We start from the raw sequence: 244,571 nt of genomic DNA on the forward strand, positions 1-244,571 counted from the left end.
TGTTATTTCAGAAAATGCTATAAAAAACTTATATCCCAAGAAGATAAGTGAATTGCACATAGACCTGAGAAATCTAGGCTAGTCTGAAAAAATCCATTCACCCCCTTCAGGGTTAATGGAAGGCTTCTGCCACGTGGGGGAGCTCAAATCTCACTTCCCTCAGCTATTACTCCACCCACAAAGTAGTTGATTACTAATATTGGATTGGTCAAGTCCAGGAACACGGTTTAGGTCACTATGCTTGGGCCTGGAACTTTCTCTTTGCTAAAGGAAAGGTTAAATATGGTTCCTGGTGCCAACATTTCTTTTATAGCTCATTTTGTAGTTTTTTTTCCCCCTTGATTGGCTTTTTAGGAAAACTGGTTTCCTATTCAACTGGGTGATGAAAGAGTTTGAGGGCTTTACTGAGACCTTTGTGCCCTGCTACCCCCTGGAAGGTCTTGGGGGGCAATGGATGGTTTCTAAGAAGAAGAAAAACTTTTCCTTATTTCCTTGCTTTAATTGCGATTTGATTGGAATTGCCTTTTCTTTCCATTATAGACAAACAATAAGGATGACTGTGGGCCAGGTAACATCCTCTGGGTAATGAGACAGAACTGATTGTAGTAGGTTAGGAATTAATTTCAAGGGCAAAGGAAGCCTTGTCTCAAAACAGACAAAACTTCACTGTAGACAATTTTAGACTGGTGGTGCTGGCATTGATGGACAGGAGGAACAACTCCAGGGATTTGTTTTCCTTCTTATCTCCTTTTGTTCCACCTGGGCTGAGATGAATCCTGATAATGGCAGGGATTTTTGAGCACTAAAATTATTCAATAAATCAGAGTTATGAAATTAATCACTAGACAAATGAAGATCCATAAAAGCCATTTTCTTTCTTTCTTCTCTTTCTTCCTTTCTTTTTGTTCATTCATGCCTCTTTTCCTTTTGGAGGTGGTTGCATTTAAGATTTATCAATAATTGCTTTTCCTATTTAAAATTGATTTTTAACTATATAAATGATTTCCAAATACCTTCTCCTTCCAAAAAACTGGAAGCCTACAGCTAAAGCTGCCATTAAGTCATCTTTGAGCACTATCCAACGACCCTGATGCCATATCCCAGGCATTACGATAGAGTAGTAAGGAAGGGCTGGAGCCAGATTGCTTAGGCTCAAATTAAACTAATTGACTGGCTGTGCAACTTTAGGCAAGTTACTTAACCTGACTATGCCTGAGTTTTCTTATCTGGAGGATGGATAGTAATGCCTACCTCATAGGGTAATTTTAAGGATTAAATGTAATAATATTTGTAAAGCACTTAAACACCATATGGCATGTAGAAGCACTTAATAATGTTAGCTATTGTTCTTCTACTTACTACTTGTGATATGTATTTCTTCCCATAGATCATGCAATGAACTATGATCACACCACTGCAGTCCAGCCTGGGCAACAGAATGAGCTGCTGTCTCAAAAAAAAAAAAAAAAACAGAGAGAGAGAGTGATATGGTTTGGCTGTGTCTCCACCCAAATCTCATCTTGAATTCTCACGTATTGTGGGAGGGACTGGGTGGGATGTAAGTGAATCATGGGGGCAGGTCTTTCTCATGCTGTTCTCATGATAGTGAATAAGTCTCATGAGATCTGATGGTTTTATAAGGGACAGTTTCCCTGCCCAAGCTCTCTCTCCCTTTGCCTGCTGCCATCTATGTAAGATGAAACTTGCTCTTCCTTTCCTTCTGTCATGATTGTAAGGCCTCCCTAGCCATGTGGAAATGTAAGTTCATTAAACCTCCCTTTTCTGTATAAATTACCCAGTCTTGTATATGTCTTTATCAGCAACATGAGAAGAGACTAATACAGTAAATTGGTACCAGGAGTGGGGCTGTACTCTGCAAAGCCACAGGGGCGGAGCTGCCTAAGACCATGAGAACCCACCTCTTGCATCAGTCTGACCTGGATGTGAGACATGGAGTCAAAGGAGATCACCTTGCAGGTTTAAGATTTGAGGCCAAGCATGGTGGGTCACGCCTGTAATCCCAGCACTTTGGGAGGTCTAGGTTGGTGGATAACTGGAGGTCAGGAGTTCGAAACCAGCCTGGCCAACATGGTGAAACCCCATCTAAACTAAAAATACAGAATTAGCCAGGTGTGGTGGCACACACCTGTAATCCCAGCTTCTTGGAAGGCTGAGACAGGAGAATTGCTTGACCCAGGAGGCAGAGGCTGCAGTGAGCTGAGACCACGCCACTACACTCCAGCCTGGGCAAGACAGAGTGACACTCTGTCTCAAAACAAAACAAAACAAAAAAAAGATTTGACTGCCCTGCTGGATTTTGGACTTGCATGGGGCCTGTAGCCCCTTTGTTTTGGCCAATTTCTCCCATTTGGAATGGCTTCATTTACCAAATGCCTGTACCCCATTGTATCTAGGAAGTAACTAACTTGCTTTTGATTTTACAGGCTCATAGGTGGAAGATACTTGCTTTGTCTCAGATAAGACTTTGGACTATGGACTTCTGAGTTAATGCTGAAATGAGTTAAGAGTTTGGAAGGCATGATTGGTTTTGAAATGGTTTTATAAGGGAGAGTTTCCCTGCACAAGCTCTCTCTCTCTTTGCCTGCTGCCATCCATGTAAGATGTGACTCTCTCCTCCTCAACTTCCATCGTGATTGTGAGGCCTCCCCAGCCATGTGGAACTGTGAGTCCATTAAGCCTCTTTTTCTGTATAAATTACCCAGTCTCGGGTATGTTTTTATCAGCAGTGTGAGAGCAGACTAATACAGAGAGAGTGAGAGAGATAGGGAATCCTTAGGGGGAAATGGATATGGAACAACAGGAGTAAAGTGTTAGATTGTGTTGCTGTAGAAAAAGAGGTCGAGAGGTAACCAGTATTATGAGTTTTCAGAATATCATTTTAGCATCATCTGTGTGTGTGTGTTTGACAAAATGGTGTCATATGCATTTTATTCTACAGCTTGCCTTTTTCAATTAGCAGTGATGTTTGAGATTTATCCATGTTGATACAAATAGAACTAGTATATTCCTTTTAACTGTTATTGCTACTAATACTTGTCTGTTACAAACAGGGCTGCCTGGAACCTTTGAATAAGTGTCTGCAAAGTGAATATGTGCCAGAGTTTCTCTCAAATAGAAATCTATATGTAGAACTGCTGGGTTGTAGGCTATGTGCAAATTACTTGAACCAATTTATATTCCCACAGCAGTATCTGAGAGTACCCAGTTCCTGAAAACCTTGTAAAAATTCATAAATAAAATGAAACCTTTGTGCCAATCTAAGGGAGAGAAACAGTATGTCATTGTTTTACTTTGCATTTCCCTGGTTTCTAGTGAGATTGAGCATCTTTTCATGTTTATTGGCCATTTGCATTTTCTCTTTTGTGAATCATCTGTTTATAATCTCTATTCAGATTTCTATTACACTGTCTGATTTTTTCTTATTAATCTATGAGATGATCTTTTGTTAAGTATGCTGCATATACTTTCTCCTAATCAGCTTTGCTTAGCTTTCAGCTCTTTTCATGGAGTCTTTGGTCATACAGGCCTAAATGTTAGTGCAATCAAGTTGATCGGCCTAGTTTCTCATTTTGGGGGGCTTGTTTTTCATTTTGCTTTTTGATTCTTGTTTAAGAAATCCTCTTTACCACATATTTGTAAGAATATTCATTTATATCGATATAAATATATCTCTTTCGATACACACACACACACACATACATATTTTAAGTAGACCCTTTCTATACACGAATTTGTCATCTTGGAAAATATAAAGGCTTCTGGTGCCAGAACACTCTGGCTATAGATATTATGTTTGCTCAGAGGCAGAAGAAAAACTATAGATGAAGAAGAAAGATTCAAAATTTTATAGAGGATCAGAAAATTATTGCTTGGGCTTTGGAATTGGTGAGTCTGAAACATGAAGGGAAACAGGACTAGCTTTAAGAATAGACTTTTTTTCTTGAGGTTAAGTGGAAAGAGAATATACTGGGACGGATGACATCGATTAGACAAATGGTATAAGCTTACATGTTGTAGAGAAGGAATGAGATTACATTAGGAATAGATGAAGTTTGGGAAAATATGTGAATCTACCCGAAAGAGATAGGGAATCTTAAATCAACTGGGAGTGGTGGTGTGTACCTGTAGTCCTAGCTACTCAGGTGGCTGAGCAGGGAGGATTGCTTGACCCCAGGAGTTAGAGGCTGCAATGAGCCGTGACTGCTCCAGTCTGGGCGACAGAGTGAGAACGTGTGAGAGAGAAAGAGAGATAGGGCATCCTTGGGGGAGGAGAGGAATAGATATGGAACAACAGGAGTAAAGAGGTTGTGTTGCTGCAGAAAAAGAGGTCAAGCTACCTAATGCTAAATGACGAGTTAATGGGTGCAGCACACCAACATGGCACATGTATACATATGTAACAAACCTGCACGTTGTGCACATGTACCCTAAAACTTAAAGTATAATAATAATAAAATAAAAAATAAATAAATAAATAAATAAAAGAGGTCAAGAAAGCAGTATTTGTGTTGGTCTAAACAGAAGCTAGAAAACACATAGAAGAAGACATGTTGTTTTTTCCTGCACCACTAAAGACTTGAGAAACATCACCAACAATTACTCCACTTCAGAAATATGTTGATGGGAGGATGCTCCAGCTGGCATAAGCGTGGAGGCAGAGGGAAAATCTAACCTGGGGAGGAGGACTGTTAGGATGAAACATTTCCAAAGTATAAAACAGTAGCATCTTCAGCATAAACGACATCATCAGACTTAAAACAAATCAACAAACCATCCACCCAGCCAACCATGGTATCTGATGGGAATTAGAGAAATAGAGAGAAGCAGGAAATTGGGTCTAGGGGAAATATAAGGCCAAGAACACAGGGTGTTTGGAGATGCCTCTTGTAAACAGGCAGAGTACTGTTGCAAGAAGGCAGAGCCTGCTCTCTTGGGGCTCCAGCTCAGTTTATATGTTGTGCTGCATTTGGGCACCAAGAATATGAAGATAAATATAAAAGCAAATGAAGAAGTTTTTTAAATGCAGAATGAACACAAATAGGAAGAAAGGAACCTAAGAAATTCCTGGGGATTGGTGAGAGCCTCAATGCAAATTTCTGAATTGTGCAAGAAGAGGCACCAGTGTGTATAGGAGTGATGGACTTTTCAATGAAATTTGGAATTTAGTATCACAATTAATCTCCTGATCACGTTCCTTCTAACTGGGTTTAAGGTCATGAGAGTTGACAAGCAGGGACCCTGGACAACTGCATGGATTGATTGACATCCTGGCAATCCCGTTTTGTCTCCTTCCTCCTCTTCTTTGAATGTCTGTGTATTAGAATCTTACAGTGAATATGCGTTTGGGCATCATTCATTCCTCAGCTGACATACCTGCTACCTTTGATTAGATTATTTTTGTGTCTTTGAAAGCAGGGCCATCCTTAAGCAAAACCGTGGTCTTCTTCAATTTCTGACTCCGATCTACAGATTTGTCTATAGCTACACCCTTGTTTATCTCCTTTCCATACTTCCCCATCAAGTGGTGTTGTGTGTATATCTTTAAAATTTTCTTCTCTGCTCCAAACTTAAAAGACATAGCTATGGAAAAAACACCGAAGCTCAACATTTTCATGGGCCAGAAATGGAAACACTCAGTGGTAAGCTGGACTGCAGTATAGGCCTGCTGGGCTGTAGGTCCAGAAATAGGCAGAGTGAGGAGGTGACTCCTGCAGGGCAATGAAAACCAAAGTGGCCCACATGTGGTGGGGCACCAGAGCCAGCATCACTGTGTAAAACCAAAGGCTAGGTGGGCCTGCCTGACCATGAAAGGAGGTTGAAACCACTCTGATCACTGCTTGAAGCTGTGGCTTTATAAAGCTGAATCTCTGTAGGGAACGGGAGAAAATAGAGCAAGCCAAGCAGCAGGATCTATTTGGCTCAGTAACTAGATCTACAATAGTCCCATCACTCTGGGCTAGGAGCACCATACTTCAAACAAGACCTGGTTCTGGATTTGCGTGCTAAAGTTCTCCCTGGGGGCTAAGTGGAGGCAACTGCAAAACTTATACACAGGGAGAGGTGACCAGAGAGCAAGTAAACAACCCAAACAAAACTACAACACAAACAGCTCCAACCAAGATGAGTCTACCAACCCAAATATAAATAGTTTCCATTAGGAAAACTACCACTAAAAAAGACAGTAACAAAATCGTCAATCAGGAGAAGAATCCACTCCTAATGAAATACAAAATAATATAAAACTATCAAGTGATTTAAAAATTATGTTTTCAGGTCTTTAAGGGGATAAAGAAGAACAAGAAGTGATTATTTGGACCTAGCAACAAAAGTTATATGTCAATGAATAATACTAGAAAAATTTACTGGGGAAATGGAAAAAAGTTAAATCTCTCAAGCCCTTTTTGTATACTTAGATTTGACCGGCTAATTCTCATTCATTCAATCAATCAATTCTACTTGAGATGTGTAATGTGCCAAGTGCTGTTCTAGGTGTTTGGCATACATCAGTGAAAAACACAAAGAATCTCATGGCTCTTGAGCTTATATTCTAGCAAGGGCACACAGTGAATGAAAATAAATAATTAAATCATCTAGTGTTTCTAAAAGTGATGGTGCTGTGGGGAAAAAAAGAAAAGAAACAAGGTAAGAGAAGTGGGAAGCTCTGGAGTGTGGGGGTTGCAAATAAAAGTCTTATTTTATTCATTTAAACAGGTCATTTAAATGAATAAAAAGTCTTATTTTACTCATTTAAACACACACTGGAGCCTGTCGGGAGGGTGGGGAGGGAGAGTATCAGGAAAAAGAGCTAATTCATGCTGGGCTTAATATCTAGGTGATAGGTTGATAGGTGCAACAAATCACCATGACACACGTTTACCCATGTAACAAATCTGCACATCCTACACATGTATCCCTGAACTTAAAATAAAATTAGAAAAAAAAAGGTTCTAAAAAACCTATATCTGATAAAATGTTAAGCCTGATTTAAGTTACTATATATATAAAAGCAAAACATTTCATTTAAAAATGAATTCCGTATTTTCATTCATCATGTAGGCTGTATTTAGCCTGAATTAGTGTCGTTTTCATGTTTTTCTGCTTTTCAGTTGAGAGGAAGTTCATTGAAATCGTTTTTGCTTTCAGAAGAATATGTGTGTGGCTCACTAATGTACACTTGTGTTTTCCTTAGCTCGGTAGATTCATAGCAAGGCGGGACTTGTCAGGCAAGCCATAGTGCTTGGAGCTGAAGGGAACCAATCACCACAAGACAGTGTCCTGAGAAATGGCCATCAAAGCTGGAAGTCCACCCGAGCCAGCAATCTGAGGAGACAGGGTAGGGAGCGAAGGTCCACATGGAAGCCTCAGGATGGGCAAAAAACATCAAGAAATTTGGAAATAGAGAAGGGAAATGTCAACGAAGAGTTCAACTCTTCGTTGTGACCAGTGGTCTGTGACACAGCCCCCAGGAGATCCTGAGAACACATGCCCAAGGTGGTCAGGCTACAGCTTGGTTTTATACATTTTAGGGAGATATAAGACATTGATCAACATATGTAAGACGTACATTGGTTCAGTCCCAAAAGGCAGGATAACTCAAAGAAGGGGCTTCCAGGTCATAGGTAGATTCAAAGATTTTCTGACTGGCAATTGGTTGGAAGAGTTAAATTATTGTCTGAAGACCTAGAATCAATGGAAGGCAATGTCTGGGTTAAGATAAAGGGTTGTGGAGACCAGGGTTCCCATTATGCAGATAGCATCAATAGAAGGGAATAGATTGTAAATATTTCTTATCAGACTTAAAGAGTCTGTTCTGTCAGTCTTAAGGTCTCTGTGTTGATGTTAATGCTGGTCAGCTATGCCTGAATTCCAAAAGAGAGGAGAGTATAATGAGGCATATCTGACCCCCACTTCCCATTATGGCCTGAACTGGTTTTTTAGGTTAACTTTGGAATGACCTTAGCTGAGAGGAGAGGTCCATTTAGATGGTTTGGGGGCTTAGAATTTTATTTTAGATTTACAGAAACCAGAAAGTGGGAGAGAGAAACAGAGAGAGCCATCTGTGGCTGCTATTTACAGGGTCCTGTGGCCTGGGGTTTTGGTAGGGAAAAAAAGAGCTTTGCCCTGGCCTGGACATGTATATTTCCTTCTTGTTTAAAAAATAATACATAATAGTCTTTCTGATGCAACTTGAAAGCAAGAATTTTAAAAAAATCTACAAAATGATTGTTCTAAGCGTGGTCAGAAAAAGATGAATTCTACAAGGAAGGTGGATGCTTCAATTCTCTTGAGGCTGCTGCTTCTCCTGCTAGATCTTAATCAATAATGCTACCTGATGGGCAAAGGTGGGGCCAGTGGAATATACACATACTTCTAGATATGATTTGAGGAGCAGGCACTTGAATGGCATCTCTGTCCCCAAATTGCATCTCTGTCACTTTCCATCTTGCCTGAAATTCCAATTCATGTAGATTAAGATGTTTTCTTTAGAATATCCACATTAAAATGCAATTGTGTCACATAAGAATTCATCTACAAATTAATTTGGCAAACAAAGAACAGAATCTAGAGATAAAGACATTGAACAAGAAAAAAATGGGGAAAGAGAGTGGAAAAAAGAGACAAAAGTAAAACCAGAGAGAGCAGCCCAGAAGATGTCCCCTCCTGGGGAATTGTGATGAAGCCTTTCAGAACCCCAGGAGGATGTAGAAAATTATCCAAAGGGTACATATAGGGAAATTTTACTAATACTTTATTTATTTTTGGACCAAGCATTTATAGATAACTTTTTTTAAAATTTGGCATCAATTTACAAACATTATTTTATTTTGTTATTTCTAGGGATTAAAAATATCTACTATGGAAATAAAGATAGAGTAGACCTTAGAGATCAAGGAAGGACTATTGCATACAACTTTACAACCTGCAAGAGAAGGTGCCAAGATCTTTGTTAGCATAACTTTAATTCCAACTGGTCATAGAATGTTCCATGGCTTGGAAGTATTTCTGGGACAGATTCGGCATTCAAATACAAGGAAATTTACAGATCAGATAATCACTAGGGGTTATGGATGTTGGGAGATTGGGAGTGATCAGGGAATGGGGATGATCAGTTTTTTTCTGAGATTTTAGACTGAAGTGCCCGGTAGCCAGTTTGGAAGACCTCAGCCTCAGGTAGAACCATGAGTCAGCAAAACATATAAATGGTAGACCAGTTAGGAATCAAATGATGGCCACTTCCTGAGGAATGATAGATGCCTTAGTGTACTTTCAGATAACGCATTCTTTGGAGTTCACAAAGTGGTGAAATGTCAACTTAAGAAATTGTTTAAGTAAATATCCATTAAGTACTTGAAAATCATTAATTTTTTTTTTTTTTTTTTTTTTTTTAGACAAGGTCTCCCTCTATCGCCCAGGCTAGAGTGCAGTGGTGCAAACATGGCTCACTGCAACCTCTGCTTCCTGGGCTCAAGAGATCCTCCTGCCTCAGCCTCCTGAGTAGCTGGGACTACAGGCATGTGCCACCACACCTGGCTAATTTTTGCATTTTTTTGTAGCGATGGAGTCTCACTATGTTGCTCAGGCTGATCTGGAACTCTTGGTCTCAAGCAATCCACCCACCTTGGCCTCCCAAAGTGCTGGGATTACAGATGCGAGCCATCATGCCTGGCCAGATTTTTTTAATGTAAAAATTACTACTCTTTTTTTTTTTTTAATGGCATGTTTCCTTGACTTGGTCTGCTTATTGTCCATTACCCTGATTAAAGGCAGCTATGCAGGTGGAATTGGGAACTGGGTACCCAGAGTTGGCAGCTCATGAATACCTCAGCATTTATCCTCTTCCTTTTGTTTTTGTCGGGAGGAAAAGACTTTTCCTCTACCCTCTTGTGTTTAATAACGGGGAGCCTGCAAATTAAACTGACAAAAGACAGACAAATAAGAGGAAAAGGCTTGTTATTCATAGGCATATAGAACTAACAAAAGAAGTAGCTAGCTTGATAAATAATTGAAGTTTATATACCTACCCCTGTAGGAAAAAGGGAGGTGGTAGAAAAGACTTCCATGGGAAGAACAAATAGATTTCTTTAGGAAAGAAAAATGAGTTTTAGGAGAACAAGTAGGAGATAAGAAAGTTTATGATCACATTTGTTTATGCAGGAACTCTCAGTCTTTTTGTCTACTTCATGGCCTGAAACTCCTCCAGAGAGGAGATTTATGGTAGATGTACCCTCAGTTTTCTTCTTGGGAGTAGACTTGCTCTAAAGAAGGAGTATATGGAAGCCTCTTTTCCCACAAGTTGCTGCTTTTAGTCATGTAAGGGAAGCTCCTAGAAGTCTTCTTTCCATGTCTGTTAAATCTCAAATATCTTCAGCTTAAAATAATTTTCATACCAACTGTGGGATTCCAAGTGGGTCCCCATATCCCTTTTATATTTTAGACTAATCCATAGCGACATTGACATTCCTCCGTGTCTTAAAATTTTTTAAATGTCTTTATGTCAGAAAACTTTCAGTTTTAATCATAGAAAACCCAACTCAAATATATTTTAAGTATGAGGGAGAATTTCTTGATTCACCTACCTGGAAAGTTGAAGAGTAGATGTTACCAAGCTCTCTTTCTTCAGCTATCAGCTTTGCTTTCTTCTATATTGGCTTTTTTTCTCAGGCAAACTCCCTCTTATGGTGGGAAGATGGGAAGGAAGCCCCTCTCTCAGTTGCTCTAGCAAATGTGTAGAATTAGCTTCAGTGAGCTTAAGTGAATAATAGACCCATCAATGGACCAATTACCGTGGCCAGTGTGGTTCCAACTAGCTAAGCCCAGGTTATATGCCCACCCCTGGACCATGCTGTGGGCTCAACTTTTCTGAAGCTCACATATTGAAAGTAGGTGAAAGACGAGTTCTGAAAAAAGTTCACTTACCAGAAGAAGGTAAAATGGATTTTAGTGGCCAACACCAAGATATGCTCTTTATAGTTTTTTTAAAAAAATATTTGGTGTATAGTTAAATAGTGTCCTTAGGATTCATGTAAAGTTAGTATTTATTGGATGTTGGAGATGCAATATGATTCAGGCTGTGCGAGGATATAGACCTGTCTGGGAGTTTCTCCACAGCTAATGGGTAGGTACAAGAGCCTCCCAAAAGAAAACAATGGATAAGACTCCACAAGATGAACAAAACTAAACTGAAGGAAAATAAGTTCCATACGTCTAATACACAGCATGGTGACTAGGTGACTACAGTTAAAAATACCGTTATTTTATACTTGAAGTTTGTTTAGGAGTAGATCTTAATTAAATGTTCTCACTACAAACAAAAAATATATGAGAAGTGATGAGCATGTTAATTAGCTTGATTGTGGTAGTCATTTCACAATTAGACACATATCAAAACATCGCATGTACTGTAAATATATGTATATATATAATTTTTATTTGTCAGTTATACCTCAGTATAACTGGAAAAAAAAGGTGTGTTCCCTGAACACCTACCCCCCGTGCAAAAAAAAAAACCCAAACTGAATTGAAGGAAATTATATTTGCAGTCTCTCCTGACAATAGTCTTTCTAATTATTACTGGGTGTGGTTTGAATGATGACAGTGTTACTGGAAAGGGGTCTGGATGCAGACCCCAATAGAGGGTTCTTGGATTTCACGCAAGAAAGAATTCAGGGCAAGTTGATAGAGTAAAGTGAAAGCAAGTTTATTGGGAAAGCAAAGAAAGCAAAGGAATAAAAGAATAGCTATTCCATAGACAGAGCAGCCCCGAGGGCTGCTAGTTGCCCCCCCCCCTTTTTTTTTTTTTTTTTTGAGACGGAGTCTCACTCTGTTGTCCAAGCTGGAGTGCAGTGGCTCGATCTCAATCTCGGCTCACTGGAAACTCTGCCTCTCGGGTTCACCCCATTCTCCTGCCTCAGCCTCCCAAGTAGCTGGGACTACAGGCATGTGCCACCACGCCTGGCTAATTTTTTTTTTTTTTTTTTTTTTTTTTTTAGTAGAGACGGGGTTTTACCGTGTTAGCCAGGATGGTCTCAATCTCCTGACCTTGTGATCCACCCACCTCGGCCTCCCAAAGTGCTGGGATTATAGGCGTGAGCCGCTGCGCCCGGCCCTGGTTGCCCATTTTTATGGTTATTTCTTGATGATATGCTAAACATGGTCCTAAACTGGGCCTCTAACCCAATCCCATCATTTACCCGGGTACCCCACCACTTACCCCAAATCTGCCAATCAGTGCTGCAGTCTATTTCCTTTGGTGGGGGTGGGGGTGGGGGTTGGGGGTTTCCTTCAGTATCATCCCTAACATGGTTCGCCGTAAACACGTTACCAGACCCCACTCCACTTATCCAAAGTTAGCCTTTGGGTCGGGGATTTCCGCACTCTAGTCCCTTCAGTGGTTCACCAGAAAGAGGTTACTGGACCCCACCACTCACCCAAGTTAGCCTTTGGGTCGGGAGTTTCCTTAGTATTGTTGCTTCATGTCCATACCAACCCATGGGGTCTGGCAACATCTTTCTGGTGACCAGGAAGCGACAATACTAAGGAAACCCCCGACCCAAAGGCTAACTTGGGTAAGTGGTGGGGTCTGGTAACAATAGGAGGGAGAAACTGAACTGGGCAGGAATTGTGAAAAGTACTGTGCCACGGGCAGGGACATACTAGGTTGCTACAAAAGTAATTGCGTTGTTTTTTTTTTCCGTTAAAAGTAATGGCAAAAACTGCAACTACTTTTGCACCAATCTAATACTTCATATAACCTTTATCAAAGTTGAGTCCTGGAGCTTGGTATCATGAAATCAATAAAGTTTCCTGAGTATCCATTAGTCAGACTAGGCTCCGACTTCCTCATATTATCCTAGTAACCTCAGGGTGTTTATTAAGGAAGGTATCAGGAGAAGTAACATAATTAACAGGACCTTTCTATACCGTGTAAACTGGTTCTCAGTAACTGTCTTGATCTGTCACTTTCTTAAGATGGTATTATTCCCCTTAGCTTTCTGCACATGGAAGGTGATTGATGAGACAAATGGATTCCTATAATAGTAAAAAGACTCATTATCACACCTCTCTCCCATCGCCGATTGACTGTATTTCTGGACATCCCCCACTTTGGTTGAGTTATAGCCAATGTCAATTGGGATGACTCATATTTTACTCTTAGTATTTACTAGTGACTTTTCCACCTGACATACGGCAATCGTAGTTTGACTTAAACACAAAGGGCCATTCCAAATAATAACAGATGAATCCATAATGCATATTTGACTCCAGTTCAGTTCAGGTCGTTATAACTTTTTCATTTCTTTCTTTCTTTTTTTTATTATTATACTTTAAGTTCTAGGGTACATGTGCACAACGTGCAGGTTTGTTACATATGTATACATGTGCCATGTTGGTGTGCTGCACCCATTAACTCATCATTCACGTTGGGTATTTCTCCTAATGCTATCCCTCCCCCAGCCTCCCACCCCAGGACAGGCCCCAGTGTGTGACATTCCCCTCCTTGTGCCCTAGTGTTCTCATTGTTCAATTCCCACCTGTGAGTGAGAACATGCAGTGTTTGGTTTTCTGTCCTTGTGATAGTTTGCTCAGAATGATGGTTTCCAGCTTCATCCAAGTCCCTAAAAATGACATGAACTCATCCTTTTTTATGGTTGCATAGTGTTCCATGGTGTATATGTGCCACATTTTCTTTTTTTTTTTAAATTTATTATTATTATACTTTAGGTATATCTCCCAATGCTATCCCTCCTCCCTCCCCCCACCCCACAACAGTCCCCAGAGTGTGATGTTCCCCTTCCTGTGTCCATGTGTTCTCATTGTTCACTTCCCATCTACGAGTGAGAATATGCGGTGTTTGGTTTTTTGTTCTTGCGATAGTTTACTGAGAATGATGATTTCCAATTTCATCCATGTCCCTACAAAGGACATGAACTCATCATTTTTTATGGCTGCATAGTATTCCATGGTGTATATGTGCCACATTTTCTTAATCCAGTCTATCATTTTTGGACATTTGGGTTGGTTCCAAGTCTTTGCTATTGTGAATAATGCCGCAATAAACATACGTGTGCATGTGTCTTTATAGCAGCATGATTTATAATCCTTTGGTTATATACCCAGTAATGGGATGGCTGGGTCAAATGGTATTTCTAGTTCTAGATCCCTGAGGAATCGCCACACTGACTTCCACAAGGGTTGAACTAGTTTACAGTCCCACCAACAGTGTAAAAGTGTTTCTATTTCTCCACATCCTCTCCAGTGCCGGTTGTTTGCTGATTTTTTAATGATTGCCATTCTAACTGGTGTGAGATGGTATCTCATTGTGGTTTTGATTTGCATTTCTCTGATGGCCAGTGATGATGAGCATTTTTTCATGTGTTTTTTGGCTGCATAAATGTCTTCTTTTGAGAAGTGTCGGTTCATGTCCTTCGCCTACTTTTTGATGGGGTTGTTTGTTTTTTTCTTGTAAATTTGTTGGAGTTCATTGTAGATTCTGGATATCAGCCCTTTGTCAGATGAGTAGGTTGCGAAAATTTTCTCCCATTTTGTAGGTTGCCTGTTCACTCTGATGGTAGTTTCTTTTGCTGTGCAGAAGCTCTTGAGTTTAATTAGATCCCATTTGTCAATTTTGGCTTTTGTTGCCATTGCTTTTGGTGTTTTAGACATGAAGTCCTTGCCCATGCCTATGTCCTGAATGGTATTGCCTAGGTTTTCTTCTAGGGTTTTTATGGTTTTAGGTCTAACGTTTAAGTCTTTAATCCATCTTGAATTGATTTTTGTATAAGGTGTAAGGAAGGGATCCAGTTTCAGCTTTCTACATATGGCTAGCCAGTTTTCCCAGCACCATTTATTAAATAGGGAATCCTTTCCCCATTGCTTGTTTTTGTCAGGTTTGTCAAAGATCAGATAGTTGTAGATACGCGGCGTTATTTCTGAGGGCTCTGTTCTGTTCCATTGATCTATATCTCTGTTTTGGTACCAGTACCATGCTGTTTTAGTTACTGTAGCCTTGTAGTATAGTTTGAAGTCAGGTAGTGTGATGCCTCCAGCTTTGTTCTTCTGGCTTAGGATTGACTTGGCGATGCAGGCTCTTTTTTGGTTCCATATGAACTTTAAAGTAGTTTTTTCCAATTCTGTGAAGAAAGTCATTGGTAGCTTGATGGGGATGGCATTGAATCTATAAATTACCTTGGGCAGTATGGCCATTTTCACGATATTGATTCTTCCTACCCATGAGCATGGAATGTTCTTCCATTTGTTTGTATCCTCTTTTATTTCCTTGAGCAGTGGTTTGTAGTTCTCCTTGAAGAGGTCCTTCACGTCCCTTGTAAGTTGGATTCCTAGGTATTTTATTCTCTTTGAAGCAATTGTGAATGGGAGTTCACTCATGATTTGGCTCTCTGTTTGTCTGTTATTGATGTATAAGAATGCTTGTGATTTTTGTACATTGGTTTTGTATCCTGAGACTTTGCTGAAGTTGCTTATTAGCTTAAGGAGATTTTGGGCTGAGACAATGGGGTTTTCTAGATATACCATCATGTCGTCTGCAAACAGGGACAATTTGACTTCCTCTTTTCCTAATTGAATACCCATTATTTCCTTCTCCTGCCTAATTGCCCTGGCCAGAACTTCCAACACTATGTTGAATAGGAGTGGTGAGAGAGGGCATCCCTGTCTTGTGCCAGTTTTCAAAGGGAATGCTTCCAGTTTTTGCCCATTCAGTATGATATTGGCTGCGGGTTTGTCATAGATAGCTCTTATTATTTTGAGATACGTCCCATCAATACCTAATTTTTAGCATGAAGGGTTGTTGAATTTTGTCAAAGGCGTTTTCTGCATCTATTGAGATAATCATGTGGTTTTTGTCTTTGGTTCTGTTTATATGCTGGATTACATTTATTGATTTGCATATATTGAACCAGCCTTGCATCCCAGGGATGAAGCCCACTTGATCATGGTGGATAAGCTTTTTGATGTGCTGCTGGGTTCGGTTTGCCAGTATTTTATTGAGGATTTTTGCGTCAATGTTCATCAAGGATATTGGTCTAAAATTCTCTTTTTTGGTTGTGTCTCTGCCCGGCTTTGGTATTAGGATGATGCTGGCCTCATAAAATGAGTTAGGGAGGATTCCCTCCTTTTCTATTGATTGGAATAGTTTCAGAAGGAATGGTACCAGTTCCTCTTTGTACCTCTGGTAGAATTCGGCTGTGAATCCATCTGGTCCTGGACTCTTTTTGGTTGGTAAGCTATTGATTATTGCCACAATTTTAGCTCCTGTTATTGGTCTATTCAGAGATTCAACTTCTTCCTGGTTTAGTCTTGGGAGAGTGTATGTGTCGAGGAATTTATCCATTTCTTCTAGATTTTCTAGTTTATTTGCATAGAGGTGTTTGTAATATTCTCTGATGGTAGTTTGTATTTCTGTGGGATCGGTGGTGGTATCCCCTTTATCATTTTTTATTGCATCTATTTGATTCTTCTCTCTTTTTTTCTTTATTAGTCTTGCTAGCGGTCTATCAATTTTGTTGATCCTTTCAAAAAACCAGCTCCTGGATTCATTAATTTTTTGAAGGGTTTTTTGTGTCTCTATCTCCTTCAGTTCTGCTCTGCTTTTAGTTATTTGTTGCCTTCTGCTAGCTTTTGAATGTGTTTGCTCTTCCTTTTAATTGTGATGTTAGGGTGTCAATTTTGGATCTTTCCTGCTTTCTCTTGTGGGCATTTAGTGCTATAAATTTCCCTCTACACACTGCTTTGAATGCATCCCAGAGATTCTGGTATATTGTGTCTTGGTTCTCGTTGGTTTCAAAGAACATCTTTATTTCTGCCTTCATTTCGTTATGTACCAAGTAGTCATTCAGGAGCAGGTTGTTCAGTTTCCACGTAGTTGAGCGGTTTTGAGTGAGATTCTTAATCCTGAGTTCTAGCTTGATTGCACTGTGATCTGAGAGATAGTTTGTTATAATTTCTGTTCTTTTACATTTGCTGAGGAGAGCTTGACTTCCAAGTATGTGGTCAATTTTGGAATAGGTGTGGTGTGGTGCTGAAAAGAATGTATATTCTGTTGATTTGGGGTGGAGAGTTCTGTAGATGTCTATTAGGTCCGCTTGGTGCAGAGCTGAGTTCAAGTCCTGGGTATCCTTGTTGACTTTCTGTCTCGTTGATCTGTCTAATGTTGACAGTGGGGTGTTAAAGTCTCCCATTATTAATGTGTGGGAGTCTAAGTCTCTGTGTAGGTCACTCAGGACTTGCTTTATGAATCTGGGTGCTCCTGTATTGGGTGCATATATATTTAGGATAGTTAGCTCTTCTTGTTGAATTGATCCCTTTACCATTATGTAATGGCCTTCTTTGTCTCTTTTGATCTTTGTTGGTTTAAAGTCTATTTTATCAGAGACTAGGATTGCAACCCCTGCCTTTTTTTGCTTTCCATTTGCTTGGTGGATCTTCCTCCATCCTTTTATTTTGAGCCTATGTGTGTCTCTGCACGTGAGATGGGTTTCCTGAATATAGCACACTGATGGGTCTTGACTCTTTATCCAATTTGCCAGTCTGTGTCTTTTAATTGGAGCATTTAGTCCATTTACATTTAAAGTTAATATTGTTATGTGTGAATTTGATCTGTCATTATGATGTTAGCTGGTTATTTTGCTCGTTAGTTGATGCAGTCTCTTCCTAGTTTCGATGGTCTTTACATTTTGGCATGATTTTGCAGTGGCTGGTACCGGTTGTGCCTTTCCATGTTTAGTGCTTCCTTCAGGAGCTCTTTTAGGGCAGGCCTGGTGGTGACAAAATCTGTCAGCATTTGCTTGTCTGTAAAGTATTTTATTTCTCCTTCACTTATGAAGCTTATTTTGGCTGGCTATGAAATTCTGGGTTGAAAATTCTTTTCTTTAAGAATGTTGAATATTGACCCCACTCTCTTCTGGCTTGTAGAGTTTCTGCCGAGAGATCTGCTGTTAGTCTGATGGGCTTCCCTTTGAGGGTAACACGAGCTTTCTCTCTGGCTGCCCTTAACATTTTTTCCTTCATTTCAACTTCGGTGAATCTGACAATTATGTGTCTTGGAGTTGCTCTTCTCCAGGAGTATCTTTGTGGCGTTCTCTGTATTTCCTGAATCTGAATGTTGGCCTGCCTTGCTAGATTGGGGAAGTTCTCCTGGATAATATCCTGCAGAGTGTTTTCCAACTTGTTTCCATTCTCCCCGTCACTTTCAGGTACACCAATCAGACGTAGATTTGATCTTTTCACATAGTCCCATATTTCTTGGAGGCCTTGTTCGTTTCTTTTTATTCTTTTTTCTCTAAACTTCCCTTCTCGCTGCATTTCATTCACTTCATCTTCCATGGCTGATACCCTTTCTTCCATTTGATCGCATCGGCTTCTGAGGCTTCTGCATTCTTCACGTAGTTCTCGAGCCTTGGTTTTCAGCTCCATCAGCTCCTTTAAGCACTTCTCTGTATTGGTTATTCTAGTTATACATTCTTCTAAATTTTTTTCAAAGTTTTCAACTTCTTTGCCTTTGGTTTGAATATCCTCCTGTAGCTCGGAGTAATTTGATCGTCTGAAGCCTTCTTCTCTCAGCTCGGCAAAGTCATTCTCCATCCAGCTTTGTTCCGTTGCTGGTGAGGAACTGCATTCCTTTGGAGGAGGAGAGGCGCTCTGCTTTTTTCCAGTTTTTCTGCTCTGTTTTTTCCCCATCTTTGTGGTTTTATCTACTTTTGCCCTTTGATGATGGTGATGTACAGATGGGTTTTTGGCATGGATGTCCTTTTTGTTTTTTAGTTTTCCTTCTAACAGAGAGGACCCTCAGCTGCAGGTCTGTTGGAGTACCCGGCCGGCTGTGTGAGGTGTCAGTCTGCCCCTGCTGGGGGGTGCCTCCCAGTTAGGCTGCTCGGGGGTCAGGGGTCAGGGACCCACTTGAGGAGGCAGTCTGCCCGTTCTCAGATCTCCAGCTGTGTTCTGGGAGAACCACTGCTCTCTTCAAAGCTGTCACACAGGGACATTTAAGTCTGCAGAGGTTACTGCTGTCTTTTTGTTTGTCTGTGCCCTGCCACCAGAGGTGGAGCCTACAGAGGCAGGCAGGCCTCCTTGGGCTGTGGTGGGCTCCACGCAGTTCGAGCTTCCCAGCTGCTTTGTTTACCTAAGCGAGCCTGGGCAATGGCGGGCGCCCCTCCCCCAGCCTCGCTGCCGCCTTGCAGTTTGATCTCAGACTGCTGTGCTAGCAATCAGCGAGACTCCGTGGGCGTAGGACCCTCTGAGCCAGGTGCGGGATATAATCTCCTGGTGCACCGTTTTTTAAGCCCATCGGAAAAGAGCAGTATTCGGGTGGGAGTGTCCCGATTTTCCAGGTGCCATCTGTCACCCCTTTCTTTGACCAGGAAAGGGAACTCCCTGACCCCTTGCACTTCCCGAGTGAGGCAATGACTCGCCCTTCTTCGGCTCACGCACGGTGCACACGCCCACTGACCTGCGCCCACTGGCTGGCACTCCCTAGTGAGATGAACCTGGTACCTCAGATGGAAATGCAGAAATCACCCGTCTTCTGCGTCGCTCACGCTGGGAGCTGTAGGATGTGCCACATTTTCTTAATCCAGTCTATCACTGATGGACATTTGGGTTGGTTCCAAGTCTTTGCTATTGTGAATAGTGCCACAATAAACATACATGTGCATGTGTTTTTATAGTAGCATGATTTATAATCCTTTCAGTATATACCCAGTAATGGGATGGCTGGGTCAAATGGTATTTCTAGTTCTAGATCCTTGAGGAATTGCCACACTGTCTTCCACAATGGTTGAACTAATTTACACTCCCACCAACAGTGTAAAAGCATTCCTACTTCTCCACATCCTCTCCAGCATCTGTTGTTTCCTGACTTTTTAATGATTGCCATTCTAACTGGCATGAGATGGTATCACATTGTGGTTTTGATTTGCATTTCTCTAATGACCAGTGATGATAAGCTCTTTTTCATATGTCTGTTGGCTGCATAAATGCCTTCTTTTGAGAAGTGTCTCTTCATATCCTTTGCCCACTTTTTGATGGGGTTGTTTGATTTTTTCTTGTAAATTTGTTTAAGTTCTTTGTAGATTCTGGGTATTAGCCCTTTGTCAGATGGGTAGATTGCAAAAATTTTCTCCCAGTCTGTAGGTTGCCTGTTCAATCTGATGGTAGTTTCTTTTGCTGTGCAGTAGCTCTTTAGTTTAGTTAGATCCCATTTGTCTATTTTTTTTTTAAGTTAATAACATACAATTTATTTCACACACTGGGGTTCCACAAAGATTTCTTACTACAAACAGGGTTCTGCTCCTGAACAACCTATATAATTTGATAACCACAGAGGTAGCATAAAGTCATTCATTTTTAAACTCTAAATTCAGTTGCTTATTGGGGTTTTCACCTTGGATCTTGTACAAATTCTAACTAGAGTAAGAGTTCCTGGATGTGTCAAAAATTGTCACCTTCCCAACTCTTACATATGTAGGACAGTGACATGACTCCTGCCCACGCAAGAACACACCTGTCCTGCCCTCTCCCAACAATGGAATGTTACAAAGCAGGACACGCCTGAGTTAAAATGAGTATCCCTGAGTTTGATAATTCCCACCATGCACCTTGAAGACAGTTCTTGAATCTTTCATTCAGCCCGATGAAGAGAAGATTCATTGTAGCCAGTGTCACATTAGGTGAGAAAAATTCAGAAGGCAACAGATTTGCGCTGCTGCACCAGTGACCCAAACCAGCCCGTGAGTGCATAGTTACTGCCAGCACTTGAGAAAAGTGAGCCGTTGGATACTCTGGGAAACCCAGAAAGCACCTTCTACTGCAAGAGTGAAGAGCATGATGCCCACAGAAAACACAATGGAAACAAGAAGTGAGACTCTTGAAGGTAATTTCCAGAATAGTGCAGCATACTGGAGGCTTCAAATGAGAAAAAGTTTCCAAAAACTTCATGTTTGCTCCAAATTTTGAACCAGAACCCCCACCAAAATTGTGAGGAGCCCTTTGATGAACTTATGGAGGTCAAGTAGAAAGATGGTGGGTCTGTGGGAATGTTCACACCATAATTCTTCTTCTCTGTGGATTTGAGGCTGCTGAGCTGGGGTGGGAGGGGGAAGCACAAGTGATGTCAGTATTTAAAAACTGTGCTCATCTTCAAGAATGGCCTAAAGTGGAGTGTAGGTTTTGGCAGAGGGGGTTTTACTCATTGGCTTCACGTTTATCTGAAGTCTCTCCATCTCTCCACAGAGGTAGTAATAAAAGGATTCACAGATGCATGTAAAACCTGGGTTAGTTGAGAAATGCAAGTGAAAAACTAGCCTTTTTAGCCACAAGTCCTGTGTGTGTTTCATCTGTTTGGTTTTGTTTAAGGACAATTACCCCAAAGGAAAATCTCTGGCATCTTCCATCATAGAGTCAGAGGGTCTTGTCTGTCAGAGGGTCTGTCTGTCATCAGTAGAGTCCACTCCAAGGGTGCCTGGGAATGGTGGGGTCTGGAGCAGGCCAGCTTTCTCCAGGAAGAGATGCATTGTACAGGGCTGGATCCCCCAAGGGACTGCTCTGCCATGGCCATTAAGGACGCAGCCCAACAAGTCACTGCATCTGGAAGTGATGCTGAGAAGATTCATCTAGTGTCCCTAAGCCCTCCATTTTCCGTCTTTGGGAAAGGAATAGACACTTTTCCCCTTGCACAGTGGAATCCAGGTGGTCCACAGACACATTAGTGAGGAGGAGGGGATCTTTTTAAAAATTACAGAAAATCCAGAAATCCTAAAGAAAAGATTAACAGATGTGACAACATGAAAGTTTAAAACCAGTGTGGCACAAAAATATTAACATACTGAAAGACAAATGGGAAACTGCAGGCGGGGCAGGGAATATTTATACCATATGACAAAGTTTAAATCCCTACATACAAAGAACACTAAAGAAATTAAGAGCCCCAGCAAATAGATTTTTGAAAAGATAGCCCACACCCCAACTATTCGAACTCCCTTGGCTGTCTTCCTAGCAAAGGAAGCCCACTGCACGAGGTGCGATAAGCAGAGAAGCCAGCCACCATCTTGCCATCGTGTGATCTTGACTGATGATTTCTTGTTGGCACACAGGAGGGACACATAGGGGACACCAATGAAGGCCCATTTCTCGCTGGGCCAGAACTTGATGACAGGGCCTTGCTCAGGAATCTCTGAGGCAGCATCAAAGTAGGCAAAGCATACACAGCCCAGGTAGGCAGCAAGTCAGATGCGGATGTGCCACATGCAGTGCAGGTAGGGGAAGTTGAAGGATGACAGCAGCTCGCAGAAAGCTCGGTCACTGATCCAGCAGAACAGGGCCAGGGTCCACCAGGGGCCTGAGAAGAGGCCCAGCTTAAACACACGCATGTTGTCACACCTCTTTAGCTCTGCGATGAGCAGTGCAGTGCAAGGAACTCCCAGGGTCATCAGAGAGATGTTGTTGATGGCAGGCTTGACAAATGCCAGGCACGTCGTAACCGCAGACAGGACACGGACCACCACCTTGAACCTACCCCAGTCATTCCGAAAGATCTTTGGTAGATACCTTCTGGGGAACCACATGGCCAAAGCACACATCAGAACCCAAAGGACTGCAAGTTCATCAAGCATCTGACCCAGGAAACTAAGGGTTGCATGGAAGTAGACGGATCCAATTCCCACTACAACCAAAAGAGTCCAGATTAAGTAGATGCCGCTGTTGAAGCATGTTGCATACTGACGAAACAAGCACATGCAGATGGGCGGTAAAATGAAAAATAAGACATTGCTGGTCGTGTTGTAGAACTCGGCGATAGCAGGCACAATGGTGTAGTTGTCCTTGCACCAGTCCACCTCCGAGCTGCCAGCCTGCAGCTGGTCCCACCACTGCAGGGCGCCCATGGCCACTCTGGGGCATTGGAGCAGCTGCTCCCGCAGCTGAGAAGAGCCCAGAGCTGCTGCGGAGGCAAAACGCCGTGACAGCCAGTGGCGAGAGCGGCTTTATGAAGTACCCAGTAGCTGCTGGATGTGCGCCTCCCAACCGGCCTCCCGCGCTCTGCCCCGCCTCCCCCGCCATTTGTCTATTTTGGCTCTTGTTGCCATTGCTTTTGGTGTTTTAGTCATGAAGTCCTTGCCCATGCCTATGTCCTGAATGGTATTGCCTAGGTTTTCTTCTGGGGTTTTTATGGTTTTAGGTCTAACATTTAAGTCTTTAATCCATCTTGAATTAATTTTTGTATTAGGTGTAAGGAAGGGATCCAGTTTCAGCTTTCTGCATATGGCTAGCCAGTTTTGCCAGCACCACTTATTAAATAGGGAATTGCTTGTGTGTGTCAGGTTTGTGAAAAATCAGATGGTTGTAGATGTGTGGTGTTATTTCTGAGGCCTCTGTTCTGTTCCATTGGTCTACATCTCTGTTTTGGTACCAGTACCATGCTGTTTTGGTTATTGTAGCCTTGTAGTATAGTTTGAAGTCAGGTAGCATGATACCTCCAGCTTTGTTCTTTTTGCTTAGCATTGTCTTTCCAATGTGGGCTCTTTTTTGGTTCCATATGAACTTTAAAGTAGTTTTTTTCAATTCTGTGAAGAAAGTCATTGGTAGCTTGATGGGGATGGCATTGAATCTATAAATTACCTTGGGCAGTATGGCCATTTTCATGATATTGATTCTTCCTATGCGTGAGCATGGAATGTTCTTCCATTTGTTTGTGTCCTCTTTTATTTCATTGAGCAGTAGTTTGTAGTTCTGCTTGAAGAGGTCCTTCACGTCCCTTGTAAGTTGGATTCCTAGGTATTTTATTCTCTTTGAAGCAATTGTGAATGGGAGTTCACTCATGATTTGGCTCTCTGTCTGTTATTGGTGTATAAGAATGCTTGTGATTTTTGCACATTGATTTTGTATCCTGAGACTTTGCTGAAGTTGCTTATTAGCTTAAGGAGATTTTGGGCTGAGACAATGGGGTTTTCTAGATATACCATCATGTCGTCTGCAAACAAGAACCCTTTGACTTCCTCTTTTCCTAATTCAATACCCTTTATTTATTTCTCTTTCCTGATTGCCCTGGCCAGAACTTCCAACTCTGTGTTGAATAGGAGTGGTGAGAGAGGGCATCCTTGTCTTGTGCCAGTTTTCAAAGGGAATGCTTCCGGTTTTTGCCCATTCAGTATGATATTGGCTGTGGGTTTGTCATAAATAGCTCTTATTATTTTGAGATATGTTCCATCAATACCTAGTTTATTGAGAGTTTTTAGCATGAAGAGCTGTTGAATTTTGTTGAAGGCTTTTTCTGCATCTATTGAGATAATCATGTGGTTTCTGTCATTGGTTCTGTTTATGTGAAGGATTAACATTTATTGATTTGTGTATGTTGAACCAGACTTGCATCCCAGGGATGAAGCCCACTTGATCATGGTGGATAAGCTTTCTGATGTGCTGCTGGATTCGGTTTGCCAGTATTTTATTGAGGATTTTTGCATTGATCTTCCTCAGGGATATTGGTCTAAAATTCTCTTTTTTTGTTGTGTCTCTTCCAGGCTTTGGTATCAGGATGATGCTGGCCTCATAAAATGAGTTAGGGAAGAGTCCCTCTTTTTCTCTTCATTGGAATAGTTTCAGAAGGAATGGTACCAGCTTCTCTTTGTACCTCTGGTAGAATTGGGCTGTGAATCCGTCTGGTCTTGGACTTTTTTTGGTTGGCGGGCTATTAATTATTGGCTCAATTTCAGAGCCTGTTATTGGTCTATTCAGAAATTCCACTTCTTCCTGCTTTAGTCTTGGGAGAGTGTATGTGTCCAGGAATTCATCCATTTCTTCTAGATTTTCTAGTTTATTTGCGTAGACATGTTTATAGTATTCTCTGATGGTAGTTTGTATTTCCGTGGGATCGATGGTAATATCCCCTTTATCATTTTTATCGTGTCTATTTGATTCTTCCCTCTTTTCTTCTTTATTAGTCTTGCTAGTGGTCTAACAATTCTGTTGATCTTTGCAAAAAACCAGCTCCTGGATTCTTTGAGTTTTTGAAGGTTTTTTTGTGTCTCTATCTCCTTCAGTTCTGCTCTGATCTTAGTTATTTCTTGCCTTCTGCTAGCTTTTGAATTTGTTTGCTCTTGTTTCTTTGGTTCTTTTAATTGTGGTGCTAGGGTATTGATTTTAGATCTTTCCTGCTTTCTCTTGTGGGCATTTAGTGCTATAAATTTCCCTCTACACACTGCTTTAAGTGTCCCAGAGATTCTGGTACGTTGTGTCTTTTTTCTCATTGGTTTCAAAGAACATCTTTATTTCTGCCTTCATTTCGTTATTTACCCAGTAGTCATTCAGGAGCAGGTTATTCAGTTTCCATGTAGTTGAGCTGTTTTGAGTGAGTTTCTTAATCCTGAGTTCGAATTTGATTGCACTGTGGTCTGAGAGATGATTTGTTGTGATTTCTATTCTTTTCCATTTTCTGAGGAGTGCTTTACTTCCAACTATGTGGTCAATTTTGGAATAAGTGCGATGTGGTGCTGAGAAGAATGTATATTCTGTTGATTTGGGGTGAAGAGTTCTGTAGATGTCTATTAGGTCCGCTTGGTGCAGAGCTGAGTTCAAGTCCTGGGTATCCTTGTTAACCTTCTGTCTCGTTGATCTGTCCAATATTGACAGTGGGGTGTTAAAGTCTCCCATTATTATTGTGTGGGAGTCTAAGTCTCTTTGTAGGTCTCTAAGGACTTGCTTTATGAATCTGGGTGCTCCTGTATTGGGTGCATATATATTTAGGATAGTTAGTTCTTCTTGTTGAATTGATCCCTTTACCGTTATGTAATGGCCTTCTTTGTCTCTTTTGATCTTTGTTGATTTAAAGTCTGTTTTATCAGAGACTAGGATTGCAACCCCTGCTTTTTTTGTTCTCCATTTGCTTGGTAGATCTTCCTCTATCCCTTTATTTTCAGCCTGTGTGTGTCTTTGCGCATGAGATGTGTCTCCTGAATACAGCATATCCTGATGGGTCTTGACTTTTTATCCAATTTGCCAGTCTGTGTCTTTTAATTGGAGCATTTAGCCCATTTATATTTAAGGTTAATATTGTTATGTGTGAATTTGATCCTGTCATTATGATGTTAGCTGGTTATTTTGCCCATTAATCGATGCGGTTTCTTCCTAGTATGTATGGATGGTCTTTACAATTTGGCATGTTTTTGCAGTGGCTGGTACAGTTGTTCCTTTCCATGTTTAGTGCTTCCTTCAGGAGCTCTTGTAAGACAGGCCTGGTGGTGACAAAAATCTCTCAGCATTTGCTTGTCTGTAAAGGATTTTATTTCTCCTTCACTTATGAAGCTTAGTTTGGCTGGATATGAAATTCTGGGTTAAAAATTCTTTTCTTTAAGAATGTTGAATATTGACCCCACTCTCTTCTGGCTTGTAGAGTTTCTGCCGAGAGATCCGCTGTTAGTCTGATGCACTTCCCTTTGTGAGTAACCTGACCTTTCTCTCTGGCTTCCCTTAACATTTTTTCCTTCATTTCAACCTTGGTGAATCTGACAATTATGTGTCTTGGGGTTGTTCTTCTTGGGGAGTATCTTTGTGGTGTTCTATGTATTTCCTGAATTTGAATGTTGGCCTGCCTTGCTAGGTTGGGGAAGTTCTCCTGGATAATATCCTGAAGAGTGTTTTCCAACTTGGTTTCATTCTCCTCGTCACTTTCAGGTACATCAATCAAACGTAGATTTGGTCTTTTTACATAGTCGTATATTTCTTGGAGGCTTTGTTCATTTCTTTTTACTCTTTTTTCTCTAAACTTCTTGCTTTATTTCATTAATTTCATCTTCAATCACTGATACCCTTTCTTCCACTTGATTGAATCAGCTATTGAAGCTTGGGCATGTGTCATGTAGTTCTTGTGCCATGGTTTTCAGCTCTATCAGGTCATTTAAAGTCTTCTCTGCACTGTTTATTCTAGTTAGCCAATTGTCTAATCTTTTTTCAAGGTTTTTAGCTTCCTTGTGATGGGTTCAAACATCCTCCTTTAGCTTGGAGAAGTTTGTTATTACAGACCTTCTGAAGCCTACTTCTGTCAACTTGTCAAAGTCATTCTCCATCCAGCTTTGTTCCGTTGCTGGTGAGGAGCTGTGATCCTTTGAAGGAGAAGAGGTGCTCTGGTTTTTAGAATTTTCAGCTTTTCTGTTCTGGTTTCTCCTGTCTTTGTGGTTTGATCTACCTTTGGTCTTTGATGTTGGTGACCTACAGATGGGGTTTTGGTGTGGATGTCCTTTTTGTTGATGTTGATGCTATCCCTTTCTGTTTGTTATTTTTCCTTCTAACAGTCAGGTCCCTTGGCTGCAGGTCTGTTGGAGTTTGCTGGAGATTGATTTCAGACCCTGTTTGCCTGGGTATCACCAGTGGAGGCTGTAGAACAGCAAATATTGCAGAACAGCAAATATTGCTGGCTGATCCTTCCTCTGGAAGCTTTGTCACAGAGGGGCACACGGCGGTATGAGGGTCAGTCAGCCCCTACTGGGAGGTGTCTCCCAGTTAGGCTACATGGGGGTCAGGGACCCACTTGAGGAGGCAGTCTGTCTGTTCTCAGAGCTCAAACACCAGCTGGGAGAACCACTGCTCTCTTCAGAGCTGTCAGACAGGGATGTTTAAGTCTGCAGAAGTTTCTCTGCCTTTTGTTCAGCTATGCCCTGCCCCCAGAGGTGGAGCCTATAGAGGCAGCAAGCCTTGCTGCACTGTGGTGGGCTCTGCCCAGTTCGAGCTTCCCAGCCACTTTGTTTACCTACTCAAGCCTCAGCAATGGCAGACGCCCCTCCCCCTGCTGGGCTGCTGCCTCGCAGGCCGATCTCAGATTGCTGTGCTAGCAGTGAGCAAGGCTTTGTGGGTGTAGGACCCACTGAACCAGGGGTGGGATATAATCTCCTGGTGTGCCGTTTTCTAAGATGGTTGGAAAAGTGCAGTATTTGAGCGAGAGTGTCCCATTTTTCCAAGTACAGTTTGTCACGACTTCCCTTGGCTAGGAAAGGGAAATCCCCTGACCCCTCATGCTTCCCACGTGAGGTGACATCCCACCCTGCTTCGGCTCGCCCTCTGTGGGCTGCACCCACTGTCCAACCAGAACCAATGAGATGAACCAGGTACCTCAGTTGGAAATGCAGAAATCACCCGTCTTCTGCACTGATCACGCTGGGAGCTGCAGACTGGAGCTGTTCCTATTCGACCATCTTGAAACGGCTCTCTCGTTTTTTTTGAAACAGAGTCTCACTCTGTTGCCCAGGCTGGAGTGCAGTGGCATCATCTTGGCTCACTGCAATCTCCGCTTCCTGGGTTCAAGCGATTCTCCTGCCTCAGCCTACCAAGTAGCTGGGATTACAGGCCTGCACCACAATGCCTGGCTAATTTTTTTTTTTTTTTTTTTGTATTTTTTAGTAGAGATGGGGTTTTGCCATGTTTGCCAGGCTGGTCTCAAACTCCTGACCTCAAGTGATCTGCCCACCTCGGCCTCCCAAAGTGCTGGGACTACAGGTGTGAGCCACCACACCAGCCACTTTTTTATTTATTTCTGATTGCCATACTATTTCTAAGCCAGTACTGATTGAGACCTACTCTGTACCAGGCATGGTCCTGGGAACTACAGATAGAAAGATGATTAAGAATATGGTATTTGCTCACTGTGATAAGTTCAATAAAGGATTCACATATGTAACCCAAATGTCCCCAACAAGCTTCTGGCTCCTGGATGAGATGACTTCAACTGTTTTTCCCTATATGTGTGTCAATTAATAGCATCGCTCACCTTACCTTCTCACCTTACCTCAATCTTTCTTCTCTCTGTGAATCTACAAAAATGGGAGTTTGTTTCTCATGTAGTTTATGTCAACAGCCTATGTCTGCCAGCCTTCTGTTTTGGCAGCTTCCCTCATTAATTATTAATAACGATTTGTGCACATTGTCCACATTGATGGTGCCTAACCTCTCTATTGGTGTACTTGGAGTGTGTACCCAGGGGAACTAACCTGTTTCCCACCTTTGGTGTTCACTCCTTTCTCTGGCTTGTTGGTTACATTTTTTTTTTTTTTTTTTTTTTTTTTGCCCCACTCTTCGGTAGGGATTGGGACAAGGGATGAGAGTGAGGTGGAAGAGAAAAAAGATATCTTTCTGGCAGAATTGCTTAGGCTCATAAATGATAAGGTTTTTTTTTAATAACTTTTTTTTCTGATAATCTTGCTTTTGCTTTTTAGCCCCATAGTATATAGGGAACCAGGTGGTTGGATGAGGGTGGCTTGAGTTGAGCCTCATTTGAACTCAGAACAAATGTTTCCATCTATTCAACACTTATTCTCAGGCCTGGCTCACTGTGGCAGACTCCTCTCTGGAGTCTGGCTTATGGTGGCCCTCTTCCCAAGCCCACTGGACATGCCTATATATTTCTGAACCTTGGTTGTACATAGGTTCAAACTCATTGCCATGGAGTCCTCAGGAGTCATGCAAATAAGTATGTTTTGATCATCTTTGCTGTTAACAAGTATCTCTAAAACCTAGTGGCTTAAAATAACCATCGTTTTATTATCTCTCATAGTTTCATGGGTTGACTCAGGTGGGCAGTTCTGCTCGTTTCACTTGAAATCTCTCATATGGTTCCCGTCAGTTGGTGACTGTGGTTAGAGTCATCTGGACTTTACTGGGATCAATGTGCCTGTTCATTCTCTAAGTAGACTCAAGACCTCTTCTGTTCTTTTTTTTTTTTTTTAATTATACTTAAAGTTTTAGGGTACATGTGCACAACATGCAGGTTAGTTACATATATATACACGTGCCATGTTGGTGTGCTGCACCCAGTAACTCATCATTTAACATTAGGTATATCTCCAAATGCCTCCCTCCTCCCTCCCCCACCCCACAACAGGCCCCAGTGTGATGTTCCCCTTCCTGTGTCCATGTGTTCTCATTGTTCAATTCCCACCTATGAGTGAGAAATGTGGTGTTTGGTTTTTTGTCTTTGCGATAGTTTGCTGAGAATGATGTTTCCAGCTTCATCCATGTCCCTACAAAGACATGAACTCATCATTTTTTATGGCTGCATAGTATTCCATGGTGTATATGTGCCACATTTTCTTAATCCATTCTATCATTGTTGGACATTTGAGTTGGAAGACCTCTTCTGTTCTTATGGCCTCTCCATGTGGCCTCTGTCATGGGACTTTTTACGCGGCAGCTTAGAGTTTCCCAAAGCCAGCATTCCAAGATGGAGGAAATAAAAATCAGTCCATCCTTTTAAAGGCTAGGCTTAGAAATAGTGTAGCATCACTTTTTCTGAATTCTACTGGTTACATCAAGTCACAGGCCAGCCCAGATTCAATGTGGGAGGGCTTTATGCAAGGATATGAATACTGAGTGTCATGGTACAATGGATGGCCATCCTTAGAGACTAGCCACCACAGTCCACCCTCTGTTTCTCAATGATGTATGTCCTTCCTTCACGCAAAATACATTTTTCTCCCTTCCAAGGCCATTGAAGTCTACTCATACCATGGCATCAGGTTTGGGCTTTAAATCCAGGATCATGTCACCTGAATCATATCTAGGTGAGCTTAAGGTTTCTTGGGTTCAGCTATCGTCAACCTGAAGACTGATGAAGTAAAAAGACAAAGAATCTGCTTCCCACCCAACACACAAATACAATGGCTAGGCAGTGATGAAAAATTGAAATAGAAATCCCATTCATGAAAGGGAAAATAGGAAGCATAGAGCAGTCACTGGTTCATAGCAATTCTGAAATTAAGTTGAGAAAATGTTGCCAATTCTTTGACCAAAATTCATTTCTACTCTCTAGAGTGGTCCTCTGTGGCTCTTGGTTCCACCATTTAGGCTTTTGTTTTCACCCTCTGAGTCATCTTTCCTTTTGCATAAGAAATGGCCTATATTTACAGCTGAGTACATTCCTCAGCTTTCTTTCTATCAATGTAAACTTATGGCCCAGCGACTTCTTTTCATTTTGTTTTAAAGACATTTATTCAGCATCACGATCAGACTATTACATTTAGCAATCAATAGCATAGGTGCAAAAAAAAATCTACATTAAAATCTTTTGTTGGAATGCTTTACACTTTCCACAGAACAGAAACTAAAATAACCTGTTATACAATTAGTCACAAATACAGTCCTCGAGCTTTTTGCCCATACACATGAGTACTTGTCTAAAACATGTCTTCTTTGTAGCAGCTAGGCCATGCCACCACTGTGTTTGGCTGGGTTCATAAATCTGTTGTAACTTGTAGCTTCCCTGTCACTTCTCTGGCTCTCCTATCCTGCTAAGCTTCTGCCACTGCCATAGCTACTGCTGCTACTGGAACAGCCATAGCCACCTTGGTTTCATGGTTTGGCTAAGTATTGGTCTCCACCACCATAGGGGCCAGAGGTTCTGCCTCCAATCCTCCCTTCATAGGTCCAAAATTTGAAGACTGATTGTTGTGATTGCCAAAGTCATTGTAGCTTCCACCACCTCCAAAATTGCTTCCATCATTACCAAATCCATTATAGCCATGTCCACTGCCACCATATCCACCACCAACATGGCTGCCACCAAAGCCACCATGGCCACCACCAAAGCCACCATGACCACTGAAGTTTCCTCCATGACCAAAGTTGTCATTCCCACCAAAACCACCTCCACAACCACCACCAAAGTTTCCAGAACCACTTCGACCTCTTTGGCTGGATGAAGCACTAGCCATCTCTTGCTTGACAGGGCTTTCCTAACTTCACAGTTGTGGCCATTCACAGTGTGGTATTTCTGAATGACAATCTTATCCACAGAGTCATGGTCATCAAAGATTACAAAAGCAAAGCTCCTTTTCTTGCCACTGACTCGGTCAGTCATGATTTCAGTCACTTCAATTTTTCCACACTGTTCAAAATAATCTCTTAGGTGATGTTCTTCAGTGTCTTCTTTAATGCCACCAACAAATATCTTTTTCACAGTTAAGTGGGCACCTGGTGTTTGAGAATCTTCTCTTGAGACAGCTCTCTTTGGTTCCACAACTCTTCATCCACCTTGTGTGGCCTGGCATTCATGGCTGCGTCCCCCTCCTCCACAGTGGCATATATGACAAAACCAAAGCCCCTGGCGTGCTTGGTGTTTGGATCTCTCATTACCACACAGTCTGTGAGCATTCCCCATTGCTCAAAATGGCTCCTCAGGCTCTCGTCGGTTGTTTCAAAGCTCAACCCTCCAATGAAGAGTTTCCTCAGCTGTTCGGGCTCTTTAGGAGACTCTGACTTAGACATGACAGCAGGAAGAAGAGAGACTTTAACGATGCTTCTTTGGTGGCGTCCATGGGCAGAAAGGAGCAAGCTGATGAGCATATCTCAGACTTCTTTTCATTTTAAACTATGTTTGCATCTGTTAGTCCAAGCTGATGGTACCTTATGAATACAGTTCTCTTAAACTGTGTGAGTGTCCTATAAACCTTACAGGGTCACTTGATTAGACAGAAACCACATGCACAATTGTTTTTGAGACAGACCCCCTCTACCTTGGCCTGGGAATCAGGGTGCTGTGGGACAATGTCTTAATACTCTTAGAAGCTCTATTGTCTGGGTGAGAGTGTTTATAAGACATACCATTTAAGGTTCTTAGAAGTCTTTCTGTGTAGATAAAAGGGTCTATGAGGAATACCCTCAACACTTCCTAAGGTCTCAACAAATTGGCTACCTCACTGATGCAAAATTACTCCTGGGATCATGTTTTGCCAGAAGGGTCCTGGATTTGATCTTTGCTCTGAGGTCATCTCTTCCAGGATCTTTTGCTGCCTGGAGGAGCTAGAAAAGAGAAAGTTTTATTTTTGAATCCAGAAAGTCCTAAATTCTGTATATTTTCTCCTAATTTTGGTTAAAAACTGAAGAATTACTTTTTTAGTTCATTTTGCTCCTCCTGTATGTTAACACAGGCAGCCAAAAGAAGCCAGTTGGTGCTTTTGATACAGTCGTATGTGTGGGGAATTGGTTCCAGGAACACTGCAGATACCAGAATGCGAGGATGCTCAAGTCCCTTATATAAAAAGGTAGAGTATTTGCATATAAACTATGCACATCCTTCCGTATACTTTAAAACATCTCTGGATTACTTATAATACCAGATACAATATAAATGCTATGTAAATAGTTGTTGTACTGCATTTTAAAAATGTGTATTATTTTTATTGCTGTACTATTATTATTTATTTGAATATTTTCCATCTGTGGTTGATTGAACCAATGGATGAGGAACCCATGGAGGCAGAACCCATGGATACAGAGAAGCTGACTGCATCCTGACTGAAAATCTCCTAGCCAGAGCTACCTGTTTACAACATATTCTTCCTGTCTTCCATGCTACAGGGGATAGTTTTGCTAATTGGTCTGCACATAATTTAGGTCATGTTTTCTCCAGTTCCAATAGCAATTTCTTCGGTGTCCTTTGAGCCTTCACTATTCACCTCCTTAAGGAGCTTTCCAGCTTCTGCCTGCCACTGAATTCCAAAGCCCATGCCATATGTTTTAGGGTTTTGTGATGGCAACACCCTACTTCTATGAATCAAATTCTGTTTTGGTCGTGTATTGCTTACACTTAAAACTTAGTGAGTACTTAAAACAATAACCAGTTTATTAGCTCTCATTGCTCTGTGGTTGACTGGACACAGCCATGAAGTTCTACTGGTTTAACTGGGATCTTTCCTGTGGCTGCAGTCAGATGTTGGCTGTGGTGGGGGTCAACTGGTGGTTGCAACTGGGATCCCGAGACAGCTAGGCCTCTTTCCTTCTCCATATGGCCTCTCTGTGTGGTCTTTCTGGTCACATAGCTGTACTTCCTTCCTTCTTTTTTGAGACAGAATCTCACTCCGTCACCCAGGCCCAGGTTGGAGTGCAATGGCATGATCTCAGCTCACTGCAGCTTCCACCTTCCAGGTTCAAGTGATTCTTGTGCCTCAGCCTCCTGAGTAGCTGGGATTGCAGGCATGTGCCACCACGGCTGGCTAATTTTTGTATTTTTAGTAGAGACATAGTTTCACCACGTTGGCCAGGCTGGTCTCGAACCCCTGACCTCAAGTGATCCACCCGTGTTAGCCTCCTAGAGTTCTGGGATTGCAGGCATGAGCCACTGTGCCCGCCCTAATTACATGGCTGTACTTCTTACACTGTGGCTCTGGATTCCACAAATGGAATGTTCCAAGAGGGAGGAGGAAGCAGCAGCCAGTCCTTTTAAAGGCTGAAATTGGTGCTGTGCCACTTTGACCACTTTTGATTGGAAATCTTAAGTCGGTGTAGGAGAGAACCACACGAGGGCACGGATACCATGAGGCATGAAATTTGGCATCCATCTTAGGAGACTAGTTACCACGTAGTGTATGTGGCTAGATATTTGCAATTTGAAGTCAGCAGGAATGGAGAAGTATTCCTTAATTATGGACACAATTGTATTAGAGGATCTGCTGTGGTTCAGCTAGGAACATACCTACATACATTCGGGTATGTTTATGAACGTGTGTGTGTGTGTGTGTACACAGATATTAAAAATTTTGAAAATGCATGCAGTCATTGCCTAATAACAGACAATTCACAACACATACCTTGCTATGTGAGTTAATATGGAGGAAAATGGGAAAGACAAGAAACATTAGCCTGGAAGTGAAGGAATTCTTCATCTAAACCAAGGATTGCTACAGTATAGTAGTGTGACCTTGGACAAGTTCCAGCCTCTCTGGCTCTTAGTTTTCTTATCTTAAGAACCCTTTCCTGTTTAAAATTCTTGGATACTAATCACATGTTTTGCTCTTTCTCATATTTCAAGACTGAGCTGAAATGCTACCTCTTCTGTGATGTCTTCCTCCAAATCTAAATCTAATCACATCCTGTGCAGAGTGATGTGATGTTCTCAGATTGATGGCCACCAAGTTAGCAAAAACCTTTTCAATGTTTCACCACATCTAGAGAACAAGGGATTTGTGAAATCAAACAGTAATTTGAATTATTTATCTGTGAGCTGAAAACATAGATTTGTCATTTTTTAAGTTTCTGCTTTTCATCAGGGATATAACATTGGTGAAGTGCTCTATGTGGATGGCTGTTTCAACAGTTGTTTAAATAGATGTAATTGTAGTTGTAGGGTAGACTAACTGCTAAAACAAAGAACCCCAACATTTCAGTGGCTTAACATAATAAAAGTTTAGTTTTTGCTCATGTAATAGTTCAACATGAGCATTTGTGGACAAGCAGTTCCTGGGCAGCTCTCCTCTGTTATTTCCTCACAGTTTTTCTTTCTTTTTCTTTTTAATGTCATTGAGGACTTCTCCATTCAACTGGCAGGTGAAGCAAGAGAGACTGGATTGCACATGGAGGTTGTTCTGGTCCAGGTCCAGAAGTGATGTCTCTCTGCTGCCTGCATCCATTGGCCAGAACACAGCCGCGTGACTGACTGCTCATAGCTTCAGGGCAGGCTGGGAAATGTAGTTTACCTGTGCGCCCAGGAAAGAGAGCAATTAGATATTGGTGAGCAGCTAGCATCCTCTGCTACAATGTCCTTTCTTCCGTTCTTCATATTTTACTCCACAGCCCTTTGACATTTATTTATCTGTATACACATTCTATTTTTCACTTTAATATTAGAGAATTTAGAAAATATAGAAAGGTAAAGAGAAGAAACCAACAATAGCCATAATAACTCAGTGGTTATTTGGTTATTTTTGGAATATTAATATGTATATATATATATTTAGGATGGTTGAAATTATAACTTTACATCACTTTGTATTCTATTTTTAATCACTTAATAGTGCAAGAGAAGTACTTTCCTATGTCAACAAAACTCTCCATAATTGAGCCTAAAAAGCTTTATAAAATTCCATCTCATGATAATTTACTGTATGAGTAGAAAGAATAGAGAGAAATGTTTGGACAGGTTTCAAAAGACCTAGTGTATCAGTGAATCCCTGTGTTAATGGTAAAGCAGCTCAGTGTTATAGCCTCAGGGTGGGATGAGGGGAAGGAGACTTTCTGCTAAATACTTTCTCTGATATATTGCATGCTCCATTAGAAAAAATATCTTAGTTTCAAATTGATAATTCATTATAAGTTAAAATGCTGCTTGAGATTGATTTCTTCTTTTCACTGTCAGCACATTAAAACACAAAGTGATTGGCAGATTATATTCCAAAAAATGGAAGAGATTAACTTCGCCATTTGAATTATTTTGCATTTTGATAGCCCTTCTTGGTCTTTTTCTGTTTCTTTTCACCCCTGAGTAGTCAGAGTTGTCATAAACATGGAGCTGCTTATTTTCTAGCCCACTAGAAGTAGTGTTGGACAGTAACAGGGCTTCCTGATGCTCACACTATCAGATTTATGAAGTGGAAGAAAGATATTCCAGTAACGGCGCAAATTCACTTCCAGAGAGGAAATGCCAAGCAACCTTATTGCTAGTTAACGTCAACATGGATCAGTAGAAAGAAATTCTCCCTGATTATATGCGAAAGGCTGTGTCCTTTTTTGGTAAACTCTCCACATCTGTCATTTCTTGACAAATGAATCTTAGTAAAACATGTTGAAGATGAAAAAGACAATAAGGAGACATTGTATTTTTATTGTCTTTATGTCTGTTAAACAGTCTCTTGTTTCCAGAGATGCTTTAAATGTAAAAATTGACATAGCTGTGAGTTGTTGGAATAGAAAGAAAAGTCAGAGTGCAGAAAATGTCAAAGTTTAACTGTTGTTCTCAAGTCTAACAGTGACTGCAGACTAGATTATGAAAATCGAGTTGAATGGGGTCTTTTTCAAGCTACAGTGAGACTGTTTTAATCTCACTGACGTTTTTGCCAGAGTTCTTTCTCAAATAATAATTAGGTCCTCCTCCAACTTGCTTTCCTTAATCTTCTACTTTGAAAATTCTACCAAAATAAGCCTGAGTTAAATTTTGAACTAAAAATCACGAAATTTTATTGCTGTTATCATCATAAGATCAATATATTTTCATTGTTTAAAATTGAAAAATGCAGAAAAGTAGAAAGGAGAATGAGAATTGCTCAATCTTATTACTCAAAAACAACCACAGTTATTATTTTGGAGTTTTCCTTTCTAAATATATATTTTATAAAGGTTAAATGTTGTAGTCATATTATATATACAATTATGCATCTTAATTTGCTTACTGTTATAAGCATTTACCATCTCATTACAGATCCCATAAATATGATTTTACTAAATATTTTATGATTATAAAACTACGGCAGTATTACTGTAGAAAATTTAGAAAATATAGAAAGGTAGGCCAGGCACAGTGGCTCACACCTGTAATCCCAGCACTTTGGGAGGCTGAGGTGGGTGGATTACCTGAGGTCACGAGTTCGAGGCCAGCCTGGCCAACATGGTGAAACCCCGTCTCTACTAAAAATACAAAAAAATTAGCTGGGTGTGGTGGCAGGTGCCTGTGATCCCAGCTACTTGGGAGGCTGAGGAAGGAGAATCACTTGAACCTCAGAGATGGAGGTTGCAGTGAGCTGAGGTCGTGCCATTGCACTCCAGCCTGGGAGACAAGAGCAAAACTCTGTCTCAAAAAAAAAAAAAAAAAGAAAGTAAGAAAAGAAAAGAAAGGTAAAGAGAAGAAACCAAGAAACCAATAATTGTCAATAACCCTATCACTCAGTGATTACTTGGTTATTTTTGGAATATTGATATGTATATATATATTTTTAAATGGTCGAAATTAAAATTTATTTACCACTTTGTATTCTATTTTCAATCACCAAATAGTACAAGAGAAGTACTTTCCTATGTCACCAAAACTCTTCATAAATGATGCCAGAAAAGCTTTATAAAATTCCATCACATGATAATTTACCTAATGCCCTATTGTTGTGCAAAATAATGCTATACTAAATATCTTTAGGTATACATTTTTATTTTCATTTTTGAATTTTTCCTCTGGAAAAATTCTTAAAAGTCCAAGAGTATGAAAACATTAAGGTTTATGATTCACATTTCCAGAATAGTGGCACCTGTTTGTGTTTCTACCAGCAATGAATGTGTGCCTGTCTGACACTGTCGCCTGCATTTTATTATTTAAAAAAAAATCCATGCAAATGACAGACGAGTATTAACATCAAGTTTCTCTGATCAAGCTGATTCTGAATAGTCAGTACAGTATTCTGAGGACTTCGGCTATTTGAATCTTGCACCTTCCATTCCCTGGGGTTAGAAGGAGCCTGTGTGTTCATGTCTATCTTTGTTTTTTCTTTTGAGACAGAATCTCGCTCTGTCGCCCAGGCTGGAGTGTAGTAATGCGATCTCGGCTCAATCCAACCTCTGCTTCTCGGGTTCAAGCAATCCTCCTGCCTCAGCCTCTCGAGTAGGTGGGATTATAGGCATGCCCCCACCATGCCTGGCTTGTTTTTTGTATTTTTAGTAGAGACGAAGTTTCACCATGTTGGCCAGGCTGGTCTCGAACTCCTTGTCCTCAGGTGATCCACCCACCTCAGCCTCCCAAAGTGCTGGGATTACAGGCATGAGCCACTGTGCCAGCCCATGTCTATCTTTCAATAAAGATTTTTGAGTGCTAGCACCCTCTGCTAGATTCTAGGGAAATAAAGACAAATAAGCTATGGTCACTGGACTCAAGGCAGAGTTTTTGAGCTGATGTGCATAGGCACATGGTTGTGCTAAGATACTGAGCTTCTTGGCCTCTGGAGCACCTAGATGAGGCCTGAGGTGACTAGAACCACTGGGCTGGTCACTTCTGTCAGACAGTGAGTGGACTTTGTTGTTTACTCCAGAGATTCATAGAAATATGAATCTGATGTGACCAAGGTAGGAAACACTGCCTCCCGATCATCTGGATGTTCTTCTAGGTCTTTGTCTTTCTCAGAACCACAGATTCTTGGGAAAGAACAAATATTTTGTGAGTCAACTAATCTTTTTTCATTGCCCTCCAACACACACACACACACACACATCCCATGCTGCTGATGGTGGGGAGGGCACAATCGCATTCTCTATGACCTACAATATAACCTGGTAAAATACAGTATTTCTTACTATGGGATTAATTAAGCTCTTTGAAAGGTTGCAGGACTACCTTGGGCAAGATTAAAGGCACTACTTTATTTATTTATTTATTATTATACTTTAAGTTCTAGGGTACATGTGCACAACGTGCAGGTTTCTCATATATGTATACATGTGCCATGTTGGTGTGCTGCACCCATTAACTCGTCATTTACATTAGATATATCTCCCAATGCTATCCCTCCCCCCTCCCCCCACCCCACAACAGGCCCCGGTGTGTGATGTTCCCCATCCTGTGTCCAGGTGTTCTCATTGTTCAATTCCCACCTATGAGTGAGAACACGTGGTGTTTGGTTTTCTGTCCTTGTGATAGTTTGCTGAGAATGATGGTTTCCAGCTTCATCCATGTCCCTACAAAGGACATGAACTCATCCTTTTTTATGGCTGCATAGTATTTCATGGTGTATATGTGCCACATTCTCTTAATCCAGTCTATCATTGATGGACATTTGGGTTGGTTCCAAGTCTTTCCTATTGTGAATAGTGCTGCAATAAACATACATGTGCACGTGTCTTTATAGCAGCATGATTTATAATCCTTTGGTTATATACCCAGTAATGGCATGGCTGGGTCAAATGGTATTTCTAGTTCTAGATCCTTGAGGAATCACCACACTGTCTTCCATAAGGGTTGAACTAGTTTACAGTCCCACCAACAGTGTAAAAGTGTTCCTGTTTCTCCACATCCTCTCCAGCACCTGTTGTTTCCTGACTTTTTAATGATCACCATTCTAACTGGTGTGAGATGGTAACTCATTGTGGTTTTGATTTGCATTTCTCTGATGGCCAGTGATGATGAGCATTTTTTCATGGGTCTGTTGGCTGCATAAATGTCTTCTTTTGAGAAGTGTCTGTTCATATCCTTCACCCACTTTTTGATGGGGTTGTTCGATCTTTTCTTGTAAATTTGTTTAAGTTCTTTGTAGATTCTGGGTATTAACCCTTTGTCAGATGGGTAGATTGCAAAAAATTTTCTCCCATTCTGTAGGTTGCCTGTTCATTCTGATGGTAGTTTCTTCTGCTGTAAAGGCACTACCTTTTAGTTGTAATGATTTGTGGGATTTCAGACTCTCCCTAGCTGGGAAGAAATATGGTGAATTGCATTATTCAGAGGGCACAATAAATAACTCCTCAGTTCTCTAACTAGGTTCTGTACAAGTTGAAAGAGAAGTGGAAGCCAAAATATCACTCTTACTGATGGAGGATTTCTGTTTTCTGTGGGTATCTCAATCCCAGTAGGAGAAAGGAAATTCCAAGGTAGGAGAAAATAAAGCTTATGTAAGCATGCCCAGTTTATTATTCTCAAATTTACTCATCAGCTAAATCACTTCTGTATACCAGAGATGGAAACAGTACAGGGACAGAGAAAAGCAGGAGTAGACTGCAGTAGACTTCCACCTCCTTGGAAAGAAACATCAGGAATGGAAGAATCATTTCCTGCCAACAATATGTTAGAGCAGAAGGTACAAACTGGGAGATTTAAATAGGTAACCGTGGGCCAGACCACAGACACACTAAAAACGAAAGGCAGTAGAGACTCACTGTAGATACTTGAGAAGGGGCAAGATGAAGACAATTTAAAGAAAAGCATAAAACAGTAATAGATAAACTCAAAAAGATAGTTTAGAGAGCAAAAAGAGACTGGGTGTATTAGCAAAGGTAAGAGTAAAGGTAAAGGCTTAGACAGTGTTTTTGGAGGACATTTCAAGAACAAAAAGGAAATACATACAAAGAATAGGGTTATTCTGTGTTGATCCATAGGTCAGAATTATATAATCTAAAGTGGAAGTTGTGCCAATATGAGCTTTGGTTCAGTGCAGGGAGAGCTTAGGATTAGAGCTGCTGAAATTTGTATCGGGCTATTAGACAGGGTTTTCATAGAGCAGAAGTCACTACAATGAGCCAGGTCTGGTCCACTTTCATGTTTTCTTTGACTTCAGGCAGTGTTTCAAAACAGTAGAATGAGTAAACACTTAAACATTTTAAAGTTACTCAAAATCTAGATTTCAAGTTTCTCTTGAAAAATGGGAAAATCTAGCAGCATTGGGCCCATTTGTCTGAAGATAACAGTTGAATAGAGCTGTGTAAGGGTGGCCTGATGTAGAAAGGCATGTGTTTTCTTGTTTGCCACAGTCTTCACCATTCCTTATTGCCTGGTACCTTTACTTTTTAAATTACCTGCCTAGTCCCTATAGGAATTCGACTTTTCAACCCTTGTTTTACAGGGAGTCCCCTCCGCTGGGAAGGAGGGTGAATTCAGTGACTCTTGACTCAGAGCTTCTGTAACTCTATAAATTTTGGGCCATTTTATCTAACTTTATCTCATCTTAAATATGACCACATTTCTTTAGTGATATGCTGTTTTTATTATATACATTTTTTCTAGTAATATTTCTTCTTGCTTGGGAACAACCATGTGAGGTTTTTTATCAGGCAGTAAATGCAAAAATGGCCAACAGAAGCTGCAGACAGGCCTGATCCCAGGCCAAATGGAACATGGCCAAATTTGTTGGAGGCATTGTTTTTCTCCTACTCAGCACTCCCCTCACTGGGAAGGAAGGGTCCTTTGAGTACTTAGGAGTCTTGTTATTCCAGCTTGTTCTCATTAGTCACTACTTAACATGACCTCACAGCACCCTCCATGGCTCCTGGTTGGCCTATTGAACTGCTTGGCATGGCTTAATTGATGAGAAGTTATCCCAAAGCCATTGCAGATGAGTATATTCCCCATAGTCAGCCAAGGAAATCCAATCCACAAGAGAGAAGGTAAGTCATATGATTCTAGAGAATCTTGGAAGAGATGTAGAGGATGGTGAGGAGACAGGAGCAATGGAGGGGGGCGCGGAGGGCCAAGGGGGATGCTGGTAGGGAAGGGGAGGCACTGGTAGTGGTGGGACAGAACAAAGTGTGAGTGCATTGCAGAGTGGGTGCAGGATGAACTTTGTCAACTAGGGATTCTGATCACTGTTGTCACCTTTATATAAAGTTCGTACTAGACTGGAGGTGGGTTACTTTTGTGTTTGCCTCATCTTGTTGACTGAGCATGGCTTTTATCTCATTTCTTTATAGTGATTGACAGCCAATAAAGCGTAAGAACATTTGCTATTATGTTACAGTGACAAGGGGCCTTAGATGCTCCTTTATGCCATAAAGAATATGTATGTTAATAGTGATAAGACCAGTACAATATAACCTAGATATATGCAGTGCTTTGCTTCATAGGGTGAAAGTTAGGCTTATAAATGTTGCTGCATCTCTGGGAAATGTTCCAGAATAAGATATGCATCCTTGAGTATCACCAAATTTCAGCCTACGATCTGCCCCAAGGCTTGTATTACAATAAAGCATGGTTTTCTTCTATGACATAAACCATCAAAGATTACAGACATATGCCACACCTATTTCCATTTAATAATTTACAGCAACTAGCAAAGAACATTTAACTAAATGTAAATTCTCAAATATAATAATTGATCATTTTGCAGTATGTTGCATTTTACCAAGTGCTTCCACGTAAACCACTTTTTGAACTCCTCATAAGACTGATACTGGACCCTTCAGTCCTGGGTTGCCTGGTCCTGCCACTGCACTTCACTGCCTTTCTGCTGCTCTCAGCAGTTCTCAATTTTTGCTAAAATGCATTTCTTGTAAATTCTGTAATAAAACAAATCATCATAAAATGGATTGTGAATTCCCAAAAGAACAATCTTGTAACTAAGGGTTGCTTTCTTGACTTAGAACATGAAATCTCATAACAAATAACAAAGATTTACTACCAGTATTTCTTTTTAAAAGATAATAAAATTAAGTTCCATAAAAAGGAAAGGAATATATATACATGTTGATTATGCAATGGCTCAAATATGTTGTAAAGTTTATGTAAAACCCAGAAAAACTCTAGCTCTACTATATCATAAATATGATTCATTTAAAGTGAATATGTTCGCTAAAATACGTTCTGTGAAATATGCAAGATAGACCTACGTATCTTAATGTAACAGTGATTTAATTCAACAATGATAAAGTTTCAGGTTTTATATCATAACTAACCTTTAAGAAACTACCACTTGTGTAGCTTTAGTTTATGTTAAAGATGAATATCTACAATTATCTGAAAAGTTTACTTTTTTTATATACTTCAACCAAAATAACAAGTTAAATGCATGAGCAGATATGAAAATCCACCAGTCTTGTAATGATATACTCAAGAAAGCAACTTGCAAAAATATAAAATATAAAAGAATCCACTCTTTTCACCACCCTTTTTCTTTTGGAAAATAGTTATTTTCATGGACATGTATTATTTATATTATTGTATAATGATTATTAAAATTCTAAATCAATACTTAAAAAACTATTAAAATATAACCATCAATAAAATATTTAGTAATCATTTTCTTGTCATTTTAGACTTCAAAAAACCTTTGGGGTATTGTTTTTATGATCTGAATTTTTTAAAAGTTGGGCAAAACAGAAGGTTGATGCCTCTGGTCGGTTTTCTCTGGGAAGCAAACTTTGAGACGGACTTTCACATACAAGATGCTTTCTAGGGAATGGCCTTGGGAAGGAGGGAGGCATGGGGAGAAGCTAACTGATCTAAGAGCTATTTGGCACACCCCACAGGGAGCTCTGGGGTAAGAACGGCCCATCAGAGTTGTGTTGCACTGGGGCAACATTAGGGTCGCCAGAGAAAATGCTGCACATTTGAATTTCAAATTCAAATTTTGAATAAGGTTTACTTATAGTAAAAGTCATTTATAGTTTATGTGAAATTCAAAACTAAATGGGCATCCTGTAATTTTATATGCTAAATCTAGTAAGCCTACTCAATATGGCCAGGTCTTTATATCCTCACCTCAACCGGTTACTGGCTGTGGCTCATCCTAGAAATGGTATGACCCTGGGACATCATTGCTCTCCACTACTGAAATAGCCTCTACAAAGGCTGAGAGCTGAGGGCTGTCTGCTGACAACACTCCCCGCAGCTGTGTTAATGAGCCTTCCTTGAGGGGCACCTGAGCAGCTCAACTTCATGTCCATCACACCATCCCGGTGCTGTTGTTTTTAATAAGTTTCTCTAGCAACCAGATATTAAAAAATCATTTAATTAACCTTATTACTATAATTAAAGTAGAGACTATTCTTTTTCAAAACTAGTCTCTGTAATATTCAAATACTAGATACATAAATAAATACATAAAACAGCCATTGTCCAATCCTCGCATTGTTGTGTCTTTCAGGGACTGTTTATTGGTAAGGACTGGAAGGATCACACATCTGAGTTTGTCTAAGATATTTTTAGTTTATGCATGACCGCAAAAGCATCATGGTTAGGTAAATAATTTATCTGCTCTTCCTAGCCAGAACCTTCTTAGTGCCTCTCACTGCAGTAGATGTTATCCTCAACTTTTGTAGACTGGGAAACAGAGCAGCTGAGCTTTATATCCCGTTTTATCCAGTTAAAAAAACAGTCCCATTGCACTCCAGCCTGGGCAACCAGAGTGAAACCCCGTCTCAAAAAAAACCCCAAAAAACGAAAAATAACAGTCTCCAGTAAGGACTTTGATTGCCCTCACTGAGCCAACCAGTTGTGGCTGGAAGATGAAGTGCCACTGTGAGTGGTCCAGCTTGTATCAGGCTCCTGACCCTAAATGAATGAGCTGTGATAGGTGGGTTGGGGGAGGACCTGGGGAACAAGGTTATGAGGGATAGACATGGCTGTGGGGACTTACTTTCTTATTTTTATTTTTTACTTGGTGAAAATAATGTTTATTATTTACGTTATCTTATATCACCAGACATCTAGACTTTTTTTTAGCTATACTTAGAAAACTGTGCCAAATAGATTAAATTACCACCCATTAGAGCTAAAGATAAGGAAAAAATTAAAGTGGGATGTTCACAAATAATGTCTAAGTCTGTTATGGGATCATATTTAATTAAATGAAACAATACATGTAAAGCTATTTGCAGTAATAGGAAAACAGTAAGTGTTCAATATGTCAGCTAATAATTATTATATTTAAAGAACTTCTGAGCTGATAATTTTGAGAATTCACCTGAGTACATCTATGACTTTTCCATTCAGTATTTAAGGAGAAAAACCTGGGCCTACTTCTGATATCTGAACACGGAGGGTTCCCCAAGAGAGGTCCACTATAAATTAATAAAGTACTATGTGCAGTATTGCTTGTTATTTGCTCACAATATCTCTCTCAAATTTCAGATGTTACCCCTTCATTAAAATAGTTCAGGATTTGGATGGTTATGTTCACCTTATCTACACTGCTCATGATTTTAAAGCCTTAGAAAATGTTCTCTCTCATTCTTTATCTTGCCAGATGGTACAATTCTTATCTTTTTAGATTTTCATCTGGCAGCAGCTTGGTCATTTAAAATGATTTTTCCTGGATTGTATCCAATTCCTTTATATGGCTTGTACATCAGAGTTTGGTGTAATTTTGATATTTTCTATTTTGTTACTAATGTTGTAATGTTGGCATTTTTTAGATGAAGTTGGCATTTTTTAGATGATGTTGTTTTATCCCATTCAAGGAATAGTCAATATTAACTCCGCAGTCTGTTTCCCATATTGGAGATGAGTGTGTGTGTGTGTGTGTGTGTGTGTGTTAGTGCCAGTTGTAATTTGGATAATAATCTATGTGTGCACTGATGTTTCAAGGTGGGAAGAATGGCTATGTAGATATGCAAATAGTTTAGACTACTTTTTCCAAAACTTACTTGTTGTTATTAAAATTCTTTTATCAGCTTTTCCTTATGTCCTAAAGCCTCAGAAACTCTGTTTATAGTTTATCCCAGTTCACTCAAACATTTGAATACCTGGAAGAACTTAATGGTTTTTTTGCATGACTGGGCATTTTAACATGCAATCTTTCAGATAATTTATCAAAATAGCAAATAAAAAGTCTTAGATCTAGAGAATCCTAGAGTTTATCTTTTCCTTCTGGAGAAGTGACGGTTAGTCTCTTTCATTTGATTCCTGCCTTTAAGCCATGTCCATATCCATGTCATGAATAGTCAAATCCCATGACGATCCAACAGAAATAATACAGCTAGTTCAGCACTGGCCTATGCACTGCAACGCGCTAAATGACATTAGGTGTACAAAAGCATGTTGTGTGGTTTAAGGAGCCATACAAATGTTAGCTGTTTTTTTTCTTAGGACAATAGCAGAATAAAATTATTTAATTACTTCTGTTCAGGGCTTAAGCTTTTACAATTATGTCTTTAGAAATCTAAACATCTTAATATGGCAAAAGCTGATGTTATCTGATACGGGGAGGTGGTTAATAAATGTTGCTATTATAATTGATCCTATTAAATTTAATAGGTAGCTATGTTGGTTAACTTAAAATTTAGAAAAAAATAAATTATCTGGTAAGTAGAGATCTTGGCCTTCTCTTATAGAGAGGTATTCCAATGTAAGAAACAAATTAGGTTTTGTTTTGGAATTATACGAAGAATTGTATAGAATGGCTGCATTCAAAAATCTTTAATGTGAAGTTAGGAACATAATTCAGAATAGTTCTGTGTGGGGATGAATGTGTCAATGGTTTTTTGTTTTTTGTTTTTTGTTTTTGACAGAGTCTCACTCTGTTGCCCAGGCTGGAGTGCAGTGGTGCAATCTTGGCTCACTGCAGCCTCCGCCTCCTGCGTTCGTGATTCTCCTGCCTCAGCCTCCTGAGTAGCTGGGATTACAGGCACACACCAACATGCCTGGCTAATTTTTGTATTTTTAGTAGAAAGGAGGTCTCACCATTTTGGCCAAGCTTGTCTCAAATTCCTGACCTCAAATAATCCACTCATCTCAGCCTCCCAAAGTGCTGGGATTACAGGCATGAGCCACCACGCCTGGCTGTGTCAGTAGTTTTAAACAGACAAAAATAAAGTGTAAAGTTGGTTTATAGCCAAGAACCATAATTTCAAATGTTATATTTCCTTTGAAGACACTGTTTCAGGTGGTTTGCTTTGGGGCTGTAGTCAAATAGATTAGACAACATCAGTGTGTGTTTTTTTTTAACTCTAATTTTAAATGAAATTGATCACTAGTGAAATGTGGAATTGGTAGAAGATTGAATTTTGCAGATTTTTAATGTGATTTTTATTATTACACTTGATAGATTGATAGTATTTGTGAGTCATTATGGTATGGTTGGGAGTTTATTCTTTGGAGTCAGGCATACATGGATTTCTGACCCAGCCCTGCTTTTTAGAGTTTAGACAAGTTATTTGCCTTCTCCAAGCCTCAGTTCTCTCACGAGTAAAATTGAGAGCAACAATAGTAGCTCCTTCATAAAGTTGTAAAGGGAGTAAGTGACATCATCCAGCTAAAACATTTAACACAGCATCTGGCACACAGTAGATGCTACATACATGATTCCTTTTCTTTCTCTGCCTTCTTCTTCTTATTATTTTATTTTTATTATTTCCTGCATTCTTTTATGTTTCTCACCAAATTTGGTACTACCTAAAATGGAATTTAAGAAGCTGCAGTTGTTGAGTTTGTAAGACATAATAAGGGTAATATAAGAAACTCATCTGACAAGAAAATTGTTTCTTGGAAATCACCTTGAGATCTTTTGTATTTGAGATACAAAAGAAAGGAGAAGTTGGAGAAAGACAGGTATTTTATTTGGGTGGATTACCTCCAAACATGTGGGACCTTTCCTTGCATACTGGGCTTTCTTCATGCTGCGGAATGAGATTATTTTATCCTTTCAAGCTGTGGAACTGGGCTTACAGGAATCGGTGATGTAGGGACCCAGACCTCACAGCTGTATCCTTCTTCTCTTTACAAAGCAGTGTCACGTGGAAGACTGGACATGGATTACATGGCAGGCTGACTGGGGTTTTTCTAAGCCAAAACACTTTTTTAAACAAACCTTGTACTAAACACTATGGAAAGTACTGGAAGCCAGAAAAAGGCTTGAATGTTAGTCCCAGCTCTGCACAGACTGTTGTGTGACCTTGGGAAATGAGCTGAAACTCTGAGCCATTGTTTCCATAATTGCACAACAATGAGTTTGGACTCCTAGATGATCTCAGAGATAACTTCTGGCTCAAATGTTTTCTAATTCTATATTTTTTTAGGTCCTTCAGTAATTATATTAAACTTGTTTTCTATCTTTCTTTATCCAAGGTTAACTTGTGATAAAAGCAGAAATAGGAAAGAAAACCTTGGGAACAGCACAGGATTCCAATTCAGAGTTTGAATTCTAGTTCTGATGCTGAGCAGCTACGTAACCTCAAGGAAATCTTGTTACCCAGTGTGTCTTAACTGTGGTTGCACATTTTATTAATCTGGGAGGATTTTAAAAAACACTGATGTTGAGCCCTAGTCTTGAAAATCCTAAACACTCAGGAATTGGTAGAGTATCAGAGCTCTCTAGGTGCAAAATAAATTCAAAATGAAATATCACCTCACATCCATTAGGATGGCTACCATCAAAAAGACAAGAGATAAATGTTGGTGAGAGTGTGGAGAAAGGGAACTCTTGTACACCATCGGTGAGAATGTATTAAGTTGGTGCAAAAGTAATTGTGGTTTTTGCCATTACGTTTTCCTTTTTTTTTGAGACAGAGTCTCGCTCTGTCACCCAGGCTGGAGTGCAGTGGTGTGATCTCGGCTCACTGCAAGCTCTGCCTCCCGGTTTCATGCCATTCTCCTGCCTCAGCCTCCCGAGTAGCTGGGACTACAGGCGCCCACCACCACGCCTGGCTAATTTTTTGTATTTTTAGTAGAGACAGGGTTTCACCGGGTTAGCCAGGATGGTCTCTGTCTCCTGACCTCGTGATCTGCCTGCCTCGGTCTTCCAAAGTGCTGGGATTATAGGCGTGAGCCACCACGCCTGGCTGGCACCATTACTTTTAATGGCACTTCTGCACCAGCCAAATAGATTAGTGCAGCCATTGTGGAATACAGCATGGAAGTTCTTAAAGAAATTAAAAAGAGAACAACCAGCCGGGCGCAGTGGCTCATGCCTGTGGACTGAGACTGGCGGATCACCTGAGGTCGGGAGTTCAAGACCAACCTGACCAACATGGAGAAACCCTGTCTCTACTAAAAATACAAAATTAGCCAGGAGTGGTGGCACATGCCGGTAATCCCAGCTACTCGGGAGGCTGAGGCAGGCGAATCACTTGAACCTGGGAGGCAGAGGTTGCAGTGAGCCAAGATCGTGCCATTGCTCTGGGCAACAAGAGCGAAACTCCGTCTCAAAAAAAAAAAAAAAAAGAAAAAAAGAGAACAACCATATGACCCAGCAATACCTCTTCAAATCAGTTATACAACGAAATTTTAATCAGCGTTAAAAAGCAAGGCCATCCTGCCATTTGAGACAACATGGATGAATCTGAAGGTCATTATGCTAAATAAAATAAGTCAGACACAGAAAGAAAAATACTGTGTGATCTCTCTGATATGTGGGATCTAAAAAAAAAAAGTTGACTATATGGAAACAGAGGCTAGAATTGTGGCTACCAAGGGTGGAGGGCAGCAAAGGGCAGGATGGGAGACTTAGGGAAGATGTAGTCAAAGGGTACAGAGTTGCAGTTATGTAGGATGACTAAGTCTAGAGAGCTAATGTACAGCATGAGGACTATAGCTATTCATATTGTATTGTAGCTATGTGAGTGATGAATATGTCAATCTGCTTGACTGTAGTAATCATTTTACTATGTATATCAAAGCATCACATTGTACACCTACAACGTATAAAAGTTTTTTTAAAAAAGCTCTCTAGGTGATTTGAATGTGCAGGGATTGAGGATCCCTGCAAAGAGCTGTGAGTCTCAGCACTCTTACCTCTAAGCTGGAGCTCCTAAAAACAATAACAGTAACTGCCCTCTCTGTGTCCCAATGTTGAGGATCACATAAAATAATATAGACAAAAGCACTTTGCAGTGTGTAAGTGCACAGTAATAATTAAAGCAGGCATTGTTAAAGGACTTAGCCATTGCTATTATGCAAGTGGAAGGGATTACATTAGCATATTAATTCTGTTTGCTGGGGTTCTAACCTTTTCATATGAAATTCAGCTGCTATAGTTTAGCCCCCACTCCCACCCCCAGTAGGACGTGGTAATTTACCTCTGTAGAAACTCCTAGTGCTGCTCTGTGACCCAGTGAGGACTTAATGATTACGTGTTGACTCAGTGATTTTTCCTAATAAACACAATTCTTCCAAGTTTTGCACAGCACATATTATCACCACGAATCACCATGACATGCTCGTGTACCCCTTTGTGCCCAGCTTGTAAACACACAAAACTGTTGGATAAACAAGCCTAATGTTTTAGAGTGGCGGAAAATCAACTGTTTTCAAATTTATCTTATACTATCTGAATTCCTAATTAAACTCCGTTTAACATAATTTCCTTTAAGAACTCAATTTTAGGTTTCTTCTGTGGTTACCTTTCTTCGGATATTTTCATGCTCGACATTGTAACACATTTTTGTCTGTTCCACTACTCCCCTAGAAATGTCCGTTGCCATTGCTCTTTTGGTATTGAATACTTTTTCTTTTCCCAGTCATGTTGAAATTAGTCACACAGTGACTTTTGAAATTGTCCCACTTTGTCCTGGTCTTCAGAATGAGCAGTGGTGTAATTAACACAGACCTGAAGACTTGCAGACTTATTTTCATGAACTTGAAGGTTGCCTGTGACATGGGGTGTGGCTCTGTGTCAGGAGTGTGTATTCCCTGCTGCGTGGCCGCTCTACAGGATTGAGTTTGAGGAACACAGGCAGATCCCAGATGGTGACAGGCTCTGGGAAGGACTAAAGTGCATGTGTTACTCCATTCTCTGACCACTCATGGCTGTAGCATCCATTCAGCATCCCCTACTCACAAGAAAGTATAGCTTGGAAAAACAAAAGAAATGTCTAGAATCTTTTTGACATCTGTATTTTTTTTTTTGGTGAATGATTTCTGACTTTTCTCCCATTATCTACATCTGAGAATTGGCTTCAAAAGGAGAAATACTTCTTTCCTAAGGAATCCCTTCAAATGATGAACATCTTTTGAGAATTTGGTGACTACTTACTAATTAAACAAATATCTAAGTTACAATGGAGAGCAATCTTTTCTAGAATTAGAGCCCTCTATATTGTGGCACATGCTTCCTTCCCTTTTTCTGCTTATATGCATAAGACATAATACAGTTGATGAAAAAAATTTAACCTTACATATATATATTTAAGGTATATATATAGAGTATATATTATAAGGTATATATATTTAAGGTAAATGTATGTATATATACATTTTTATATATATACACTTATACATATATATATATACACTTTTATATATATATATATATATATATATATATATGTAGAGAGAGAGAGAGAGATTTAAAAATGGCTAGCTGACAAACCAGGTCCTGTAGGCTGCATGGTTTTCACATTCTTAGAGGTTTGTAAAGAAAAAAAAAAATGCAGCAGAGACCATATGGCCCACAAAGCCCAAAATGTTTATTATCTGGCCTTGTACAGAAAATGTTTGCTGACTCCTGAACCACGTGGCAAGTACCAATAATGAAGCACACTCGCTTTTTACTTTCATGAAGAAATGCATTGTCTTTTCTCCTTTGAAGTATCCACTTCCGCTGGTAAAATCAGTCTTCACAGCTATTCTAAAAGGAGGCTGAGAAACCTTCTCTAGCTGGCTCTGTAACACAGGCTGTCCCAGCGAGCTCCTGGGTATAAGCTGCTCTTGAGCCAGAGCTGCTGTTTGAGGCTTGTTCATGCTCTTGCTCTCACTCCCCAGATCTCTCTTAGTATCAGCACCGTCCACTAATTTGCTGCACACCTTCTTTGACCTTGATTTTTTGGGCAAATGCTTATTCCATTCCAACTGCTCTTGTAAGTCTGCTTTGCTACCTTCCCCTGCTTTTTTTACTTATTTTACCCTCTGGACCTCTCTTCTGTCATCCCCTTCTTCTACTTTCTCCCCTAGCATCTCAGCCCTCTTGAGGCCAAGGCCTGCCACATCTAATATTTCTATTTCTGTCCTTTGCTTGCTCCTATCCAGACCCAGTCTTCTCACTGGTTGCAAAGTGGGTCCAGTTCTACCACTGGAAACAGATTTTGGCAAATAGAGACCTTCTGATCTCCTCCCTCACCAGACCAATGGACCATTTTTGTGAACAGTATGACGACCCTTCCTGGGTATTGCTCACATGCACCCTTCATGGTGCTTACCTAGGGTCCATATTGCCTGGTGTAATTTCCTTCCCATGGACCTTCTGGCCACCTGCCTTCACCTACGACTGCAGCATTTCTCCATTTCTGCCACTTTGACTAGATCACTCCAATGATCCTCTGATGGCCTTAGGATCCAACACACATTTGTAACCAGGGCCATTATAGCACTCAAGCTTCTGGTATATTTCTTTATTCCAGTCCAGCTTGCTGATTCCCTCCCTTTCCTACCTGTGAGTGCCCCTCTATGAATATTGATTTGATTCCAGGTACTATACTAGGCTCTGGAGTCGGAGACGACCAAGATACAGCCTTGCTCTCAGTATTTTTTGATGGAAGAAAGATGATGTGCACATACACAAATACAGAGCAAAGCAGTAGGTGGTAAGTGATTAAGCAAGTCACTAAATCTTATGAAAGCACAGAGGGTAATATTTACAAGTAAACTCTATAACAATAAAAATTCTGTTTGTTTGTTTTTTGAGACGGAGTCTCGCTCTGTCGCCCAGGCTGGAGTGCAGTGGTGTGATCTCGGCTCACTGCAAGCTCCGCCTCCTGGGTTCACGCCATTCTCCTGCCTCAGCCTCTCTGAGTAGCTGGGACTACAGGCGTCTGCCACCACGCCCAGCTAATTTTTTGTATTTTTAGTAGAGACGGTGTTTCATCATGGTCTCGATCTCCTGACCTCGTGATTCGCCCGCTTCGGCCTCCCAAAATTCTGAACTACCTAATAAGAATATTACTAACTCTACCAAGTTGACCAGTTAAATTATTTAATCAGTTAATATTTGATTCTGTTCTTAACCTTCCCTTAAATATATGGCTTAAAGACTAAACTTCCAGTACATTTTTTCTAAGTAATGTACTCTTTCTCTGACTCATTATTTCATTTACTGATACCTTATCTTGACTCTAGCAATGTCTGTAACCATTAAAGTTCTGTAAATAAATGCAGTCTTTTGATTATAGTACATAAGACAACATCCCTTTTTGTAAATACCCCAACTCCTTATTAGAAACTATATTGAGGCCGGGTGCGGTGGATCATGCCTGTAATCTCAGCACTTTGGGAAGCTGAGGTGGGTGGATCAGCTGAGGTCAGGAGTTTGAGAACAGCCTGGCCAACATAGTGAAACCCTGTCTCTACTAAAAATACAAAAATTAGCCGGGTGTGGTGGCACGTGCCTGTAATCCCAGCTAATCCCAGCTACTTGGGAGGCTGAGGCAGGAGAATCGCTTGAACCTGGGAGGCAGACGTTGCAGTGAGCTGAGATCGCACTACTGCATTCCAGCTTGGGTGACACAGCAAGACACCATCTCAAAAAAAAAAAAAAAAAAAAGAAACTATATTGAATCTCATTCCATACCCCAAGTGCGTGAAATGATGTGTTGTAACTGGTGGGTGTGTTTGGTCAGTCCAGGTTGGCTGGTAGGTTTATTTATCAGAACAGACTTTAAGAGGTTATCACTCAATTGCAAGAGATGCCTTTCAAGTAACTTGTGTCTGGGTGCTTTGCACCTTTCATTTCCCTCTCCCTTCTCATTGCTCGTACATCTCCTTTCTGGCTTGCTTTCTGTCAGGCCCTTTTTCAGGACGCATATTGTGTCAAACATAAATTCAGAAAACCTAGCCAGAGCATACTTGACTTGAGGGAGACAACCCTAAGAACATTGGTCGGCAGTGGGCACTCCAGGGGGGGCTAGGGTGTTCACTAGCCTGCCCCAAGTGTGACTTCTGCTTGTGTGTACCACCCATTTCTTTATTCATTTAGTACATATTTTCCAAGTGATTTCTCTGTGCCTCGGACACTGTGTGAGGTCCTAGGGACACAATGGTGTGCAGAAGGGAAAACTGTTGTTGCCCTCACATGGGGGAGGTAGCATCAATTACAAATTTACAGGAATAAATATGTGATAATAATATCCTAGCTCAACATAGAAAGGAAGTTATCTCAGTATTTACCTAACAGTTTTGTAATGTGTGTGTGTGCGCGCGTATATGTCGTCTTCTTTTCTCTTTGTTAAGTGTGAGTGGAGAAGATGGCTAACACTGAGTTCTGTCATGGCCATGGCACTTCTATACCCACATTCCTTCTTTTAATTATGGAATTCTCCACCCCAGCCCTCACCCCGTGGATGTCGGAGTAAGACAACATTGTTATCACTCAGATTGTCATTGGGAGGGTGAATAAATGAATGCTTGCATTATGAGAGTTTGGGGGCAGAAATATGCCACAGACTCTTATCTGAAGCCATCAGATTTAGTGGCTGCGAACCCACCGAAGTCAGAGATTTACATTTTTTACAGCAACGAGAGAAAACTTCCCCTTTCCTCTGCGGAAGTCAGGACTGGATCTCAAAAATAGAAATGTGTCCTCCTAAATGTGTGCCCACCCCCGTGGTTGACAAACAACGGATTTCCCAGGATAGCTGCCACACACTCGGTTTCCAATCTCTGTATTGCTTCCCCGCCAGAATGTCGAAGTCCTTCCCGAATATGCCCAGTTATACTTTCCCAACTTTTGAGCAAACACCGTCCGGCTTCTTGTGCTTTCCTCAAAGACCCCAGGCACCCGCAGGGAGGACACAGGCCGGGGCGGAGCGCCCCTGCGCGGGGAATTCCTGCCACTCCGCGCCAGCCTGCGGCGCAAACGCGCTTCTCAGCCGCAGTCCCACCCGCTGCTGGCAAGCTGAATGAGGAGCCGCGCTATTTTTACCTCCCCGGCTGCAATCCTTTATATTTACATGCAGGAAGCAAATAAATAAGGGATTAAGAAGGAAATGCGTGGCCTTAGTTTATCCAGAGCAGGAAGGGGTTGGAATAGGAGGGGGTATGTGAAGTCTGGGGTAGTGGAAAAGGCAGGTGGCTGGTTGTTTTCTCCTGATCATCCCTGTCTCTGGCCTGGAAGGCCCCGCACTCTCTTTCTTCTGGCTTATCCGTGACTGCCAGCTCCCCCTCTACCGCCCCCATCTTTTGAGGTACCACCCGTCACCTCCGATGCTGCTTGGGCTGCTGCATCACTCTGCTGCTTTACCCCCTTCCCCGCCCCCCAACAAAGCATGCGCAGTGCGTTCCGGGCCAGGCAACAGCAGCAGCACAGCATCCAGCAGCAGCATCAGCACCCGAAGCCCCGCTCGGGCGCGCTCTCGGGGGGCGGGGCGCACGCCCGCTCCGCGCGTCCCCGCGCCGCTCGCTCTCGCGCGCCGCCTCAGCATCCTCAGGCCCGGCGGCAGCCCCCGCAGTCGCTAAAGCGGCCGCGCCCGCCGGGGGAGGGAGTAGCCGCTGGGGAGGCTCCAAGTTGGCGGAGCGGCGAGGACCCCTGGACTCCTCTGCGTCCCGCCCCGGGAGTGGCTGCGAGGCTAGGCGAACCGGGAAAGGGGGCGCCGCCCAGCCCTGAACCCCGAGCCCCGCGCCCCTAGCCCGGAGCCCCCTGCCCGCCGCGGCACCATGCGCGCCGAGCCGGCGTGACCGGCTCCGCCCGCAGCCGCCCCGCAGCTAGCCCGGCGCTCTCGCCGGCCACACGGAGCGGCGCCCGGGAGCTATGAGCCATGAAGCCGCCCGGCAGCAGCTCCCGGCGGCCGCCCCTGGCGGGCTGCAGCCTTGCCGGCGCTTCCTGCGGCCCCCAACGCGGCCCCGCCGGCTCGGTGCCTGCCAGCGCCCCGGCCCGCACGCCGCCCTGCCGCCTGCTCCTCGTCCTTCTCCTGCTGCCTCCGCTCGCCGCCTCGTCCCGGCCCCGCGCCTGGGGGGCTGCTGCGCCCAGCGGTGGGTATGGCCCCGTGCCCTTTGCGTTGGCTTTCCCGCGGGGCCCTGCAGAGGAAAGCGAAGGGCGCGCGGGTCCGTGTGCTCCGGGCTTGTCCCCGGCTCGGCCTTTCCTTCTCTCCCTGCCTGTCTTTCCACCCTTCTCGTTCCCAAACCCCCATTCATCCCAGTTCACTTTTGGAAGTCCATTTCTGTTGCATTCGCTAAAAACCCATTCCAATTCTTGTTGGTTCCACTGGGAGGTGTTTAGTGGATCTTGGGTCCCTCAGCGATCTCTGTGCAACTTGCGGAGGGGAAACCAGTGGATGGGAAATACAGCGAGGGAGCAAGTTGCTACTTGCGTGGTGGAGCCTTAATGTGAATGCGGGGAGGATGTAGTGATAATAGTGGCAATGGGCTGTTTCCTCAAATTTCCTATCCGGCATATTCAGTGCGGTTGGAATTAAGGTGGGGGAGGCACACTTCTGGGACTAAAGAATTAAGGTGCTGAGGACATACTTCATGCACGACCTTTGGTTCTGATTTCTCAAAGTGCTTGTCATTATAATGAACAATTAATATAATACCATCTTCAATATATTGATGATTGGAAGGCACTGAAAGCAGAAAGCTGGCTTTGTCAGGAAAATAAAAAGAAATTGGGAAGCTGCCAGCATCTGTATCCCTACATGGCAAAGTATGTTTGCTCATCTTAAAGTTAAAAGAGAAGGGAATTGTCCATTTTGTTAAAAGAGTCAATTAATATTCGATATCCGTAAATTCAGTACTCAAGTTATCTTAGGAGCGTTCTTAGCTCTCGGATGGGATGCCACTAGGCAGAGTAGAGTTGTGCTTCTGTGGACTCAGAGAAGGGGTGGAGATCGGGGGCAGGACCCCTGAACATGTTCATTTAATGACTTTTCTTCCCTCAAGTTCATTCTACCCCCTCCCCCCAACACTTAGAAGTATAGATTTGAGTCTGACTAGAAATGTATATATAAGACATAAATCCAAATAAATAGTGCACAGTTGTGTAAGCCTTATTGGCTATTTATTAACTTCTCCAGGCCATTTTATTGTTGAAATAACTTGCTTTACTGTGGCTCTACTTCTTAACTGCTTATAAATAGAAAACTTTGTGTTTACAATTAAAGGAAAAATGCATTTTAGTGCTTATGTATTTATGGGGTAAATATGTGTGTGTTTGTGTATGTTTGTGTTTTCTGCTCCCCCACCCCTCTACCTCCACCAGCTCCGCATTGGAATGAAACTGCAGAAAAAAATTTGGGAGTCCTGGCAGATGAAGACAATACATTGCAACAGAATAGCAGCAGTAATATCAGTTACAGCAATGCAATGCAGAAAGAAATCACACTGCCTTCAAGACTCATATATTACATCAACCAAGACTCGGAAAGCCCTTATCACGTTCTTGACACAAAGGCAAGACACCAGCAAAAACATAATAAGGTAGGCAGGAGGCTGGCTATGCAAAAGTAACTATCATGAAGTTTTCCTTTGATTTGATTTTCTGCCAGAATCTGAGTTCACAAATTTTGCTGCAGCATTTTATTAAGAAAGCAATTAATATTATGACAAGGGAGAAACTGGAAGGAATTAACTTGGGATCTACTGGGATAAGACTGTTGTTTCTCTTCTCTGACTAAACTGAAACTAGAATTTTCTGATACCTGAAATGATATCCATGTATCTTTCAGGTACATTGGGCATTGAACAGTAGTTAAGTGAATGTGTTTATGATTCTGACTTGTTTCTGTGAGTCTTTATGTAAGGGTGCAGTATTCTGCCTTGATATGAAACTGCCTCCCATGATATAAAAACTGCTTTTAGTCTGCACATACAAGGTTGCTTCAAGAAGCTGTTTGGCTGCAGTGTCTCCATCAGTCTTTCCACTTAGAAATTGAGTGTTTAAACAGTCTCTTTGTTTCTTTAATTGATCAGTAGGGGGAAAAAAATTTTTCTGTTGTATTTTCAATAGATAAACAATTTGACATTTAAGAAGGTTATGGTGACTAGACACAAATTATTTGCATAATATGAAGACCAATTTTGGTTGGCATAATCCTTCAGTACCTACTCTGCATTGATTATGAGCAGTTGCTTTACTTTCAGGTTAGTTCAGAAAGTGGGACTGATATTTACCAAGGTATCAGTAGAAGACAAATATGTTTAATATCCAAAGAGTTTAAGGGATCTTTTTCCCTGCGTACTATTCTTTACTTGAATTAATATTATTTTGAACCCCGAGCAGATTTACAGAATGGATTATCGGTTCCTCTGTCGTTTATCGGGAGCAGAAAATAGAGTCTGTATGTTAAATGTTTCATTTTGACCTGTACTTGTTCAGGTGAGAACAACCATTAACAGTTAACTGTCTAAACATCTAGAATTTAAGAAAGTATCTGCAGTTAATGTCATTGTTTTTATTAGTTTTCTAAAATATAGGTGAGTGGTAACAGTATTTATCCCCATTTTACAAATGGGGAGCTAGAAATTTAAGGCTTTTGGGTGATTTTCCTATGTTGTAAAGCAGCTAATATAAAATTCAGGTGACCCGAATGTTTAATTTTTACTATTTTTTACAAGTTAGGTCTCTGAGAAAGTGCTTCCTTCACCTTGAAGATTACTGGAGAGGTGAACTTTCTTTCACATTATTTTGAAGTGGCTGCTACCCACCATGACATAAATGTGTCTCTGTTCTCAGCCAACCCTTTTCTCCATAAGCTCCTATATAACTTAATGGGGTGACTAATAGGTTACGTCTAACTCATTTGTCTTATTGATAGGAGAAATGGGTGTTGTCTTTAAAGAAGAGAAATCCAAGGCCCTTTTGATAAAATGCATTGAGGCTTTTATAGCTTTCCTTATGAATGGGACCTTTTAGAGTTAAGTGGTTAGTTCTCAAACTCCAGCACCTTTGCTTAGGGTGCTGGAGGAAGGAAAAACAGCTGCCTCAAAGCCTGTTTCAAAGAATGCTCAAGCCCTCCTTAGCAGAGACTTGAAATTTCAGTGGAACTTTTTAATAACTCAGATGTTTGAGGCTATGACTAATGCTTGCCTTATAGTTTAACCTTATGTGGCTGTTTTCTTTGGTGGGACGTGGTTTGACTGTAATATACCTGACTTCCATGATAATAAGGTTTGTTAAACCTGTACCCACTGCTTACCTAGAGGAATAGACTTCTCACTGTGGATCACCTGCTTGCCCTTGGAATGATTCTGTCTCATCCTCCCCCCTACCCTCAATTGTAGTTGGGTTCCTTTTATACTGTACTTTAAAAAGAATGTTTCTACAGAAATCATATTTGAAAGCATTTTTCTTATTAGTTTAACTCTATAAACATTTGTTGCACCTTTCTCATATGCAAACAGCGTGCTAAGTATTCAAAGATAAGAGATAAAGGTTAAAAGGATGAAAAGACATGATCTATCCTCCAGGAGACAGGAAAATGAGATAAGCAAGATTCTAAAAGTGCTCCTGTACAGGTATAGACAGTGTTGCTGTTTGGTGGGTGCCCTGAAATTACCCTTTGTGTTCTGTGATCTCCCTTTTACTTCTGTTTTTAAGCATCCCTTGAAGTAGTTGATAAAAAGTGTTCCATCTGCTTTCTGCTGTATCTTAGGATGACTTGCTTAATAACAGTGATGAGAGACACTTGCCAGTTCTGCTGCTTTAGAAATGTTTCAGTAAGAAAGTATAGAATTTCATTTCTGCTTTTATGTAAAGAAGTTTTTATTTTAATATCTGTGTTATGTACCTTTTTTTCCCTCCCCTGATTTCATTGCACTGAAGCACATTTTAATGAAAGCCTTAGAAATGCTGAATCACTGTGCCTTTCTCATGGATCCCTAGACTGGGGGTAGAGGTGGAAATGGAAATTCCCAAATATAGGTTGCAAGGCCAAGCTCCACATTTATATCTGAAGAAATTTCATAAATGTTCAATGTTGATCAATCTTTATTGCTTTATAGCTGTGGAAGTTAACATGTTTATTAACTCTTCCAGAATTGGTGAGTGTAAAAGCAGATTGTGCAAACCACCTCTTTGCATGCTAATGTTTCTGAATGCCTTAATGTTTCTTTGTCAAAGAATGTTGAAAAATCTTTTTTATCTGCATAGAGTGATGTATAACCAGTTGTCCAAACTGTGCCATTTTTTAAAGTAGAAGTGGACACTCCTAATAATTATGCCAGGATAGTAGGCATAAACCAAGGTAGTCTAGAGCAGGCAGGGAGTTTTGACACCTTGGATCCAAATGCTGTATTCCTTGATTTTTGGTGCTTACTCACATTCAAGATTTTTTAAAGACAATTTTATTTTCTGATGATTTATTATAAATTCTTTCTTACTAGCTAGGAAGTCAGATTCCTGCCGTGTAGCAGTATTAGGGTCTGAAATGGAAAAATTTAATTTTGCTTTGTGTGATATTGTGAAATGTATTTGGTAATTATCCTGTTTCCTGGTACACAGCTTCGAAGACCCTTGGAATCTCCAGAGTGATGAGTGTCTTTCATATGCCAATGAGATGATGGGTGGCTGGGGGTCCCTAAATAGCTTCAGGATGGGAGCTGGTCACCAGAAAGACCAGCACATTATTAGAGGTTTGGGATTTGTACCCCACAACCCCAAAGAGAGAGGCGGAAGGTTGAGTTGATCACCAATAGCCAGTGATTTAATCAATCATGCCTATGTAAGGAAGCATCCATAAACACCCAAAAGACTGGGTTCTGGAAACTTTTGGATAGCTGAACATGCGGAACTTCTTGGAGGGTGGAGTTCCTGGGGAGGGCATTGAAGATCCTCTCCCTATGTGTCTCTTCCATCTGGCTGTTCATCTGTATTCTTTGTAATATCTGTTATGTAAATGGTAAGAGTAAGTAAAGTATTTCCTGAGTTCTGTGAACTGCTCTAGCAAATTAATTTAAGGGGATTGTGGCTACCCCAATTTATAGCTGATCTGTCAAGAGCACAGACCTCCATCTGGGGCTTGAGATTGGCATCTGAAGTGGGCATCTGTAGGCTTGGGGGACTAGGCCTTCAACCAGTGGATCTGACGCTGTTTCCAGGCTAAGTGTCAGAATTGAATTGGAGGACACCGAGGTGGTATGTGGTGGAGAATCTGCAGAATTACTTGGTGTGTGGGGAAAACCCTCCCATACATCAGATGTCAGAAGTGTTGAGTTAAGTGTTGTGTGAGACTAGAGAAGGAAAAAACATTGCTTTTTTCTTATATCTCTTACTTTGTTATCAAGATCGATCTTTTTCACTTGTAGAGACTTTTATGGGCGTAAATGGAATTGTATGATTACTAAATATAAGCATTTTATTAACAATTAATGCAATATATTAATAAAATGGACCATACATTTTAAAAGCAGGAGAAACACTTTAGATTCATTCATTCATTCTGAGATAATCCTATGTGGTCTGTTCCTAGGAAAGTTAAGGAAGCTTTTCCTGAAACTTTAGTCAAAAACTACTTGTCCTGCTGGGCGTAGTGGCTCATGCCTATAATCCCAGCACTCTGAGAGGCCGAGGCAGATGGATCACCTGAGGTCAGGAGTTTGAGACCAGCCTGGTCAATATGGTGAAACCCCATCTCTACTAAAAAAAATACAAAAATTAGCCGGGCGCAGTGGTGTGCACCTGTAATCCCAGCTACTTCGGAGACTGAGGCATGAGAATCGCTTGATCCCGGGAGGCGGAGGTTGCGGTGAGCATCACTGCACTCCACCCTGGGCTGCAGAATGAGACTCTGTCTCAAAAAACAAACAAACAAACAAACAAAAAACCCCCCTAAAAAACTACTTGTCCTATATCATGCTCCCTCAGGATTCTCTTCTCTTCTGGTTGGGAAGGGATTGTGGAGATGCACGATGCGTAGCACTGGACCTTGGGGAAAGCTGACTTTAGTTGACCTGTGTGTGGCTCAGTCTTTTGCTTTCTGTACTACCTACCACCCCAGGTTGAAGAGAGAAGAGAGAGAAGTTTAAGTGAATTTAGATCTTGGTGATTAATTTTGTTTCCTTCTCTATTTTAGAACAGGACTGGTTCCACATTTCTTGACTTTTCAGAAACCAGTTGTTCCATTGTTGTTGGTATGGGACAACAGAAAGAGGAACTTAGGATGAAGACTCCCACCTGTCTCTGCCATGAGATGTTAGCACACGTTTTTACAATTCTGGAACATATATTTTTATGACCTTTATTATTAGGAATTGATTTAAAAATCAATACAAAGTTTTATACTGTGGAACATGGGGAAAAGATTTCCCTTTTGGAAGTTTCTTTAGCAAGCCTAGACTTTATCTAAAGAGCTGCCTTTATCTAAACAGCCTTCCCAAGTTTTCCAGGTCTTCCTAAGCAGTCATTACAAAATTGTAATATATAGAATTCAGGCTTGTAATGATTTTACTTGTAATGCTTGGCATGTAGTAGGCCTTCTATGGAATGAATTGATGATTGAACACTTATATGTTAGAGTATAGGGGTTCCCATGGAATTCATGTTATAATAAAACTAAAATTCAAAAGGACCCTCAAAATACTCTTAAGTATTTTTGGCACTGTGCCATATCAGTAGGAGAGATAATTTTGGTCTTGAGTTTGTAGCACTGCATAAGTCACACTAACTATATGCTTACACTACCTAAAGTAGCAAAAATACCTATATCAACAATTCTTAGATAATGTCTCTCACTGCTACCCATCATTAATGTGATAAGAGCTGGTAGTTTTTGTTATTTTTATGGTGGAGCAAGATGTGTCTTTCTACTCAAATAGTTTCCAATAAATCAGATTTACACATAGTAGGTGTTCAGTTTTGTTTGATTCAGCAAACATTTATTGAATACTCCTTTTGAATCAGGCGCTGTGCTAGACTCTGGGGAAAACGAAGAAGACTAACACTTTGTCCCTACCTTTGCTCACTGGTGGAGTGTCAGAATCAAGGTAGCCGCTGATGTGTGGTTTATGTTAGTGCAGTTACTAATGGAAGGAACAGAAGGCTGTAGGCATCCAAAGGAGAGAATAATCGTTGCCTAGGGAAGTCAAAGAAAACCTCATAGAGGAAGAAGCAATTGAGCTGGCCCTAAAGAGCAATTAGGAGTTAAGTTTGTGCAGAAGGTGGAGAAAGGAAGATCCACAGAATCGGCAGAGGAGAGGCTCCAGGTGCAAAGGCCTGACTTGCTTGGGTAGTAGCAGGTTATTTGGGTGGTGAGTGCAAGAAGGGGAAACTCAAGTGTAAGAAACTTCAAAGACAGGGTCTCACTCTGTTGCCCAAGCTGTAGTGCAATGGCACGACCTTGGCTCACTGCAGTCTCTGCCTCTCGGGTTCAAGCAGTTCTCCCACTTCAGCCTCCCATGTAGCTAGGACTACAGGTGTGTGCCACCACACCCAGGTAATTTTTGTGTTTCAAGTAGAGATGGGGTTTCACCATGTTGGCCAGGTTGGTCTTGAACTCCTGACCTCAGGTGATCCGCCCACTTTGGCCTCCCAAAGTTCTGGGATTACAGGCATAAACCACTGTGCCTGGCCTAGTGTAACATTTGTAATCAATTTTTAAATATCCTACTTAGTTCCTCTAAGAATCCAGTGACATAGGCATTTATAGACGTAGCAGTTGAGATTTATAGTTAGTATCTTCAGTAAAGACAAATAGCTAGTAAATGGCAGAGAGAGCCAGGATTTGAACCCAGGTCTTCCCTTTGCAGAGCTCATGCTGAAGAGAGGTAGGGTGTATTGGGAGTGGCAGGAAGTGAAGGTGGAAGGTTGTGAAGACTGTGAAGACACAAGGGGTCTGGATTTATTCTATATCAAATTGTAAGTCCTCGGAAGTCAAGAGATGAGCGCCTATTGATTGAGCATAGATGAGTGCCAATTATGTGGCTCCCCAGCGAGCTTTACTTCTAGTAGGAAGAGACAGACCATAAACATGTCCAGAGCAGCAATGACAACCACACGAAGATTTTAGATATTGACAAGTGCTTGCAGAAGATAAAAAGGCATAATATGGTAGAGAGTGGTGGGTGTGATGATTTCTCTTGAAGAATCAGAAGATTGGGCTTACGGCCCTGGATGGGAGTAATTCACCTAGGGAGTAACCCACCTACAGGTAAGACGTGGCTCCTCTTTAGATAGGATGACACATGCTGTTTACTGCAGTGCCCTCATTCTTTGTTGCTAACACTAACCCTTCTGCATTTCTGGTCCCTTTGGGCATTTGAGTTTGGACCCTTGTCTTTGATTATTCTTTTCCATAAAGTCTAGACCATTTTTGGACATTTCATCCTGGTTTGGTCCAACTGCTACTGTGCTTTCCAGCAGCCTACAGCTGAGCTGTGCTGTTGAAAGTCTTGCTTCAGTGTGTGTCCCTAAATAATGCTTTCTGCTCACGGGTTGACTCATTCCTGCTAACTATGTAGCTATTAGTGTCATTCTGTCTTCACTTATTCTCAGGCTTTGTTAACAGGGTGGACCACTGTCCTTCTCTTTACAGTTGGTGAAAAAATAACCCAGGAGGCCAGGTGCAGTGGCTCACACCTGTCATCCAGGCATTTTGGGAGGCTGAGGTGGGAGGATCACTTAAGGCTAGGAGTTTCAGAGCAACTCAGGCAACGTAGCAAGAACCCGTGTCTACAATAAATTAAAAAAATTAAAAAGAAAAAATAACCCAGGAGCATTTGCCCAATTGCGATGCCCAGTGTGAAGGTAAATCATGCAGGAAGAGAGCTCTCCTTCCTGCCTTCCTCATCGTTCTCAGCCATGCCCCTCTGTTTTCCCAGCTATCTAAGAGTGAACCTTGGGAGTCATCTTTGACTCCTCTCTCTCCTGCCTATAAATAGTCGCTGATTAAGTCTTGACGTGTCTCCCATGACTCCATCCCTCCCCCCTTCTCTGCATTGTGTTCTTGTCATTGCCTCTGGTCTCTCTCTCTGTCAATCCATCAGTCCCACTGCTGACAGATTAATCTTTATGGAACACTTATTTCGTCATGTGACTCCCTTTATCCACATTCAACAAGCATAATTTCAACTAGATGAATTTTCCTCTTGGAGCCAGGGAGAGGATGTAAAATTCTCTTGAGAAGAACTGCTGCTTTCCTTCTTACACCATACATTTGCTGTTCTCTTCTCCTTTCAGCATTTTTCCAGGCCTGTTTACCCAAAGGTCAGTCCATAGCAGGATATAATTTTGGATGATTCTATTCATTTCTGTCCAAACCCTGGGGCTAGTTATAGAAAACCCCTGTGACCAGTGGCAAGAACCGAATCTATCAGGAATGTGTTCTTAGACTTTCAAGTCCAAATTCTGTTAAATTCCTGCTTCAGAACATCATGTCATCTCCATCTTTAAGATATGAGTAATTAATTGCTTGTAGAATATCAGTCTTCTAAATGAAAATATTTTATTCCTTTCAAGAATGTATACAATTATAAGGCTTTATTCATACCAAGTATTCAGTTCACAATTGATATGGGCACCCTTTAACCTTATGAAAGACTCATTCATTCATATAATTCATTCATTCAGAATCTACTGAGTGAATTTTCAATTTTACAAGGGAGTCTTTGTATTTAGAATTTGTATAAATTCAGTATGATTTTAATTAAATTTAATGGTAGAAATGCTATTATAAAAAGGCTAGATCCAGTTATGTTTTACTCAGAATAATGAGAAATTAAAAACAATCATGTTAATTCATGGCCAATTTGAATAAAACTTTTGCTTTCTATAAAGTGACATGAGAGGTTCATTCTCCATCACAGGGCACCCCAGCCTGGGACAGATGTGAACCTGTGAATTAGCACAATGTTTCAGATAAAGTTTTGTTATATGGGTGTCCTGTCTGGCTAAAGAATAGAGAGAGGCTAATTTCCTCATCTGGAACATTACACATTGATAAATTCAAGCCCTGTGTATTGTGAAAGATGTTTGTTACCAAGATCTACCTTAAGATCTAAGTGTTCTCTAAGCCTTTTATTTAGAAATGAAAAGGACGGAAATTCAAACAAGTCTTCTCTGCTGATAGACACTAATTACAGAGTAGTTAAGTTCAAACAAACCGGTGAACCAAAGTGTAAATAGAACCTTTGTATTAGTCCATTCTCACACTGCTATAAAGAACTACCTGAGACTGGATAATTTATGAAGAAAAGAAGTTTAATTAACACATAGTTCCACAGGTCATACTGGAAGCATGGCTAGGAGGTCTCAGGAAACTTACAGTCATGGTGGAAGGTGAAGGGGAAGCAAGCAAGTCTTACCATGGCATAGCAGGAAAGAGAGAGAGAGAGAGAGAGAAGTGCCGTACACTTTTAAACCATCAGCCCTCGTGAGAACTCACTGTCATGAGAACAGCATGGGGGAATCTGTCCCCATGATCCAGTCACCTCCCACCAGGTCCCTACCCCAACACTAAGGATTACAATTCAACGTGAGATGTGGGTGGGGACACAGAACCAAACTGTAACATTCCACCCCAGCCCATCCCAAATCTCCTGTTCTTCTCGCATTTCAAAACCAATCATACCTTCCAACAGTTCCCCCAAAGTCTTAACTAATTCCAGTGTTAACTCAAAAGTTCAAGTCCAGAGTCTCATCTGAGACAAGGCAAGTCCCTTCTACCTATGAGTCTGTAAAATAAAAAAACAAGTTAGTTACTTCCAAGATACAGTGAGGGTACAGGCCGTGGGTAAATGCTCCCATTCCAAAAGGGATACATTGGCCAAAATAAAGGGGCTACAGGCTCCACGCATCTCCGAAACCTAGCAGGACAGTCACTAAATCTTAAAGCTCTGAAATAATTGCCTTTCTCACATCACATAAATGTCTTATATCCAGGGCACACTGATGCAGGGGGTGGGCTTCCACAGCCTTGGGCACCTCTGCCTTTATGGCTCTGCAGGGAACAGCCTCTGTGGCTGCTTTCATGGGCTGGCATTGAGTGCCCGTGGCTTTTCTAGGTGCACGGTGCAAGCTGTTGATGGATCTACCATTCCGAGGTCTAGAGGGCAGTGACCCTCTTCTCACAGCTCCAGTAGGCAGTGCCCCAGTGGGGACTATGTATGGAAGCTCCAACCAAACATTTCCCCTCTGCACTGCCCTCATAGAGGTTCTCCATGGGGGCTCTGCCCCTGCAGCAGATTTCTGCCTGGATAGCCAGGTGTTTCGTACATCCTCTGAAATCTAGGCAGAAGTTCTCAAGCCTTGACTTTTACCTTCTGCATACATGTGGGCCCAATACCACGTGGAAGCCACCAAGGCTTGGGGCTTGGACCCTCTGAAATAAGAGCTTGAGCTATACCTTGGCTCTTTCTAGCCATGGCTGGAGCTGGAATAGATGGATGCAGGGTACCATGTCCTGAGGCTGCACAGAGCAATGGGGCCCAGGTCTGGCCCAAGAAACCATTTTTCCCTGCCATGAAGGTCTCTGAAATGCCTTGGAGGCAATTCCATTCACCTCCTCTTAGGCAAGCTTCTGCAGCAGGCTTGAATTTCTCCTGAGAAAATTGGTTTGTGTTTTCTGCCACATGGTCAGGCTGCAAATTTTCCAAACGTTTATGCTCTGCTTCTCTTTTAAATATAAGTTCCAGTTTCAGACCATCTCTTCATTCACGCATATGGGCACATACTTTTAGAAGCAGCCAGGCCACATCTTGAATGCTTTGCTGCTTTGAAATTTCTTCCACAAGATACCCTAAATCATCTCTCAATTTCAGTGTTCCACAGATCTCTGGAGCAGGGCACAGTGCCTCCAGACTCTTTGCTAAAGCATAGCAAGAGTGATCTTTGCTCCAGTTCCCAATAAGTTCCTCATTTCCATTTCAGATCACCTCAGCCTGGACTTTGCTGTCCATATCACTATCAGCATTTTGGTTAAAATCATTCAACAGGTCTGTATGAAGTTCCAGACTTTCCCACATTTTCCTGTCTTCTTCTGAGCCCTCCAAACTGTTCCAACCTCTGCCTGTTACCCAGTTCCAAAGGCGCTTCCACATTTTCCAGTTTCTTTATAACAATGTTCCACTCCTGGTACGAATTTTCTGTATTAGTTCGTTCTCACACTGCTATAAAGAACTACCTGAGACTAGGTAATTTATGAAGAAAAGAAGTTTAATTGACTCACAGTTCCATAAGCTATACAGGAAGCATGACTGGGAGGTCTTAGGAAACTTATCATGGCAGAAGGCAAAGGGGAAGCATACACACCTTACCATGGTGGAGCAGGAGAGAGAGAGCAAGCAAGTGGGGAGGTGCCACACACTTAAACCATCAGCTCTCATGAGAACTCACTCACTTTCATGAGAACTCACTCACTCTCATGAGAACAGCATGAGGGAAATCCACCCCCGAGATCCAATCACCTCCCACCAGGACCCTCCTCTAAAACTGGGAATTACAATTCAACATGAGATTTGCGTAGGGACATAGAGCCAAATCATATCAACCCTGGACTCGTGACTATCAGAGCAGGATGGGGGAAATCCATCCCCATGATCCAGTCACTTCCCACCAGGTCCCTCCCTCAACACTGGAGATTACAATTCAACATGATATTTGCATGCAGGCACAGAGCCAATCATGTAAACCTTGGAGCAGTGACTATGTTGCTCTTGAGCTTTGATCTGTAATTATATAGCTGGGCACACTCACTTTTGCTTATCTGCATGGCAGTGAGGGAGTCATCCTGCCACATTTAAAAAAAATCTTAGATGGTAGTGAGAACAAGGTAGTCACATATTCCTGGACCACTTCTTTTTGCCCTCAGTGGGGCTAAAGATTAAATTTAGAAGTAGTCAAATCCAAGCACAGCTAGAGACATCATAAAGAACATTCCAGAGCCATGGAGATAGAGGTTTTTGTGTATCTGTTGAATTCCAGTGCCTGTTTTAGAACCTCCTTTCCCTTAGTGTGGTTATTTAATAATTTACTGCATCAAGTTGTAGTCTGGATCACTTAATCGGGTGCTTTGTGCTGTCTTTTAATTGTAAGCAGGCCTGCTAATACCATATACTATAATAGCTGTATTGCAGATGGGCTCCATTAACAATGTGAATCAATCAATGCTTAAGAGAGTCCTCTCTCCCCATGTTTATCCTTGCTTTTTATGTTTTCAGGTAAGTAGAATGCATGAAATCAACTTCAGCTCAATTCTCCAATGCATTGGTAATAAATATAATATATTGCCTTTCTATGGAACCTGAACGGTTTTATTGAGGCACTTTCATATCTATAATCTCACATGGTCCTCGCAGCATAACTGCAAAAATGATTATTATTTCTGTGTTCTGGATGAGGAAATGCAACCAGAGAATGAGTCAAAAGCCCAAACAAGTCAGGTCAGTTTGCTGTAGGTCTTAAGAATTATTAGCGTGACCGAAACAACCAGGACTGTGGTTTATAGACTTCCAGTCTCTGTTTCTTTTTTTCACACATCTGTGGGTTGAATAGGGAAGTTTCTGTCCTTTGTAGACACCTTTCTTCTTGATGATAAAGACCTGTGAACTAACTGCAGCTGAACTATATGCATGTGTACACACCTCCCTTGGCCTTCCTCTATGACCAGCTGGTTTTCTCATCTTTTTTTTTTTCTTCCCTAAATGAGTACTCCAGATAAATAACCTTGTTTAAACTACTAGCATTTTTAGAATATTTTGCTTATCTGCTTACCTTTCCTTCTTTAATTTTCATTTTCCTCTAGCAGTTTTTCCTTCTTTCTTGTATATGGAACAAAGTGGTCATGTTTGGTGTTTCCAAATAATATGTCAGACATTCGTACCATTCTAGAGGTAGATTTTCTTTTTGTTTTGAAAAATATTTTCTAATATAGAAGTATGCTGCTTGAAGAAGTAGGTCTTCAAAATAAACTGCATTTAATTAGAACTGGTTAATATACCCTTTATTTTTTACTAATTAAGGAAATGATATACACCCAATTTAAACTTTTTGTCAGCATGTGAAATGCAGTATAGCCAGTGTTTCTACACTGACATCATATTTTGGTGCAAAGCAAGGAAATTGGCATTTTAACGATCCAGTGTAGCCATTTATTTGCGGGATAAATATGATTGTGCTGCTAGGCTGTATAGAATGTCAGAAATTCCTTTGACTTCTCTTTTCTGGAGGAAGAATGGTTGGAGGTCAGGTTTCTGGAGGTCTGACAGATCAGCTGTTACCAATTATCTGGAACTGGACAAGTTACTTAGCCCCTCTAAGCCCCAGCTTCCTTATCAATCACATGGACATAATAATAGTGCCCATCCCAGAGACTGTGGCTGGCCTACATGGCATCCCCCATGTAAAGTGGTTTGCACAGTGCCTGGCATACAGGAGGTACATGGGAAATGTTACTGATTAATGACTGACCAGAGGCTTAGGGAATCCAAGTTGTGAACTGCTCTTTCATGAATAAAGTATTTCTTTCATTAAAAAAGAAAGGAGATTTAAGGGTAATTGTGAGACAGTTGTGGCGAGGGGTGATTCTCAGGGTCTTCCTGGTTGTATGGCTGCAGATGAGCTTGATTGGTCTACCTCAGACGTAAGTGAACACCTAAGAAGGAGAGACTACATGAGGATGCACATGATGTCTCAGAGGCTGCAAGCCCTGGACCACATCGAGGCAGTTGTACTGTAGGGGTGTAAAGAAGTTTTCCATAAACCTTTGCCTGTAATCAGGGCACTCTAAGTCAGGCTTGGATATTAGGCATTTTAGTGGGTTGTCAAGGTGTACCATTTGCTTCTTGGAGCTAACTGTCAAGATGGATATGGTATAGCCCCAAATACTCATACTATAAATAGCACACGTTCAGATGATAATTTCCCCAAGATGTATTCCAATTAGACATCCACCCACCTCTCCTCTCTTTTCCCCAACTCACCAAACGAAACCAAACCTAAGAAATACTTTCATCTGCCTTTGGTAGTTTTCTGGCTTTGGAATGAAGTGGAACAATTATAAAACCATGACAAATAGAATAGGACATAGACCTCCCAACCCAGAAGAAATTTAACAGGGTATAAATGTCAGACATAAATTCTGTTTTTATTTGGACACTAGGACAATTGAATATGTTATGACAAGGAGGTAAGATTTTGGTTTTTGCGTCTTAACAGTCTTAACCAAGAAGAGTTAATACACTGATTCCCCTCTTCTTATAAATTATGGCTAAAATTATGAGAGTTAGTAAACTTGGTAATTACTGTGGACAGCCCTGTGTAATGTAATGGAGTTTCATCTCTGCAGAACGTTTAGACTGTAGTTAGAAGCATTTATCACCGTTGGGCTGCATAAGCACTGTGCTTGTTCTCTTCAGAACTAGCGTGATACTGAGATGATGCCGTCTTATTATTTTTGGCTTTGCAGTGGTTTGTTAAACAGTTTTTTGAAATGGTTAATTATTATTCTTTGCCCTTCTAATGAACTATAATTATATCCTTATTTATTCTTTTATTTGGGATGTTAATCCTTTTAAGACCTACTAATGCATTTTAGGATTATTACCCAAATAGTATATTTATGAATTATCTTGTCTGCCATCAGATCTTAAATTTGTTTTTCCATTTAGTTTTTCAGAGTTCTTGGACTTCCCTTATATTTTCACACCGTAATGTGTTAAACATTTATTAACTTATTTGTATGAAGCACTTGTTTGTGATGTAATCGTTTGAGAATCTTTGTTCTTTCACAGAAAGCATAATCTCTTCCTTGATACACAGACCTACATATCCAACTATTTAACCTATATCTCCACTTGGATGTCTTATAGGCAACTCAAGCTTAACATACCCAAAATGGAACTCTTGATTGTACTATCTTCTACCCTAGCCCGTCCCTCCCAGATCCTTCCCGTCTGGTTAAATGGAACATCACCTTCCAGTTGCTTAGGCCAAAAACCTTTTGCCTTCTCCTCCTCTCAAACATCATGCCAAGCCATCAAGTTTTGTGTTCCCTTAAAAAACTATCCAGAGATCCAGCCACTTCTTCTTTGCTGCCAACCTGGTCTAACCCACTATCTCTCACATGCACCATTAGAGTATCTTCTTCTTTTCTCCCTGATTTTGTCCCTCTCCTGTCACTCTGGTTCTCCTCCGTTTCACACATATCAGGCAGAATGATCCTTTTTAAATTCTGATTGGATCATTTCACTCTTGGCTCAACCTCCAGGGATTTCCCATCTACTCAGAATGACTTTTTTTTTTTTTTCCCCACCTCCAGTCATAATGTGGTCACTGAAGAAAATTAGGCTACTGTTAGTTGTTATAGTTGGTTGGCAGGAAGTGCTCTTTATGTTTGTGTATTTAAACACATGCCCTAGAAAGACTAATGAGATATAAAAAGTTGGGTGCTTATAATTCTATTTTTAATTTTTGGAGGAACCTCTATAGCATTTTCCATGATGGTTGCACCATTTTATAATCTCACCGATGATGCACAAGGGTTCCAATTCTCCACATCCTTACCAGCACTGGTTATTTTCTGTTATTTATTTTTTAAAAAATATTAGCCACTCTAATGAGTATGAAGTGGTATTTTTGCATTTCCCTAATGATTAGTGATGTTGAACATCTTTTCATGTGTTTATTGGCCATTTTTACATTTTATTTGGAGAAGTGTCTATTCAATTCTTTGCTCATTTACTAATCTAGTTGTTTGTGTTTTTTTTGGTTGTTGCTGCTGAGTTGTAGGAGTTCTTTATGTACTCTGGATATCAATCCCTTACCAGATACATGATTTACAAATATTTTCTCCCATTCTATGGGTTGGCTTTTCATTCTGTGGATAGAGTCCTTTGATGCACAAAAGTTTTAAATTTTGATGCAGTCCGATTTATCTGTTATTTATTTTGTTGCCTGTGCATTTGGTGTTATATTCAAGAAATCATTGCCAAATCCTATGTTATGAAGGTTTTCCCCTCTGTTTCCTGCTGAGTTTAGTCATTTTAGCTCTTATGTTTAGGACTTTGGTCCATTTTGAGTTAATTTTTAAATGGTGTAGGTTAGGGACCAACTTTATTTTAATTTTTTGCATGTGGATGTCTAGTTTTCCCAACACCATTTGTTGAAAAGACCATCCTTTCCCTTGTGAATGTTTTCCCATTTGTTTGTGTCTTCTTTAATTTCTTTCATTCTTTTTCTTCTTTTTTTGTTTTTTGAGACGGAGTCTCCCTCTGTTGCCCAGGCTGGAGTGCAGTGGAGCGATCTCGGCTTACTGCAACATCCGCCTCCTTGGTTCAAGTGATTCTCCTGCCTCAGTCTCCTGAGTAGCTGGGATGACAGGCCCCCACCACCACACCTGGCTAATTTTTGTATTTTTAGAAGAGATGGGGTTTCACCATGTTGGTCAGGCTGGTCTTGAACTCCTGACCTCAAGTGACCCACCTGCCTCAGCCTCCCAAAGTGCGTGATTACAGGCATGAGCCATCGCGTCTGGCCTGAGGTAGTTTCCTTCTATCTGTTTTTGCATATTTTATCTCATAAGTTTCTTTAAAAGGGAGACCAGACTATGAGTAGAATAATTGACTGGCTGTGCAATAGATAGCCAGTTTTGGGTAAGACACTTATATCTGTAGATTTAAATTTCCTAATTTTAAAAATAAGGAGGTTGAAATAGATTTGGGAATCTCAAACTTTAGTGTGAGTTGGAACCACTTGGGGAAGTTGTTGAAAAGATTTTGAGTTTGTAGGTCTGTATGGGGTCTGGTGGTTTGCATTTTTATAAGTCTCAGGTGATTTTGATGTGGATGTGTTTGTTCTCTAGAATCCCTTATGGCTCTAAAATTCTTTGAAATATCCTCCGATAAAAGGCATTTGGGTATTTATTAGAGGACATGAAATGAGGGTATGGACCATTGAATTAGGGATTGTTCGTTATTCCAAGTCATGGTTGTATTTGTGGACAAGCTGCCTCCTGAGATTTGGGCATGTTAGATGGAGAGTAGGAATTATGAGGTGAGGACATTTATTGCTTGAAAATGAAAAGAGTAGCTGGCTTCCGGAGTGGCTGGTGTGAGATGATTCAGGGACAAAAGAGCTTTTGCAAAATAGAAGCAGAGGAGAGGGGCTGAGGAACAGTGGTCAGCAGAGAGGCTGCTGGGGGGATCACACTGCCTCCTTGATTTATCACTAGGAAGTCCAGAAAGTCCTGATTTATAACCAGGAAGTCCAGAAACAAAGACAGTCTCTGGTCTGGGAATTCTAAACAGGAGTGCTGGGAGCCTAGAACAAAGGAATGTTACTGGAGGTGAAAAACTGATGACCAATTTGCATACACATGCACACTTACACCTGTAAAATTAGTGTAAATATGTCGTATAAAATTAGTGGTTACTCTGGTATATTTACTTACACGGTCTAAGAATTCAGAGTTCATAAAAATATAATATGAAAAGTGAAAATTTCTCTCCCAGCACGCCCCAAAGGCTGTTACATTTCTGTTTTTAGTTCTCACAATGTTAAATAATTTATCTCTACCCTATTTTTAGATCCTTCAACCTAAGTACTATCTTTTGTCTGCCTGCTCTGAAAGGCAAAGACTGTATCACACTATGGTGTTCTTCCCCTTTTCGCCCGACCACTTCGATTTTTATTCCTTACTTATTATGAATTTGCTGTGGTCATTTTACATTTGAAAAGGACTTGGAGCAGCGGGACTTAGGGTTAGAATTCTGTGTTCAGTTGTTGTCTTCTGCCCCTGGGGAGAAAAGTAAACTTGGAGACTCAGCAAGAACAGCTGGAACCCAAGTACCCCCATTTAAGGATTTGCCGGGAGCTCCTGCTTGGCATACAAAGCCTCAGAAGGTTGACGGTGAGGGATGGAGAGACATTTTGTGAGGGAAAAATTGCATATTTCCTGCTCTGTTATTTTTTTTTAAAGTTAAGAAGGGGCCAGAGGATGAAGAGTCTATACAGATTTTGTTGTGGTTTCATCAGGAAGCCACTGATGGGTTTTAAACAAGGAAGTAACATTACCTGATTTATATTTTAATAAGATAATTATGGCAGCTCTCTGGAAGATGGACAGGATGGGGCAAGAGTGGCTGCAGGGAGACCAGTTGGGAGGGGTTTGCATTTGTCCAGGCAGTGATGGTGTGGACTGCACTGGGTGATGAGCAGAGGAATCGCAGGGATGCAAGTAGATTTGGGATACATTTTGGATTATTGTAGGCTAGAAGAGGAGAGGAGTTATAGTAGACAGATTCCCCTAAAGATGTCCACATCCTAAACTCCAACACCCATGAATATGTTATCTTACATGGCAGAAGACACTTTGTAGATATGACTAAATTGAGGCTATTGAGATGGGAGCATATCCTGGATTATCTGGGTGGGCCCAGTGTAATCACAAGGGCCCTGATACAGTCAGAGAGAAGGAGATGTAATGTTGGAAACAGAGGTTTGAGTGATGCGAGGAAAGGCCCACAAGCCAAGGAATACAGACAGCCTTTAGAAAGTGGAAAAGATTAGGAAACAGGCTCTTCCCTAGAACCTCCAGATGGAGCCAGCCCTGCCAACACCTTAACTTTAAACTCTGACTTTGATTTTGGACTTTTGACCTCCAGAAGTGTAAGATGATAATTTGTGTTGTTTTAAGCCCTGACATCCAGGGAAATTTGTTAGGGTAGCAGCAGGAAATAATCCAGCAGTCAAATATGACTACTATGCTTTATCCTGGGGAATAGTGCTGCTATGTCCCAATGTGGGGCCGAGAAGGAAGGTTTAGGAGGATGACAGGAAACTGAGCCTGTTCAGCTCAGGAGGACTGTTGGTCATCTGTGTGCATATGTTAATGATCTCGTCGCCGGGATCAGGGGAAGGTCAGGATGAGATGGAAATGTGGGAGACTTCACCAGGTAAATGGTAGGTAGAGACCTGGGGGTTTCACCCATGGAGGGACTGTATTATGTGAATTGTGGAAAAACAGCTTAGTAATTTCTGTCAGAGGCTACATAGAGACCTATTCCCTCTCATTGCTTGCTGTCTAAATTATAGTTGTTTCTTTTGAGTCATCAAATGACATTTCAAGAGACAATATGAAGCTGCCACTTTGGGAGAAAGAAAGCAATATTAAGCAGCTTTTTCGAAGATCAAATTTCTGGACTCTGTAGATAGTTGCAATATTTCTTCCATTATTATTTTTTGAAGGATACATATGAGCTCATTTGACAGATTTAAACCTGTAGTTTAATTTGGAGGGAAGGCTTCTATGGCTATATATTTTTAAAAATCTAGTTCTTTTCAGTTGGATTATATTTAACTGTTGAAAGAACAAAACTTCCCATTTTTGTTTGCATCAGTTACTTCTTGCTGTTTTGTTTCAAGGGCCTTGGTGGCAGCTGAAAATAAGCTTTGAAAATAAAGTTGAATTTTGACTGGGCATGGTGGCTGACGCCTGTAATCCCAGCACTTTGGGAGGGCGAGACGGGTGGATCACCTGAGGTCAGGAGTTTGAGACCAGCCTGGCCAACATGGCGAAACCCCGTCCCTATTAAAAATACAAAAATTAGCCGGGCATGGTGGCACGTGCCTGTAGTCCCATCTACTCGGGAGGCCGAGGCAGGATAATCACTTGAACCCAGGAGGCTGAGGTTGCCGTAAGCCGAGAATGCGCTACTGCACTCCAGCCTGGGTGACAGAGTGAGACTGTCTCAAGAAAAAAAATAATAATAACAATAAAAAGAAACAAAAGTTGAATTTTGATATGTTGAGGCAACACATCTAGAGGAATGTATACATACATCTTCTGTACATAGAGAGCAGGGGTTCTCAACCAGTTTGCTCCCCGCTGCCAACGCTCCCCCATAGGACATTTGGCAGTGTCTGGAGATATTTTTGGTTGTCAGAACTGGGCGGGGGAGGCTACTGGAATCTAGTGGGTGGAGGCTAGTGATGCTGCCAAATGTACCACAGGGCACAGGACAGTCCCCTAAAATCAAAGAAGTATCTAGCCTAACATGTCAATAGTGCTGAGGTAGAGAAACCCTGCAATAGAACTTGTAAACTTATCAGTTAGGAATATGGCAACTGTTATCTTTCTGTCACTCAGCACTGTTTCCTGCATTGCATCTAGTTGCTCAATGAACCAGCCAGCTTAGTTTTTTTCTGCCCTAAGTACTACAACATTTTCTTTCTTTGTTTTTCTTAGAGATGGGTTTTTGCTCTTTTACCCAGGCTGGAGTGCAGTGGTGTGATCATTGCTTGCTGTAGCCTCCAACTTTTGGGCTTAAGCAATCCTCAGCCTCCTGTGTAGCTAGGACTATAGCCTGGCACCACCATGCCTAGCTATTTTTTTCTACTTTTTGTAGAGACAAGGTCTTACTGTGTTGCCCAGGCTGGCCTCAAACTCCTTGCCTTAATTCATCTCCTGGCCTCAGCCTCCCAAAGAATTGAGATTATAGGTGTGAGCCACTGCGTCTGGCCTGCGTTCTTGCAGATTCTATAATTTTTATTTTGTGGGAAATTGGATAATTTAGTATTCACTGGAATAGGAAGCAGAAAAAAAAGAGTTTGCTTGAAGTCTTCATTTAAATGGATTTAAAAATTTTCTTTTTGCCAAGATAAAAGTGTTAAATTTATTATAGTCCTCTACTTTTGGAAAAAATTAATGTACCGTAAGTAGCTTTTATTTTGAGCTCTTAATCAAGTATTAATAACATTATGTTTTCTCTAATTATGGCTAACTGAATATTGCCCAGATATAGTTATTTGCTTATTTCAGGTAATTAAAAACATCATCTGAAATAACTGTAATTGAAATAATATAAAATTGTAAAAATTGCTCTGTTTGTTTTTTATTCTTTGGCACTATTACAATATTTTGAAGCATTGTGAATTTTTTAAAAATTCAAGAAAAGTCTTCTTGCTCTCATTTGGTGACTTAAGTAGCAGCCCGGAGAACAGATGCAGGAATGAAGTGATTTATATAATGCTTCAGAATCTTTTTGTTCCTGAATTTCACAATATAAACTTTAATTATGAAATTGGTAAGAGATTTTGAGAAACCTACATTATTTAGTAGGATGTGGGATATATCTTAATTTCTGTGACTTAAAATGAGGTCTCTAAGATGGGAGATATAGTTAGTAAATAAAAATAAATAAGTTTATGCCTTTAAAAATTCCTAAAATGAGATATTGTATATGACAATGTATATGATGACGTATGCCTAAAAGTAGTGACATGTTTGAAATATTAGAAGCAGTAGAGATATCATGACTTCCAGAATATGGAAATGGACTTTCAGAAAATCAAAGATAAACATTATGTTGTTTCTTAGGAATGTTTAATATGTATACATTCATGCATGTGATCCGTGTGGTTTGTTAGAGAGCTGTGTCTTCATTTACTGATCATTCTTTTGAAATTTTAACATGTATGTATAAGGCATACGAAAATGACGCTCTTGGACTTGAATTCTTTTTGGAAAGTTTATAGTGCATAATATCTCTTGGTTTTCAAAGTGACACTGTCCTAATTAAAAATTAAAAATGTTGTTTTTAAAACCCTATTAGTATGTTGCTTTACAATTGACTTCTACAATTGTAAAAAAACTTCTACAATTGACTTCTACAAAATTGCTTTACAATTTTTTCTCTGTTATCTTAGGTTTCTCATTTAAACTCTAGCGCTATCAGACAGTAAGTTATCCACAGAATTATATACCCTTCTTTATTCATTTACTAGAATTTTTTTTATCCCTAATATGCCCTTATTTATTTACTCATTCATATGCCTCTCGTTTACTCACTTGTCCATTACTACGAAATTTATTCACTCAGTAAACATTAAAGGATATATCTTTAATTAGTGCATTAGTCTGTTCTCAAATTGCTATAAAGAGATACCTGAGACTGGGTAATGTGTAAAGAAAAGAGGTTTAATTGGCTTTTGGCTCTCCACACTTTTAAACAACTAAATCTCATGACAACTCACTACCGCAATGACAGCTCCAAGGGGGATGGCTCTGCAGGCTGTACAGGAGGCATGGCAGCATCTGCTTCTGGGGAGGCCTCAGGAAACTTTTACTCATGGTGGAAGGCAAAGTGGGAGCAGGTGTCTTACATGGCAGGAGTAGGACCGAGATGGGGGAATAGTGTGACACACTCTTAAACAACCAGCTCTCATGAGAACTCACTGTTGTAACAACAACTCCAGTAGGAATATTGTTAAACCATGGAAAACCGCTTGCATGATCAAATCACCTCCCAGCAGTCCACACCTCCAACACTGGGATTATAAATGAACATGAGATTTGGGTGGGGACACAGATCCAAATCATAAAATTCTACCCTGGCCCCTCCCAAATCTTGTGTCCTTTTCACATTGCAAAATCCAATCATGCCTTCTGAACAGTCCCCCAGAATCTTAACTCATTCCAGCATTAACTCAGAAGTCCAAAGTCTTTTCTGAGATAACGCTATCCCTTCTGCCTATGCACCTATAAAATCAAAACCAAGTTAGTTACTTCCAAATTACAATAGAGGTACAGGCATTTGGTAAATACTCCCATTCCAAAAGGGAGAAATCGGCCAAAAGAAAGGGGCTTATAGGCCCCATGCAAGTCTGAAACTCACCTGAGCAGTCATTAAACCTTAAAGTTACAAAATAATCTTCTTTGACTCCATGTTTCACATCCAGGGCACACTGTTGTGAGGTGTGGCTCCCAAGGCCTTGGCAGCCCTGCCCCTGTGGCTTTGCAGAGTTCAGCCCCCAAGGCTGCTTTTAAGGGCTGGCATTGAGTGCCTGTGGCTTTTAGAGGCACAGGGTGCAAGCTGCTGGTGGATGTACCATTTTGAGGTCTTCAGGATGGTGACCCCTTCTCACAGCTCAACTAGGCAGTACTCCAGTGGGGATTCCGTGTGGGGGCTCAACCCGACATTTCCCCTGTGCACTTCCCTAGTAGAGGTTCTCCATGAGGGCTCCGCCCCTGAAGCAAGCTTCTGCTTGCACATCCAGGCTTTTCCATATATCCTCTTGAAGTCTAGGCAGAGGTTCCCAAGCCTCAACTCTTATACTCTGTACACCTGCAGGCTTAATGCCACATGGAAGCTGCCAAGGTTCATGGCTTCCACCCTCTTAAGCAGCAGCCTGAGCTGTACCTGGGCCTCTTTTAACCATGACTGGCCAGAGCTAGAGTGCCTGGGAAGCAGGGAGCAGTGTCCTGAGGCAGACAGCAGGGCCCTGGGCTTGGCCAGTGAATCAATTCTTCGCTCCTAGACCTCTGGGCCTGTAATGGTCTGCTGTGAGAGTCTCTAAAATGCCTTGAAGGCTTTTTTCCCATTGTCTTGGCTATCAGCACTTGACTCCTTTTTACTTATGCAAATTTCTTCAGTCTCCTTGAATTCTTCTTCTGAAAATGGGCTTTTCTTTTTTCACCACATGGCCAGGCTGCAAATTTTCCAAACTTTTATGTTCTGCCTCTCTTTTAAACATAAGTTCTAGTTTCAGTTCATTTCTTGACTCATGCATATGAGCATAGATTGTTTGAAGCAGCCACATCTTGAACACCACTGCTTAGAAATTTCTTCTACTAGATATCCTAAATCATCTCTCTCAAGTTCAAAGTTCCATGGATCCCTAAGGCAGGGGCACAGTCCAGCCAAGGTATAATAAAAGTGACCTTTGCTATAGTTCCCAATAAGTTCCTCTTCTCCATCTGAGACCTCATCAGCCTGGCCATCTCTGTTCATGTCACTATGAGCACTTTGGTCATAATCATTCAACTAGTCTCTAGGAAGTTCCAAATGTTCCCCCCATCTTCTGTCTTCTTCTGAGCCCTCCAAACTCTTCCAGCCTCTGCCTGTTACCCAGTTCCATGGCTGCTTCCATATTTTCAGGTATCTTTATAGCAGTACCTCACTCTTGGTACCAATTTTCTGTGTTAGTCCATTCTCACATTACAATAAAAAAAATACCTGAGACTGGTTAATTGATAAAGAAAAGAGGTTTAATTGGCTCATGGTTCTGTAGGCTGTACAGGAACCATGACAGCATCTGCTTCTGGGGAAGCCTCGGGGAGCTTTTACCCATGGTGGAAGGCAAAGTGGGAGCAGGCATTCACATGGCCAGAACAGGAGGAAGAGAGAGGGGACGAGGTGCCACACACTTTTAAACAACCAAATCTCATGACAACTCACTACTGTAATGACAGCTCCAAGGGGGATGGTGTTAAAACCATGAGAAACCATCCTCATGATCAAATCCTCATGATCACCACCTACTAGACCCCACCTCCAACATTGGGGATTACAATTGAACATGAGATTTGGGTGGGGCACAGGTCCAAATCATATCATAGTTTAAAGGATTTATTCTTTATATCTAACTACCTATTCACAACTCCACTTGGGTACGTAATGTGCATAACAAACTTGGATTCAGAGTCCTAAATTCCTGCCACCACCTCCTTCTCTTGCAATTTTTCCCCATCTTAATAAATTGCTTGCTCCTTCTGGTTACTCAGGCCAGACATTTTAGAGTTTTCTTGTCTCCTCTATTTCATTATAATCCATGTCTAATCTGTAAGTGAGTCCTATTGACTTTGCCTTCACTGTCTTCCCAGAATCTGACCAAGTCTCATCAACTCCACTGTTATTTCCCAAGTCAAACCCCTATCACCTCCTACCTGAATTATTATTGCAAAAGTCTCTTAAGGCCACTCTGCTTCTCCCTTGCCCCCTGACCACTTTAGTGCATAGTCCACACAACAGCTTCCAGTGAATTTAAAAAAATGGAAACCTGATCATATCATTCCTCACTCAAAATTCTCAGCAAATTACTCAAATTACTATTTCATTCAGAATAAAAGACAAAGTTCTTACAGTGGCCCACAAGGTGCTACACAATTGACCCCTCATTGGTTCTGTGACTATTGCCTGCACAACTCCTCTAGTCTCCCTCCACTTGACACACACTGGCCTTTTTATTTTTTATTTATTTATTTATTTTTTTTGTAAATTCATTCATTGCTTGTTCTTTTTTTAATTATTATTATTATACTTTAAGTTTTAGGGTACATGTGCACAATGTGCAGGTTAGTTACATATGTATACATGTGCCATGCTGGTGTGCTGCACCCATTAACTCGTCATTTAGCATTAGGTGTATCTCCTAAAGCTATCCCTCCTCCTTCCCCCCACCCCACAACAGTCCCCAGAGTGTGATGTTCCCCTTCCTGTGTCCATGTGTTCTCATTGTTCAATTCCCACCTATGAGTGAGAATATGCGGTGTTTGGTTTTTTGTTCTTGCGATAGTTTACTGAGAATGATGATTTCCAATTTCATCCATGTCCCTACAAAGGACATGAACTCATCATTTTTTATGGCTGCATAGTATTCCATGGTGTATATGTGCCACATTTTCTTAATCCAGTCTATCATTGTTGGACATTTGGGTTGGTTCCAAGTCTTTGCTATTGTGAATAGTGCCGCAATAGACATACGTGTGCTTGTGTCTTTATAGCAGCATGATTTATAGTCCTTTGGGTATATACCCAGTAATGGGATGGCTGGGTCAAATGGTATTTCTAGTTTTAGATCCCTGAGGAATCGCCACACCGACTTCCACAATGGTTGAACTAGTTTACAGTCCCACCAACAGTGTAAAAGTGTTCCTATTTCTCCACATCCTCTCCAGCACCTGTTGTTTCCTGACTTTTTAATGATTGCCATTCTAACTGGTGTGAGATGGTATCTCATTGTGGTTTTGATTGGCATTTCTCTGATGGCACACTGGCCTTTTTATTGCTATTCTTTGAATAGACCAAGTGTGCCCCTGCCTCGGGGTTTCTACAACTAGCTGTTCCCTCTGCCTGGGATTCTCTTTCCTTAGGTATTTACATGACTTGCACCTTCACCTAGTTTTTGCTCAAATATCACCTCTTCAAAGACTCCTTCTTTGACCATCCTATTTAAAACTGTCACCTCTTTGTTCTACAAACTCCCTAACTTATTTTGACTCTTGTCTACTTTAATCTTTTTACCTATATCACTCATCACTATGTAACTTACTTTATATTGTTGGTTGTATTAGCCATCCCCCACAAAACACACACCCTAAAATGTAAACCCTGGAAGGCCAGGGCTTCTGCTTGAAATGTGGTAGACACACATGATTATTTTCTTAATGAGTAAATGATTTCATGTATGATGTAGAAGCCAAAAAGGTAATATATTATCTGAGGGAATAGATATATTCCTCAGATACACAATAGATATATTCTATTTTTATTTCTATATGTCTTCAAGGCTCCATGTAATTTCTAGGTTCACATTTAGAAAAAAAAATGGAGTTTTAATAGGCCTAAAACATTACATGGATGTGGTGAGACCTATCATTTGCATATGAAAATAGGAGATTCTGCATAGTGGTCAATATTCTAAATGTTAGTTTTAAAAATTGTGCAAATACAGGTTGAGTGGTTGATCGTTTCCAAGCTCTGTGGAAGTTCGATATTAGAGAACATGAGGTCACATATCAATATTAGCTTTTCTACATCTAGCTTTGGGTAAAGTATGTGTAGTACACATATTTGTTTTGAGTAAAATTGTGAAACAGGACAATTGTGGGCCTCTATATCGAGGAACGGGCCTTAATCATGTTTCTTAGGAAGTCTACTGGCACCTGCATTTTGTAAAATGGAGAAATCCATTTTTGGCATGACTCCCAATTTGAAAGTTACTCTTTTCATCCAAAGGGGTAGAATACAACCCATCCATAGTCAGAGATAAGGTCAGAATTCAGTGCAAAGGACAGAGCCAGACATGGCTGAGGACCAGAGAACACCGAACTTTTCCTAATCTGTAGCTGTAGTTCTCTGTAGATAAAAGGTATCTCTGCCCCAGTAATGTGCAACTTGCTGAGGGTAGTCAAGGAAAGCAAAGACCACTTAGGAATATCATTGTCAAACAGCTGTATATTTAACATGAACTTTGAGCAGTCTCATAAGCAGAGCCTGAAAAATTCTGCAAATGGAAATATCAGCTCTGGTATAGAGATCCCAACACAAATCACTGGGTAGGAACAGTATGAAACCTACCAACAAGGGTCAGTGAATCGAGGTATTTCAAGAGAAGAGAGCTCTGGCCTGGACAGGTCTGCTCAGCCTTCTTTGATTACATGTTTTCAGTAATTTATTAGTGAGGGAGAATTGGAGGTTAATATTTGAATCTACTCTATATCATTTATGGTTTGCTAGATATAACAATGCTCAAATGAACTGTATAATTACTGTACCATAATTTTCATTTTGTATTTCAGGATTTCTCATTCTTAATGAATCCTTATGTAGTCATCATAAAGACTCAAGTTAAAGAACCTTCTATTGCCTTGGATTGATATTTGCATTGACATGAGTCCACTGGACTGTTATAGTCAAAATTCCAAGGACCAGAGTAGGCAGACTAGGGAAGTAGGACTCCTTAAGGAGGGTTGCCTCACATGAGGCTTTTTTTTTCTTTTAGAATAGTATTCACATTATATAAGCAAATTTAAAAAACTGCCATGTAATGAGTCACAGACACTAAGCATGGTGCTTGGTGTCTTGCTTTCCAAAACTTATATTTTATTTCCATTCTTTTATTTAAATTATTTAGTGGGTGTTCAGTAATTCTGGCTAGAAAGACAAAATATGTTCTTGCTTTATGACACAAGTGTTAGCAGAGAGAGAAGTGTTCCTTGGAGTTGTGCAGTTTGGTGATGTAGGAATTGACGAGGAAAACGAACAAGGTGAATCACACCTCAGCTACTAGATTAATGCACCACATTAAATGTTACTATTCAGGAAGGCAGCCGAAAGAAACCGCTTCCATGGTAACTGTTGTCATAGTTGTATTTTTACTCATCTTTCAAAAAATATATGAAAGTGAAATAATACTGCTGTAGTGATACTTGTGCTGCTTTACCCATTTTAAATAGCAAGTGCTCCAAAGGCTTGTAATTCAGTCTTTCTCCTTAGTTGGCATTGCCAGTTTAATATCCAGCAAACATTAATCACTAATGGTAAACGTATAGAAGATGTTTCATATACATGTCAAAGGATGCTTTGTCAGTGAAAGTGTATTATTACAGAGTCCTCCAGGGTTGCTAAATAATCACTAGGGAAAATCTTAGTTTGACCTCCCCCACACCCACCATAAGATTAATGTAGCTTCTCTTCTTTGGCTGGCCATGAAGAATTTTAAAAAGAAATATTTAGTGTGGCTAATGTGATTCACTGAAATATGTATTTGGATTATCAGTGCCTACTTCCTCTTTCTCTTCAGCATCCATCTTTTGTATATTTAAGAGTACTTCGGCTGGGCGAAGTGGCTCATGCCTGTAATCCCAGTATCTTGGGAGGCTGAGGCGGGTGGATCACTTGAGGTCAGGGGTTCAAGACTAGCCTGGCCAATATGGTGAAACCCTGTCTTTACTAAAAAAAAACAAAAATTAGCTGGGTGTATTGGTGCACACCTGTAGTCCCAGCTACTTGGGAGGCTGAGGCACGAGAATCGCTTGAACCCAGGAGGCGGAGGTTGCGGTGCTGAGATCATGTCACTGTGCTCCAGCCTGGATGACAAAGCAAGACTCCATCTCAGGAAAAAAAAAAAAAAAAGAGTACCTCAAACTGAGGTACATAAGAAAAGAGAGGAAGATGCATTTGGAATCTCTTTAAAATTGATTTATTTAGAAAAGAGCTCTTGTATATAAGATTTGGTCAGAAGTTAAAATTCACAAATCCATAAATCCAAGCTTTCCTTTTTTCTGTACCATCAGATCGCATAATCGAATATTGGCTAGATGTCTTTTAGAGTAGAAGTTCCATCTTTTTCGGCTAGGTTGGCACAGAGAAAAAGGTCACACAGTGATCTGCTTCCTTTAAGTGGGAGATGTTCATCGTGGGTTGTGAGAAGAGTGTGCTTTGTTGATGCTTTGGTCTTGTTTCTGTAATAGCCTTCAAAGGGTATGACTTAAGCTTCCTAATTTAAGGCCAAAAGATAGATTGATTAACATTTTCGGGCATGTATGTTTTCGGGCATTTGTCGGGCATGTATGTTTTCCCCCTACTTGTCATTCTTGTGAAATGCTTTATTTTATGATAAACTGTCATGTTTAACTCACAGCACAATCCACATTGCAGTATAACACTCCAGAATGGAAGGCATCCTGTGTTTTACTTTAAAAGCATGTTTCTTAAGCATTTATTTGTTAGCAAATACTTATTAACACTTTATAATTTCATTCTATTAAATAAATCCTAGAAGAGCTGTCTGAATTCTTTCTTTAAATGCGGAGAAAGTCTTACTCATAAGCCATTCTCAGCTCTCTCCAGCACCCAGCAGACTCACTCCACAAATTCAAATGCACTTGTTGCCCTTACTCCAAATTCGGTAATTAATCATGCTTATATTGTATGTGGTATCTTTACAAATAATATTTATGCAAGGTAGAGTGGCTTATACCTGTAATCTCAGCATTTTGGGTGGCTAAGATGGGAGGATTGCTTGAGGCCAGGAGTTCGAGACCAGCTGGGGCAACACAGTGAGACCCATCCCTAAAATAATAATAATAATAACAATAACGATTCTTATTTAATTGACATATTATATTTTTCACTCTTTGCAGTTTCTCATTTTATTTCCTTAACCATATTATAATCTTTTTGATAGATTATAATCTTTTTGATAGATAGAATCTTTTTAATTCTCGGCCAAGCATGGTAGCTCACACCTATAATCCCAGTACTTTTTAGGAGATCAAGGGGGTGAATTGTTGAGCCTAGGAATTTGTGACCAGCCTGGACAGCATGGTGTGACCCCATCTCTACGAAAAAATAAATAAAAATATTAGCTGAGAGCAGTGGCATGTGCCTGTGGTCCCAGCTATTTGGGAGGCTGAGGTGGGAGGAGTGCTTCAGCTAGGAAGTCAAGGCTGCACTGAGTTGTGATTGCACCACTGCACGCCAACTTGGGCAACAGAGCGAGACCCTGTCTCAAAAAAAAAAAACAAAACAAAAAAACCCCCAGAAAAACAAAACTAACTCTCCTATACTAATCTGCTCTAGTATCTTACATAAGGTAGGTATTTAATACAAATTGTTGATGGTTAGCCCATAATACTATCAATTGGAACATGGTAGAAGAAAACATGATAATATTTTTCTCCTTCAAACTACCTGTTTAAATGCATCGTGGCAAGAATGTTCAGCAAATTACCCTAATTTGCAGAACTGCCTTCATGTAGCATTTGCAGCTGTTTCACTTCTCAGGAAAATGATTCATATTATTTTGAAGACATGACAACTTGAACAAGGTCAAAGCATAATACATAATGGTAATTAGCAATAAAGATACAAAATTTGCAAATTTTGCTGAGTATAAATGCACATTGGAATTTGCTAGATGGTGGCTAACTATCCTGGGAGGGAATTTTAGAGTGGGGTTGATTGATACCCTTCCAAAATGACTATATTATTTTTTCTCTTTTTCCTACTTTACTGTCTCCTTCCTAAATGACTGAGCATTTTCACTGTGGCTGAGCTACATTGGTCACATTATTATTATTGCTATTTTCTTTGAGACTGGGTCTCGTTCTGTCACCCAGACTGAAGTGCAGTGGCATGATCTTGGCTAACTGCAGCCTCAAACACCTGGGCTCAGGTGATTCTCCTGCCCCAGCCTCCTGAGTAGCTGGGACTAGAGGCATGCACCACCATGCCTGGCTAATTTTTGTATTTTTCATAGAGACAGGGTTTCACCATGTTGCCCAGCCTGGTCTTGAACTCCTGGCTTCAAGCGATCCTCTTGCCTTAGCCTCTCAAAGTGTTAGGATTACAGGCATGAGCCACTGCGACTGGCCGTCAGTTGCGTTATTGTATTATTTAATCCTCGCACACATCATGTTGTTAAGCTATTATTATTTGTATTTTACTGACCAGAAAACATTGAGGCTTGCAGATGTAAGGACTTCTGGCATAAGTATGGCACTTTTTTGTCATTTAACTAAAACTAACACCTCATATTTCTTCCTTTGATGTATGACCTTGGATAATGACATCAGTTAGTCTCTCTGTGCCCTTTAAAAAAGTTTGTCTTCTGTAAAAGGGTAATAAAAATGTCTGCTCTACCAATTGCATGGGGTGCTGTGTTCTAGATAGACATGACAGTACTTTGAGATGATTAAAATGTAAGAAATATGAGGCATTATTATTTTTATCATAACACAAACCTGTGCAATGTATCAATTTAGAATGTCCAATGTATCAATTTAGAATGAGAGATTAGAACAAAATTACAATTTAAAATGGTCTGCTGATATTTTCTTTTGGCCTTCAAAACTTTTAAGATATATTTACATATTTGGATTTTTGCATTATACAGAAAAAGATCCACAAGCTGGACTTTTATGTTTTTCCAGCTACAGGATAGGTCCAAACTAGTCCTCTTTAGAAAAACCTCTGTGATTGAAAAGAAGTGACTTCTTTTCCTCAAACTTATTTCAATTTAAAGTTGACATTTTATTCTCATTGATATTTAATTATCTGGGATGCTGGATTCTGTGCCTACTGTTTTCATATGAAAAGAAAAACATACCAAACAGCCATGCTGATGAAAGTCTTCCTGTTGGAGTGGACTCTTGTCCTCAGCAGCTCAACCCATGATGACAAAGGCAGGGTCCCTCTAGCATCAAATTAGCAAATTTTCCTCCTCCCATCTTGTTAGTTGGTGAATTTTCAAATCTGCCTTCTCTGAAACATTATAAAATGTCCTGAATATCAAAAAAGGTGATGTTTTATATTCTATGACCTTTCTCCACCATATTTGAAGATAATAGAGTAGAAACTCTTGAAGGGTCTATTGAAAAACTGTAAAGGTAAGGAAAAGAACCATATTCAACAAGATAAAGGAAATAAAACACTTCCTGAAAAGGTTATGGTTACACACACACACTCACACACCTGTCACATGTATACAATGTAGATGCTATATGCAGAGTTTTAACAGACATAGAATAAACATTGTTTTTTCTATGTTAGAATAAACAGAGAAGACAGGCATCTGCTTACTGCCTTTTGCTCTCTCTAATGCCCTCTTTCCTGAAGCCCAGACCTGTAGCTCTCTTCTTTACGAAGTTGAATGTGAATCATTCCACTGGTGTTTGCTTAGGCCTGCTTGATACCCTAAAGGGCTTCTTACCTCTGTTTGTAAAACATTTTCTTGTCTATTGATATTCCAGTTTGGGCATGTTTCCTTCATTACCTAAATGAATATCTCCCTAAATAAACTGAGTATATCTTAAGATCAGGAAACCACTTCCAAATTCTGTTATGTTTGTCACACCACCTATAGTTTAGAGCAGGGGTCCCCAACTTCCAGGTCACAGTGATATCAGGCTGGGGCCAGTTAGGAACTGGGCCACACAGCAGGAGGTGAGTGGCGGGTGAGTGAGCATTGCTGCCTGAATTCCACCTCCTGTCAGATCAGCAGTGGCATTAGATTCTCATAGGAGCACGATCCCTACTGTGAACTGCACCTGCAATGGATCTAGGTTGCATACTCCTTATGAGAATCTAATGCCTGATGATCTGAAGTGGAGCAGTTTCATCCTGAAACCATCCCCCACTCCACCCCATCCGTGGAAAAATTATCTTCCGTGAAAGTGGACTCTGGTGCCAAAAAGGTTGGGGACCACTGGTTTAGAGCATACTAAGGTGAAATATATGTCTTAGAAGATGTGATGATCCATAGTGTCGGCACCCAGTTACCCAAGTTGCTCAATTTCTACTAAATTTTACAATTTAGTAGAAATTCAGCCTTATAATATTTTTTGAATTCTGGGAAAATGTTATTTCCCATTTTCAGTTCCAGTTACGGGTATGCTCTACAGAACTCACAAATTCTTGCCAAGTAGTGAAGAATACTGTTTGAACACCTATTATGTGTGAAACATAGTTGCATGAAAACATGTATATCCTGCAAATGGCTGCCTTTTATTTTTATGATTAGATATAGAGTTACTTTTCTTCTTGTTTTTATGTCTATATTAGCTATTCTAGAATATAAGTCCCAAGAAAACATAATGGTGTCTCTTGAGCCTATTTAATATACCCTACACAGAGTTGAGCATGTATGATTGCTTAATGTCATAACATTGCTTGATCATAAGGTGCGAAACAAGTCTTAGCTGAAGAACCCAACAGCTTTCTTAAAGTTATTTAATATACCATTAGATGCCATCCACTAGAAAGAAAAAATAAAAACAAAAGCACATTGCTAATATGTGTAAACTGTTCTCCAGTGAAGGAGGTTTGTGTATATAATTGAGTTTAATTGTTTTTGTTTTTAGAGCTCCTGTAATTTCCCTGTGCCAGATTCTGAGTTAAAAGAAAAATACTAAAGTGGTTAGGCAGCAGCTGTTCTCAGTCCTTCAGGGTGGTAATTCTGAGCCCAGGGACAGGCTCATTCTTGTTGTGAAATGATGTTCTTTGGCTATAAAACCCTGCATTCTTCCACAGTGCTATTATAGTGAGTGTCCTTATAAAAGCAAGGCTGTTTAACAGATATCCCGAAAGAGAAAATAACTGATTATGACCTAATATGTGGTTCATGAACTCTTCTCTGAAGCATTCCTAGGATCTGGTGTTGTATTACTGAACACATTTCTAAACCTGACTGTATAGTTCCTTTGTAAAAGAAGAACAATACTGTAGGTAGTCTTTGTATTTTTAGTGGATTTCAGTGATGCTGGTCAGTTCATTATCTCTAAAATCTGTTAAATCAACCAAAAATGATATGGCTGTATATTATAAGACTTTGTACTCATCCCAGCCATTCTTCTAACTTTTCTACCATTTGGAAGAAGCAAGCCAATATTCTGTAAAAAAAAAAAAAAAAAAATATATATATATATATATATATAAAAATAATATAACAACATTTATAAATAATGAGGACTCACTTTACATGATTTGAAAACATATTTAAAATGGGCATATATAAAAACTGTATAATATTTTGTTAAAGAAAAAGTGACAAATTGAAATGGAATGCATAGCATCCAGAAGTTAAACACTATTTTAATTGTGTCTAAGACAGGGCAGAAATAAAATGATAGGGAAAAGTAGCACTTGTCAGGTATTTATTTTGGTATAGAGAAGAATCTGTACTGTAAGCACTTGCAGAATGTATAGCAATGGAAAGAGAAACAGAATGTAAGAAAAATAACATACATCAATATATTTAAATGACTTAAAATGGATATAAATGTATTAGATGAAACTAATTCCATTTGATATATTCACAAAGAAGATGAATATGGTGAGGAAATCTTAAATCATTTTATAGAAAATGTGCTTCCTCTTAGAATTAAAATATTAAAACATTCTTACTGATAAAGGTAATAAAATCAGATTCTTTTTTTTTCCTATGGATAAACAGATATCTTGTTGCTGGCATGATAAATTGCTTCAGTTCTGGAGAGTAATCTGTTAAGATGTTTGAATCATAATGATGATGATGATGATGATGATGATGGCGTGTGCCAGAAATGGTGCTGAGTGAGTTTGAGGGAATGGCCATTTAGGGGAAGGCTCATTGTCTTGGCCACATGTTCTTGTTTGCTATCATAAATGTCACTGATCATGTCACGTGAAGCCTGCCAATCTCCATCCCACCTTTTCAGATTCATTGTTTGACATTTCATCTGAAAACCATTTTCCTACAGGCCATATTCATTTTTTAAAAAATTTAAAAAGCTTATTTTTCTCACATTCATTTTGACTCGATTTTTATAAATGTTTTCCTCCATGCCTTGAGTGTCTTTTCTTTCTCTGACACGTGGATTCTTATTCATCTTTTGAGTTGTTGTTCAAATAGCACCTTGTCAGTGGATCCTTTCTGCACCTCTCTGTGCCTGGATGGGGTTCAGCCATGGTCCCTGTGGCCCATTAGACAAGCTGAGGCTGACAGTTCTACCTGCCTCTCTGGAGACCATCACTTCTTTGAGGGCGGAAGCTGTGTCCCAGCTATCTTTATATGCAAAGCACGACTTAATATGTTTGTGTGGAATGATTGAATGCAAAAGCAAAAGGAAAACCTATGATTTACTAGCTCTTTGATTAAATTCTGTTAAGCTGAAGCTAGTCACATTGACTTGGTATAAACCTATTTTAGCAATTATCAAATTGTATAACTCCTACAATTCTATAAAATGAAGGTACTACATTTACCACCAGATTACCTTATTTTGCAACAGAGTGTTGTCAGTGTTTGTACTTGTCGCATCGCTTATTTGCTATAAAATAAGCCTTTTACTGAGTCTCTGTCAAGTTTTTCTTAGCGTTTATAAAGATGTTCAAGGAGGTATATTTATCAGCTCTTTTAGACCAGGGTGCCACTAATGAACTCATCTCTACAGTATAATATTCTTAAGAGAAACTATACTTAAGGATTTATCTTATTCTTAGAAAGTAAATTTTACATACTTAAAGCTTTTTGGATCTAGAGCCGAAAAATCTCTCCTTGTACAAATTATTCATCAATATAAATATCTTTATGCAAAAACTAATGCTTCAAGGTACAGAATGAATTTAAAGACTAGTGGATATTTGTATTGAATAGAGGTTCTCTTGTGGATAACAGAGACCACACTTGACAGAAGTTTCTCTCTCTCTCTCTCTCTCACTCATAGTTGTATGGATACAGGAAGCCCACAAGTATGGTGACCCTGTTCTAGAAGGTTGTTCGGAATTTGACGTGGCATCCTATGGCATTAAGGATTTAGGAGCCTCGTTTCTCATTGTTCTGTATTTAAAATTTAATATTTGTTAATTTCCTTTTTACATTTTATGGATTATTATTGAGTGACTATCTGATTTGGCAGTGTGCTTGACTGAAAGTATAAGTCATGGTTTATTTATAGTGTTTTCTGGGTTTGGTATGGCAAAAAGATCTTGACAATGAATATTTGGGAATTACTTGGAAGGTCAGATATGCTGGGGAAGAGTCATTAATCTAGACCTGTTTGCAAGACCCCTGTGATACGTGTTGTGGAGCTTACCACCCAGGGGAGGGATGGGAAAGGGAGAGACGGAGGAACAAATAAAGTGCTTCCAAAGCCCTGAGCGTGAAGAATGTGTGAAGGAAGACTTCGTGAAAAGCACTGCAGGTGGGACGCCTTTAAAGGATGGGGAGAGTTTCAATCATCAAAAATACAGGGAAGGCAAAGAGGAGCATGGGGTAGTATTGGGGGGAAGGTGGGAATAGAAAGTACTGGGAGAGAGATGCCTGGTGTGTTCATGCTGGTGTCCGGTTACCATGCATGGAGCACTTCACAGATGATTTGCAGCACCCACTGTGCCTTAGGAATGCAATTTTGGAGGAAGGACGTTTGTGAGTCAAGGAAGTGCAGTGTAGGTGTTTCATTTAGCCTTGTTCTTTTTTTTTTTTTTTCCTGATAGTGTGACAAAGGAGAGTTTTATGTTAGCTAATACTTTGACAAAACTTCATTGATTTGTTAATTTGCAATATTCAAGATGCCTCTGTGAGCTATAATAATCTTTAACACCTAGTAAATAGGATTCATGTTTAGATGGAATTATCTTTGTATTTTGAATTAAGACAAAATAATGACAATATTTGTAAACATATGACTTTTAAAGGGGGACATAAGCTCTCAGTATTCACAAAAGGCCAGATTCTAAGTGCTTTCTGAAGTTAGAAGGTTGTACTCTCCCATTTTACTGTCATATTCTGCTGATACATCATTTAGAGAACGTTCCAGAGAAAGTTCTAATTCCTGCTGAAGAGCAGAGCACTGACATGATTTTTCACTTAGGTGTGCAGAAAGAATTGGTTAGCTTTATGCACAAAACGGGCTGAAATCAAGCTTTAATTAGTCAGACTTTTGCATAATTCATCATGGTCACTTTGTAAGTCCAGCAGAATATGCTGCTGGTTTTTATCTTAGTGGGTTCGTTTTCAAGGATGGGTTGTCTTATTAGCTCTTTGCCACCCAAATATTTAGATTTTCCTAGCAAAACCATGGTATTGTACCTAGTCTCCTAAAGAAATGAATTGCTATATGAAGATACATAAGGAAATGAACTGATACATAAAAGTTATTCCTCTTAAATATCATTCTTGATAATAATCTGTCTTAAAGACAGGAAAGTAAGTTAAGGTTCTTCTGTCTTTTTGAATCCATAGGCTGTCCATCTGGCCCAGGCAAGCTTCCAGATTGAAGCCTTCGGCTCCAAATTCATTCTTGACCTCATACTGAACAAGTGAGTATTTAGACATAATCCTCTTAAGAAGCAGGTGCAATAAAGCTTTGTTTTTATAATATTGCTTTAGTCAAAATAATGTCTGTTGTTTAACAACTATTTTCTAGCAGATTACTATAGAGCACGTAAAGTATAAAATTCTGAACGGTGAATTATGTTTTTTTTTTTCCGAAATAGAAGATATTTAACATGTTAAGCATCTCAAACACAGCACTTACATATTATAATTTTAAATGGAATAAATATTTGAAGTAATCCAGTTAATTAAATGTTAACTATAATCATCACTATATATAAGAAGCATGATAAATTTACTGATTCAAGTATAATTTGACTACAGTCTAGAAATTTCTTCCATTTACTCTTTATAATGCAATTCACATGACTTCTGTGGGAAGAACAGAGTAAGTGATGATTTGCAAATACCTATTTTAAGAAGATTCTTTGCTTTATAATTTGCTCTAATATGGTTTCTTAGAAATTTTGGTCCTGATGAAAATTTACCCGATTGTCTCTGAGCATGTGTTTGTTGATATTTAAATGCTGTTTCCTAAGTTGGAATCAGTTGTACAGATGTCTTTGTACAAAGTGTGAACAAGAGCTGTTGACTTAACTAAGGCTCTTCAGCCTCAAATAGATCTAGCACTGAGCCTTTCTTTGGTGAAAGAGATTTTCTATATGGTTTTCTTGAGTTACAGAAATTATAGTCAGTATTTTAAGCTTTTGTCAGTATTTTGATCAGGATTGCATCTTTGCAAGAAAAATACCTGTTAATGCTATCAAACACTATAATGTAAGTGACCACAACCAATATTTGAAAAATTGCAAAGGATCATAAAGAACAACTATTAAATTTTTTGTATGCCAAATTCTGTGAGCTCTGCAGAAAAAAATGCAAAGTCAGCTTGGGTGTTCTTTACCAAGTGTTATTGCAGCTTTAAGTCAGAATGAATCAGCAGAACTCAGAATTGCCTATGTAAAGGTATTGCAGGTTTTCCTCTTTGGTTGAGTTCCGTTTCACCATGCTGTGTCAGCAGTTTGCCTGCCTAAGGGACTTGTCTTGCCAAATCTTACACTATGTTGAATGGCAAGATAGAGCTAATTTTAGTGTAAGTCCTCAATTCCTTTAACTCTTACTGTGGTGGAGACCATCATTTCAAACTGTAATGAGATGATCGCAACCAACACTGCTGTGTGTTTTGAGCAATGAAATATCTCAGCCATAGCAGAGCCTCCTAGTCAGTCAGTACATGGCAGAGAAAGGGTCATATGGGATGGCCAGGGTACTTAGAGGTCTGGAAATGTGCCAGAAGTTATCTGTAACATTTAGCATGCAAAGGAATCAGGTTGAGCACCTATTATGAGCAGTCCCTGACTTGAGGAATTTAGAGTCTGCTTGGGGGAAGGTTGATAGACAAGTACGTAATTTTAGAAGAATATGAAATATGCTGGAGGTTAAAATGGAATGTTATGGTAGCACCAAGGAGCGGCAGCTCTCGGGCTGGAGGAGTGTGAAAAGGCGTCTTGGGAAGGGTGATGCTTGAGCTAAATCTTGAAGTGTGTTCTAGGCATGTGAGATAGTATTTCTGAAGAGGCAAGGCCACGTTGCAGTATGGCATGTTAGGGGAGCGTGAGCCTTTTGTTGACCTTCCTCGTAAATGACAAGGTTGAGACGAGGAAGATGAGTTGGGAGAGGTAAGCCTAGGGACAGCTCAGCTCATGGAAGTTCTGGTATTTCACGTGTCAGTGCTGGGCCATTATCCCCTAGACTGAAAAATCAAGTCAGGGGAATAAACAGAGGTCCTGTTCTCAGGAAGTGCTAAGAGGCATGGGGAGGGAATACTTTCAATAAATCTGCAGTTGACAAAAATTATTAGGATTTCTCCATGTGGATAACAAGGCAGAGAGGATAGTTAAAGCCGACAGAGGTACCTCGATTGGTTGGTTGGTTTGAGGGTGATGTCTAGCTAAAATGGGCAGTACCAGGGAACAAACAGATTAAATGGTGAAGGGAAGGGAATGTGGCATCAGAAGAGACATGATAAATTTGAGGGGCTTTGGGACATACATGTGGCCATGTCTAGGAGGTAGCTGGATATAACCTCAGGGTAGAGATGGGAGCTAGAGATAGCAGACTTGGTAGGTATTTTTATATAAATGTTAATGACCAACATGGCTGTGAATGAGGTTACCCAGGGAGGGTAGGTAGAGTAAGGAGAGAGAAGCTGAGAAGACAGGTAAGAGGAAGGGAGAAAAGGAGGAACCCATGAAGGAAATTGAGAAGGAGTGATTGGAGAAATAGGACAATCAGGAGAATGATTAAACAGAGTTTCAAAATAGGAAGGTGTGATTTACAGTGTCATCTGCAGTAGAGTCATCTACTGGCACATGCTGTAGAATAATCTAATGAGGTAAGAGGCAAAATTTGCCCTTTGGATTTGCCATTTGAGCAGTCACCAGTGGTTGGAAAGCAGCAGTTTCAATGAAACTATGGGTGGGGGAAATGAGAGGGGACAGAAACCAGGTTACAATAGGCTGGGAGTGAATGAGAGGAGTTGATGTGGAGGCAGCAAATATCCATTGAAGAGGTTTGGATGAGAAGAAAAGAGAGCAGAAGACATTGGGATCAAGGCAGGGCTTTTTAATGATGACAGAGCAAGTTGACAGAGCAAGTTAACAGAGCAAGTTTGGTAGACTGAGAGACGGAGCTGATAAGAGTGGGAGGTTGAAGATGCAGAAAAGAGAGAGGAGATAATCTATTGGGCAAGAGCTGGGTAGAGACTGAAGGGAATGAGATCAAAGCCCAAGGGCAGAACTTAGTTTTGAACCAGTAAAGACAGGTTGTCCTGCACTGGTGTGAAGCTGTAGGGTGTGTGCAGGTGGAGATTGACTTGCAGGTGAGGGGATGGAGTTGAAGAAACACATTTCTGAAGTTATCTACTGTAGGGGTTGGGATGGAGAGGGAGGTTGGGTTGGGGCTTGAGGAAAATAACAAAATCGCTGGGAAGAATGAGGAAGCCCATCAAGGTCAAATGCAAGAATTTTTGAGCAACCTTCATTAGAAATCATGTGCTGTGTGTTAGTCTTTGTGTATTTCTTTCTGGTGATGTTTTTTGTATTTTATTTTTATTATTTTTAAAAATTGGAGTGCTTTGTCACTGCAGAGTGTGAATGAAGGAGGCAGACTGTAGTGTGGACCCAGGGCTCAGTCTCTGTGGTAGCACAGAAGAACAGTGTAGGCAAAGCTCTTTGAATACTCATGAATAACTTGCGTAGTTAAGTATCAGGATCCAGTCTGGGTTAGAAGGGAGATGAGGTCAAGAGGAGGCTATGAACTGGGGAGGCTATGAAATGGAGGTCTCTGAAGGGAAAACTAACTGCAGTGAGAGAGAGACCATGAGAGCTGCACTCATGTGCTATCTCCCCTGATATGGTTTGGCTGTGTCCCTACCCAAATCTTATTTTGAATTGTAGCTTTCATAATCCCCATGTGTCATGGGAGGGCCCCGGTGGGAGGTAACTGAATCATGGGGGTGAATTTTTCCCCTGCTGTTCTTGTGATAATGAATAAGTCTCACGAGATCTGATGGTTTTATAAAGGTCAGTTACCCTGCACATGCTCTCTTGCCTGCCACCATGTAAGACATGCCTTTGCTCCTCCTTCACCTTCTGCCATAATTATAAGGCATCCCCAGCCATATGGAACTATGAGTCCATTAAAGCTTTTTTTCTTTATAAATTACCCAGTCTCAGGTATGTCTTTATGAGCAGCATGAGAATGGACTAATGTAATACATCCCCCATGCTGTCCTGAGCTTTCTGAGTGCAACCTGAGTGTGCAAGGCTGGCATGATGAACTGGAAATGAGGGAACTGTGTTAGAACATGAGATGCGTTGTGGGGATGGGCTCTAGTTTAGATGACTTCTGTCTGGGATTAACCAAAAAGTTTGATATGTGTTAGAATAAAGGTAGAGAGTCAAGAGAATGTTTAAGTCAGTAATAGAGGACCCAAAAGAGCTTCTGAGGAAAGAGGGACCTCACTTCCACTATAGGATGATCATTGCCACATTACAGGCAGAGGTGTTAAGTTATCAAAGGAGGGAAAGGTGTCTGGTAAGTATGTGGGCTCAGAGTGTGGAGGAATGAGCACATAAAGGTGTTACCATAAGTTAATCCAGGTGGTGACCATAGAATCTTCAGGGTTAGTGACCTCACCAGGCCCAGAAGCCCAGCTTGTGAGGACTAACCTGACAGGAGTTCCTGAGAGGAGAGCCTGGTTTACATCTGGCTTGTGGAGGCATCTCATGGTAGTGCTGTGTGTTTTATTCATTTGTTCAGCAAATGTTGAGTGAGCATCTGCTATGTGCCTCTGGCTGTTATAGGTGCTGATGTTGCTGAGAATAAGATAGACAAGACTTGTACCTTCCCTTTTAAAGCTTCATTCCAGAGGAGGAGGCAAACAGTGGACCACCATATAAAGATATATGGGATGGAGAGGGACTGGAAGTAGGGTGTCCAGCATGATTTAGATGGTCAGAAGAAGCAAGAAGGCCTATCTGAGGAGGGAATCTGAGCTGAGCCCTAGTTGTCAAAGAGGAGCCACAACACGTTGCTGGAAGGCTGGGGGTTCTGCACAGCTGGGACAGCAAGACAGCCAGAGCTAAGGAGGATGTGGGATGTTCAAGAAGGGCAGAGGCCATTATGCAGTGCAGGGCAGGGGATAGTGGGAGAACGAGGAGACGAAATCAGAGAGGAAGCAGCTGTGCAGCCAGGCGATGAAGGACTGTAGTCCATGGTGAGGAGTGTGGGTCAGAAGCCATTGGATGGCAGTAAGCATGGAAGAGACACGGTCAGATTTCTATTTTATTTAGCCCCAAAGGTCCTAGTTATGTATGGCCTTAGAGGTCCTTTAATTACACTCCTCTCGGGGTTCTCCTCTTTTAAAATTTTGTTTAGTGTTTCCTCTAAAATAGCTGTTATTCCAGGTTACAGAAGATTTTGAAAAGATCACTAGGGTAACGTTTCTTGTCTTTCCTTTTTTTTTTTTTTTTAATGTCAAACAAGCATTTTAGGTATTTTTAATTTTGATTTTTACTATCCACTTTATTGAAGTATGATTGATGTTAGAGCAACAATTGTTAATGTTTATCAGTCCTTGGAAGTCTCAGAAGGTCTGAGGATTGATTGTCTCTTCTCTGTGTGTGATTAGAATTATGCCAAAGCCTATATTACCCATAATTATATTTGCTGGTGTTTTCAGCAAATGTTTACTGAGAATAACCATGATTAGGGCGGCATAATGGTTGAAAGCATGGGTAACTCTTTGATCTTGGGCAAGCTTCTTAACTTCTTCCTTTTCTTCATTTTTCCTCTTCCTCCTCTTTCTCCTTTTCCTCCTCCTCCTCCTCCTCTTCTACCACCTCCACCACGACCACCATCACCTATCATAAAACTCACTTTTCTAAAGTTTACCATTCAGTGTTTTAAAATTATATTCACAAGATTTTGCAGTTATCACCACAATCTAATTCTAGAACATTTTCATCACCCCCAAGAAACCCTGTACCCATTAGCAGTCACTCCCCATTCCCTTCTCCCTTAGGCCCCTGGTGACTACTAATCTACATTCTGTCTCCATGCATTCGTGTATTCTAGACATTTCATACAATGTGCAGCCTTTTGTGACTGACCTCTTTTACTTAGCATAATGTTTTGAGGTTCATCCATGTTGTAGTTGAGTAATATACCATTATTTGGATATATTCTAAGCTTCTTAAGCTTTAGTTTCCTTCCGAAGCTGTAGGTTGTTGCAAGGATTAGATGAGATAACGTGTGGTGCTTACAGATGTTTGTTGACAATGAATTATTATTACCTCCGTGAGGCAGTCACTGCACTGAGATGTTGGGGGATTCTGCATTGAGGAGAAAAGGCATTGATCTCGTGGAACTTATGATCTGGTGAGAGCAGCTCAGGTCATAAGAAATGCTGCTTGTCTTCCCTTTGGCTTCAGTCAGTCTTTTTCTGACTTCAGTGAGAAGGGAGGGGTCCACTATGTAAACTTTTGTCTCTCCAAAGTAGGCTGAAGAAAAAAAATGGAGACAATTTGGCAGGCCCTGGGTTGATAAGTGCTCAAGGTAGTGAGCACTGGGAATTCAGATAACATACTTCCATTGAGTTGAAAGCATGCTCGCGAGACACTTGGTACTTGTCCAGTTTTCCCAGAGCTGCTTACTGGACATCCATTAAAGAACATGACGCGACTTGCAGGCTATTGCATATATGTGGGTATTTAAGTTTCCAGGCCATCTGACTGGTCCGAGGTGAACACCAGGTCCTCAGCATGCTGTCCTGTTTATTGTGAAGTGAAATCCCTGTGCTTCTTTTAGCCCCAGCCTGATACAGAGAGGAAAGAATTCTTAGGATGCATTAAGGGTAATGCCTTCTTGGTTAAAAAGGCAGCATTATGTTCCTTCTTAACAGAACACTACTCCAGCAAGAGAGTGTGGGGATGTGACGCGTCTTTGTACATTCATCTTGAATGATGCCCAGGGAGAACTCTGGGTGAAATCGATGTAAGACATCCACATTGGGTGGCTGACTCCCAAAACTGAGGAGTAGACCCAAAACTTGGAGAGTAAGTTAGTTTTGGATTTAGGAAAAAAATCTTTATTCTGATTTTCTGGGAATCAGAGGTGTTTGATTTAAGATGAATATCTAGAAAATGCTGATTTAAAGAAATACATGCATGCAGTAATTTGCTCGTTAAAAGCAGTTCACGCTGCGCTTTGGAAAGAAGCAGACAGCCACACTGATATAGTTTCAGTTAGCTTAAATACAGAGCCCAACCTTCTTGCTGACTGACGTGGTTAATTCATTCTTCATTCAGTCAACAAACATTTATTGAGCTTCTCGTTTGTGTAAGACACTGTGCTGAGCAACACGGGGGAATTCAGAGCCGTGTGAAAGAATTTCTCGTCTTCAAGAGCCTGTGGTAGAGAATGTGAAAGAATTTCTCGTCTTCAAGAGCCTGTGGTAGAGAAATGAGATTACAGTGTATATGAATAGTGTTAAAACATGATAGAAAGTGACTTGAGAGATCTTGGTGATGAGGGAAGGTTTTCTGGGGAAGGTGGGATTCCATGGGACTCCTACAGGAGGCTGCCTTGGTTTTGGGTCCCCTGGTAGCAGACCCTGAGACAAGGAGGAAGGAGCTAGGAAAGGGTGAGTTCTCAAGCTGTTTACTCCTCTGGGCAGCTGGGATTCTCACTGAGAGCTCTGGGAGTCTGTGGACTCATGCCAGAGAGTTATCCCACCTAGAGGCAGGGAGCTGGAGTTTTGTCCACCAACTGCCAGGCTGTTGTTGGCTGAAGTCTGTTTCTTGGGGCAGTAACTCTTTACTACCTCCTCCTGGGTAGAGTACAAAGCCCTCAGGCCCAGGGTCTCAGGCAGTTCCAGTCAGCTGCCTTCAGTGTGTGGAAGTGAATGCCAAGGGCATAGTGGCAGGGCCCGGTGGAGCCCATAGCAGGTGCTTTAGACTTTGAAAGGTGTGGGAAGGAGAAAGATGCAGACTCCACAGGAAGTGGCAGGCAGAGGTGTGGGAGCCCAAAAGCACCAAACTCCTGGGCTGAGTCAGGACTGGTGAGGCCCCCTCTCTTAAAGAACTTGAATTACCAAGCTGCGAACAGAAGGCAAACTGACTGTTGGGAGTCCCTGGATCCTAAGGGGGATATTCAGCTTTATTTGGCTAAATGTTTTTTTTCAGCTCTGCTGAAAAAATTTGGAGATTGAACTTAAATATGGTTGTAAGAAGGAACATGTGGAGAAGAAACAGGCCTCCTGCCTCATTTTTATCTTGTGGTCGAGTAAGACCAGGACAGGAGTCAGGAGCTGTGGCTGGGGACAGCTTGAGGCACCTTGACCTACACCAGCCTGAGCTGTGGTGTTGCTGTCTTACGTCTTGGTTTCTAAGTTTTTGTGATTCCTGAATCCAGATTGGCAGGCCTTTTGTGTCATTGCTGGCCTTTTTCTCTCCAACTAGCAGCCCATCATGCTCACTGCTGACATTTCTCTTACACATCTGAGAGAGGGAATCAGGGAAGGCACCGGCCTTAGGAATTTGGAGTCAAGACTTCCAATCTCAGCTCTGCTTCAGAGAGCTGGTCACACACTCTGGGCCTTAGTCCGAAGGAATTAGAGGAGATGATGTGAACATTGCTTTCCATTTCAGGAGTCTCGGGGTTTATGATGATGCTAACTCGAAGGTTAAATATTTACTTCCCAGTTTCAAGAGATCTTCAGAAGGAAGGCTTTCTATTATGGTGATAGACTGTGCCAAGCCCTATGTGTACCCATAGTCTCCTATTTAAGTTCCTTTGATAACCCTGTGAGAAAGATGTTATTATCCCCATTTTACTGCTGAGTAACATGTGGCCTGGCGAGATTCAGTCACATGCAGGGACTCCAGCATGGGCTGTTTGCTTGGAGTCTCCTTCACCATGGCTGCTGTGGTCACAGCACTGGACTACCAATTTGCAAGTGAGCTGAACCTAATTCTGATGATTGCATATCTGTTCACATTAAGTGAGAAAAAGAGTGGAACTATTTTGGTCAATTTGTAACCATATAAGGAAAACACAGAAGGTCCCAAATAGGATTGAAAATAATGCTGTTTGTTGAGTAGAACCATCTGTTATGCTCTGTGTGTCTCCCCCTCCGCATTCGTACGTTGAAGTTCTAACCCCTAGTACCTAAGAATGTAACTATATTTGGAATAAAGTCTTTAAAAAGGTAATTAAGTTAAAATGAAATCTTTTGGGTGGCCCTTAATTTAATATTACTATTGTCATGAAAAGAGAAAGTTTGGACACAGACACTAGTGTGTTGGAGGAAAGACCATGTGAAGACACAGTGAGATGGACGGCGGCTGTCTGCAAGCCAAGGTGAGAGCCCCTCGAATGAAACCAGCCCTGCTGACACCTTGGTCTTGGACTTCTAGCCTTTTGAACTGTGAGGAAATACATTTCTGTTGGTTAAGCTACCAGTTTGTGGTACTTTGTGGCATCCTTAGCAAACTAATACACCATTCTAATTCACTTACTGCTTACCTATTGCAGTGAGACATTCAGCATTAAGTGCTGCTTGTTAATGGGTAAAACTGTTTGTCCCTTATACTATGATTTTCAAGTGCTGTTTTGAGAGATTGTGGTTTCTTTTGCATTTGGGTACTTTAGGATGATTGGAACTGTTTTGGTAGTTTTGAAAAACTGTGTGATGATAAAGAATCTTAAGAGGCAGGTATCCCCAAAGTTGCTGTAAATATTGATTGCTGCTGTGCTGTGTGCAATATGATGTAGTTGAATATTGCATTTTATATGTCCTAGAGGCCTGATAGTATTCTAAGCTTTCTAGTGCTGGTAGGAATGAGTTGCTATGGATTTTTCTCTCCTGAAGCCACCTTTTCCTGTCTAGTTCTAAACATTTTAATTCTAGAGTGCCAGGTAACTCTTTTTGTTGCCATATTTTCTCTGATCAGGGTGATCAGACATTTCTGGTTTGAGTCAACCTGTATTGAATGCCTTGGATATTATCATTTGCTTTTGATGACTCATCTTTATGCTGGTAGATCAGGTCCAGAAAATCTTGAAAACATATACAATAAAAGAAATATTGTCTAAGTTTTAGTAGATTCTGGTTCTATTTATTTAGGGTGCTATGCAACGTACTTTCAAAATGGTTTGAGAATGACTTGCACAATTAAACGTAATAACAAGATTATTAAAAATAAAATCACAACCAAACCATTGATACTTATATACTGATTCTTGATTTTCATAGACGAACAAAATCTAGCATAACTCTCGGGTGGTGAAATTCAATGGATGTTTGCCTTCTGCCTGCCCCTACCCCTGCTTGCCTATTGACAATAATTACTGTGAGTGACTGGGACCCAGGGAGATTAAGCACCAGGCTAGAGAAATGAGGAGGGCCACAGGAGCCAGATTTAGATTTTCTAGGTTCTGGGAGATGAGAAAACTGCGATTGCCCAGAAAAGAGGACCCTGTGGCTACAGTCTTTAGCAGGAGAATAAAAAGTATGGCAACTAAGAATTTCTAGCAAAATCAAAAAAATTTAATTGTTGATGGATCATATTATACTGTTTATCTTATCTAGGATATAAAAGACATCTCTAGTGAGTCAGGAGACTATTTCTTGACTGGTGGATAAAAGGAGACCCTTTGTGGGTATCCACCCCAATGCAGAATGTGGGCAAATAAAACCTGAACTTGACTCATTTTTTCAGAGCACTTCTTGGTCTTTTGAAGACAAAGGCAAATAATGTATAAAAATTCCAGCAGAAGTTAATTGTGACAAAAAATTGAAAAGCACAGAGAATTAGATGTGACCAAGCGTCTGAGATAAGTTTATTACAGTAGTTACTGAAATGAGATCTTACTTTTCTGACAGTTACATGAGAAAGGTAAGATAGTGGGTTGTGTAATTTTCATTATCTGATACAAGAATTTTATCTGTCGAGATAAAAATGTTTCCTTGTCAAAGAGGAATTTATCCCTTGACGCCTGACGTAGTAGGACATTCAATAGCATAACGGTTAATGTGTGCAACCGTGGTTTTGCAAATAACCAGAAGTGTTTCTTAAATGGGTTTCTCATATTGACTCTCTGTGTTAGCCAAGTGCATAAAGTTCTTTCTAACCTGAGTTGGTGGATAGATTTCCATTGACAGAAGCCGTTCATGAATGATTCTGAACACTTTTATTTCACAAATGTTTATTGAGTGCCTGCTAAGTGCCAGGCACTGTCAGAGTTTGCCTGGAGAAGTCCTTCCCTCATGAAGCTTATAGAACAATGGAGGAGGAAAGACAAATCTGTAAGCATTTAATGACAATCTGAGAAGTACTGTGGTGGGGAAAGTACAGGATGTTTTTATCCCACATACGAGGGGTACCTAACCCAGATTAGAGGTAGAAATGGATAGTGAGGTAAATGTTTATGGAGCTAAATGTCTCAACTCAGGCCTAAAGCATGTTTAAGAGGTGGTCAGAAAAGGTTTGAAGGGGGAGAGAGTGTGGAGGCCTGAAGGTAAGCAAGAAACTTGGGACTTCATGGAGTGAAGTTCACTCACAATGGAGTGAGAGAAAATGGAGGCTTTTAGAGGTGAACAGAACCACACAGCTAGTAAGTAACAGCCAAGAACAGACCTAGGAATGCCCATTGTCAAAGCCTTGGAGAGTTGAGACATTATCTAATTTGTTTGTGCTGCTATAACAAAATGCCATGGACTGGGCAATATATAAACAATAGAAATTTACTTCTGATGGTTCTGGAGGCTGGGAAATCCAAGACCAAGCATTGATATCTGGTGAGGGATCTCTGCTTGCAAGATTGTGCCTTGTTGCTGTGTCCTCACATGGCAGAAGAGCCATATGGAAGGGCCAGGCAATTCTCCAAAGCCTTCATTGTAAGGGCATTAATCTTATTGATGATCTCATTAATCTCATTAATCTCATTGATAAAGGCAGAGCCCTCATGGCCTAATCACCCTGCAAAGACCCCACCTCTTCATAGGTGGGGTTTAAATTTCCACATGAATTTTGGAGGGACCTATACATTCAAACCATAGCAGACGTTTTTCAGTGATAAAGAAGTCTGACTAAAAATGTGTTTGAAAAGCTCTACAAAGGTGAACCTTAGAGAAATAAAAAACTTTATATCATTTGTGTCTTAACCTTGCTTTATTTTGAATACTACTATTCATTGCAGAAATCTAGCCCTAAACAATAACTTATTAAATTTTCCTCTTGATTCTCCATAGATTTATATAAAGTAAGGGCTTGACATCACATGAGCTGGCTCATTAAGACTCTTGATGGTCATGTGTTGCCAGTGAGAATTGTGTTATTTTAGAACCATTTTTTGGATGATTCATACACTAGAATCTCATCATCTAGAGTCATTTCTTCTAATCTTTTAAAATTAATTGTAAATTAGAATACCCAAATAAGAATCCTAACTATGGTTTATTATGGGCTGTTTATAAAAGTACTCTCTTTAACAAGTTAGTTCTAATTCTTCTTCCATGATGATATCCATGAGCCTTAATATAATATTTAGATTGTGTTTAAAAACAAAATAATCTGTATTGGCTTTTTATTTATTTATTTTTTTGAGACGGAGTTTCACTCTTGTCACCCAGGCTGGAGTGCAGTGGCGCGATCTCGGCTCACTGCAACCTCCATCTCCCAGGTTCAACGAATTCTCCTGCCTCAGCCTCCCAGGTAGATGGGATTACAGGCATCTGCCACCACGCCCAGCTAATTTTTGTATTTTTAGTAGAGACAGGGTTTCACCATGTTGGCCAGGCTGGTCTCGAACTCCTGACCTCAGGTGATCCACCTGCCTCGGCCTCCCAAGTGCTGGGATTACAGGCGTGAGCCACCACGCCTACCCTACATTGGCTTTTTAAATGAAACAATTTCTACAAAAAGTTTCACGTCCTTTAATATAATTACAAATATATTTGTCCATTTTACAGGAATATCTTTCAAATAAGAAGGTGGAAATCTCTAACACATTGTAGAGTGCACATTTCATTTCTTCCTCCTTTCTTTTTTGCCCAAGTAAGTTCACACATCCAATAAATCAGACTAAACTACATGTGACCAGAAGGATCTCACAGCATAAGAACAGACTATATCTCTTGCAAATCTCCAGGATTTCTTGTTTTTCTTAAATGTCACCCTCCCATCTTTACTGAAGATAATGGACAGATAAAAATTATACATATTTAAGGTATACAAGGTGATGTTTTAATTTTTGTATACATTGTGAAATGATCACCATGCTCAAGCTAATTAACATATCCATCACCTCAGATGGTTATCTTTTTTCTGTTTTTGTGCTGAGAATATGTAAGATCTCCCTTTGCAAATTTCAATTATACTATACAGTATAATTAATTATAGTCACCATACTGCACATTACATCCCCTGAACTTACTGATTTTGCATAATGGAAACTGAAACCCTTTGACCAACCAAGGGATTCTTAGAAACTTGCTAGAGTCTGAGGCTCTTCCTTATTACTGTTCGTATTTATTCATTAAGGACTGAGCTAATACTTGACCCTAAAAAAAGTTTGCTCTTTAAAGCTGTTCAGTGGTAAAAGGTTTCTTTATATGATTGCTAGCATTTGCCCTCCCTGTGCACTATGCTAGCTCATAGGGAAACAAGAATAAGATGCAGTTCGTTTAAGGAGCCCACAGTTTAGGGTGGGATCAGGGAAAGCTACACAGAGGAGGAGATGGTTGAGCTGTTTTGAAGGATGACTAATTTGAGGGTGAGTAGTTCCAGTACTTTTGGGTGTGGTGAGGGACAATAACTTTTTGAGCATCCATTTATTTTAGCTGGTCATTCAATGGTTGATATCAAATGTTTACTGGATAAATGGAAGTGATGGATTGTTGATACAGCTTAGCTATTTTGCATCTTTTTTCCCAGTGGTATCTCAACCTGACACAGCTTTAACAGCCAGAAGTTTTATAAGCTGCAAAAATGAGTACTACTGATATTTTAGCTGAGGTTAAAAATGTACATGTGAAAACCATGGCACGAGAACTATGTGACAAATGCACAAGCCTCAGTAACTGATGCGATCAACTGGAAGAAAGGGTATCAGTGATGGAAGATGAAATGAATGAAATGAAGTGTGAAGAGAAGTTTAGATAAAAAAGAATAAAAAGAAACGAACAAAGCCTCCAATAAATATGGGACTATGTGAAAAGACCAAATCTTCGTCTAATTGGTGTACCTGAAAGTGACAGGGAGAATGGAACCAAGTTGGAAAACACTCTGCAGGATATTATCCAGGAGAACTTCCCCAATCTAGCAAGGCAGGCCAACATTCAAATTCAGGAAATACAGGGAACGCCACAAAGATACTCCTCAAGAAGAGCAACTCTAAGACACATAATTGTCAGATTTCACCAAAGTTGAAATGAAGGAAAAAATGTTAAGGGCAGCCAGAGAGAAACGTCAGGTTACCCACAAAGGGAAGCCCATCAGACTAACAGCGGATCTCTCGGCAGAAACTCTGCAAGCCAGAAGAGAGTGGGGGCCAATATTCAACATTCTTAAAGAAAAGAATTTTCAACCCAGAATTTCATATCCAACCAAACTAAGCTTCATGAGTGAAGGAGAAATAAAATCCTTTACAGACAAGCAAATGCTGAGAGATTTTGTCACCACCAGGCCTGCCCTAAAAGAGCTCCTGAAGGAAGCACTAAACTTGGAAAGGAACAACCAGTACCAGCCACTGCAAAAACATGCCAAATTATAAAGACCATCAAGGCTAGGAAGAAACTGCATCAACTAACGAGCAAAATAAGCAGCTAACATCATAATGACAGATCAAATTCACACGTAACAATACTAACTTTAAATGTAAATGGGCTAAATGCTCCAATTAAAAGACACAGACTGGCAAATTGGATAAAGAGTCAAGACCCATCAGTGTGCTGTATTCAGGAAACCCATCTCACGTGCAGAGACACACATAGGCTCAAAATAAAGGGATGGAAGAAGATCTACCAAGCAAATGGAAAACAAAGAAAGGTAGGGGTTGCAATCCTAGTCTCGGTTAAAACAGACTTTAAACCAACAAAGATAAAAAGAGACAAAGAAGGCCATTACATAATGGTAAAGGGATCAATTCAACAAGAAGAGCTAACTATCCTAAATATATATGCACCCAATACAGGAGCACCCAGATTCATAAAGCAAGTCCTGAGTGACCTACAAAGAGACTTAGACTCCGACACAATAATAATGGGAGACTTTAACACCCCACTGTCAATATTAGACGGATCAACGAGACAGAAAGTTAACAAGGATATCCAGGAATTGAACTCAGCTCTGCACCAAGCGGGCCTAATAGACATCTACAGAACTCTCCACCCCAAATCAACAGAATATACATTCTTTTTAGCACCACACCATACCTATTCCAAAATTGACCACATAGTTGGAAGCAAAGCACTCCTCAGCAAATGTAAAAGAACAGAAATTATAACAAACTGTCTCTCAGACCACAGTGCAATCAAACTAGAACTCAGGATTAAGAAACTCACTCAAAACCGTTCAACTACATGGAAACTGAACAACCTGCTCCTGAAATGAGTACTGGGTACATAACAAAATGAAGGCAGAAATAAAGATGTTCTTTGAAACCAATGAGAACAAAGACACAACATAGCAGAATCTCTGGGACACATTCAAAGCAGTGTGTAGAGGGAAATTTATAGCACTAAATGCCCACAAGAGAAAGCAGGAAAGATCTAAAATTGACATCCTAACATCACAATTAAAAGAACTAGAGAAGCAAGAGCAAACACATTCAAAAGCTAGCAGAAGGCAAGAAATAACTAAGATCAGAGCAGAACTGAAGGAAATAAGAGACACAAAAATCCCTTCAAAAAATCAATGAATCCAGGAGCTGGTTTTTTGAAAAGATCAATCAAATTGATAGACCGCTAGCAAGACTAATAAAGAAGAAAAGAGAGAAGAATCAAATAGATGCAATAAAAAATGACAAAGGGTATATCACCACCGATCCCACAGAAATACAGACTACCATCAGACAGTACTATAAACACCTCTACGCAAATAAACTAGAAAATCTAGAAGAAATGGATACATTCCTCGACACATACACTCTCCCAAGACTAAACCAGGAAGAAGTCGAATCTCTGAATAGACCAATAACAGGCTCTGAAATTGAGGCAATAATTAATAGCTTACCAACCAAAAAAAGTCCAGGACCAGATGGGTTCACAGCCGAATTCTACCAGAGGTACAAGGAGAAACTGGTACCATTCCTTCTGAAACTATTCTAATCAATAGAAGAAGAGGGAATCCTCCCTAACTCATTTTATGAGGCCAGCATCATCCTGATACCAAAGCCTGGCAGAGACACAACCAAAAAAGAGAATTTTAGACCAATATCCTTGATGAACATTGATGCAAAAATCCTCAATAAAATGCTGGCAAACTGAATCCAGCAGCACATCAAAAAGCTTATCCACCATGATCAAGTGGGCTTCATCCCTGGGATGCAAGGCTGGTTCAACATATGAAAATCAATAAACGTAATCCAGCATATAAACAGAACCAAAGACAAAAACCACATGATTATCTCAATAGATGCAGAAAACGCCTTTGACAAAATTCAACAGCCTTTCATGCTACAAACTCTCAATAAATTAGGTATCGATGGGACGTATCTCAAAATAATAAGAGCTATCTATGACAAACCCACAGCCAATATCATACTGAATGGACAAAAACTGGAAGTATTCCCTTTGAAAACTGGCACAAGACAGGGATGCCCTCTCTCACCACTCCTATTCAACATAGTGTTGGAAGTTCTGGCCAGGGCAGTCAGGCAGGAGAAAGGAATAAAGAGCATTCAATTAGGAATAGAGGAAGTCAACTTGTCCCTGTTTGCAGATGACATGATTGTATATCTAGAAAACCCCATCATCTCAGCCCAAAATCTCCTTAAGCTGATAAGCAACTTCAGCAAAGTCTCAGGATACAAAATCAATGTGCAAAAGTCACAAGCATTCTTATAACCAATAACAGACAGACAGAGAGCCAAATCATGAGTGAACTCCCATTCACAATTGCTTCAAAGAGAATAAAATACCTAGGAATCCAACTTACAAAGGATGTGAAGGACCTCTTCAAGAAGCACTACAAACCACTGCTCAATGAAATAAAAGAGGATACAAACAAATGGAAGAACACTCCATGCTCATGGGTAGGAAGAATCAATATCGTGAAAATGGCCATCCTGCCCAAGGTAATTTATAGATTCAATGCCATCCCCATCAAGCTACCAATGACTTTCTTCACAGAATTAGAAAAAACCACTTTAAAGTTCATATGGCACCAAAAAAGAGCCCGCATCGCCAAGTCAATCCTAAGCCAAAAGAACAAAGCTGGAGGCATCGCGCTACCTGACTTCAAACTATACTACAAGGCTACAGTAACCAAAACAGCATGGTACTGGTACCAAAACAGAGATATAGACCCATGGAACAGAACAGAGCCCTCAGAAATAGTGCTGCATATCTACAACTATCTGATCTTTGACAAACCTGACAAAAAGAAAAAATGGGGAAAGGATTCCCTATTTAATAAATGGTGCTGGGAAAACTGGCTAGCCATATGTAGAAAGCTGAAACTGGATCCCTTCCTTACACCTTATACAAAAATTAATTCAAGATGGATTAAAGACTTACATGTTAGACCTAAAACCATAAAAACCCTAGAAGAAAACCTAGGCAGTACTATTCAGGACACAGGCATGGGCAAGGACTTCATGTCTAAAACACCAAAAGCAATGGCAACAAAAGCCAAAATTGACAAATGGGATCTAATTAAACTCAAGAGCTTCTGCACAGCAAAAGAAACCACCATCAGAGTGAACAGGCAACCTACAAAATGGGAGAAAATTTTCGCAACCTACTCATCTGTCAAAGGGCTAATATCCAGAATCTACAATGAACTCAAACAAATTTACAAGAAAAAAACAACCCCATCAAAAAGTGGGCGAAGGGTATGAACACACACTTCTCAAAAGAAGACATTTATGCAGCCAAAAAACATGAAAAAATGCTCACCATCACTGGCCATCAGAGAAATGCAAATCAAAACCACAATGAGATACCATCTCACACCAGTTAGAATGGCGATCATTAAAAAGTCAGGAAACAACAGGCACTGGAGAGGATGTGGAGAAATAGGAACACTTTTACACTGTTGGTGGGACTGTAAACTAGTTCAACCATTGTGGAAGTCGGTGTGGCGATTCCTCAGGGATCTAGAACTAGAAATACCATTTGACCCAGCCATCCCATTACTGGGTATATACCCAAAGGATTGTAAATCATGCTGCTATAAAGACGCATGCACACGTATGTTTATCGTGGCATACAATGTCCAACAATGATAGACTGGATTAAGAAAATGTGGCACATATACACCATAGAATACTATGCAGCCATAAAAAATGATGAGTTCATGTCCTTTGTAGGGACATGGATGAAGCTGGAAACCATCATTCTCAGCAAACTATTGCAAGGACAAAAAACCAAACATCGCATGTTCTCACTCATAGTTGGGAATTGAACAATGAGAACACATGGACACAGGAAGGAGAACATCACACACTGGGGACTGTTGTGGGGTGGGGAGAGGGGGGAGGGATAGCATTAGGAGATATAGCTAATGCTAAATGACGAGTTAATGGGTGCAGCACACCAACATGGCACATGTATACATATGTAACAAACCTGCACGTTGTGCACATGTACCCTAAAACTTAAAGTATAATAATAATAAAAAAAAAAATGTACATGTGATCTTACTCCTTTGAGAGGTTTAATTAACCATGTTGCTGTGAAATCACTAATGTTCTCATGTCTGAATGTGAACATCTAGTGACAACAGGGCTTTTAGAAGTAAATAATATGTCTATTTTCATGCAGCTTTGAATTCCTGGGTTCTTTGTATGCATTTGATTCAGTGGACTATGAAAAAATGAGCAAACCTTAAGACACTGTGAGGTATTTTCCATAAAAGCAGTTTGAGACAAGGTTTTCAGGTTGGTGGATTACAGGAATCAAACTGTTACTGCACCCAGCACCGTGAACAACACCTGTACTACATTTTTCTTGTTTTAAGTTTCTCTCTCCTCAAGATATGCTGTTTGGAAGTAGTTTTTTATTATTAAAATATTGCATGACTTGTTTGAAAATTTATTTTTGCTGGTTATTTTTTATGCAGAAAATTCTTCCTATAAGGCCTAGAATATAAGGCTAGCTTAATGCCTTGTTGTGTTGATCAGATACTAGTATCAGTGTAGAAGATCTCGTACTCATTGTTGCATTAGATCTATTGTCATGGTAGCCACACCATATAGGAAGCAAAAGAAAACCAGTATTTTTGTCTCTTTCTTTGAAGGCAACTTCCTGGTAAGTAATGATTAAATTATATGACTCTCAAAGTACAAAAATAACACAATTCCTTAGATATTACTCCACATGTGTGTAGCACCAGCATGCAGGTCGTTAGCCATGATAATGGATATTATGTTCATGAAAAATGGGTGCTCAAAAGTAGCTTTTATGAGGAAAACAAAACCTTGCATATTAGTAAGATTTATCTCTATCTCAGTGGTGAATGATACAGGGTCTGTAATCAAAATGTTTTTCTTAGTATAATTTGACTGCTAGCTCTATAGGTAATACCTTTCACAGAGAAGCATGCATGCCCATCTCCTCTCCTTTGTGCACAATCCTGAGGGTTAGTCTTGTCCTTCCTCTGCCCTTGGCATCAAGGGACCTCCAGGAACCTGAGAGTGTGTGTCTTTGAGCTGTATCTACTGCCGTCCGCTTCCACTTGTGCGAGGGATCCGTGGTTAGCTGGGAGATACTTTCCTGCCAGCATTTTTATCCACTGTTGATGAATCACCCTCTCTCATCTGCCACCTCTAGTAGGGCTTTGAGTGTCACAACCTCATGCTTTTAATTATTTATTTTTTTAGTAGAAGATACAGTTTTCTTACTGTTGAAGAAAGCATAGTTCAACCTCTTTCTTGAAAGTTGGATTTCAGTGTTTTTCTGTGTTTAAAGTCAATATATTGAAGAAGGCTAAGAGGTGAGCCACTCACTTTTTTTTTTTTGACTTAGTTAAGTGTGTAATGTTACTGAATTGAAAAGAGCTTTGATTGTGATACCTCAGTGAAAATGATTACATGTATGTTGTGTATTTGTTTCCTGTTTCCAAGAACAACTTGTAGCTTTTTAAAAATGAGATCCTTTTTATCATGACATGTTGGGGTTAGATGAATCTTTAAACGTCCTGCAATCTAACTCCTTAGCTGATTTTCGAATCTCTTCTTATCCCCATTGAGAGCTCTTCTGGTGTATTCCTGAACACTTCCAGACTTAGGTAGCTGATTCTTAAACTATGCTGACTGCTATCAAGTACTTTTTTTTTCGTGTCATTCTGTAATGTTTTATCCCCTGGTTTCAGTTTTTGCACTTAAAGCAACTCACTCATGGAGACTGAGCATTAGGCTACTTCATTCAGTTGTCAGCACCTCCTGGAAATTGGTTCCTGACATTGCTGTTGTCCCAAAGATAACAGCCAAAGTTCTGTTCGTATGTGTTTACCTAGAATATAAAATAAGAATACAGATCATTTTCCAAGAAAAGAGTGGAAAATTATAAAAAGAACTTTTCTAAGGCATGAAAAATACTATATTTTAAGCACATAAGAAGCTATTTATAGTTTCTTCCTGCCAGTGTCCAGTACTATTAAACAGTAGGAGATTTTTATAGTCTGAAAAGGGATATTTTGAGTCTATAAGAACTTTCTGCAAGGTGATAGCAATCTCAGGTTGAATTTTGCCAGATTTTTGCTGTCTCAATATGTTTTACAAATGAATTGAAGTTAATACTGTCTGTTAAGAGAGAAGTTAATACCTACCCATTATTAAATATAAAACCAATGTGTTAAATATAATTTAGTTTTATTTCTAAAATTTCATAGAAATATAATAAAATATTTTAGCCTTCTGGTTAGAATTGAAATGCAGTAACACAAATATGTTTTTAGTGTCTTCTTTACAGATAATATTAGTTTATTGTAAAAATTAAATTTGATGCCCAAAATTAATTTGTATCTGGTTGCATTGGGAAGAATAATGTCAAAAATGCACTAACTTCCTTTGCCTTGATTTGGGGAATGATGGTGGTGTATAAAAAATGATTTAGAAACCATCAGTATGCAATTCCACAATTTTGTGATTATTGTTATCTTTTGTTATTCTTAACACATCTATCTTCCAAATCCGATTGAAAACAGGGCATGCTGTTTAAACTGGCTCTTTGGCCATAGTCTTTGTTCAAAAAAGGTCACCTTTTGATGATTTTACCTAAAAACATTTTATAAATAACTGTAGTTATTTTCTCCTGTGTTACCTGTGAGCCAGCAGAAACTTTTCTTCTGTGTTTATGGATTTAAAAGAGTTTTTTGTTTGTTTTTTGTTTTGTAATTATGACATGCAGCTTATTGCTTCTTTCATATGTAATACAAATGTTGGCCAAAAATTGGTATTTTTCCATCGACTTTGAAGAACTGTAGAAAAGAAGTCAAACACTTGTAAATCGTATGTTTTGGTGATTCTAAGTGATACTCCTTGGGTTTCCAATGAACTTCAGGTACAGAGGGCTATTGTTAATTGTCTTTCTCATTTATGTCATGTTAGATCATTGATCTGAGCAAAGCCCCAGTAGTGTTTAATGTTTTCATTATCTTTATCTATCTCCAGTCCCCATCTTATTTTCCCTGCCCATATCCTAATGAGGCAACCAACCTGATGTGTTTTACATGATCTTTTTATTATAGGTGTTCTTAAAAATTACAGTTTGTGGGCATGTAATTTTATTTAATAAAAATAGTGTTATGCTATAGATCTCTACTCAATACAATGTTTAAAGGTCTGTCTGTAAACCTGTGTAAATTTTTATATCTAACTGTGGTAGAGTACCCTATATTGTGTCTCTAACTGCTTCATCCCCCAGGGGGAGATATGTAGATTTCTCATGGCTCTCCACAACCACAAGCCATATTATAATGTATATGTATAAATCAGGATGGATAGAGCCCATTTATACATATACATATACATTGGCTGTATAGGCCAATGGGCTCTATCCATCCTGATTTATACATGTACGTTATAATATGGCTTGTGGTTGTGTTGCTGGTTTATTGGGCCAGTGTGTACTTAATTTGATGAAGTACTTCAGGATCGTCCTCCAGAAGGGCTGCACTGATCTCCTCTTGAGCAAAGCATGATGTTCACTAGAGTGTTCAAATCTCATATTTGTTTTTGGTGAACTAAATGACTTTTTTTCCCTAGGCATAGTTACTCTCTGTATGTTGGGAAGCTAATTGCTTATTTTTACTGATTAATGATTTCAGAAATGTAAGATTAAACCTTATGAAGTGAAGCAGCATCTCCTTTAGTATAAATTAGTTCCTTTGGGACTGCGTTAATTTGGTCAGGCCACTGTGATCCTTAGGGGAATGGAGTTTTGCTCTTCTCCTCCACTGTGTTGTCCAATGTTGTCATGGTGGTAATTTGAAAAGTTAGCATAATTAAAAAGGAGGAGCATATTTACAGGATTAGATTCATATTTATTTAAAGCTAAGTGTCATACCATGTACCCAAAGAAACCTTAGTACACGTGGAATAAGAGTACACGTTTGAATGGATGATTTCTTACAGTAGACAAGAAGGTACTTGTCTGAAAGTTAAAGGAGAGGAGATAATGAGGTGAGAAAAGGATGAAGGAAAAAGAAATACATTGCCTATCAGCTCCTAAAACTAGGCCTGACACAAGGTAGAGGGTCAGTCAATGTTTGTATAATGAGTGAATTAATAGTGTGGTATGGTAGATGTTTTAGATTTATAGCTAAATATTTTGACTTATATTCCGATTCTGCCACGGGGGAAATCGTGAGACCACTCTGAGCCTCAGTTTATGAAACTGAAAACTGAGATTGATGGAAGGGCTAATTGAGGTGCAGTATGTGAAGGGACTGGCATGTATAATAGGCATTTAACGGGTGTTTCATTCCTTTGGCAAAGTATACTTTCTATTACATGACCAGTAATAATCAGTTTCTTCTGCAAATATTCTGTCATAAGTCAATTCTGATTTTGGCCTTTTTGATGGCTGCTGTAAGGATTTGTGAACAGTCTGTTATTTCCTATTTTGCTATTCATGGAAGCATTTGATTGAAAATATAGTAAGGTTTTACTTAAAAACCACTCAGAGTTATCATGGCTTCACTAACACAGTTGTCTGTGCTGCAACTATGTAAATTTTGACCTAATTTTTTCCCCATCACCTAAAACCTATAAAGGACTATTTTGAAAGGTCTTATATTGTAAAGCCTCGTTTATACAGGTTTCTGGGAATGGAGTTTTACACATTAAGTGGGTTTTCCAGGTAACTCAAATTTATTCCTTGATATAACTTTTATATATCCTTGGTATATCTTTGATATATTCCTTGATATATTCATGATCTGTTTCTTGATATAACCTTTATATATCTTTAATACAACTTTCAAAAAAGGTGCCATTTAAAAATCCTCTATAATATGTTAAATACATTTTTTCTTGGATAGAATATATTAGATGTAATTTTAATTTTTAATATGCAAAATTATTGTTTTGCCTGTTTAACCGGCAATATGATAGGCTTTGTGACTGTTTTCTTGTTATATAGGTTATCATATTTGCCCTGAGTGAACCTGTTGTATCAGCCCAGCTCTTAACAAATTTGTTCCTTTTTAATGTGTTAGAGCCAGAATAAGAAATAACCAAAATTAGTAGCATTTTATGTAAGTCATGGGTTAGTAACCTTGAATAAAGACTTGAGGTCTTCTCTGGCCAAGTGTAAGAGATGCCCTGCCTTGAAAATAGTGCTTTTGAAGACTCAACTTTGTATCCTAGATGGTGGCCATGTTCCAGGTACTTAAGAGTATCATGAATCTGAAATCTGGAAAACAAAGGGCTTTGTTTCAATTTTTAGCAAAATAACTTTAGAAATGTAGCTATTAATTTGACACATACTTTGTAGAGTTACAGAGTTTGCACCGAATTCCACCATCTACAGACGAAGACCCGGAAATTTAGTAGTGGACACTTTTGTCCAGGGTCCCCTTGGGATGTGTTGAGCCCTAGAACCCAGGACTTGGACTTTCAGCCCATAGCTCTTGTCATTCTCCTTTACTGATAGGGAAAGTATTGCCTATAGGGCTCTTATGTGTGTAAGCTATAAATTATGTATGTGGAATTATTAAATGTACCCTCTGTACCTAAATATTTCAGAATATTTAAACAGTAAAGATTAAGTAAAAAGAAGAATAAGTATGTCAAAACATTAATGAAGATTCTGGGACTGAGAATGTGTTTTGAGGTCATCAGTACCAGATTTGATTGCTATAAGACTTCCTCTCCTGACTTTGGTAAGAGCCAAGTGGCCTACAGGGGAAGAAGGGGCTATCAAACCTACTAGCTATAGAATTTGCCAGGAGGTATGTATTTGCAAACTAAAGCTTCTAAAATGGTAGTTTAGATTTGGTTTTCACCTCCAGAATTGTCAGCAAAAGTATAAAAATTTTAGCTCAAAGTTAGCAGGGCCTGGAATCCAAGCAAAATAACACTACTAATCAACTTAATCACTAATAATCTACACATTTCCAGTGTGTGTTATAGTGTCCAAAGTGCCTTATATGAACTAACTCATTTTGTTCTCACAGCAACCGGGGAGATAGTTACCATTTGTATTAGTTTGTTCTCACATGGCTATAAACAAATTCCTGAAACTGGGGAAGGGTTTATGGAGAAAAGAGGTTTAACTGGCTCTTGGTTTTGCAGGCTCTACAGGAAGCATGGCTGGGGAGGCCTCAGGAAAGTTACAGTCATAGCGGAAGGTGAGGGGAAGCAGGCACGTCTTACATGACCAGAGTAAGAGGAAGAGAGAGAAGGGGGAGGTGCCACACACTTTTAAACAACCAGATTTTGTGATAACTCACTCACTGTCATGAAAACAGCACTAAAGAGTGAATCCCCCCTCATGATCCAATCACTTTCCACAAGGCCCTACCTTCAACATTGGGGATTACATGAGATTTGGGCAGGGACACAGACTGAAACCATATTACTATTATTATCCCCGTTTGCAGATGATGAAACTGAGGCATGGAGGAGTTACATCTTGAATGTTAAGTTGTACATCTAGTTGATTTGATCTGCATTCTGGCTCTGGATCTCCACCGGCTGTCTAAAGAGGCACCCCCATCTAGCTGCAAGTGCAAAGGATATCCAGATTTTCACCGGGCTTTCTCCTTTTCCTTGGAGAGAGAATGTGGGATTTTTGTGGGTGACACAGATTTACATTGGTTCTTGGGAAGGTCCAGCCTTTTTTAGTTGTGTGTTGACACTTTATAGAATGGATCATCACATTAAGAAGGGTTAGATTTAAAGTCTAGAGTTCTCAGACAAGACAAAATAATTTATTTCCTGTTAAATTAACATATGCCTCATAGAGGCTACCAGATTTCATGAAATTTCTTACCAAGACTGTAGACAAGCCTTTTGTTTTTTGCCTCACCACAACAATTTCTGCAAACAAAGGGTGGTATCTTTCTACACGGTTATTCTTTGTCATATTTAAGCAACTTTTGCAGAGGAAAAGGCTTATGGGTGGGGATTCATTACCACATGCTGACCCTGGACCCTGTAGGATGGTAGGAAAATAAAGTAGAAGCAAAGCAGAATAGGGATGCAAAAAATAGTAACTTCAGCTGAAAAGTGAAATGTAGTGGGCTAAGCCTTTGCTCTCATAAGTTCACCAAGTGGCTGATGTTTCGCTAGGCAGAAGAAAACTTCAGTTTAGGGGTCTTTCTCCTGGCCTTGTCCCCTACTCACACTACAGGCTGTCATGGACCTTAACGTTCCTAGATTCCCACTGTTTGGTTTTTACTCTTTGAAACATTTCATCAGTTATAGCTTGAAATCTACATTTGCATATTGAGGTAAACAGAGTACCTTCATTTGGATTTTACCTTTTAGATTGCAGGTCTAGTCTGTTTATTTTTATGGATGTTTGCTCTCTGAAGGGTAAAGCCCATCATGCTTTCTCATCATTTGCATTTTTGTCTTAACTTCTCTGCTGTTCACAAAACAATCTAATTCTTTAAGCAGGTGTGTAGTCATATCCCTTAGTTTTGTCTAAGTAAAATGAGAAAAATCTTGTTTTCCGATCAATCATACTTGCATTTTGACATGAAACAGCAGGTATTTGTCAAAATTAATTGTTAGATAAACCTGTATAAGTGAAAAAGAGTGGGATGGCTGAAATCATTTTTAAAAATGGAAAAAGGTGCTCAGAGGATCTGAAAAATGTTATGGGATTGGATTGTACCTTACCTTTCAATAAAAGGAGATTCACATCTATTTAAGGACTCTTGCTTTTCAGTATTCACATAGTGAGATATAAATGCAGGGCTATTTTTTTTAACTATAAGAAGGTATATTCATCATTCTCAGTAAACTATCGCAAGAACAAAAAACCAAACACCACATATTCTCACTCAGAGGTGGGAATTGAACAGTGAGAACACATGGACACAGGAAGGGGAACATCACACTTCGGGGACTGTTGTGGGTTGGGGGGAGGGAGGAGGGATAGCATTGGGAGATATACCTAATGCTAGATGACGAGTTGGTGGGTGCAGCGCACCAGCATGGCACATGTATACATATGTAACTTACCTGCACATTGGGCACATGTACCATAAAACCTAAAGTATAATAATAATAATAATAATAATAATAATAAAAGAAAAAAAAAAAAAAGAAAGTATATTTAAAATTTGACCATTGATAAAACCATGACATCCCATATGATAAGTTGCAGTCAGATGCTTGCATGGTAGGTGATATGGTTTGGATCTGTGGCCCCACCGAATGTCATGTCGAATTGTAATCCCCAGTGGTGGAGGTGGGGCCTGGTGGGAGGTGATTGGAGCATGGGGCAGACTTCTCATGCATGGGTTAGCACTGTATCCCCCTAGGTACTGTCCTCACAATAGTGAGTTGAGTTCTAATGAAATCTGGTTGTTTTTAAGTATGCAGCACTGCCCCCCTTGCATCCTCTTCCTCCTGCTCTGGCCATGTGAAATGGCGGCCCCACACCTTCACCTTCCACTGTGATTGTAAGTTTTTTGAGGCCTTCCCAGAAGCTGAGCAGATGCCACCATGCTTCCTGTATAGCCTACAGAACTGTGAACCAATTAAGCCCCTTTTCTTTATAAATTACTCAGGCTCAGGTATTTCTTTATAGCAATGCGAGAAAGTACAATAAATAAGTACAATAAATCCTAATACAGTAGGATTTATTGTATGGCTTTTCCCCAGGTGCTTAATGTACTTTTCTTAATGAGATTTTGTCTGAATGTCCACTGTTGTGTATTTTTAAGCCATAGTCTAATACTTTTGTTTGGTCTCACTGATATAAAAATGCAAACTTGCAAGTTTATAGGTGTCTTTAAGCTTTCCAGGAGTCTTTTATTTCCTGATAGACTTTATTTTAGCCCATAAATTTATAGGCTGGTATTTGATGGTGATTACAGAGCACAGATCTGCAGACCAATGATCCTGTGCAGCCTGCTTGGGCTTCCCTCATCTCTAGGTCTGTCTTCCAGTGGAGGTAAGGGTATAATGAAATGAAGAAGAGACAAAGAGTGTTTCCGCTTTATAAATAAATTACCTAGTTCACTTTTTTTTTTTTTTGAGATGGAGTCTTGCTCTGTCGCACAGACTGGAGTGCAGTGGCACGATCTCGGCTCACTGCAAGCTCCACCTCCCAGGTTTGCGCCATTCTGCTGCCTCAGCCTCCTGAGTAGCTGGGACTACAGGCGTCCGCCACCACGCCTGGCTAATTTTTTGTATTTTTAGTAGAGACAAGGTTTCACCGTACTAGCCAGGATGGTCTTGATCTCCTGACTTTGTGATCCGCCCGCCTTGGCCTCCCAAAGTGCTGGGATTACAGGCGTGAGCCACTGCGCCCAGCCGCCTAGTTCACTTTTTATCACTTTACTAACAGGTCTTAGAAAAGGCTAGGCTGGGCATGGTGGCTCACACCTGTAATCCCAGCACTTTGGGAGGCAGAGGCCGGCAGATCACCTGAGGTCAGGAGTTTGAGACCAGCCTGGCCAACATGGGGAAACCCCGTCTCTACTAACAATACAAAAATTAGCCGGGCATGGTGGCTTGCGCCTGTAGTCGCAGCTACCCGAGAGGCTGAGGCAGGAGAATCACTTGAACCTGGGAAGCAGAGGCTGCAGTGAGCCAAGATCATGCCACTGCACTCCAGCCTGGACTGAGACTGAGACTCTGTCTCCAAAAAAAAAAAAAAAAAAAGAAAAAGAAAAGGAAGGGGCTTAGTAAAGCCCCCTGCTTTTCAAATATCACCTAATTAAGCCAAACATAGCATGCATTGAGGTACCTACTAAGTTCCAGGTGCTGAAATAGGCATTTTGTATTTGAGTAGTAAAGACCTTGTCTTATTTCTGAGAAGTCATCAACAATCTAAGACTTGTAACAAATGCACCTTGGTAACTCTATGAATAATTTTCTCAACTTTTCTCTCTGAGATCGCTGGCAAAGTTTAGTCCAAAACCAAGGATTCATTAAAATGGCAGCTTGTCATGATGAAGCAATGAATATCCCAAGTTACTTGTTCATCCTCAATAGTGAAGTTAGAGACCTGTTGTCACCAAACCATCATACAAAAAGAAGATAGCAATAGATGTTTATATTAGTTTCTTTTTCATTGTCAGAAGTCTTTGTACTTTTGAGACATAGAAGAATAGCTGTTAAATCAAAAGCAGTTTTTTTGTAAAGAGATAATGTTTTTGGAAAAGTAACACTGCTCATTATAAAATGTCAAGTCGATACAAAAAGAATACAAAGAAAAGGTGAAAACCAGATTCGTATTCAGAAGTAACCATTATTAATATTGTTAAACTTAATTTGGAGAACTCTATGTATACTGATAGAAGGCTTGATAGTTTACACATATGAGATTATTCTATAATGATATTTTAAATATAAATGATTAAATTTAACAAAATTTGAATACAATATTAAATTTATTTTTCAGGGGGAGATTGTTTGTATTTTCTTTTTTTCTTTTGGAGATGGAGTCTTGCTCTGTCATCCAGGCTGGAGTGCAGTGGCTTGATCTTGGCTCACTGCAACCTGTGCCTCCTGAGTTCTAGCGATTCTCCTGCCTCAGCCTCTCGAGTAGCTGTGACTATAGGCGTGCACCACCACGCCCAGCTAATTTTTGTATTTTTAGTGGAGATGGGATTTCACCATGTTGGTCAGGCTCGTCTCAAACTCCTGACCTCAGGTGATCCGCCGGCCTTGGCCTCCCAAAGCGCTGGGATTACAGGTGTGAGCCACTGCGCCCAGCCTGTATTTTCTTTACCTCTGTATTTTTGACATTGTAATGAGCTTGTATTATTTTCATAGTTAAAATTATATAACAAAAAATAAACTATGGTAATAAGTTTTATGTAATAAAGACAAGTATCAGTAGTGGCTGTGTGATGCATGAGTGATTCCTTCTCTCCTCCTGAGCCCATGGCTTTGACATTACCTAATAGTTGTAGGAGTCTTTCCTTTGGATCCCAGACTTGAGCTCAGAATCTTTATCAACATAGTTTTGTAGATTGTCAGACCCAGTTGACTGCAGTTAGTCTTGAATTGAGACTTATTTCCTAGACTTGGTCTCTGTAGTTCCTTTCTAGTTTTTGCTTTCTAATTATGCATCATAGTTATGAAGTGCATATACTGTGCATGAAATCACATTAGGAGGAATTATACATGGAGGAACTCATGGTCCGTGATTCTAATTATGAGCACCTTCTTTTGGGGCTTAATAAATATTAAATTTAAAAGAAAAATGAAATGAAAGGAATTGGTGAAGATCAGACAAATACTGTATTTCTTTATAACAAAACATATTACTTGCTAAAAAAATCCTACTAAAGTTATGAAGAACTTTGTACGGAGTCGTTTAAAAAGAAATGCCTCAGATTGTATATTTAAGAAGAGAAGAAATTTATATACTAAGACTTCTTTCACTTTTCTTCATTCTCACCTGTTATAATATTCCTTTTACATTGCCAAGATTTATTAAATTTGCATTTTGTTTAGTAACCGCAATAAATACCAATTCTTTACTTAAAATAACTGAGCCCATCATGGGTCTTTTTAGCGTGGTTTCTCCATACTTCCTGGATTATTTATGTTTTGCTTGATTGGAATTAATTAAAAAGCAGATTGTTTGAGAAAGACTTTTGAGTGTTGTATTTCATGAGTTCTTCAACAGTTGGAAAATGTTTGAAGAATAACTTGGCTGGACATGAAATTTTGAATCATACTTTCCCTGGGACTTTATAGAAATGGCTCAGCTTAAGCTGGAGATTTTCTCGGTGAGTGTGAGGCCACCTAGTTTTTCCTTTTAGAGAGCTCGCTTTTTCAGCCTCAGATGGTCATATGATTTTTCTTTATCAGTAACTTCCAGGTGTACTAACACTATTTATGTTCATTGTTTTACCAGTTTTTCCAGGAACATGGTATATTTTTTTGAGCTGCAAATTCAAGTCTTTCTTGATTTTAGGAAAGTTCTGTTCTGTTATATTTTTACCTATTTTTTCTCTTCCATGTGTTTTATTTAGGAGTACCTACCAACAAAGTGTATCTTTTATCTTTTTTGTCCATCATCCCTATACCATTTTATCATTGATTCCTGGCTGTATTTTCATTGTTTTTCCTTTTTCTAATTTGGGTTGCACCCTTGTACTATTTATTTTTTCTTTCATTTTTTTTTTCTCTCCTGAGCTTTGCCAGCTGCCTTTTCATGTTCTTTTATGATGTCTGTTTGAAGTCCTTTTACCAAAGAGGTTCTTTCTATAATTTCTTTGAGATCAGAGTATTTGAACATTTCCTCTGTTTTCTTATGATGCATATCCTTCATCTCCCCTGTGCTTTGCTACTTTCCTTCTTTCTTTTCTTCCTGGTTATCTGTGTTCTCCTCTTTCTCATTATGATTCTTCCATGCATGGGGACAGCTATTTGCTGAAGCAGAGTGTGGGGAGGTGAGCCAGTAGGGACAGGGAGGGAAGAGTGAGCCAGTGTTCCACAGCTTGTTTGGAGTTTGTTGTTTTGATCACTCTTCACCAGTCTGTTGTTCTCTGCCTTGGAGGGGTGCATCCCTCCCTAGGGCCATGATCAGGTCAGTGGAGCTCATAGCAGAACCTCCTTGGAGCTCTGTGTGGCAAGCAGGCGTTTGAACTTTCACATTTCTTCACTTCACCTCTGGAGGGTCCTCTGACCTGTTGAAATTCTGCGGGTGCATGTGTTGGCTTAGACTTCTCAGTATTTAGCTTTGTAGTTTTTAGCGGCTTGAAATTGGACTAATTTCTTTCTATAGGGAATGTGTAGTAATTTTTTATTCCTCTTTTTTTATTCCTTTGTTGCTATTTATGAGAAACTTATCTGTGCAAGGAATCCAAATAAGGAAAAATTAATGATAGTCTAAGACAGAAAATGAGAGGGAAGGAAACATTTTCATTCCGTGGAAGTGTTTTGACTGTTACATATTTCCCTAGGTATGTTACAGTGTCAGTGGCCTTGGATGACAAAGTAACAATGAGGTTCTGTTAACTAGGAACATTCACTGAGTTATTCAACACTAGGTGGAGATGACTGGGATTTGGAATATTTAGAAGGTAGTTTCAATGACATATGTGGTGAAATGTAGGTAACTATAGGAAATGGTGTAATGCTTAGAATTCACATAAAAGAGATAAAGAGAACTGATATCCACATGCTTATTTCATGAGATTATTAGTTTAAAAATTAGAATTACTTCCAATTTTCTAAACAAGCTGCTTAATAGCCTCTTAAAGGACGAACAAATTCAAATTCTTCTCTAGTTAAGAATTGTAAGAATGATCAGGCATGAGACACAGAAAAAAGGAAAAAAGCCTCATTATGCTATTACTTCACTCATCATTTCTGATTTTAAATTGCAGTTTAGTGTGGGTATTTAAATTGCTAGCTATTTCAAAAATGTCCTCTGGTTTTAGATGCTGTAATCAGCTGAAAAGGCTATTGAGTGCTGTTACATGGCCTCAAGATTTAAAAACTTTTGTATAAAAATAGAACAATTTATAATACTGATCTGACCCTCTGAGCATGCATGTGAAGACATTCCTAGAATAACCCTTTTTAGAATTATTGGATGTTCTAAATAGTCTAACAATGTAATGTATTGTCTTTGATGAAAAAATAGAAACTCTGAAAAAGACTTTATTTTTTTGAGCAAAAAGCATCTGGAAGTGCCTTGAACTATATAACATGAGTGCACAGATATACCTAGTTTTATGTTCTTCACTTAATTGTGCTTTGCAGATATTGTGCTTCTAACAAGTTGAAGGTTTTTGGGAGCCGTGCATTGAGCAAGTCTATTTGCACCATTTTTCCAACAGCACATGCTCACTTCACTGTCTGTGTCATATTTTGGTAATTCTCACAGTATTTCAGACTTTTTCATTATTATTTAAATTATTATGGTGATCTGTGATCAGTGATGTTTGATGTTACTATTATGATTGTTTTGGGGGTGCCACAGACTGTACCCATAGAATCCAGTGAACTTTATGGATAAATGTGTATGTCCTGCCTTCTCCACCAACTGGCCACTCCCCTTCTCTCTCCCTCCCTGGCCTCCCTATTCCATGAAACACAACAATTTTGAAATTAGGTCAATTAACAACCTTATACTGTCCTCTGAGTGTTTAAGTGAAAGGAAGAGTCACATGTCTCTTACTTGAAATTAAAAGCTAGGAATTATTAAGCATAGTTTCAAGGCATGTTGAAAGCTGAGACAGGCTGAAACCGAGGCCTCTTGAGCCAGTTAGCCAAGTTGTGAATGCAAAGGAAAAGTTTCTGAAGGAAATTAAATGTGCTATTCCAGTGAACACAGGAATGATAAGAAAGTGAAACAGCCTTGTTGCTGATATGGAGAAAGTTTTAATGTTCTGGATAGAAGATCAAACCAGCCAAAACATTCCATTAAGTGAAAGCCGAATCCAGAGCATATCTCTCCTCAATTTTATGAAGACAGAGAGAGATGAAAAAGCTGCAAAAGAAAAGTTTGAAGCTAGCAGAATTTGGTTCATGAGATTTAAGGAAAGAAGCTGTTTCCATAACATAAAAGTACAAGGTAAAGCAGCAAGTGCTAATATAGAAGCTTTAGCAAGTTATCCAGAACATCTAGCTAAGATAATTAATAAAAGTGGCTACACTAAACAACAGATTTTCTTTTTTCTTTTTTTTTTTTAATTATTATTATACTTTAGGGATATCTCCCAATGCTATCCCTCCCCCCTCCCCCCACCCCACAACAGTCCCCAGAGTGTGATGTTCCCCTTCCTGTGTCCATGTGTTCTCATTGTTCAATTCCCACCTATGTGTGAGAATATGCGGTGTTTGGTTTTTTGTTCTTGCGATAGTTTACTGAGAATGATGATTTCCAATTTCATCCATGTCCCTACAAAGGACATGAACTCATCATTTTTTATGGCTGCATAGTATTCCATGGTGTATATGTGCCACATTTTCTTAATCCAGTCTATCATTGTTGGACATTTGGGTTGGTTCCAAGTCTTTGCTATTGTGAATAGTGCCGCAATAAACATACGTGTGCATGTGTCTTTATAGCAGCATGATTTACAGTCCTTTGGTTATATACCCAGTAATGGGATGGCTGGGTCAAATGGTATTTCTAGTTCTAGATCCCTGAGGAATCGCCACACCGACTTCCACAGTGGTTGAACTAGTTTACAGTCCCACCAACAGTGTAAAAGTGTTCCTATTTCTCCACATCCTCTCCAGCACCTGTTGTTTCCTGATTTTTTAATGATTGCCATTCTAACTGGTGTGAGATGGTATCTCATTGTGGTTTTGATTTGCATTTCTCTGATGGCCAGTGATGGTGAGCATTTTTTCATGTGTTTTTTGGCTGCGTAAATGTCTTCTTTTGAGAAGTGTCTGTTCATGTCCTTCGCCCACTTTTTGATGGGGTTGTTTGTTTGTTTCTTGTAAATTTGTTGGAGTTCATTGTAGATTCTGGATATCAGCCCTTTGTCAGATGAGTAGGTTGCGAAAATTTTCTCCCATTTTGTAGGTTGCCTGTTCACTCTGATGGTAGTTTCTTTTGCTGTGCAGAAGCTCTTGAGTTTAATTAGATCCCATTTGTCAATTTTGGCTTTTGTTCCCATTGCTTTTGGTGTTTTAGACATGAAGTCCTTGCCCATGCCTATGTCCTGAATGGTAATGCCTAGGTTTTCTTTTAGGGTTTTTATGGTTTTAGGTCTAACGTTTAAGTCTTTAATTCATCTTGAATTGATTTTTGCATAAGGTGTAAGGAAGGGATCCAGTTTCAGCTTTCTACATATGGCTAGCCAGTTTTCCCAGCACCATTAAATAGGGAATCCTTTCCCCATTGCTGTTTTTCTCAGGTTTGTCAAAGATCAGATAGTTGTAGATATGCGGCGTTATTTCTGAGGGCTCTGTTCTGTTCCATTGATCTATATCTCTGTTTTGGTACCAGTACCATGCTGTTTTTGTTACTGTAGCCTTGTAGTATAGTTTGAAGTCAGGTAGCATGATGCCTCCAGCTTTGTTCTTTTGGCTTAGGATTGACTTGGTGATGCGGGCTCTTTTTTGGTTCCATATGAACTTTAAAGTAGTTTTTTCCAATTCTGTGAAGAAAGTCATTGGTAGCTTGATGGAGATGGCTTTGAATCTGTAAATTACCTTGGGCAGTATGGCCATTTTCACGATATTGATTCTTCCTACCCATGAGCATGGAATGTTCTTCCATTTGTTTGTATCCTTTTTTATTTCCTTGAGCAGTGGTTTGTAGTTCTCCTTGAAGAGGTCCTTCACGTCCCTTGTAAGTTGGATTCCTAGGTATTTTATTCTCTTTGAAGCAATTGTGAATGGGAGTTCACTCATGATTTGGCTCTCTGTCTGTTGTTGGTGTATAAGAATGCTTTTGATTTTTGCACATTGATTTTGTATCCTGAGACTTTGCTGAAGTTGCTTATCAGCTTAAGGAGATTTTGGCCTGAGACAATGGGGTTTTCTAGATATACCATCATGTCGTCTGCAAACAGGGACAATTTGACTTCCTCTTTTCCTAATTGAATACCCTTTATTTCCTTCTCCTGTCTAATTGCCGTGGCCAGAACTTCCAACACTATGTTGAATAGGAGTGGTGAGAGAGGGCATCCCTGTCTTGTGCCAGTTTTCAAAGGGAATGCTTACAGTTTCTGTCCATTCAGTATGATATTGGCTGCGGGTTTGTCATAGATAGCTCTTATTATTTTGAGATACGTCCCATCAATACCTAATTTTTAGCATGAAGGGTTGTTGAATTTTGTCAAAGGCGTTTTCTGCATCTATTGAGATAATCATGTGGTTTTTGTCTTTGGTTCTGTTTATATGCTGGATTACATTTATTGATTTGCGTATATTGAACCAGCCTTGCATCCCAGGGATGAAGCCCACTTGATCATGGTGGATAAGCTTTTTGATGTGCTGCTGGGTTTAGTTTGCCAGTATTTTATTGAGGATTTTTGCATCAATGTTCATCAAGGGTATTGGTCTAAAATTCTCTTTTTTGGTTGTGTCTCTGCCAGGCTTTGGTATCAGGATGATGCTGGCCTCATAAAATGAGTTAGGGAGGATTCCCTCCTTTTCTATTGATTGGAATAGTTTCAGAAGGAATCGTACCAGTTCCTCCTTGTACCTCTGGTAGAATTTGGCTGTGAATCCATCTGGTCCTGGACTCTTTTTGGTTGGTAAGCTATTGATTATTGCCACAATTTCAGCTCCTGTTATTGGTCTATTCAGAGATTCAACTTCTTCCTGGTTTAGTCTTGGGAGAGTGTATGTGTCGAGGAATTTATCCATTTCTTCTAGATTTTCTAGTTTATTTGCATAGAGGTGTTTGTAATATTCTCTGATGGTAGTTTGTATTTCTGTGGGATCGGTGGTGGTATCCCCTTTATCATTTTTTATTGCATCTATTTGATTCTTCTCTCTTTTTTTCTTTATTAGTCTTGCTAGCGGTCTATCAATTTTGTTGATCCTTTCAAAAAACCAGCTCCTGGATTCATGAATTTTTTGAAGGGTTTTTTGTGTCTCTATCTCCTTCAGTTCTGCTCTGATTTTAGTTATTTCTTGCCTTCTGCTAGCTTTTGAATGTGTTTGCTCTTGCTTTTAATTGTGATGTTAGGGTGTCAATTTTGGATCTTTCCTGCTTTCTCTTGTGGGCATTTAGTGCTATAAATTTCCCTCTACACACTGCTTTGAATGCATCCCAGAGATTCTGGTATGTTGTGTCTTGGTTCTCGTTGGTTTCAAAGAACATCTTTATTTCTGCTTTCATTTCGTTATGTACCCAGTAGTCATTCAGGAGCAGGTTGTTCAGTTTCCACGTAGTTGAGCGGTTTTGAGTGAGATTCTTAATCCTGAGTTCTAGCTTAATTGCACTGTGATCTGAGAGATAGTTTGTTATAATTTCTGTTCTTTTACATTTGCTGAGGAGAGCTTGACTTCCAAGTATGTGGTCAATTTTGGAATAGGTGTGGTGTGGTGCTGAAAAGAATGTATATTCTGTTGATTTGGGGTGGAGAGTTCTGTAGATGTCTATTAGGCCCGCTTGGTGCAGAGCTGAGTTCAATTCCTGGGTATCCTTGTTGACTTTCTGTCTCGTTGATCTGTCTAATGTTGACAGTGGGGTGTTAAAGTCTCCCATTATTAATGTGTGGGAGTCTAAGTCACTGTGTAGGTCACTCAGGACTTGCTTTATGAATCTGGGTGCTCCTGTATTGGGTGCGTATATATTTAGGATAGTTAGCTCTTCTTGTTGAATTGATCCCTTTACCATTATGTAATGGCCTTCTTTGTCTCTTTTGATCTTTGTTGGTTTAAAGTCTATTTTATCAGAGACTAGGATTGCAACCTCTGCCTTTTTTTGCTTTCCATTTGCTTGGTAGATCTTCCTCCATCCTTTTATTTTGAGCCTATGTGTGTCTCTGCACGTGAGATGGGTTTCCTGAATACAGCACACTGATGGGTCTTGACTCTTTATCCAATTTGCCAGTCTGTGTCTTTTAATTGGAGCATTTAGTCCATTTACATTTAAAGTTAATATTGTTATGTGTGAATTTGATCCTGTCATTATGATGTTAGCTAGTTATTTTGCTCGTTAGTTGATGCAGTCTCTTCCTAGTCTCGATGGTCTTTACATTTTGGCATGATTTTGAAGCAGCTGGTACTGGTTGTGCCTTTCCATGTTTAGTGCTTCCTTTAGGAGCTCTTTTAGGGCAGGCCTGGTGGTGACAAAATCTCTCAGCATTTGTTTGTCTGTAAAGTATTTTATTTCTCCTTCACTTATGAAACTTAGTTTGGCTGGCTATGAAATTCTGGGTTAAAAATTCTTTTCTTTAAGAATGTTGAATATTGGCCCCCACTCTCTTCTGGCTTGTAGAGTTTCTGCTGAGAGATCCGCTGTTAGTCCGATGGGCTTCCCTTTGAGGGTAACCCGACCTTTCTCTCTGGCTGCCCTTAACATTTTTTCCTCCATTTCAACTTCGGTGAATCTGACAATTATGTGTCTTAGAGTTGCTCTTCTCGAGGAGTATCTTTGTGGCGTTCTCTGTATTTCCTGAATCTGAATATTGGCCTGCCTTGCTAGATTGGGGAAGTTCTCCTGGATAATATCCTGCAGAGTGTTTTCCAACTTGGTTCCATTCTCCCCGTCACTTTCAGGTACACCAATCAGACGTAGATTTGGTCTTTTCACATAGTCACATATTTCTTGGAGGCTTTGCTCGTTTCTTTTTATTCTTTTTTCTCTAAACTTCGCTTCTCGCTTCATTTCATTCATTTCATCTTCCATGGCTGATACCCTTTCTTCCATTTGATCGCATCGGCTTCTGAGGCTTCTGCATTCTTCACATAGTTCTCGAGCCTTGGTTTTCAGCTCCATCAGCTCCTTTAAGCACTTCTCTGTATTGGTTATTCTAGTTATACATTCTTCTAAATTTTTTTCAAAGTTTTCAACTTCTTTGCCTTTGGTTTGAATATCCTCCCGTAGCTCGGAGTAATTTGATCGTCTGAAGCCTTCTTCTCTCAGCTCGTCAAAGTCATTCTCCGTCCAGCTTTGTTCCGTTGCTGGTGAGGAACTGCGTTCCTTTGGAGGAGGAGAGGCGCTCTGCTTTTTAGAGTTTCCAGTTTTTCTGCTCTGTTTTTTCCCCATCTTTGTGGTTTTATCTACTTTTGCTCTTTGATGATGGTGATGTACAGATGGGTTTTTGGTGTGGATGTCCTTTCTGTTTGTTAGTTTTCCTTCTAACAGACAGGACACCCAGCTGCAGGTCTGTTGGAGTACCTGGCCGTGTGAGATGTTAGTCTGCCCCTGCTGGGGGGTGCCTCCCAGTTAGGCTGCTTGGGGGTCGGGGTCAGGGACCCACTTGAGGAGGCAGTCTGCCTGTTCTCAGATCTCCAGCTGCGTGCTGGGAGAACCACTGCTCTCTTCAAAGCTGTCAGACAGGGACATTTAAGTCTGCAGAGGTTACTGCTGTCTTTTTGTTTGTCTGTGCCCTGCCGCCAGAGGTGGAGCCTACAGAGGCAGGCAGGCCTCCTTGAGCTGTGGTGGACTCCACCCAGTTTGAGCTTCTGGGCTGCTTTGTTTACCTAAGCAAGCCTGGGCAATGGCGGGCGCCCCTCCCGCAGCCTCGCTGCCGCCTTGCAGTTTGATCTCAGACTGCTGTGCTAGCAATCAGCGAGACTCCGTGGGCATAGGACCCTCTGAGCCAGGTGCAGGGTGTAATCTCCTGGTGCGCCGTTTTTTAAGCGCATCGGAAAAGCGCAGTATTCGGGTGGGAGTGACCCAATTTTCCAGGTTCCGTCTGTCACCCCTTTCTTTGACCAGGAAAGGGAACTCCCTGACCCCTCGCGCTTCCCGAGTGAGGCAATGCCTCGCCCTTCTTCGGCTTGCGCACGGTGCAGTCACCCACTGACCTGCGCCCACTGTCTGGCAGTCCCTAGTGAGATGAACCTGGTACCTCAGATGGAAATGCAGAAATCACCCGTCTTCTGCGTCGCTCCCGCTGTGAGCTGTAGACAGGAGCTGTTCCCATTCGGCCATCTTGGCTCCTCCCCAGATTTTCAATGTAGATGAAACAGCCTTCCTATTGGAAGAAGACTCCATCTAGGACTTTCATAACTAGAGAGGAGAAGTCAAAACCTGGCTTCAAGGCTGCAAAGAACAGGCTGACTCTTGTTTGGTGATAATGCAGCTTGTGACTTTAGGTTGAAGCCAGTGCTCATTTAGCATTCTGAAAATCCTACAGCCCTTAAGAATTATGCGAAATCTATTCTGCCTGTGCTCCATAAATGGAACAACAAAGCCTGGGTAACAGCACATCTGTTTACAATATGGTTTACTGAATATTTTAAGCACACTGTTGAGACCTATGGCACAGGACAAAAAAAGATTCCTTTTTAAAGTATTACTGCTCATTGACAATGCACCTGGCCACCCAAGAGTGCTGATGGAGATGTACGAGATTAATGTTGTTTTTATGCCTGATAACACAACATCCATTCTGAAGCCCATGAATCAAGGAGTAATTTCAACTTTCAAGTCTTATTATTTCAGAAATACTTTTTGTATTACATTTTGTAAGGTGATAGTTGCCATAGATCGTGATTACTCTAATGGGTCTGGGCAAAGTAAATAGAAAACCTTCTGGAAAGGATTCACCATTCTGGATTCCATTAAGAACATTCGTAATTAATGGAAGGAGGTGAAAATATAAACATTTACAGGAGTTTGGAGTAAGTTGATTTCAACCCTCATGGATGACTTTGAGGGGTTCAAGAGTTCAGTGGAGGAAGTCACTGCAGATGTGGTAGAAATACTAAGAGAGGAAGAACTAGAAGTGGAGCCTGAAGATGTGACTGAACTGCTGCAATCTCATGATAAGACTTGAATGGATGAAGAGTTACTTAAGTGGTTTCATGAGATGGAATCTACTTCTGGTGAAGTTGCTGTGAACATTGTTGAAATGACAGCAAAGGATTTAGAATATTACATAAATGTGGTTGGGCAGAGTTTGAGAGGATTGACTCCAATTTTGAAAGAAGTTCTGCTGTGGGTAGAATGCTGTCACACAGCATCACATGCTACAGAGAAATCTTTCATGAAGAGTCAATCAATGAGACAAGCTTCATTGTTGTCTTATTTCAATAAATTGGCACAGCCACTCTAGCCTTCATCAACCACTGATCACTCAGTTCAGCAGCCATCAACATCAAGACAAGATCCTCCACCAGCAAAAAGATTACAACTTGCTGAAGGGCTCAGGTGATCGTTAGCATTTTTTAGCAATAAAGTATTTTTAGATATAATGCTATTACACGCATAATAGACTACAGTACAGTATAGTGTAAACCTACCTTTTATGTACACTGGGAAACCAAAAATTTGTGTAACTTGCTTTATTGTGATACTTGCTTTATTGTGGTAGTCTGAAACAGATCCTGCAGTATCCCCAAGGTATGCCTGTATTTCAGTATAGTCGTGATCATAGGTCTTGCTTTTCTTTAGATTCAATGTTGGTGTTATCATCCATGAATTTCACCTTCCTGTGTACAGACATCTCTTAATACAGTAGGAGAATATGGGAGTCAGAAAAGGAAGACATTTATTGTCATTATGAACTCAGAAATGTGTTTTCTAGTGATCATTGAAACAACTGAGATTGATATTTTCCAGCCATGGCAGTTTTGGTGATTGAAAGCAAGATCTGTTTTTTAAAAATCAAATATAAGTTGGCACATTCTTCCAGGGAAGGGCACGGGATAATTTCCCTTGCCATTTTATTTTAAAACCAGCTTTGTTGTGGTGGCACGCTCCATGAGATTTGCTCCATGAGATTTGCTCCATGTTGCACCACACACAGTCTTTGCTCCTCTGTGTCCTTCCATAGAAAAAAACAGTGTGGGGAAGGATTTGGTTTGTCTTACCCTTTAGTCTTCTGCTCCTACAGCTCTCTGGTCTGATAGTTCACTATTTTGGTAATAAAGTCAGATATAGTTCAAATCCTGTCTGGTCTATTATTTCGTGAAATTTTTGAACTTTTCCATGCTTTGGCATCCTCCAAGAACTTCTTTTTCCTTTCTAAGTTTTACTCTTTTAATAGAAATGGACTCCTATGTGAACACTGGAGTCTAAAAGTGGCCTAATAGGCTTGCTATTTTTAGAGAAGGAGAAAGTTGCCTTTTGTTCTCTCTGTGCTTTTCACCTCCCACATGTTCTTTAGAGTTTTTTTTTTTCCTGTTCTGGTCTTAGTAGTGACAGCTTTCTAATTCCAGAGGCTTTTTCCTGGGTCTGTTTTTGGCTCAATTTGTCTCATACTCAAAATTTTTAATGTCAGAATTGGGCTGGGCTCTTCTGTTTCTATTATCTGTAAACATTTTGGGTTTCTTTTCCTCTAATTTATGAAAATTATGAAATGTACACATAAAGGAGTAGAAAATCTATTCACCCAGTTTAAAGTAATAAAATGGACATTTGTATATACCCACCATCCAGGTTGAGAAATAGAACATTGCTTGTGTCTCAGAAGCTCTCTGTGTTCCTCTCAGTCACGTTCCCCCACCCCAACTCCTACCCAAGGTAACCTCTCATCCTGAAGCTTACATGGAAGATTTGGGCATTTTTATTAAAAAAAAAAAAGAAAGAAAAAACCAAGTAGTGCTAAAAAATTGTAACAATAGAATTTTCAGGAAAAAAATAAAGATAATGTAGACGCATTTTTTTTCTAACATTCCACAAAAGAATAATTTGTTTAGGATTGAGGAGAGAATTAATGCTTGTCTTAGTCTGCTCAGGCTGCTATAGCAAAATTTCGTCAACTGGGAAGCTTAAACAACATTTATTTCTCACAGTTTTGGAGGCTAGGAAGTCTAAGATCAAGGCACCTTGAGATTTAGTTGCTGGCAAAGACCCTCTTCCTGGCTTACAGACAAGCCACCTTCTTGCTGTGTCTTCATATGGTAGAGAGAGAGAGGGAGAGACAAAGTTCTTTGGTCTCTTCTTAAAAAAGAGTACTAATTTATCACAAGGACTTCACCCCTTTGCCCTCATCTAAACCTAATTACCTCCTAAAAGCCCCGTCTCCTAGTACCATCACATTGGGGGTTAGGGCCTCAATATATGAATTTTGGGAGGGCACAGACATTCACTCTTGAAGGATTTTGGCTATTCATGCTATGTCACTGAAATTAGAACTAGTGTAAAAAGAAAAGTTCACGTACATATAATGCAAATATTCAGTGAGCTGGCACCCAACCTACCCTTGTTTGATAAGGAATAATTGGAAATTTTCTATTTTGGCCTAGCAGTTTGAGGGCAGACAACTTCTTCTGACCTCATTTCCTCCTGATCTTCGTGGACATATACCAGCAGCATTTTGTTGTCTTACTATTTGTTATAGCTTGCTAAAATAAAAAAATCACGCTTGTACACACAACACATACACCTAAACACACGTATGCACTTTCTTTGTAAAGCTCTGTTTGAAATATACTAAAGAGGACTGTTCCTGAAGTAATCTTGCAATCATGTCTGCTCTCATCCTTTGTTCTTTCAGCCACACATTCCCAGTCTTCATGGGCTGACTGCCTGGGATTGACTTTTGCCTTCACAGATACTTATCTACAAAAGATAGAGACAGAAAGTAGCCCGAGTCTCAAAGTTTTCTTGCTGCTACTGCCGTGTGCTACCTCAGACCCCTCATTGCTTACCTGGGGGCTAAGCCCTGCCTCTAGGACCCTCAGGTTCCTGTGGATTCCTGTCTTGAGTATGATGTGCCATCTTGTTTTTTTCTGAGCTGCTTGACTTGTTGACTCTTCATCAACAAACGTTAGAATGCCTACTCTGTGTAGGCAGCTATACCAAGAACTGTGGATGCAATGTGGTGCCTTTGCTTTTTATGGGATGGTTATTTTGGAGAGTCTTGTTTGCTTATCTAGTGTCCACAGGCTGGTATGATCTCTAGCCTTTATAGGCATTTCTCTTGACCCAGAATTTTGACTCTACTAGACCACAGGCTTCTGGATTTTTCCTGGAGTGGCCACTTCATTTTTCTACCCCTGTCATGAGTTACCAACCTTGGTGTGGCTTTCCTGGATGTGCATCAGTTCATTTAGGACTTTTCTCCTATCTTCTCTAGTCCTAACCATTCTGGTTTCTGGAACTGATACTGATAGTAAATTCACCATAATGGACCATATACAGTTAATGCTAGCATTTCTACCAGGGTTCTAAAAATGTCTGGTTTTAAGATTAAATTAAAAATAGTCCCTCTGAAAGACCTAAATAGAATAGTTTCTCTTTTTTTCTGTGTCAGTCTCTTTGGGATTTGGCTGCTTCTGGAATCTTACAAAGGTTTTGCTTTTGATTCAAACACTGCAAGGCACTTTGTGAATGTGAGTAAGATAGTCTACATGGACTGAAAATTTAAGACCATTTAATGAAAGTTGTCTGGCTGCAGGAAAAATGCTCATTTTTACAAATTGTCTTAAAGCTCTGATTTATAGATCTGTTGTTCTGCATTTTTCTACTACCACTGGATTTTATTACTGGCACATTATATTTAATTAGGATAGAAGGAATGTGTGTGCTTATAATTATTTAAAATGATTTCAAGACATATATTTAGAGAATCGAGTGTAGTTAATAATAGTTAAAAGATAAAAATTCAGTTTTAGTATTATGCAAAATGTCTAGACTATAATTAGCCTGGAGTAGATTAAATTATGCACCTCTAATCTCTGTTTTATACATGTCTTTCAAAGTGACATCAATTGTCATCAAATTTGCTTATTATAAGATTTTGCTGGATGAGTACTTACATTTTCACTATATTTGTTTTTTAGTGTCTTTTATGATTAAAAACATGTTAGCATGACTCTCAGTTTTTTTTTTATTTGTTTTAATTACAATTAAGTGATGGTTTTCTAATTGTGTTATCTGATTTTCAACAGACCACTTAAATAGCTTGGTGTTAATGCAACTGTGGCTTTAGCAGATCTTGATCATTAGCTCTCAGATTAATTTCTATGTAAAGGAATTTTGTTATCAATCTAATCTGTAGAAAGAGCGTATCACTTTACATCTTGGTAATTGGGGTACAGTCTTTTAGTTGAGGTACATAGAAATATGTAGAATAGAAGAAAATTTCAGCAGCTCTTTACAGTGTATAGGCAATACGAATGGAACTGTTCTTTCAGCACCTTCTGAAAAAGATGGGCCTGAAGTCATCCCAGTATGCAATAGCTGATTATTTGACAAAGCATGTATCAAATAGATGAAAATATCAAATAGATGTGTGTGTTAATAGTCCTCAACTTCCAGTTTAGCATAGGTATATATTTAGGGTAGGAGGTGATGACAATCATACTCATATTCACTCTTTTAGACTTAGAAGTTTCCTTAGAGACCCTATAATTCAACATTCTTAGTTTTTGTAAGGGAAAAGACTAGTGTAACAATGTTAGTTACTTCTCTGAGATCTCAGAGATAGTCAGCTCCTGGGTGCTTGTTTAGTGCAGGCATTCGCCTGTGACAGGATATGACAGCACAGTGAAAAAGGGCCGGTTAGCACTCTCATAAATGACACTGAATCTGAAAGTCCACACCAGTTGGAAGAATTATCCTTTCCAAAGAAGCTACAAATGACTGACAGTTTTTCCCATATATTCTGTAATTTTCAGAGGTATCTTAGCTTGTTATTATTTTAAAATGGTACATAATTTAGAAGAATGAAAATTCTGTTTGTTAGAGAAATTAGTTGTGCTTTAGGTAAATCATGACTTTTTTTTAAACAATCGAAGTCCCAGTGAACAATTTTTGTGATGCCATGAAATGTGCTCAGAAGGTGGGCTTATTTGAAGGTCGTTTTTCTAAATGGTAATTTAAAAAAATAGGTGCCATTTTGTATGATAATAGTTTTGTACCCACATGAAGAAAGCATTACAAATTCTCTGTTCTCTTCCTCTTCTTGCTAGGTTGTGTTCTTATCTACCATAATGGTTTGAGATTACTGTAGAAGTATGTTTCTAATTGCTACATTGTGACAATTACTTAAACATATCTACTGTTTAGGAAGAACCAGCCTGGCAAGGTGGCTCATGCTTCTAATACCAGCACTTTGGGAAGCCAAGAAGGGAGGATTGCTTGAGCCCAGGAGTTGGAGACCAGCCTGGGGAAGATAGTGAGACTCCATCTCTACAAAAAAATAAAGATGAGCCACTCATGGTGGCACGTACCTGTGGTCCCCAGCTACTTGGCAGGCCAAGGTGGGAAAATTGCTTGAACCTGGGAGGCTGAGGCTGCTGTGAGTCATGATATTTCTACCGCCTTCTAGCCTGGGTAACAGAGCAAGAGCCTGCCTCAAAAAAATAAAAAATAAAAAGGACCAAGATGATCATCTCTAAACATTCCTGTGTTATATGTGTGAAGGGTACCATGATTGCACAGAATATTGTCTTCTGTATAGTAGAGAAATCAAGGGTGACAACTTCAAATGCCTTTTACTTTACAGGGTTGTGCAGACGTGCCCTCAGTCTGTCTCTTGGGTATTTGCTCTACAGAGGCCCCCTGTCTCAGTTCAGCCAGTAGATATATTCCAGGCTCAGGTTGTGGTGGTGCAGGAGAAATCAAGAGTTGGGCTTCTCCTAGGTAGGACAAAAAGAGAGGAAGAGAGCACACAGAAGACAATAGTAGTAGTTCTACAAAAATCTTATTCTTCCTTTATTAAAACAGTGTAAAATTACAAAGTACACATTAGCATTTGCATAATAAAAATTTTAGGACAAACATCTATAATTTACAGTGAAAGAATTTGAAGAAATGGCAACATTTAGGTAAAAACCTTTATCTTTGTTAATCATTTCTTTAATTCTCTTCTTATTTTTTTCTCTCACTCAGTATCTTCGGCTGTTAATTGAATGAGTGGAGGACAGTTAAAGCCACAGGTTTTCATATGTGGAGAGGCTGCTCCTTAATGTCTTTGCTGGTCTCTTGCCGTTCTCTCCTGCTGCTAACATTAATTACTTTGCTGATGGCTCTAATTGACCCAGTAAGAGAATCTTATCTGTGTTCAGCCCTTCCCAGGTCCTGAAGTCTTTGCAGCTTCTGCTTGCTTTCAGCCTTTATAAATAGCCTTCCAGGTTCTGAGTTCTGGTTCTAGAGATCTCTTTCCTTTGAAAGTCCTACCCCTTGCTTAAGCCTGTGGGTCACTGTTTCTAAACCCACCTTTTCAACACTATTGCCCCATATCAGTGATGCCCCAGCTCAACTGGACTTTTAGCTTTTCCCTGAATAGGCCTCTTTGCCTTTTCCTGTTTCATGGATTTGTACACAGTAGTCCTTGTCTATAGGATCTTCTCTTTCCTGCCTGTATTTCCCTGTCCAAATTGTATCATAGAGACTGCCTAAGCCCTGCTTCTTCACTAAAGGGTTCCCTGATCATATTAATTGAAACTAATTTTCTCCTTGAGGGCTGCTTGATGCTTTGTTATTTATGGTAGTAGGCTAACTGCTGCTTTGGCTTATTTTAGCAATGAGATTATAATCACCTTGACGGTGAGAGGCATTTTGTTTCTCTTTTTGTCTACCTACTCCCACCAGCTGATGTTCAGGGAACATCTGTCTCATTGAGTTTAGGGGATGTAGGGAAAGCCTGGCCAGCTGCTGCTCCCTGCATGGTAGGTGGTGGTATTGTGAATGTCTGTGGTTCCTGGTGTTTCCTGGACGTGAAATTAGTCCTTAATTAAATAATTCCCTTATTAAAGGAGCTATGCTTCTTTTCCTTTAAAAATATAGCTTGTATTGTGGTTTCTTCTTAAAATGGCAGTATACATTCATTGTAAAAATTTTAGGTAATACAGTTAAGCAAAAGAAAGAAAATAAAAACTATTGAAAATTCTTCAGGAAACAGTAGCTCACTGCTATATTTGGTATACACCTTTTCAGATATTTTTCTATATGTGAATGTATATATATAAACATACTTCTAAAAAGTTGCCAAGCATAGTATTCTTTTATTTTTCTTTTCATTGAATGATGTTGTGAACATCTTTCTAAGTGTCTGTAAAAGCGCTAGAAAGCTGCTCTCACCTACATCATGCATGTATTGTTTTTTGTCTAGTCATTTCCTCAGGAAACCCTTATGAGTGGAACTTGTGGATTATAGGGTGAACATGCTTTCAGGGCTTTTGATACCTATTGCCAAATTGCCCTCTGCATACCAGTTTTCCTACATCCTTGCCAGCAGTGGCTACTGTGATTCATTTTTATTTTCTAAAGTAATGGGGGAAAACGATCGCTTTCATTATTTTAATTCACAGGTATTTTATTGCTAGTGCAGCTGTAGGTTGGTATATGATTGATCACCATGAATATTCCTTGTTTTCTTTTTTTCATGAGTTGCATGTTGTATACATATTTCTTCATGTTTATTTAAATCCAAGTTTATTCATAGGTTATATATATGTATGTAAATATATATGTATGTATATTCATATACATATATCTCTGTGTACATTATACATATATAAATACAACTATATTTGTACACATATAAAATTTGTTGTTGTTAGTAGAAACTTTTCCTCCTAGATTATTTTTAGATGTTTTTTGTTGGCTGTACATGTAGAAATGTATTTTGTTTTTGCATATTTATCTTGTAACCAGCCACCTTACTTAACTGTTATTATTTCTGATAGTTTTTCTATTGGTTTCTTTTTTATTCTTTTGGCTATTTTATATATACCTAGGAAAAATAGAACACCATATAAACAGATGTGCAGTTTTTCTGTATAGAATAAAAAATGAAAAAAGTAAAAAAATAAAAGAGTTCTTTTCCTAGAATGTGGCAAAAACTGGACTTGGAAGAGAGTAGTTTCTTCTGTACAAGGTTACCAGAAGGCAAGGCTGATCATGGATCCTCTTCTGTTCTCTGCAATTTCTTTATGTGTGATGCTTGCTTTATAGTTATGTTAATAAATATTGGATGTATCAGAAAAGAAGCTGGGTTAGCAATATTCACCAACTATATTCATTATTAGCTTTGAAATTTGTTCATCGTAGCATTTCAGTGATGTGTAACTATGTGCAGAAGATACGCCTTTTTTATTTGGATCCAGTTTTCCTTGTGTTTAATTTTTTTTTTTTGGTTTTATGACATACGGGGGTAAAACTAAATTGTGAAAGTAACCATGATTCTGTCATAAAGGAATCTCAAAATTACTGGAAACTTGGAGAGACACTGGTAGCCACAACTAGAAATGTGTTATCCACTTCATATGGTTGGGCTTTAAGTTAAGGGGAAGAAATGAAACATCTTTCATTTTTTATTTAAAGATTTTTCTTCTGATACCACCCTCCTCAGAAGGGAACTCTCACTGGCTTTTATCAGCTGATCAAGCCAGCTGAGTGAGGGTTCTCAGCTTTTATATCGCTTCAAGTCTCCTAACTCTTCCTTTCTCCACTCTACAATTAGCTTGCAGGCCTGCCTATGTTTCTCGTCCTCGTTATACCAGGGTTTTCTAAACTTTATTATGGTTAATGGGACCATTACCTGAAATGCAGGAGTACCTACACATTTACATTTCCACTGCAATCTCTCATATGGTTTAGGAGCTCATTAAATTTCTCTTGTTACCCCAAAGAAAAACCTCTATACCCTATTCATGCTAGGAACATTCTCTGCCTGCAGTTCTGTTCCTATGAAATGTGCCCACACTTACCAGCCCTTGCCTGGCATGCCATCTTTGTCTAGCTTAACACAAAGCTTCTATGCAACCTATAATTATTTTCACTCACTTAATATATCATTGCTACATGCTTAAATCCCAGCCTCTCCATGTCCTCGATCTTTTAACGTAGCTTAAAAGTCTTACTGTATTGTTTACACTCAAAGGAGTATACATTTTTTAGCTGAAACAACTTTTGGTATAAATACTATTTTAGGTGGTATGAGTAATTTTTTTAAAACTTTAGAAAAGTAATGGTTGAAAAATTGTTATACTTTTAAAGTCTTCTGTTACAAAAAGAAAAGCAATGTAAGAGCAAGCATAATTGTAGGATACAAGCTTATGTTTATATGCATGTATTGAGTTTAAATTTTGTGTCTGCCTTACCACTTACAGTAATTATCTAGTGAATTTAAAATATCTTATGTGTATAAAAGGACAAAAGAGAGAAGCTTCTAATGGAAAGAGGGAGCGGGCACGGTGCTTCACTGTGGCTTCATGGAGCCTTGGGCATAACAATGTCACTACGCTCGAGGCTCCATGAAGTTGAGAGTCTCCACAATGACAGCATTGGTTGTCATTAAATGAATGAAATGTGGACCTGGAAGGAAGGGGTGGTAGGAGACTTCTTGGATGAATGTCAGGGCTCATTTAGGTGTGATTAGGATTCCCAATACTGAGAAGTTAAGCACTTTCAAGCAGCAGATAATCAGATGACTGACTTTGCATGAGAAATATGGGCATTTGTGGTACTCCTTTTCTAGATATCATTTAATTTTTCTACTGTTTGTTTAACTTCTGTTCCAGTCCCAATTTGAACACATATGGAAGTAACTTACATGTTTTACTACTGAGAATTGAATTAGGGTATTTGTGCTACTGTTTACTTAGGAACAAAGATGTATGGCAAGGTGCATGGCTAGTCACCTCCTGACAAGTTCAGTGTCTTGCAGTGAATGTGATCTCATAGCTTCCTGACTCCCACAATTTACACTGCTGACTCCTCTTGCCCAGATCCGCCTACTGATGTTATGCACTGAGAGAGCCTAAGGCACCTACTCAAGGCTTTCCCAAAACAGTGGCTGTATTAGTCCGTTTTCACTCTGCTGATAAAGACATACCCAAGACTGGGTAATTTATAAAGAAAAAGAGGTTTAATGGATTCACAGTTCCACCTGGCTGGGGAGGCTTCACAATCATGGTGGAAGGCGAAAGGTACGTCTTACATGGTAGCAGACGAGAGAATGCGAGCCAAGTGAAAGGGGTTTCCCCTTATAAGACATCAGATCTTGTGAGACTTATTCACTACCATGAGAACAGTATCAGGGAAACTGCCTCCCATGATTCAGTGATCTCCCACTGGGTCCCTCCCACAACACGTGAGAATTATGGGAGCTACAATTCAAGATGAGATTTGGGTGGGGATGCAGCCAAACTGTGTCAGTGGCCATGTGAAACATGATGACGGAACCCAAAAGCAACTGGAGGAGAAGACATACTCACAGACTGCTTGCTTACTAGAATCTCAGCTTTTGAGTATTTTCCACCTTGTAGACCAACCTGACCTTCCATATAGAACTCGATGTGTATACCTTAAATTTGGCCTTTAGGTAGGGTGACCATATGCCCCAGTTTTCCCAGGATAGCCCTTCCTGGTTTATGTATGTCTGTTGTCCTGGCACAATTATTAATATGCCTCTTTTCATTTCCAGAAATGCCCTAATTTGGATGATAAATTATATGGCCATCCAGTTGTTAGGCCTTGGTGCTTGCTACTATTCATCTAGACTTTTTTTTACCTAGTTCTGCTGGTGAAGAAATGCTGTGTGGGTCTCTAGGTTCCTTCAGACAAGGTTGTTCTCAGCAACTCACTCAATTTCCTAGTTAGAAATAAACTGAGTGCTTAATACAAAATTTCAGAGAATACAGATTTTAGAACTAGAAAGGACTTCCAGAAACCGGTAGTTTAACCACTTTTTACAATGAAGTAAATGATTTTAAGTCATGTAGAAAAAATGATTTCCTTTGTGGTCCAATGTGTATCTTTTCTAGTAGTCTTCCTCATAGCCCAAGGCCCAGTTAGCCACGTTGTCTTGTTCTGAACAATTGTTTTCTTTGATCAGCCTGCCCTTAAACTTTTCTGACCAGAATTACTCCAAAGAGAAGCATACTTTTGTTTGTTTGTTTGTTTTGTTTTATTCTGAGACAGAGTCTTGCTCTGTTGCTCAGGCTGGAATGCAGTGGCACAATCTCAGCTCACTGCAACCTCTGCCTCACGGGTTCAAGCAATTCTCCTGCCTCAGCCTCCTGAGTAGCTGGGATTACAGACACGCACCACCACATCTGGCTAATTTTTGTATTTTTAGTACAGATGGGGTTTCAGCATGTTGGCCAGGCTGGTCTCAAACTTCTGACCCTGTGATCTGCCTGCCTCAGTCTCCCAAAATGCTGAGATTATAGGCATGAGCCACCACGCCTGGCTGGTTCTTTGTTTAAAGTAAGGGGTTCAAGTTATTTTTCAAAAAAACTGGAATCTACTCTTCTTGGTTAATAGCTTTCCTAGGTACTAGGGAATCTTGGTACCTAACTTTTCCGATTATTAGAATCCTTGGCTTCTCCATATGGAACTTCCTTGTAATGGAAGATATAAACTTTTGGGAGTTTTGACCACATGGCTGTTTATGTGTCTACTTACATTAGAAACATGAATCTCATATTCAAGGGTTCCAACAAATACACACACACACACACACACACACACACACACACGTCTATACACATACATACAAAACCTTCCTGAGGTAAATCTCTTTTTGTGAATTTCCAATTCCTAAATATAATAGCAGCTCTGCTTGTATATTTGCTGATGATTGTGAAATTCTTTGAACATAGATTTCTAGAAGATATTTGTGATAAATCCTGAAATTAGGACAGTTTAGACAATGTTTCAGTGACAAACATGAAATCTGAGACTTCAGCACCGTAAAATGTTATCTCTTCCCCACACTGTGATCTAGTGCAAGTTGAGCAGCTCTTTTAGACAGTTCTTCTCCAAATCATGATGAAAGGGTCTAGGCTGCATTCATATTTCTGTTATGCCATCTGGAGCATGTGGCTTCCAGGGTTGCCATGGAAGAGAGGGCTTAGATAATCCTGCAGGGATTTTAGTGGTCACACTAGAGGGGCAGACATCACTTCCTTCATCTCTCATTTAGCCATAATCCATTGTCTTGGCCCTAACCTAACTGCTGCAGAACCTGCAAAATGTGGTCTTATCAGGATGCCAGGAAGGGGAAAATGAAATAGCATTTGGTGGACACACAGCATTATTTCTGCCACAGTTCCCTTCATTGACCTGGTTCTTGGCTCATTTGTCATGTTTCAATAGTTTTATATTCTCCTGCTCTTACATGTTCTTCATATTTTGAGTAAAATCATATTTACTCTGATTCTAGAGTTCCCAGAGTTTTCACTACTTTAGTGGTGCAGATTCACCATGAAGGTGCAGAGTGTGTGGGTTCAAGAGTTTCATTGTTCTAGTTCTTCCACTTTCTTTCACTGGCTTTGGACTTCCATCCTACATTTATCCATTTACTTATAAAGGTCACTCCTCTTTCAACAGATAACCTGCATGAGAAGCATGGGAGTAGCCACAGAATACAGCTTTTCTGTAGCTTCAGTGATTGAAAAAAGATGTTTATTTTAGAATTTAGGGTGTTCAGAGTTTGCCCACAAGTTATTAGCATCTCAGAACCAAACATCCAATTGGCTGATCAACAAAGTAAAATGCCAGTTTATGTTTGGGTCCACAATTGCTAAATAGATGAGTTATTAGCATTTCAGAACATTCTGTTTCCAACAGGAAATTGTATTAGGACTACAGAAAGCAGAGGTGGAGGAAAGGACAACTCGTCTTCAGGCATGTGGAGACATAGATTACCGGTTCCTTCCCGGCTGGGTGGGGCTGGAGACACCACTGCACAATTAACTATTCCCTTCTCCCTTTTTAGTGTTTCTTGTCCATCATCAAAAATTACATTTCAATATTATTTCAAGACTTTTATAATTAATTAGGTTACATTTCAGTTGATGTAATTCACTCTCAAGGAGATTACAAAATAATATTTTTGAGTGAGGTGATCATTCTTGCACATTTGTGCTGATTTTGCTTAGTTTCAATTTGAGAGTTGCATTTTTCACCCTGTTTCCAAGCCCATATAGCAGGTGTTGGTAGATGTTTGCTCACTCAACAGATATTGATTAAGGGCCTACTATGCATTAGGCATTATGCCAGGTGCTAGGGATACTGTGATGAGTGGAAGAATTAGTTTCAAGGGAGGCTGGCTGTGGTCAGACAGAAGGAAAGGATGGAGTAAATGGGGATGTGTGCTATTTATAGGAAGTAGAAGGGTGGACTGGCGTGGTGAGGAGGGGCATATGGTGGTGTATTTCTCTCAGTATTTGCCATAGACCTCCTGAAAAGTAGCTGTTTTTATTCTTTAAGATTCTAAAATGCCAGAGATACTAGAAACAGGTATGTTCTTGAGAAGAAGAGACCCTTAAAAAGAGGGAAATGGGATAATTAAAGTGACCTTTATCAGATTTGGGAATTCATGGTTAGAATGCCCTTGTAATTACAGGCAAAATTAAAATAACGTTGTTTCCAACTCTTAGACATGCTCCAATGATTGTGTGGTTGAAAATGTTGAAAATAGTAAATTACCTGTAGAGAGACACAGTTGGAATGTAGTTAGGGAGACCTCTCTGCCTCCTGGTGTTGCAGAAGCTTTCCACAGAAGAATAATACCATCACCAGCTTCATCTATGTATATCACAGTGCTGGCAGCCAACTTAATTAACTAGCAGTGAAAGAAGTTTCTGCACCCTGTGAGATATTCCCCATGTATACAGAGTTCAGTAATTGTCATTACTTTTACTATCTGAGATTTTTAAAAAGGAATGAGTAGACATACCACAATTTAGTTTCAAGTGTAGAATTATCCTTCAGTACACATTTGGTTTGTGATTTTAATGGGAAACATGTCTAAAGTTTAAGCATTGGGTTCCTTTCTGTGTTGGAAAGGTTGTCCTTCAGCACACACAGGACATACCCAGGAGGCCCCCAGTTACTCTATTGACTGGTGCTCAGCACCCCTTTCCAGCCCTCTTCACTGGATTATTTTTAGAATGCATCAGATGCAGCTCTCAAAATGATGCAAAATCATTGAGTCCTCCCATTTTTCAGCTAAAGAAGTAGTGTCACGGTTTCCTAACAAGAAAACCTACTATGAGGCAAAATTATAGAAAATCAGAATAGCAGAATAGGGCATGAGCTGAGGAATCTTCTGCTTTAGCCCTGCATTTTTGCATAAGAAGAAATAAAGACCCAAGTTTAGAGCATACAGCTGGCTTAGAGTGGGACCTACTCTTGTCCTTCAGTTCCCATTAGGATTAAATGAGTTAATACCATTATAGTCCTTATAACAGTACCTGTGCCATAGTAAGTGGTCAGCAAATGTGAGTTATCACTTGTCATTATTCCTAGTGATAGAGCCCAAACAAGAACCTAGATGCCCTAATAATCCAGTGCTCTTCAGGAGGCACATATTTTGTATTTCCACATTGTATAGGGAGAAATATGTTTTAAGAAGTTGAGTTAAAATAAAAATAGTGACCGCCACAATGCCAATTTATGTGTACCTAATCAGCATACTCAGTACTCTGTACTGAATAAGTACTAGGCTAAGTACTGCATTTCTTAGCCCAGTACTGCATAGTCTGAGTTAAGTACTGCATATTCATGGTTTCCTTTAATCCTCACAATGCTCTATGAGATTCACATTCTTGACCATCTCCATTTGACATACAAGTTGGGGAACTTGCCCAGGGTCACAACACTAATAAGGGGTTTTAAATAGGTTTTAAACACTATTTGACTTCAATGACTTTCTTAACCTTTGTTATTTATTTATTTATTTTAAATTTCTTTTTCTTTCTTTTGAGACAGGGTCTCACTCTGTCACCCAGGCTAGAGTGCAGTGGTGCAATCATAGCTCACTGCAGCCTCGATCTTCTGGGCTCAAGCAATCCTTCTACCTCAGGCTCCCTAGTAGTTGGGACCACAGGTGAAGCCACCACACCTGGCTAATGTTTTAAATATTTTGGAGATGGGAGTCTTGCTATGTTGCCAGGCTAGTTCTCAAACTCCTGGCCTCAAACAATTCTTTGCCTTGGCCTTCCAAAATGCTGAGATTACAAGTGTGAGCCACTGTGCCTTACCCCTTACCCTTTCTTTTATCCCAGGCATTGGCAAACTATTGCACATAAGCAATCTCTGGCCATTTTTAACTTGTACAGTCTGCAAGTTAAGAATGTTTATATATGTGTGTGTGTATATATATATATATATACATTTTTTTTTTGAGATGGAGTCTCACTCTGTCACTCAGGATGGAGTGCAGTGGCATGATCTCGGCTCACTGCAACCTCTACCTCCTGAGTTCAAGCGATTCTCCCGCCTCACCCTCCTGCGTAGCTGCAATTACAGGCGTGCGCCACCATGCGCAGCTAATTTTTGTATTTTTAGTAGAGATGGGGTTTCACCATATTAGCCAGGATGGTCTCGATCTCTTGACGTTGTGATCCACCCGCCTCGGCCTTCGAGAGTGCTGGGATTACAGGCATGAGCCACCATGCCCGGCCTTGTTTTATATATTTTTTAATGGTTGAAAAAAATCAAAAGAAGGATAATATTCTATAACACATAAAAATTATGTGAAATTCCAATTTCAGTGTCCATACAGTTTTATTGGAATACAGCCATGCTCATTTGTTTACGTATTGCCCGTGGCTGCTTTTGCAATATCATGGCTGAGCTGAGTAGTTGTAGTGAAGACTGCATGGCCCACAAAACCTAAAATATCTACTCCCTGGCCTTTATAGAAAACGCTTGCTGACCTTTGCTTTATACTCTTCCTTGGTGATTACATTTTATGACATTCCAACTGTTCAGGGCATAATTGTGGAATTTTTATAGGATCTGTCTCCTCGTGTTACTTGCCTTTTGGTTTGTTCTGTATTAATTAACATATCAATCAGATCCTGAATAATGTGAATAAAAAGAGTTCACCGTCCGGGAGGCGGAGCTTGCAGTGAGCCGAGATCGCGCCACTGCACTCCAGCCTGGGCGACAGGGCGAGACTCAGTCTCAAAAAAAAAAAAAAAGAGTTCACTGTTAGATTGTCTGTGTCTTGTCTTTTTTTTTTTTTTTTTTCACAGATTGGGGAGTAATTTATTCCTGGATACTTTGTGAGACTCTTGATGATAACCTGTTTTTGTTTCTGTACTAACCATGGACTGCAGCTATTTCTGGTTTGCATGCCCCTCATGTTCATTTATTGAGCCGATTGTTTTTAAACCTCCAAGTGTCTTAGATGCAGAAATCACTCTATTTTCTTTCCTTTGTAGTGGTTTGTTGTCTTCTGATTATGTGGAGATTCACTACGAAAATGGGAAACCACAGTACTCTAAGGTACGGTTACCGGCGTTGGCAAGTTCTCTAGTATAAGTGTGCTTATCGTAGAGTTGATCAGTGCACACTGTGTTGTTTTGTCGTCTGTCTCAGTAAAATCACCTGTGCTCTTTTACAATGATACTATTTTTAGTGAGGAGAAATTTATTAAAATATACAAATGTTTGAGGTAACATTAGGTATTCAGGACAAAAAATGTTTATTGTTTTGATTATACATGCAGTACCTTTTGTGATAGTATAAAGAGCTATACAGTTCCATATCAGCACCTAGAAGTACTTAGTAAAGAAGGATGAGGCTCATGGCCATCGAATCTGGATTAGAAGACTGGATGGGCTGTTAGAATGATTCTTCAGTGCAAATGACTTTGCTGCCCAAGGAGGGCAGAGGACAGGTTGGGGAAGTGAGATTTAGGTAGTACTTTTTCTCTAACCTTCGTAACAATTCTATGAGGTTGATGTTGATGTTATTATTCCTGCTGTACTGTGGAAGAAATTAAGGCAGAGAGAGGGCAAATAAGCCTGCTTAAGGCCACGGAACATTGAATATGAGGGTACTTGGGTATCTGATTCCTTCATTTGGAGATGAACTTTCTTGTCTTCAGGGAGGATTAATAAAGAGCAAGTGGATTTGGATTAAAGCAAGAGAGAGAGAGAGATGATTTATATGTAAGAAACAGTGACCTCCATCAGTCAGGGTGAAGATCCCCAGAATGGCTACAGAAAGAAACTCTGACTTTTAGGGAGTCAACAAGTGCCACTGAACCTGAGCAGTGTCTCCAGTGTCCCAGTTACTGGGGGCACCGGAAAGGAAACAAAGTGGGGAAACATCACTGGATTTGTTGTTTGTTTTTTTCCTAGATTGCTAACACATGTCAACATAAAAGTGGCACCTTTCCCATATGTGGACTTGTGCCGTATAGGTAACTGGGATTTTCAGTCTGATGGCTTCTCAGCAAATATTTATAGGTGTCCTTCATTATAAATACTGCTCAGGAGGCCCTGGCATGTCTCAGGATTTATAACGTTTCAATTTGTAATTGGACGTGTTTTCCAGCCTTTGAGTTTTGTGCCACAGATTAAGAACTTACATGTGTCATTCTTATTAGTTGTCAGTTCTTGCCTTAGGTTGCATTTGGGGGTTGTTGAGTCTCCCTAAAAGTTAGTGCTGTGGAAAGTGAGCAGAAAAGCTAAATCAAGTGCGGGAACAAGCTTCCTGGCATTTGTACAAACTGAAGCTTCTGTCAGCTGTGCCAGGGCCCTGAGCACTGCGGATGCTGAATCATGAGCCTGGAGTAGACAAGATTGCAGGGAACTTTATAGACTCAGCAAATGAGCCACATTTGCAGGACACAGAAACCTGATCCAGACTGCTCACTAAGGCACTTAGTTACTTTTTTTTTTTTTTTTTTTTAAAGAAACAGAATACCTAATTGGCCTCCAGAGGTCATTTGAGGTCCCGAAAGGAGACCTTATCATTAATATTAGACACTCCAGATCTGATATCAGTTGTAACTAAAACTTAAAACAAAGGGTATTTCAACTCTAGCAAAAGAAATTGTGTTCACTGCAGTCTGTTTTTGTGTTCACTGCTTTTCTCTCTTTCATGACCGATTTTCTTCAAACAGCTCATTTACCCAAACTTACGTGCTTCATAGATAATGAACTAACAGTCTGTTTTTTATGTGTCTGTATTTATGTACATCAGAAAAACCCAAGATGATATGGTGCACACTATTTTATATCAAGATTTTTAAAATGTAGCAAAATTTTAAATATTTTAGCATATATTAAGTAATCTTCTAAACCTTTAATTTTTAAAAACTTCATAATATTATTTCTAATTCGTTTGTTATAATTTGTTTAAAAATGCCATGGTGATAGACGTTTTGACTCTTTCCAATCTTTCACTTTACGAATAACTTCAAGGGAAGGCCTTCCAGATACATTTTGAATACATCCCTTATAATTGCTTCAGAATTAATTCTGAGAAAGGAATTTTCTGGGTCAAAGAGTTGGTACAATTTTTTAACACTCTTCATATATATTAACAATTTTTCTTTCTGAAAGTTTGTATAAATTCATATTCCCACCACCATTACGTATATATTTTTTTAAAGCATTTGTAAATAAACTTCATGAAGATTGTCTTTTATGCTGCTTCAGAAAATCTTTGTACAGAGTACCAGAAAAGGAAATTAATATGTAAGAACGGCTAGGTTAAACTTATTTTCACATAATGCAGCCTTTTTTCCCCTAAAGATCTCAAATTGTTTTTTTATTTTTATTTTTTTGAGATGAAGTTTTGCTCTTACTGCCCAGGCTAGAGAGCAGTGGCGCAATCTCGGCTCACTGCAACCTCCGCCTTCTGGTTTCAAGCGATTCTCCTGCCTCAGCCTCCCAAGTCGCTGGGATTACAGGCACCTGCCACCGTGTCCAAATAATTTTTTTGTATTTTTAGTAGAGACGGGGTTTCACCATGTTGGTCAGGCTGGTCTCGAACTGCTGACCTAGTGATCCACCCACCTCAGACTCCCAAAGTGCTAGGATTATAGGCCTGAGCCACCGCGCCCGGCTCAAAGATCTCAAATTGTTTAGAGAAAAGTACATGCACACATTGTACACACACACGTAGGCACACAATATTTTCCACATAACTAAAGAACAGTCTATTTGGCTATGAAGTTAAATATGAATGTGGATATTGACAACATCCCAGGAATTAGTTGCAACCATACTTTGAAAAGAGAGTTGTCTAGGTTTTCCCATTTCACCACTAACAAGCCCCTCTCTCATTCTTACTTCTCACTAAGAAAAGATTAATGTCTTGGCTTTTACTTTTATTGCATGGACGTGGGTTAAAAGTGCTTCTTTCCATGTGAAGCAAATATAGGAGCTGGAGAGGTCAAAAAGAAGCGTGTAATATGAATGCTAGGTATCAGTCCATGAATAAGGAAGAACTTTTGTTCTGCACTTGATGGAGCAATAGCTTTTGTTTAAGTTCCTACCAGTGCTTTGCACATAATATATAATAAAACTATTTTGTTGATTTTTTTACAACTTTAAAAAGTAATTTATTTACTTTTCTTATTTTATTTAAACAAATTTATTGGGATATAACATATATCATAAAGCATATAATTGTTTTTAGTATATCTACAGAATTGTGCATCCATCAACATAATCTAATTTTAGAATATTTTCATCACTGCATAAAGAAACCACACCACCTGTTAACAGTTGTTCCCCAGTCTCTCTTTTACCAACCATAGGTAACCACTAATCTATTAATACTTCCTATCTCAATAGATTTGCCTATTCCGGACATAAATGAAATCACGTAATAGGTGGGCCTTTGTGACTAGTTTCCTTTTTTGTCCCTAGTTTTAATGAGATATAATTGAAAAATAGAAATTACATATATTTAAGGTATGTAACTTAAATTGTATATATAGGAATTGTATGTATTATTCAAAACATCATGTTGATATGTTTATACATTGTGAAATGGTCACCACACTCAAGCTAATGAACACACCCATCACCTCACATAGTTATCTTTTTTTTTGTAGTGAGAACATTTAAGATCCACCCTCTTAGCGTATTTCAAGTACTATATATTTGTTGACCAACTTTGCTGATGAGCCTATTTAAATAAGTTAATTTGTAGCATTTCAGTTCTTATAAAATAATAAGCATCAACATAACACTATGAAAGTACTTTTCAAAATTAACATATTTCGATTAAGTCTTTTTTGGTGAGCTGCTAATACATATGTGTAAGTGCTTACTAATACTTTGATTTCTCTTCTGCTTACATCAGCAGTCATGATGAATAAATAGATGAAGTGCCTCTATCCCAACTTCCCTCTACCTTATTACTATCATTATTAGGTGGGGAAGGTGTCTTTTCCTAGGTCTATTTCCTCACCCTGGCTTCTTCCTATTCCCTTGCTCATTCGTGCTCAGGGAAGGAAGAGTGGCTTGACTGCTGGGAAAGTATGTCTGTGCAGCCAGTTCCTCCCTCCCTTTTTTTTTTTTTTTGTAGGATCTACCTTCCTACAGGAAGAGCACATTCTTTCCACCTTTCTCTTCTCTGAATTGTACTGTGGCCACCCCCATGTGTGTATGTGGCTGGGGTTAGGTTGTCCCACATTGTCTCTGCCTGGGTGGGTAAGGCTAGCTAACTCCTGGGTGCAGCATTAGCAGGCCTATTAGATTCTCAACTAATCCTCTCCTCCAGTATAGCTCTATAATAAATGAAGGTGACATTTTGATGTTTCAATTCTATGTCACTCTCTCATTTAGTTTTAAACTTGGGTGGGCACCAATTCGTACCCATGAGGATGGCTATAATGAAAATGATGGACAATAACAAATGCTGTCGAGATTGTGGAGAGATCGGAACCCTCATACACAGCTTGTGGGAATGTAAAATGTTGTGTGGCTGCTTGGTGGAACAGTTTGGCAGTTCCTCAAAAAGTTCAACAAAGAGTTACCATATCACCCAGCAGTTCTACTCCTAGGCATATACTCAAGTGAATTAAATACATATGTCCACAAAGAAACTTGTACATAAATGTTCATAGCATTATTCATAATAGCCAAAAGGTGGAAACACTCTAAATGTCCTTCAATTGATGAAGGAATAAAGGAAATATGGCATATTCACATAGTGGAATTACTATTCAGTCATAAAAGGAATGAAGTACTAATACATACTACACCAAAGATAAATCTTGTAAACATTATGCTAAGTAAAATAAGCCATACACGAAGGGTCACATATGATATGATTCTGTTTATTTGACATGTCCAGAATAGGCAAATTCGTAGGAACTGAAAGTAGGTTCATGATTGCTAGGGCCTGGTGGAGTGGAGGGGAGGAGAAATGGGAACTGATTGCTAATGGGTACAGGACTTTTTTCTGAGGTGAGGAGACTATTCTGGAACTAGATAGTGGGGATAGTTATACAACTCTGTGAATATGCGAAGAAAAACACTGAATTTTATACTTAAAAAGGTAAACTTTATGATTTCTGAATTATATCTAAACAACAACAACAATAAAAAACCCAGGTGGGGAATAAGAGTTTATTTACCCACCGTCTTCATCAAACAAGAATCCTTTAGGATTGGTCTTGTCACATATGCTCATGAATAAGCCATTCCTGTTCATTCATTAAAGAAACATGGTTTTACTGTATAGCATAATGTCCTTCAGGTCCACCCATATTTGGCAAATGCCAGGATCTCCTTTTTTAAGGCCGAATGCTATTCCATTGCGTGTGCGTGTGTGTGTGTGTGTGTGTGTGTGTGTTGAAATAAGCCAAACACAGAAAGAAAAATACTCTGTGACCTCACTTATATGTAGAATCTAAAAAAGTCGAATGTGTATTTATGTTGGTGCAAAAGCAATTGCGGTGTTCGCCATTGAAAGTAATGTCAAAAACCACAAATACTTTTGCACCAACCTAACAGAAACAGAACAGTGGTTACCAGGGGCAGGAGGTGGAGGGGTGGGAGTGGGGTGGTGGGTTGGAGAGATGTAGGTCAGATGGTACAAAGTTGCAGTTATATAGGCTCTAAGTCTAAAGATGGAATGGATAGCATGAGGGCTATGGTCAGTCATATTGTATGATGGGAATTTGCTGAGGGAGTAGATTTTAGGTGGTCACGCCACACACTTACACAAAAGGTAACTGTGAGGTAGAAATAAGACATGTTAATTTGATTGACTATAGTAATAATTTCACTATGTATATCAAAATATCATGTTGTATATTTTAGATATACACAACTTTTTTTTTTTTTTGAGACAGTGTCTGGCTCTGTCGTTCAGGCTGGAGTGCAGTGGTGCAATCTTAGCTCACTGCAACCTCTGTTTCCTGGGTTCCAGTGATTCTCCTGTCTCAGCCTCCCAAGTAGCTGGGATTACAGGCATGTGCCACCACGCTTGGCTAATTTTTGTATTTTTAGTAGAGACAGGGTGTCACCGTGTTGGCCAGGCTGGTCTTGAACTCCTGACCTCAAGTGATCCACCCACCTCAGCCTCCCAAAGTGCTGGGATTACAGGCATGAGCCACTGTGCCCGGCCTGATATATACAACTTTTAAAAAACAAAAAAGCAGAAAAAATATTGATTTACCTTGTACTGTGACCTTGTTGAGGTCATAGTTCCTGTTCTAGGTACTAGATATGTATCAGTGAACCAAACAGATAAAGATCCCTGCCCTTGTGGGTCCTGTGTTCTCTTCTCACCTTTATTCTTTTCTTTATCAGTATAACCACATCACCCTTTTAGAATGTTCTTTGTGCTTTCCTTATCAAATCATCATCACAGCTCAGCTCAAGCTCGCTTCTAAGAGTGAAGGCTTTTTGGCAGCAGGAGAGCATGGATTGTGATCCGGTGGAGTAGGTCTCTGTGCGCATGGCTCCTGGCTGGGGGGTAGGGTTGATGCAGAGTGGAGGAGATTGGAGGAGTGTGTATTCTGAAGACCCTGTCCAGTGTATGAGTAAGGGAGGGTGGGCCCTGCAGAAGTCAATCAGAGTCTGGCCGAGGTGCTGTATTGGAGTCAGGGGTATTTTCAGACACACGGGTCTGCCTGTCTTCCCTTTTCTGAGTGTTTCCCCACTTCTTTCTGCTTCCTTTCCTTTATTTTTCTCATTCCCTCTTCTTTTAGTAATATTTTAATGAAGTTTTCAGACTATTTTTTAATTCTATTTTCCCTTCTTTTTTACTGCCTCTCAGCTTTCCATAATTGGGTTTAAAAATTCGTGTTTGTATTGTTTCTAACCAAAGAGTTAGATAACTTAAAGTTTGTATTTCCACTCCTGTACTAAAAATGACTCTTTTACTTGTGTGTAGAATTTTTTCCCTAGTCTTTGAATTAATAGCCAGTTTTTAAAAAAGTTTCTTACCACTGCATAAATAATAAACAATTTAAGCAATAACAAGGAAAACAAAACTATCCACACTAAATCACTTAAATTAGATCCAGGATTATCAGTTATTTGAATTTTGAGTATAAAGTTGAAATTATTATTAATCATTCAAAATATTGACCTTCCTGGCAACATTCGGGGTACATTATAGAATATGAAAGGAGCATGGGGTTAAAAAATGCCCCAAGAAATCAAGATAGCAGATGACACTAGTCCTCACAAAGCTATTTTAAGTTTGAATAGTATAATTTATATGAACTATTAAAACTTTACATAGCATTGGTACAGCCAAACTGTTCTAATACTTTATTAAACTACTGCAAGAACATTTTCCCCATTAAATTTAATGAAGGTAAATAATTAAACAAATTATTTAATAATTTGTGTGTTGGGATCTCAAGTTCCCCAATTCTCCAAAATTATTATTTTTTATTTCCTTATTCTGCAGTACTCAAAATCAGGTATACATGTCCCATTATAGATATCTTTTTTCTATTTCTCATTTTGTTATCAGCTCACTGATTTTTAAAATAGTTTAGCATATCCTAGTAGTTGATAAGCTTGAAGAATTTAAAGATATGTATATAGAATAATCATTTGAGTATAGTGTCAGTAGTTTTTATTATTATATTCAGAACCTAGATATCATAATATACACATTTTCTAGTTAAGGGCTGTGTAGTTTCTTTTCAAATGTTTATCCAGACCTGCAGGAATAGATTGAAAATATCAGTGTATGGTCACTATCAATGTCCAGGTTTTTGGGAGTTTCATAAGCAATAAAGAACTGGCTGATGGAACTTTACCATGCAGATGGAATAATTAAACAGACACAAAGGTGGGGTGCTTTTAAAAACCAAATTGAAACTATTGGTTCTATTTCCACTAAAATGAGTAGAATCAAACAGTTCCTGTTGTTATTACTATTATTATTATTATCATTATTATTTTTTATAGAGGCAGGGTCTTTCTACATTGCCCAGGCTGGTCTCAAACTCCTCCTGGGCTTAAGCAATCCTCCCTCCTTGGCCTCCCAAAGTGCTAGGATTACAGGCATGAGCCATGATGCCTGTCCAGTTCCTGTTATTAGATTAATAATACCAGAGAACTGGATATTTTTTTCCCCTTCAAGTTGTTATCACTAGAGTCACAAAGTTATTATCCCCAGCCATTTCTGGTTAGGAAGTATTTTAAAAGATGGACATGGCTTCAATGTGTCAGTATACGAAGAGGAAGCCTGATAGGTTCCAATGGGATTCTGAGCTTGGAAACCTTGTGGAGAAGAGTTATTATTTGAGCATGATCTGGCTTGTGGAGTGTTCAGCTGTGTGCAAGTAGCAGGCTGAGAAAGGTAGGGAGCATACTAGGATTTTTAATTTCCTGTGACTAGCCAATAACTTCCACTTATCAGATGCTCCATTTCTGTTGAATTTAATTAACTGACAGTTTTGGATCCGAAAATGCTGATGTCTGTATGGGTGCACAGAGACTTTTGTCATGGGCTGAATCGAGCCCTTTTTGGTTGTCCCTGCTGCCGTTTGTCAAGTCACAGGTCTGTGACCCACTCCTAGGTGGTCAGGGCCAGCCCTCTTTAATTGTCTGAGGTCTTCCTAACTGGAGAAAGAAACATGGACTTGAGAACCTGAAGATGTGGGAATCAGTTTGTCCTTTTGTTATTTTTAGAAGAGCCTTTTGCACTTTGTTTCTGTCCCCATATGGGTACATGCAGACAGCAGTCACTGTGAGGTAATGGTTGTTGAAGATGGCCAGATCCCTGGGTGGAAGGCACCCCTGGAGCTGACTGTCCAAAGTCATGATTGCCAGTGCCCTCTAGAAGTGGGCTCCCTGTACTGGCCCACTACTGTTATGCTTGGCACCCAAGATGGATTGCTCTTTCTCTCTCAGGATTTATTTTATATGAGATAACTCAAGATCTTACTTTGAAGTGGTCTGAAGTGTTACCAAATAATATTCTTCCATAGTACTTTTCAAAAACTTGGTATTAATTTAGTAATAAAAAAATCAGAAAATCCTCTAATAGCGCTAGTACTAATATTAAATTGGAAGCTACCAAATTGCTTATAATGCTTAATATAACTACACAATTTAGCTATTAAAACTTTCTTATGATGATAAACATCAGAGATTGGATGTTGCCTGAAGTCTCATTTAAGTTTCAAAAAATACAGTGATTCAAGGCCAGGCACGATGGTGCATGCCTGTAATCCCAGCTACTCGGGAGGCTGAAGCACAAGAATTGCTTGAACCTGGGAGGTAGAGGTTGCAGTGAGCTGAGATCATGCCACTGCACTCCAGCCTGGGCAACAGAGTGAGACTGTCTTTAAAAAAAAAAATAAAAGAAAAGCAGCCCTTCACTGTACACACACACGCACGCACGCACGCGCGCACACACACACACACGTCCTTGAACTGCACCATGGGTCCACTTATATGTAGACTTTTTTCAACCAAACACAGTATTTGTGGGATGCAAAACCTGTGCATATAGAAGGCTGACTTTCCATGTATGTGGTTTCCACGGGGCCGACTGTGAGACTTGAGTATGTGCAGATTTGGGAATATGTAGGAGTTCTAGAACCAATCCCTGACTGTATAAATATATATTTATCTCTGTTTTCTCCCGATAACCCACCTAAATAACCGTTAGGGGATAAAAAAGGATGTGAATCCACCAATACAAAGACAGGAGAAGAGAAAACAAGCAGATGAGACGTAGCCATAAAATTTCAGGAGATGGAAAGTGGATGAGGGGTGACTCTTAGCTTTGAGCTTTTCATGCTCTGCTAAGTTCGTTTGGGGGGAAACCAAGAAGAAACAAGTCAACTATGTCACTTATCCCAGAAAGGCAGAAATAAAAGCATCTGAAAAAAGAAAAATTGGTTGAAAGTAGATTTAGAGTGGTTAAGTCCCCAATTTACTGCCTGCCCTGTGGAGCCAGATAACCAGATAGGAAGTCGGGGACTTCCCTAGTCTGGTAGGAGCTCATGTATGGAGAAAAATGGATAGGAGAGAATTCTCAGCTATATTTTATAAATAATAAAAATTATTATTTTTATTATTATAAAATTCTTTTATAAATATTATTTATAAATATTATTATTATTTATTTTAAAAAGCTGCCCAGAACTGAAGTGCATAGTTTTCTTGATTAAAAGGTGTCACAGCGGGAGGCTGAGGCAGGAGAATCTCTTGAACCCGGGAGGCGGAGGTTGTAGTGAGCTGAGATCACGCCATTGCACTCCAGCCTGGGCAACAGAATAAGACTCCATCTCCAAGAAAAAAAAACAAAAAAAAAGGGTCACAGAGTACCCAGTACAACAAAGGAGCAAAAATTCTAAAAAAAAAATAAATAAATAAAAATGGAGCAAGAAAGAAAATACAATAATTATAGTGGCAGAGCTGTGAACAATATTTGTGTACACATAAACAATGAATATAGATTTAACTAAAACTGGTGATATGAATTAGAATGTATTGGGGGTGAGAGAGGTTTTCAAGATCCTATATTAGGTAGATAATTTCTAAAATGGAATTAGTCAGAACATAAAAGTATAAACATTCAAAAATATATAGCCAAACACCAGAAGAAACAGGTTAAAACATTAAAAATGGTTGTCTTGGAGGTGGAGGGGAAAGAGGGACAAAGGAAACTGCTGTGTTTTTTTAAAAATAAAACTTGTAGTTATTATTTGACTTTGAAAACTACATTCATATATTGCTTCTAAAATGTTTTTAAAGTTAATTTTTAAAGGTAAGAAAACAAGATTGTATAATTTTCCATCCAAAATGATTATAAACAAACTTTTGGAGTCTCTCTTCAGTCAAGTGGAAGTCCTTATTCTATAACAACATCTGAAAAGTACCTGTACTCCTATAATACATACTTAAGAAATGTATTATTAATTACCTTGGTGTCGTTGTTTTTTAAAGGCTTTTCTCCTTCATTCAATTTAATACACACATGCTTGTTATAAAAAAGTTGAAAAATTGCCTAGTCTTATTTGCAACTTTATATAGGAGGAGTTTCTAGGGTTATTAATACAGTGCACATATATGCCCATCCTTGCATTTCTTTTTGCTTTATGGAAGCACCCAAATAATTAATCATAATGCATAAAATACAACCAATCAATGTAACCTTCTGCTTTCCAGGGTGGAGAGCACTGTTACTACCATGGAAGCATCAGAGGCATCAAAGACTCCAAGGTAGCTCTGTCAACCTGCAATGGACTTCAGTAAGTGGGAATCTCTTTGGCATTTTATTCATTGACCCTTTCCAGTTTCCCTTTTATGAATATATATATTTTAGTGACTCTTCTGTGCCAGTGCTGTGTTAGGGACTGCATATGGAGTGGTGCACAAGGAGGGCAATGTCCCTGTCCTCTTGAACACTTAGTGTTTGCAGGAGATTCAGAGATTAACCAAATGATTACATAGATGAATGTTTAATTACCATTGTGTTAAGAGCTGTAAAGGGGAAGGACAGATGCTTGTGGAGTGGCAAAACCTAGTCCAGGAAGGTTTCCCAGTGGCATATTCCAGAGGACATATCAGTTAGACCTACAGCTAGGCTTGAGAGTCGGTAGGCCTTAGATCTAAGAAACTTAGACCTAACAGTAAGTTGGAGTTAGCCAGGCAAGGGTGGGGTGACAAAGAGAGGAGTTCGCACATTGACCTAGGGGTGGGCTCTATCAAAACCATGTGTCGGCACCTTTTAGACCTGGACACAGTAGCACCTCATATAAAGACTTAGTTTTGGCCATGTGATGACAAAGAATCTTGAAACTTTTCGCCCTTTTATAAAAAACCTTATGTCCCTGAAAATTAAATGTAATTTGTATGACATAGAGTCATACTGCTTGATGGCAGTTCAGAATTTATAAGCATAAAGATACCACTGTTTGCTTCTTCAGAACCAGATGGCTTTAGATTATTCTCATATATAAAGAATCTGTTTTCTTACAGATGATATTGAATTTGCATAATTAGAAATTTGTATAGTTGTACATGGTTCTGGAATAATTACTTTAGAGACTGCCTCTGAGTGAATAGTCCTATCCCAGAGTAATTTTCTAATCTGTCTGTTGAATTTCAAACATCAGTTATATCAGGTATAATTCGCATGCATTTGATGTATTCTTTTATAATTTTTATAGCCTCCATGCTGCCTAATAGAGTGCTGGGGCCACACTGGGACTCCATGCAGATATGTGAATTCAACTTGTGACAGTGTAAAGGGATTTGTTCAGTTATACTCTTTATTTTGAAGACACAATAATGAAGCTCACTTGCTATTTCTTGCCATTTCCTGTGTTTGTTTATTCCCTCCTTTGTGTGGTTTCTTTTGTGCTAGTGGCATGTTTGAAGATGATACCTTCGTGTATATGATAGAGCCACTGGAGCTGGTTCATGATGAGGTGAGTCTGTGCCATCAGTTGCCTGATGGCGTTCTACTCCTCCAGCAACTTTGTCTTTGAGAAGAAAAGAGAAAAGAATGTAGATTTCTAAGTGCCTTTGTACATGTTACCTTATTTCAAACTTAGAGTAGTACCCTGAGTTTTGAAGTTTAAGTTGCACGTGCCAGGCCCACGTACCCGTAAAGGATAGTAAAAGACGTCAAACATAGGTTTTCTGAAGCAAATCCTAGTCCTTCCCAGTCTATGAAAAGAGCAGAGAGGATATTTTGTTTTGTATTAGCCAGCCTCCTTACTTTAAACTAGCTTACATAGAAGTCATTACACGAAAAAGATACTTGCACATACACATTTATAGCAGCACAATTTGCAATTGCAAAAATATGGAACCAGCCTAAATGTCCATCAATCAGCAATAGATAAATAAAATGTGATACACACACACACACACATACACACACACACACACAGCATGGAATACTACTCAGCCATGAAAAGGAATGAAATAATGGCATTCACAGCAACCTGGATGGAATTGGAGACTATTACTGTAAGTGAAGTAACTCAGGAGTGGAAAACCAAACATTGTATGTTCTCAATCATATGTGGGAGCTAAGCTATGAGGATGCAAAGGCATAAGAATGATACATTGGACTTTGGGGGCTCAGGGGAAAGTGGAAGGTGGTGAGTGATAAAACACATTGGGTACAGTGTACACTACTTGGGTGATGGGTGCACCAAAATCTCAGAAATCACCACTAAAGAACTTATTCATGTAACCCAACACCACCTGTTCCCCAAAAACCTATTGAAATTAGAAAAAAATAGCTTTCATTCTTACTGTCATCTTTAGACAATTGTGTGACTATAAGAATGTACTTAACTTTTATGAACCTGAAAAGCTTTATTGGGGAAATCTGTGGGCTGAACTATGATTATATTATAGAATACTTAGTTTTCTTTACAGATAGGGAAGAAAATAATGTTTAGAGTCATGCACAAACCAGTGATTTAGACAAGAAATCACATGCTCTAATAGTGTTGCTTGCTAATAGAATGCAATCAAATTTAAAATTTGACATATATTCAGTAAATATTGTATTGAGGGCTTACTACAAGCTGGGTATTATTTTAGGTTCTGGGTGTACTTTGGTGACAAAATAGACAGAGATTGAGCCAAATGGGGCTTACAGTCTACAGAGGCAGATAGGGATACACAGAATGAATAAGTAATTATATGTGGTATGTTAGATAGTGATACATGGTAAGGAGAAAAAGTGAAGCCAGGAGAATGGAGAGTTAAATTTTTTTTTTTTTTTTTTTTTGAGATAGTCTCGCTCTTTCGCCCAGGCTGGAGTGCAGTGGCACTATCTCGGCTCACTGCAAGCTCCACCTGCTGGGTTCACGCCGTTCTCCTGCCTCAGCCTCCCAAGTAGCTGGGACTACAGGTGCCTGCCACCGCACCCAGCTAATTTTTTGTATTTTTAGTAGAGACGGGGTTTCACCGTGTTAGCCAGGATGGAGTTAAATTTTTTATACATACACAGTTCTGGGAAGTCCACCAAGAGAAGACAAGTGGTGAATGAAGAACTTAAGGAAATTAGAGAGTTGGAAGAACATTCTAGAAGATGAGCAAATACAAAGGCCTTGAGGCAGGAGTGTGCCTAGGGTGTTCGAGGAACTTTGAGGAACCTGACAGGGTTGGAAAGGAGTGAACAAGGGGGAGAATGGGAGGAGATTAAAGCACTGAGAGGTAACAGTACAGAAGTCAGATCAGTGAAAAGAACTGTAGCAGGAAAATAATATTTTGTGAGTGATAGAGTTAGAATATTGCAATTATTTGATGGGGAACAGAAAACATCTTTCATCTTTAGGGATTTCAAATTTAGATAAAATTGGGCTGGGCGTGGTAGCTCACGCCTATAATCCTAGCACTTTGGGAGGCTGAGGCGGGCAGATCACGAGGTCAGGAGTTTGAGACCAGCCCCGCCAATATGGTGAAACCCTGTCTCCACTAAAAATACAAAAATTAGCTGGGCGTGGTGACGGGAGCCTGTAATCCCAGCTAGTGGGGAGGCTGAGGCAGAAGAATCGCTTGAACCTGGGAGGCGGAGGTTACAGCGAGCCAAGATTGCACCATTGCACTCCAGCCTGGGTGACAGAGTGAGACTCCATCTCAATAAATAAATAAATTAATTAATTAATTTTGAAACAGCTAACAGTCAAATAGGCTACTGATAATGAAAGCTGAACAGACAAACTTTTATTGTCTTGGTTATGGCAATGTGTGTGTGAATATGGGGTAAATTTCAAAGTTGATGCAGAAAAGTTTTAAAGGGTTGGTGTTTGAATAAACCTCTGTCATTTTCAACTAGTAACTATAAAAATTATCAGGTAATGAAGACAGCCCACTTAGATAAAGACATTTTGATTAAGTAAAATGTTATTTTTCTCACTCCAGTAAGGAAAGATAATGTGTGTACAGCAAAATTATTTGACTCATTCAGCAAAAACTCTGACTTTGATTTCTGGCTTTGATTAATGGCCCTGGTACCCTAACAAAATCCACAAAGAACAAAACACAGATTCCCAAATAATAACTATTTAAGCCTTAGAGTTTTTTAAATGTATAAAATGAGATAATTTTTTAATGCATTCACAGTAGGGTGATTTTGTAGATTTGATGAATTAATAAATGTAGGTGACAATGTCTATTAAACTGTCATAAGGATTTATAAATATAAACTATTGTTATAATGTTTAAAGTGTTGGTTTTGCATTGTTTACTTATGATCATATTATTCAGGGCCTGATTGTTACGTGCAAATTGCCTTCTCTTTGCCTTCCTTCCTGTTGCCTACCTTTTGGTTATGTAATGATTTGTCCTTATCCACACTATGGGTAGAGGAAAGGAATAGTGCTTTAAACTTTAAATTAGTCAGTTTTTTAAATTGTGTTGCTGATCCCATTGTTAATTTCATTACTATCTTTTCACCTTTTACCAGAATTTAGAGCTTACTGTAATTACTTTTAGATATTTTGATGTTTAATTTGTTATTATTGATTTTAGTATGCTTTGCGATAAGTCAAGTAATATGCATGGGATATTTCTAATGAGAATTCATGTTATCTCTCAAGTAATAAATGAATAGCCAAACTGTTATAAGTTTTATGTAACCTATTAAGAAGTTTCTTTTTTATAACTTTTTCTGATTATAAAACTAATATAGAAAATTTGGAAAAGCAAAACAAATACTTAAATAGTAATTTTCCATTATCCTGTTCCCCAAAGATAACTTCTTGTCATGTTTCAGAATATGTTCTTCCAGTTTTCAATGACATAGTCCCATATATTTTAAAAAATAAATTGGATCATTATTTTATAAGATAATTTTAAGACAATGTTGTATCTCCCTGAGCCTCAATATCTTTATTTGTAAAATGGGGATAAACCATGCACTATATGGGGTCTTTGTCTGGACTAAATTAAGTAATGTGTACATTAACAGTACCTGGTACATACTATGCACTCAGTAATGGAAGCTAATAGGAATAAGAATAATGGTAATAGACATTCCTAAAAGCATAATTTCTAGGGCAAAAAATGTAAATGTCTTCACGTTTGTTGATATACCTTACTAAATTTCTCTCTCAAACTATGCTACCAGTTTCCTCTTGCCAGCAAGGTGTGACAGTGCTTTTGGCCTTGCAATGGTAATTAACTATGGATATCGTAATTTTTAAAACTTCATCAGTTTTATGGCAAAAGTTGGTGCTTCATAAAAAAAAATGCATGTTGAAGGAATATGAAAGCATTCGGCATATTTACATGATTATTGACTTTTTGTGTTTCTTGTGAATTTCCCATTTATAGCTTTGAAGAAAGCTAAGATTTAAGAGTAACCAATAACACTATATTTTTATCTAAACTGGGGCAATTAGATGATACTTTTATTTAAAATTAAGAGTTCAATAAGACATATACTTTTCACTTTTGATAGCTAAAAAACTGACATATAAATATTCCCATTTTAGGAAGGACATTAGAGAAAGTTCTAGTTTCATAGAGGCTTGTTCACATCTTGCTTTCTAAATTGCCTACAATTGTTTTGTTTCAGAAAAGCACAGGTCGACCACATATAATCCAGAAAACCTTGGCAGGACAGTATTCTAAGCAAATGAAGAATCTCAGTAAGTTTTAACTAAAAATAGCGATTATATTTTATGTAGTATGAGCTGTTACTTGGTGGAGCTCAGTAGATATGCAGGCTTGTTGGAAGTGGAATTGGTCTGATATCTGGGGTGAACATTGTGGATCAGCACTGGAATGAATGGTGGCTCTCATGTAAAGAGGCATGGAGAGTCATTTCCAATGCAAAGACTAAAACATGAAGCCTTTGAGTAAAGCTGCCTTGGGAACCAGAAAGTGTGGTCAAATTTAGTAGAGTGATTTACAGAGAGGTTCATCCTGAAATTTTCCTGGCAGTTTGCTGCTCTTGAGCCAGCTTGGATTGCCTCCCTCTCATGCTCTGCTCCAGACACATCTTAAGTGTGCTAATGTTGGCAGAAGCTTCGTTTGGATTGTTGGGGCATGTGATTTTATTTCTGTATATTACTGCCAAAAATCTTTAATAATTTATGCAAAAGCTAATGCCATACATTATTTTGAATGCTAAAATGAATTAGACATAGTAGAACTCTCTCAAATTTTCAGATATTGTCAAGTGGTTGTATGTCAAATATGCATCTTCTAATGAATCTTGAACATTATGTTTTCTTGATGTTTGGGACAAAATTACATTTGAACTATCTTTGTGGTCATGAGAGTGTGAAATATATAATGATCAGTGTGCTTTTTTTTCACCTTAGTCTGACATATATTATCAGTGCCACTGTTTCTTCGTGTAATATTTTAAAACATACTCCCGTTGAAATAAGCATAAAATTTTGATACTAATTTTTCCTTTCCGCAGCTATGGAAAGAGGTGACCAGTGGCCCTTTCTATCTGAATTACAGTGGTTGAAAAGAAGGAAGAGAGCAGTGAATGTGAGTGTGGCATTGAGCCTTGGGTGGGCCTATTTTACTCAATGAAGTCATGTGCCTATCACCCCATAGTATCTAAGTGTACCTAAAACAGTTTAGATTTTGGGGACTGTTGTTTAAAAATGAAAACAATAAACAAAAAACCCTGTGATTTGAGCCTTAACACACTGCTTTTTATTGATCTCTTTCTGTTAGTGATTCAAACTGATTATGGTAGTCTCTGAACCCTGATGTCATCTAAAGAATGTGTTATTTTAGCTCTGTTTTCTAACGATAATTGCAGTGCGTTTTATTTTCTATTTAAAGTACAGCAGACTTTTCTTTCTATATGGCTTATATAGCGTCATATAAAACATTTCTGTTAATAAAAAATCTAGAGAGAGGAGTTAGGTTTTGAAATGTTGGCTAATCATGCTTATTTATATTACTTTCAGATTAAAAACTCTGTTACACCAAACTTTAAAGCTGTATGTTTTTCAGAACACAATGAATTTATTTGACTATTAGCAATATAACAGTTTCTACATAAAAATCATATAATTGTATAATCAACTACTGTTATATACTTCACATGCATTGATAAATGTATAGGGGCTTTGTAATTGAAATTATGTTTCTGGTCTTTTCATAATAGGCTAGAAAGCTGTAATGATGGAGACTGTTTAGTAATTACATGGTGAATGCTATGTAACTGAGAATTAATTCCACAGCTTATACATTACATGGTAATTTGCTAGATAACTTAATGAGTAATTATAGTAGAAACTGCACATTTTAGATAATGTTTTGCTGAGTGTATTTTTTTGTGAAAAAAATAGACCACCAGCCATCAAAAACTTAGTTCCAGTTTAAATTGTCCTCCCTTTTATGAAACTCTATGATAATTATGGATACATTTATTATATATTATATAAATTATTATTAGATCTCTTTTAGCTCATTCATAAAGATGTGGTTGGTAATAATACGTTTTACAATGGCTGCTGTTCTTTCACTACAGTCCACCTCATCAAATATAAAGTGATCAATGACTATGTACATAAAGAAAAAAGAGCCACTATTATAATTTTCCAACTATGAAAAAGAAATAAAAGTCCAAATGAAGGCTAAAATACTTACTCTTAAAGGATTATCTAGTTAATTTAGAAGACTTTAGACTGTAATAATTGCCAATATTTGTTCCTTTGAGAAATTGAGCAGTTAAGAATTAGCATATTATTTTTAGAATTTCACTCCAGTGAGTTAATGTTTCTATTTAACTACATTGATATCTGTATCAGATATACCTGGAGGTAATTATAACTTATGCTATTCTTATTAAATGAGTTTTACATAGATTTTCATTGACGTTTTCAGTAAATATGAATATTTTATCACATTTTAATGTGAAATTGAGATTTATTTATTTTAACATAATTATGCTATAATTTTTCTCTAGACTATTTTTACATATAAAAACCATATACAACAACATGGACTGTTTTCTATGTTGATAAGTAAGTACCTTAATAATAATAAAATATAGTTATTTTCTAAATACTTGAATATGTACCCATATTTTATGATCACTTTTTAAAATTTGCCTGACCAACTTTCTTCTAAGATGTTTATAAAGTAGGCAGCAGAGAGTTGTTCTGAAATTCAAAGTCTTATCTACAACTTAACAGTGAGCACTAGAGAGATTTTACGTCAATCACCATTCTGACCATATATTTTTATTTTCCGTAGCCATCACGTGGTATATTTGAAGAAATGAAATATTTGGAACTTATGATTGTTAATGATCACAAAACGGTAAGAATACAGAGTCAGTGGGTTTTAGACCAGATAGCTTACTTAAGAAAGAATACATTTTACTTTATAGTTAATCATTATTTTTTACTTATTAACCCCAAGATATTCAGACATATTAAGTGACTTGATTTATTTGTTGGTGTTTGGAGACTCTGAGTTTTATAGAATTTTCACAACTCTAAACTTTCCTTACGTTTAATAATTATAATTAATAGATTTAGCTATCTGTCATCTTTTGTCTTCATTTAAAATTCTTATTCTCTACCTTTCTTCATCTATGTATTTGGTCACTGCTTTCTAATTTTATTCCATGCTTCTGTCCTGCTAATATGTTATTTTTTCTTGCTAGTTAATTATGCTTATGGTAGATACAATTGTAGGAGGCAAACATATAAAATAAAGGTTTATCTAAAGTGAATATCTTTGATGACTTATGGTCTTTAAATATTGGAAAGATGAATAATCTCGTGTTAACTTCTGTGGAAGTAAAATGTGATTGAATATGTCATTTCAGTAACACTTAAAAGATATACGAAAAACATTCATTGTTCCTCATTTTCCCCTCTTGAAGATACAGTAGAAACTCTGTTAACTATACTTAACCATTTCCTTTATAAAATTACTTGCCTGAAACCCAGAAGAGTCTTGGACAGTAGGCTATATACTAGTACATCCAATACTAGTGGTGTGCTGGTAAATTTTAACACCTAGCTCTCTTGATTTATAATGTTTGCTGATATCTGTGGTGTAAATATTGCCACCGTAGCTGATTTCAAGCTATCAAAGTGAGATCACTGATGAGGAGTTAGGAGAGGATGTATCTAGTTGGCTCTCAGGATCTGATGGGAGCTGGCTCCAGCAACCACTGCCACACTCCCCAGACTGTTTAGGCCAGTTGTAATCTCTGTTGTAGTTATGTGATTGAACTTTAAAAGTTGTATACTCTAAGGCAAAAGGTACTTGTTTTATCAAAACAAAGTTGCACTTCTGAAAAGACTTTATATAGATGAGAATCTTTTAAAAACTGCGTAGAAATCAGGTATTGGTGACAAACTTATGAAAGATTGGAACAAAAATTGAAATTGCTTTGGAATTATCTTTAAGTCTTTGTTTTACTTTAAGGAAACCAAAATTAGATTAGTACATGATATGATAAGGTTGTGCTTCATGCTAAAATGATGTGAAATTCTAATTCGCCGACCCTACTCAGAGAAGGCCTTGAAACTAGAAATTTTTAAAAAAGTGACTTAATTTCTATTTAAACTTTTAAGTTTCTACTTTAATGGATGTTTTCCATTAACTACCAGTTTAATTGTGTTGAATATAAAGTTTTTTAATAGACTACCTCTTACTTTTGTATGCACATTTATTTTCTGTTCCAGTTGCCTTTAAATATATTGCTTGAGATGTTAGTAAGAAGCAAAATTTATCAGAACACATATAATTTAAGAGAGGTCCTTTTTGGTGGAAAGGAAAGCCAGATGTGTAGGCAGTCATTTTAGACAGTAAAGGCTAAAATATGAGTTTCTGAAGGACTTTAATTTGCTTGAAACCCCACGATAGTTTTTTTATCTGAATTATTTTTGTTGATTGGAACATTGAGATTTTTTTTCCCAGCTGATTCTCAATCTTGAGCATTGTAGCATGTTGTGAAATTATGGCTTTTGAAGCCTAAGCTTTTTTCAACATCCATTATATAAATACTTCTAGAGTAGTGGAAATAATAATTAAGATATATACAATGTCTTTGAATGCACAAAGTGCATTCTCAAATAGCTATTAATCTATAGAATCTGTTCTCAAACCTTTACTTGCAATTCCAAATCTCTTGTTCTACCATAATATATCAGGAAAGTACATGAAGCTATCAATCAAAAGAGCAAATCTCAGTAACTGTGCAAAATAGGAAACAGTTACTACTAAGTGTTAATTACAATTAAACAGTTATAGTTTTTTGGTAATTGTTAAAAGAACATATTTTTTGAATTTGTTTTTTAACCCTTCTCAATGGTAAACATTTAAATAACCTTATTCTTATGAATAATAAAATAGCACACTTCTTAAAATATTATTTATATGTAGAAAATTTCTACACACTGTGTCACATGTTCTGTGATAAAGTTCCTTATTTAGGCTATCAAATCTTTTAAGGGTAAATTTTGATAATTCATTTTATTATTGTTGTTAGTATTATTATTATTATCGTTATTATTTTGAGATAGGTTCTCACTCTGTCACCCAGGCTGGAGTACAGTGGTCCAATCTCATCTCAGCGCAACCTGCGCCTCCCCAGCTCAAGTGATCCTCCCATTTCAGCCTCCTGAGTAGCTGGGACTATAGGTGCATATGACCATGCCTGGCTATTTTTCGTATTTTTTTTTTTGTAGAAACTGAGTTTCGCCATATTGCCTAGGCTGGTGTTGAGCTCCTGGACTCAAGTGATCTGTCTGCTTCAACCTCCGAAAGTGCTGGAATTGCTGGCGTGAACCACCATGCCTGGCCTATTATTAACTATTATTAAAATGGGTGAGAAGTAGGTATGATATGGTCATTGGTTTTTGAAACAAGAAAAAAGAATTGTAATTTGTACTGATAAATTTAGAGGGAATAGATGTTTAAAAAGGAAAAAAAAGGCCGCGTGTGGTGGCTCACGCCTATAATCGCAGCACTTTGGGAGTCCAAGGCGGGTGGATCACTTGAGGTCAGGAGTTCGAGACCAGCCTGGCCAACATGGTGAAACCCCATCTCTACTAAAAAAAAAAAAAATATATATATATATATATATATATATAAAAAAATAAAAAATTAGCCGGAGGTGGTGGCGTTTACCTGTAATCTCAGCTACTCGGGAGGCTGAGACAGGAGAATTGCTTGAACCCAGGAGGTGGAGGTTGCACTGAGCCAAGATTGCACCACTGCACTCCAGCCTGGGTGACAGAGTGAGACTCCTTCTCAAAAAAGAGGAAAGCTTTTATTTTTGAGTGGTAATAATGCCTAAAATAGAAATTGCCTAAGATTTCTACTATTTAAAGAAATAGTACTTCTTGGCTAATAGAACTAAATATATTCCTTTTGCTTTAAGACAGAGTTACTTTCTAATCCATAATAGTCCCAAATACATATGTCATTTTATAAGAATTTTTTTTTGAGAGCTGAAAAAATTTTTTTGAGGTATGCTTTCTATGAGATGAAGGTTGTTTTTAAATTTGATTGCCACTTCAGTACTATATCAGAACTTACTGGATCAAAGTACTTAAATTCACATGTTGAAAGTCAAACTGAACTAGAATAATTAATACATTTATTTCTGAATATTTGGGGATTTGCTGCTGGGCTTTAGGATAATCATCTCACTGAGAGTACTCGTCTTACAATCTTTATACTATATGATCCAGAATAGTTATTTTGATAATTCTCACCTTCGGGTTGAAAAACCAAATTCTAATCTTATTTTTTTTCAAAAGACAGTTTTCTTAAGGATTGTGTGTGTTCAGGAAGGAAAAGCAACCAGTTTAAATAAAGATTGTTTTAAACTGATCAGAAATGTGAAAGTAAGTTTTATTATAAATGGTGATGCATATTTTTCTTTATATGCACAATTAGTTCTAATTCATGCAGGAAATAGAAACATTCTGCCTACATTTGCATTCAAGCTTATCCCTTTAATTCAGAGTGATTTAACATTGGCTGCCTGAAAAAAATGCAGATATCTTATTTTGAATAGGTATCACATTATCAGTGGCTTTCCATTAGAAAAGAAAAATCCCTCAATTTGGTAAAAAGTATCTTAGTACCTGGCTGGTGGAACCTCATTTGCAAGCCAATTATAGCCTTGATAAGAGTCTGCAAACATGTCTTTGAGCTGCTTAAGTTAAAAATAAATATTAAAAACCTTATTCTAATAGAAAATTGGTTGAGATTTTTAAAGTGCATGAAGTGCATGAAAAGCAAATGTTTTGCTTACGTTTTTTGCTACATTCTTAACTATGCGTCAATAAATGTAAATATGTAAGGATAATTTAAATATTTTTCAATTTAAACCTCACTTGGTTTTCCTTACTTAAAAACCACTATATTTTATATACACCTAACAAATTTTGAGTTCTCATTAATAATCATGATTTGTTAGGAATATATATAAACTATTTAATAGGAATTGTTAACTGAACCAGCTTACCTCCTCCCTCAACCTAGAGACTAGAAGGATTTAAATTCTAGCTGTGTGATCTTGAGTAAGTTATTTGGGGATAATAAAACCCACCTCATAGAGTTGTGGGGAGCAAATATTTGTTTCAGGAGAAACACAGTTTCTACTAAACCCTAGGTGTCCAATTAAATGGCACTTCAAGTTAACAAATCTAGTGGTCATTGTTCTGTCCTTGTCTTACTCTCTCAGCAGTATTGGACACAGTTGATTACCCTCTTTTTTTGAAAATTTTATTTCATCTCTTGGCTTCTATGACACAGTAGCTCTCTCACCTCACTGGCTATTTCTTCCTAGTCTTTAAAATCTGACCTCTCGAATTATGTGAGTGCCCCAGGGCTTGGTTCAGGGCTGTCTTCTCTTTGTATACTCTCTACCTAAGTAACAACTTCCAGTCTCAAGTCTTTAAGTGGGATCATGACTTTAAACTCGTTACTCCCTCCTTTTAGCTCTAGCCCTTTAAGTTCTGTGCTCATACACAGAACTGCCTATTTGATATCTCTACTTCAGTATCGATTTGAATAGAACTTCTGAATCAGAACTCTTAGTTCCCTAGTCCTAAACTTCTCTTCTTCTAATCTCTCTTATTATTTTAAGTGGCACCACAATCCCCCATCCATTCAAGTTCAAGTTCAAAACCTAGGAGTTATCTTTTAATTCTTCTCTTTCCTCACCTTCCACGTCCTATACATCATCCAGTCGTGGGAGCTCTACTCTCATAGTGGTTCTTGAATTCACTTCTCTCTACAGTTGTTTAGCCTCCATTATGTCTTACCTGGACTATTGAAGTAGCTTCCCAACAGGTATCTCTGTTTCCATTCTTGGCACTCTCTAATTTACTTACCAATGACAGGCAAAATAATTTTTCTAAAAAGAAAATCAGAGGATTGAAAATTACAAATATGAAATAAATTTAAAACATTACATTTTGATAGACTTTTAAAATACCTCATTTTATTAATTTTTAAAACTTGAAATGTTTTAAAACTTGTCATGTTTTCTGTGATCATTACGCTATAAAAAGAAATCTCAATAAAATAACAAATTAATACTCAGAAGCAAACTAAAATTCATCTTAATAGGTGTGTAACACCACTGCATTAGAAGAATAGGTATCAGCTAATGTTTTTTCTTTGAATCCACAATTCAGTGGAGCTAGAACATTTTCATCACCCCAGAGGAACTTAATGTTAATATTTTTCCTTTTACTCTTAAGTGTATCTTGGAAAATTTTCAGCTTGTGGAATTTGTTAGGCAACTTAAAATGCTGAGCTATCTATAGAAACTTCTTTATGCCAAGTTTACAAAATGTGTTATAATGCCTGAATAATTTTAGATTAATAGGGTGTTTTATGACCCAGTTATATGCACACGTTACAGTTTACTTTAAAAGAACACAAATACAGACAATTTGGGTCAGATTATGATGTACAGTAGTAGTAATAACATGAACAGTAATACTAATATTCTACCAACAGTTATGTATTCATAAATACTATAATAATAGCAGAATATTAATTTATTTAGCATTTATTATGGGTAATCAGTGTTTTCGTTGTTATAAAAAATAAACATTAGATATGTAAACATTGAGATATATATTCTTTGTTTTAAAAACATAGTCACAGAGATTGAATGAAATGAAGGGAATCTGACAAAAGTTATATATAGGGTGCGAATGGGCAAAGGACAAATAAAAGAATTTTCTAATGTAGAAATATTTTTAATCTTTATGAAAGATGCATTATTTTCATAATTATAATTCAAGGTAAATTTCAAAGACTTGTGCAAAACTGAGTCTGTGGTTTTAAGTAGGTTTTTTTTTTCCTTAGTGTTGTAGAAATAATAGCCTCATGGACCAGTAGAGGGCATGATCTTCCTATGGTAGACTTCAGTTTTCACATGTCCTCTTGAAGACATATTAAGCAAAGTGTACTACTCCTTGCTAAAAACGTAGCCCTCCAGATGTCATTGTAGAATTACTCTATTAATTTACTTTTCTTTATTTCTTAAATAAACATAAACAATCATAAACTCTCAGCACACTTCATTTTTACTTTTTGTCTTCTCTTTGTTTTGACTTTGAGCAGTCAAAAGCAAATGGCTTCATTTGGAGGAGGCATTCCTCTGAAAGGATACACTAAATGCCTGGCAAATGCTGTCCATATCATGGGCAGTATCTAAAGCACTGACAAAGACATTTTCTTGATCTGTGTGTGGCCTTGAATTTAAAGTGAGACAAGTGGGTTAAGCCTTTTGTATAAGCTACAAAATGTCATTTCAATGAAAACAAAAGGATTGAATTTGTAGACATTAAGACTAAATTTAAAACTTACTTTTTAGGTATAAAGCTTCTCATATTGATTTCTATAGGCCCTTACTATTATTCAGAACATCGTAGGTTTTTTTGTTTTTTTTTTGAAAAAAATTTTGTAAAGACAGGATCTCACTGTGTTGCTTAGGCCGGTCTCAAATCCCTGGCCTCAAGCAGTCATCCAGCCTCCACCTGCCAGTGTTGGGATTACAGTTGTGAGCCATGCTGCCCAGCTAACATCATGTTTTAGATAGTCAGAGTTTTGCCACCTAACAGAGAAATAACACCACCAAATCCAGTATACCACAAACTAAATTATATATTTTTAAATCCGTATTTCTACTATTGCTGAGATATTTCTGCTTATTTTTAAATCCGTATTTCTACTATTGCTAAGATATTTCTGCTTTTACAGCATTTTGAAATTTATTATTCACTTATGATTTGGCAGTGACTGGTATGTATTTCCCCCCTAGTATAAGAAGCATCGCTCTTCTCATGCACATACCAACAACTATGCAAAGTCCGTGGTCAACCTTGTGGATTCTGTAAGTATCCTGGTTTTCTTGAATTTGTGTGCCAAGATGGAATGCTTTATCTCTATTTGCTTACTTGTACTTTAGGTATTTCTTGAACAAATTTAAAAATACAATCCTGAAGCTCATCTGGCTAAGGAATTATAGGATGGTCCGCTTCACAGAGTAGTGCTCTGAGAGTTTCAGATGACTGAGTTATTCCCGGAATCCCAAAGATACATTAGTGTTGCTTCTAAGTTGGGTCTATACGTTATTGCCCCCAGTCTATGGAGGACAAAAACAATGGAGAAATAGCTACCAAAATCTATTTGTTATTATACTGGCAAATGAGACTTTTTAAAGAAACAACTGGGATTTTCTTAAATATATGGTGGTAACAGAGAAGAAAAAATGGATTGAAGCAGAGTATGTTTGGAGAATATAGGTAATACCAAAAAAAATTTTTTTAAGGACACAAATATATTTTCTTAGTGTTCCCATTGGTGTGATATTTCACACTTGATTTCTAGATGATGGAAATAAGTGCAGTCCCCAAATAAAACTAGTTTGGAAGAATAAAATATATATCTCCTTACAAAGACTTCTAACTGTACAAATCTTTAATATTGATATGTTTTCCTCACTTATTTTGTGAATTACAGAAAATGCTTAAGATTTTCTGCCTTTTTCCTGCCTTAGGTTAGAACTCTATAGATATGAACATTATACATTATGTTCCAATGAATAATTCAGTTGACTAGTCAGAAATTAAATATAGACTACTACTTCATATGTTGTAATATAAAGTGCTATTTTGCTCAGCTAAACATATTTTTATCTGGTATTTTATTGTGTGTTCCCTCTTAAATGGGAAAAAAACCCCACCATTTTTTATAAGTTGCCAAATATCTAAATGATACTTATTTACTCCAAAGAGCTGCCTTCTTTTCTGCCTTTTAAGCAGTCCACAAACCTCCAGTCATGTAAATACTCATAACATACGTATGTCATATACCTGGTGGGCACAGCTGCACAAAACTATAACATGAGTGGATGTGCGTCGAGTATCTCATATAGAGTTAGGATTGCACCTCAGAGCCAATTTACACCTGGTTTATTAATTTTCTTTAATTTCAGCTCTTGTCTATCTTCTCAGAGGAAAACCACAAGTGAATATGGAAAAGAGAATCTTAACCACATCTTTTCCCCTGCAAAAGCTGTTTACTTGGTAGCGTCTCTGAATTAGTCATTTCAACATGATTGAATAGAGTTACATCATGCAAAGTGTAATTTTTATTTTGGGTTACCACATAAGGTTCTGAAGCTGACCACTAATTTTTAAAAGACATTACATTTAACTTGTTTTTGTTGTAAAGTCATTATATAATAGCTTCAATTTGATTTAGGCATAATGGTGTTCCCCTTCTTCAGTGTGTTCAAAGATCATCCATTGGTTGTTTTTTTTTTTTTCTTTGAGACAGAGTCTTGCTCTGTCGCCCAGGCTGGAGTGCAGTGGCACGATCTCGGCTCACTGCAAGCTCCACCTGCCAGGTTCACGCCATTCTGCTGCCTCAGCCTCCTGAGTAGCAGGCACTACAGGCGCCCACCACCACACCCAGCTAATTTTTTGTATTTTTAGTAGAGACGGGGTTTCACCGTGTTAGCCAGGATGGTCTTGATCTCCTGACCTCATGATCCGCCCGCCTCGGCCTCCCAAAGTGCTGGGATTACAGGCATGAGCTACCTCACCCAGCCCATTGTTTACTTAATTAGTTTGAAAACAGGGCAAAATGACAGCCTTCATTGAAGTTGCTTAATTGTGTGAATTGTTTAGCTCCTAGGCCAAAAGCAGAGAGAGAGCAGAAAGGGAACAATTTATATATTGTGGGTGATGCCACCCTGTGGTGAGGATGAGATGAGTGATAGGGATCTGCTCTTTTTTAGCCTCAGATCCTTGAGTCTCTCTCTCTCCCAGTGTTATTTTACTTTTCATATAATATGACCTCCAAGGGCAAGCCAGCTATATTGTTTGGTGCTTATCTGGAGATTTAGTGATCCGTTCCAATCCAGCAGGAATAAATTGTTGCACTGCAGTTACTCAGAACTGGTATATCAGGCTCCAGCCTGTTACCTGCTATGAGAGTTGAAAGGGTGATTTTACTGAACGATGTTTTAAATTTATGTCCTGTATTTAGAATCCTTACTGTCTCTCCCTAGGACAGTGAATGTATTGCTCTGGGATTGAAATAACCCTATAGGAGAGTTGAAACCAAATTGTGTGATTGTTTTTTCTTTATTTTTGCTCTTGGAAAAAAGAAAGGATAAGAAGATTCTCTATAATGGGCTAATTATGACCCCGTGTTCTCCTCTCACCTCCCCCTTCCTGTCCTTCCACTGACTCTGACTCACTGATTGTGCATGTTTGACCCAGTGTTTTCCTCCTGCACCTGTCCTGTTGTATACCCTCAGATTTACAAGGAGCAGCTCAACACCAGGGTTGTCCTGGTGGCTGTAGAGACCTGGACTGAGAAGGATCAGATTGACATCACCACCAACCCTGTGCAGATGCTCCATGAGTTCTCAAAATACCGGCAGCGCATTAAGCAGCATGCTGATGCTGTGCACCTCATCTCGTATGTACTCATTTCAGCCTTTAGTGTAGTCTTTGGTCTGACATTAATCCTTATCCCTTTTTTGGTTCAGTTAAGTTAAATATCAGAAAATAGTGACTTGAACAAGATTGCTGTGGGTTCCTTTGTCTGTTAGATAAGAAGCATGGAGTTACGATATCCCGTGCTGGGATGCTGATGGTTCTGTAGTCATAATGTCTACCCTTAGAGCCCATAACTTCCATCCTCAAGGTCAACTCACAATCTAGGATGCCTGCTGGCCCTCCAGCCTTCATTACTGGCAGCGGGCATGACATGTGGGGAGAAGGGCAAAAGGGTACTCCTTCCAGCTGAGCTGACTGCTGTAAAGCAGGTTTCCTGAAAGCTTGCACATGTCTGTTTCATGAACAAATCATTTGCTAGTGTTAGTCACATGGGCCACACCTAGCTACAAGAGAGGCTAGCAAATGTAGTCCTTTTAGATGAACCATTCAGTTGAGTTTCTATTACTAAGGAAAAAGGGTTCTATACTTTCTTTTTAATATAATAAGCTATTCTCTTCCCCAGTCATGGCAAAGCTGTTTTCAGATAGTCCTCTAAGGTTCTGTCCTGGAATCAAACCAACCAAACCACTCCTTCCTTTCCTCCCACCGTTACCCTTGACTTCCTGTTTTTTCAGTCTTTAATCAGCAATTTTTAATAATCAGCAATATTAATTCTTTTTCATCACTGCTAGATATTCTCTACTAGAAAAAAGTCAAGAGCTGTGTCTGTTTATCTTGGTGTTTTCAATTCCTGTGCTAGTACATGTTGCTTAGTAGGTACTTGGTGCTTGCTCAATTGAAATTATGTAACATAACAAATTTAAAGGTAATTATGTCATAAATTTTAAGGTAGTTGAAATACAGTTTTTGATTTCTTGGAGGAGGATGGTTTGGGGGTGTTCCATGTAGGAGGGTAGACATATTTTGGGAGAGTATGAAATGATGGTCCACCACGTTGGTTTTCTGATAGCACTGCTTTTTCTTAAGGCGGGTGACATTTCACTATAAGAGAAGCAGTCTGAGTTACTTTGGAGGTGTCTGTTCTCGCACAAGAGGAGTTGGTGTGAATGAGGTAAATTTTACCAATTAGAGTCTCATCTTTGCGTCTGTTCTCTTTTTTCCCTATGGCCCAGTTTACATCCTTTCTTGTGCTTGTTTAGAATGACATGGCAAATGTAGCATGAGTGGCTTATGTTATTAATAAATAGAACCCAACGTGGTCCTTTTGGTTCATAGTGACATATTTTGGTGTCATAATGACAGTTTTTCATATATATCAGGCAAATGCAGCTGAAGATTGGCCTAGAGACTTTTAGGCCTCTATAGATAAGATGTTAAGCTTTTATAAGCTTATTAATCCTTCCCTGACTTTTTTTTGTTATAATGCTCCTCTGTCTCTGTTAAATTTAACTCATTAAAATCAAAGGATTTCTGATATCAGTACTCTATGTTTTTTTCTCCCTATGTATATATTTTCATTTTCATGCCTTCTACCTACCTATCTGTAGAATGAACTCAAACACCTATTTCCTTAATCTCATTGTTCGGATTTTAATACTTTCAGTTTTTTAAAGGAAATTCTTAATTCGTAACAGCACCCAAAAAGCATAACCAATTATATCTAAACTCTTGTCAATACTGAAATATATTATACCAGGTTATCTCAATAGCCTACAATTAGCCTGGAATAATATTGGAGTATATTATACCAGGTTATCCTAGTAGCCCATTTAGTGGGTACCTCTCTTGACATATTTTAGTAAGTTGAATTTATTCTTAGTTTGGTATAAGTTGAATTGGAGCACAGCCTTCTGTGACTTGTATTTTATGTTTCAATGTGAGAGCTTCAAATTCTGAGAGATATCACATAGTAAGAGGGGCTTTCTGCTTCTTGGGCCCAGTTGTAAAAAGGAGGTGAGAAGTAGCATATGCCATCTTAAGATACTGACAGGCTCTACTTAGGGAACTGAGAAGATTTGTGGTAACAATTAAGAAATAATAACTAGCTTTGTGCACTCTCTCAAATGTCTCCCACACACTTTCAACTCTGAAAAACAGTATGGTCTTCCAATGGCAGTGGCACAAGTATTATCGCAGAGCCTGGCTCAAAACCTTGGAATCCAATGGGAACCTTCTAGCAGAAAGCCAAGTATGTACACTGACCTTCTTACTCACTTTCATGTGCCATTCTGTCTGTATAATGCATGTCCAGTCAATAAATAAATATTTTTCATTCCAGTTATTATAGTTTAATTGTAGTATATCTCCTTCCTCTAAAATATTTAGAAAATAAGCAACTTAAGGTAATTTTTAATCTGTTTAGGTTGTAAAAATTTCCCTTTCAAAATCCATAAAATCATACCCAGTTTCTCCGCGAATGAGTCAGCTCTTTCTCACACTGTAGAACGTGGGGATGGGGGCAGGGAATACTCTCACACTCAGGGTTCTAGCAGCTGAGCAGACGCACAAGGTGCTAGATTAAGCTCCATCACAAGCTTAGTAAGATCACAGTTGGATTGGGAAATAGCTTAGATCTAGAGTCAAAGAGAGCTCATCTTTAAACTCTAATGAAATTTACCCACCTAGTCTCATCAGAAAAGTTGGAGAAAAAGGCTTTGCAAGGGAAGACTCTGCCCCAGGGCCTTTTAAGCATGGGAACAGGTTGAGGATAGCATTCTCCTCTAGTGGCCCAGGCAGGTCCAAAAAGGAGAACAAATAGGGCCACACATCCCATCAGTAAAAAACATAGCCAGTGACTGTTAGGCGTCATTTTTTCGTTAATCAGGTGAGAGGTAGATAGAAAGACAGGGCTAATTTTCTAGTGGGCAAAGGGTCTGAGGCTCACAGTAATCTGAAGGGTCCATGAAAAATGTTAATTTCTTTTAAAATCAGAATGAAATTCAACCCAGATTGTATTTATCTTTATACAAACACAGTGGTAAAATATAATTTTTAATACATTTTTATGGCAGCGGGCAACAACCTAATGCAATCCTGTGGAGAGAGAGACCAGTGTGTTCACTCATATTATTCACTTAACTAGAAATTAGGTGAAAGTGCCTTCCTATTTTTTGAAAATATGAGACACTGGGAGTAAAGGTCTCACCACCCCAACCTCCGTAGAGAAGAAAAGAAAAAATCTACCTTAATATCATTCTCTATATTCTTTTTTTCATTAATGCATAATATTGTGGAAAATTGAAACAAATTATATTTACACAGGCTTCTCAATTCCCTTTATGGGTACATTAAGATAGTCATCACAAGTGTCTGATGGCATTTCACAAACCTCCGCAAACTTCCATTGATTATCTTGCTCAGAGTGTTTGCTTTCCCAGGAAACACCTAGTACACATTAAAGGAAGTGTTTAGAGTTTCACTATCTGGCATAAACACCTTAAAACAAGAAAGGTGTATGACCAGGTTTATGCCCTTGTTTAGAAATCTTGGATCTGGGAAGAGGCCAGTGCTAGAGTCAGCTGAGAGGTGTTACTGAGTTGCATGATGGAATAGGGTGAGAAGTAGACTTCATTACTAATGTCTGCCGTAGTTCCCTCCTTCCTAAAATTCTTCTTTTTTTTCTTTTTTTTTTTTTTTTTTTTTTTGAGATGGAGTCTCACTCTGTCTCCCAGGCTGGAGTGCAGTGGCGCGATCTCAGCTCACTGCAACCTCCACCTCCTGGGTTCACGCCATTCTCCTGCCTCAGCCTCCCGAGTAGCCGGGACTATAGGTGCCCACCACCACACCCGGCTAATTTTTTTGTATTTTTAGTAGAGACAGGGTTTCACCATGTATGGTCTCGATTTCCTGACCTCATGATCTGCCCGCCTCGGCCTCCCATAGTGCGGGGATTACAGGTGTGAGCCACTGCGCCTGGCCTAAAATTCTTTATTTCTTTGTGACTTGTTTGTTTAGGTAGCTATTTCATTGGTTCTAAACTTTGAGTTTAAAAAATCCATTTGGAAGTCTATCTTTGCATATACTTCTCTCTCTATATATAGGTATATATAGATAGATGTATACCTCTCTCTATATATATACATCAATATATCGATAGAGAGAGACAGAGGTATAGAAAAGAGAAATAGGAAAAAATTAATGAAAAGAAGAGCCCATCACAATATCAATATGTCAGTCTCTGGTACCAAAGTTAAGTTATAATTGTTTTTAAGTGATTATGTACACTTCTGTTTTAGATTGCTCTCTTTTACTAAACCTTTTAGCATAGTGTTCATTCAAGTCTCTTGTTTATCCTCACTTCAACTCTAACAAATTGAATTCTCTTCTTTAACTTCGAGCATTCTCTGTTAGAGAACTTCAGTGATGATCTGTTGTGTTTGTGCAACAGAGCTTTATAATTCACAGAGAGCACACAGGTACACCGTCTAGTGTGAACCCCACAACCACTCTGGGAGATAGACAAAAGGTGTTATTCCCATTTAGAGGTAGAAACACTGAGACCCAGGAAATGCTAAGTTACTTGCCTATGGGACTCTCTCATATGACAGAACTTGGACTAGAACTCAGGCTTTCCAATTTGTAGACCAGGGTACTTTTCACTAAACATTGGAACCAGGAACCGAATTGAGTTGTCAGAGTTACAAAAATAATGAAGAGAGGCACAATTTTATTTCTTGCCAGCTGTTTTCTTAGGAAGTAACCTATAATTCTGGAAAGGATAAGGAAATACTGATTTAAAAGAAATTTTGTTCTGTAAGACTTCACATACCATGTCTATTTGACTGACATGGGGTTGGTAATAAAGAATTATTGTAGGAGTTATAATACCAAATAAATATGTGACTTTCTTTGTTTCCTTTTTCTTCTGTTGCTTTTATTGTTTTATTGGACCAGAATGTGACTGCACAGAATCCTGGGGTGGTTGCATCATGGAGGAAACAGGGTAAATTTTCATTATGCGTGCATTTGATATATGCCTTTTGCTAAAATTGCTGTGTAGAATTAGAAACAAGGTCTCTCGGGTATTGGTCTTTTAGGCTAAGCACAATATAAAATGAATAATTAATTGTCTGATATTTTTAAACTGAAAGAGCTAATTTACTTTATATTTTAATTTTTTATTTAAGGTTGGTGATAAAAGTAAAATGTATTACCTTCTACTTCTTATTAACCCTTAAAGGAAGCACATGATTAAAGGCTTCTAAGTTTAGTGGAGGCATTAATTTTTTAGTACACTTAGATTAAAAGCTGGTTATCTACCTGAAGCAGTTAGTGAAAATCAATTTAGTCATCAATTTACATTTTAAGGAACTCGTAAATATATATGTTTACGGTAATAAAAATTATACTTTACCGTTTATAAATCAGTAAAGCTTTTTTAAAATTAAGACAGACTTATTGTATCTAAATCAGGTAGTGTTCTAGTGATAGACATTTGAACATTCCCTCACTTTTCTTTTGTGAATACTTTGGGAACTAGAACAGCTTCCCCAGAGCTGCTGTTGCTTCAGTGAACCAAGGCCTGGAAATATTGCCCTCTTTCACAGGGACCCCTGCCTCATGGGAGCCACTGCCTCCAGGCCCCCTAAGCCATAACCCACTCCTAGCAGAGGGGAGAGGTTTCCTCACCCATGTGCCTCTTTTGCTTTCTTTGCCATGCCAGACACCTGCTCAACACACCAACCATTTCTGGTCCTACCTCCGTCCCTCTAAGCCCTGGTTGCCAGAGGCCCTGACCTACTTGGACAGAGCCCCTTTGTTTTCTTCCACCAGCCCTCCTAGGAGTCCAACTCCTGGGGAGGAGTGTGGGCTTGAAGGTTTGCACAGTAGGCCATTATCCCTGCTACTTTAGAACGCATTTCTAGAAATAGAGTTTAAAACGTGAAACCCTTAGCTTCCACGGTTCCCTATTACTCCATAGCTTAGTAATTTATGGCTTAACCAGGCTTTTCTGAGGACTACTGTAAGAAGGTAACACCTATAATATTGGTTCTATAGGGAGATGTCTTCTGTCTTCTAAATTAATCTCTGAAGTTTTTACAATGACTCTTCATAATATATATAACATATAATAAACATCTTTAATATATTTTATATAATAAAATATATAAAATGTTTTAAATGAGATATAAGAAAATGTTTTAAAGTTAACATATATTTTCTCAAGAATACATTTCTATATAGTTTTTCTAAGAGGTTCCTATCAGCAGTGGCAGGTTTTACCTACTTCTGTAAACTACCTTCATACATCAGAATGCATAAAATTATTGAATTACTTCCTAGAATAAGTGGCTTGTCACTCGCAAGTCAAGCACTGTTACAATCACACACTGTATTCCTGAGGAATAGGGGTGTGTGTGTGTGATTCAGTTTAACTAACCATGTATATAATATTCCCCTGTGTTCTGACATAGAGGTATTATATTTGATTAAGTAATTCACAGAGATGCTCATTTTCTATTCCTGATTAATAATGAATATCACCAAATAGTATTTGAAATTGAGAATAAAGAGCCATTATTCATGGGAGTGTACCCCAATTCTATTGTCACTGTGCATACACATACTAAAAACATATGTGCATATACATATATGATCTAACACAGCTCTTTAGGGTTTCCTTGTTTACCTGAATGCATTGTTGGCCTGCATGATATAGTCTTTAATATACTGGCCCTCGCAACTCTGTCCTCCAGTGTAAAATCTAATATGTTCATGAGCTCCTTTTATTCAGAAAACAGAGGCAAAAAAAAAATGCTTGACTTTAATGAGATGTAGCAAATAAATATTAACAAACTTTAAAATACAGCCTATTTGAAGAGGTTTTGTAATGACCTTTTTAAAAAACATTTTAAGCCTGGTCACAAAAGGGCTTGACTGCTGAGGAGGTTGTAACATAGCCCCCAAATCTTTGATTTTCTTTGAAATTCCATCTCTGCAAACTCCACCACATGTACTTAAGTGGTAATTTGAACATAAGTCCCTTGTCAAAATTTGTATAGATTCATTTGGATTCAAAGTGAACATTTTGTTCTAATTTAGGGGTTTTAATTTTCTTCTCTGATGATTGCTTTTGGTAAATTATTTACATAGTTGATTCTTTGTTTCCTCAGGGTGTCCCATTCTCGAAAATTTTCAAAGTGCAGCATTTTGGAGTATAGAGACTTTTTACAGAGAGGAGGTGGAGCCTGCCTTTTCAACAGGCCAACAAAGGTTAGTAACTTAGAAAGCATACTAAGAAAGTATATTATTTCTCCAGTGTTTTACAGTGGAACAGTGCTGGATATCAGATGCCTGTCTTGGAAAGCAGGTTTCTTGTCAATCAGATTAATATTTAGTTATAGAAGTCCTTATCATGTTAAAGATTGAGTCCTGTTTAAATGAATGACAAAACCATAGATTCAGCATTCTCAGTCTCTGGTGTTTCAGTGCTAGCTAGAACTCCCAAATCCTTCCTTCCAAAAAGCAAACAATCCTTCAATTAAAATATCTTTGAGATTTTCATGTTAAGATTTTTACCCTGCTGCTAAGAGATGATGGGTTAAATTAAGATAAAATATTATTTTAACTAATTTCTCTGATAAAGATTCCATTTCTCCTTGACATTCTTTCTAGGGACAAGTATTAGTCCATTTTCACACTGCTATAAAGATACTACCTCAGACTGGGTAATTTATAGACAAAAGAGTTTTAATTGACTTACATTTCCACATGGCTAGGGAGGCCTCAGGAAACTTACAATCATGGTAGAAGGTAAAGGGGAAGCAGGCATCTTCTTCACAAGGTGACAGGAGAGAGAGAAAGAGTGCGAGGAAGTGCCACAATTTAAAACCATCAGCTCTAGTGAGACTCACTCACTGTCATGGGGACTGTATGGGGAAACCGCCCCCATGATTCACCTCCCACCAGGTAGGTCCCTCCCTCAACAGTGGAGATTAGAACTCAAGATGAGATTTGGGTGGGGACACAGAACCAAACCATGTCGGGGCCTAATTTCTTGACTTTTTTTTTTTTTTTTTTTGAGTGGTTTGTCCTCCTGGGACATTAGTTCCTTATGAATATCAGCGAGCCAAAAAATCACCCAAGGTATTTATGGATACCATAAATACACATATGTGTTTATAATGCGTTGTCTCTTTACCTGGAGAGGGCCACATTGTCAATTGGCATCTCATCAAACTGTGTATATAGTGTCACAATCCCTTATTCACATATTCTTAATTCAGAAAACTGAAAATTTTCAGAAGTGTTTTTTATGTTTGTGGAAAACACATTTGACAGTAAAACTTGTCCTAAACTGAAAATATTTATACCTCATAAGGTAAATATTCATAAGTCTTGTTGCAGAAATATTAACTGATTATAGGGTGTGTCCCAGGCCCCTCAAGACTATTACATAGAATATGGTAAATGCATCGTACTTCTTTAAACTTCACCAAAGCTGAAAGTCTCAAACTCACCAGCTTCAAAGCTTTTGCATAAATCGGGGCTGTAGACCTGCAGTAGCATGTTTGGAAATGAAGTTGCTCAGCAGGCAAAAGATAGGATCAATGCTAATTAGCAGATGGTATGGAAATTCTAACATGGCAAATTTCGTATTTCTTTTTAAAATACTACTTCATGAGTCAAATATAGCTCATTGCTATGCAAAATGTTTAATACTGTGCAAATTGAGAGAGCAGCAAAATAATGTTAACCTTTTTTTTTTTTAAATCAGTAACTAATGTGGTAACTGACAGGAAAATTTATTCCTAAACCCATAATTAAGTGACACTACATAGTCAGGAGATGGTAGCTTGATGCCTGACATCTGTGTAGAATCTTAGTATGGCTGTGGAAAAAGAAACAGGACTTTCAAAGTGACCTTGCATCGTTAAAGTCAGTTGCCTGCCTTTCATAACGTTAATCTCAATGCAACAGAAATCCAAAAGCTTCAAAGTGTTCAAAATGGGTGAAATAAGTAATAATGAACTAATGTGAGCTGCTGGCATTTTTGAATTGCAATGTACATGGCTAATCTTACCCACCTTGTAGCTTAGGAGCTAATTATAAGCATCATGCCTGAGGAAACAACTCTCACTTGTTTAGAAAGGTTAAGGTTTCTAGCATATGCATAAGGATCCGTCAGTGGATTTCTGAAATTGTCTATGAGTTAGGAGAAAATTATTCTAATAACTTGGAAATGAAATAAAAATAACTATAAATCATCTATTTTTAAAAAGTAAATATGGAATTATGTCTTTTTAAACTATGTAGTACAATGGTTAATAAACAAGTATGGATTCCAGTGGAATAGTTTATATGTATGTATCAAAGAAGTGACTTTTTCCCCCAAGCGTTTTGAATGTATGTATATGCATGTGTTGTGTGTGTATTATTTTTACATTATATGTGTGCATATTTTCTGTGCTTTAGGAATCTTCCCCACTGCCATGTTTTCCACACGGTTGGAGATAGTGACCCATCTCAGGATGGAGGCAGAGTCCTAAGAAGGAAAGAAGTGGGAGCCTGGTATAAAGTACAGGCCATGTTCTAGTCAGCCCTTCCCTTTTCCAGTTTCTCCTGCCTCCTGATCAAAATAACACAGAGAGGTGCAATGTTGATTTTACTCATAGGACTTTTCCACAGGGGGAGTCCCACCCAAGTAGCCTGGAAACCTTTGCTTTTCGTAATAGTTTTGCCTTCCTGGAAGTGGAAGGAGGATCAGTTGTTTCTCAGGTGAATTTAGTGGAAGGCAACGCTTCCTTGAGGTATGTTCAGCTGCTGGGGATGGAGTCAGTTTCTCCCTCTCATATTCAGGGCTCAGAGCATTTGGGTTGGAGTGTGCTGCTCCAGCCTTCATTTAAGGTGTAGTGATTATGCCCAGAGAAATCCTGCCCCCTTCCCCAGTGCCCCTGGAATGGGAAGTAGGCATGTTTCTCATTAACAGTCAACTACCTTTACAGTTGCTCTATAATATAGTTTATCTGGCAAGCAAGTTCATGGCACCAGTAGACTAGATGATTCAAGAAATTGTACTCTTCTATAGCCCTAGGAATGACTGAGAGATTTCTATATATCCATACATGTGTCTTATGCTTTCAGACACTTGAGATTTCTTTTCAGTGAGAATGATGGGCTTGGATTTCTAGCAACATTTTTTCCCCCAAGTTTACTTGCATTTACTTGATTGTACATATCACATTTGGCTATGACTGAAGCATATTTATCTTTTTGACAGTTTTTATGGCTTCTCAGCTGTCTTGAGACAAGTTAGCAAATTAGATATCTGTGAGTGTTATTAGCAATGCATTTTAGCTCCATTAGCAAATATGAAAAGTGATCTATTCCTCTTGACAGCTTATCTCCATAAAAAGTAACTCTAATGCTAGAGTTCACCTGTGGAGCCCACGGCCAGAGAATCCCCCAAGAGATATTGCCCCATTTCAGATATATTTTTAAGTGCTATTAATAAGTGAACAGTATTTCCCATACAGTCATCATTTATAAGATGCCGCAACAACAGATCATAGAAGAATATCACATGATAGCTGATTATACGGCCATTGTATGTGGCCCGGTTGATGTGCTGATTTTCTGTGATAAATTGAAACATTTTTCCCTTCTCTCCCTAATCTCTTTAGCTATTTGAGCCCACGGAATGTGGAAATGGATATGTGGAAGCTGGGGAGGAGTGTGATTGTGGTTTTCATGTGGTAGGTATAAGAAACCTTCTATACTTACAGCACAGATCTTACTTGGTGCAAACAGGTATAGCATTCATGAGAGGCCAGCACATTGATTGTGGTCTTACTGCCTTTCTTTCTCATCTCTCTGATTAGTGCTTAATTCAGCTCAGACCCGTTAGAATTAGTCATGTCTTTATGGCCTTGTCTGAGCAAACCTAATGGATTCTTCTAATTAAATTCCCTACCTCTTAAAAATTTATAGCTCATATTCATCTCAGATAAGTTTTACCAAATCATAAAACATTCTTTCCATGTTGCCTATTATTTTTATCTTTATAAAATAGATTGGGTATTAGAATGTAGTGGAGCTAATTGGAAGAGAATTGCCTGCTAAAAAATTAAGCTTTCTCGGCTGGGCGTGGTGGCTCATGCCTGTAATCCTAGCACTTTGGGAGGCCGAGGCGGGCGGATCACAGGGTCAGGAGATAGAGACCATCCTGGCTAACACGGTGAAACCCCGTCTTTACTAAAAATACAAAAAATTAGCCGGGCACGGTGGTGGGCGCCTGTAGTCCCAGCTACTTGAGAGGCTGAGGCAGGAGAATGGTGTGAACCCGGGAGGCGGAGGTTGCAGTGAGCCGAGATAGTGCCACTGCAGTCCGGCCTGGGCAAAAGAGCAAGACTCTGTCTCAAAAAAAGAAAAAGGAAAAAAAAATTAAGCTTTCTTTTTGCTATTGAAGTCCTTTTACAGAAGATCTTACTTTGCTGAGAAGTATGGCAGGAAGGAATCTATCCTTGTTTAAAGTAATTAATTCTTTCCCAGAATATTTGCTTACTGTTGTATAAATGTTCTCATTTGGAAAATGCATGCCACGTGTGGAGAGAATATGAATGAACAGCAGGTAAGGCTCTTTGCTTACTCACGTGAAGTGTTTTCTCTAGGAATGCTATGGATTGTGCTGTAAGAAATGTTCCCTCTCCAACGGGGCTCACTGCAGCGACGGGCCCTGCTGTAACAGTACCTCATGTCTTGTGAGTTTTCTGACAGTTTCATCTTTCTTTTAATTGACAGATTAGCCAGATATCTCAGTGTGTACACTAAGCATTTGTATAGCTTGTCACAAATTTCTTGGATACAGTGTACATATTAGCCTGGCAGTTTTCTAGAATTGATAAATCTCAAATTCTGTGGGCCGCAACATTTATCTCTACTATTATTCACTACCAACCGTCTTATCCTCCAATGCCTCATTAGGAAAATATACCTAAACTGCTTCCAAAAGAGTTGCCCTACTAACATAGATGAAATCCAAATTAAATTGTTGAATAGAGGAGGGACAATTTCTGTGGTCTTTTTAATAATATGACCTACTTATAACATTTTTCTTCAAAACTTATCGTAATTTATTTTAGACCTGAACATAAAAGCTAGTGCTCATATTTTCCCATTGGGCTTTTAAAATCCCCTGTAAAGGCAAGAAAGTGAGATAGGAAAGTAACATATGAATGCACACTCATATGTGTATATACATGATTTGTGTGTGTGTGGACATACACAGTCTTCCATCTACAGAGATCACCAGTTATTTTTGAAAAGTCATTTTAATCTTCCCTTTTCTCATATATATAACCTCTAATATTCCTTATAACCATAGAATTACATAATTTTATGATTTTTTTCAATATTAGGAGTATTATGCATTATGGTATTTAGAAGTTTCTAGCTTATTTCTCCTTGCTTCATGTACAACCAGATTATAAATTGCTTGAGGGGAATGGGCTCTTTCCTTCACCTTTTACCCACCCCCTCCTCAAATAAAATGCTTTGTATACAAAAGGCATTCCCTGGCATTACTAAAGATAATTCATATGAATTTATTAAAATTTGATTGTCTGTGTTTAGCAAAAGAAAGTTTAATATCTATGCTAATAGGTAATTCAATGAAGGTTGGGTATATATGTGAATTCTTCAGAGAGATCTTAAGTGTTTATATTATAGTGTTTTGCTGTTTTGTCTTAAACCGAACCAGAATTTCTTCTTTAGGTGATTTCTATCACATTGTTTTCTGAAAATAGTACTCTGAGACAGTGGGTTTTGAAATCTGAACATTTAAATCTTTGGTTGATGATTCATCTTTAGTATAGAGGGTAGCATCTGGGCCTCATTTCTATTCTGCAATAGGATATTCTGTCTTGCTAATTCTTAAAAAGAGTTTGGTGTTAGTTATGCGAGAGTATAGGCATTGTTGGTGAGTCTAAGAATGTTATAATAACTCTGAAATATTGAGTAATCTTAACTCTTAATATTGAATTTTGATTTGCAGTTTCAGCCACGAGGGTATGAATGCCGGGATGCTGTGAACGAGTGTGATATTACTGAATATTGTACTGGAGACTCTGGCCAGGTATGGCGCACTGAGTTTTCGGTAATACGTTTTACTTGTAAGTACAGGTTGAGTATTCTTTACCACAATGCTTGGGGCCAGAAGTGTTTCAGAGTTAAGATTTTTTGGATTTTGGAATACTTGCATATTCATAATGAGATATCTTGGGGATAGGACTCAAGTCTGAACATGAAAGTCATGGATGTTTCATATACGCTTTATACACATCGCTTGAAGGTAATTTTATGTAATATTTTAAGTAATTTTGTGCATTAAACAAAGTTTGTGTACATTGAACCATTGAACCCTCAGAAAGCAAAGATATCACTATCTCAGCTACCCGTGTGGACAATCAGTGGTTGTTTGGCATCACCATCATTCCTGACTCTGAATCTGTATGCTACCAATAGGCAATTATTTTCCTGTACTTATTGACACCTAATTACTTAACAGAAAAAAAAAAAATTGGACGTACCATTAAGACATTGAAAAAATAATGTGTTCACCAAGCAGCACAGTAACATCACCCAGACAACTATATCAGCTGTTGAAAAACAGCAACAATGAAAATGGCAGGCTTTCAGTCACCACTTATGATGCTGTGTTTTAAAGCTTTGAAAAGGTTACTGTAGGATGTATTTTACTTTTTTTTTTTTTTAAGAAACATCAGAAGCAGTGGAGGGACCAGGAAGTGGGTCCTCTATGGATAAGGGGGCATTCTGCTGGATGGCTTTTTAAAATGTTTCCTCCAGAGTCATCTGCCTCATTAACAGAGTTTTTGCTTAGAAGTCTCTCTTTGATTTTATTAGGTTGGTGCAAAAGTAATTGCGGTTTTTGCCATTGCTTTTGATGGCAAAATCAATAATTAACTTTTGCACCAACCTAATATAAACTGGCATGATTTCTTGTTATGAATGCACACTGGCTCTCGTTCTTCACGAAGCCCGTCACACACTTTCACCATATGTCCATAGGCACTTCTGCAGTGTTAACGTCATCTTCGTCATCATGTCAATGCTCAAAAAGTTTCAGATTTTGGAGGATTTCTGATCTTGGATTTTTGGATTAGGGAAGCTCACTCAACCTGGCTCGACCTGTACATATTTTAAAGCTTTCAGTATAGATTGCACATGTGAATATGCTTTGTTTTATGTTTTATTTTGCTTAGTTTTCTGGTTATTTCTAGCTCTTTACCGTACCTTTATTTTAGGAAAGTTTGGTGTGGTTTTCCTTTTTTTGGGGGGGGGGAGGAGGGGCCTAAATCTTTTTTTCTTCCTAATTTCTCCTTCATAATTAGTTCTCTTTATATGGTTTATACCCAACTAATTGATTTTTCTTTTCTGGTCCTTACATCTTAAACAGTACGCTCACATTGATGAAGCACTAATGTGCTGTTTTCAAACATTTTAAAGCCATGAAACTATTTATTAGACAAGATTTGGATGGATGCCCAATGTAGAAAATAAGGAGTAAGCAGCACTACTCTGGCTAAAGTGGGATTGGGAGCAGAAGTCCACCTTTCTTAATTCTCCATTGCCGTGTCTGTCCCACACATGTAGCCCTGGCTTCGTGGCCTGTGTGGTCTGGCATGATCTTCTTCCCATTAAAATTATTGCCACATAATTAATACTGCCCTCTAAAATTCCTTCTTTACATAATGTTTATGTTTTTAACTTACCTATTATTTTATGTGTTTAATTTATACATATTATGTCTTTATTTGTCATTCAAATGAGTATTTGTTGAGGGCCTACTGTATTAAGCACTGCTCTAAATGCTGGGACATGGCCTTCCTCTTGTGGAACCTACATTCTGCTGGGTATAGAAAGGCAAGTAAATAAACAAAAATATCAGACGTTGGTAAGTACAAAGCATAAAATAAGGCAAAGTGGAAAGAGTATAGGGTAGGATGTGATAGATAGGGTGATCAAATATTTCTTCCTGGAGGACATGGCATGGAAGCAGAGACACAAATAAGAAGGAACTCATCAGTAAATAGTACAGAAGCTTAACTTCTCCATGAAATGGAATGAAAGCAAGGATAGCTGGAGAATAGTAGAAACATTTCAAAAAGGAAGCCAAGAATCAGGGCAGGTAGGGACATGCAGGCCATGGAAAGAATTTTAGATTTCATTCTACCTTCATTTTAATTCTGACATTATTTTAAAAGCACTTCCCCATACTGTTACACAGTTTTTATAGGTAATTCTTTTCATGATTGTGTGAGAGTGTGTCATGTGGATTTATCAGTTGATTTATACCCAATGTGGGTATTTAGATTTTGGCAGTTTATTATTAGTAGTATAGAAGTGAACATCTTTGTGCATTTTTAAAAGAGTGTTTCTTGTTCAGGGTTAGCTCCTCAGGACAAGCTCCTAAAAGTGGGGGTTACCTGTTGCTAGGCTTTGTGCTTTCCAAGAGGCTCCCAATAGAGTACACTTGGCAGTCAAAATATCACTTTTATTATTGAAAATGGCCAAGTTGAAGGCTGTAGCTTAATGTGAGGGCTAAAAGTTATCTTTAAGATCCCAGTTCAGGCTGTAGCAACAGGTTACTGACAAAATTGGGTCCAGAAGGACAATGTATGGCATGGGGGAGCAATGGAAAATGCATGGTTTATGTGGGTAGGCTTGCTTCTAAAAGAATGGCAGAACTGAGGCGGAATGCCTAGTTCTTCTTCCCAAGCTTATCATTGGTCAGTCACTCCACCTCCCAATGATGGAAGTGAGTAAGGAGTAGGGGAGCTGGGGTTACACTGAGTTCCTTAACCAGAAGAAAAAATGAGGAGAGAGAAAGAAGGGTTCCTAATTAACATTTTTGTAAAGGTGTTGATATATATTATTTGAAACTCAATTCAAATGGACCCTCTTAAATAAATGGTACAGTGAAATATGTTCAGGCCATGTTTTCATGATTTTTATGCATATCTGTTTCTTACATTTCAATATATAAATAGGTTTTTTTTGCAATTTTCTGTAATATAATGACAAAATATGAGAATTGAAGGTTCTGTGTTTAATGACAACTGTATTGACAATCCTGATACACTGTTTCAGAGTCATATTTTTAGCTTTGTAGAATACTACTATTTTTATATTTACCATATATGGTTTTAGTTCTGTGTATTCAGCCCTTTTAGAAGTATAGTTTTTTCATTTCAATCTTTAACTCTTTAAGTGCCATAGAATTTACTAGAGATAAGACTTTTATGATGAGAACTCTTTGTTTAACCTAATATTCTATTGTCTAAGTAAAACATTTTTTCTTTTTATAGCATGTGTCTAAGCTGAAAATTATACTGTTAAATTAATTTCTCAGTAGCATATTAGAATAGAATATTTTTGCTAATATTTTTCTAGCATGATCAGGATGAACCTAAAATAGAAGTAGAGGGAGTTAAAACCCCCAAAATTCTTCTTTTTCTCCTTAAGAAATAATGAGCCTTGAATTTAATTAATACTACTAATAATTAAGAAAATGGAATCTCTACAACTCTGAGAATCAGTATTTACAGGCAACATTATGACTTTATCTCTTTTACCTCATAATATGTTTTTCTTAATTTTTATATTAACATTTACTGATGCCTCAGAGCTACTTATTAAACTTACAATTTATAATAGAATAAACAATACTTACGTAATCAAGAGAAATCCTTGACAAACAATACTGGTGGATGTAATACAGATATTTAAAAGACAGGAGAAATAGGAGAAAAGTTTTTTGTTAGTGCTATGAAATATGTCATCTTAAGTGGGTAGTATAACATAATTTAAAATAAACACTTCTAAATACTGTTGCACTATTGAAGCCTGCCTGCCTCAAGTGAACCATCCTGTATAGCATAATGTACAAGGAAGGTTCTGGAATGACATTTAGAGACTGAATCCAATGCTCTGCTCATAAGCAGAATAAAGTGCACAGATTTATGGTTCTCCTGTTTTAAATGTCCCCAGAGAACATAGGACGTTCCCTAATTTCCCTCGTTAAACATTCCCATGATAAGCAACTGTCTTTTATTAGCCTAAACTAAAACCAAATAGATTAGAAATCTCACATGTGGCTATTACAATTTAGAATAAGGGCATTTTTTTTTCATTAGTGAAGAATTTTACAAGGTTTTTTTCTAACTGAAACATCACAAAAGTAAAATCTGATAAATTAATTTTAGATCCTGATGTGCTTATTCTAATAGCAATATTGCTTTTGCATTGCTGTTGACTGTGGTTGTGTTAGTTTTATTTATTTTTTAACATTACAAATCTATTTATTTATTTTTCCATAAGTTATTGGGGTACAGGTGGTATTTGGTTACATGAGTAGGTTCTTTAGTGGTGATTTGTGAGATTTTGGTGCATCCATCACCCGAGCAGTATATACTGTGCCATATTTGTAGTCTTTTATCCCTCACCCCCTCCCCAATTCCCCCCAAGTCCCCAAAGTCCATTGTATCATTATTATGTCTTTGCATCATTACTTAGCTCCCACATATCAGTGAGAACATATGATGCTTGGTTTTCCATTCCTGAGTGACATCACTTAGAATAATAGTCTCCACTCTCATCCAGGTCACTGCAAATGCTGTAAATCCATTCCTTTTTATGACTATGTAGTATTCCGTCATATATATATATGTGTATATATACATACACACACACTACAGTTTCTTTATCCACTCATTGATTGATGGGCATTTAGGTTGGTTGCTGGTCATTTGGGGTGGTTCCATGATTTCGCAGTTGTGAATTGTGCTCCTATAAACATGTGTGTGCAAGTATCTTTTTTGAATAATGACGTCTTTTCCTCTGGGTAGATACCCAGTAGTGGGATTCCTGGATCAAATAGTAGATCTATTTTTAGCTCTATAAGGAATCTCCACACTGTTTTCCATAGTGGCGGTACTAGTTTACGTTCCCAACAGCAGTGTAGAAGCGTTCCCTGTTCACTGCATCCACGCCAATGTCTACTGTTTTTTTATTTTTTTATTATGGCCATTCTTGCAGGAGTAAGGTGGTATTGCATTGTGGTTTTGATTTGCATTTCCCTGATCATTAGTGATGTTGAGCATCTTTTCATATGTTTGTTGGCCATTTGTATATCTTCTTTAGAGGATTGTCTATCCTTAGCCCACTTTTTGATGGGATTGTTTTTTTTCTTACTGATTTGTTTGAGTTCATTGTAGATTCTGGATATTATTTCTTTGTTAGATGCATAGATTGTGAAGATTTTCTCCCATTCTTTGGGTTGTCTGTTTACTCTGCTGACTTTTCCTTTTGCCATGGCAAAGTTCTTTAGTTTAATTAGGTCCCAACTATTTATCTTTGTTTTTATTGCATTTCCTTTTGGGTTCTTGGTCATGAAATCCTTGCCTATAAGCCAATGTGTAGAAGGGTTTTGCAGTGTTTTCTTCTAGAATTTTTATAGTTTCAGGTCTTAGGTTTAAGTCCTTAATCCATCTTGAGTTGATTTTTCTATAAGGTGAGACATGAGGATCCAGTTTCATTCTCCTACATGTGGCTAGCCATTTATCCCAGCACCATTTATTGAAAAGAGTGTCCTTTTCCCCACTTTATGTTTTGTTTTCTTTGTCAAAGATCAGTTGGCTGTAAGTATTTGGGTTTATTTCTGGGTTCTAGATGCCATTGGTCTATATGCCTATTTTTATACCAGTGCTACGCTGTTTTGGTGACTATGGCCTTACAGTATAGTTTGAAATCAGGTAATGCAATGCCTCCAGATTTGTTCTTTTTGTTTAGTCTTGCTTTGGCTATGTGGGCTCTTTCTTGGTTCCATATTAATTTTAGAATTGTTTTTTCTAATTCTGTGAAGAATGATGGTGGTATTCTGATGGGGATTGTGTTGAATTTGTAGATTGCTTTTGGCAGTATGCTCATCTTCAAATATTGATTCTACCCATCTGTGAGCATGGGATGTGTTTCCATTTGTTTGTGTCATCCATGATTTCTTTCAGCAGTGTTTTAGTATAGAGGTTTTTTGACCCTTTGTTAGGTATATTCCTAAGTATTTTTTTTTTTTTTGCAGCTATTGTAAAAGGGGTTGAGTTCTTGATTTGATTCTCTGCTTGATTGCTGTTGGTGTATAGAAGAGCTACTGATTTGTTTACATTAATCTTGTATCTGGAAACTTTGCTGAATTCTTTTTTCAGTTCTTGGAGCTTTCTAGAGGAGTCCTTAGGGTTTTCAAGGTAAACAATCATATCATCAGCAAACAGTGACAGTCTGACTTCCTCTTTACCGACTTGGATGCCCTTTCTTTCTTTCTCTTGTCTGATTGCTCTGACTAGGACTTTCAGTACTATGTTGAAGAGGAGTGGTGAGAGTGGGCATCCTTGTCTTGTTCCAGTTCTCAGAGGGAATGCTTTCAACTTTTCCCCATTCAGTATTATGCTGGCTGTGGGTTTGTCATAGATGGCTTTTATTACATTGAGGTATGTCCCTTGTATGCCGATTTTGCTGCGAGTTTTAATCATAAAGGGATGCTGGATTTTGTCAAATGCTTTTTCTGCACCTATTGAGATGATCATGTGATTTTTGTTTTTAATTCTGTTTATGTGGTGTATTGCATTTATTGACTTGCATATGTTAAACCATTCCTGCATCCCTGGTATGAAACCCACTTGATCATGGTGGATTATCTTTTTCATATGTTGTTGGATTCAGTTAGCTAGCATTTTGCTAAGGATTTTAGCATCTGTGTTCATCAAGGATATCGGTGTGTGGTTTTCTTTTTTGGTAATGTCCTTTCCTGGTTTTGGTATTAGGTTGATGCTGGCTTCATAGAATGAATTAGGGAGGATTCCTTCTTTCTCTATCTTGTGGAATAGTGTCAAAAGGATTGGTACCAATTCTTCTTTGAATGTCTGGTAGAATTCTGCTGTAAATCCGTCTGGTCCTAGACCTTTTTTGGCTGGTAATTTTTAAATTATCATTTCAATCTCACTACTTGTTATTGGTCTGTTCAGGGTATCCAGTTCTTCCTGATTTAAGCTAGGAGGGTTTTATTTTTCCAGGAATTTATCCATCCCTTCTAGGTTTTCTAGTGTATATGTGTAAAGGTGTTCATAGTAGCTCGAATGATCTTTTGTATTTCAGTGGTGTCAGTTGTAATATCTCCTGTTTCATTTCTTAGTGAGGTTTTTTTGGATTTTCTCTCTTCTTTTCTTGGTTAATCTTGCTAGTGGTCTATCAATTTTATTTATCTTTTCAAAGAACCAGCTTTTTGTTTCATTTGTCTTATGTATTTTGTTGTTGTTGTTGTTGTTGTTTCAATTTCATTTAGTTCTGCACTGATCTTGGCTGTTGTCTTTCTTCTGCTGGGTTTAGGTTTGGTTTGTTCTTGTTTGTCTAGTTCCTTGAGGTATGACCTTAGATTGTCTGTCTGTGCTCTTTCAGACCTTTTGATGTAGGTATTTAGGGCTATGAACTTTCCTGTTAGCACCGCCTTTGCTATATCCCAGAGGTTTTGATAGGTTGTGGCATCATTGTCATTCAGTTCAAAGAATGTTTTAATTTCCATCTTGGTTTTGTTTTTGACCCAATGCTCATTCAGCAGGTTATTTAATTTCCATGTATTTGCATGGTTTTGAAGGTTCCTTTTGGAGTCGATTTCCAGTTTTATTCCACTGTGATCTGAGAGACTGCTTGATGTAATTTCAGTTTTCTTAAATTTATTGAGGCTTGTTTTATGGCCTATCATATGGTCTATCTTGGAGAAAGTTCCATGCACTGTTGAATAGAATGTGTATTCTGCAGTTGTTGGATGAAATGTTCTGTATATATCTGTTAAGTCCATTTGTTCCAAGGTTTAGTGTAAATCTATTGTTTCTTTGTTGACTTTCTGTCTTCATGACCTGTCTAGTGCTGTCAGTGGAGTATTGAAGTCCCCCACTATTATTGTGTTGCTGTCTATGTCCTTTCTTTTCCTTCCTTCCTTCCTTCCTTTCTTCCTTTCTTTTTGAGACGGAGTTTCGCTCTTGTTGCCCAGGCTGGAGTGCAATGGTGCGATCTCAGCTCACTGCAACTTCTGCCTCCCAGGTTCAAGTGATTCTCCTGCCTCAGCCTCCCAAGTAGCTGGGATTACAGGCAGGTGCCACCATGCCCGGCTAATTTTTGTATTTTTAGTAGAGACAGAGTTTCACTATGTTGGTCAGGCTGGTCTCGAACTCCTGACCTCAGGTGACCCGCCCGCCTTGGCCTTCCAAAGTGCTGGGATTACAGGCGTGAGCCACCATGCCCAGCCAACATTTCTTAGGTCTATTAGTAATTGTTTGATAAATGTGGGAGTTCCAGTGTTAGGTGCATATATGTTTAGGATTGTGATATTTTCCTGTTGGACAAGGCCTTTTACCATTATATACTGTCCCTCTTTGTCTCTTTTAACCACCGTTGCTTTAAAGTTTGTTTTGTCTGATATAAGAATAGCTACTCCTGCTTGCTTTTGGTGTCCATTTGCTTGGAATGCCTTTTCCACCCCTTTACTTTAAGTTTATGTGAGTGTTTATGTGTCAGGTGAGTCTCCTGGAGGCAGCAGATGGTTGGTGAGTTCTTATCCATTCTGTGCTTCTGTATCTTTTAAGTGGAACATTTAGGCCATTTCATTCAATGTTAGTGTTGAAATGTGAGGTACCATTGCTTTCATCATGCTCTTTGTTGCCTGTGTGCTTTGGTTTTGTTTTTTTGTTTTTGCTTTCTAACTTGTATTTTTGTTTTATAGATCCTGTGTGATTTATTCTTTAAAGAGGTTCTATTTTGATGTGTTTCCAGGATTTGTTTCAAGATTTAGAGCTCCTTTTAGCAGTTCTTGTAGTGGTGGTTTGGTAGTGGAAAATTCTCTCAGCATTTGTTTGTCTGAAAACGATTGTATCTTTCTTTCATATATGATGCTTAGTTTTGCTGAATACAAAATTCTTGGCTGATAACTGTTTTGTTTGAGGAGGCTGAAGATAGGTCCCCAATCTCTTTTAGCTTGTAGAGTTTCTGCTGAGAAATCTGCTGTTAATATGATAGGTTTTCCTTTATAGTTTACCTAGTTCTTCTGTCTCACAGCTCTTAAGATTCTTTCCTTTGTCTTAACTCTGGATAACCTGATGACAGTGTGCCTAGGTGATCTTTTTGTGATGAGTTTCTCAGGTGTTCTTTGTGTTTCTTGTGTTTGCATGTCTAGGTCTCTCACAAGGCCAAGGAAGTTTGCCTCAATTATTCCCTCGAATATGTTTTCTAAGCTTTTAGAATTCTCTTCTTCCAGCCAGGCATGGTGGCTCATGCCTGTAATCCCAGCACTTTGGGAGGCCGAGGCGTGCAGATCACGAGGTCAAGAGATAGACACCATCCTGGCTAACACGGTGAAACCCCATCTCTACTAAAAATACAACAAATTAGCCGGGTGTAGTGACGGGCGCCTGTAGTCCCAGCTACTTGGGAGGCTGAGGCAGGAGAATGGCATGAACCTGGGAGGCGGAGGTTGCAGTGAGCCGAGATAGCGCCACTGCACTCTCGTCTGGGCGAAAGAGCGAGACTCCGTCTCAAAAAAAAAGAAAAAAAAAAAAGAATTCTCTTCCTCAGGTACACCAATTATTCTTTGGTTTGATTGTTTAACATAATCCCAGACTTCTTGGAGGCTTTGTTCATATTTTCTTATTCTTTTTTCTTTTTCTTTGTTGGATGGGGTTAATTTGAAGACTTTGTCTTCGAACTCTTAATTTCTTTCTTCTACTTGTTCATTTTTATTGCTGAGACTTTCCAGAGCATTTCACATTTCTAAAAATGTGTCCAAAGTTTCCTGAATTTTTGATTGTTTTTTCTTTAAGCTACTATTTCCATGAATATTTCTCCCTTCACTTCTTCAATCATTTTTTGGATTTCCTTGCTTTGGGCTTTGCCTTTCTCTGGTCTCTCCCTGATTAGCTTAATAACTAACCTCCTGAAATTCTTTTTCAGGTAAATCAGGGATTTCTTCTTGGTTTGGATCCCTTGCTGGTAAACTAGTGTGATTTTTGGGGGGTGTTGAAGAGCCTTGTTTTGTCATATTACCAGAGTTGGTTTTTTTGGTTCCTTCTCATTTGGGTAGGCTCTGTCAGAGGGAAGGTCTAGGGGTGAAGGCTGTTGTTCAGATTCTTTTGTCCCACGGGTGTTCCCTTGACATAGTACTCTCCCCCTTTTCCTATGGGTATGGCTTTCTGTGAGCTGAACCACAGTGATTGTTGTCTCCCTTCTGTGTCTAGCCATCCAGTGAGTCTACCCGGCTCCAGGCTGGTACTGGGGGTTGTCTGCACAGAGTTCTATGATGTGAACCGTCTGCGAGTCTCTCAGCTGTGGATACCAGTGCCTGTTCTGATGGAGGTGGCAGAGGGTGTAATGGACTCCATGAGAATCCTTAGCTTTGGTGGTGTAATGATCTATTTTTGTGCTGGTTGGCCTCCTGCCACAAGGTCGTGCTTTCCAGAAAGCATCAGCTGTAGTAGTGTGGAGAGGGACTGGCAGTGGGCAGGGCCCTAGAACTCCCAAGATTATATCCCCTTTGTCTTCCACTATAATCAGCTCTTCAGTTTGTGTGGGAGCTGGGTGAGGCCTGTGACTCCTGGCTTTCCCCCACTTTCCTGACAACCTGCATGACTCAGCAGAGGCAGCCATAATCCTCCTAGGTAGAGACCTGGGAGTCTCACCCCCATCCCCCACAGCAACCACAGCAAGACCCGCCCAAGGAGAGTCTGAGCTCAGACATGCGTAGTCCTGTCCCCACCCGATGGTCCCAGCTTCAAGAAAAAAGGGCTTTAGTTCTTCCCTGGCCTGTGAAGTCTGCACGCCCGATTGGTGCCCTCCCCCAAGTTATGACCAGGAAGCTTCTTGCCCAGTTCAAATTGTTACAAATTTCAGGTAGAGAATTCCTTCTCCCTGTGGAGTTTTACCCCCTGCTCCTCTGGCCACCCTCCCAATGGATCTCTATGGTGCTAGGCAGGAGTGGGCTGCTCGGGGACCCAGTGAACTCTCAGGGCCTTTCTACTGCTTCCTCTACCCCTGTATTTTGCTCGGCTCTCTAGCTTGACTCAGTTCCAGATAAAGTCGGAAATTTTTCCTGCAAACGGACCTTCAGCTTCTCCAGCGGGGGTGTGCGTTCCCACTTCCACAGTTGGGGCACTCACAGTATTTGGGTGTCTCCTGGGTCCTGCAGGAGCAGTCTGCTTCCTTCAGAGGGTCTGTAGGTCCTCTTGGGATTGCTGGTTTGTTCTTGCAGTCCATCTGGAGCTAAAATTCACAGTGCAGGCCTCCGCATGCTGCTCTGTCCAGAGCTGCAATCTAGTCCTGCCTCCTGTCTGCCATGATCCCCATCACTGGTTGCATTAGTTTTAGAGTGAGTGAATAATTAATGATAGTTGATTAATGAGAAAATGATTGCATTTTGAGTGGCTCTGGATGGATTAAAGAAACCACAGGGATTTCTGCTTTTGTGTAGTTGTGTATTTCTGCTTTTTAGTGCTGATCCTTTGAATACTCACCAGATTGAAACGCTGTGGCAAATGAAACTTGTATGAGAGTCAGTTATTCTTTAGAAAGGTATAGAAGCAAAGCATTTGCCTTGGAATGTTTGTTGGGAAATTACTGCTTCTTAGGAATGCTAAATTAGTTCTGTTATGTTTCTGTGGTGAACTTGGTAAATGGCTCAGTATGTGCAGCATAGAATAACATAGTCGTATCTGGTTATTGAGTCATTCATTTATTTTCTCTGTCAGCTCACAGTACTTGCACACCTGCCACATGCCTGGTGTTGTTGTAGGTACTAGGGCGTCAGTAAGGAACAAAACATAAAATCCTGCTTGCATGGAGCTCACATTATGATGGGGCAACAATGAACAAACAAGTAAGTAAAACTTATGAATTGTCAGTTGCTGATAAGTGCTTTGGAGAAGAAAAAAAAAAAACAAAAAAAACTTGTAGACTTCTCTAAAAATAAATAAATAAATAAAAAGCCCTTAAAGCCCTTATCCTAAATTGGCACAGCCCCAGAGAGTGCCAGCATTGGAGGGGCTGCAGCTTTGAAGAGCATAGGTTCTATAAAGGCCTCTTTGGGGTGATGATATTTGAGCAAAACTCTAACAAAGGTGAGGGAATGAGCCATGCAGAAATCTGGAGCGACAACGGGAAAGCAAAGGCAAAGGCTGTGGGTGGCAGCATGACTGGCATGTCACATCAGCCATGGGTGAACAGAAAATGATGTCACAGAGATGACGGGATGAGAGAGTATAGGAGCAGATCATGTTGAGCTTGGAAGGTCATTGAGTAAGCTGGGAAACAGAAGATCGATGTGATTTGGTATTTACCTTTTTAAAGAGATTACTCTGATAGCAATGTAAACTCTAAGGTGATTAGGATAGAAGCAAGGGACTCAGGTGGGAGGCTATTACAGTAATCCGGGTGAGAGGTGGTGGTGGCTTGGACAGGGTGTGAGCGGTGGAGGTGGAGAAAAGGGGTCAGATTGGAATTATATTTTGAAGATAGAACTAGCAGGATTTATGGACAGACTAGATGGAGGAAGAGTGAGAGAGGAGGGGAATAGAAGATGACTATGGCCTTTGGCTTGAACAGTTGGAAGGATGGAACATCATTTACTGAGAAGGTGAAGACTGAGGGAGGACCTCAGTGCACACTGCTGTTTCTTATTTATTTGCCATGCCTGCATATTTTTTTCTTTTTGTATTTGTTTTAAACACTGTAGCAGAGCCTTTGACTTGACCTTTTTACATTCTCTTAAATGTAGTCAATAAAATGTACAGAGAGTAACTTTGGGGGGAAATGAAGTATTTCTTTAAAAATGATTTGATAAATAGACCTATAAAAAGAAATAACCATCACATCACAGACTGTTCTAGTAACATGTCTGCAGTTTGAAGAGGTCAGAACTATTAATATAATGGAGATATAGCACTTACTTTGCGTTGAAAGGCACAGTATTTCTTCTGTTTCACTAAAGTAGCCTATAGGTAAAATGTCATGATGTCAAATGCAGATTTGACATTTTCAGAGAGCTGAGCAAGTTCTTGTAAATTAGTTTCTTGAATGTGTCCCTTCCTATGTACCAAGCTGATTCATTTCCTTCATTGTTCATTTTAATCTCTTCTACTTTTAACTCTGTAGGCAAGTGAATGTGACTTGTTATTCTGGTCCATCTCACCATAAACAGAGGAAACATATAAAATGCATGCACTATGTGGCCCTTACTTACTCATTTTACCAATAATAGGATAAATAATTTGAATTAATAACCTATTTAAGGAGTTGCATGTGTTTTTCTCAATGTTTCTAGTTATATATATCCACCATGCTTGCATTATATATAGTATGTACATTATCTGAAGGTACCTAGCATGCTGAATATTAACTAAAAAGATAATATTTTGCAGTGCCCACCAAATCTTCATAAGCAAGACGGATATGCATGCAATCAAAATCAGGTATGCTGGGCTATAAATTTTAAGTGTAATTTAAAAAGGATTCATTGGAAAGTTTTTTTTCCTTTTTTGATAAATATTAATATAACTTTGAAGGGAATTTTACTCAAGTAAATTATTATAGTGGGATTCTAATTTAGAGTTGCTTCATGTTATGCCAAATATTAAATATATTTACCTCTGGTGACAAATTGTCCAGATTAAGAGAAAAAAAAAGAATGTAATGGCTGAAGAACTGGGAGTCTCATTTATTGAGTTGTGACCATCTTTCAGTAATTTCAGCCTACCTGGTGTGAGAAAGAAAATATGACAATCTGTCATGAGTTTTTTTTTCCCTGAAGCCATATTATAACCTACAGGTGAGTATCATGATGTCAAATGCAGATTTGATGTCTTCTGACCATCCATACACAAAAGAAGCTAAAAATCATTTTGGTGTCTCTCACAGAAATGTACCAATTTTTGTTTGCTGTAAAATTTCAATTTGTAGATGTTTAGTTTACATTTAGAGAGCTGTGCAGTGAGTTCTGTTTAGAGTTTTAAATTTTTAACTGTTATTCTTGAGATGTTTGTGATTCTTATTGGTCACTATAAAAATATTAGGGTATGAAATGAAAAAACTTTATCCAAGTGAACCAGAAGGAGACATTGTAGTAAAAACATTGGGGAAGACAAATTGACTCTGTGTGCCTCACATGTGTGCTCCTGTCCCCAGGGCCGCTGCTACAATGGCGAGTGCAAGACCAGAGACAACCAGTGTCAGTACATCTGGGGAACAAGTAGGTCGCATCTCCTTGCTTGGCGGTTACACATACCATTTTCTCTTAATAGTGTTCTTCTCTGCCAGTCTTGCTGAAAGAGATGCACAGCTTGGAGTGATGTTTTAAAAAAAATCTAGAAAGGATAAGAATAAAGAGAACTGTGAATCTTAGTCACAAAAACTATAGAAAACAACTGCTTAAGTTGGGTACTTGTCAGAACTGAGCAGTGCCATTTAGTGGCTGTGGCTCTCAGAGAAGGGGTGTTGCATTCATTTGCAAAGATTGGGTTGAGTACAGTGTGATTATCCAGCCACTTGTGTGATTTATTTTGTACCTTGGTTTTAACATTTGACCCCCTTTTTTTCCATTAACACACACACAACTTAGCTTTCTGGTTTTTACCCCAGGAAAATACCAGACTTATTTTTAAAATTTTATCATTTACTGTCTTACTTCAAAGTGAAGAGATGCATGTACTTCCTGAGATGCAGACAGGTACATGGCTGTGATTCTTAGTACATTCCGTAAAAGTTCATGTGCATATCCTCTTCCTGACATTTACAGTGCCTCTCCAATAATATCAGTTCATGAGGGCCAGACGGGGGGAAGAATGAGAAATGAGTCTGCCTTTCTAGCCAAGGCTGGGTTCACCCCAAAGGAAAAGAAAGCACACAGAATGAGAACAGGGCTCTGGCATGAGTGATTTTAGAGTTTGGCAAATATCATTTATTTGACTGATTTACATTTAGTGCTTTAGTTTTGACAGAGAAAAGATAATAGACATATTTGTATTTTGAAAGGTTTAACTATCAAAACTCAGGTGCCAACATAAAATCTCAATAGGCTACGACTTTATAATTATCTCCTAATATTGATATAAAACAAGATTAAGAATGTTAGTTTCCTGTGTGTCAGTCACTTCACCAATTCCTGCTGATAATCATTCACACCTTCCATCCTCAAACTCATCAACAAGGATTGGAAAGAAATTTGTTTCTCAGGCTAAAAACAGTGTTGTTTTGGAGCTTTTTTGTATTAGCTTGCAAGAGCCAATTGTTAAATTTTTGGGAATTTTGCAAGCCCATGGACATCACATTGAGTGTGAAATCAGCCATGGAGAATTTATACCATGGAAACTTGCAAATGGTACAAATCAGGATGTTCTTTTTCCTTGTTCTGGAGAATCGGGTGTTAAACACTTATTGGCACACTACTGGTTATGGATAACAAAGAAAATGAAAATTAATTTTCTTCTCTTGCCTATCTCCAAAAGAGGCTGCAGGGTCTGACAAGTTCTGCTATGAAAAGCTGAATACAGAAGGCACTGAGAAGGGAAACTGCGGGAAGGATGGAGACCGGTGGATTCAGTGCAGCAAACAGTGAGTGGTCAGCTCTAAGGGCATAATCACTGGACTTGGAAGCCCTTCTTATACAAGTGCAAAATGAGCACAAAATAAATGCTAATGATTTTTTTTTCTAAGTGTTCACCATTGCAAAATTTAAAGTATTTATTTTTAATAGATATTATTATATCTAGAGGCAAATGGCTATAGATTAAACTGTTACTATGCTACAGATTCATGCCATTTCCGCAAAATTCAGAAAATTTCTCAGGTGCCACATTTTACTTCATTTTTGTTCTGACGAGATACTTTGCCAGAGCATTGCAAATTAATACTAGCTTTTAATTTTCTACTTTTACTAGACTATATGGCCTATGAATGTAGTAGTATACATGTAGTTTAAATGCAAACTATATAGACCGTATATATTTTTGCAACCAAAGTGAAATCTTACTGTATTTTTTTATCATTTCACAAGTGTAGTAACATTTGATTTAATCAGATATCTAATATCTACACCAGAGATTTTTTTTCCCTTCCAAAAAGCATCTAGTTAGTACATATTAATGGCATCTTTACTCAGGAAATGAGATGCTTTCAGAGCACATTGATATTCCTTTCTTCCTTTCTTTTTTTTTTTGAGACTGGGTCTCGCTCTATCACCCAGGCTGGAGTACAGTGGCATGATCTCGGCTCACTGCGACCTCCACCTCCTGGGTTCAAATGATTCTCGTGCCTCAGCCTCCTAAGTAGCTGGGATTACAGGCATCTGCCACCACGCCCAGCTACTTTTTGTATTTTTAGTAGAGAGAGGGTTTCACCATGTTGGCCAGGCTGGTCTCGAACTCCTGGCCTCAAGTGATCCGCCCTCCTCAGCCTCTCAAAGTGCTGGGATTACGGGCGTGAGCCACCACATCAGCTTGATATTTATTTGATTAGTTGAGGAAAGTTAGAATTCTCATTAATTAGGTTATTAAGGTTAATTGAATTACTGTGGAACAATGGAATCATTAAGTAATAGCCCAAACCTCTTTCCTTTTCCTTCTAAAGCAATGAAAATTCTCCTAATTTTGAAGCAGAGCAAGAATTTAAGGGAAGCTTTATTCTCAGTTAATGATCTCTGCTATATTTTACAAAACTTTGCAATTCCATTTAGTCTTTGATGATGGATGAGGCCATAGTAGGCAACAAATCTTTGACTATAATTTTTAAAAAATTAAACCAAAATAATAGAGAACAGAGCTTCTTATCTGATGTCTCATGAGTGAAGCACAGATGTTGCAAGGTGTTGATCCTCAGTCCTTGAGGTGTCAGGGGATAGGAGCAAGGGGAGCCTAAAGTAGTCAAAATCCATGGGATTGGACATCTTGAATTTAATTAGCTTTATTCATTCACTCCATGTCCTAGAGAATCTGATTATCTCTCTGTCTCATGACCTCAAAAAGTTTGAGAGGCATTGGATTAGATTATTGTAAAATATAGCTTTTGAGTATCTGGTAATAGAATATCCAATCCCCAATAAGTTAAGGGAAATTAATGTGTTTGAAACTTGAAAAAATCATGAAATATATGGCCAGACACGATGGCTCATGCCTGTAATCCCAGCACTTAGGGAGGCTGAGGCGAGTGGATCGCTTGAGTCCAGGAGTTCAAGACCCGTCTGGACAACATAGTGAGACCTCATCTCTATTTTTTTTTTAAATTGTGAAATGTATAAACATAAAAATAAATAACAAATAAATATACATTTTACCAAATAATTATGAAGTGAACTCCATTGTCACTCCTACATGGGTCAAGAAATAAAACATTGCAGCATCCCAGAAATAGTGCAGATACCTTCATCCTGACTTTTGTGGCAGTCACTTTCTTGCTTTTCTTTAGAGTTTTACTGCCTAAGTTTTCATCCCTAATGCTTCATGTGTTATTTTGTATTTTGCTTCTCAAGTCCAGCATTTTAAGAGTTTTCTGTGGTGTGTATAGCTGTCTGTTGTTCATTTTTATTATTTATTTGTTTCACTTTTATAAATGCACAAATGAATGAATATACTATACTTTAGTTCTCCATTCTGTGTTGATGAACATTTAGATTGTTTTCATTTTTTGGCTGTTAGGAACCATGCTGCTATGAATATTCTTGTATAGTAACCTAGTGCACATTTGTACCTCTTTCTGTAAGGCCTGTACATAAGTAGAAAATTTGCTAAGTCGTAGGGGATCTTATCATTGTTACCAAATAATGTCAGACTGTTTTCTGAAATGACTGAACTAGTAAATTCTACCATCAGTATTATGTATATAAGAATTTTGTTGTACAATATTTCACCAACACTTGGTATTATCAGACTTTTTGCTTTTATCTGTTCTGGTGGGTGTGACCTGCTATATTAGCATGGTTTTAATTTGCATTTCCCCAGGTTACAAGTGGAATTTAGCACACTTTTGTACATTTGTTGGACATGGATTTCCTTTTTTTGTGATGTGCCACTTCAATTCTTTGCCCATTTTTTAGGAGTCATTGTTTACTTAACAGATAGACTGGAGGTAGAGGTCCTTATGGTGCATGAATTTAACAAGGTCACCAAAGACCCAGATAATTTCTGCCCCTCCATCCTGTAACCCTTAGCATGTTGACTTTTTGTCCTTATGCTTTGTGAACTCATGATTGTAAATTGGATACAAAAGCTACACATTCAAAGGTAGGAAGTAGGGATAGGAGCAAAAGGTCTTCTCCCTGTGAGTCTCTAACCTTTTATCCAGAAAACAAAATCCTCCCAGCCACTCCCTAGCCAGCTTTTCCTCACGTCTTCACAGCCCAGGGGCCATTTTTAACTCTAGGAAGACGAGAAGGGGGAATGGATAGGAAAGTGGGCGTCGAGAATGGGAGTACCAGTCATGATCCACCTTTCAGGGCTGGGCACTTTGCTGTTCCAAACAAAACTGTGATCGTCTTAGCAAAGAAGGAGGGGGTTATCACCTACCAATGACATATGATCAAATGTTTTTGTTTAGAAAGAAAGATAATATTTTAAAAATTTGAATCAATGTGGACCGAATCGTTTTGATTTTTTGAGCTTGATTCCTCCTGTCTGGTCTCTTTGTTTTCTTTACACATGTTCAGTGATGTGTTCTGTGGATTCTTACTCTGTACCAATCTTACTCGAGCTCCACGTATTGGTCAACTTCAGGGTGAGATCATTCCAACTTCCTTCTACCATCAAGGCCGGGTGATTGACTGCAGGTAAAATATTAAATGTTGGAAGACCTAATAAGCCATGAGAATTACAAATTTCACAAAATGAAATTTCAAAAAAATCAGAAATCAGAGATTTTTCTAGTTTTTACAAGAGGAAAGTTAATTTAGATTTTATTATCACCTTTCATATTGACAGTCATTTAAAAAAAAACAAAGTTGTATATTGACTTGCAGCTTACATTTCCTCAAAATTATCCTAGTTAGTAGTAATATGGCCTTCTTTGTCATCATAATTTTAAGAGTAGAATTATGGTGTTCATTCTAACCCATTATTAAAGTTTTAAGCATCAGAGTATGCCACTATTTGAACAGTGTGTGTGTATTTATTTTGTGACTGAAAAGAAAAAGAATTTAAGCTATAGTTTATGAAGTATATGTCTGGTTTGGAAGATGGCTTAACAAATACCTAATCACATATAGAAAATATTTATTAAAATAGTATGTATACCTATAAGCAAACATTTGATATCCAGTTGTCTGTGAGTACAAGGTATGTAGATATGAGGCTTGTTTTTGTTTAGCCAGGGAGTCACATTATATTCCAAATAGGTATTGTTCCCTTCAAAGTAGTCATAATTCGAAGATACTATTCTCTTACTTAATGGTATTGTTGTTGCTCAAAACACTTTTGGCCTTCTCCCTGCAGAATTGCCTTCAGCGTCTGCAAACTTTTACTTTTAGTATCCTTAGAGTATCATATCTTCACCTTAAGTGAGGTAATATAAGATTTGGGATTATCCAAAAGTAATTTTAGTAAGTTCATTGTGTACTAAATTGGCTAATGCTGTCTTGGTCAAATGGTTACTTTTTTTTCTGGCTTTTAAATGGCTCTGAAGACAATTCTAACAGGGTCTTAGTAAGATCCCTCCTGGAATAAATTTGTAGTCTCTAAAGCTAGTTACTTTGATGTATACAAGCTTTATTTGAATGTGTGTTTTCATGCCTTTAGATAAAATAGCCTTGTTAAATTATATTGTTGTATATACTAAACTAGCATATTTGTTAAATATTCAGCAAGATATTCTATTAGTGACTATAGCATTATCATTCAAATTCAAATTATTCCTAACTTTGAAATTTTAGAAGTAGGCACTAAAACACATGAAATAATCTTATGAAACCACTGTCATATGTGTGGTCTGTCATTGACTGAAATTGTTTACACAATGGTAAGTACTTGCCTATCTAAACGTATCTAAACATAGAAAAGTCATACTGCCCCTTTTCTGTGTTTAGATACGTTTAGATAGGCAAGTACTTACCATTGTGTTATAATTGCCCACAGTATGCAGTACAGTAACATGCTATACAGAAGTGTAGCCCAGGATCAATAGACTAGACCATCTAGCAGTGTAGCTGTATAGTAGGCTATACCATCCAAGTTTGTGTAAGCTCATTCTATGACATTTGCACAAAGACAAAATTGACTAATGACACATTTCTTAGAATGTTATCCCCATCATTAAGCTAGACGTGTCTGTAAATATCAATAGAAAATAACTGATTTGTTTATTTTTTTCAATTATGGATAATCAGATCTTCTGAAGTAAGAATAATACTTTTCAAAATATTTTTTATTTGCTGTTTTTGTTCATCATCTGCTTTTTTCTACCATGCTACATCCGAAAGCCTTGGAGAGCTAATGATATATTTGCTTCTTTTGTTCTCATACAGATACTTCTCCTTTAGTCTTAATGTTGGGTCTTGAAAACAAGTGAAGATTTAGAATATACTTTGTGCAAATGACATTTTTCTTGTTGATGTGTATTGTAATAATGATAATGAAAGAGAGTTTCTTTTACATGCTCTTTTATTAAGGAAAGGTAGGGAAAGGAGAAGAAGAAGAGGAGTAAGAAAATGCTAGGAGAAATCCACATCCACTGACAGCCTCTTCAGTTTCGTGAAGAGCAAGCCTCATTCATGTTGATGTTCTAAGTGTGGTGCGAATAGTTATATGGATATCTTTCTTGTTTTAGTGGTGCTCATGTAGTTTTAGATGATGATACGGATGTGGGCTATGTAGAAGATGGAACACCATGTGGCCCGTCTATGATGTGTTTAGATCGGAAGTGCCTACAAATTCAAGCCCTAAATATGAGCAGCTGTCCACTCGATTCCAAGGGTAAAGTCTGTTCGGGCCATGGGGTAAGTAGGTATCAATGTGACAGCTGGAACCTTCATGGTCTGGCATGGTCACAGTGGCTGGACTTTCATTTCAGCCATTCTCTTAGCCAACATGGTGAAACACCATCTCTACTAAAAATGCAAAAAATAGCTGGGCATGGTGGTGGGCACCTGTAGTCCCAGCTACTCAGGAGGCTTTGGCAGAAGAATCACTTGAACCCAGGAGGCGGAGGTTGCAGTGAGCCGAGATCGAGCCACTGCACTCCAGCCTGGCGACAGAGTGAGACTGCATCTCAACAACAACAACAACAACAACAAAAAAAGGCCAAATTCAGCTTTGTTAATCACAATCATGGTATTAGAATATTTCAGATTAAAAAGCTTCCTTGTTTGATTTTATCATCTCTGAATGTATTTCTCAGGGAGATAAGGGTTTAAACACTCCTGTCTCTAGTTGGCCGATTGTTATTTATTTCCTCTAGATTACAGTTCCATTCCAGCATGCCGGTGGGTCCCCAGAGAAACAGGGAGGAGACAGAGATCACTCTGGGGTCCTCAGCTTGGCTGACTGAGAAAAGAGGGTTACCAGGGACTAGTGGTGTGGGGGGAATGCTTGTTGGGTAGGCAAAGTGCCACCAAGTGAGTTTGGTGTTGGACATGGTAACGGTGAGGTCATACAAGGCATTGGTGATTTATGTCTCCTGGCCTTTTATCTCCAGCAGTGCTTTTGAGCCCACTGTCTATTAATTTATTGAATTAAGTGTATATGTTTTTAAAGTGTGTTCCTAGAAACAGCTACTTCTGAACAAAGTAGAAAAAAGTATCTTATCGGACATTTGTATACTTAAGTAATATCATGATTCAATTTAATTTAAGAATAACATGAATAATTCAATTTAATTTAAGAATAATAATAAATAATAAGATAAATAATTGAAGAATTTCTTCCTTTTACTGTTTTTCTTTAATTAATGGGAAAAAATGTTACACAATTTGATCTATGCATTATTACATGTCTAGTGATCAAAACCATGGGAAACTTTAAAAAGAAATTTCAAGTAGCTTTTAAAGCTTCCTCCTTGCCCCCATGTCTCTTTTCATTTATCACCATTATTCTACAAAATACAGTGAAAATGCCATATCTGTTCCTTTTTCTTCACAGGTGTGTAGTAATGAAGCCACCTGCATTTGTGATTTCACCTGGGCAGGGACAGATTGCAGTATCCGGGATCCAGTTAGGAACCTTCACCCTCCCAAGGATGAAGGACCCAAGGGTTTGTGTGATTTTGGTTTTAATTCATGGAATACTGAATTCATTGACACTGTTCCAATGCACCAATATAACATTCTAATTGACTTAAGAGGAGACACATAAGAATATCTCTTTTTGCCTTTAAAGTATATAATTTATGTTACTGCCAAATTAAGGATTCTGGTATATCATATTTTTAAAATGTGTTTGAATTACTTCTTAGTCTAGAACTGAGATTGGGAAGAAGTAAATTTACACATTTTCTTTAATACAGTATTCTTTTTCTCTTTAAACCTTATTCTCTTTCCATAGTCACAAATTATTTTGCAGTTCGTCTAAGCTATGCCATTTTTCTAATAGATCAAATCTTTTTGGCTGACATGAGGCTCTGGTTACTTTTCAATGTTGGAATCTCTTCAGAAGGAAGTTGTCACCTTACAAGCTCTTTTTGAACATTCTTTTGACTAGGAAGGAGTTGGAATTCTTCACAGAACTTTCATTCTTCAAAGAAAATGTGAGAGATCTGGACTTTTGTTTTAATCAGTCATTAAGAGGAGAGAAATTAGAATTTTGGGATTAGAAAGAGACTCAGGGGCCACCTAGGACCACTCTCTATTTTCGCAGATGAGAAGGCCCAGACCCTGAGGTCAGGTAACTTACTGTAGTCACCCAGGTAGTGAGAGGCAAGGCCAGGATCAGGACCTAAGTCCCAAGTGCCTGATCTCAGACTCTTGTTCTCTTCCCATTCATTATATCATCTTTTTTTTTGTTTGTTTGTTTGTTTTGTTTTGAGACAAGATCTTGCTCTGTCACCCAGGTAAGAGTATAGTGGCACAATCATGGCTCACTGAAGCCTCAAACTCCAAGGCCCAAGAATCTTGCCACCATGCCCGGCTAATTTTTTATTTTTTGTAGAGACAAGGTGTTGCTATGTTGCCCAGGCTGGTCTTGTACTCCTGGCCTCAAGTGATCCTCCCGCCTTGGCCTCTCAAAGTTCTGGGATTATAGGTGTGAACCACTGTGCCCGCCCCTCTTACATCATCTTTTTTTTTTTTTTTTTGAGACAGAGTCTGACTCTGTCACCCAGGCTGGAGTGCAGCGGTGTGATCTTGGCTCATCATAACCTCTGCTGCCTGGGTTCAAGAGATTCTCCTGCCTCAGCCTCCTGAGTAGCTGGGATTATAGGCACCTGCCACTGTGCCTGGCTAATTTTTGTATTTTTAGTGGAGATGGGGTTTCACCATCTTGGCCAGGCTGGTCTTGAACTCATGACCTTGTAATCCACCCACCTTGGCTGGGATTACAGGTGTGAGCTACCGCGCCCAGCCTCTTACATCATCTTATAATGTAGTCTGTGTTATCAGGAGTATGGTAATCCTTTTTCATTATTCTCCCGATTCTCAACCCCTCATACAATTTTCAAAGATCTAGAAAACCCATCAGTCACAAACAGGCTTACTACAGCATCTGTTACATTGTACCTGAGAAACCAAGGAAATACTAGAACCAGTTTTTATATACAGGGATGATGTTGTACATCAGCTTCTTTATCATGGTGCTGCTAACAGTTTTTTTGTAAGTAACTGCCATGCTTTTCTCTGACAGGTAGGAAAATGCATATAGGATTAGTACCGTTTTGATCAGCTTAGTTTTGGATGAAAGTTTATTGAAACTCTCTGAACTTCACTATAGTTTATATGGGAAAAGATGATTTCAGATGCAGATGAAGCTCTGTAGTCCTCAATTCCTGAAGAGATTTAGGCTGATTCAGGCGCATGTGAATTGTTCAGTAATAGTGGGTGTGTTAAAACACATTTTATGCATTTGCTTAATATGCCCATGATATTAAAATTCTGTAAGAATCATAATCACACCCTCACAGTCTATTTCTGTTCTTCTTCTTCTATTTCTAAAAGGGAACGTATTCCACTTTTACACTTAGTCTTTTGTTACTTTAAAACTAGAACAAAAAATTCTTGGATCCACCTTCTGAAGTTAGATTTAGAGAAGATTTAAGCTCTAACAAGAGAAGCCAAGGTTCATTCTTTCCAAATTTTCTCTCCACAGTGTGTCTGTGATTTTTTTTTTTTAAGATCTAGATGCTGTTTCCTCAAGTGATGTATAAAGATGCCTCAACGGATGAGCAGAGCTAAATTTACTTAGACTCTACCTTTTTTCATTAAGTAGAGTAGGGGATTATTAATTGTCTGGTTCTATAATATCTATTCCTTGTTCCTTCACCCACCCATGCCTAAAAATCTTTGGAGGCATTAAGTAAAGAAAGTCACATTCTAGAGAAAGAGTACTCACAGCTGCCTTTTGTTTTGTTTTGCTTTGCTGTCTCCGTTTAATGTGGTAGTATCCCACACTATCTTTAAAAAAAATAACTTTTTTGATCCTTCAAGTAATACATACTTATTGTAGAAAAATTTGAAAATACAGAAAATATTAAAACTCAGAGGTGCTCAAGATAAGCCTTATTGGGCCTGGCGCAGTGGTTCGCGCCTGTAATCCCAGGACTTTGGGAGGCCAAGGGCAGGTGGATCACCTGAGGTCAGGAGTTCAAGACCAGCCTGGCCAACATGGTGAAACCCCATCTCTACTAAAAATACAAAAATTAGCCAGACATGATGGCACGTGCCTGTAATCCCAGCTACTTGGGAGGCTGAGGCACGAGAATTGCTTGAACCCAGGAGACAGAGGTTGCAGTGAGCCAAGATCTTGCCACTGTACTCCAGCCTGGGTGATAGAGTGAGACACTGAGCCACCTACTCATCCCCCAAAAAAGAGGCCGGGCACGGTGGCTTACACCTGTTATCCCAGCACTTTGGGAGGCCCAGGGAGGCGGATCACCTGGGGTCAGGAGTTTGAGACCAGCCTGGCCAACATGGTGAAACCCCATCTCTACTAAAAATACAAAAATTAGCCAGGCGTGGTGGTGCATGCCTGTAGTCCGAGATACTAGGGAGGCTGAGGTAGGATAATCGCTTGAACCCAGGAGGTGGAGGTTGCAGTAAGCCGAGATCGTGCCACTGTACTCCAGCCTGGGTAACAGAGTGAGATTCCATCTTAAGAAAAAAAAAAAAAAGAGAGTTAAGCATTCTGGTATGCTTCTTTCCTGTTGCATTTTTCTTTTTTCATTTTTAATGAAGACAATGGAGTCATTGTAAAGGTATCTATTGGTTCTAAAATTATTAAAAACCTTATGAATCTCTAATCATTTTGATTAAATTGAAAATAAGTCATTAAATGAAATAAATGACCTACTTATTTTTATAAATATTTACATTTCCAGAAAAATCAAGCAATTTTAGTACAAGTAAATAACAGCTTTTATCCGTAATAGCTATCTATATCTTTTTAACCTCTATTAAAAAAATCTGTTAATATACTGGTAAAACAGAAACAAAAAAATTTTAAAACTTTGTTGTAGAGTTTATTGTTTTGTTTTTGATTGTCAGGTTAAAAGAAGATTCCAAGTGAGAAATTATGTGCTTTTCTTTTTATTCAGTTAGCAAATATTTATTGACTGTCTACTATTTAAAAGATAATGTATGCTTGGCACACAGACACTCCATAAATATTACACTCTTCTCTTTTGAAATATGTAAAGGAAATGAGATGGTGCATGCTAGTGCCACTTTTCAGTTTATCCATATTCATTTGTTTTGTTGCCTTGCCAAAGAGTAATAGGTAATGGACTCAAGTTATTAAAACAATCAGTGTTTTATTGACTGTAGGCTCAGCAGTGTGTGAGACACTAAGATTTTTCTCAAAAAGTGCATGTTGTGGCCGGGCGTGGTGGCTCACGCCTGTAATCCCAGCACTTTGGGAGGCCAAGGCGGGTGGATCATGAGGTCAGGAGATCAAGACCATCCTGGCTAACACAGTGAAGCCTCGTCTCTACTAAAAATACCAAAAATTAGTCAGGCGTGGTGGCGGGTGCCTGTAGTCCCAGCTACTCGGGAGGCTGAGGCAGGAGAATGGCGTGAACCTGGGAGGTGGAGCTTGCAGTGAGCCAAGATCGCGACACTGCACTCCAACCTGGGTGACAGAGTGAGACACTGTCTCAGGAAAAAAAAAAAAAAAACTGCATGTTGTGTCTTTTTTCTCATGATCCAGCTGGTTTGGTTGGCACCTGCCTGATTGAGCACAGTGTTTGGGCCCTCCCCAAATGCTTGCCATTTATAATGCGCACCACCCACAGTGGCCAATCATATCCATAGATGAAAGTTTTCTGTATAGGTGCAGCAAGAGTATTAAAAATACTTAGTTTTATTTAATTTCAATGTGCTTCCATTATATAGAGAAAAAAATTCAAGAAACATAATGAAAATATGGCCTTTTTAAAAATCATGAACATGGGCATAAAAGATAAATTGTACCCAACTGCCCTTTGGATCAAGACCAAATTAGTAAAAATGAAGGCAAATTCTATGACTCCATCTTCACTGATTTGAGAATGTCAGAAATGAACTGATGTGTTTTGGGTATTATTTTTATTTTAACTGTAAGTTCCTGGAAGAATAGGAAATTCAACCTCTCCTGTGTGGGGACTGAAAGCATACCTGAAAGCATTGCCACTGTAGTCACCCTGTACTTGCTACAGTTGTCCCCTATGGACCCATAATTTAAGGCATGCTAGATTATTCACACCAACTTCTCAAACCAAACTATTGAAAGACAAGAAATAAGATCTCAAAGCCAAACCATGTGAGCAAGGATTTTTTTAAAAAGATTTCTGTCACCTTACTTTATTTATTTTTTCTACGTTGTTGTTCATTTCACATGCAAAAACCCTTTCTTAATTTTAGTTTTAATTTTTTGTATTTTTTAAGCCTAGTCCTCTCAACTTGTTTCCACTGAAATCATTATAGAAAATTATTTTGCTTTGTTCTACAAGGACAGAATGTATTTTAACTCTGTTTAAAAGACCTAGAATTCTCTCCTGTTTACAGGGAGACCCACATCAAGTACCCCAATTATTGTCTGTATGTAGACACATTCTCAAGGTGCTTACTATAAAATACAGTGGAACTTTTCTCATTTGATAGTTTACATCACCATCGTAAGAAGGAAGAGAAACTGGGACATAGCTAATGTTTTCAGTGATATGTACGGGCAGCTATTATTCCTGGGAAGCTTTGGTCAGGCCTTTTCATCACAACCACACTCATCAAATCAGAAATAAAAGGGGCCTTAGAAAGAATTCAGTCTAGACCCCTTGTTTTACAAATGAAGAAACTAAGTTAGTTTTCAGGGTTAACAAAGAGTGAGTGGCAGAGCCAATAATATAACATAATCACCTTATCTTGAGCCAAATGCTTTTTTCTGTTATTCCATACTCCTGTTTTGAAGTCGAATAGTGAGACTAGGCACAGTGGCTCACGCCTGTGATCCCAACAGTTTAGGAAGCTGGGGTGGGTGAATTGCTTGAGCCCAGGAGTTCCGGACCAGCCTGAGCAACATGGAAAAACCCTGTCTATACAAAAAAATAAAAAAATTAGCCAGTTGTGGTGGCATGTGCCCGTAGTCCCAGCTACTTGGGAGGCTGAAGTGGGAGGATCACCTAATCCCATGAGGCAGAGGTTACAGTGAGCCAAGATCACACCACTGCACTCCAGCCTGAGCAAGAGAGTAAGACCCTTCTCGAAAAAAAAAAAAAAAAAGCTGAATATTAAGTTATTCTGCTATTTCTCATAGCACAATAGTAAGTAGAAAGCGAAGCAATAACCAGATAGTAATCAAGCTTATTAGCTGATCCATTACTTTTCAATGGTGCTTTTTATGGAATTAGATAAGAAATGAAGGTATTATATTATTAGCATTTAGTATTTTTAAAACAATAGTTTTGAAGTCTTATTTTCTGAGGTATTAACCTTGAGGAGTATTTAGTGTTTACATTTACCATTTGCGACATATCCTTTTGGTGACTGTCTTTGTCAGTGCACAAATCTTTGATTTTATAGTTTAGATGATTAGATATGAGAAGTTGTCCTTATCATATATGATTATGCTCATGTATAATTATGTGCTACCTGGATATTTTTCTCAAATAACAATGGCATTATCAATAACCCAAGGATATATCAAGTTTAAAAATTTTTTAATAACTGTGAATTTATTTTGTTTCAGTTCAGAAAAACTCTATTTTCATTGACAGCATAAACTGAAATATATTCTTACATGAAATCATTTATTTTGCATCCTTTTAGACATTTGTCCATGTATCTAAAAATGAACTTGTTTTTTTCTTTTATGGAAAAGAGTAAGGAGATCTGATTGTATGTATAATGCATTGAAATATGGAGCTGCATACCAATATTATATACTAGTATATAAAGAGTTTATTTAGTATTTACTTTTCTTGTCTTGAATTGTAGTGGAATAATAAATCCCTGAAGAAAGCACTTTGGTCCATGGAATACAAATGATGACTTTGATGCCTCCTGCCTGTGAAGTATCAAAAGATACAGGATTATAACCCCCTTTGGAATCACATGGTGGAAATAATGCACCTTCTTATTTGAGAAACTCTCTAAAAATAAGGAAAAAAAACCCACTCAGTTTCAAAACAGCACATTTTCAAAATGTCTGAAGTATGACATGTCTATAAAGGAATTCTACATATAAAATAGAAAATCTTAAGAAAAGGAGAAAATTTATAGTTTTTGATATTTTATACTTACCAAAAATTCTGTCTTTTAGCACAAGTAAACCTAGACAGCAGGGACCAAGACTGAAAATAATAATAAACCAACAAGTAATGGAAATAAGCAAGTAAACAAAAGTGAAAACATTCTGCTAGGTAATAAACAGATTCCACAAACACATTATACTGAAAAATAAGTGTATCAAAGAGTTAAGGAGCAAAGTTAAGTTCCTAATACAAGGATTGTGTTGTCAGCTAGGAGCTTTAAGAGTTCCATCTCCAGGTTTGGTAGGATGGAAGGAAAATAAGATATATCATCGTGTGCCCAGCATAGTTCCTTGAACAACAAAAAAAAGGTATTTAGTAGGTAATGAATGAATTAATGAATAAATTACAGAATAGATAAATTAGTATAGAAGTAGAATTTTTTTCAATGAGATGATAGATTCTTTGTAGCTATGAAAAGCAGCTGCAACCTTCATTTTCAAATATGTCCCCTGTAAAAATCCACCCACCTGTGAGCTACTCAGTTAATTTATGTCGAGGTGATGCACAAGTTCCTACTTGCCAAAACAAAGTTCAGCACTCTCTAAAGGAAGAGAACAAAAGCAAAGCAGGATCGACAAAAAGAAAATCTTCATATCTTTAAGAGACAACCATGTTCAGTACAATGACAAAGAATCAAATGGCACTTTACATGTATTTGCAGGATACTGTGTCACTCAAAGTAATGGGAGGGAGAGAGAACAGGGAGGGTAGGGATGCTTTTGAAAAAGCTTTTTTTCCCACCTTTAACTTGCTTTAGCGTTAAGAGTACTTACCAGCTAATAATGTAGAGATAATTATTCTTTCTCATTGGAGATTACAGACTATATCTGTTCATCTTGAATACCCACTTGAAGCCTCTGTAGAAATGTCTTGTCCTCCAGTTGTATTTCTAACACCTACATGATTTTGTCTTGTTTCTGCAGTGAGAAATTTCATCCATAGCAAAGACAAAAGTCTTTTTAAATTATTTTTATTTATCTTTCATATAGTTCTTACAATTTCTAAAAAATTAACACTCATTTAGTATCATAATTTATGGGACAGGGTTTTTTTCTATTATTTAGCATATGTGGCTTATATAAAAATTGCAGAAGTCATAGGACTGTCATGTATTGCAGCTCTGAGAACCAATGCCTGAAACTTAAGCAAAAAAAAAAAAAAAAAAAAGCTGTGGCCAGGCACGGCGGCCTCATGCCTGTAATCCCAGCACTTTGGGAGGCCAAGGCGGGCAGACCACGAGGTCAGGAATTCGAGACCAGCCTGGCCAATATGGTGAAACCCTGTCTCTAACTAAAAATACAAAACTTAGCCGGGCGTGGTGGTGCGCACCTATAGTCCCAGCTACTTGGGAGGCTGAGGCAGAAGAATTGCTTGAACCTGGGAGGCAGAGGTTGCAGTGAGCTGAGATCGTGCCACTGCACTCCAGCCTGGACGACAGAGCAAGACTCCATCTCAAAAAAAAAAAAAAAGAAGAAAAAGTTATAAAATAATGTATATCAGTTAATTTAGTATTCTGAAAGCAAGGGTTTTCTAAGGTCTTTTTAAAAATGAGGCTTCATATTTTGAATACCTTTCAATCCCAGTATTTGCCTCCATAACTTGAAAATCGGTGTAGTTCAGGTGGTTTTGAGTTCTAATGTATTGTCATAGTGGAGAAACATTGCTGCCACCTTCTGTGTTGGTCTTCTTCCCTTAGCCTTCAACACTCTCAGAGGACTTTTCTGTTCTCTGTTGTGTCTTCATCTTTTTGTTTGTTTGTTTTTTAAGAAACCAGGTTGTGCTTAGTCAATGATAAAACTAAAATTTCTCCCTCACATTATTATCTTGTGATAAGATGAAGCAGTATACAGTTGCTTAACAGGGTTAGAAGTCCAAGATTCTCTCTCTTCCTCTGGGAGAATATTTAGCTAAAAATGTCAGTGAGCCTGATTGTAAGCCTTAAAAAATGGTGGCTTTGAGTCGTGGATCTTTATTTTGTTTCACTGTCTCAGAGCACACAATACATGTTGAGGGCAGCCTTGTTGAAGCTAATCTCTGTTTTCATGGGAAAGGTGATTTGAAGCCAGTCCTTTTGATTCCTACAGAAATATGAAATAAAGTGTATGTATGTCTACACACTTGTGTACACACAGGCACAGACACACAACTGCAAACAATGTGTCTTCCTACTTTAACACCAAACTTCATTTTGCCTTTGTAGAGGGAACCTTGGGGACCTCCACTCGTTCCAGGCCCATTTTCCAGGATAGGAAAATAGGAAAAGCAGTGACATAAAGTTATTCAGATTCTCACTCTGGTAGTCATCTACCACTTGGTGGTCTGAAGCAATTAATACGGTTTCCCAAAGACCCTAACTTTCTATCACTGCATAGTTTATCCACTTGAGACTATTAATAAACAAAAAGCAAAATGTCTAAATACTATGACAGAAATCCAAACATTGAAGACTTATTTGAAATATACTTTTCAATAACTTCCCAGGTAAACATGTATTTACTTTTAAAGCTATTCTGTCTTGAATTTCTAAGGATCTTCACAAAACTGAATGATATATTCTGAATTTTGAAAAGATATAGCTTCTTAGGCATATTTTACAGTTTGAGAATTTTATAAACAATTACTAATGGTTCATTACTTTTGTAATTAAAATACAGATTTGCTGTTATGCAATTTAAATTACTTTTTAATTTTACCTCACATCTGGTAGGAACTATAACAAATTGAATTATTTATGTGTTTATGTATAAGATAATTATGTTTTTTAAAAGTAGGGTGTGCAGAGTTTGAAGGTAAATTCAGTTATCCTCAAATATTTTCAATGTGTATGTAGATCTTAATTTCACATCTTATAGCAAACAAATTCAATATTTAGCCAACTTTCAAAGCATGTCCTGAATAGATTATTTTGTATGTTAGTGAAATTAGTGTGTAATTTCCTTTGTTAAAAAATCTCCGTTTTCCCTCCACACAGTGAATATGGCCACAAGCAGGCTAATAGGGGCCGTGGCTGGCACCATTCTGGCCCTGGGGGTGATTTTTGGAGGCACAGGGTGGGGAATAGAGTAAGCATCCTTGCCAGTTTCAGAGTGTTTCTGTGTGGTGCCTGGTGTGTGAGGCGATGCCTGTACCTGACTCCATGTCTCGTCCTGTTGACCGTGTTTCCTGTGGTAGTGCACCTTGTGGTGTGACTTGGATGTTGCTTGTGTCCTGTGGTTTTCTTGTGTCATGAAGAACCTTCTCCTGTCTGGACCAATGTGGGGCATAACATAACACTGGGTGTGCTTCTGATACCTTCACAATTAAGGCAATAGTCCCAACACTTCCATTGCTCCTCCACTTTGTAAAAGTAATTTTAAAATACAGACTTTTTTTAAAACCATTTATTGGCAAAAATGCTTTTATATGTGTGTTTTCTTAGGATTCTTGTAATAAAGTTAATCTGTGCCAGTCAAATAAATTTACATATATAACTAGGAATTATCAACAGTTATAGCACCTTTTAAAGGTAATAAAAATGATAGCTACTAATGTTTTCTTCATTTATTTAGAATGATATAGGAGGCTGCAGCTTAATTTTTTTAACAAAAGATATTTAGCATACTGCCTTCCTATTTTTCCTATAAAATAGGTTAATAATTCAAAATTGAAGTCCACATAAATATTTGGAAGCAAGGAGCATTAAGAATGAAAAAATATTTAATCCAAACCTGTATAACCATAACTGAACAGCTGCAAATCACCTGGTGGGTTGGTCTTAAAAGTAGCCAGGGTGTAAATAAATATATTGTGTGCCACTTGCCCATTAAGCTGTCACAGAAAGACAGTTCTCCTGATGCTTTGATTTAGGGTACTCTGTACTTGATCCACATCCTCAGAATAGCTGTCAGTTCTCCAGGGCACACTGCTTCCTGAGATTGCTAATCTGTAGATTAAAATATTATCGTGATTTTTTTCTTCTCTCTCTAATTAGAAAAAGAATATTTAAGAATGGCAGACATAACCCTTTACACAGTCTTTTCTGTCTACTGTGATGGTGGTAACACTTCAAAGTGGCCCAGGAATGAATTACTAGTATCTTCAGGAATCACTAGATATCTTTGACTCACCCATCCCAAATCATGGGCTTATTGTGAATATCAGATATGTTTTTCTATAGTCCCATTGGTTAGAACAAATGGGTGCTCCTCTTACATACTGGAATTGGGAGACCCGGGGACCAAAATAGCATTAAGAGGGAAGCAGGTTCATAGTTCACACCTTGTGTTGAAGATGACATGAGCCTTCTTTCTCCTGGATTCAAGGACTTTGACCAGACTTAGATCTTCCAACTCACATCTCATCTCTATGGACTATGAAGCTGGTTAGCACAGGGGAAGCTAGAAATACTAGAAAAGAGATTTTGTTTCTCCTTTTGTATTAGAAAACAAAGACCATAAGAGGGATAAAAATATTTAGAGACAAAAACTTTGTCCTGTAAAATTTCCCCTTGGATCTGTTGACTGGATTATATACAGAAGAAACATTCCTTTTTCAGGGCCAGCTCCATGCATGCATTTATGTGAGATTCCTCCTTGACAAATGGTAGTTTTCTGAAAATCATCCCAAATGCATTTTTTAACATTATACATTGGCTGTAACTTTGGTGTCCATAAATGTACTAATTGAAAGGATGAATTTTAATAATCCTTCATTTAAGTCTTAGAGATAGGTAAAATCAAAGATGCCTTTCTTGTAAAACATAGTCTTGTTACCAGCATTTGTTTTCATCAATCATTTCCAGTTTTGTTCGTTTGTGACTATTTCTAATTGTGACAGGTAAGTCTGTGTAAGTGTATATGTATTTTTTCTAAAGATAGATTTGTTATTATTCCTGGTTTATGAGCACTAGTTGTCTTAGCTTACTGATTTTTTTCCCATCAAATTCCAAGTTTTAGCATAATTGCTCAAGAAATATAGTTTTTAAAAAAATAATGTAGTACAATATAGATTGTCTTCACATTTCTTAGTTTAACTGATAGAGTAATGTTCATTCAGTCACTAAGAATTCCATGGGCAGTTTTTTTTTTTTAATTTCTACTCCTTAGTTTATAAGTCAGGAATCATTTTTCATGAGTTATGTATTGATTCTAATCCTAGCCTATGTTTTCTGAAGCTGATGAAGTACAAATCATATCCAAAGCATAGAGTATGTACATGGTTATATATTTTTTGAATATTTGTTTTGAAATTTGATTCTCTGTTGAAATGTGGGGAGGAAATACATGTAAATGGAATAAAGTTTCTCTAATACAGAAGTTAGCAAACTTTCTGTAAAGGGCAAGATGGTAAATAGTTTTAGCTTTCAGCCTACGGGGTTGTCTATCACAACTTCTCAACAATGCTGTCTTAGCATGAAAGCAGCCATAAACAATATGTAAATGAATGCGCATGGCTGTGTTCCAATAAAACTTTTTTGCAAGAACAGACAGTGGGGCTAGATTTGGTCTGTGGGCTCTAGTTTGCTGACCCTTGACTTATAGGATATGTTTCAGTCAGACAAATCTGTGTTCACATCTTGCCGCGGTCACTCACAAGCTTCTAGAAGCCTGTTTCCTCATCCGTTAAACAAGGATAGTCATAGTTCCCACCTCATATGATTTTTGTAAAGATCAAATGAGATACTGTATGTCAAGTGTTCAGTACTGTGTCCAGCATGTAGTAAGTGCACAATACGGTAGCTAAACTATTTTTATGGCTCTCATTATTATTATTATTAGTGTATCTCTAAAGGCAACTGAGATTCGTTCTCTAGACAGTCAGTGGTTAGTCTTAAGAGCATGTCACAAGCCCAGGAGCCTGAAGAGACCTGCACCCCGAGACTGTATTGCAGATGTCCTCTACCTGCCCATCAAGCCCTGGATGGTCTCCGAATAAAAACACGTTATGCATGCAATTTGTGTGCTGCCAAAAGTGATATCCATTTATGTACACAGTTGAGGGCACTGATGTGAGCAGAAAAGAGAATTTTTTACACAGAAATGAATGTATACACAAAACTCAAGGATTTTAGAGAAACTAGCAACATTGGCTTTGTGATTCCTGGAGCAGGGATAGATAGGACTGAAAGTATTTTGTTGTTAGGGGACACTGTACCTGCATATTAGCATCCTGAAGGATGGGATATGTAAAGTAATTATTATACTGGGTTTAACCTTGCTTAGATTTTAAAATGCTAAGCTTAAGGAGAGGAGTGAGTGAGTGGACAGGAGTTACTAGAATATGGATTAGCTCTTATCCTTAGCAATTGATAGAAATGCCACCTTGTCTTTTCTTTCTTACTGTCCTTTGGCTCTCTGCTTTTTTATATCTCTAAGCCTCAAAGTTCTGTTAGTAACAATGGGAACTTTAAAGCTATTCTCAGTTGAATCTAAGGAATCTTTTTACTGTTTCCCCAAAATTACCCAAATGAGATTTATGCTTCCTTATATCTTGCCTTTGGAACCCCATTTTGGTCTTTACCACTGTAAGGATCGTGAAGAAGGGTATCTTTGAGAGCAAGGCTTCAAAAGTCAGATCTGTATTGATGACTTCCTTCTGACTGCTAAATTTTAACTGTCTCCAAGTAGGGAATTAAAAAGTTAGCATTCAGTCCACTTTTAGGTGCTTTTTGGAAGGGCATTGTAGCAGAATGTGTTTCCTTTCCTCCATGCCCCCATTTGTCAGTCGGATGGAGCTAATCTGAATGCGATGGTGTTCTCTATCTGCTTTTACTTATTTGATACATGATACTTGGAAAGGGGAAGAGAAGAAGGATGTGTAAAGACAGCAAGTGGGGCCTATTTGCTTCAAATTCTGTGAAAGGTGAATTTAATGGAACTTAATTGTCAATGGTGCAGAAACTTTAGATTTAAAGGCATATAAATCCAAGCAACGCTCACCATAGCATCTAAAGTGCAATTAAGCTAAGTAAATAAAGGCAATTTAAGTGTTTAGCCATCTTTTACACAGGATATTTACTTCCTGAAACTGCTTAACTGCCTTTCCCTTGTGGTAACGAAAGTGGTTGGTTCATATGACTCTCTTCCCATGATCCTTTGTCACAGGTCCTAGTGCCACCAATCTCATAATAGGCTCCATCGCTGGTGCCATCCTGGTAGCAGCTATTGTCCTTGGGGGCACAGGCTGGGGATTTAAGTAAGCAATGCCGCATGTCTTCTTCTCAGTGGCTCTGGCACTTCTCTTTTCTGCTTACATAACCAAGTTTTGAGTTCCTGCTACAAGAGCTTAGGTTCTGTCAGTCAAACTGCAAAAATAAGTCTTTTTATTCAGAAATGAGTTAGAAATGAAGAAACACAGACCCTCAACTGTCATTTTCAGGCAAGTGGAAATGTAGAAGGAATTCATATACACTGATTTTTAAGGAGAACAAAGAAGTTCTTCAGTAGAAGACAGTCCAGCTTGTAAGAGCAGGCACTCTGAGATACATTCATTTCTACATAGGAAATCGAGGAAACCATGTAGTTGGAAATAAGTGGATGTAAATTGCTTGTATCTGTTTAAAACTTGTTTGTAGTCCACTGATATTTTGAAATTTTCACAACCTAAGTAATCATGCAATCATTACTTGTATTTTTCACATGTAACATAGTATATGTAGCTTTGTGATTTGAAAAGCTTTATAGTTTAATAAAAACAGATTTAAAAAGTATTTGTATAATCCTCAACCAACTGAATTGGTTTTAAATCAGAATTTGAAAAATGTGGCTTTGTGACACTTAGTATTTTCTAATCAAGGACTAAATATTGACCTGACAGGTAGGCCTGGTGTGTTTTCATAGTGACCTTTTAGTTTGGATTGCACGCTGCTTACTGAACTAAGATTGTTTAGACACACTGGGTATTCACAAATAAACTTGAATTGTAATCAAAATTTTTAAACCTGATTTATCCAGGCTGGATACTTCTACACTCCAGAATCATTGGATAATTGCTTTTTATACCTTTTCGTGCTATAGTGGGTTGATGATTATGATTTGTAGGTAAGCCCTCCTGTGCCTCCTGTGATAAGTTTCAGCCAGATTTACAGAAACAAATTTAAGTGGGAAATAAGACCATTACCCAAATTCAAAACCCACTTTGCCTCCATCTGGTTACTCAAAAGAGGAAGCTTTTGCCCTGAACTATCTGAATAACTGCCTGAATTATAAACTTTATATGTTTTATATTTGGGATTTTGAATTCAATATGTTTCAGCCAGCTAAAGTATTATTTTTAGAAGCTGATTAAAGAAACCAAAGATGATTTAAATGCATTCAACATTTTCTGCTAATTTATTATCATATTAAGATTTAATGAGTAAGCCTACAGTTTTTGAGTGCCTTTAACTTGAAATAGTATTATAAAATTATACGTCTTTTCTCTCGGTATATTTATAGAGTTGAACTTGTTTAGTAAAATAGTTTTGGCATCAGTGTGTTTTCAAAAACACACTCATAAAATGGACAATTCATATTTAAATTTATTGTTTTGGTATTAATAAAATATTGCCCACATAGTGAGTCACGCATGTGGCATCTAGTAAGAAATACGTTTTCGTTTGGGTGGACCTAATTCAAGCAAAACTTTTCTTAGTGTTCCACTGCTACAAAAAAGTCATTGAACATTATAGTACTGCCATACTCATTATTTTATAATGCTTCCTTGAACTTTTTCATTAGTATGCCTCAAGAAAAATAAATCTGGATCAAGCCCAGGCTTATGCCTCATTCGGCATTAAGAAATCCCGGTTTCGAAGGCCTGGAAAACAGTCTATTACACATCTTTGCCGTCTAGCCATATGCAATGCCAAATTTATCATTGCACTGTTTGGAGAGAAGAGCACACTATTCTGTAGCAGGACCTCAAAACAGTGGCCTGGCCTAGCTCACAGCTTGAATTGCATGTTTCTTTGGGGAAAAATGGAAAAGCCTTTATCACTGTGTATATAAGTGGATTAGGCCCTGTAAAGATTCTTTATATCTGAGAGAGAGAGAGATCTTGTTATCACAAGAGCAGAAAACGAAAGGTGGGGTATCAGCACTTAGTGAGATGAGAAACAGCCTGTGCTGACTGCTGCCTGGTTGTTGCTGTGTAGGGACCTGTACTGCTGAGCTAAGTCAAAGCCCCTTCCTGTGCCCTGTAAGTCTAATAATTACTTTCAGGGAGAACTGTGTAGAAAGACACACAATAGGGTGAAGTATTTCATGCTCTGAAGCAAAGAAAACGATGAAGACTAAGAATAATTCCAGAACATGTAACTTTAGGAATTTAAATTTGGAGAATGTGCTACTCCTGGGTGACTATTGGTTGCTACATGAGGATCTTAATTTGCTTTAGATTTTAGTAGTAGCTGTGTGGTTTGTGTTTAGCTTTAAATAACACCTTTTATTCTACCTTGTAATAAAAGGCTTTTGGTGCTGAATGATAATGTTTAGATTTTCCCACCACTTGGACAGTTCTGGAGATTACTAGTCTGGAGATAATTCGTAAGTATAATTATTTGCTCTTTGAACTGAAAGCCTTTGGGTTTGAGTTCAATGTAAATGTTTAAAAAGAGATTCCTTTAGAATCAGAAGTTGAAAATAGTTTGTACAAAAGATTTTTCTAAATACTGCTATTGGGAATCAATCCCTCCTGATACCAGGTTTTTATTTCTAGAAGAAAAGTTGATAAGGTAACCTGAACAATTTGAGGGCATGTCAACTTTTTGATTAAAGGAAAATACAGTAACTGCTCAGGGACAATACTATGTTTTCGTAATGTCACATTTCTTTAGGTGTACTAGTGAGTACTTTAGATGTAGAAGTATCATACTATACGTGATCTGCCCAAGTATAAATGAGAAATACAGCTATGCTCTAAGCCCTGACCTTGTCTGCCATTCTTTAAAGTTCTTTCCTTAAACTATTATTTCCTCTGAAATAGGTGGTAAAAAACATGAAAATGTGTGCATGTGTGTGTGAATGTGTGCACATTTGTGTGTGTGAAGATGTATCAAGATTATTATAATCTAAAAATAATACTGATTTAAATTATATACTTCCTTTTAGTAGAGTAGTTGAGTCAGACCGCTTTGGTTAATGCAAGCAAGACTTCCACAAGCAAGGTTGTGGATTTCCTGAAGAATTTTTAAATGTTTTATTTGGTAGATTTTTAAAAAATATTCTGACATATTGTGTAATGTTGTGGGTAGTAACTTTGCTTAATTTCTTTTTCTTTTTCTTTTTTTTTTTTGAGACAGAGTTTCGCTTTTATTGCCCAGGCTGGAGTGCAGTGGCATGATCTCAGTTTACCGCAACCTCCGCCTCCCGGGTTCAGGCGATTCTCCTGCCTCAGCGTCCTGAGCAGCTGGGATTACAGGCATGCACCACCACGCCCAGCTAATTTTGTATTTTTAGTAGAGATGGGGTTTCTCCATGTTGGCCAGGCAGGTCTGGAACTCCCGACCTCAGGTGATCTGCCAGACTCGGCCTCCCAAAGTGTTGGGATTACAGGTGTGAGCCCCTGCACCCAGCCAACTTTGCTTAACTTCATACTCCAGAAGTATGAGGTTACTAAGGGTATGATTAGTCTGTAGAGTCCCGGGTATTGAGGGTCTTAGGAATTTCTCTATGAAATCCTGTGGAAAATGAACATAGGCATGTGGCACACCAATTTGCTCTACTTCTATATCTGCATTTATTTTCATTCATCCCATGCTCCTGTTCTTCCCCATCACCCACACACAAGAATAAAGTTATGAGCTGTGGTGCAGAGGATTGCAAACCTCGGTCCTAGTTGACTCATGGAGACTCATGACACCTACCGAACATTAAATAATAATACTGCTTGATTCGACTGTTAGAGCTGTTGCTTTTACTGGACATTAGAAAAAGCAGGACCATTTTAGAAGCATCTTCCCTAAAGCTTAGGAAAGGTGAAAAGTATATGAAAAGAGAATTTCATATCTCCATTTAAAAGTGAACAGGATTGCCTTCAGCGCCTTAGGCATTGCTATTTATCTGATATTCCCTAAATTTGAATGTAGAGTTTTAGACGTGAGCAAAGTCATTTACACGCACATTAGTAGGTGATGGTGGTAGGAAAAGAGAAATTCTAGGTGATGGTAGGAAAAGAAATGAAGGTAATAGTGACATGGTTTGTTGGAAATTGAAATCAAAAGGACTACAGGATGAACACTGAGCTCTTCCAATGATACTGTAACACCTCAGTCTGTGGAACCTCATCACCACGTCTTACTCTCCCACTGCTTGCCCTGTCCATGGGATTCAGTAGCAAAGAGGATTTCAACAGTGGCCATACTGGCCTGGCATAGCTACTCCTTACATTAAAAGTGTTAATTTAATATTAATAAGCCTGTGTAATTATCATACGTGGTTCTTTCTCTCTGAGAAGTTGTGTTAAAAGCTCTTCTGAGCCTGACTCTGGATTTAAGAGATTCTGTCTGGCCTACGTTCCATTTTATTGGACATGTTAAAGAAAAGGCTGTTTATGTGCTCACACAAAATGAAAAAGAGCTATATCTAGACTATTACCAGCAAAGTTAAGAGTTATCTGAAGCTGGGCATGTGGCTCATGCCTGTAATCCCAGCACTTTGGGAGGCTGAGGTGGACAGATTGCCTGAGGACAGGAGTTCGAGACCAGCCTGGCCAACATTTTGAAACCCTGTCTCTACTAAAAATACAAAAATTAACTGGGTGTGGTGGTGCACACCTGTAATCCCAGCTACTCGGGAGGCAGAGACAGAATCCCTTGAACCCAGGAGATGGAGGTTGCAGCGAGCCAAGACCGCGCCATTGCACTCCAGCCTGGGCAACAAGAGCAAAACTCTGTCTCAAAAAAAAGATAGAGTTATCCGAATGTCAAGTCAGATAAAATTTGAAAGGAACTTAATATTGCTAGTTATATTTTCTCAAAAGAGTAAACACCGTTTTTTGTGGGAGCCTTTTAATTTTTATAGAATTAGGAAATTGAATTAAATTTGGCTAGTCTTTCCACGAGGAGGATAACCAGACTGCTGCTTTTTTGGATTCCATGACTGTATCCCAGTCCAAAATGAGAAGCCTAATTCCCTTAATGCCTGGGACTCCTGGGTTAGGCACTTTCTCTTTCATGGTGCCAGGCTGGCCAGGAAGATCGGTGCATTTCCCTGCCCCAGCACCCCAGGGAAGTGAGCTCAGTGTATGGTGGCCTAGGAGGGGTTGGGCTAGGGACACTTCGTCAGGGGGTGACTCAGCATAGAATGATAAGAATGTGCTAACCATGGATAAATATATGCCCTTGAAAGAAGAACTAAAGGCTTTACAGCTCTGAGATGGTTATTGTTACACAAAGAGTCTTGCTTTAATTTTGTGTAGATGTTTATGTGTATAATGTATATTGTAGACAAAAGTCCAGATTATTTCAGAAGTAGTAAAAATTGATGAAAGCTGTGACAATGTATGCTTTATGGATTGTGCTAGTGTTTTATAATGATCCAGAAATACCTTACAGGTTATGAGAAAGTTAATTACCTTCAGAATCCTAGTGAGCAGACGGTATTCAGAGGAAACCGTTGTGGAAGAAAGACAGCAAGGACCTGCCCACAGTAGTTGTACTTTCACATTAAAATTGAACTGAAAGAATATTTTTTTCATAGAGAAAATTCAGACCGTTCTCAACATGCAGTGGCCATGGTGGTTTTACAATTTATGTGTGAGGCACCTTCACAGTCTGCTTGCCTCAGGAGTGTTCATCTCTGTCCTCATCGCGGTGTCGCCTCCCTTGTAGAGGAGCTCACTTTCACCCTGCTGGGACATCAGTGGAAGAGCTAAGGTCCCGGAATGCCCCATTGGTGTTCAGAGCCCATTTTCATCCAGAAACATACAGTTCTACAGGATAGCCCGGCCTCTCGGTCTGACCTGGGAACCCAGTGATCCTGTAGAGCAATATTTCTGTAAAAAGGTGCAACCTAAGCTTCAAAAACCAACTTTTAAAAAGAGCACAAGCTTTTGGACACCAGCGGTTGTCTGTGTGCCAGGCCAAAATGGAATTTCCTGTCTCCATTTAATAGTGGACTGCATTGCTGTTATGACCTTGGACATGGCTACTTATCGGTCATTCCCGAATTTGAATAAAGGAATTTAGATGTGAGCAATATAGTCATTTACATGCACAGTGCTAGCTTGGTTTGCCCTTTCCTCTACATTTGGATTTACTGAGGAAATTTAGTTTAACATTTATCTTGAGTTCTAGCAATACATAGCTCACAAGATTGGGGCCTCTTGTCCTTCAGGGTCATTCCACAAGGTCAGGCAGTCTCTGTTTTTCCTCCCTGACTCACAGAGTATGGCTCCTTAAACCCCTACCTTCCAGGGATATGAACATAGGTGGCAGATGGAGACCCTGTGCTCTGCAGCAAACTAACTTGGTGGAGGATGCATTATGGGATACTTGCCTTTTGGTCTCACATTGGTTTCTTGGGCAGCATCAGCAGTGCCCGCTTTCAAGAATGTTGACTTAAAAGAGGGCTGGGTGGGAATGATGAAGAAAAGTAAACAGCATTGTTGCAGATAGATGTTGGCTGCAATGGTTACCTGCTAGGCCAATGAGTCACACACTTAGGTCACTCATGAAGACGTTTTAATGTAAACTTTTAAAAAGAAAAGACAAGTTTTCTTTAAAGACTTTTATGTTGATATTTCAAAAGAGAAGCATCAAAGTGACCATCTTGGGAAAAATAAGAACTTTGCAGGATGCCTTTATACCTATTTTGAGCTTTGGTGTTGTTTTCATTTTTAATTACTTGTGGGGGAGGAGGAATATATTGCAATGGCTTTGATACATAGGGCCTGTAAGGGTATCCAGCTGGCCCTGAGTCAGTGGGCAGGGGAGTGAGGGCTTTGGGGACTCCTCAGTCTCCAGTTTTGCATGATGCCTCGGTGGCAGCAGCGTTGCACCCGCCCAGTATGCAGACTAAATGCATGAGCCCCTTGCTTGATGCCCCACATAAAGCCAGACCATGCGGAGGTTGCAACCAACTCTTATTGTTGCCTTGTAGTGTCTTGCTGGTTCTTTCTTTTCTCTTTAAACATAGGAGCCACTTTTTAGGAGACTGGACACTGTGAGCAAAGCATTTTAACTTGCCGATTTTTAACTAAGCTAAATTCTGCATTTGCTTAACTAACCTGAACCTGTGTCCACTCTCCTTTGAGTGTACTGTCTTACTGTGCACTCTGTTTTTCAACTTTCTAGATATGAAAAATGCTTGTTCTATAGTGGGGTAAGAGCTCACACACCAAAGGCAGCAAGATAACTGAATAGAGCAAGGCTTTTTTGCCACCTTGGTAAAGGTCAGTTCACTGCTATAGAACTGCTATAAGCCTGAAGGGAAGTAGCTATGAGACTTTCCATTTTTCTTAGTTCTCCCAATAGACCGCTTCATGGAAGAGGCCTTCCTGTAATAATTTTCACCTAATGAATTAGCAGTGTGATTATTTCTGAAATAAGAGACAAATTGGGCTGCAGAGTCTTCCTGTGATTTAACATGAACAACTCAAAGTTTCGTTTGGTCTTCACCAAAGGACATACTCTAGGGGGTATGTTGTGAAGACATTCAAAAACATTAGCTGTTCTGTCTTTCAATTTCAAGTTATTTTGGAGACTGCCTCCATGTGAGTTAATTACTTTGCTCTGGAACTAGCATTATTGTCATTATCATCACCATTCTCTCATCATCATCTGATTAATATTGTGGATTTTCCCCCTCTGCTTGCATCTTCTTTTGACGCACTCTGGAAGAAATGTCAAGAAGAGAAGGTTCGATCCTACTCAGCAAGGCCCCATCTGAATCAGCTGCGCTGGATGGACACCACCTTGCGCTGTTGGAGTCTGGGTATGACATACTTGCAGCAGTGTTACTGGAACTATTAAGTTTGTAAACAAAACCTTTGGGTGGTAATGGCTACGGAGCTTAAGTTGGGGTGACAAGGATGGGGTAAAAGAAAACTGTCTCTTTTGGAAATAATGTCAAAGAACACCTTTCACCACCTGTCAGTAAACGGGGGAGGGGGCAAAAGACCATGCTATAAAAAGAACTGTTCCAGAATCTTTTTTTTCCCTAATGGACGAAGGAACAACACACACACACAAATTAAATGCAATAAAGGAATCATTAAAAAAATAGTAAATGATTTTTTTTCCCTCAGCCTGCTGGCACTTAATATCTTCTAAATGATTTGGCATGATTTTTTTTTCTTTACTACCGATGACAAACTCCAGTGGCATGAAGATCTAATTTTCGAAAGGGTAAAAACTGCATGGCATATATACAACAAGCTAGCAAGCCAATTCTCAGCAAAACCTGCAACAGAATTCCTAAGGTGAAGATGACAGATGAACACAAAGAAGCTGCCTGGGCCTCTTCACTTAAACACGGCCCCACACCCCATCCTCTCGGAGCCCCACTTCTTACCCCCCACCTCCCACCCTCTATAATCCCCACTCCCCATTGTGGAGACCAGGCCAGGGCAGAACTCCACGGACTTTGCTCTTGTTGATTCACTTTCCCCATTGTGTTTTCTCCTGGACTGAGCATCCTTTGGAAATGGGAGCTGGAATTTGAACAATGATGCTATTGTATAGATCTTTATAAATGTAAATATGGAAATAAGAGATTTTGACACATCATTTTCACTTGTCTGTATTGAGATAATTTTCCTTGTAAAGGTTCTCTGTAAACTTGAGTTGATTTTTTGCTCCCCATCTTTTTTGTTTCTTGTCTCTCTTTCTCTGTCTCTGTCCTTCTCTCTTGTAACGTGTTATACAATGACTCTTGGGCTTGCTTAAAAAGACAGATATAGCCACAGATGCAGGGAGTTTGGGCACAAAACAAGTGCAGTTTAAAGTTGGTGTGCGTTAAACCAAAAATAAACAAAAGGGGGGGACATAAACAACAAAATAACCCATATCAAAGACACAAAATTATGTAAATGGAATATATGTACTAAGTCTCGAAAATTTTTTGATGTCATTATAAACCTATGTATATAATGTAAGAAAGTAGACACCCTTTCAGATTAATCACAAAAGTGCCAAGCTCATGATTTTGGTTTTTGGTTTTGACAATTTTCTTTCCCTGTCTTTAATGTGAAAGGAGGATAAACTTAAAGCCTTAAATAAAAAAAAAATTTTAAATGTTAAAAGCTTGGAAAAAATTAAGCTTTCCATTTTATTTGTATTTGTTAGTGTCAATATTTTATCCATGCTTATTTTCCTGCCTCAAAATATATATGGTAGAACCCTATTGGAAAAGTGGTAATGGGAATAGAAGGAGCAGTTACCTTTGTATCCGCAGTGTTAAAATAGGCTTTTATGCTGTGCTGTGCTTTCAAGAAACCTTGTTTGACCTCTGGCATTTTACTGATCAGTGGACCGTTGCACTGGATTATAGTGGGATTCTGCTATGTACAAATCCACATTGTTCTTCTCCCTCCGGCCAGATGCAGATGTAATCTGGGCTTTCCAAGTCCCTCTGAGTTTCCTTCACTTTTACTGATTTATTTCTTCTAAATATGGTCAAGATAGCTTCTGTCACATGTTGAGTAAATAAGCTGAAGAAATTTGGTCCCGGCTTTGTTTTAATGTACAAACCTGTACGTGATCACTTCAGTGAGCATCCATCTATAGATGGGCTTTAGTAAAGACTGTCCCAAAGAGCCCCTACTTCTCTAATGCCCCCCCCCTTTTTTTTAGGAAAAGAACATGCAGTTTTACTCATCACTTCTTCATGACACCAAATCCATTGCTAGGTTTAGCTCCTGGTCCCTTTTCAGCAAGATTCATGTTATCAGTCTTACAACTTTGATTTTGGAAAGTATTATGTCCTAAAAATGCACTGCTTAACACAGTGGGGTTTTTTCCCCCTGAGGTGTGTTTAACTGGGGAAGTACCACAAACATAGAGCAGAAACTTTAATTTCTATATTCTACAATAGACCATCACCAAACATCTTATCATGTTGTTGCTTTGTGAGTAATAGGTGCTACGCAGGTAGGCAGGCTTTCTCTAGGACTAGCTGTACGTTTATACTGTAATAACAGGGCTATCTACAAGGCCTCTCAGCCTTACTCCTGGCTTCATAGGACACAGGTAGCATCCCTCTAGTCAGTGGCAATGGCTCTTTCAGCTCGGAGGAAGCTTGGAGGAAACTCAGATTACTTGGTATCTTTTCCTGTTGCTGCATTGCTTAGTGTTTCCTTGTTGCTGGGTCCTACTCTCTAGTAGATACTAAGCTGCTGTGAAGTACACCATACACATTTCACTAAGATTCCAGAGCCACCATGGTGACTTCACAGAAACAAAATCATGGTGGTTACAAAACAAATTAAATCTCTATTGTTAACTTTTAAGCATTTCACAAACAACATTGTAAATGTGCGATGTTATGTTTTAAATCAGACCACAGTGGTCCCCAAATATTATGTACATATGGCAAATGTCAGTGTAACTTTTTGTTACACTGGCAATTTCATAGGTAATTGAACCTATGCTCCAATGTTAAATTATTTGTGTATATGTAAAATACACAAGCTTTAAGCTATGTGTGTATGAATATGAAAGTTAATGCAACCATATCAATCGTAAAAATGGAATGTAATTATTTTTGATGGTATTAGGTTATGTAGTTTCAAACTCTTTGCTGTATTTTGTTTTGCACATGCCATTCATTTGCTAATTTTTGTGGCTGGAGATTCTTTTTTATTAATTTGAGCTCACAGCACAAGTGTATCACTGTTTAATGTTACCCAACAAGAGTTAGTGTTAAGTGATGATCAAGTTCCCATTTCACCTGCTCTACTTTTGCTGCATTAATTAATGACACCCGGATGAGGAGACGTGCGCTAACTTCATTGCTCATCTGGGATAGTGCATGAGCCCATTGAATTAGAGCTACTCCTACTAGATAACTGAGCAGTACACATAAGTGCATGTTATGAAACATGAATCACATAGAGCAGTGGAGTTTTACCAAGTGGTGTGTGTGGTTTTTGTTTTTTACTATGCAAAGATGGGAAACGCACAAACTTTTCAAAGACTAGTGTCTGAAGAACTTTACAAACAATACTTGAACCCTTTCTTTAAAGTTATCCCATCATGTTTTACAGTCATTGTTGCTTCCATTGTTAATTTCCATTTTTAAGTGCTTTGTAATTTTTTAAGTGCACTACCTGAAATTTTGTTTGAAATTAATAAATTCATTCGTATCTTGTTGGCTGCCTATGAATGGAGATTCAGTAGTCATTGTATGCATCTTTAAGTCAAATGTGTATTAAAACTTTCGTTAACGTAGAATGTTGTAGCTTGATGCTTTATTTTTTTAAACCCCCTTTTCTGTGTCCTCTTGTAGTGCTCATTAAATGGCCATGTGCCTGATATCATCAGAGTTTTAGCATGGATCCAAAGGCTCACTGAAAATTTAAGCAGTCAATGGCACAAAATAAAATCTCTGATTAATGATAAATATATGCCTGATTAGGATTCAGTTTTATTGGATTCATTGGAATTTTTTGCTTCTTATAAATCAGAAAAAAACCCTACCTTAGGATCGCTTAGAGATTTTTTTTTTTAGTATCTCCCTTCTGAGTTTTAAGAGTGGATGGCTGGTAATAACATCCACACTTTGGACCTGGTACCAAATTTGTAATCAAGCAACAAAGAAAGTAGAAGGAAATCTGGTTATATAAATTGTATTATAAAAAACATTCTAAGGAAGGCATTTCTTCACAGCTCCCATGGAATTGGTCACCAAATTATATCCCTTCTTCATGAATGTCTTCAATATGTCTCCTCTCCATCCCATTGCCATGCCTTGGTTTGGCCTTAACAGACACATGTATCTCACATATATCGACTGCACTGACACACAGTTGCTAATCTGACCACATTGATGAAAGCATTGCAGGGCTTTTCATTTCCTGTAAGTTAAGGCTCAAACTTAATAACACAACGTAAACTCCTGCCCACCTCTCATGATCTCAAACCTGTTTCTTTTTGTAGCCTCATTGACTCATCCTCTTGTAGTCACCTTAAAGGTCCCCTGGAGGAACCTCTTGTACTCAAGGCCCAACAATCTTATTTAAATGTTACGTCCATTACCCATAATTCATTTGTTTCCATGTCATTTCATGTAATAAATATAGAAACATTTTAAAATAACATGAATATTATACTTAAAATTAGAAAGCTTATTAGAGTATTTGAGTGTTGTTTATATTTGACTTTAAATGAATGATTTGTTTTTGCGTGTGTTTTCCTTTAAGTCATTCTGTTCTTGAAGATGACGTTGAAAGGAGTTCTACTCCATGCTTCCTTGGTAACTGGTTGAGAAAGGTGACCCAGAAACTCCCTAGATAATAGAGCAGCAAACCTAGAGTTAAAATTTGATGTGAATAAGTAGATAATCCATATGCTTATGCTGGAATTCCCAAGTAACTTTTAAAATGTAAAATAGGTGCCCTTTAGTTTAATGTGCAAAGGTTAGGGAGTTCCACTCACTTATTTATTCATTCAGCATATTTATTATGTCTCTATGCTATGCCAGGAACTCCTAGGAACTGAAGGAACAAAAGTAAATTATTGGCTTAAAGTTGCTCACAATTTAGCAGGAAGAGACATGTTTAAAAAAAAAAAATTCTAGACCCAAGTTGATGAGTAAACAAAGCTACTCTTGTGCTGGGAGTAAAAAGAAGAGCACTGATGGGCAGGTGGGAGAGGGATGCAGAAGCCTTTCCAAAAGAAGTGAGTTTTGAACTATATTGAAACAAGACAAGAATTCACCAGTCTAATAAAATGGGAAACGTACTCAAGGCACAGGAAGCAACAAGTGCAAGACCCAGGAGGAGGCACCCAGACCCTTGGGTAAGTAGAGCTAAATGTCCCATCCATTCAGCCTCAGTTTCCTCCCTCCTCTGTTCTCTCCTTTCTTTCCTTCCTACCTTTCTACAGCCTCTTGATGTGTAAGAATCCTACAGTAGTCAGGCTCCAAGGACACATGATGAGTTCAATCTTGAGAGCAAGATGCAACGTGCAATGCTATGTGGCAAGTGCCATAATAAACACAAACATAAGGTGCTTCAGAAGAAGAGAAGAGCAAGGCTTTGTCTCTGATCTTGGGGTCAAGGAGAGTTTCACAGAAGAGGTGGCAGTTGAGCAAGAGGCTGTGCCTGTGCATTTGGGCCTAATACTATGATCCCTTATTGTGAGATTTAACCAGGGCTTGCTCGTTTTGGCGGTGGGACTAGGGGAATCCGTTCATAAATGCTTTGCAAGCACAACAACCCGTAATGCTCAGAATGGTCCTCACCAGATCTCTGAGTGTCTTTTGTTTGTGTGAAGATTATGATCTCTGTTAAAACCTTATATTTTTAGACAGTTTTCCACCGATGTGCTCATGATGGATCAGTCTTAAGTGCTTGAGACTGTCAGTAATGACAAAGAGGGCTTCTTGACCTGGCCTGTGAACCTCTAATATTTTCTTAGCATAAAAATTCCTAGCTAATCTCAGTCTGGAGTGAGGGGGTGGGTAAGAAGAACAATAAAAGCTTTTAAAGCATCATTTAGTATATCCTTCCACTAATTAGGGGTCAACATCATTTTCTAAGTATAGTTGAGCTTCTGGTGAACCAAAGTTAGCATTTGTCTATCTGCTAAGCTTTGGAGAGAAGGTTATCATTCCTCAATCTTTTCAGAAGCCCATCCACAGCTCTGACTCCTTGACTAGAACAAGTTTTTGGCCATGTATATGACTTCTGGAGAGAAATGAAATGCCTTGATTCTTCTTCACATGAAAACAGATTTCCTGCTGATGCTCCCTTAGCAGTTGATTGCGTGTGCACACACACGTGTCCTGTTGTGATTGTTAAAGACTGTACTTGTGGCCCCATGGAGTCCACCCTTAGGAGAACATTCATCTGACTGTGATGATCATTGAAAGCCAAATTCGCCCAGTAAAGCAATTGGTCCTACAAAAACAAGGCAAAACAAAACAAAATCTCTCTGAATGATCAAGAGTATGTGAAGAGTTCTTCAGATCTCTTTGGAGCTTTAAATAGCTTCCAGTCTTCAGGAGGTAAATGAGGTTGCAGCAGAGGTTCTTGCTTCTTTAGGCCCATAACTCAGGGTAAGGACAGAAAAAGGTAACTTGGATTATAAATGACATCAGGGAGGCCTCTGTGTTCCTGCAACAGACACAGCCTTGTAGAGCCATTGTAACTCCTGTAGAGATAGCAAATGGATTGTATGCAGTAGCTTTAAGCTGCTTTTCCTATATAGGTGAAGTGGCTACAAATCAAAGGTCATAAATGCTAAAGTCTACAGGAGCCAGTCAGTTACCAAAATGAGCCGAACAGGGCAATGGAGGAGACAAGGGTTGAGGGAGGCTGAGCTGAGTTGGAGACCATACACCTTGTCCTGAAGGGAGCAGTCTCAACTCAGCTCCAGACAATTGTCACTATGAGGAAAAGTGGGCCAGTCATTGCCCATTCCATTTATTTTTCTAGAGAAGCCAGAAATCCAGGCTTTTATATGAAATTTCCTTTTAAAAAATTGTAAAACACATTCATATTTTTTAAACACTGTGGATCAAGATGGTGAAAACAGAACCTGTCTTCACATAGGATTGGGTCTACTGGCACCTAGCGGGGTAGCTTCTACGTAAGATAATAGGACATTTTTATGTCTGCCCTCTGAAATCAGCTGATAGCTCCAGTGAGTATGCAGACATGGCCTTGCTTCCAGTCAGGGTTGCAGGGTGCCGTGTGAAGGCTCAGGCAGACGTTCTCATGAATTGCCACTTACAGTGTTGACTTAACTATTGTTTTGTGTGGATAGGAAGCAGTCACTGAAAGCCACAGAGTATCAAAGAGAGCCTGCCTAAAGATAGTTTCTTATGGTGGTGCTTTGTGTAATAACTAAGCTTACTCAGATATGCTCATTTATGGGAGATGAACTAAACCTGTGTTGGCAAATTGAGGCTCATTCCTCAAATTGACGAGCATTCCTACGTTGCTCATTGTCTCGATGTTCACTAAGGCAGTGTAGTGGCTGCCTGGATCCTGAGCCAGTGATTAGAGAAAATGCTGTGGTTGATTTTGGTTGCCTGCTACCTGGCAACCAGAAGTACCTGACTAGGTCTGCATAAATCTTAAAATGGTGTTCCTCTCTGTCTTTGATTCTCAAGGATAATTGGAGATAGGGATGAATCAGTTGATCTAACTAATCCAGAGGCCCCACATAATATACTGGATCCAGGGAAATAAAGGATTCCTGAGCAAAGAAATACAGAAGCTGAAAAATCCAGCAGGAAAGAACAACTGTTTATTTTTTATTTTTAATTATTGTTGTTGTTTTCTGACAATTATGAAATCCTACATGTTTATTGGAGAAAATGTGAAAAACAGAAAAAATTAAAGAAGAAAATTGAAATAGATATCATCACCACTTTATAATCTCCATTAATAATCTGTAAATTTCTTGAACTCATCATTTTCTTGGTTTTTCCCATGAACACAAAAGCAGCCTACAAAGTAGGCAGCCAGTGGTTCTTGCAGAGGATTTGTGTTGACTCCCCTGCTCGTGTGTGTGTGTGTGTGTGTGCACGCGCATGCCATGTGCCATGTTCTACTGGCTTCAAAAGAGGATGGGACAGTATCCTTAGGGCAAAGAAGTACTTTCTAGCCTCTTGGTTTTTGGCTTAACCTGTTTATACTACTAGGAAGACTGCTCTTGCCCACCACAGCCCAGTCAAATTCCTATGCATCCCCAAGTGTCACTTCAAATATGTACTACCTCCTTCGTGAAGCCTTTCCTGATCTTTTTAAAGCTTTCTAGAGAGCTTTAAAAAGCTCTCTACAGAGAACATGGGAGCTCCAGTTAGCGGTAGAGCTGGGATGAAATCCCAGGTATTTTAGGCTCCAGAGCCCATCCTCTAATTACGTCACTTTATTGCCCTTTTTTTATTCCCATTTTATTTATTTATTTATTTATTTATTTATTTAATTTATTGAGACAGGGTCTTACTCTGGCACCCAGGCTTCAGTGCAGTGGCATGATCATAGCTCACTGCAGCCTCAAACTCCTGGGCTCAAGGGATCCCGCCACCTCAGCTTCCTGAGTAGCTGGGACTACAGAGCACACCACCGTGTTATAGCCAATTATAGTTGAAAAAATTCACAACTGGAGAGGTTTAGCACC

At 38.9% G+C, this 244,571-nt stretch overlaps 2 protein-coding genes and 1 pseudogene across 6 annotated transcripts; 1 reads left to right on the top strand and 2 right to left on the bottom strand.

Annotated features, from left to right (window-relative positions):
• Positions 1-21,851: 21,851 nt before the first annotated feature.
• Positions 21,852-22,916, bottom strand: LOC129031598 (alkaline ceramidase 2-like). Its single transcript, XM_054478133.1, is given in 1 exon segment — positions 21,852-22,916. A coding segment is annotated over 1 exon segment (1,065 nt).
• An 8,374-nt stretch (positions 22,917-31,290) lies between these two features.
• On the bottom strand, positions 31,291-32,295 carry LOC129031599 (heterogeneous nuclear ribonucleoprotein A1-like; annotated as a pseudogene).
• A 23,214-nt stretch (positions 32,296-55,509) lies between these two features.
• ADAM23 (ADAM metallopeptidase domain 23) lies at positions 55,510-239,672 on the top strand. Of its 5 annotated transcripts, XM_054478224.2 has the most exons (27): positions 55,511-56,071; positions 57,300-57,517; positions 94,251-94,327; positions 150,447-150,510; positions 161,628-161,710; positions 162,829-162,892; positions 167,008-167,080; positions 167,863-167,936; positions 169,662-169,727; positions 176,722-176,793; positions 179,230-179,393; positions 180,401-180,485; positions 181,472-181,562; positions 184,268-184,316; positions 186,487-186,586; positions 189,997-190,068; positions 190,984-191,073; positions 192,366-192,446; positions 205,840-205,890; positions 206,603-206,666; positions 207,922-208,027; positions 211,113-211,232; positions 213,224-213,392; positions 214,534-214,645; positions 228,406-228,496; positions 236,121-236,214; positions 236,601-239,672. In XM_054478224.2, the coding sequence occupies exons 1-26, from the start codon at positions 55,858-55,860 to the stop codon at positions 236,167-236,169; spliced, it is 2,499 nt and encodes an 832-aa protein (XP_054334199.1). In that variant the 5' UTR covers positions 55,511-55,857; the 3' UTR covers positions 236,170-236,214; positions 236,601-239,672. The 5 variants fall into 5 exon arrangements, with proteins under 5 accessions (XP_054334200.1, XP_063503896.1, XP_054334199.1 ...); XM_054478225.2 differs by lacking the exon at positions 228,406-228,496 and having other exon boundaries at positions 55,510-56,071; XM_063647825.1 differs by having other exon boundaries at positions 236,121-239,672.
• The last annotated feature ends 4,899 nt before the right edge of the window (positions 239,673-244,571 follow it).

This window comes from Pongo pygmaeus, chromosome 11 (assembly GCF_028885625.2).
Source record: "Pongo pygmaeus isolate AG05252 chromosome 11, NHGRI_mPonPyg2-v2.0_pri, whole genome shotgun sequence".
In the NCBI taxonomy this organism is placed as follows: Eukaryota; Metazoa; Chordata; class Mammalia; order Primates; family Hominidae; genus Pongo; species Pongo pygmaeus.

Bases quoted from the DNA above. Each gene is read 5' to 3' on its own strand.
- ADAM23 (XM_063647825.1), top strand. From the start codon at position 55,858: ATGAAGCCGCCCGGCAGCAGCTCCCGGCGGCCGCCCCTGGCGGGCTGC. The intron at 179,394-180,400 runs GTATGTACTCAT...CTTTTTCTTAAG, and splicing joins GATGCTGTGCACCTCATCTC to GCGGGTGACATTTCACTATA. The intron at 191,074-192,365 runs GTGAGTTTTCTG...TTTGATTTGCAG, and splicing joins GTAACAGTACCTCATGTCTT to TTTCAGCCACGAGGGTATGA.